This window comes from Rhineura floridana, chromosome 4, assembly GCF_030035675.1.
Source record: "Rhineura floridana isolate rRhiFlo1 chromosome 4, rRhiFlo1.hap2, whole genome shotgun sequence".
In the NCBI taxonomy this organism is placed as follows: domain Eukaryota; kingdom Metazoa; phylum Chordata; class Lepidosauria; order Squamata; family Rhineuridae; genus Rhineura; species Rhineura floridana.
Window position 1 is genome coordinate 50127946 of NC_084483.1, and position 288358 is coordinate 50416303.

A 288358-nucleotide genomic window follows, 5' to 3' on the forward strand; every position below is an offset into this window, starting at 1 on the left:
ATGGTTTCAGGATCTATCCTATTCCTGTGGCTGAAATTTGTTTTAAACTCTTTTTAATATTGACTTTTACATTGTTGTATCCCAATCTGGGACGTTAGGGTAAGAGATCAATTTTTTTTAATTATTATTATTATTAAACTGTTCTGCCCCCCTCCAATTTGCAGTGCAATCTGGTATATGTCTATTCAAAAGTAAATCCTACTGGCTTTAATGGGACTTACTTCCAAGTAAGTGAGTATAGGATTGGACCTTTATTTAGTTATATTCCAATTAAGTTAGAATATGTTATATATATTATATCTATATATATTGGACAGGTTTGTGCAACCACTTCTGTGCTGGATCCTTGCCCTTCTTGGCTAATAAAAGCTAGAAGGGATGGAACAGCTGGCTGGGCCAGGGAAGTGATTAATGCTTCTTTGCGAGAGGGGGTGGTCCCTGGCTGCCTGAAAGAGGCAGTAGTGAGACCACTCCTGAAGAGACCTTCCTTGGACCCAGAAAATCTTAATAACTACAGGCCGGTAGCAAATGTTCCATTCCTGGGCAAGGTCCTTGAACGAGTGGTTGCGGGCCAGCTCCAGACACTCTTGGATGAGACCGATTATCTGGATCCATTTCAGTCGGGTTTCAGGCCTGGTTTTGGCACGGAAACAGCCTTGGTACAATGACCTTTGTCCGGAGAGAGATAGGCGGAATGTGACTCTGTTGATTCTTCTTGATCTCTCAGCGGCTTTTCGATACCATCGATCATGGTATCCTTCTGGGAAGACTGGCTGAGTTGGGAGTGGGAGGGACTACATGGTGGTGGTTCCGCTCCTACTTGGCAGGTTGGCTTCAGAAGGTGGTGCTTGGGGAGCATAGCACGGCACCCTGGACTCTCCAGTATGGGGTTCCGCAGGGGTCAGTTCTGTCCTCCATGCTGTTCAACATCTACATGAAACCATTGGGTTCAGTCATCCGGAGCTTTGGAGTGCGTTGCCATCAGTATGCTGATGACACACAGCTCTATTTCTCCTTTTCATCTTCTTCAGGTGAGGCTGTCAACGTGCTGAACCGGTGCCTGGCTGTGACAATGGACTGGATGAGGACTAATAAATTGAGTCTCAATCCAGACAAGACTGAGATGCTGCTAGTGGGTGGTTCTTCTGACCGGATGGTGGATGTCCAACCTGTCCTGGATGGGGTTGCACTCCCCCTAAAGGAGCAGGTTCGTAGCTTGGGGGTTCTCCTAGAACCATCTCTGTCACTGAGGCTCAGGTAGCCTCGGTGGCACGGAGTGCCTTCTACCAACTTCAGTTGGTGGCCCAACTACATCCTTATCTGGACAGGAATAACTTGGCTTTAGTTGTCCATGCTCTGGTAACCTCCAAGTTAGATTACTGCAATGCACTCTACATGGAGCTGCCTTTGAAGATGGTTCAGAAACTGCAGCTTGTGCAAAATGCAGCAGCCAGATTGGTAACAGGGACCAGACGGTCCGAACATATAAAACCGATTCTGGCCGCTTGGATTGGCTGCCTGTATGTTTCCGAGCTCGATTCAAGGTGCTGGTTTTAACCTATAAAACCTTACATGGCTTGGGACCACAATACCTGATGGAACGCCTCTCCCGATACGAACCCACCCGTACACTACACTCAACATCTAAGGCCCTCCTCCGGGTGCCTACTCCGAGGGAAGCTCAGAGGGTGGCAACAAGGGAAAGGGCCTTCTCAGTGGTGGGCCCAAAATTATGGAATGATCTCTTTGACGAGGTGCACCTGGCGTCATCACTGTTATCTTTTGGGCACCAGGTCAAGACTTTCCTCTTCTCCCAGGCATTTTAGCATGTGTTTTAAATTGTTTTAAATTGTTTTTAAAAGATGTGTTTTAAATTTGTATATTTGTTTTTAATGTTTTTAGTTACTATAAACCGCCCAGACAGCTTCAGCTATGGGGCGGTATACAAATACAGTAAATAAATAAATAAATAAATAATCTACCCAATTAGATTAGAATATGAGTTATATGTAATCTCTCCAAGAGTTGACCTTACAACCTCCTTCAAAAAGGACAGTTGGATTAATTTGCCAGAAATGTGTCAGGTGAAAGCAGTGGTTTACATATAAGATTATCCCACTGAGAACTAGGAAATTAGTAGATTCTCTCTCTATCACTTCAGCCCTGTTTAATATGCTGGTAATTCGTCTCTGATTTCCCTTTTGGTATTGCAGTGACCAAAAATAGTCACACCATCCTTTAACATCATTGCCATACAGAAGGGAAACAGCACCTCCATGTCTGTGACATGATGTCTCAGTCCGGACTGGTGTTTTGCCTCTTCACTACATGGCAGAAAAATAATTTTCCCCATCAGCCTCCCATAAGGCAATACTGCTTCAGAGGTTTTACCTTGCCTCTTCATTTCTAATTATTTGCTTTTAAATATATACTGCTCTCTCACACAAAACAGGGCAGCTTATTTTCCTGTTCCCAACTCTCACATCTTTAATGCTATGTCCTGTAAGGGCTGTTTGATAAAGGAACGCCAACATAGCAAGGTGTTTGGACAGCAGATTGAACTAAACAATGCTGAGAAATAAATGCTGAGGGACTGATTTGTTTTCAGTTTTCTATTTCAAATGCATTTAAAATTCAGTATAAGTTAGTATAACTCATCAATTAAAAAAAAAAGAGCTGTGCGCACATGGCCTCATGAAATTTTCCAGCCTATTTGTGGGCAGAGGAACTGTGGGGACCATTTCAATAAATATCTCCAGGGGGAGAAGAAATTCTTAAATGGTTTCTCAGGAGCAGCGCTCACCATTAGCAATGGCGATAGCATACCTTCTTTCCTTTTCCCCCTAAGGGTTTTCTTTCTGTTGCAACAAGTGACAATAGCAGCAACTGTGCAATCTGGCCACCATTTTGCACCCCTACAACATTCTAGAGCAGGGATGGGGAGCCACATTTCTTCATGGGCACCCTTCCAGGGGCCACAAACCACTAATGGCCAAAACAACCGCTGTGATTTTTTTCTTTGGTACAGTAGCCTTCATTTCAGTCATACAAAAGTCAGAGCATTCTTCTCAAAGATACCTCTCCATCCAGGCAGACAAGAGGCATGATGCCAGTTCAACGACACTGGCATCAGTACTCAAGGAGGATACAGAGGAGGAGGAATGGGGGCTTGCAGAGATTTTGCAGCTTGGGGAGAGTCCCAAGGTCCAGAAAGAAAGGCTTAGAGGGCCACCTTTTGACCGGAGCTTTGGGTATTATACTTATATGGCGATGGTATATTGCTTGGATTTTTAAAAAACAACAAGACCCTGCTGTTATTATTATCATGTCTATATTTTATATAATTTCAAATCAGGGATGGGGATCCTGCTAGCTGAATCCTGAACACCCACATACAGGCCATTTTTATAGCTGGGCAGAGCCACCCTCCTGTCAGTCACTTGTCGGATGACACACTGTGAAATGTTCCTTTGTGGGCATGGCTCAAACCACACCTGGAGGAAGATCCTTTGCACTGCTGACTTGAATTCAAGTTGGCAATTCAAAGGAAGAATCAGGAGCGCATTTGAAATGTGCTCCTGATCCTGCTTTTGCAAGAAAAAATCAGCGTATCTAAATTTGGCAAGGAAAAAAGCAGCAAATTCAAAGAGCACCAACTTTTTGATTCAAAAGAGTATGTTCCTGATTCTTCTTCATTTTCCATTGCTAAGATATACCATGACATATGCAACATGACTCACTTTATCAGATTGTTATACATGTTCGATCAAAGAATTGGTCTTAAGAAAAACTATCAAGGGCATGACATGCTTTAAAAATAATCTGATCTTCTAAAGTAAAGGAGCATTAAAATACTCTTTTAACTCTTGCTCCTGTAAGAAAATATCCATGTTCTTAGCCTAAGCATTTTCTGCCATCTAGTGATCACTGCTTTATAGCACTTGATCACTGAGAGCTCTCTCCCTCCCTCTCTCTGCATGTTAAGCGCACATTTTTTTCCTTAGTTGTGGAAGAGTAAGACGTATTTCCTCAAGGAAACTATTTTTTGGCAGGCAGATTTAACAAGTGCTCATTCTGGTATAACTCCTAGCAGACTTTCTTTTCTTTTTTTAAAAGAAAGCCAATTAGTGGGATTGACAAACAATCTCTACAAATGTGACTTAAGGCAAGTGGGGAAATAGAAATGAGCTTGAGATACAGGAACAGAGGAGGGAGATGAAAGCATGATATCACAAGACAAGAATAAAAAAAGTTAAAATCACAAGGTCCTGCACAAAGTTGATTGTCATATTCAAAGTAAAGTCAATCATCATGAATAAGGATTGAGGATCTGTCAATATTGGTTCTCTCGGTTTCTCATTTTTCCAATCTTAAATTCAGGTCTGCACATTTCTGCAACAATTTATGATTTTATTATATGTATTTATTTTAGAAAAAAACCTCATGAAAAGTCTTCATCATTTTAGTGCAAATTCCTCCTAATAAACACAGTTGTATGTGCAGTTTTGACTAATGTACAGATTTTTGGAAAGCAATTTTCCCTAATACGTGCATTTTTGTAAACTTTCTTTGGCTGGAGAGCTGCATCACAAAATTTGGATAAAGGTGGATTTCAAAAGATGGCTGTATTTCCTTTCTCATATTGATTTGAAAAATGAAAATTTAAAAGATTTGGCTTTAAATTCAAACTAAATCAAATATCTCCATCCATGATTAAAGTTCTTTTCATTCAGAAATCTCTTCACCGAGGAACTGGAGAAGGAGAATCGGATCCTGCATTGGAGTCCCTATGAATGTACAAGTGTACTGTATAGAGGCTGTTTCATGTGGCATTTGGGCTGGGGCTAGCAGGCAATGGGTTCCAGGGGTGGGGACAATGAGTGCCATCCTGCATGGAGAGGAACAACTGAAGAAAGCTGTGTTCTCATTCAAATCAGTTGGACAAGGTAGTCACTGCTAGCTTAATTCTCATTGCTTTGAATGGGACAGAAGCCCTCCTGCTTTTGGATCAATCCAGGCCATTATCTCTAATGCAGGGATAGGGAACCTATTGTCCTCAAAATATTGTTGGACTCCCATAATGTTGAATTCCAACTCCCATTAGCCTTAGCCAGCACAGCCAATGGTCAGGGGTGATGGGAGTTGTAGTCCAACATCACTTGGAGGGCCACATTTGCTGTAATGTGTTCTAAGCCCTGTGTTATGGTCTGAAATTGCAGTGCATGCATGTACTGTATTCTCAGTACCTAAAGAAGACACGATCATGGGGATATAAATAGCTCACATAATGCTTGTTTAAGGGATTCAGATGGGAGTTAAAGCAGATGGTTGCACTACTTTATTTTATTTACAATTCATTGATAAGATTTATAGCAGCTCACTTGTCCCTTGAACACTAAAGGTCTGCTGTCTATCTGCTGAGCTGTGTCTAATCCTGAAACAGAGACAAAGACCAGATCAGCACTCGAAATGAAGGTTGCTGAGTGTCTGTCTTGCTGCTGTGGTATATGTAACAGCTGTCGTTTCCCCAGAGCAGTCAGGTTTCAAACAGCCACTTGAGGTTAGTGTCAGGTGAGCATTCTGCACAGCTATCCTGAAAGATATCTGGTTACTCTCTCCCTCTGCTTCGAAAGCAGGCAGTTGAAACTGAAATGGCTGGTAGCTAGTGGTTTGGGGGTTGCGGTGTGTGAGGAAGACTAGATTGGACAAAGGACAGGAAGTTGCCTTATGCTGAGTCAGACCGTTGGTCCATCTAGTCACTTTTAACTATACTGACTGGCAGCCGCTCTCTAGGGTTTCAGACAGGAGTCTCTCCCAGGTATGCTTGGAAATGCCAGGATTTGAATCTGAGACCTTCTGCATACAATGCAGATGCTATGCCACTGTGCTATGACCCTTCCAAAGGCAGAAAGACACAAGGGATGCATGAGGAACTCCAAAAAGGTCTGTCTAAATCTGTAACTATTCAAAATAGCATTAGTTTATTCACACAAATTTCCAAGTCACCGATATCAAGCTTTTTTTTGGGGGGGGGTGATTAACTGCCATCCTGGGCTCCTTCAGGAGGAAGCATGGCATATAAATTCAAAATAACTGCCAGACCTGCCCTTTCCAAGTCAGGGAGCAATGTGTATCTTAGCAGCAAACATCAGCAAACCAAAGAGCATGCTTGACCAGTTCTCATCAGGCCTACTGATGTAATACAGGAGGTTTCTTTGCAGGTTTGATGGCATGTTTTGTAACTTCCTTCTTTAGCGGGAGCACAGTGGTTACTCACAGGCTGGATTGTTATCCCAAATCCCTTAGGATCTGCTATGGATTTGAATACTATGAACAAAAGCATAAAAGGTAGATTACAATCAGGAAGATCTCTTACAAGGCTCACCATGTAAAACATACCCTAATGTGCATGCACTTCAATGTACGCTACTTTAGCTGTTTCTGCAGGTTGTATCCAAAGCTACCATTCCGCTTGCACAACAGACTTCCACATCTGCAGTGGAACTTCCCCCTTCTCTCCTCTCCCCTGCAATTCCCTCAAAATCTGCTCCAGAGAATTGGAGGGCCCTTCGGAGCAGATTTTGGGGGCACATAGCATGGGTGGGGGACTCTCTGGAGAAGATTTGGGGGGCATGCAGGGAGAGAAAGGGGAAGTCCCATTTCACAAGTAGAACTGTGCTCATGCATCATTGGATGCATGTAGGTTACGTTATGTAGGTTATGTTATAGATGTTGAACATTTTGTGTGTCTATTGTTATTTTTATTGTTGATGCCACATACATATTTCCTTGCCTCTGGCCATGATAAATAACATAATATATGGAAGACAACAGAATGTTTAGATTATACAGTAAAGGGCTTTATAAACAAAAAATGTAAATGTACTTCCTTCAAGTCGATTCTGACTTATGGCGACCCTATGAGGTGGGTTTTCATGAGGCTGAGAGGCAGTGACTGGCCCAAGGTCACCCAGTGAGCTTCATGGCTGTGTGGGGATTTGAACCCTGGTCTCCCAGGTCATAGTCCAGCACCTTAACCACTATGCCACAAACCATAACATAATTTCAGTTATTGTGTCAGCTACATTGAACTACATGGAAGAGTTTACAACCCAGGCCCAATTCAAGGTGCTGGTTCTAACCTATAATGCTTTATATGGTTCAAGACCCCAATATCTTATGGAATACCTTTCCCATATGAGACTGCCCATGTCCTGAGATCAGCAACTTTTTATGCTGCCCCATTCTGCCCCACGCCCCCTGGTAGTTGTCTGGAAGGTGGTGATGAGCAAACAGGTCTTCTCAGTGGTGCCCCCTCTATCTATGGAGCTGCAGCACTGGGGGAGTGGAGGAGACCTGCCGTGGGAGTGAGCACTTGAGCATCTGGGTACTTGCTTCCTTGCTCCCCCACATTGCTAACTCTTGAGATAGATGAGATCCCTGGTAAGTGCTATAAGTACTGGGGCCCCTTGCCTGACCCTGAATCCAGGGAGAGGCTGCAGTCAATCTTGCTGCCTCTTGCATCATCTCCTCACTGTGCTGGGGACATAAATGCTCAGCAGCCCTTATTATTATTATTAAGTAAATCAATTTTCTGGAAAGTGTTGGCATTTGGTGTCACCCGAAGGGGCAACACCAAAGAGTATGGTCCCTTGGGGAGGCCCTTGGGGGATTCCAAGGGCAAGGTCGCTATCCCCTTCTATTTTTATTTTCTCATTTTATTTTATTTTTAAACCATCTGGTCTGTGGGTTGGTGGTTCCTAAGTTTGGATAATTTGACAATTGCCTACTTTGGATGGGGTCATACTCCCTCTGAAAAAGCAGGTTCATAGTCTGGGGATGCTCCCGGATCCATCTTTGTCATTAAAGGCCCAGGTGACCTCAGTGGCTAGGAGTGCCTTTTACCAGATTCAGCTGCTACGACAGCTGCAGCCATTTTTGGACTGGGATAGCCTGACCACTGTTGTCCATGCACAGGTAACCTTCAGGTTGAATTACTGTAATATGCTCTATGTGGGGCTACCCTTGCGGTTGGTCCAGAAGCTGCAGCTGGTACAAAATGTGGTGCCACAAATGCTAACTGGGGCAGGGTATCACCAACATGTTACCTTGCTGTGGAAAGAATTGCACTGGCTACCCACTAGCTACCGGGCCAAGTTCAAGGTACTGGTTTTGGTGTATAAAACTCTATGCAGCTTGGGACCAGGATACCTGAAAGATCGTCCTTCTCTGTATATACCCAGTTGATCATTGTGCTCTGAAGGTGAGGTCCTCCTGCAGATACCATCTTATCAGGAGGTCTGTTCCATACAACATAGGAAGCAGACCTTCAGTGTTGTAGCATTGACACTTTGGAATTCCCTCTCCTTAAACATTAGGCAGGCATCATCTCTGTAATCCTGTTGAATATCTTCCTTTTTCAAAAAAGCCTTTTAAGTAGAGACCTTATTCCAGTCTGCATCTGTGCTGGAATTAATCTTTTTTATTTTTTTAAAAGCTTTTTTTAAAAGATGTTTTTCAAGCTGTTTTGTTTTAATATGTTTTTAAAGCTGTTTTGTTTTAATGTGTGGTAAAGTATTTTGTTTTTAAGATGTTTCAGAGTTTTTAAGATGTTTGCTGACTTCTACAAGGGGCAAGACTGAGATAAAGGAAGGGAAGACAGACAGTCAGGAGGATGGAGCAAAACTAGAATTAGTTGGCTCTCCTGTCATTGGCTCTGGCTCTGCCTACTGTTGGTCTTCCTTTCTTCTGCCTTACCACTCCCAATGGGCATCAGCCACCAGTGGAACTATATGGCACAAGGAAAGATGGGAAATTGTTTCTATTTAGCAGAGTAGGCATCTTTTCTTTCAGGAGTAAAACAGAAAAGGCATTCAATCATTTGCACACTAGAGGGCAATGCTTTCTTTACAATATTTAGCAGGTGATATTAGTGAAAGAATGTCTCACTGTTTGTATGAAACTTGTGATATTCATGTGGCCACTTTAACATTTTTATTTCTAGATAAATGGTCTGAAAAGCAGATGACTTGACTCATGGTTGGTTTTTCAGGCAATGCGACTGATGCAGTTGTTCAAGGACATTAGCCAACCCCTCCTAGTCCCCATTTGCCTATCTGTCTCTTAGTTTATCTGTTAAGCATTAGAATAAATAATTGGGACCTCAAAGGTCATCTTGTCCAGCCTCTTGCCAGAGCAGGAAATTCACTACTACAGTATCCCCAATAGGTGGTCATCTAGCCTTTGCTTAAACATCTCTAATGAAGGAAAATCCACCACCCAGCAAAGTAGCCTGCTCTATTGCTAAACAGTTTGTACCATCAGAAAATTCTTCCCAATGGTCAGTTAAAATCTTTCTTGCAATATGAACCCATTGTACCCTATGGGGCAACAGAAAAAAATTGTTCCATCATCCATAGCCCTTACTATGTTTGAAGGTGGCTTTCATTTTGTCTCTTAATTGTCTCTTCTCCAGGCTAAACATTTCCAGTTCATTTGTCCATAGCCTTAACACTGTTTCCCCCACTTCTACCACCTCTTCAATTTATCTGCAGTCCTCCCGGCCTCCCACATAGTTGAATAAATAAGAAATAACCACACAACCTCTCTCATCTCAAGGATGTCCTTGGCTGCAGTTATACTTCCAGCCTTCTTCCCACGAACACCTCAATTGTTTGTTCCTTCCCAACAAAAATATTGTTGCTCTTTTGATCTCCAGTTCTTTGACACCCCCCTCCCCAAAACAGCTCAGTCATCTAAGGCTCCTGAAAATCCACAAGAGGGAGACATGAGTTATTTTATTTTCCTTAAAATCTCTATATCTCTGTTATTTGTACCATTATTTATGAGAAGGATGTAGATAACGACTGATATTTGTCTGTATTCAGATGAAAGTCAAAAGAAAAACAAAGTAAGATGCAAGACTTGATGGTAGATTTCATGATACACTGCAATTTCTAATTTAAGGAGTTCTTGCTCAGATGACTAGTAGTGGAGCTCAGGCTTTGCTCAGATTTATCAAAGTTTACCTTAAACAATTTGGAAAATTTGGAAATTAGGTCTTGATTGGAGTTCTTGTCATTTTTTTATGGCAGGTCAACAACATTTCTTTTAATTGTTGCTCTGTCTTGCAAAAGTTTTATTTTGTTCAAGAAGGAGCTACCTTAACTGCCAAAAATGACATTTAAGAAATGTCCAAAAGAATGGCATGTTTTAGCCCCTTTGGGGTGTTCACTCCATGCAACAACATCTGTGTAGAGGGGGAGAACTGGACTATGCCCTCTCCTGCAGGAAATTCTGTAAAGAGGAGTCTGCTGCACATGCAAAGCCCCCCTTTGATTGCGGAAGGTTCCAGATCATAGCAGGTTCTCATCTACAGGTGTTTCTCCACCAATCCTGGCCAGCAGGAGATGAGGCCAGTGTGGCTGCAATGGTAGAGGTGAGGCAGTGGGTGCAGCCATGTTCTCCCCCTCCATACAATTGTTCACTGTGTGGAAGAAGCACTTGAATAGTGCTTCTGAAGTTTACCAGTTTGCCACATAGAAATTCCTGCAACAGGTCCACTCCTGCTGACTTCAGAAATATTGAACTGGCCCTGTGACGTGCTGGAAAGAACCTGGGATGAAAATGGTAGTTGTGACAGTGCCTGCTTATAGTGAAAGTTGACAATTTAGAGAAATATTTTTATCTGGAACTGTAACCAACCATTTCTCAAAAGTTGGTAATCTGTGGAGATACCATCAGGCTGTTTGAGCAGAAGGCCCAATATTGCTATATAAGCTGTTATTTGACTCTTCAGATAAAACTTGAATTTCATGCCATTCTGGTTTTATGTTCATGGACCACTATTTAGTGGGTGCACTATGTGCACACGCACACACACATGCTTAAGAGGTTGGCCATGTTTAATGACTTCTGGAGTCTATCTGGTTCCCCAGGTTCACTTTTCATTGTGTGATTTACACATAAGTCGACCTAGAGGGGTGTCCTTCTAAGTGATTGTCACAAACTGTCACCTGTACAATGTCACAAAATTTCAGCAAGTTACCACTTACTGTTTTCCTTCTGGAAACAAAAAAACACCAAAGACCAAAAAATACTCCTGCAAAAAGCCATGAGGGGAAATTTCTGCCTTTTATTGTGTAATTTACACATGAGTAAACCTATGGGTTTGTATGACTTTGTCACAAACTGTCACCTGTACAATGTCTCCAAATTTCAGCCAGTTACCCTTACCATTTTCCCCTTGGAAACAAAAAAACACTGGGGTCCAAAAATACTCCAGTTCACTCAATATGCATGGAGAAGGAGCCATTGTATACTGCCCAGAAAAAATCTACTTCCTTTTTGGCTCAAGGTGCTTTGGTAGGGTCAAGCACACTTCTGGTGACCGGGAAAAAAGAAAGGTCTCTGGGGTACAAAGTGACTTCCTCCTTCCATTGGAAATCTCATTGAGGTCCAAATATACCCCAATGTCAGTCAGAATGATTTTTTAACAGTCTGGATGAAGGTTAACACAAAAATTCAGTTACGAAAACCTTTGTCAATAATGAATTACTGTAAAATCATGTTTTCAATTCTTAACCAGGCAAAGAAAAACTTCGGGATATGCAAAGTATGGCTAATTCCAGTGGTAACAGCATACTGCTGCTGTTTGACGTTAAGTATGAGCAAAAAAAGTCTAAAGAACCCCCCGCTGGCCTATAAAAATATGCAAAATGCAGTTGTCCTCAGTGTTTTTTCTTTGATGTGTCTGAGGTTTAGGATTAAAACACACATTTATTTAAATTTATGGCTTTGCCGAAAATTAAAAAAAAATTAAACAATTTTTACTTTAGAATTAGCTCAAAGTTAATTCACTTAAATGTAAGGTTTATTTTAAATATGGATCAGCACATGTTCTGTTTTCATGAATTAAACTCATCGAAACAGTGGGATAAAGTGGAATCTCTGAGTGCAATTGACTGGGAACATGTCCTGCACAAGCCACATTGCGGAAAAAAAATCAAGTTGTGCAACAATATATAAAAAAAGGTAAAGGTGTCCCCGCACTTGTAGCGCAAGTCGTTTCCAACTCTTAGGGTGACGTCTTGCAACGTTTACTAGGCAGACCGTATATATGGGGTGGGATTGCCAGTTCCTTCCCCGGCCTTTCTTTACCCCCCAGCATATGCCAGGTACTCATTTTACTGACCATGGATGGATGGAAGGCTGAGTGGACCTCGACCCCTTTTACCAGAGATTCGACTTCCTCCTTCCGTTGGAATCGAACTCTGGCCGTGAGCAGAGCTTCGGCTGTGTTACCGCCGCTTACCACTCTGCGCCACAATATAGTTATGCATAAAATCTAAGAATATAGGCACGCAGGCACTAGACCACTTCATTTCATTGCTCTTTTGCAGAAAACTTCTGGTGAATTCTGCCCAGTTTTGTGGTTAACTTTGTTTCCTGTCATTTGGGATGGTTCACATGAAACATTTCTGACCTTCCAAATTATGGTTTGGAGGATCTGGGACATGCTCTATGCTCAAACATTTTCTCCTCCCCTTTACCTCCCTTCATATGCTCAGCTTGATGAGCAGCCTCCTGGTTTTATCACACCACAGTTTGCCATTACATCCAAATTGGCAAGCTATGTTTGCACTCGACCTCCAAACCAGGATTGCAAACCACTTGCCAGTGCCATTTCAGATGTAACAACAAACTGTTTTGATCAAACAGGATGTAACTCACTCAGCTAGGCGTGCATGGGGAGAAGAAAGAGAAGCAGGAAGTATGCAAGCAGAGGGCTAGATCCTGATCATAAGAACATAAGAACGTAAGAAGAGCCTGCTGGATCAGGCCAGTGGCCCATCTAGTCCAGCATCCTGTTCTCACAGTGGCCAACCAGGTGCCTGGGGGAAGCCCGCAAGCAGGACCCGAGTGCAAGAACACTCTCCCCTCCTGAGGCTTCTGGCAACTGGTTTTCAGAAGCATGCTGCCTCTGACTAGGGTGGCACAGCACAGCCATCACGGCTAGTAGCCATTGATAGCCCTGTCCTCCATGAATTTGTCTAATCTTCTTTTAAAGCCGTCCAAGCTGGTGGCCATTACCGCATCTTGTGGGAGCAAATTCCATAGTTTAACTATGCACTGAGTAAAGAAGTACTTCCTTTTGTCTGTCCTGAATCTTCCAACATTCAGCTTCTTTGAATGTCCACGAGTTCTAGTATTATGAGAGAGGGAGAAGAACTTTTCTCTATCCACTTTCTCAATGCCATGCATAATTTTATACACTTCTATCATGTCTCCTCTGACCCGCCTTTTCTCTAAACTAAAAATGGCTTAGATCTAGATCAGAAAGAGCATATCTGAACCATCCCATTGTAGAATAACTAATGTTACTTGTGTCAATAAGGAGAAATCTATCAGTTGTGCTTTTCAGTTTCGTATTCTGCCATATCAGTTATTACAGGGATAGCCAGGTCGTAGCCCATGAACAGCATTAGGATCTTGTGCAAGTTGGGATGGGGTGCCTCACTAGGGATGGCAAACCTAACAAATTCATACTTTCTGAAATAATACACAAACTGAAACACCGTCATCCTTCAAAATTTACACGTCTGAAGTTTGCAGAGCAGTTCTCCAGCCAAGTAATATGTAAAAAATGAATTACATTAGAGTAAATTGCTTTGTAAAATTGTGTATATTAGGCAAAATTGCATCCAAAAATGTATATATTATGAAAAAATTGTACAAAAATGCTTACAAATTTTTCATGAGGATTTTTTTAAAAAAATGCAAATTGCTGCAGAAATGTGGAAAGCTGAATTTAAGACTGGAAAAATGAGAAACTGAGAGAACGAAATCTGACAGATCCATCCATCCCTATGCCTCATACACACAGACTTATGTTTCCAGTTCTTTTTACCTTCTAAGCGTAAGAGAGAATACCTTCAGGAATGAAGTGCTTTGTCATCCTTCTCTAGTGAGCTTCAGTGAGGTCAATGTTGTTGTTGCTACACCATCAGTGCCCACGGTGCTTTGCAGAGTGCAAGAGGAAAGATCCCTGCCCCAAGGAGCTAACAGTGTAAAATGTGGGAAACAACAGAGGAAGGGGAAGCAGGGTAATGAGGGAATGAATATGTTGTCATTTCAGTTGCATGTGCCTTGGATGAATTACAGAGAAAGACTTCAGAGAAAAGGTGGGATCTGAGGAGGAAGTTGAAGGAAGTAAGAGGTAGCATCATGCGGGTGTTCTGGGAGGCAGTTCCTAGCATATAGGGCAACAGGAGGGAGGTGGAGTCTTTGGAGAGAGCACAAGACTTTTGGAGAACTGACGGTGGTAGAGATGGAGGACTGAAGTTCATAGGCAGGGATGCATCAGAATCAGGGATGTAGTCATCCAGGTTCTCAGGGAGTCTTAGACCCCTTACCTTTTTGGGAGCCAGGTCCCACAGGGTCCCTATGTCTCCAGTATCCTATGAGCCAATCAGCATGACAGGGGAGTGTGTTAGCCACTGAGAAGAGTCTTCTAATTTCCTTCCATGTCATTTCCCACTGATTGGAGCCATTCAAAGCCAAGTTGTGCAGAGTGAGAAGTCTGTAATTGCAGAAGAAGAGACAGTGAATCCTGAAGATAGCATCCCATCTACATCATCAAGCGGGAGATAAACATGTAAACAATGAACTCAGTAATTCAAGCAATATTTCTGACAGTGAGAAAGGACAGACAAATAGTGATAGAGATGCAGAAAACAATATTCAAACCTGGCCAGATTATTCTCTAATCTTAGAGGGGGGCGTGGCTGTGGCTATTATGAAGGGACCCTACACAACCGATCAGAATATAAGAGTGGGGAAATAAAGGGGCATGTGCTTATGTTTCTTTGTCCAACCACACATCTTCTGCCATTGTTGAAAGCTGGTCAGAAGCTGCCGTCTCTGTCCTCTGGGCTTTAAAGTAAACTTGGTCAGGCAGCCAGCTTGGAAAGTGAGAGCTACTGTAAGCTGAAGCTTGTCTGTGTGCCCCTTGATGGTACAAAATATGCCAACTGGTATGATATAACAGCATGATATTGGCAACAGATATGATATTGGCAACTCAGATAAAGCCCTAGCCTTGAAAAACATCATCTTTCCCCTGCCATGGGAAATGACATCATAGCCAGGGAGGGTCTGACTCATGAGCAACTTGGCCACCTCCTCCCCTTCCCCAGAAATGGCTCTCCTGGTCTTCATACCAAAATTCTATGCATGAAAAATATAATATGGCACACTTAGTACATATTGTTCCACTCTTGTCAGGGAGCTGTTGCAAATTCAGCCAATTATCTGAGAACCGTAGGTGTTCACAACTAGGAAAAAAGTATTGTGTGGGAAGGAAGTGGAAACAATTTCTTTTAAGCCAATGCATATATGTATTCTCCATATGCTTTAAACGTCCAAATTACTATGGACTCCTAATTATCTTTCCAATGGTTTCTCTTACCCCACAGCTGCAAATAACATTGTATGCCTTTTTCCCTAACTCTCCTAAGCTTCAAGGGTTATAACCAATCCCAAAGGGATATTGAACATTTGCAAAACTCCCCCAAACCAAGCCATGCCAGTTCATACTCCTACAATAAAAGGGATGTTGATAATTTCAACACCCACCTCAGTTGTAGCTTTCTCTTTAATCTGAGAGTTTCATTAAAATGGCATTGAGGTCGGACTGCAATTAAAATTATTAGGAAGAACAACAACACAGGGACACATTGCAAGAGTCTAAATGACCTTGATGCAGTGCAAAAGTACTTTTAATGACACAATAGATACCAGTATATATTGATGGAGCAGTTGAGAATAAGTTGACCATTCTGTATTTTTTAAATTCATACCTCCAGGAGACTTTGAATGGCATGGAATTAACATTGGGATCCATGAAAGATCCCATATCCTATCCTATCCTTCTTGAAATGAAATGTGGTATATTAATAGTATTAACATTAATAATGATAATTCCCATTCAGCCACTGGGCTTGGGTGCTGTGGGGGCAGCAGGATTCGTGGCCATGCCGGGAATAAAGCCTAGCGTGGCTTCACCACGTAGTGCGCTTAGCGTGCGTGCTGCATCACCTGGACAGCAGAGCTGGTATGTGGGCCTTTTAGGCCCACTCCGCCTTCTGCTTCTTCTGCTTCTTGGCATCTGGTAGGATGCCAGTGGGGACCTAAGTGGCAGGAAGAGGAGCAGCAGCAGAAGAGGATTTGAACCGTGCAAGCAGCATGCAGCAACACTTCCCCGTGGCAGAGGTGGCTGCACTTTGGGCTTTTAAGCCCTTGTGTTTCGGGCTTTTTAGGCCCTTGGGTAACAGCTTTTTTGGCCAGAGGGGGTTGTTTTTTCCCCGGGCACATATAGCCCCCCTTTTTAGTAAGGCTGGAGCAGAGGGTGGAGGGAGATTGTGGCCCCGCACCCAGCCCAGACCCCCCAGGCGACACAACGCTCATGCCTTTCTAAGGCTGAGGCCTTACCATAGGGTTGAGTTCCTCCCCTCAGGTGACCAGCGCCCCCCCTTTTTTTTACTGCAGGGTGGAGCTTTCTAAGGCTAAGGCCTTTACTATGGGGTGGAGTTCCCACCTTTTTTTCAGGCTTTTACGCCCAGGCCTAGGGGCTGTCATCTGGAAGACCTGATTTGGGACTAGGCATCTTCTGGCCTGCATAGCAGGTGGTTATTTTCCTGTCCATTCCCCCCTTTGAGGCTGAAGCCTTTGGGCTGACATTATGAGGCTTAGTGGAGGTTAGGCCTTTTCCTGTTGACCTGCATAGGTTCAGTGATTTTAGAAATATTATTAGCAGTAATAATAGTAATACGGGTGATATGGCGGTGATACTGGCTCATCTCTAGTCACTTGAGAGGTAGAAAAAGCAGCAAGAGTTAGTTCCTAAGAAGAAGGTTAGGATGAGCAAGGACAAAGGGGAGAAGAAGGTTTTGAAAGTTGATTCCTTACATTCTGTTCTTGACCATGTAGATGCATTGGACGGATCATCAACCAGGCCGGTCTCAGCAGTGCAAGCAGTTGGAGGAGGTTGTTCCCAAGTCCTTGGAAAGGACGGCTGCCTTACCTGATTGGGGGCCTGGTGAGTATGCACCCTCAGCACACTCATGAGGTTGGCCTGGGTGGCCTAACAATGTACGGGGCATGCCATGGGGGATGGGACAGGCATGGCCATATGAACCTTCTTTTAGTGCATTTTAGTATTGCCAGGTCAGAAGCATCCCAAACCCAGAGATTTTGGGGCCGGGCCCAACCGATGTCATCGGCAGCGCCCGAGTGATGTCATGGGGCAGGTCCAAGTGACATCATGGAGTGGGTCCATGTGATGCCACAGGGCAGGTCCAAATGATGTCATTAGACATTATGCTTATCAACCACAGTTGCTTGGCACATACAATTCATACAAAATCATTTATCTGATTAGAAATTGAGACAGAATTAGCTAAAAGATGGAGCCTGGGTAGGGAAATTTAATCTAGCCAATTCGCTTCTGGCAAAAAGGGTTCAAGTGCCCTCAGGCCAGGCCAGGCCACTCATCAGAAGGCCATTGTAGGAAGAAAGGAGCCTAGTGTTGTGGGGATATTAAATGGGAGCACTCCAGAGTAAAGATGGATGCCCCCAAAGAGCTGCAATTCTAAACACACTTACTAAGGGACTAAGCCCAATAGGACTTACTTCTCAGTAGATATGGTTTGGATTGTGCTATTGGTAAACCTTGACTAGGGACCCTCTGCAAAGACATCCATATCCAAGCAGGGGCGTCACTATGGGGGTGACACCAAGAGAGGGGTGACACCCAGAGCCACCCTGCCCCTAGGCACCGGGAAGCGGGTCAGCCGAGCGGCCGATTCCTCCCCAACCCAGCCGCTTAACTCGTCGGCGCTCCAGCTCCAGGGGCCCGGGGGGAGTCCGGGGCTAAGGAGGAGCCCGCCCAGCCTGGCCTGGCCTGGCCTCCACCGCCACCGCCACCGCCTCTTCGCGGGTCCTGCTGAGGCTGCCAGGCCGCTTGGGTGCTGTCTCAGGAGTGGGAGGGGCCAGGTGTGGTTGCTAGGAGATGGCGCCCAAGCGGCCTGGCAGCCTCAGCAGGAGCCACGAAGAAGTGGTGGCGGTGGAGGCCAGGCTGGGCCGGGCCGGGCCGGGCCAGCTCCTCCTTAGCCCCGGAGCCGGTTCCCCTGCTCCGGAAAGGATGCCCCGCTTCACCCCTCGTGCTGTGGGTGCTGTCGGGCAGGAGCGGCCACAACAGGGTCCCCCAGGCAGGGCCGCCGCCGCCTCCGCTGCTGAGCCAAGGGAGAGACGGGTGAGGAGGAGTGGGAACGCAGGGCTCTGGGCGGCAGAGCTGGTGGAGGGCATCCAAGGCCTGCCTGCCTGCCTGGGGGAAGAAAAGAAAGAGGGATGCTGCCTCCCCTTCCTTAACCTTCTCCACGGCAGGCCCAGGAAGGGTGTCGAGGTTCGTCATGGCCTAGGAGAGCTTCCCACGGTAGGGGCAGTGTATCTTGCTGCCTGGGTGCCACATGTTGCTCTTGGGGATTTAGAATGGCATTTTCCACCCTTTACAGGGGCTGGGGACTCTTCTGCGCTCATTTGATTGTATTTCACAGTATTTTGCTGTTGTTATGTGCCTCCAAGTCGACTATGACTTATGGCGACCCTATGAATCAGTGACCTCCAACAGCATCTGTCATGAACCACCCTGTTCAGATCTTGTAAGTTCAGGTCTGTGGCTTCCTTTATGGAGTCAATCCATCTCTGGTTTGGCCTTCCTCTTTTTCTACTTCCTTCTGTTTTTCCAAGCATTATTATCTTTTCTAATGAATCATGTCTTCTCATGATGTGTCCAAAGTATGATAAGCTCAGTTTCATCATTTTAACTTCTAGTGATAGTTCTGGTTTATTTGTTCTAACACCCAATTATTTGTCTTTTTCGCAGTCCATGGTATCCGCAAAGCTCTCCTCCAACACCACATTTCAAATGAGTTGATTTTTCTCTTATCCGCTTTTTTCACTGTTCAACTTTCACATCCATACATAGAGATCGGGAATACCATGGTCTGAATGATCCTGACTTTAGTGTTAAGTGATACATATTTGCATGTGAGTTCTCCAGTAACTGCCCTCCCCAGTCCTAGCCTAATTTCTTGACTATTGTCTCCGTTTTGGTTAATGACTGTGCCAAGGTATTGATAATCCTTGACAAGTTCAGTGTCCTCATTGTCAACTTTAAAGTAGGGAAGGGCTAAGCTGGGGTTGAGGGAGGGGGGATTTGCTGCTCCCTCCCCCACCTTGCAATCCTGTGCATGTTTACTCAGAAGTAAATCCCACCCTGTTGAATGGGGCTTACCCACTAGGACTGGTGTCAGTTTTGCTGAGACGGCACCTAGGCATTGCACCTGCACTCTTTGCCCACTCACTTCTCCCTGCCTCCCATCACATCTGTGGTTCCCACTGGCCCTCAGAATTATCCCCAGGCCAGCAGAACAGTGAGTGCTTTTCTACTCTATATCTCAGTGGTAGGCTGAGCATGTGCTTTGCATGCACAAGGTCCTGGGTTCAATCTTTTGCATGTCCTTGTGAAAGGGAAAAATGTTCTAGGTTGTTTGTGTGACGATCCCACAGCTGGCTCTGTGTGTGTGCTGTTACATTCAGTGATATACAGGAATTACAATTTACGAGTAACATTAGTACAAAAAACATTACTAAGGATTCTGTATGGTCTGGTACGGGAGGAGGTCCATGGGGTGACACCATGAGTTACCGCACCGGGTGACACCAACCCTAGTGACGCCACTGTATCCAAGCAGGGTTGGCAACCCCCTGCCTGGAATGCCCTGTCCATACCTTTTCAACATGGCTGCTCCAAACTTCTTCACAGATTTGACCCTTCACTTCTGAAAGAGGTCTGGGAAATGAATAAGAGTAAGAAGATTCTCTACCCTTTTCTGTCTACCTTGTGGGATGCTATAAACTCACTTTGACAGCTAATCCAATTCCAGTGACTAATAATTGACAGAGAGAAAACACACATGCTTTGATCTACCTTCACAGACAGCAGCTTGGGAACAACAACCATTGCAGCCACACTGCACAGTATGTGAATTCTCTTTTGCCACTGTTGGGCAAGAAACAAGCCGTCATGCAACCAACAAGGTGCATCATCAGTGAGTTTAAGGGGGTTGAGCTGAGCACATGGAACCACTGTTGTTGCTTCTATGGATGTAAGGGAGTGAGGTTAAAGGTAAATGAAATGCAAACAGAAAAATAAAAAGACAATGATGATTTCCTAAATGCAATACCATACCAACCACAACAAGATTCCTATGAGTAAGGCAGAAAACTCAGCATTCCACAACCAGTCAGGATTCCTAACCAAAAACCAATACTAAAACAATCCTGGCAGCTAGTCAGCCAAGGTCGCAGAAATCCCCATGCAGCACAACCTGACCTGGACGCTGCCATTAGTGCAGAATGCTGTGGCATGATTGCTGACATAAGTGAGACCCTATCAGCACATAATATCTCTGCTCTGAAATCCGCACTGGCAATTTGCTATCAGGCCAAGTTTAAGGTGTGCTTTCCATGTTATGGGTGCCACATAGTACTTGTTCTGCTCTTGTAAGAAATCAGTCCTTTAGTGTGGCAGCACCTACGCTACGGAACTCCCTGCCTATTGACATTAGGCAGACACCTTCATTGTACTGTTTTCAGCACCTGCTAAAAACATTCTTGTTTAGGCAAGCCTATCCCGGCATGTAGAAGCTATTGTGCTGTAGCTAGTGCAGATCCACACCATTCATTTAAAGCACATTCAACACACATTTGAAGCACATGAACCCCACCACAGAATCATGGGAACTGTAGTTTGTTAAGGGTGGTGGGAACTATAACTGTGAGGGGGAAACTACACTTCCCAGGATTCTTTAGGGGAAGTCATGTGCTTTAAATGAAGAAATATTTATATAAGCATGACTGTCAAAAATGTTTATTATTTTCACAACCTGTAAAGATATTTGTAGTGCAATCCTATGTTTGTTTACTCAGAAGCAAGTCGGGGCTTACTCAAACAAAACATGGAAGTGTGCACAGAACTACAGCCTCAAGTGATAAGGAAAACTCACCCAACCCAAAATTCAGAGTCATGCTACTTTAAGCTATTTTGGAAGTGTTTATACTTGTTTTTATGGTTATTGGATTTTAAAGGGATTTATTTCTTGTTGTGAGCTGCCTTGGTTTCCAATTAGCAATCCTACCTCATAGGGTTGTTGGGAAGACTCCATATACACCCACTGGAGGTGTAAAAATAAATACACCCCCTATAATAGTTTATTGTCCAAATGAATTGGTCATTGCAGAACATTTTTGGGGGGAAAATCAGTATTAGTTTCCTACATAATAAAAGCAGCGATATCTATGCAAACCTTGCCAAATTGCTTTAAAAAACAGGAATGGAGGGGGTGAGAAAGATTTACAACACAAATACAGTTCTTTACTATGTTCACTGAAAAGTCCCATTAATTTACAGCACAATCCTAACCATGTCTACTCAAAAGTAAGTCCTATTGAATTCACTGCCATCTTCAACTGCCCATGAAAATTTAAACTTGTTTTGACTTGTGAACACAAGAGAAAAAAAGACTTGGTACTTACACAGGAAAAAACAATAGTCTTCTACCTTTGCAACGAAGTCTAAGGACTGCCTTGAGGCCCAGAAATCCCTTGTCAATCATAACCCTGACTTCACTTTCTGACTACAAACCTGAAAGGACAGGTTAGAGCAGCCAGCAAAGAGATCATCTCATATAAGAGGCAGTAGGGGTGGCTGATGTATATCTCAAGAACCAGACCACCTAGAAACTTAATTTTTTTTTTTTTTTTAAATGAAGCTGAGAGTCCGGAGATTAAGCTGACTCACCTGGAGACCCGGAGAGGTCCCCCAAAAGCCGGAGCATTAGGCCCAAAACCAGACATCCGGTAACCCTAAGATCAATCATCTTTAATCTTATTTTTATATGAAACTGTAATATTTGTTTGTATTTTATCCCACTTTTGAGATGATTGTTGTCTCCCAAAGCAGCTCACATTAATGAGAGAGAGAGGTCCTCCCATCAGACTTACAAATACAAATATAAAAGAGCAACTAAAAAGACAGGACACAGAAGGAAAGAGGAGATGGAGGGAAAACGGAGAGGAGGGATATCAGTTCTTCAAGGCCAAAACAAAGCTATGAGCTATAAATAGGCATTTCATCTATTGTGCACCAGGCTGATCACATTGCTATTCTTCCTTGAATAGCAATGGATGACTGTTGTTCCTTTGGCTAGCAGATGGTGCCAGAGTGTTATTTCCGCTTGCTTTTCCAGTCCGAGGGCAACAGCAGTTGGAACAGAGTAGCCTTTCAGGCAGGGAGGAGGGAAGCAAGCTTCTCTGGCTGAATGATAGATCTAGGTTGGACTCCCCCTTGCTACTCCTGAAAGATTCTCCATTGCAAAAGCAGGCATTGTATAAAACTTCTGTGCAATAACATATGCAGCATAGACTGCTTGCTTTGGCCTGGCAACTTCTGTCAATAAAACTGGTTGCAAGCAAGTAGGGTGACAGGTGAAAAAGAGGACAGGGCTCCTGCATCTTTCATAGTTGGAGCTTTTGATACCTGTTAAAATTCCCTCTTCTATAGAACTATTAAAGGTGCAGAAGTCTGATCTTCTTTGGCATCTGGCCATCCTAGAGCAAAGATTTTATATGGTGCCACTCAGTGACAGTTACAGAGACAAAAATGAAAGCTCTTGTACTGAATAGATGCCAAATAATGTTCCATGTAACTGCCCTGGACACTACAGTAGATAAATCCTTTACATTTACACTGCAATCCTATGCACGTTTACTCTACTCAGATATAAGCCCCAATGAGTTCAATGGGACTTACTCCCACAGAAGGGTATATCGCAAAGGATGGGGAACCTGTGGCCCTCCAGCTCCCATCATCCCTAATGATATTCTTCCCAGGAGCCTTCTCTTGTACTGTCCCCATGTGAATTCCAAGGAAACTTGTATATGATTTCTTAAATGGCTGTCTCAATGAAACAAGTATTAATTTCCAAGTGTGGGTTTATGGATGCTTAAAAACATCACTGATGAATCATACTGACAAAAATGCCTTTGCATTTGACAAGTCTCAAGTAGTTTTACAGTCCACGTAGATCCATTCAGAGTCAAAGCTCTTCAGTTTGCTTGCAATCCTTTATATGTATATAGTAGGTGAGGCAAGGGAGGCAAGGATAACTTTGCTTCAAATACATCCATTTCAACACATAGTACACACTGTGGGTGCTGAATGTGCCTCAGGTTATAGCACCAACATATTAAATGTTTTCTTAACATTTAGATGCTCAGGAACTTTTTTCTTTTTTTTTCTGCATTCATTCCCAAAAGAGCTTCATAAATGTGTGCCTTTCTGTTCAATGATGGCATTCCCTTCCACAACTATGTACAATAACACCTAATAGCATTACTTTGCCTTTCCAGTTCTAATAACAATTTGACGGGGCATCCAAAGCACTGCATATTGCATCACTCAAAGCACTTGGCTTAAAGCCTCCAAAAGGCCAGGGAACAAAAAACAATATTCCGCAGATGAAAATCTTTCAACCAACTCAATTTTTTTGTCAACTGACCATTGTGGCAGGATATTTTTTGTGGCAGGATAATTAAAAATATGCCCTATATAACCAAGCTGAAGTCTAGCTGAGGTGCATCTTGAATATATACCTTAAAGCTATAAAAATGGCTCTTAGCATAGGAGTTTCCAGTTTTTCTTTGCCTGTTTACAACAAGGAGTGTCATGTTTTAACATTAGACAGAAAAAGTAAGTTTCCAAAAGCAAGGACCTTAGCAACAAGATGCTTTTGACCCACCAGGACATGTGGCAGTCCTATCAGTGTGGAGGTTTCAAGTGAGAACCCCTCAAGATGAACTGCACACAGAAGCTGCTTAATTTTGTCTCAGCTGCATTTTTTCCCCCAATTCAACACACTGCACAAATAATTTGGCAGAGTACGAGACAATTCCTGGAATTTAACATTCTTGGAACAATATGTGTTCAAGCATCGTTCTAGCTTTTTATCAATATGTTTGAACAATTAGAAACGAAAAAACACAGAAAAACTTGTCAAAATGAAATTGGAGATGAGTGAACCCTTCCAAGAGAATTCTGCAGAAGATCCTGTGGAGGCCATATTGCATGGAATTTGGAGGGTGCCTAGTGCCTTCTGTAGACAACAGTGTACTTGACACAGTCCATCTGGTCCCACATTGTGCATTAAACTTGACCAAAATTTCCCTTAGTTGTCGGGACTCTACTGATGGCATCAGCAAACGGGTGGGGGAGAAATTCAGTTTGCATGTAGAGGCAAATCTATCAAATTTGCACTTTCTGAAACAATTTGAGAACTGGAACACAGCCGTCCTTCTGAAATTGCATTTAGCTGCATTTTGTGATACAGTTCTCCCCCAAACAGTGTTTGCATATATCAGGGGACAGTGTGCATAAAAATGAATATATTCATGAAAATAACATACAAAATGCATTTTATTAAGGAAAATTGCTTGCAAATACAGTATGTGTACATTAGTCAAAACTGCACACAAGAACATGTTTATTAGGAGAAATGCATGAGGATTTGTTTTGAAAAAATCACAAATCGCTACAGAAATGTGAAGAACTGAATTTAAGATTGGAAAAATGGGAAACGGAGAGAACCAAAATGAACAGATCCATCCATCCTTAATGGTGACTGGCACACCTTAGCAGCCTTTCCACACAGACAGAATCCTTCTCAGTATATATTGATCACTGTCATTATAAAGAGCAGCTGGGGTGGGGTGCGGTAGCTAATTTGTTCTGTGAAACTGTTTGCAGCCTCAGAGAACCTGGATGTTGCCATGTATGCTGCAAAGCATGAATCGAGCTCTGCCTCCATCCCCATATAAATGCACATCATCAGTGGGGAGGGCCCCATTTGCACCTTGCAGAATGTAGATACATGCAGGCTTCATATGTAAATAGCTATTTGCTTTGTAGCAAGATGCTGGTACACAGAACAAAAACAGAAGAGTGTTTGTTCCCCATTCTTTCTCAGCCTGTCAATGTGGCACATATATGTTAGTTGGGCAAGCTAGTAAACATTTTTATTTAACACATTTGTACTCCCACCATTCTTGAGAACAGCATTCACAGCATTATCTTATTACATGGTTTTTTCTTAACCAGAGCCCTACGATGTATGTATGCCAGGCTGAGAGAGCATGCCTTTTCATAAACTACTAACCATGCAAATCTACATATAGTTACTCAGAAGTACATCTCAGTGATTTCAGTAGACTTTCTCCCAGCTAAATGTGTATAGATGAACATTACTGCTGAATAGGGATTAGAACCCAGTTTTTCTTGTCAAGATCCAACCTGCTATTCACTGTGCCATACTTACTCTCTATGTTGGAATACTGACTTTTGTGGGCCAAGCCACAAATCTTCCCAAACCCTGCCACACGTCAGTGGTAACATCAGCACACTAGAGCAGGGGTGAGAATGCTGTGGCCCACCAGATTTTACTAGACTACAACTCCCATCATTGTTGGTTGGGGCTGGTGAGAGTTGGAGTCCAGCAACATCTTGATGTTGAGAAAATCCAGATTGTGTGCATAATGGAACTACAGTACAGCTACTTTGAAGGTCTCAAAGAACAGATTGCAATGTACTAAGATAAGACTGGGAATTCTGATGTATCTTGTCTATGCAGATGTAATTGGCAGATACCCAAAAGGTGATGACATATCTTTAAGTTTCGTTTTACTAAACTGCTTGCTTGTAACTTTTTATTGTCATATAGCATCATTGAGATGTTATAAAACAAGGCCTGTTCAGGACTATGGGAGGCAGCTCACTTTACGCATAAGCGGTGAGTGTGTCTCTATTCTGCAGAGTAAAACTTGGGTAACCCTCGTCTGACTAACATCTCGTTCTTGGTGGTAAATCAGAGTAAGCCTACCAGGGAAACGAACAGCATTTTTGCAACATTGAGGCCCACAGCTTCCCCACTCTTGCACGAGAGCAGGGGTTTCCAATCTTTTTGGATCCATGGGTGCATTGGCAAACTGGAGAAACTGTTGTGGGCATTATGCAATCTCTGCAACTATGCTCACATGCATGCACATGCCAAAACCATGCTCAGTCACTCTCCCCATCCCATCTCCCCTGCAGCAATTAACAATTGACTACAATAGAAGGCTTCTTTCAAGACTAATTTCACTGGAGGGTGTGGTGGGCAATGGGACCCCATGGGGCACCAGGGAAGACCTCTGTTGGGTGCATGTGCACCTGTGAGTGCCATGTTGGCAAGCCACGCCCTAGAGCCTAGAGATGTCTAGGCACCATCTACCCTGTACATTTAAAGCAATACCATATCACTTGAAATAGTCATGGCTTCCCCCAAAGAATCCTGGGACTGTCATTTGTTAAGGCTGCTGAGAGTTGTTAGGAGACCCCTATTCCCTTCACAGAGCTACAGTTCCCAGGTGGTCAGGGATCATGGGAATCCCAGTCCAACAAAATCTGAAGGGCCACAGTTTAACCATCTCTGGTCTATAATATGCAAATAAAGCTAACCCGCTATGTGGTTGTTATAAGAATTTCTGAATTAATGCACACAAATTGTTTGCATATTTAAGAAAAGTTCTATAGAAATGCTGAATAATATAACTATAAATGATAAGTATTATTAAATCTTCCTAAGGCTTTGGACGGAAGTGCGTTCAAGTCTTTGAATTAAACACAATGGGCAAGATTAGTCCAGATGGGGTTTGGAAGTGAAATTAACAGTCTTTATGTTGAAATAGTTCCAATGTTCCTCCTATAAAGAAGTTTCATTCTGTTATTCCTCCTGGGATTCTTGGTGCTCCCTGCAGAAGAAGAGTAAACAACATTCTCTCCATGGAACACTTGGAAACTCCTGTGTTCCACAAATCCACATCAAGTATAAAATACTGGTATTATCCTCCAAGTTCTCCTTCAAAGTCTGAAAGAGAACATCTTTAAGCAATAAATCTATTTTTTCCCTTTTAGCTTCATTGTGGTACATGAATATTTTCCATAGAAAACTTTAGCAATGCCATAAATTGAAGACGCTTCACATTTTATCTCTTAGTAGTAAATGTGCTAACATTTTGTCTAATTGCAGTAGGCACATCAAAAGCATGTGATGACATCTAGGCTATGGTTGTTTCATTTTTATTTCTTGTCTCTTAAAAGAAATATATCATGACACAAACTCCAGAAGCTGCCGCTAACTGTGGCCACTTCTCTGCCCCAGAAGCCCGCTGAAGTTTCCAAAATGGTCCATGTGTGAATGAAAGAGATTATTTTGCATGGGCAGTAAATTATTTGATTTCTTGTCTTTCTGTCTGTCCTCTCTTCCCCACCCTCCAAAAAGCTTCCATACCATTGGATCCTGTCAAAGGAGTCACAAGTGGTAAAGTACTTTGTAAATTTAAAACTGTTATATAAATATCATTCCTGTTTCAATAAATGTGAGATGAGAAATGGGAAAAAGCCAATACACAGTGTTACATTAACTTTCAGTGGAAAACTACATAGACTCTATTTCACAACTTAAGAACCTCACAAATGAAATGGTTTTCTCTTTCGGGCATATATATATATATTTAATAATGTTTTTATTGGGTTTGGGTAGAACAGAATACAAAACAAGAATAACTTATACAACGAGAGAAAATAGTGCAATTGACAAAAGGAGTTGTACCTATAATGCTCTAGGGAGGTAAGCATATATTAAATGGTTATTGTCCTGAATTGTTTTCCAGATAATTGTCCCAATGTGGACCGCCAAATCTGACCATGCGAGGTTGGAGGCTTGCAAGCCCCATCACTTTGACTAAAAAAACAATAAAGCTATACCATTGTTCATAGTACTTGTCTGCATCTGTTCCTTGTCTCATTGCTTTTGAGCTATGTGTTAGTTTTTCCATAAGTGCTAATTTCCATATTTCCTGATACCATTTATGAATCATATGTGGGTCAAGTGTTTTCCAGGAAGCAGCTATCACCAGTCGTGCTGCTATAAGAAGAAAGTTTATCAAAGTGTTGTGTATGATTTTATTGTTGGCTTCATCAGCTATAAGTAGCAGAGCCAGAGATGGGTCTAAATGAAGGGATTGATTGGTAATCTTGTTGATTTCATTAAATACTTCCTCCCAAAATCACTAGTTCCCAGAAAATTATTCCTACCATCATAATAACGATGTAAAATGCATTTTAATTTGTCAGCATCTTATACCTTAAAGCCCCCAGGACACCATAACTGATAATAATTTGTTGAAATATTCGTTTAAAGGATTTTACATGGAAGAACATTTTGTTATGCTTCTATAAATGGTAACAGATTCAAATATTTCTCCTGGAAATTGAAGCCAAGTTTCTTCCAGTCTCAATATTTCTTTACCTGACAAATTGGCAATACAGTTGGTGTATGTTTTCTGCTACCAGCAAAAGTTTGTCATCAATGTTTGAGATATAGGAACTAATGTTCAAGAAGATTCAAGATGGGACTTCTAAGAATTTTGCAACACATTCCTTATATACATTGGGTGGTATCTAACTGGTGTTCCCCCATTGATGGAAGAAACGGGGGTCATTTTTTATTATTCTCCTTGCCCCTTGCAGCCTCCCATGTCCCTTTGTCTGCTCTGGAGGGTTCCCCAATCCATTAGAGCAGTTTTTTGGAGGAAGGGGAAACCACCAAAATTTGCCTCACCATTCTACTGATGGATGCCTTCCATTAGCAGAGGGACTGATATCAGTCCCATTATCTATTTGCCAGAGACTTTATTCCAAAGAAGCCCATGAAAATGGTTTGGTCTCAAGAGTGAAAAATACAGCATTCTGGCATAGCCAGGACACTTCATACATGCAGGATCTACTGCCATTCAGTTGGTGGTGAAGGCAATGAGAGTTTAGCAAAAACAGATAACAAGGAAGGATTCTGGGGGATATCCAACAATGTGTGAGCAGACTTCCACTTACACAATGGCACTTGCTCCTTCCTCACCTCCCTGTTGCAACCTCCTGTGCCCCCCAAATCTGCTCCAGATGGTCCTCTAACCCTCTGGATCAGATTTGGGGGCTGTGTGGCAAGCTGTAAGGAGGAGAAGAGGAAGGGGAAATCCTGTACCACAAGCAAAAGTCCATTCTGCTGACTGACAGACATGGTTGGATGTCACCCTCTGTGTGCAGTTGTACTGTTCTGATTAAAATAAGTTTGTAATACATGATCAGAATAATGAGAAATGAAGACCTGGACCACATACGCTGCAGAATAACACAGAACAAGGGAAATTAAATAATAAAATGCTAAGGTGGTAGAATGAATGGCACTGCTTCGGACTGTAGGAAGGTATCTAATGCTCTCTGTTTTTAAAAAATGAACACTTCCATGCAACTGTAAAATTAGTCCATTACATTGACTAGCAAGGGATGTTTGCTTTGAGGAGACATATGAAAGTGACATCTCCACTAGCAGGCTGAAGTGGGACAATCCACTCTGCCATTTTAAAATACTGCATGCTTAGACCAGGACAAGCAGTAGCTCAGAGCAATGGATTCTTGACAAGGTAGATCTCAAGAATTTGTGCCGCATCAGGTCTCTCACAGACCAGAAGACAGCTTTTGCAGCATCCCTTGGGGCAGCTCTTACAAACTCTGGTCATATTTCCAGGTGTGTTGTTGCATTTCAGTCCCTGGTGGAATGGTTGTCTGGATGTTTTGCAGCATGCCTATATTTCTAGCAAAGATGTCATGTGCTGCATGCAAAGAGAAGCAAACCTCATGTGCTCTCTGTGGTGCTGGGTATGTAGTACAACTGTGCATCACAATATATCAGAAAACATGTGAATCAGCCTTCAAACTTCAGCAATTTCAATTGCTTTAGTTTTACCACACTATTATTGTCAATGTTTTGGTAGCAAAATGATAAATCTTGAGACTGAGTGTCCTTTCCTAAAAAGAATGCTCATAATAAAGGATTTTCAGTTGTGAGGTTGGCAGCAGAACTGATAAATCTAAGCTAGCATACTGTCTTTTAAACCAATTTGCATTAAGTGAATAGAAATAAGGCCAAGTTAAGTAATTCATAGACAGTCATCTCAATTGGTAGTGTTGCATAAATGGAAACTTATACATCAATCCTATGCATGTTCACTCAGATGTAAACCTCAACTTTAATGTGCGTAGGATTACAGCCCTTTTTTAATATTATAGACTGAAGAATGTATTTATGATAGAGATGTTATGCATCTTCTCCCTCTAGAAGGTGCCTTGAAGTTGAAAGGATCTTCATGGCACACAGGTTAGAGCCTGTATTGTCTCATGTGCATAGAAAAAGAATTGAGTTGCACCTTAATTATTATGAGTCTCATAGTTTGTATGCTTCAGCGAGACTACCTTTTCTATAGAACTCACACCTTGGTATAAATTTATCAAAGACACTCATAACTTGTAGAACTATCTTTCCAAGTTGTTCTCTCATCCATTAAGATGACCTTTACAGCACTAAATGATAAATAATGCACACAACAGTTCTGGAAGGTTGTCATAAGAAGCCTAGAACATCATCTATGGTTTTATAGAACTCATTCTGTTGAGGATTTGTGTTATTTCTCTGTTGGACTGTCCCAGTCTGTATAGATGTTTATCTGAAGCAAACTACATAATTCTCAACATGTTTTAACATTTTTAAAGCCAAGAACTATGTCTCAGCATTCAGAGAAATGCTAAATTTGATTGATTGCTGCACATTAGTCCAAGAGGGGCAGGTTAGGTCAGTTTGTATTGGAACTGGCAAAAATCAAATTCCTCAAGCATGCCTGCATTAGAGATCATTGTTGTAGTTTGTATGCCTTCATGACTCTATTTTAGGTATATTAATGTAATTTTGGTTCCAATATAAATAGTATTCTTATATTTGTATTTTTGCAATGGTGTAGTTCTTTGTTTTATGACTGGCTTTCACTCTTGCTACAGCCAATGGCTTATAGAAATTCATCAGCAGCATACATTCAAAGCACATCCCCTCCCGCCAAAAAATCCTGGGGATGGTAGTTTCCCCCCATGGAGCTACAATTCCCAGTACCTTAACAAACAACAGTTCCCAGGATTCTTGATGGGGGGATGTGCTTTAAACGTATTGTGTGTGTGCAGCCTTGCTCCTGCACAATATGTTCATAGAGACCTATCATTATGGAGCTACTACAGACATTAAGCAGCTTCAGCTGAGTAAAGGATCAAGTAGTGTTTTGTTTTGTTTTAGAATGTTAGAAATATCAAAGCAGTCTGTTTTACATCTGATATAAATTCTGACATTGTTGGTATACTTATGGTATTCTCAATTATTGCCCTCTCCCATTTTTCTGAAAAACAAATATGGAGCTACTGGAAGCATGTATAAAAAGTCTTCTTTGGCTTTCATTAAAAAAAAAAAACAGAACACTTAGGAACGTTTGCTATTCCTGCCCATTTCCAAGAAAGATATTAGATAGGGTTAGGCTGGGATTCTTCTGATTTCTTGTCCAGCCATCCAGACCGTATTCTTAGATGCCAGAAATTTCCTAGCACTCAGAGAGAGCTTTTTCTTCATAATTTGCTCTTTAAGGGGCCAAGTGAATAACTACTCTCATAAATTAATGCTTATGTATTTATTTAACATTTAGGAAAGTGGCAAAGCAAAACTGGTGCCACATTGTTACCAACGGAAAAGATGGTGAAACCTACAAAGAGGATTTTGGTAAAAATGAGAGTTTGTTCATACTGTTGGTGACTATTTGGCTCTGTCTCTGGATATATAGATGCCAATTCTGAATAGTTACAGGGTTTTCCTCACAGAATCCCCATCCTCATTAAAATAATCCTCATGACATATTGCTTGTTTTTCTTACATAGGAAGCTGTCTTTTTGCGAGTCAGACCATTTACCATTGCACCATCTAATTCAGTAATATCAATACTTATGGGTGGTGTCTCCTCAGGGTGCCAGGCAGAAGTGTCTCCCAGCAATACCTGGAGATGCCGGGGATTGACCCTGGGACCTTCTGCCCGCAAAGCGGATGCTAAGCCACTGTAAGTAAATTAGTAAATAAATTTTATTGCATATAGCCAATAAGCCGGTACAACATAGACAGGGAAAGGGGAAATATAAAACAAACAAGGTTAAAATCATATATACAGGATAAATATTTAAAACCGTAAAACGTAGGCAAGACTCCATACAAATTTGGACAGTTTTAACAAGTGCTGCTCTTATCTTTTTCGCGGCCAATGCAAAGTTGGCTACAGAGATTATAATGTGCTTTTGTGAGGCCGACAATAAACTAATTACTAGTTGATCGAAGGGGATCCCCTCATTCAAACTTATAAAAGGAGCTATGAACTTCTCTCTTGGGAGATGATATAAGGGACAAATAAACATATAGTGAACTAGATCTTCAGGAACCATACAGCTGTTGATACAATAGCATTCCGCGTGCGGGATGCCAGCATAGTTATTATCCTTCCCCAGTTAGGCTACAATCCTACAGCCAAAGGCTGGTTGAGCTTTCTTAGAAGTGGTGCAAGTGCCCCTCCACTGGCAGAGAGTGAGTTCATAGGTGTTTCAGAGTCCCGGCACCACAGCCCAAAAGCCCCTGCCCTTCGTATCTGTCCACCACACCTCCTATGGCAGAGGTCAACACCTACACTGTTGGAGGCCTCCCAGTACTCCTTCAGAAAGTTTTTCTGGTGTAGGTAACGGGGGGGTACAGTGTATGACGGGGTCATGTTGGGGTAACTGTGGATCCACAGGATCCCAAGCCGCCTTGTTTCCCCCACGACCCCAAAACTGCCCCCCAAAGCCACGATGGAGTCATTGAGAGGAGAGATGAAAAATTGCTCCTCCCTTTACCGACAGCAACTACCTGGCAGGCTTATGCTCTACCATGGATTCTCCCCCAAGGATAGCATTGTTGTGGGGCATGGCGCAGGGGAAGGAAGTATTGTCATACAAAGCCCTTAATCTCAGCCCTTGGGCAACAGGGCTCACACCACATTCAGCCTCTGATCTCTCATCAGGCACTGCCCACAGGTTTTCATGTTTTACCTCCACAGCTGTATGAGTGGAAATCAGAGATTTTCAGAGTATTTTTATGCTGGATAATCATCTCTGTGTCATTCTGTGTCATTTATTGTATTGTACTCAAACCATTCTTCTATCTGAAAGAACATCTGAAATAAATACACTGGCTTGGATCCTAAAGTGCTCACTATTCACACAGGGTGGGGCAGGGTGGGGTGGGTCCACCGAACCCCCTTCCATCTGCGGCTTCCTTTACCATATCCCACAATGTTTCTGAGTGTTCCCCAACCCTCAGGAGCTAGAAGATGGTGAGGGCTTCAGGAAGAATGGGAGACAGGAAAATCTCTCCCATGAACAGAACTCTGTAGTGTTCATGGAAAAGATTTGGATCAAAGTCAATTTAACATAAAAGCAACAAAATTACCAGCAAAACAGAATAATCCAGGAAAAGAGTTCAAATACTTCAGTAAGATTGAACTTTCGGAAAGAGAGACAAGGGTCAAAAGAAAAATGGTCCTAAGGCAAATAGAGCCAACACCAAACAGACCTCCCTTGGGAGAGTGTTTCAGAGTCCCAACACCACAACCAAAAAGACCCTGCCCTTCATATCTCCCCACCACACCTTCAATGGCAAGAAGAATACAGAACAGGGCCTCTAAGGTTCACCTTAATGGTTAGGCAAGTGCATATATAAGAAAATGATTCTTAGGCAGGGAAAGGGGACCTGCAGCTCTCCAGATGCTAATAGGCCGTGACTCCCATTATCCCTGACCACTGACCATGCTGGTTGGGACTGATAAGAGCTGGAATCCTAGAAGGGCCTGCTTACCAGAAAGAGCTGATATAATGAGGCCAGTTGCCATTTGATTTGTGACCTATCTTTATGATTGTTTTGGTACTTTTCTCCCAGGGGTGTAGTCATCCAGGGGCTTGGGGGGGGGGTCTTAGACACCTTACTTTTTGGGGAGCAGGGTCCCAGCAGGGTCCTTATGTCTCTATCATCTTATCAGCCAATCAGCATGAAATGGGAGTGTATTAGCCACCGAGACGAGTCTTCTAACATGCTTCCTTGTTCTTTCCTGCTGATTGGAGCCAATCAGAGTGAAAAGGTCAGCCACTGAGAAGACTCTTTCAGTAGCTAACACACTCCTCTTTCATGCTGATTGGCTCCTAGGGATGTCTGTTGTTGTGGGAGAAGGCATTAACAAGGATCTCATTCTCAACCCAGCAGCAAAAATAGGGCTGTGGCTATCATGAAGGGACCCTACACTTCTGCATTTGGCATTACGCTACTGTTTTCTCCTAAAACCCAGCTCTTTATCTAGGCCTATTAAGGTGCTTGAAACATGAACTGAATCAAATTTCTCTCCATCCCTGTTATAGAGTCATGAGGCCAGCACTCACATGCACTATCTGACTAGCTAGAAAAATGGGGGACAGACCATGGGGGAGGGGCGGACATACTTGCTTCTCCCACAGTTTTGCCAGGAGGATTTCTCTGCTGGTGGATCCAAAACCTTTGATGGACAGAAGAAGTCCTTCTGTTTGCAGAAAGCAAAGTCTTGGATTGAACCCTTCATGTTTAAGGCCCCAGTCCACTTATTTAGGGAGTAAGTCCCATTGAACTCAGACGGACGAAACTTCTGAGCAAACATGTTTAGGATTGCATTGTAAGAATATGTCCCCATACACCACCAAAGTCTTGTTTTTCTTTTTCCGTGGACTATGCTGTCTTAAAATAGCCTGCCAAAGACCACATAGCAGCTCATGGCAGGGCCAAGGAAATAATAATTTTAAAAAATCAGCTATGGTGTTTTGGGTTGCCACCCCTCTGGTTCCAAAATGGATATTAAAGAATTTTGCAGAGCTTATTAGCTATTGAGGTAATAGAATGTGTTAATAGTATTGGGAAGAAAACAAAAAAATCAGAGACATTTCTTGACGGAACATCAGCCCATGAGTTTGCACTGAGCTTTCCAATTCCAGTAATAGGATAAAAATAAGAAACAAGCCTCCATGGCAACATTTTGGCCTTGTCTACTACTCATCAAAGCATATTTGGTGACAAAGGTTTGGGATACCACAGCAAGGTCAGTTAATCCACTTCAGAAGAAGATGAGATCTTATTGAACCTGGCCCTCATGACAATGGTAGGCTAAACCATGGTTACTAGGACCGCACAAATGGGTGGGCTCCTAGATAGGAGCTTCCAGGTAGTTTGTTCCTCTGCATTCCTTTTTGCTCCTGCACCACCGTACAGTTCGGAGAGAGTTTAACCACAAGGCCTGGTTTGGACAATATGGAAGGTCTGTAGCTAAGTTGTAAAGCATCTACTTTGCATGCAGAAGGTCTGTGGTTCAATCCCTGGCATATCTGGGTGGAGCTGGCTGAGAACCCTGCCTGAAACCCTGGAGAGCAACTGCCAGTCTCTTTAGATGGTACTGAGCTAGATGGACCAATGGTCTGATTCAATATATGGCAGCTTCCTATGTTCCTCTACTAAGCCAAAACCTTGACTTAGCTCAGTGCAGTGTGGGAGCAAATAGGACCAGTGAAAAGCAAAGCAGCTACAAGCTCTTCTCTGTGAATCTTCGTGTTCGCACAGTCCCAGTAAGCCATAGCTTCTCTTACTGTGCTGTCTGAAGCACAAAAGTGATATGATTCAATCCTTCACCCCTCCCCATCAGATTCCATCTCTGGTGATTTTTAAGGAAACCTATCAAAATGTTGCCTTTTTCTTAAATTTTAGCCAATGTTTGGGGGATGGAGGGATTTGTTTTTATTGTCTATTCATCATAGTGCTTTGCATTGGCTTGAAAACTTTTGTATGGGATCCTTAACTCTGAAAATTGCTTTGAGGCTTTTTGTGGAAAGCAGCTAATAAATAAAAATAAATCATTTTAATGGAGTGTGATATGTGCTGATTGCTTTTATCTATTAAAATTTTATTTATGGCTCATATGTTAGCTGCCTTTGGAGCTACAAATAAGTAAAATACTTCTAAACCCTTCACTTGCTAAGCAAGAACATTTACAGTCTATGGTTGTGATTTAACCAAAGCTAATCAAGTTATAAGAGAGCCAGTGTGACGCAGTGGTTAGAGTGTTGCACTATGACCTGAGAGACCAGGGTTCGAATCCCCACATAGCCATGAAGCTCACTGGGTGACCTTGGGCCAGTCACTGCCTCTCAGCCTCAGAGGAAGGCAATGGTAAACCACCTCTGAATACCGCTTACCATGAAAATCCTATTCATAAGTCAGAATCAAGTTGAAGGCAGTCCATTTCCATTTTCAATCAAGTTATAATGTTCCAGTAATTGTAGTGAAACAGATTAAGGCTGCAATCCTATACACACTAACCTAGGAGTAAGTTCCATTGAAGTCAGTGTGGCTTATTTCTGTGTAGGCATAAATAGGATTGTAGTATTAAGCATGCATTAACTTCATATTCCATTGGAATCAATGGGACTTCACAGCACAACTCTAAATATGTGTACTCAGAAGTCTCATTGATTTCAATGAGACTTACCTAAAACTACTTAACTTTGGCTAGATTGTGCCTATGCCATGGAATAACCACATATATATTCCATGTGTGCATTATGTTTGAAACAATTGGATTAAAAAGTATCTTGACCACTGTAGTATGTTATTTTTAAACACTCACCCCTGTAAAAAAAAGAATGCATAATAATCCAATTCCAACATAAGCTTCTGGTTGCATCACTAATGTGTGTTTGGTCCAAAAGTATGAATAATATAAAATGTTCATTCAAATTTTTATTTTTTCTTAAAATTTATGTGGTTTAAGCTAAATGGCAAAAAGCATAATACTATTTCTGAATTTACGATTGTGGTTGCCATCGGAATGTTCCTTTTGGAGTCCAGAAACGATGGACATAAATAGAACATTTAATTATTTGGTGTTTCTTTGTTTTGCACTGATCTTTGTAAAGGCTATTTTGCTTCAGGGTTATAAAATCCAAGACTACAGCCTCAAGTATTCCAGATAAACTCTTTGAAATTTAATGAAATCAATAAATGCATTTTAAACTTATAGAAAAAGAAATGTAAACATAGAGGGTGATAGTCAGCGTCAGTCCTACTCAAGAGTAGATCCACTGAACTCAATAGACTTCAATCCATTACATTTCAGTGGGTCTACTCTGAGTATGAATAACACTGGATATTATGCAAAGAAATTTTAGAAAAGGAGGTCTCTTTTGTAGAAATGTCATGGCTTCCAGTTCAATACCATACTCCCTAAAAGACTTGTAATTACCCACCATCCAACAGGAAAAAAACCATTTCTTATGAGTTCTATAGTGGCAAGTGAGAGAGCTTATGTTCTTTTAATAGCTGTGGGAGAATCCACTGTTGCTACACCCTAAATGCTAAGCAGTAGAAAGATCAGTGTAAATTATTGACACACTTGTAATTAATTCATAAACACAAAACTTGTCCATTCAATGGCCCATATTAAGTTGCAACTCAGACACAATGAAAGCCAAGAAATAAAGCATAAGTTGGAACATACAAAGCTAGCACCATTTGCAACATAATGCTCCATTGTATGTGTTTTCTTTGTTGTGGTTTGGATGGGCTTATTGAGACGTTGGCTTACACCTATTTTGTTTTATGCTGCCAGCGTATTTTCTTTAGAGACTGTTGCGGAATGCTGATATCTGCACAACAATGTATACTACAATTGGATTTTTTTTTTGTATAGTGAGGTTGTATGCATGCCGAGGGGGGATACAATTGATGAGCTGCTTGCTACAAGTTTGGAATCATGTTTTGTTTAACTGATACACCTATTTGCACCCCAAGAATGATCTTTGGCCAAGGCCAGACTCCTATCTAAACTCCTTCCCTATATCTTTGGGAGAAGCTACACTCCACTGACAACACTCAGCTTCCTAGTGACTCCCTTGATGAATGACTGTGCCTAAAATACCTACATCATGACATTTTGACTTATCTCATATGGACAACTGGCATCCCCCATAATGAGCTGCTGAGTTCTAACTGGCATCAGAATGTTCATCCCTTCACAGAGCAATCCTAGGCATAGGAAGCTGGCAGAACCTATACGCTATTCCTGTTCCAAACACTGTTCAGAAACTGGGCTACTGCTAGCTGAACCAACCCGAGCCCAGCAGAGGTAAAACAAGCCTTTAAAATAGTGTTTGGCTTACACCACCCTTTTTGCCAATGTTATGTTCACCAAGTTGCCAGCTCATATGAGTGGAATACATGTCTCTCCTTGCCCTGCCCCAGCCTGCTCCCCCCCCCGGAACAGTCCTGTTTTGGGGACTGCGCCAGTTTATGTCATGCCTACTGAAGTTCCACCAGCTGAGCCCAAGCTGAGATAGCACAGCCCCCACTCAGCTGGGTTGATGACGTTACACCAGCATATTCTCAAACTGAGCCAGGACTCACTCATCCCAGCAGCTCTTGGTTTGGATTGTGCTGTCGGTGGCACTGACAAAGTAGCTGATAACAGCCAACCTATGCATTCATGATAAACAAAAGTTTTAATAAGCACACTTAAACCACCCACTTATATTTGAGGGGGAAAGCAAGCTGCAGGGCGCCAATCTAGAATATGCTCACAATCTGGATCAGGGCCCATTTCAGCTTTCTCCAATAAAATGAACTAATAAAATAAAATAATCTCCCTGGCTCCTGTTTTTGTGAACAGTTGCATTCCGTGCGGGTTTTGTTTTGCTGCCATCTGCTGGAGATCACATATGAAGGAATATAAACACAAAGCATCCATAGCAAGTAGCTTTTACTCTCTAGCCTGGACAGAAAAAACTGCATCTCCCCCTCCTCCACCCCATGCTTAAAAATGTAGGAAATATGGCACCTTTTGAAGAGCAATACTGCAAAAAAAAAAAAAAGCATAACTGCACAATTTCAGAGACTGTTCCAGTTGGACTCGCTAAAAAGGTAAAGGTGTCCCCGCACTTATAGTGCGAGTCGTTTCTGACTCTTAGGGTGACGTCTTGCGATGTTTACTAGGCAGACCGTATATATTGGGTGGGATTGCCAGTTCCATTCCCGGCCTTTCTTTACGCCCCAGCGTATGCCGGGTACTCATTTTACCGACCACAGATGGATGGAAGGCTGAGTGGACCTTGACCCCTTTTACCGGAGATTCGACTTCCTCCTTCCGTTGGAATCGAACTCCGGCCGTGAGCAGAGCTTTCAGCTGCGTTACCGCCGCTTACCACTCTGCACCACCGAAGTCTAAAACTATCAATTTATAACGAAACTAATAGAGCATTCCTAACTATAGAAAGCTGGTGGAAGTTACGCCTATTTCAAACTCCGTTCAGGAGGCATTTGACTTACATCACCCTTTTTGTGCCCTTTTTCTGCCAGGTCATGTGACTGAGCTGTAATAGATGTAAATGTCTCTTGCCCAGTTCCATCCCTTTTTGGGGACTTATGCCATCTTATGTTCTGCCAGCTGAGCCAGGGTGAGGGGCTTACACCGGTGTAGACCCAGCTCAGTGAGGAGAGCCCAAGATCTGCTGAATTCAAACTCATATTGGCGGATCTGAGGTTTGGCTTGCACTGTAAGAGCCCCTATAATATTCACAAACAATAACAGCAGCACCAGTCAGAAACCCATTTTAAATATTAATAGGATTGGGCAGCATGGTGTGTGTGTGTGTATGTCACAATCAAAATTGCACTTCTCAATCTCTTATGATAACCTTATTTGCAATTACAGACTTGAAGCCCACAGACAAAATATTTGTGAAATTCAGTGACACTGGGCATACCACCCCAACTCTATGGAAACAAAGTTCCCCAGCTTCCAGTCTTTGCCTATACAGTTCCTTCTTACAGCACATTTCTAATCCTGTTTCTAGGCTATGTGCAATTTATATACAACTCCCCGTTCTCTATGGCCCCTCTCTTCTTCAGTTTTATTTTTCCTTTTGCCCATCTTCGTCTCAGGGATATGCCTCAATAGAATCATAGAATAGTAGAGTTGGAAGGAGCCTATAAGACCACCAAGTCCAACCGTCTGCTCAAAGCAGGGATCCAAATCAAAGCATACCCGACAGGTGGGTGTCCAGCTGCCTCTTGAATGCCTCCAGTGTTGGAGAACCCACCACCTCCCTAGGTAATTGGTTCCATTGTCATAGTGCTCTAACAGGAAGATTTTCCTGATGTTCAGTCAAAATCTGGCTTTCTGTAACTGGAGCCCATTATTCCATGTCCTGCACTCTGGGATGATCAAGAAGAGATCCTGGCCCTTCTCCGTACACCCACTTTCAAGGTACCTTGAAGAGTGCTAAAATATCTGCCCTAAGTCTTCTCTTCTCAAGGCTAAACACTGCCATTTTTTTCAGTGTCTCATCATAGGGCTTTGTTTCCAGTCCCCTGATCATCCTTGTTGCCCTCCTCTGAACCCGTTCCAGTTTGTCTGCAACCTTCTTAAAGTGCAGTGTCCAGAAATGGACACAGTACTCAAGATGAGGCTTAACAGTGCCGAATAGAAGGGAACGAGTACTTCACACCATTTGGAAACTATACTTCTGTTAATGCAGCCTAAAACAGCATTTGCCTTTTTTGCAGCCACATCACTGTTGGCTCATATTCAGCTTGTGATCAACAACAATTCCAAGATCCTTCTCACATGTAGTATTGCGAAGCCAAGTATCCCCCATCTTATAACTGTGCATTTGGTTTCTTTTTCCTAGGGGTAGAACTTTGCACTTACCCCTGTTAAATTTCATTCTGTTGTTTTTAGCCCAATGCTCCAGCCTATTAAGATCCCTTTGAATTTTGTTTCTGTCCTCCAGAGTATTAGCTATCCCTCCCAATTTTGAAACATCTGTAAATTTGATAAGCATTCCCTGCGCCTCATCCAAGTCATTAATACAAAATGTTGAAGAGCACTGGGCCTAGGATCAAGCCCAGTGGTACCCCACTTGTGAGAAGGAATCATTGATAAGCAATCTTTGAGTACAATTCTGTATCCAACTGTGAATCCACCTGATAGTTGTTCCATCCAGCCCACATTTAGTTTGCTTGCTAATCAGAATATCATGGGGCACGTTGTCTAAAGCTTTGCTGAAGTAAAGCTATATTATGTCCCCAGCATTCCCACAGTCCACTCCTTCACCAACTCTGACTTATGTCTCTGCAAAACTCACCGTCTGCTCTGTCTCCCTTCTATTGGTGCTATTTGGATATCTGTAAAACATCCCATGACATCACAGCAACACAACCAATGTTTGAAAGGGAGGGGCTTCAGGGCAACTGTCAGATTATTGGCGCATGTAACACAGTACCTATTTCAAACATGATAGCTTCAGGAATGTTGGTCAAATGAAGAATCATTTCTTCTTTCAATATATGAAGACCACAAATTAGTTAGCCAATTGAGTGCTCACAGCTATATGTGTTTGCAGAGTCTTTCAGAATCCTTCCTATGATAAGAGGATTGTTTTGCAGATATATTGTGTATGCAGAACATTTACCTACACAGAAGATAATGGGGACTGCACACATACTTAGCATCATATTCAGGCAGTTGATCCACTGGGTAAAAAATGCTCTGTGGAATGTAATTCAGGTGAGTAATAACAACTCAGCTCAACAACTGAAAAAAACCTGCTTTATTAACACAAAATCTGTAAAAATTTAGTTTACCTTGAATGTCAAGCATATTACAATTGACAGAAAACCAACAACAAAAGGCCAGTTATAAAGCTTTGAATAAGTGCAATAAGACTCCTTGCATTAATATGTAAAATGGCGTCAAATTCTGACGGAAATTGTACAACTGAGCTGATTAGGATGCCAGCAGTGCTTCTTGATTGCATCTCATTTCACAAAATAAACACAGCAATGCCTTAATTAAAACATACGAAGAAGCAGCGTAACAAACATTGTACTTATGTAGTAAGCATAAAGCATAGCTTGTAAACTTTTGTTTGACAACTGCAGTCCTATGGAGCATAGCAAAAATGACAACACCCAGTTCTATAGTCAGCTGAAAAAATGAAATATAGTTAAGCTTTGTTGTGGTGTAGTGGTAAAGGTGTTGGACTATGACCTGGAAGACCAGGGTTCAAATCCCCACATAGCCATGAAGCTCACTGGGTGACCTTGGGCCAGTCACTGCCTCTCAGCCTCATGAAAACCCTATTCATAAGGTCACCATAAGTTGGAATCGACTTGAAGGCAGTACATTTACATTTTGTTGTGCAAAGGTATTATTTTAAAAAAAACCTTTGCCATACTATAATTAGAAACCATTTTTTTAAAAAACAACCAACAACACACAACCATTTTTAATTGTATAAGGTGCCTCTACAGATTCCGTTGCTTGTAGACAGAAATGTATAATAAACTATTTGCATAAATTCATTGAGGGCAACATGGGTAATAAAAACTGATTGAATGAAAATGTCAGATGTTAAAACAGCCCTTTTTAAAAATGACTTGGATTCTTGTTTTTCCCAAAAGAAATCTGTAACCAGTAAAATATGAAACATACAGAAATTGATTAAATTTGCAAACATATGAAATAACAACCAGCCATGTTCCATTAAAATTCAGATGCTGTATATTTAGGCTGGATAAGAAACACTTCACAGTGAATTACACCTGATCACCAAACACTGAGGGCCCAATCCAGCTTCCAGCAATGTTTGCCAGTGGACTTCAACAGGAAGCAACAGGATCATTAGTCAAACACTAGATTAAAATTTACTCTCCAATCCAGCTATAGTTAGTCATGTCTGAGAGCAATGGGATTTAAGTTAATTATGACAAACTGGTTTCATTGGTTTGAAAGGGACAATGCTAACTAAGCTTAACTGGATGGGATCAAGAGGTTTAATCAGCCCAAAGGCCTGACTCACATTTAGAGTCTTAAACTGAACATGGAATATTTTACCATATTACATTACACATCAGAGGTACTTTAGTTCCTGGGAAAGGAGATTATTGCCAGTCATCTTCCTGAGACTTGAAAGATCATCAAAGGCAAGGCTAGTGTGGTACTGACACTCCCAGATTAATAGTTTGGTCCTTTTCTAAATGGATCTCTTCCGACAATGACACTAAAACATAGAGATGGGTCACAAATGCCAGGAGGTCCAGTTTGCCCAGGACTTCCAGGGCTTCCACGGTCTCCATCTGCACCCGGTTTCCCGGGTTCTCCAGGACGTCCTTCTTTACTTATCCCAGGTGGGCCTTCAGGACCTTTACAATATAGGAAACATATATATGGGGAGTGTTTAGTGTCAACACAATATTCCAGTTGGATAAAGATTTCCAGCCTGACCCACATTGTCTGATTAAGTCAAAGTATTGACTTTTTAAACAATTTAGGTTTAAAGACATTGACAGGACTAACACACAAAAGAGGCTTGAGTGTTTCGGTAACAGAGAAATACTTGACAGCCCCTCATCCAGGCAGCTCTAGTAGTGACACAGGAGCATGACCCAGAAACAATGTAACTTGGGCTGAGGCTCTTCACCTCACTGATCCGGGGCAGTTTCTGTGATTCATCTGTACTGCCACCCTTAGCTGGGCTGCAAACTGCAAAAATTCTGCTGTTCCCACTGCTGCATTCTGAAGCGACTTGTCAGGCTGAAGCTCAAAGATTGTTCATGAATGTTCCAGACAAATCCTCTCTTTCCCTCCATTCTCAAGCTGGGAGACTTTGGAGAGAGGGTATAACTCAAAATGACTCTGCTTCTGATTGCCACAGTTTTGTTACAAGCCTCCTGGTATTTTTATCAAAGTCTTGAGGTGGGGGAACTTATTGCAAGGGATGGATTCCCCACCTCAAATCTAAACCCATTACTGCATAGCATTACCCCATCTCAAGCTTCTCAGGGAAACATTTATTTATTTATAAGAAGTATCACAAGAAAGAGATGTTTTAAAGGTGTATTTTTAAAAGATTGTTAAACATGTTTTGTTTTTAAGATGTTTTTAGTATTTTTGTTTGCTGCCCTGGGCTTCTTCTGGAAGGAGGGTGGGATATATATTTAATTTTTAAAAAATAGCTGCACCATTTCCTGGGCTGGGAGTAAATTCCACTGAACTCAATAAGCATGCAAATGATCAGACCTGGCTTTCCCCTCCTTTCCCTCTCCTCTCCCTTCCTCCTCCCCTCCCTTCTTCCTTCTTCCACCTCCCATGCCGACTCCAGGCTTCCCTCCCCATGGTCAGTTTTACCTATCCTAAGCATGATGACATGGGAGTAAATCCCACTGAAGTCCATAAACATGCAAATGATCAAACCTGCTCTCCCCCTCCCCCTCCTGCCTGCTCCCCTCCCCCTCCCCCTCCTCCCCTCCCCATCCCCTGTGGTCAGTTTTACTTATCCTAAGCATGACTGCAGGGGAGTAAATCCCACTGAACTCAATAAGCATGCATATGATCAATCCATTCTCAGCAAAATTGCATAGGATCCCATTTCTTACCTCCCGGATTACAAAGCAAAGAAATTCACTAATAGTCAAAAAACCTTGTGGTTTAAGAATGTACCTATAGCCAACAGATATTTCTATCAAACTTTAAAAAGCAGGGAAATTGGGCAGCTATAGTGAATGTACCAGGGGAGCAAGAGACCTGACCTCCTCTCTGAGATATTGTACTGCCCTACAAATTTGTCAAACAGCAAACACACTTTGGGTTTGTCTTTCACAGTCCAATCTACTTCCAGTGTAGCCTGGAAGAATTTGGTAACATGTGCCTCTGAGCATATGGTGAGTGGTGGCAACACCTGCAATCACCCCAAATAACAGAAACAAGACATGCTGTGCTGATCTTGTTTTAGCAGGGAGGAAGCAACAATATTAAAACAGTCGATATAGTTCAGATAGTCACTTTAAATATGTTTGATTTACTTTGCAATTTTAGTGAAGTTTCCTATAGGAAATCATTTTCTTTTCCTTCCGTTTCTGTGAATATGTGAAGTACAGCAATACTTTGCAACACTAAAAAAACCTCCAAAAAGAGTTGTGGAATAATGGCACTGACTATTTTGCAGAATAGTTTCCAATGGACATGAGGAGTGCCTCAGTTTGCACAAGATCAAACAGTGGGAGGTGAAATATATTCTAGCAAAATTCTAGGTGTGCTCTATGTTTTTAATTGACCGTGCCCACCTTTCCTTAAGTGGAGTAGTTTAAGCAATAGCAGGCTGAACACATGCATCTTGGGCAAACCAAGTTTGTTTTTTCAGACAGCTAAAGTCATTGTTTAAGTAGCAACATATTGTAATCAGTCTGATTTTACATCAAACTGCAATTTCAGATTCAACTGTTAATGCACCCAAAATAGAAATAGAACATAATCTCCAGTTTGAAACACAAAAGGCTGTCTTCACCATCATATGACATTGACCAATAAAAAGGCTTTGAAATTAATAAAAATAAATTTGACACAGATTTCTACGATGAATAATGAGAGAAATGTAATTTTCTAGGTTAGAATCTCTGTAGAAATGGTAGTAACACAGAAACGAAGCAGAGTAAGAAGAACACCAACAGACAAAAATGTAATTCTCCATCTTTGGAGATGGCAGGTGTTGCCACCACTCACCATATGCTCAGAGACACATTACCAAATTCTTCCAAGCTACACAGGAAGTGGATTGGGCTGTGAAAGACCAACCTAAATAGTGTTTGTATTTTGACAGCTTTGTAGGGCAGTCCAATACCTCAGAGAGGAGGTCAGGTCTCCTGCTCCCCTGGTGCATTCACTATAGCTGCTCAATTTCCCTGCTTTTTAAAGTTTGATAGAAATATCTGTTGGCTATAGGTACGTTCTTAAACCGCAAGATTTTTTGCCTATTAGTGAATCAATATGGTATCTTGCTTGAATAAAATAGCAATTTCAGGCCATAGTCTTGATGACAGCTTCTGTAGAAGACACCCCCTAAAGCCAACCATAAGTGACTCTATCCGAGAGTCAGTTAAGAGGCACATCCTAAGAACAAGTCACCTCCAAAATAATTAAACATCATAAATATCTGGCTTGCCAAACAATACCTGGAGGTCCTGGAGGGCCCTGCATTCCAGGGACTCCAATTCCTTGGCTACCTTTACCTCCGTTTTTTCCAGGTGGTCCTGCAAAGTACCAAACATAATATACATAAGTCAGTAATTCTCAAACTGTGCACTAAGTCACACTACTGCACTGAGAAATTAATTAAACATTCCCATGAGCTCAACGTTTCTATTATGGCATGATTCAGTGGTTCGACAGTGCTTCCATGTAATCTGGTTCTGATGTGGGGGGGAGGGTGGATTCTGCTGTATTTCTGCATCAGCGATGATTTGACCATGCAATCACTTTCAGTAACACATGCATCAGAATTCGGCAGTCTCAGAGGAGGCTGTCCACCTAAGTTTGCTTGAGTCCCTTTTATGCTGTTGCCTCTTTCCAATCAGGGGACATGTCAAAATCAATGATTCATGCAGAAATGTAGTGAGTGGGTTAAGTTACACACTCTAATAATATTAAACCTTAGGGGCCATAAAAATCAAGTGTGCCTCCTATTTTAATTCAGGAAAAGGAGTGTATCAAATTATCACTAGTATTTTAATCTGTTTTTACCTTTTTGTACACCACCCTGAGAGCTTGTTGCTATAGGGCGGTTTAGAAACGTAATAAAATAAATAAATAAATAAATAAATAAAATCAGAGGTTAGGGGTATGTTATATTAATTTTTTTAAGAACAAAAAGGCAGATGTACAGCCAGTATAGAGAAATAGGTGATATAATTGTGCCCTAGGAATGGGGAGAACCAAGTGAAGATTCCTGCTCAGCTCTGAAACTCAGTGGGTGACCTTGGGTTTGTCACTCACTCCCTGCCTCACAGGATTATTTTGAGAATCAAAAGTGGGGGGAGTTCTGAGATCCATTGAGGAAGAGCAGGATATAAATGTAATAAATAAAATAACTAGTGTGATGAAAGAGGCTTAGGATCCCAAGGAAGCTGATTCAATGTGGAAATATTATTCCAGATGCATTTAAGACTACAGATCAAACAAAATTTCTGAAATGTGAAACAAGCTGTACCAGACTGCATATTATAATAACTCTATTTATGTCTTCAGACCACATACTTCAATTAAAAAATGCTTAAAATAATCTTGTGGTTCATGGGTATATTACACATTATACAAAACTGGAAAAGCAAAAGAGGAAGGCAACAAGAATAATTGAAACAAGTTTTCAGTTCATGTAACTGGAGTTTTGGAGAAGAAGGGCTCAAGTTTTAAGAACACGGATGAAGCTTGAAATGGGTATCTGGCAATGTAAATTCAACCTGGCTCTGCTTCATGTGGCAGTAAGTCTCAAAGAAATGAGTATCTTCTCAATGGGCTTCCTTCACTACAAATTGGTGCATGGAATTACAGTCAGGTGAGGCAAAAAAGAGCAAGGCATAAAAGTAGACTCAGCTGCAATTTGGAAATGGAAATATTTGTACTCAAGGGTGATATATAAGTCTGCACATAAAAGAAGTAAGTTCAAACTAACCCACTTTGGGGGGGGGGGTTCAAGAGATAGAGACAGTAACTAATTTTAAACTCCTCTTAAATTCACATTCAGAAAAAGCTGTAGCTCAGTGGTAGAGCATCTGCTTTGCATGCAGAATGTCCCAGTTTCCTGGAGAGCTGTTGCCACTCAGCATAGACAACACTGAGCTAAACGGACCAATGGTTTGACATGGTATTAGGCACCCATCCTGTGTATATATGTATAAATAAACTCAGCTTTCCCAGATTCTGATTCCTAACTAAACATTTGGGGTACTGTTTTTATTTAGCTTTTAAAAAGTTGTGATTGTTTTTTGTATGAATTTATATTGATATTTTTCTAACTATATTTTATGCAAACCAATTAGGTTTTTTATATTAAGCAAAATAAACATGTCATAAATCAATCAATTGAAAAATATCCTCACGTGTTAATATGTCTTTTTTTTTAGACAATATTTTTGCCTAACAACCTCAGTGCCAACTCTTAAGGAATCTTTTAGCATATAAAGGTAACTGAGCCTTTCCAAGAATCTAATACAAGATCCAGGCTATGATCCTATATCAACTTGCTTGAGAATAAACCCCACTGCACTCTGTTGGGTTTTCTTCTGAGTAGGCATGCATAAAATGTCATCATTGGTTTGCTTGATAGGGCTGGGGTTGTTTTGATTTTGTTGCTGTTATTTTGCTTCTGTGATTGCAACTGAAGTTCAGAAGCTCTTCACACAGATTAAAAATATCCGTTCGGGTGGTTTTCACTTTCATCACAGATACTTTCCACATAATTGCTCTCCCTTGGCTCTCACGGGTAAATGATAGATTTCCTAGGCTTTCCAACATTACTCATACACACCCAATTCCTCAAGTAGGTGGAATAAAAATAAAATGGGAGAGGAGGATCGATCTTCCCCAAACCCAAAACAGGATGGCTAACCTCTAGTATGGGGCCTGATCTAGCACTCCGAAAGCAAACTTTTCTTCCTCCCACAAGACAACACTGATTGTGGAGGCAATAGCAAAAGGAAAAATATGAAGTAGACACAACACTGGGGTATGTCAAGACCAGCGTGTGGATGGGGATACAAGTCATCCCCTCCCCAATCATCATATTGCTTGAATAAACACAGAAGGGGCAATACCCCCTCTACCTCAGAGGGGGGGATACCCTCTCCTTCCCAGCTGATCTGCAAGGATCAGCTGAGGAGGAAGAGCTGTATGTATACCTGTGTGTGTGCGTGCACACGCGTGCTGGTATGTGACCCCCGGATGTGAGTGAATGTGGCTTTTGAGCCAAAAAAGGTTAGCCACCCTGTCTTAGAAAATGATGTGTATAAAACAGTGCAATTTAAAGGAATAAATACACAAGCATGGGCACACTCATGGGTTTCAACAAAGAAGGCTCAGGCTGTTATGGTTTAAAGATATTAACTCTTACATTTCTCCTGATTTAGGTACCTCCTAGTGTCCTAATGGATATAATTTAGGGAAACTGAAACATAAAAGGAACAGGACTTGGAAATGTAAACCAAGTTCAAAGAATGCTCATGCGCTTCAAATTACTTCACTAATGTGATCCTCATGTTAACAGTAAACAGCTATGTGCAACCAGTTCACTACAATTATTATTTTATGAGATACGATTGTTTTTGCAAACATTATAATCCATTCTTTTCAAACAGTTTTTTAAAGTATTCCTTTGCTATAGTAGAAAATAATAGAAAATTATGTTTGAAAAACACATAATAGAACCTATTGCTTTCAGAAAAAGGCAGAAGATCAGAATGTTTAAAACAGCACCACTCCAGGAACTTGCTGGTCCATTGTGCTTGACATGAGACAGTCTGATGTGTGGCCAAGGTTATAATTCAACTGTTTAAATCCCTAGACCAGTATTTTTCAAACTATGCGCACATACTTTGGTGTTAAGACTGTTAAGACCCAACACCACTAATTTTAGAAATTAAACACTGGAAAGAACACAAAGCAAAATTCATGACATTTGAACAGGGAATATTTATTAATTAATCATTTCTCCCCAAGTGTACAGTACACAGAACAGAATGATACGGTTGGAAAAGTTAGCAAACTTCTGCCCTTGCATGTTTTTTTTTTTTTAATTTATTTTGTTGATGGATGGAAGTTTCAAAAGGTGCAATGTTAGGGGAGATTCAATAGGGGAGGGAAGAGTCCTATTTAGGCATGATACAAACTTGCAAGTGCCCTGTATGAAGAGCCGTATTGCAGGACATGCCTTGCATGCAGAAGGCCCGAGGTTCAACCCTTGGCATTTCCAGGTAGGACTGGAAAAGGCTCATCTCTGAAATTGTGTTAAAAGGGACGTAGCTCAGTGGTAGAGCCTCTACTTTGAATGCAGAAGATCCCAGGTTCAATCCCTGGCATCTCCAGACAGGGCTGAGAGAGACCCCTGCCTGAAATCCCGGAGAGCTGCTGCCAGTCAGTGTAGACAATACTGAGTTAGATGGACCAATGGTCTGACTCAGGGTAAGGCAGCTTCTACCCTCATGGGTTTGTTCCTCAAAAAAAGGAGATTCACACTGGGAAACAGCCTGGGGAGTCTATGGATCACCTGCAGCTGTATCTGTTGCCCCAGCTGAGTAGCAATGTGCAAGTAAGCTACAAAGCAACTTGATTGCTGATGCTTCTTACAGCCTCTGGTTCAATTTCTATTCAAAACACATATCTGGACTGGAAAGAGAATGTGCTTTGTGAGACATCCGTACGATTACCTTTTGCCCCACGAGATCCATGACGCCCAGGAGCTCCTGTCAGGCCTGGAACACCATCGTTTCCTTGCAAACCAGGAAATCCTCGAGGACCTTGTGGGCCTGGTGGGCCTGGTGGGCCAGGAGGCCCTGGGGAAGCACCATGAGACTGGCAACGGTCACAGTGTTGTAACCTCCCATTCTGAAGTATAGTAGGCAACTGGGCTAAGGATAATTCAGACAAAAAGGCTTAGATAAAAAGGAATAGACAAAGCCCAACTGATCACCAAACTATATCAAATTGACTGAAAATATAATTGTAAGGAATTGAAAAGGCTCCATCTATCTAAGCACATGCTCAACCACCCCTTGATATCAGTGGGATTTAAAGTTTGCTTAATTTTGGCTGGGTCATGCCCTCAATGTATTTTCTTCAAATCTTTGCACATTGTAAGGGATTTTGGCACGTGCCCTCAAGCTCACAGAGGGGCATCCCAGTAATCTGACTACAGTGCAGTGCTGTAAATCAATTACGACTGGGGACTCACTTCTCAGTACATCTGCGCAAACTTGCCGAATAAATTCTTCTGAAAAGCCTCTTCCCTGAATTGAACAGAGAAGCATTAAAACGGTTGCATGGGCTCATTTTAAAAACAAAATGGGCCAGCATGAACAAAGGCAGATGCAAGGTGGCATACATACAGGTTTTCCATCTGAGCCAGGAGTTCCGGGAGACCCCCTCTCTCCTTGCGCTCCTCTTGGGCCTGGTGGACCAATCAAACCATGCACCCCAGGTTCTCCTTTCTGTCCATTGGAGCCACTAATGCCAGGATCGCCTTTCTCACCTTTCTGAAATCAGAGGCAAGAGCTGCAATAGCCAACACCTAACGATTCACTGCAAGCATGTTCACTGTTTTAATGAAAAAAATATGCATGCCAAATAAGGCCAGCTGAAGAAAAAAAAAAACAAGGAAGTATTTTTATATGCAAGTTTCACTACCTTACTGTGTACCTGGTAATAGTTAAACCCTGACAAAGCCATTTCATGTACTAGACCAGCCTTCCCCAACCTGCTTTCCCCTGGACATTTCAGGCTACAACCAGGGGCGTAGCTGTGCGGGGTCTCAGGGGGTCTTAGACACTTTACTTTTTTGAGAGCAGGGTCCCAGTAGGGTTCTTATGTCTCCAGCATCCTACAAGCCAATCAGCATGAAAGAGGAGTGTATTAGCCACTGAGAAGAGTCTTCTAACATGCTTCTTTGTCCTTTTCTGCTGATTGGAGCCAATCAGAGTGAAAGGTGGTGAGTCAGCCACTGAGAACACTTCTCACTGCTAACACTCTCCTCTTTTATGCTTATTGGTTCCCAGGCATTAAGAGGGATCTCGTTCTCGACCCCACAGCAAAAAAGCGGGGAGGGGGCCTGGCTGTGATTAACATGAAGAGACTCTCACTTCTGAATTTGCCACTCCACTACTGGCTACAACTATCGTCCCTGGCCAACGGCTACACTGGGGACTGATGAAAGTTGGGAGTCCAACAACATTTGGAGGGCACCAGGTTGAGGAAGGCTGGATTAGGTTTATAGGGAAACATCCCTGAATGATGCAAAAACCAAGAAAATAAATGGTTTTCTCTCCAACTCCCTTCCATTCTGTGCTAATTAAATTAACAAGAGCCTAGATGATGTGAAAGAAAAAAATGAGAAAATTAACTGAATTGAGAATACATGATTATTTATTTATTAGATTTATATCCCACCTTTCCTCCCAGTAGGAGCCCAGGGTGGCAAACAAAAGCATTAAAAACACTCAAAAACTTCATAAAAATAGACTTTAAAATATATGGAAACAAAACATTCTTAAGAACATATTAAAACAAAACAAAAAAAGCTTTAAAATGAAGTTATGTTAATACAGGGGGAATAGTTATAGCAGGACAGCCTCATCAAAGCCATGGTATTTCCTAAGAGGAACTACACATTGCAGCCACAATCTTATGCAGGGTTGAATGTGAAGTCATTGATTTGAATGGCTTAAAATGTGCTTAATTTCTATGTAGGATTGTAAACTGCAATGATTTGGACTGTTTTTCAAATAAAAAGCCAAAGCCATTTCAGCTGCAACAGATTATATTCTATGGCTACTGAGATGTATGTTTTCAGAACACACGTTATTCTTGTGATTGAAATGTGCTTTAACTCTTTTTAATATTGTATTTTAGATTTTGTAACCCACCTATTGGGACATGTTGGTGAAGGGTGGGCAATAATAATAATAATAATAATAATAATTTCTCAACAAACGTTTGGACTTGGACTTGGTAACATATGCCACAACAAACAATTAGGATAAATGTTATGTGTATTTCCAATGGTATTTGACACCTGTAAGGCTTAACTGTATTTATAATTATGTTAATTATACATGCTGGAGATGTAAATTTGCAAACTGAGATATGGCCCATTTTTGTTGTTGTTTTGTTCTAAGATAAGGAGGTTGTAGGCTACTGTTTGATCCTTTAATTGTATTGTCTGGTTTTGTAAAAGATTTCGTGCTGCTTGTAGATGTAGAAATGGTGGTGCATTTTTAACAGCTACTTGGATGCTGATCTTAACAAACTGGAAGAAAACAAGAACACCAACTATCAGATCACTTTAAAAAATCCTTTGAGGCAGAGCTGCTTGTTCACAGTGGCCTCGTTCACAGGTAATACTAAGCCATGGTTAACTTAACCAAGGTTTATTAATCAAAAAGAAACCATGGTTTATTATCATGGTCAAGCTACTCAGCTGGCTTCAGATGAGTAAATAAACTACTGATCTGGCACTAGTGGGTTGGGACCAACTACAGGGACACAGCCTGACCTAAGGTGGGTTGCAACCCTTTTGTTCTGTAGAAACAAAAGCCAGAGCAATGATTGTGATATTATTCTGATACTGGCCAATAGTCTTTATCCTCCTGGCTGTTTATTTGCCAGTGTAAACAATTTTAGGAAAAGGTTCAACTTACCTATGGACATTCAGGAGTCTTTACTGTGAGGTCTCTGAATGAAAACTGTAACAGCTTGCAGAATTTGGCCAGAACCTTGTTGCGAACACATTTTTCTGGAACATCTCTTTGTTTTTTAATGGCCAGCAATATCCTATTCATGACCTTTATTACTGATCCTGGGGCAAGGGGGAGGTGTCCAGCAGGAAAGAAGCTGGGCCTACCTTCTCCCAGAAGTCCTTGGCCTTTTTGCAGGGTTTTTCTGCTTTACTTGGCTCTCCTTGCTTGATGCCTCACCCCCTCACAACCATGGATTGCTCTGGGTCATCCAACCCAACCCGTAGTGATCTGTGGCTGAACCTCACTCATCTGAGGCCTGAGTACTTCCAAAGAGGCCCAATTTGGCTTGGAACTCAGCCAAATGCAGTGCAAGCCTTAGTTTTCAGCCATTTTCAGTAAAACAGTGACTTCAATGTTTAGTCTGACTTCCAATCTGAAATGGTTTTGCAGAGATATGTTCCCTTACAGAGCACATAAATTAAAAATTATCATTAACAAACAATTTGGCATTTTCAAAAATGTTAACCAAACAAAATATAGAAAAGCAAGGACTATGATCTAATAATATTTATTACTATTTATTGAAAGCATGTATTCTGCTTTCCTTTTTTAAAAAAACACTCAAAGTGGCTTACAACTAGGGATGGAAAGGTCTATCAATTTTGGTTCTCCCGGTTTTTCATTTTTCCAATCTTAAAATCAGTTATCCACATTTCTACAGCAATTGTAGCCTCAACCAGATGTTGGGCATTCAGTGTCGATAGCCCCATCCCGTGGAACACCTTTCCAGCATAGATTTAGTAGTCATCCTAGCTTTTCACTTTCAGGTATCTTTTGAAATTTCTTTGTGCCAACAGGCCTATGAAGCTGTTTAAAATTTTTTTTAATAGCCAGTCATTTTAATGATTGCTTTGTATTGTTTTAAAACGTTTTTATGTTGTTGTACACTGCCCTGATGTTTTGCCAGAGTGGTGTATAAATACTTTTATATATAAAATACATAAAAATATATTTTTTAAAAAAATCCTCATGAAAATTCATCAGCATGTTAGTGCTAATATCTCCTGCTAAATCCATTTTTGTATGTAGTTTTGACTAATGTACACATTTTTGCAAGCAATTTCTCCTAATATAATGAACTTTATTTAGTATGTTATTTTCACCAATATAATTACTGCTATGCACATTTCCCCCTAACACATGCATTTTGGAAACCCCTTTTTTGATTGAAGAACTCAACTGCAAAATTCAGATAACTGCACATTTTTGTTTTGGTGCTCATATTGTTTCACAAAGTGAGAATTTGATAAATTTGGCTTTAAATGCAAAATGAACCACATTTCTCCCCCATCCCTACTTGCAACAACAACATTAAAACAAACAGCCAAGACGAAATGCATGATAAAACTAAGCAGTCGAAAGAGACAGGGACAGGAAAAATGTTGGGGTGTATAACACAGCAAGACATACCTCTCCTTTTTCTCCATTTAATCCTGAGGTTCCCTTTAGGAATCAAAATGATAGAAGACATTAATAAAATATACTGAGTTATTGTCATGATGTTTCATGTCTACCAACATAAGTTTAAACTATATATTAAAAATGTATTAAAATGACACATGCTAGAGAGATAATCTCCAAAATTTGATGGCCAAGCATCTAGAGATATGGAATATTTATTCATCGTGATATCTAAGAGCTTGAAACATATTTCTCCCCAAATTCACTCTGCAATTTTAAAGGAAGGGAAGGACAACCGTGGTTCATAGCTATGTGCCCTGGATTGGATCCAGAGAATTTGAAGGTTCTGAGTCTTTCGACATTGCCCACATCAGACCACCTTTTTCATCAGGTCCCCACTTATGTCGAAGTCACTCTTGCATTGTCTTTTTTTAAAGCCTGACTAATTATATGCAAAAAACCAAGGTATTATACAGCCACAAGAGTGGCTGTATACTATAGCCAGCGTGGATTTTTCACACTGTTAAATTGAAAATACCCCCCATGCCATTCTGATGTTTCCCATAAGCTCATTTCAAAACAAAACCTTACAAAACTTATAGTCCAGAAGTCAGAAACACTTGCTTAACAACCCTCTCAATTTTCATGGCAATACACAAAACAGGAAGAATTGAGAATTCAAAGTCTAAAAAGAGAGAAAAAAAACCCCAGAGCCCTTTTGGACTTTTTTCTCTCAGAGTTCTCATAATCTGTTGAAATTCATTAAAAGTCAGCCATGTTCACAGAGTACCTGTACTCCTGTTACTGACGTTGCCCCATACTCTGACCTTCATCTTCTGCAGTTTAAAAGTTTAAAAAATGCATGGCTGATTTTTAATTAATTTAAGAAATTTTGGCTGGAACCCTATGATAGTGTCGGGCATGCTCAGTAAGAACCAACTGTCAGTGTTCTAAAAGCCAGACTTACAGCGGCTTGGCTTGGCTAATCAGGGGGCCACACCCACACCTGACCTTTATTTTACTTGAGACATCCGGGGAAGTGTAATTTGTGAAGGGTGCTGAGAGGAGATTCCTATTCCACTGACAGAGCTTCAGTGGCAAGAGTGGTTTAACAGTAAGCCACTCTGACTGAAGGTCTGTGAGGGGAACAGAGCATCTCCAAACAATTCTCAGCCCCCTTCACTAGCTACATTTCCTAGGATTCTTTGAGAGAAGCCATGACTGTCCAAAGTGAAATAAAGGCTTGGTGTGGATGTGGCCAGGGACAGCTTTGCTTTATATTTGGGTGGGAGGCTACATGTGCCTGCTGTAGAATAAAAAGGTGGGGAAAATGCTGAAAAGCAATGATACTGTTCACAATGTTTTCCTTCTGGAAAGGAAAGGGGCTTCCCCTCTGCCCAGTGCCCACCACCCAATCTCCTTCCCTCACCCTCCTCCTACCCTCCCTGCCCCTCTCCCAGGTCAGTGTTGGACTATGACCTGGGAGACCAGGGTTTGAATCCCCACACAGCTATGAAGCTCACTGGGCGACCTTGGGCCAGTCATTACCTCTTAGCCTCAAAGGAAGGCAATGGTAAAAACAACACTGAATACCTATCACCACGAAAACCCTATTCATAGGGTCACCATAAGTTGGGGTCGACTTGAAGGCAGTCCATTTCCATTTTCAAAAATAATTGCACAGAAATAAATCCCACTGAACTCAAAAAGTATGTAACTGGTCAAACTCACCCTCCCTTCTCCTCCCTCCTATCCCCTCCCATTTGCCACTTTCCACCCCTCCCCCTCCAATCCTCTCCTTCCCCCTCCTCCTCTCCATTGCCAGTTTTATCTATCTTAAGCATGATTGCATGGGAGTAAATACCATTGAACTCAATAAACATGCAAATGATCAAACCTGCCCTCCCCTGCCCCTTCCTTTGCCCCCCCCTCCAATCTCCTCCTCCTCTCTCCCCCTCCCCTCTCCCCTCCCTTTCCTCTCCCCTCCCCCTGCTCATCCCCCATGGTCAGTTTTACCTATCATAACCATGATTACATAGAAGTAAATCCCATTGAACTCAATAAGCGTGCAAATGATTAGACCTGGCTTTCCCCTCCTTCCCCTCTCCTCTCCCTTCCTCCTTCCCTCCCCTCTTCCTTCTTCCTCCTTCTCTGCCCACTCCAGCCATCCCTCCCTCCCCCCCCCCGGTCAGTTTTACCTATCCTAAGCATGATTGCATGGGATTAAATCCCACTGAACTCAATAAACATGCGAATGATCAAACCTGCCCTTTTCTTCCCCTCCCCCTCCTGCCTGCTCCCCTCCTACCCCTCCCCTCCCCATCCCGTGGTCAGTTTCACCTATCCTAAGCATGATTGCAGGGGAGTAAATCCCACTGAACTCAATAAGCATGCAAATGATCAATCCATTCTCAGCAAGCTTGCACAGGATCCCATTTCTTACCTCCCGGATTAAAAAGCAGAGAAATACACTAATAGGCAAAAAAACCTTGCGGTTTAAGAACGTACCTATACCCCACAGATATTTCTATCAAACTTTTAAAAGCAGGGAAATTGGGCAGCTATAGTGAATGTACCAGGGGAGCAGGACACCTGACCTCCTCTCTGAGATATTGTACTGAGATATTGTACTGCCCTACAAAGTTGTCCTCTGAAAAAGGAATGCGGGCTCATTTTTTATTTTTAAATCCATTTGGTTTACCTTGTGGCCTGGAGTACCCGGTCTGCCACTTTCTCCCTTCTGGCCCTTTAAAAAAGAACCAGAATCTATTACATAATGAACATTTAATTATTTGTTTTATTTATTTATTAAATTTCTATCCTGCCCTTCCTCTCAAAAGACCCCCAGAAGTATGCATACTTTATTAAAGGCATTTATAACCCCACTTTTCCAGTATTTAATAGTAGCTGTTAACTTTGATTAATTTCTGTTTTAGGATGCAGTCAAGACCCTAGCTGGATTATTCAAGCACTATTGTTCCAACAATTAAAAAAAAACACTTTTTAAAAAAAGTTACAATCATCAGATATTTATTCATTTTCAGATTGAAATTGTTAATCTAAATTTTAACTATCTTTTAGACCAGGCTTTGGACAACATATATACAAGTTTATTAAAGCACTATGCCTGCACCATGATGCTTATCAAGGCTGACAGAAAAAGCTTCAATGTGCTGGGTGTGGTCTGTGGCAGAAGTAGCCTACATGGTGCCCTCCAGATGTTGCTGAACTACAACTCCCTGATCATTGGCCAAGTTAGCTGAAGGGAGTTGGAGTTTGATGGCATCTAAAGAGCACCACAGTAGCTACCCTTTGGTCTGTGGGCTACACCATGCTCTGATGTATTCTGTTAAAACTAATAGAGCAATCCAACTCAGGGGAAGCCGGCATAAGAGGTGCCGGTGCAAGAGAAGTTGGCATACAATTCCACCACATCCAATTGCAGTTCAGGAACCCCTGGGTTGGCTGGATGCTGGCTCAACTGGGAGCTGCGCACAAGGACCACAAAGTAAAAGCATGCTCTCCCAAATACCCCTACTGGGGAGTAAGCCCTCTCCACTGACTTCTGTTGTATTTATTTTCTTAGACCGTTATTTCCGGCGTTGACTTTTGCCTGAATTGGGACCTGAAGGAGCACTCTGAACATGAGTTGGATGTGGCTTAAGTTCCTTCCTCTGACATACCCCAACATTCCCCTTTTTCAGCACTTACACCGGCATAGTATAGCTGAGCTGGGACCCAGCCAACTCAGCTGGAGATCTCCTGCATTCAACTCCCCTCAGCCCAGTATAAATGTGAGTTGGATTGTGCTCTAATTATGTCCATTTTAAAATATTAATGACATGTAGCCCTAATGACATGAAAGCCCTATACAGCTTGGGACCAGATACCTGAAAGACCATCTTATCCCTTATATACCCAGTTGATCACTGCGCTCTGCAGGTGAGGGCCTCCTGCAGATCCCATCTTATCAGGAGGTCCATTCTGCAAACATAGGAAACGGTCCTTTAGTGTGGTGGCACCTACCCTGTGGAATTCCCTCCCCTTAAACATTAGACAGGCACCATCTCTTTTCAGCACCTATTGAAGACCTTCCTCTTTCAACAAGTCTTTTAAGTTGAGACCTTATCCCAGTCTGCGTCTGTGTTGGAATTGATTCTTTATATGTTCTTAAACCTTCTTTTTTAAATAATAGATTTTTTAAACCTTTTTTAAAAATATGTTTTTAAAGATGTTTTGTTTTAACATATTTTAAAGTCTGTTTTTACGATGTTTTAAAGTGTTTTTAGTGCTTTTGTTTGCCGCCCTGGGCTCCTACTGGGAGGAAGGGCGGGATGTAAATCAAATAATAAACAAACAAACAAATAAATAAATGTAGAGTGAACAGCTATTCCTAGTTATTATATGTATTAAAAAGTCAATATACCTGGATGCCTTTTTCCCCTGGATTTCCTTTATCTCCCTGAAAATAACAGGAAAAAACAACTTTCCATTAAAATATAATTCACTATGATTATGCATATAGGTGAAATGGTTAAACAAGTACACTAGAATCATAAAAATGAAACCATGTAAGAACAAAGTGTGATGTTAAAAGATAGTTGCAAATATTATTTTATTCTGACATTCAGACAAGTTCCTGCCCTATTTCCATAATGGCCATTAGAAGTCCCACTAATGCAAAATGTCAGAGGCAGGACAACATTAATGCAGAAACTCAGGCAGTAATTTCTCCTCTGTCCTTCTCTTTATTATCACATAATGTCCAATTGTCTCACTCTTTTGTTCTCCTAATCACCAATTTCCATAACTCAAGGTGCTTTTTTTAATCATTAAGTAAAATACAAAATATCAGAAATATGATAAGCACATATATAATTGATACCATTGAGGAGAAAGCATAAGGCTTTATTTTTTCCAGAAAGTTATCATTTCAAAATATGACATTTAATTTTACTAGTTTGTTATATAATCAATGAAAATAAGTTAGAAAACTTTTTAATTTAATTTTCTGTGGTCTCTAAATTATAATTTCTTTGGCACAGAAAAACTTGAATTAGATCAGCTGTGGAACTCAATGCACTGACTTATGTTTCAAAGCCTTTGTTTGTATTCTGTATACAGTATACTGTTCTTGACTCTTGTATCTTCTTCTGAAAGAGGTGATATCAGAGATTAACAGCAATATTTAGGACTGTGTCTATTTTTCATTAGGGACGGTTAGTAGAGCAAGCATGGGAACTGGAATCGTATCAGAAATTGTGATCCTGACTGGATGGTATGTAGTTCTAATGGCTAAAGATAATTACCAGTCATTGCTCTTAGGAGAGTGATCGTAAAACACTAATCACTTAGCATTCATTACATATATCACACAGTTTTAAACAGCAGCAGACATACCTTCAAACCCTGTGTGCCAGGCATTCCGGGATAGCCTGGTTCACCTGAAGCACCTGGTCTCCCTTGTTCTCCCTGAATAATACAACAGCGACATAAATCTGAGATTACATAATGTATGATTAAAGTATGCATTTTTATCCTAAATGTAGCAAGCCTGATGAAAAGTAGCCAACATTTTTCTTTGCTCTAAGGCGGAAACCTTTTCTTGTGCCACTAAAAATATTCATCTAAATTTTGAAGGATGTTGAACTGTTTCAGCACAAGACCTATGAGCAGCTCAACTCCCTGGTGAGCAAAGGAAGGGTTAAGCACCTCCTTGCCTTCTGATTCTCCTCTAACTCTTCTATATAACTCTATATAACTTTCCCACCTCCATGTTTGTTTCTGGGCTAGATTCAAAGTGCTGGTTTTGACCTATAAAGCCTTACACGGCATGGGACCGCAATACCTGGTGGACCGCCTCTCCCAATATGAACCTACCCGGACACTGCGCTCAACATCTAAGGCCCTCCTCCGAGTGCCATCCCATCAAGAAGCTCGGAGGGTGGTGACTAGAACCAGGGCCTTTTCTGTGGTGGCCCCCGAACTGTGGAACAGCCTCCCCGATGAGGTGCGCCTGGCGCCGACGCTACTATCTTTTCGGCGCCAGGTGAAAACCTTTTTATACTCCCAGGCATTTTAAAGTGTGTTTTAATAGCATTTTCATCATTATTTGTATTTTGGATGTTGTTTGGTTCTTTTATTGTTTGTTTGTTTTGTTTTCTTGATTTATTGTATTTATTGTATTTATACATTGCTTTTTTATCTTTTTGTACACCGCCCAGAGAGCCTTCGGGCTTAGGGCGGTATATAAATTAAATTAAATTAATTAAATAAATAAATAAATTAGTGCTATCTCAGCAAACACTGGTTTGGAAATCTACATTTGCTGAGATAAACTGTGGGGCCTCCCAATACTACACTGAGGGTTGTATCCAATGCAGGGCTAAGTCACGGTCCCATCAGTGCAAGGATTTCTGCTTGTGCAACAGAACTTTCCTCCTCTACTCCCCCTCTGTGCCCCCTAAATCTATTCTAGAGATTCCATGAACCCTCCAGAGCAGGTTTATTTAGGGATGGTGAAAGTCCTATTGTGCAAGTGGAAATCCTTGCACTGACAGGATGCATTAGCTGAATACCATCCATGCTGGTCTTTAAAAAAAGTTTTTAACACATCCATATTAAATGACTGAACAAGTGTTTACATCTGTCAGAACACAGACTGGTTCACACATAATGCTAGCCCAAACCATGTCTTAATGTGAATGAGTAACCAAGTGGGTTCCCAGAGAAAAGATCACAGCTGCTTTGTTCCTCTTCTGGTGCTACTGCTGCCACACTGCTGTGAGTTAAGCCATGGTTTGGCTTAGTATTTCACCTGAACCCAGGCTTGTGGTTTGTCTCACTCCAAACAAACCACAAGCTATAGCCAAGGTTTTTTCTATAGATTACTGCTCATGGTTTGTCTGGGGCGTATAAACTACGAGCCTGAGTTCAGAAGTAATGCTAAGCCAAACCGTGGCTTAGCTCACAGCAGCATGACAGCAGCAGGACTGGAGATGGAGCAAAATGGCCATGATCTTCTCTCCAGCAACCCACATACTTGCCTGTTCATGCTAAGCCATGGTTTGGCTTAGCATTACATCTAAACTGGGCCAGTGTTAGAAACCATGGTTTCTGGCTTTGAGAGCAAGCTACATCAAGCCTTGGGTTCCTGCATTTTCCCCTCCTCCTCTTTCACGCCTAGAAAGATAAGCCATGGGTCACAAGCATAGTGTATCCCATAGATCAATTTCTTAACTACCACACGAAAGTTCATTGATCAACTAACCCAAGCAGGCTTATACTGCATTTTGGAATGGGGAGCTTAATTTTTCTAACAGCTGCTAATTTAGTTTCAGTAAGGGGCAAAATATTATTGATGCACTGGCCACAAAGCAGTCATCAATGCACTCTGGTGCCTTGATGACATCATTACAAATGGAAACTTAGCCAAATTTACCTTGATACCTGCTATTCCTGGTTTCCCTTGTACTCCTTGTTCACCCTTACTGCCCTGTGGATATAACAGTTTAACAGGTTGATGAAGCAATCCTTGAGGTCACTTAGGAAGAGAACAACCTATATAAATAGATAACTTCCTACCACACAAACAAAATCTGTCAAACTGGCTGGGACTAGGCAGAAATTTGAGATTTTTGAATTCTGAATTATAAGAATTTCTACTTGACCCACATATAAGTCTGAATAGCAACATAATTCACTTTATTATAGTTATGGAGCTAGCCCTTCTCAAAATCCCCAACTGCATCAAATGCGGTACAATGTTGAACACTGAATGGGAGAAGAGTGAATTGTGACTGCGAGTGTTGGAGATGGAATAGTGTGAGCAAATGAAGAATGAATAGCCATAATCAGCATGTAACTTTAGCTCCCTTCATGCATTAGTTACATGAAGGGGATCCATACACTGCAAGGGGAAGCAGGCCCACACCAGCGCCTTAAAGTCATCCTGTCTCTCTATCTAGTTTCATCGGAGCTTCAAGCTCGCAAAGGGGAAACAGGCAGTATCAAGTCAAAATAAGAGGGCTAAACAGTAAATAGAATTACTTTGTTGTAATTCTGGGAATTTCTCTCTTGTGTTTGTTATTTATGATCTGTGGACTTGCCTTTTCCAAAATAAACAAAAATAATTAGAAAAGGAGAAGGAGGAAAAAAGAGGGAGCAGAGAAAAACAGGACCTTGACCAGCTTCAAAGGAGCTGTAGTGGCTGAAACATTCTCTTCCTAAGTTGTTTTCTCAGAAGGGAGCTAGACCCAATTGAAGCCTTATATAGGCTGACAAAACCTGGAGTGAGGTAGGCTGTGCCTCCGTGGAGCAACTAGCTGCCTTGTTTTGCAGCCCTTGACACCTGGGGAGGCAAAGGTACTACAGGAGACTCTTCCTTTGAGCCAGAGGATGACGGCTGGGCTGTGTCTTCTGGTCAGAAGGGCCCTCCTCTTCAAAGGTACTGAAGGTTCTCTCTCCCCCCCTCAAAAAAAAATAAGCAACCTAAACCTTGTCCTCATCAGAATCTTTCACTGTGCACTGCATGATCCCTGCATCATCATGGTTCACTGCTAGTAGTGTTCGGCAGGATGGGTTGCTTACCTTGCTTCTCAATGTTGAGCACTGCTGCCAATTATCAAGAAGGAAAGAAAGAGGAGCGAGGTGGCGGGGAGCTCAGCGTGATGCAGGCACAGTGGTGGAGCCCATCTGATGCTCCTGATGCTGTGTCCACACTGCACCAAGTTCACCCCTCCTTGCTCTTTGCCTTCTCAGTAACTGGCAGCAAAGCTCAGTGCTGGGTAGCCAAGTGAGCAATGAGAAGTCTGAGCTGGGGAAGCCTACACACAGAGACATCACCGGAGCTGGAACTCTGGTCATGCAGGCTCCCCTGTATAGACTGTGTAGGCCGCTCAGCTCAGATGTGCACCATGAATACGTGGCCATCAGGAGGCAGCACTGCGGAGCCATGCAACTTCAGGGTGGATTAGAGGTGTGGTCTTACAGCCCCCTTTCAATGCATGGAGCCCTTCAAGAAACTAATGTGAATACATTGCAGCATACACAGGTTCTTACATGGTTTAATTCTCGCTTGCTATCTTAAAATTGGGGTCTACAGAAGTTAAAATTACAAGGCTTTCAGACAGCCTCAGGACATACAACATACCTTTGGCCCAGGTCCTCCAGGTAAACCTGATGATCCCTCAGGTCCAGGAAGACCCTGAGAAACGGAAATCAAAGTAACGTGTACGTAATAAAAAAAAAACCCTGTCCAGTCAAATATTAATAGATATGTATCTGTGACTAATAAGAAAACAAACTGTAAAGCCTTGATCTTAAAATCACAGGAAAGAATGGCTGAATGAATTGTGCATGGAGATGTCCACTAAATTTCCACCTCAATTCCCTGCCAGGCTTTTATAAAACACAACCTCCAAGGATGGAGATTTTGACCCTTGTGATGCGTCCTTCCCTGGCTCTCCCTGTCAGGTTCCTACCTGCTCGTGGTTACTGCCTGTCTCTAGGCACCACCAGGGACTCCACCAGTCCAGACCGCTCTCTCTTATGATTTCTCTCCCCGCTCAAGCACAGATCTCAACAGATCCCCCTGCTAGGCAACCACCAGTAACGTCCCAATACTAGTATTCCCAGAGACTCTGAATACTGGTATTGTTATTCTCTTCACCGCTGCCACCATTTGTTGCAGTTCCCCTTCAGCCTTGTTCATTACCTTACCCTCCCTTCTAGTCTGTGAAACCCCAGCCAAGGATCAGGCCTTTGGTAAACCAAATTAAGTATTTATTACAGATAACAAAGCTAACAAGATTAACAAGATTTCTTCTTAAGGCACATAAGCATATGGTTTTACTCAATACTAATCCGAACTCCACCTCCCTCCTTCTTCACACTCTCCTGGCAAACAACTCTCTCAAACCCCACCAAGCAATCCACTCTTGCTCTTCTCCCCCCAGATTCCACAATTCACCACCTCACATTCCCCCAGATTTACCGGTCATCCTTTCATTTATACTGTCAACCATTTTAAACATTCAGCCAATCATCAAGCATTCTATTGCCCATTCACTCCCCCTCCTCTTTCACTACTTACCATGTATACTCTAAACAACCAGCACTTACCATATATACACTAATATATAGGAACATCACATTTCCCCCCCCTTAAACAACGGCAGAGTATTATTCCTGTTCCAGGATTTATACGTCGCGTTAACAAATAAAAGTCTCTATGGGGAAAATGTCTTTCTTTGTTCCTCTGTCTGGTCACGTCACTGCAGTCCCAGCCACTTGCCTGGAAAGTCCATCGGCCAGTACATTGTCCTTGCCTTTGATGAACTGGAAGTCCACTTGATAGTCCTGTAGGGCCCAGGACCACCTCTGCAGCATAGTGTTATGGTTTTTCATAGTCTGCAACCATAACAAGGCCCGATGATCCGTAGTCACTGTGAATCTTCGTCCCCACACATATGGGCGCAACTTGTTCAGTCCCCACACGACCGCTAGGCACTCCTTCTGGACCGACGAATAGTTTTTCTCCCTCGGCGTCAGCTTGCGACTCAGATACGCCACTGGATGTCTGGTGCCTTCTCTCTCCTGTAGCAAGACGACTCCCAGCGCCAGGTCTGACGCATCTGTAGCCACGATGAATGGTTGCTCATAGTCTGGTGCTATTAATATGGGTCCTTGGCACAAGGCTTGCTTCAGCAGATCAAAAGCCTTCTGACATTCATCCGTCCATACCACACGCTCAGAACACTTCTTCTTGGTCAATTCATGTAAGGGGGTTGCTATTTCCCCAAAATTTCTCACAAACTTCCTATAAAAACCAGCCACACCCAGAAATGCCCTTACTTGTTTTTTGGTTAAGGGGATCGGCCACGCTTGTATTGCCTCCACCTTGCTCCATAAGGGGGTGATTTTCCCACTCCCCACCTTATGTCCTAAATAGATTACTTCCTTTAGTCCAAACTGGCATTTCTTAGCTTTTATTGTGAGGCCTGCTTTTCTTAAGGCCTCCAATACTGTTGTCAGGTGTTGGACACGCTCAGGCACCGACTTGCTAAAAATGGCCACGTCATCGATATAGGCCACTGCAAAATCTGACATGCCTCGCAACACAGTATTGATTAGCCTCTGAAATGAACTTGGTGAGTTCCTTAGTCCCATGGGTAAGGTCACAAACTCATATAACCCATCTGGTGTACTGAAGGCAGTTTTGGCTCTGGATTGCTCGTCTAGTTCCATTTGCCAAAATCCTTTACAGAGATCTAGTGTAGAGATAATGGTTGCTGCCCCCAATAACTCTAACATTGCGTCTACCCTAGGCATAGGATACGCATCTGGGACAGTAATTTTATTGATTAGCCGATAATCAATGCAAAACCTTGTCGTTCCATCTTTTTTCGGAACCAGGACAATACTTGAGGCCCAGGGACTGATGGATTCCCTGATCACTCCTAATTCCAGCATATCTTCCACCTCCTTTTTGATCTCATTCAAAACTTTCCCATTCACACGGTACGGAACAGATCTGATTGGGGCATGATCTCCAGTATCAATGGAATGTATAACTATACTGGTTCGGCCAGGTTTGTTGCTAAAGAGATTCCTATAGGTTTTCAAAACTCTCAGAATCTCTTCTTTTACTTCCTCCTCTGACCATTCCACTTGATCTACCCCTCCTTTGTCTTTGCTTTCCTGTACCAAATCTGGAAGTTCAGGCCCACTTCCCTCAGGGAATAAGGTAACTTGCAACACCTTTGCATCCCTGGTATGGTAAGGCTTTAACATATTTACATGAACCACTTTGCTTTTGTTTAATTGGTCTGTGGTGATTACATATGTCACTGTGTCAAGCCTTTCTCTGATGGTATATGGTCCTTCCCAGTTAGCCTGTAATTTGTCATGTTTCCTGGGTATGAACGCCATAACCATATCTCCCACATCATACACACGTTCCCTGGCTGTTCTGTCATACCAGTAACTTTGCTTCTGCTGTGCTTGACTGAGATTCTTTTTCACCACCTCCATCATTTGTTTCACTGGTTCACATTCATCCTTTCTCTCAGCAGGCATCCACAGTCTATATAAAATCCCATTCTCACACACAACTTGATTCCTCAGTTTGTCAGTGAAAGGAATCTGTTGGGCCAGAGCCTGTTCCTTTATTTGATTCAAACTGGTATCGTTATGCAGCTCTTCCCTGAATTGATCTGCTTCTTCCCCAGAGACCACTTGATACAGTTTGTCTTCTTCAGCAGGCCTGCTAGTGGTTGCTATGGTGACCTGAGGCTGGTTAACAGATTCCACCCTGTTTGTTTCAGCCCCCCTTAATATGGCTTCTTTTTCTGTGCCAATTTGCTGTCTGGTCACTACATAGATCTTTCCTTGGGCGCCCATTACATCCCTTCCCAGTATTACTGGTTCTTGTTGCTGGGCATTAATGCCTACTTTATATCGGCCCTCTCGGCCTCTCCAAGTCATTTCCACCAGGGCCACAGGCAAACTTTCTGGTTGACCCCTCACTCCTTGGATAGTCACTGTTTCCTGAGGTAATATTACCTCAGATTTTATTAAATCTGGCCTCAGTAATGTCTGAGCGGCACCAGTATCAAGCAATGGCCAATAATTTGCCCCTTGTACTCTCACTTCCTCTCTCAGACTTGAATCAAGGTCTGTTACTTCTGTCCAGTTTATCTGGCAAAACTGAACCTTTTTCGCTGTTTCTAAAGCCTTGGGCTCTGTTTTCACTGCCCTTGTCTGAGCAGGATTACTAATGGGGTTGGCAACCTCACATTGAAAACGTAGGTGCCCTGGTCTACCACATTTGTAGCATAATTTCTCCTCACTTTTAGGGTACACAGATCCACTCTGGGGTGTCCTGTGCCCTTCAGATTTTAATGGAGGACTCACTCGCTGTGGTACCACATCCCTTCTGCCAGCACTATATGGTCTGGGTTTAAACTCTCTTGATGTTTTCCCCACCCAGCCAGTTCTATTGGAGGTGAAGTGATCCGCCATCTCTGCGGCCTCCTGCACAGATGTAGGGGAACGGTCTTTGACCAGGAGCCTTATTTCTGGTGGTAACTGATGGTATAATTGATCCAGTATCATGAGGCTTTTCACCTCTTCCACTGACTGAGCTTTGGCACTACTCATCCACTTTCCAAATATATCCATCAACTTTGCTCCCAGTTCCACAAAAGACCTCCCTGTCTGTATCTGGCAATTTCTGAAAAGCTTTCTAAAATAATCAGGCCCCAGTCTGAATCTTTTAAACACTGCTTCTTTGAATTCAGCATAGGTGACGGGCTTGTCTGAGGGGAAATATTGGTATACCTCAGCCAATTCCCCTTCAATCAGGTTTGATAAATACTGCATGTATTTATCTTCAGGTAGCCCCCACAACTGAGCTGCTTTTTCAAAGGTGCTGAGGTAAATTTGAGGATCTTGACCAGGCTCATAGACAGCAAAGTCCTTTGGAGTAATTTTTATTTTTGCTCCATCTCTCTCTTTCCTTGTCTCCTCAGAGTGAAATTTCTCTCTATCAAATTTTAACTTTTCTACTTGTAATTCAGCATCCAATGCTCGTTGCTTCTCCCTCTCCTCAAACCCCAATCTCATTCTCTCAATTTCCAACTCCCTCTGTTTTTCCTTCTCTGCACCTTCCATCCTCAATCTCTCAGCTTCCAACTCCCGCTGTTTATCTTTTTCCTCAGCCTCCATCCTCAATCTCTCAACTTCCAACTCTCTCTGCTTGTCTTTTTCCTCAGCCTCCATCCTCAATCTCTCAGCTTCCAACTCTCTCTGTTTTTCCTTCTCTGCACCTTCCATCCTCAACTTCTCTCTCAAGTACTCTATATAAGCGGGATTGCTTAAATATCCTTCTGGGGTCTCTTCTCTGACAGGTTGTTTTTGCTGGGCAGTTGCAAATCCTATAAGTGCTACCCTCAATTCATCTACCCCTTTACCCTCATGAGGTAAATTGAATGTTATGCACTTCTCCACCAGCTCCTCTCTTTTCATTTTTATGTATTCAGCCATGGTGTTTGAGTTCACTCACTCTTTGCCACACACTCTTTGCCAGTCACTCTCACAAGAAATCTTGTTTTGTTATTTCTGTTTGCCACACAACTATTAGGGATTGTCTAGTATTCGTATCTCACTGCTACAGCCAACACCTGTGACGTAGTCTCCTTTGTCACCACGTGTCTTTGGGACTCTCTTTGGTTCGTATCTGGATTCTCTGTTGTTCGTATCCCACCGCTACTGACACCACATGTGATGCGTCCTTCCCTGGCTCTCCCTGTCAGGTTCCTACCTGCTCGTGGTTACTGCCTGTCTCTAGGCACCACCAGGGACTCCACCAGTCCGGACCGCTCTCTCTTATGATTTCTCTCCCCGCTCTAGCACAGATCTCAACAGATCCCCCTGCTAGGCAACCACCAGTAACGTCCCAATACTAGTATTCCCAGAGACTCTGAATACTGGTATTGTTATTCACTTCACCGCTGCCACCATTTGTTACAGTTCCCCTTCAGCCTTGCTCATTACCTTACCCTCCCTTCTGGTCTGTGAAACCCCAGCCAAGGATCAGGCCTTTGGTAAACCAAATTAAGTATTTATTACAGATAACAAAGCTAACAAGATTAACAAGATTTCTTCTTAAGGCACATAAGCATATGGTTTTACTCAATACTAATCCGAACTCCACCTCCCTCCTTCTCCACGCTCTCCTGGCGAACAACTCTCTCAAACCCCACCAAGCAATCCACTCTTTCTCTTCTCCCCCCAGATTCCACAATTCACCACCTCACATTCCCCCAGATTTACCTGTCATCCTTTCATTTATACTGTCAGCCATTTTAAACATTCAGCCAATCATCAAGCATTCTATTGCCCATTCACTCCCCCTCCTCTTTCACTACTTACCATGTATACTCTAAACAACCAGCACTTACCATATATACACTAATATATAGGAACATCACACCCTCCCTAAAGATCTTGATCTATTAATGAACTGCTACAATCAAATCGATTCTCATATTCAAAATTATTTTTATTCACACTTCAATTAAAAACAGGAAGGGTGTACCACAAACCATTTTGAAATCAGTGAAGGTGCAAAACTGCCGAATTGTGGGCCCGCCTCATAAACATACCCTTCCTTGCCCAAATACCCCTCCATTTCCCTTGTTTGACTTAACCAGATTTATCTGCACCAACAGTGACCACAATGAATGCTAAATGGCTTCCCTGCCAACCAAGGTTTGTGATCCCATTTCAGGTTAAAAGGAAGCCCAGTTATTGTTTATCCTGGTTAGTCTTGGGGTTTTTGTAACAGTGATAGCCAAACTAGACACGGTGCTAAATATATAATTAGAAACAGTAGTGTAGTGCCAAATTCAGAAGTGCAGGGTTCCTTCATGATATAACACAACAACAGACGTCCCTAGCAGCCAATAAGCATGAGAGGAGAGTGTTAGCTGCTGAAAAGAGTCTTCTCAGTGGCTGACTCACCTCCTTTCACTCTGATTGGCTCCAATAAGCAAGAAAGGACAATGAAGCATGTTTGTAGACTCTTCTCAGTGTCTGACACACTCCCCTTTCATGCTAATTGGGTCATAGAATGCTGGAGACATGGGGATCCTGCTGGGACCCTGCTCCCAAAAAAGTAAAGGGTCTAAGACCCCAAGACCCTGGACGACTACACCACTGACTATAAACCATTGTGTTCATGCTTTTAAAAGTGTAATGGAGGGGGAAGTTTTTCATTGGGACCCAGCATGCAGGGAGCGGAGGTTTAACCCTTCTCTTCCCAGCTGTAATCCCAATGAATTCCCCCTTCCAAAATGCAGCCTATCAGCCTTGGAGAAAAGCTTTCAGAAGATTTTTTTTAAGTCTAATGGCCACAAGGGGGTGATTTTCATTATGTACCATGGAAGGCTTAAACCTCACCTGCCCATCTGCTGGGTCTCAGAAGAAATTAAGGGGGGCATCTGTTACTAACAATAACAACAATACATTTTATTTATATTTTAAAAGCTTTGATATGACTTCTAATAATGTGTTTAGTAGCCCATCTAATTTGTTCTTAAACCATGGTTAAAGCACCCAAGGGAAGGAAGGAGTAATTTGAACAGGAGATGGATTCCCTGAGGCCAGCTCCTGATTAGGGATGTAAGAAAGCATAATTTCCGGTTCTGCCCTGAATTCATCACTTGCAGTACCATATCCATTCCACTGCAGTTTGTCATCCTCCAAAACCTATGTTGTTGGTCTCACTGTCCGCTGCGGTGAAATTACAGAACTAATAACATAAATTGCCTAAGTTACATTGTTATTACGTTATTCTACTCCATTCATGTCAGTGCTAAGGAAACACTATGCAAATGGAGGGCTGTAGTCAATTAGGTACTGTTTGCAGACTGAAAGCAACAACAACAGTGCATACTGATCAGATTCATGGGACTGATTTCCATACTGGACATGGGATGAATGAGAAAACATCAGCAATTTCCACTTCTGTTTGTTAGAATTCACTGACATCCCTACTCCTGCTTGGCAAACTGCAATCAGAACTGAACCAATATCATGTAGAAGTACTGGAGCCTAGATAATTCATACAGCTTGCACAAGAACTGAAACTCATGGAACTGAAATATGGATCTCCCTGTGATCTTTACAAGGTCATAAGAGGTAGCTGTCTATACTTCATAAAGGAGAAGTTCTAAGAATATTTTTAAATGCCTTCAGAACTTTACTATCATCCTTTCCTTGCACAGCATGTGGAAGCCTCACATATGAAATCTAGAAGTGATGAAACAATTTAGTAAGAAGATAAAATGCCTTGAGTAAAAATAAAATAATTTAGCCATCATGGCTTCCTTTTCCAAAGTTGGCTATATTTGTGGCAAATAAATCATTACATTTTTTAAACTGGCAACCATAATGGGGATGACTGTTACTTAACAATTTTTACCGAATTTCCCTAGTGTATTACATATAAACTGTCAACAGGATTTCCATCTGTTCTTTTCTGGAGCAAACTATGAGTAATAGAAGGAAAATCCCACTCTATATTTTGGTTGATTTCCTTTTGTCACTCACAATATTCAAATATGCCATGCTCTGAGAGTACAATTATGGAAATAGAGACAGAAAACAGGTAAAGAATGAAGTCCTCTGGGAAATGAATTCCACGCAATTACTGGAACCAAAACAGTTGTCACTTAAGGCATTAGGAAAATAGAAATTATATTGGAACAGCTTCACAAGGCAGATCCAAACCTGCAATAAGATTACAGGCAGCAATTAGAAAGCCAAATAAAACAATATAAAGCTTGTGGGAAATATAAGGCCCACATACCATGACACCAAGGCTCTTTACCACAGAAAATTGCTCCTCTTTTTCTTTTGAAAAACATTGTCCTCAACTCCATATGGGAGTTGCTGCAGCATGCAAGCACAGGGTTATGTGGAAATACTGGCAGGATGAATGGATAAATTTGCAGGCCTCATGTTGCTTATCCCAGCTTTCTACAGTTATTCGTGAAATTTTATTCCAATTCACATGGAAATCCATCTGATTTATTTCAGGGAACTAATTTCATCATTCTGCTCCAAAGCTCATGTTTGTGCTCCAAAGCACACATAGAGTTCCTACACCAGGAGGCTTCCTTACTGGCTTGGTGCAGACTTAATACTAGTGATCTAACTAAGATGAGGATATTGGGAGCATGCCATAAGCTCACACTTTTGCTCTCCTCCTCCTGTGAATTCCCAATCCCTTAGATCTACAGCAGTGTCAACCCACAGTTAGTGTTTAAAGCTAAGGGATATAAGCTACATTGCCTCTCTGGTAAAAACTAGTAACAATGCAAATTTTAGGGTGTTATTCAACTAAGCCCTACTCACAGTAGGACCACTGAAATTAATGAATCTAAATTGTCCGTGTCCATTAATCTCAATGGGTCAACTCTGAGTAGGACTAGGGTTAGATACCACACATAATGTATAACTATGTAACACTAACCAGGAAGAAATCAAACAGTGTAAAAGAGGAAGAGAAAGCATATAAGCATGCATACATAGCATGCTTCCCATCTCCATCTGCTTGCATGGCTGGAATATTGCCAGCCATCATGTCTGCCCCAGGCCACTGTCTCCAATACTCGCAATAGCACCCTCCTCATTCATGGCTCAGTCTCTCCCAGTTACTGCACTACACAGACTCATATATGTAATAAAGTGCCTAGTCTCAACTGATAGTTACATACACACTAACCCACTTGCAGCAGAGAAACGTAGTTTTTCTCAATCCAGAATTGTTCATGCTTGTCCTTAGTATTCTGCTTTCAATCTAGATTAGATCCTGCTGTCCAGAAGGGTTGATAGGCATTTGAAAACCCTCCCCTTGATTAGGTTATCCATGCCTTTGCCTCCCTGTGATTGGGATCTTGGTATTTGCCTAACCACAATGCCATGGGGTAGGTGTGGATACATGTCTCATTGCTGGGACCACCTACATCTGTTTTCAAATGGACACCCGCAGGGTAATACAAAATCAATCTGCACTGAACTTTTATTTTTGGAATGAAGCCAGTTTCTCAAGAAGCACTTTTCTGCGACAAGAAATTTACAATAGATCTCGATTTTGTATGGACAACATAAAAAAAACCACCAAGTACTTAGTCTCCATTGATTCTAGAATAAAATGATGTGCGGACACAGCCATGGTCTCTCATATGAGTAATTCAAACAGAAGCCGTAACTCAGGAGCTGTAAAGCAGACTACAGCTTCAGCTCCAAGAGGAAGCATCCTTCAAAACCATTCTCATAAAAAAAAATAAAAAATGAAAGGCATACCACTTGCCATCAATTCTGAACTACACTGGTGAGGCCTACCATCTGCTGAAAATTAATACCATCCACTCTGGAAAAAGAATTATTTATGGCAGTTATTAACAAATCAGAACAGAGGCGCCTCATAGTTATAAAAGAGTTTAATACAATGGAAACAATAATCATTTTCAAGTTCCCTAATAAATGGGTGACATTTGTCCTCTTGAGAGTTCACATGCAATCCTTTAAAAGGATCTTTGGGACAAGCAGCTTCCCTTTTTTTAAGGCATTTCACTACGCTTTATATGCAATATCCACTGTACATGTAGTACAATGACATGACAGTGTCAATAAAGTGGATTGGTTATCAAGTCCATACTGTGGATTTTTCCCATTTGCTTAAGTTATAGATTCTGAGATTATTATCTATAAAAGCCTATTAAAATACAAAAGCACAGACATACAGGCATCCCTGGTGATCCTTTTGTTCCTCCATGTCCTGGTGGTCCAATTTCACCCTAAAATTTCAAGAACACATTTTAAATAAATTCAGTATCCATGACAACTTGAATTCAAATATCACTTTTAACAGGAGTAATATCAAAGGACTGGAAAGAAGTGAATTAAATACCAGCAGCTAAACATAATATTCTTGTTGTTCCTGTTGAAAGACAGGTTGCCCAATGTTGAATTCATTTCAAGGCCCCACTGAGGCCCTCTTCCCACACTACAGAGGAGCCAGGAAAGTAGCAGTGGGAATTAGTCACGCATGGCCAACTATCAGGGATGCTGTAGTAACAGATTTCCTGCATTTGTAGGGGATTAGACTACATGACCTTTGATGCAGTAGCAGATGGCAGGGCAGCACTGCTGACCTGATCTCCCATCATTGCTGTCACTGTATCGTACTGGAAGGGCAGGGGACGAGGCAGCAGCAAGGTTGGTGTGATACAGGTGCACTGGGAGGAGCACCAAATTGGCTCTGCCAATGCATTTGCCCCACACTGGCCTTGCCAACACCTCGTCCCTCCCATTACACCACAATGACAGTGGTGATGGGAGGTCAGGTGAGCAGCCCCGCCAACCACTACTGCTTTGAGGTACCTTCCAACTCTGTGACTTCACCCAGACAACACTTGCGGCTCATCACAAGCAAGATGCATATCTTACATGACTTATTATAAAAGATGCAGAGCAAGCCAAGCAATGACAAACTTGTAGCTCTGCTTTTCACATTTCTCTTTAATGCACAGAATGGCTCCAACACAACTTTTTCAAGAGCAAAAACTGAGTGAGCCTGTACTCTGTTGTCAGGCCCAGTGCCAGCGGACAGCCAGGTTGGGCACTGGTTGAGGGTCCCTGTGGCCCAGACCCTCCCTAGGCTGGAAGTATGCAGTGCCCGCTCTGTGATCTGTGCCAGCATCAGGTTGCAAGGCCCAGCAACCCAACACTTCCATGGATCACATAGCAGGAATGCCATCCTTCCAGGCAACACCCCCGCATGCAGGTGGTTTGAGCTTCAATAGGCCCGCCCACCCCACCTACTTCCCATGTTGCTTCATCAGCGTGTTGCATGCACATGCCTGTCATCACCCAAAATAGTGGCAGGGAAACCCTAAGGGACTGACGCCCTCACCGCCACCTTGGGTGATGGCAGGTGCATGCGTGCAGCATGCTAGTGTGCTGATGTGGTGATGCTGGAGGTAGGTGAGGTGGGTAGACCTATTTAAGTCCATGCCACCTGCATCAGGAGGGGTGTTGGGGAGCATGATGATGCAGGCTAGGGGCAGACTGGTGCTGGCCCTGTCTGTTGTACTCTTCCTGAGGAGGACAGCTGAGCCTCCCCACATTCCATAATTTTGCTTTGATACAAATACATTTGGGGAGGTATTCAGTGGTGTCCCCTTCGCAGATAAAGGTTATCCATCAGTGTCAAACATCTGTCAGGCAGGTCTCCGTCCTGCTGCAATCTCCCTGCCCCTCCCTAAAGCTGCTCCAGAGAATTGGGGGACACTTTGGAGAAGATTTGGGGAGATGCTGCAGGGGGGTGGGACAATTTGCCCAAAACTACCTAGCTCCTCATTGTATGGACACTAGACATTTGTGTAAAAATTGCTCATATTTTAATTGTGATTTTATTTGTTGTACACCGCCCTGAGAGCTTTCTGCTATAGGGCGGTCTAGAAATGTAATTAAATAAATAAATAAATAAATAAATATTATCATTTTACATCCTTATGAATACCTTTTCTCCCTTTATTCCTTGAACTCCAGGGATCCCATGAATTCCCTTGAAAAGAAGTTGAAATGTTTTGAAAGTTAATGAAAGCACATCATTCAAGGTTTTTGTCTAGGGCTGCTCACACATTCACTGTCCAGGGCTCCTGTACGTATAGAAATAGGCACGGACACACTTTCCACCATGCACATGCAGCCATGTGAGATGCAAGATGCACTTGTATACATTTGTGCGTGTGCGCACATGCATATCTGCGTGCACCCCACATTTGCTTATTCCTTCACTACAATTTTGAGACACAAAGATCACAAATCTTCGTAACAAACATGTGCATCCTGACAACATTGTACATTGCCTCTTATGTCAGGGAATAAGTACATACGCAGTCCCCCACTGAGTGTACAGTATCCTTGGATTTTGTAATATGTGAATCAGCCTTTTAACTCTTGACAGCAATTGGATCAAACAATGCACAAAGGAAAGGTATATTAATATTCTTGCCCAGACTTTACCTTACTGAAATGTTGTCTTTTTAACCCATCAAATTATGTTACACATTTTAAAATCTCTTCAGTCATTTCTTGGCATAAAATATCACTTCCGCCAGATGCTGTATTTTATTTTAGTTTATGAACTTTATTTTATCTTCGTGGAAAAGGTTTGGATGCATCAGCATGAAATTTTTGTTTGCTTGTTTTCAGCTAGCCCAACTACCAGTGAGACATTTTTTTGCGTGAAACTTTTGCTTTTGTGAAGCATTGGCCTGAAGGAAAAAAAAAAGTTTCATGTTGGATCTAAAAAACAGCTGGTTTGTCTGAAGCTCTGGTTGCGCCTAGGTTAGTCATCTTTGACTTTTCTATTAGGAAACTTGCTGAGAAGCAAAACAGTTATTCCTGCCCTGTTCCATTGAGGATTTCCATTGTTTAATTCCCACTTCCCACCCCCACCATAGCAGGGAATTGGGTTGTGACCCTTCCCTCCTACACCAGAGAGCACTGGCAGGAGAATACTGAGAAAAGTACTCTGTGTCTCTCATGAAGAAATCTACTACCTGGATACAATTGTGCTCTTTGGTTGGACATGATTGTCCTGTATTTCTAGTGACACATTCAAATGATCACCTGGGCTCATAGCACCCACTGCAGTTTGGAGGACCATTCAGAAGTCAGCAAGTCACATCACTTGTTTGCTACAAGTGGAAGCTGCCGGTTCTAATTACTACTGCAAAGTCACACATAAATGGCAATGTGCAAAACTGTTTCTGCTTGTTGTGATGTAAATACATCACATGACCTGTTTGTCCTAAACAGGAAAGACACACGTTGATCGTGTGAACTGGACCATCATATTATGTGAATAATTAAAAACAAACAGGAAGTTGCATTGTACAGAATGTTGTTTACAGGAAAAGTAATTTAGTGTTTGTCTCCCCATTTCTAAGGTGTGGTAATTAAATTTTTACCAACACTGAGGGAAATGGCTTTTCAAAAACATTATGGCTGCAATGTTAAGCATACTTACAAGGGGGTAAGTCTCATTGACTTCAACAACACTTTAATCAAGAATTAGCGGTGCAGCCTAACAGGGTTGGGATGGCACCTCTAATATTAGAGGCTATGGGATGCTGGTAACAAAGACCATGTCTCAAGATACCTTTCACTTGCTGTATTGCCCCAGCCGTGGGCTGCTTCAAATTTAAGTTCAGTACCAAGGAATCAATGAGACAGATTCAAGGTTTACTCACAAAGGAGACGTTTATTGAGTAATTTAGTGAGCACGCAGGCATACTCAATAACATGGAATGGGCTGCAAGGTCCTGGCATAGACACTTGCAGTCCGAACACTGAACTGGGCTACATGGGTGCCTTTTATAGCAAAAATCTTGGCAAAGCACAATGGTGACGGAATACATCATTAGCCGCTATCTTACATCAGATCATCGCATCTTGACAGGATACATGATTAATTATGCTATATCAACCTAGGCATCAAAGCTACCCCATAGCCTACTAGACTATGGCTACTATCTCACTATCTTTGAAGTATCACAGCCTCTTGATCTAGGGTGTCAAGGCACTTGATTGAGTATCCTATCTATGTGAGAGGACACTGTTCTGGTGTAAACAGGTCATCTTGACCTCTCTATGCCACCCTCCCTTGGCACATGCCCTACTGTTCCTTGACATGTGCAGCTCATTAGAGCTATCAGCTTCAAGGCTACCATCCTTGAGGGTACATCAAACAGTCCTTTCCCAGCCCATTAGTCTCCTAGATAAGACACAGCTGGGTATAGATTGTTTACTCATTGACCGTTACTTGACCCAATCTAACAAGCTGAACTTGTTGCTGGTGCTCAAAGTTGAGAAAACATAATTATAAGCTTCCATTTGCAAATCTTAACCTCTTAAAGTATACATATAAAAATAGCCATACATATGCATTGCAACAATTACATGAACACCCCATGGACTACACTTGCATATGCAACAGAACAACTTCCATACAAATACTCCAACATACTTATTGTTAAATACTGACACCGGTGACATGGAGAGATTGATACTACCTTTTATCGTGATTTATAGAGCAAATCTGCAAAGCATTTTCTAGTCACCATTGTGCTTATCCTCACAATAACTCTGTGAGGTAGGTCGCTACTGTGTCTATTGTACAAATGGGAAACTAAGCCAGAGAGACAATGATCTGCCATAGTTTATGTAATGAGCCCATAACAGAGAAGAGTTGGATTTGGGACTCTCAGATTGAAGCCTAGCTCTGTATAAATTTCTTTTGCCAGTACAATGATGTAAATCTTAAATAACTAAAAATGCTGCAAAGCATGATGTCAAAATTTTGCAGAAACCCATTTAGACAAACCCAACATTCTATCATGCCTAGACTTTCTTCCTGCTCTGGCAATGCATAATATACTGATGTACTTATTTATTTGATGAATTTCTATACTGCCCTTCAATAAAAAATTTGAGAGTGGTTTACAACAAGAAGACAACAACTGATAAACTAGCAGTCAAAATATTAAACTATGGAATAGTCCAATAAAGTCCATCAACATGGATAGCTTTAAAAGAGGAATAGACACATTCATGGCAAAGTTCTATCTCCACTGTTGTAGGCAGTATATCTGTGAATACAGTTGCTGGGAATCACAAGTGGGGAGAGTGCTACTGCACCCAGGCCCCCCTTACAGGCCTCCCAACAGCGTCTGGTTGGCTGCTGTGAGAACAGGATGCTGGACTAGATGTGCATTTGGTCTGATACAGCAGAGATCTTATGTTCTTAATAGTGCCATTAAATATCAGTTGTTATTTAAAAGCCGGGGGGAGTAAAAAGATCTTCACCTAGTGCCAAAAAGTCATCAGTGTAAGTGACCAGGCGATTCCCTCTGGTGAGAAAATCCGATTGGAGGAGCACCAAAACTACAAACAAAGGAATACAGGAAGCTGCCTTATACTGAGTCAGAGCATTGGTCCATCTAGTATTGTGTAGGCTGTGCATTGTGTACACTGACTGACAGTGGCTCTCCAGGGTTTCAAGACAGAATATATTCCCACCCATATCTGGAGATGTTGCAGATTAAATATGGGACATTTGGCATGCAATGCAGATGCTCTACCATTGGGCTATGATCCTTCCCTGACTAAGAAGGCTCTCTCCTGTTGCCACCTACCTAATCTCAGAAAACAGCTAGAGAAGGCCCTCCAAACTAAACAGACTGGTTGATGAAAGAAAATGTTCCTTCAGGTCATAGCTGAGTAGAACTATATGAGTTACTTTAGTTATACTCTGTCCTGGAAACACCAAACATTTGTTCAGGAATGCGTGTGCTCTTCAGAAGCATGGCACACATAAACCCTGAAACTGGATTGTGGAGTTTTCTCCATGTCCAGCACAGTATTGCATGTGCAAGTTCAATCTGGAATGGCAAACTAATTCTATGAATGGATTGCTCTTGCTGGATTGAACCCAAATGTAAAGTGTTACAGGCTGATTTTTTAAAAATGAATGAATGAGAAGGCCGCTACAATGCATTAGAGGGGATTATCAGATCAAAAGATAAATGGAAAATAGGAACTCCAGCATATTCAGAAAATACTACACTTCCCATGCAACCTAGGCAGTCTGCAGAATTCTTTTGTTGGCTCTTCCAAATATGCTACATCTTAATAGCAAATGGACTTCATGCCCATTGAAATGGAAATGGGTGCCTTCAAGTCGATCCCGACTTATGGTGACCCTATGAATAGGGTTTTCATGGTAAGTGGTATTCAGAGATGGTTTTACCATTGCCTTCCTCTGAGGCTGAGAGGCAGTGACTGGCCCAAGGCCACCCAGTGAGCTTCATGGCTGTGTGGGGATTCAAACCCTGGTATCCCAGGTCATAGTCCAACACTCTAACCACTACACCACACTGGCTGTCCTCATGCCCATTAACTGAGTTAAATTGAGTAAGGTAAAAACACATTTCGTCCATCAGCCTTTGCCAAGGAAAGAAAATACAACTAAAATGTCACTTCAGTGAAAAATCAAAATCAGCAAAAGTCATGTGGCACCTTAGACAAGAGCCCACTTCATCAAATGCATGCAATGTAATCCTCAGTTACAGCTACATATATAGACATGGTGGTAAGGAAGGGAGACATTACTAAAAGCAAGTGCAAAAGCTATGCTAACCTATTGCCGCAGCAAATCTTAAAGAAGGAATGACTGACCCAGGGCAAGTAAACTGAAATTTCAACCTATCTACCAACAGCACACTACCAGGCCCTTTTGAATGTCGCATATCCTAATAACAGGTCCCTGGGCCCAGTCTGATACCAAGAAAAAAACATGTACTGGGCTCCCATATTTCTCACTCATAGTACGCTTGTTTGTTTAAATTTCAAAAATATCCTGCCTTTCAGCCCCATATGGACCCCTAAGACAGCTCATAACTTCTAGTCAACAATTAAATACCATGAAAAAATGATTAAAAAGATACAGACTTAAAAGCAAAGGCAACTAAAATCTAATTCACAGCAGCATTGGGAGAAAATCTTAAATAAACCCAAGACTTGGCAAAAAAAGAAAAGAAAGTCCTTAACAGAATGCCAAAAGGGGGGGGAGGGACACCCAGACCTGCTGAGTTAAGGACAGTGGCAATCAGCATAGTTGGGGTGTGCTGTTCACCAGACCTCCCTCCGGCTGAGTCGCTGGTGCACACTAGGGGGAGGGGCGTGGCAATGGTGAAGTTGCTATTTGTGCAAACTCGCTGGTGAAGCCAATCCATGGCACCAGCCAGCACGTTTGTAGCATACCAACCTCACTCCTCCCCCTCTTCATCCTGGTACACAGCAGCAGCTCAGCCAGCAGGAGGTCAGGGGAGCGGTGCCGTCCCACCATGCCATATGCAACCGAGTACGGCGATCTGGGTTCCATGACCAAAAAGGCTCTGTCTTGCAACTCAGCCAGCCAGATTTCTGATGGCAAAGGTGCACGGAGCAAGGTCTAAGATAAAGAACGCAAGGGCTGGGTAGGCTCATGAGGAAGAAGGCATTCCTTTAAATATCCTGGTCTCAAACCAGGGCTTTGGAGATTTAAAAAAGCACTGTGAACTGTATGCACAAATTAACTGGTAGCCAGTGCTGATTGAACAGAACCTAAGTGGGATGCTCTGAAAAATGAGCCTCAGGAAACACTCTGGAGGCCACATTAATCCATAACCCTTTTTCTGGCTGCTCTACCATTACATGGACAGAAAGAGAAGCATGTTCTCAAACTTCCTGAATATGGATTTTTCATAGTGTTAATTCTTATGTTTTTTCATAGTTTCAACATTATACAAAAACTGCTTCCCTCCCATCCCCCACAATCCCTTAATGCAATGATTGGTATTTAAAATTGCTTACTTCATTTAATTTGTAGCTGGAGAACTGCCCAGTAGGCTTAACCTAAGTGTTTTTTATTCACTTATTACTTTGAAGTATTTTTGTTTTCTAAGAAATTCTTGTTATTTTTGAAAGATGACACATTGTAAGTGTGGGGTCACCGCCAGCAACAACAAAACATTCAAATTCATCTCAAAAAACTGAGGTATTCATCCTTCCCCCACGAAACAATCCATACAAATAAGTGGTCCCTCTTTTGAATTTTCTCTGTAGCCTACGTCAGGCATAATCCGAATGGAGAAGTAAAGACATGATGGGAACAAACATGTTAGCTCTGATCTCCCTCCATCCCCATTTTCATCACTCCAACTTGCACAAGGACCCCTAGCATTCCAAAATATGTGGGCAGCTCTATGGAAGCCCCCCACAGTCATCATCTGTGAGTTGGAAGGTAACAAAAATGGTGGTGGGGGCAGAGTGAGCATGCTCATTTCCATTGCCCCTCTCAAGTTACAGGAAGTTAGATTTCAGCTGAATATCAGGAAAAACCTCCTAACTGTTGAATGACAATGGAACCAATTACCTAGGGAGGTGGTGGGCTCTCCAACACTTGAGACATTCAAGAGGTTGCTGGACAGACACCTGTTGGTTATGCTTTAACTTGGATTCCTGCATTGAGCAGGGGGTTGGACTCGATGGCCTTATAGGCCCCTTCAAATTCTATGATTCTATGAGTTTACTTCCCCATTTAGATAACACCTTTATCTATGCAATCTATGCAAACACCTCTATGCAATTCCCAGATTCTGATGTAGTTAGTACATACATTTGTATTATGAAGTACAAGTGATGGAAGAATCATTTACCATCTGGATACATTTTATTAACAGGCTGAACCCATTTCCTTTTCCCTTCAAAATTGAATTTCCTTGTTACACAATATCTCTTCCTTGATACACAGAAGGCTGGCAGTATTAAGCAGAACATTTCATAATCTCTCAGTCTGCGGGATGAGCTTTAAATGGGTTGTGCAAGACACTCAGAAGATGGGCAAAGAGATCCAGGGAGCGAAATTATCCTGCACCAGGTTGAGCTTTCCTTCACCACCACCATCCCCAGCTTAAAACTGTGTAGGTTGAATGAATAATTCCTAGCTAGTACTGGATATTTGACCAGTCAAATATTATCAAATAATGATCCAGTATTTTAAAAGCATGAACAATACTAGTACAACAACAACTTCGTTAATAATCAACAGTTTTGATACTAATTTCAAAAAAGTAAGTACTGTAGAGTTAGCTGCTACTGTGAAACCAGAAAATTAATTTTCAAAAATCGGAATGAATTACTAAAATATTTGGTAATGGTTTCTGTAAATGTGAAATTACACTGAACAATCCTTCACTATCAAGGAAAATCAGGGTCATCCTAGTGTTATAATTTTTTAAAAAGAACTTAAAATAGAAATAAAACTAGTAATAATTATTTGAAGACACAACAGTCAGTGGTTTTTTTGTTTTAGTCAATTTTAAAAGGACATTTTGCTAAGTAGACAACATGTGTGGCCCTAGGCAGTGTGACCTTTGCAAATAAAAACTGTGTACATGCTTGTTTGTGGAGATGCCTGAAGTAACAGCAGAGGTCAGTAGTGCTAAAAGTAAAGCACTAATGCTTGTAACAAGTAACCTGAACCAGTGTGTGAGAGAGAGAGGTAGACAGAAAGGCAACCTATTCTTTCCTCCCTGATTCCTTCATTAGTAACTACTTGTTGATATGTAGATTTTTTCCCCTCAGACTTTACTTCCTTCCCCCTTCTTCGTGTTTGGGTTTACCTCATTACTCCATAATGGTCACATGCATGTCTGTACTCAGAATGGGTGTACTTTCTGGGAGTTCTAGATAGTTGTCCTTTCAACTACCACTTTTATCAGACTATTCATTTCCGCACTTTGCTGCTATATAGACTAAACTCCAATAAGTAGGAGAACCTTTGCTGTGCTATCCTGCTTTGTTTGGCCCCAACTGTCACAGGTGTTGTGAGTAAATTGCCCTCACTCACAAATGACATCATAGTGAAATGTTGAAAAGCTGATCCGCCATCACCTACACATGGTATTCTTGGCTTCATGGAGTATTTGACAGCGTTTGACCATGGGAAAATTATATTTGATCAGTCAGTTGACTGGTGTGCCTACCCTACCCATAATAAAGGATCCTCACTGATTCACACTGGATTTGTGGAGATTACCATTTCTCCACTGCCTCATTATTCCTATGAGATTTGTTCAGGAAGAGCTGCTGCTTGGCATTTAATTATATTAAGAGTGGGCCAGAGATGTCTTGTCCTATTCGTCTTCTAGTGCCAGTGTTTGATTAGTGTCCTAAATCCACAGATTCATCCATGCAGGTTGCACACATGCTACCCAGTTTCCACACTTTCAATTAAAAAAAAAACAGAGAGTAAATGTCTAGCATTTGTAGAACCTAAGATATGAGGCACAATGTACAGGTATTAATCTTCCTTTGGGAACAGAGGTATCTCCCTTTGCAGTGTTTTACTTTGCCCAACCCCCAGAAAAATTCCACTGAATGCCCATGGTGCGGACTCATCCCTTGTGGCTTGTAGCTTCTCACATTGTTTTGGTGGTATGGGAAAAAAACAGAGCTAGAACAATTACACCACCAGTGCAATGTAATGGTCCTGGATTGGGCTGATGGGAGTTGTAGTTCAAAAAAGTAACTTTTCCAAGCTCTGCATGACAGCCCATGGAAAAGGTTAAGAATAGGTACATTTAGAATAGGATCTCAATTTCAAATACAGTTGAATTTGAGAAATATTTTTATGGAAGATCTGGCAACAGTTGCCTTAGGGAGAGGATTACTCCTTGAAGGGAGGCTTAGATGAGTACTAGCAAAGCCTGCAGTCACTTGTTCCTGAATAATGCACTAAAGCTGGTATTGATTCTGAAGGGTGACAGTCAATGGCATGATGAAGGATACTAGGGCTAGCCTGTTCTGATCACCAAGATTCAGAGGCATGGGCCTCTGAATAATCCTGGTGACCATCCAGCTAATGATGAAGTTAGATCCCAAAGTGTGAGCACATATGCATCGGGGTAGCCAATGTACTGCCCTTCAGATGTTGTGAGACTACACGTATTGGCCATGCTGACGGCGACAGATGAAATATGGAGTCCAACATCTGGAAGGCATCATGTTGAGTATTCCTGATATAACAGATAAGATGGGAAGCAGAAACAAGAACACAAGCCCTTGGCTAGCAGAAGAAATGCTGTAGTGTATGATAATAGCTGGGAATTAGGCTTGGTCCTAAGATCACTTGTTGGCAGGGCAGTCCCAGTTAGAGAGATAGCAGGATCAAGCTTCTCAAAACTTCTCAAAAGTTCAACCACTTACCCATGACTCACCAATAAATGCCATTAAAACTTCCTGGTACTTAGAACATCTGGGTCACTCTCCCAAATGCACATAGTAAAGTTAATGAGTAAATATTCAGAGCACTACAAAATTTAGTGGCTATGGAATAATGACAGTCTCCCATTAGTATTGTTTTTCTATTCAAATATCACTTACTAGCAGTTGCAAAGGTTAATTAATGTCCATTCAAACCCAGAAGGGCCTACAAAACTGGGTTCTTCCTATGCTTTCCTGCTATAGTTTTCTCTCTTTCCTAACTTACATTCATTTTAGCTGACAGGGCTGGCCTGGGCCCAAAGGAAGATGTTCAGGAAAAGTACTCAAAAACCTTTTAAAAAGCTTGTTTCATACTTAAAACCATCCTGAGTTCTGGAAATGTTTTAGAAGGCCAGTAAATGAATTCTTTACATGTAATACAACAATTCAGAGCCCAAATAAAATAACAGCCAATGCATTATTGTAGAGGGTTGATTGGAAAGTCAGACATGACCTTATTTGTCAGGGTAATATTTCTGGGTGATCAAAAGATCTGGCATATATTTTAAGCTTTGTCATAATATTTGTAAAATTCAATCTGTATCATAAAAAAATCAGTATTTGCAAGGATTACATTAACTGAAATGATAACAAATGCCTGTCTCTAATCAAATGCTAATACAAAACAGATTATTCATGCAATTGTTAAACCACCAAGGGAAACAGGATCTTTGGAAACACTACAAGTGGGAAAAGTGCCACTCTCTGGGAGTGTTAGAATAAATTGTATGAAATAATTCATGATTCACTGACTTAGGGGAAAAATACTTCCTTTGAGGAAGTCCTTTGTAGAATTAACTCGATCCACCAACATACACACACTCCAACAAATAAGAAAATATTTTAACCTGCTGTCCAATTTCTCTTTCCTCTCTCTGTTCAGTAAGATTTTGTTCAGGAGCTGCAGGGCATAAATACTTTCTTTTTTAAAAAAAAAAAAAGCTAAAATGTGCCATTTTACATACCAGTTCAAAATTTAAAAAGAGTCTTTGGGAGAAAAAAAAAGTTATCCTTTACATTCTTCCTTCACTAGTACTCAGATCATCGTATCTGCTCATGGTGATCTGGAGGTGGGGAGTTTTTCATCGACCCCATTGTCATGGACAGATCACCGCTTGCTGAAGTTTAGGCTTACAGCCACTCTTTCCCTCCGCAAGGGTGGGGGACCTATTAAGTTGGTCCGACCTCGGAGACTAATGGATCCTCAGGGTTTTCAAAGGGCTCTGGGGGATTTTCCGGCTGATAAGACAGGTAGTCCTGTCGAAGCCTTGGTCGCACTGTGGAATGCGGAAATGACCCGGGCTGTGGACACAATCGCTCCTGTGCACTATATCCCATGCAGAGCTCATGCAGCCCCGTGGTATACCCCGGAACTGAGAGCGATGAAGCAAGAGAGGAGGAGGCTCGAGTGCAGATGGAGGCGTACTCCTGACGGATGCAATTATGCCTTGGTAAGTGCCTCCACTAAGTTGTATACAGAAGTGGTGAGGGCAGCGAAAAAGCGACACTTCCTGCCACCATTAAATCATCCCTCAACCGTCCAGCGGAGCTTTTTAAAATTGTCCGAGGGCTTTTACACTCTAGTCCTCAGGATATTATAGAACCTTCGGAAACCCGCTGTAACGAGTTCGCTGGGCACTTCCAAGACAAAATCTCATGCATCCGCCGGGACTTAGACTCCAGTATTATGGCAGTTGAACCTAATGAGGTATCCGGAGCACGGTCTTGTCCTCATTTATTGGATGAGTTTCAGTTGGTACAGCTCGAGGACGTTGACAAGGTGCTTGGACTGGTGCGTGCAACCACTTCTGTACTGGATCCTTGCCCCTCTTGGCTAGTGAAAGCTGGCAGGACTGGAACAGCCGGCTGGGCCAGGGAAGTGATAAATGCCTCCTTGAGAGAGGGAGTGGTCCCTAGTTGTTTGAAAGAGGCGGTAGTGAGACCACTCCTGAAGAAACCTTCCCTGGATCCAGATAATTTGAACAACTATAGACCGGTAGCGAATGTTCCATTCCTGGGCAAAGTCTTAGAACGTGTGGTGGCCAGCCAGCTCCAGGTGCTCTTGGATGAAACCGATTACCTAGATCCGTTTCAATCCGGTTTTAGGCCCGGTTTTGGCACTGAAACAGCCTTGGTCGCCCTGTATGATGACCTATGTCGGGAGAGGGACAGGGGGAGTGTAACTCTGTTGATTCTCCTTGATCTTTCAGCTGCTTTTGATACCATCGACCATGGTATCCTTCTGGGGAGACTCACGGAGTTGGGAGTTGGAGGTACTGCTTGGCAGTGGCTCCGCTCCTACTTGGTGGACCGCCTCCAGAAGGTAGGGCTTGGGGAGCATTGTTCGATACCCTGGACTCTCCATTGTGGAGTCCCGCAGGGATCGGTTCTGTCCCCTATGCTTTTTAACATCTACATGAAGCCGCTGGGTGCGGTCATCAGGAGTTTTGGAGTGCGTTGTCACCAGTATGCTGATGACACGCAACTCTATTTCTCCTTTTCATCTTCATCAGGTGAGGCTGTTAATGTGCTGAACCGTTGCCTGGCCGCGATAATGGACTGGATGAGAGCTAATAAACTGAGACTCAATCCTGACAAGACTGAGACGCTGTTGGTGAGTGCCTTCTCCGCCCAGATGGTGGATGTTCAACCTGTTCTGGATGGGGTTACACTCCCCCTGAAGGAACAGGTTCGTAGCTTGGGGGTTCTTTTCGGTCCATTCCTGTCTCTCGAGGCTCAGGTGGCCTCGGTGGCACGGAATGCGTTCTACCACCTTCGTTTGGTAGCCCAGCTACGCCCCTATATGGAAAGCGATGACCTCACTTCAGTCGTGCATGTTCTGGTAACCTCTAGATTGGATTACTGCAATGCGCTCTACGTGGGGCTGCCTTTGAAGACAGTTCGGAAACTACAGCTAGTGCAAAATGCAGCTGCTAGACTGTTGACGAGGACCAGGCGGTCCGCACATATAACACCTGTCCTGGCTCGTTTGCACTGGCTACCTATTTGTTTCCGGGCTAAATTCAAAGTGCTAGTTTTGACTTATAAAGCCTTACACGGCGCGGGACCACAATACCTAGCGGAACGCCTCTCCCGATATGAACCTACCCGCTCACTACGTTCAACATCAAAGGCCCTCCTCCGAGTCCCGACCCACAGAGAGGCTCGGAGGGTTGTAACAAGATCCAGGGCCTTTTCAGTAGTGGCCCCCGAATTATGGAACAGTCTCCCCGATGAGGTACGCCTGGCGCCTACACTTTTATCTTTTCGGCGCCAGGTTAAAACCTTTTTATTCTCCCAGGCATTTTAACTTAATTTATTTTTTAGCTTTCAATTTATACCAGGCTGTTTTGCTGTTTAATATGTATGCTTTTTACTGACCTTTGTAATTTTATTGTATTTTACTCTATGTTGTGCACCGCCCTGAGAGCGTTTTGGCTGTGGGCGGTACAGAGCTTGGAAAAGTTACTTTTTTGAACTACAACTTCCATCAGCCCCAGCCAGCATGGCCACTGGATTGGGCTGATGGGAGTTGTAGTTCAAAAAAGTAACTTTTCCAAGCTCTGGCGGTGGTATAGAAATCGAAATAAATAAATAAATGTCCTTAGTTACATCTTAACACCAGCCCCTCCATCTGCTATCACTGCTGATGACATGTCTAGTCTGATGTCCTTCATATTTTTCTTACCTGACATCTTTCTGCATTGAAAAAATTCTCCATTTAAAAACCTGGGCACAGTCCAGCCGCATTTACATTCCACTGATTTCAGCAGGAAGAGCTAAGCAAGTGCTCAACACTCTTAGGGTTTTATGTAATGGAATTCCGCTCACCCAGCTGGACTTCCCTTTCATCCCCTGTCCCTGCAGTCTCCACATGCACATGCCCCCAACATATGCTTGGGAGAATTGAGGGACCCTCTAGAGCAGATTAGGGGAGAGGTGGGGTTGCAGGGGAGAGAAAGGGGAAATCCTGTTGCATGAGTGGAACTCCACTTCCATGATGTTGGATTTAACCCTTAAGATGTATCCCCAGACACATGCTTAACTCTCCCATTGAAAAAATTGGGTGATATTCAACTAAAAAGCTGCACTAGCAAAATGGGATTTCCCCCCTCCCCCCACGTGCGCCCTATGCTGTCCCAAATCGACTCTGGAGGGTTGGGGGACAACCCAGAACAAATTTAGTGAGCACACGGGGGCAGAAGAGGAAGAGATTGTTCCGTCACGCAAGGAAAAATCCTTGTGCTGATTAAGCCATCTGCTTAGTGCTATGTTAAATACAACCCATTTTTTACTTATTTAAGCTATTTAGAGCTTAAAATGTGGTTAACTTTGGCCAGATTGTGCTGTCTGCAGTTATTAGGAAATTTTCTCAGTTAAACAATAATTTTGGACAAAAGGCACAAGCCTTCATGTGTGAGACAGACAGGCATAGGAATCAATGGAGGCTTCAGTGCATGCACACAGACAAGCATGGTCTGTCGCATGCCAGCTGTAACACAGAACAGGAGGCCTGGTTGTGTAATCACTCATCCAACACTCCTCTTGAACCCCAAGCAGGAAAAAACTTACAAGTTGCAGGCTGAGGGAAGTGAGGGGTGGCTGGATGAATATCCTAAGATACACCAGGGCCTGCCAGTCTGGGTAACAGTAGGCACACCACAGGCTGGCTGGAGAGGAAGAAGAGAGATCCACGGAGCACTAGGCCTGCCCTCCCAATATGCAGAAGGATCACCGCACTCATATTTATACAAACTGAACTGCTTGATACCTGATATTCTTCTTTTGGTTTATATTTTACATCAATAAGCCTTCTTCATATTGATAGTCTCAATATTATTGTTCACCTGGATTATGCTCCACTGTTTCAATTGCTGAATTGTTTTAACTTGTTTTAACTTTTTGGGAACTGCCTTGAGGGCAATATTGTGGAAACTTTCTTAATCGCAAAGGGCTTTCTCTTGTCAGTTTTCCAATCTAAAATACATTCACCACTTTCTCCCATGTCTGCCAATTTACAAAAATACACTTCAGTTGTTTCACTAAATTAGCTAGTTTTACAATACTATTTTCACTACAGTCATCCTCATGATAACCATAAGGATACATATTTATTTTGTATTGTACTTGAGGCCATGAAGCCTCTAACACTGATTGTCTCAGCTGCTGGGCTAGCTTGAATTGTTCAGCTGGTCAGGGAACTAAACAGTTTGCAGTCCAGCATCTGTGAGGGAACAGAACGCTGTCAATTTCAGGGTTAAAACCTCACACAGGGGCAGGCTGAGGACTGACATGCGGAGAAACTAAGGTAAACAGACAGGCCAGAGAGAAGAAGACTGAAGGAAGGATGCAGAGTAAGCAACAGAAGAATCAAGTTAAATCTGAAATTAGGGTAGGCTTGAGGAAAAAGGCAAAGAAGGCAAGGAGCAGAGGCAAGATGAAACTAGCCAGAAAGGGCTCTGAAGAATCTCACACAGTGCTTTGGCTGAATGAGCTTCTATTCCTTATGTATAGCTAGTCTTCACTATTCTCAAAGATCTTGTACATGTGGAAACAACTAGGAATGTAAAAAAGAAGAAAGTCAAGTTAAGTTATGCAAAGTTGGCTGGATAAAAACATCTCACTACAGTAAAATCCTGATCACCAGAAATGGAATTAGAAATGCATTCAAAAGGGAAAATAACGGGGAGGAACACTGATTTGAAAAGAAACTCACAGTGTACATTACATATTTTTTTGAAGAATAAAATAATTGTTTACTGAGAACCAGATACAGAGCTCCCTCTCTGTCCCTTTCATTCTCTCCCTTTAAATTATTCCAGCATATAAGAGGTTCAGAGATACATGGATATTTTAAACCAACTTTCTTGCCAAGTATATTATTAAATGCATTCCTAGTGTACCAAGTGTAATAGTGTAACTGGACACAATCAATGGGGATTAGGAGTTCCTAACTCCATGCTGAATTTGTAGCCATTAAGTTTGTCTGAAAAAAGAAAACATTAATAATTCCAGCACGATTGCAGCTAAGATTATTTACATATTGGTTGCAATCATCCTTTAAAATAAAAGATTGCTCGCCAAGCCTGCAGTTTGTGTCTGGGCAATCCTTAAGGAATTAATACCCTCTGCAGAACTCTTTCTCTAAAGGTAATGTTCACTGGGAAAAGATCCACATTCTATAAGATCACATATAAGCCCTATTAGACATCATTGCTTGAACCCATGTTGAGAGGGATGGGGCTGCACACACTGGCCCCATCCCCAATACCCTGTGCATGCTGGCTCCACCTGAATATTCCTGTGTTGGATGGGATGGTTTGAAGATGGATTCTAAGTGCATTCAACTGAATACATTTAAACTCCTCTCCATGACTGCTTCTGAACACCAGTTACTGGAAACTGCAGGTGGGGAGAATGCTCTTGTGCTCAGGTCTTGTTTGTGGGCTTCTCATAGGAATCTGGGGTGCTCCTGGATTCATCTTTGTTGCTAGAAGCCCAGGTGACCTCAGTGGCTAGGAGTGCCTTTTACCAGCTTCAGCTGGTAAGACAGCTACAGCAGTTTCTGGACTGGGATAGCCTGACCACTGTTGTCCATGCACTGATAACCTCCAGGCTGGATTACTGTAATGTGGGGCTGTTCTTGAGGTTGGTGCAGAAGCTGCAAAATGCAGTGGTACAACTGCTCACTGGGGCAGGGTATCGCCAACATGTCACCCTGCTGTTGAAAGAACTGCATGGCTACCCATCAACTACCAGGCCACAGTTCTGATTTTGGTGTATAAGGCCCTATGCAATTTGGGACCAGGATACATGAAAGATTGTCTTACCCCTTATATACCCAGTTGTTCACTGCGCTCTGCAGGTGAGGGCCTTCTGCAGATACCATCTTATCAGGAGGTCCATTCCACACAACATAGGAAGCGGACCTTTAGTGTAGTGGGACATACCCTTTGGAATTCCCTCCCCTTAAATATTAGACAAGTGCCATCTCTGTTATCTTTTTGGTGTCTACTGAAGATTTTCATTTTTCAACAAGCCTTTTAAGTAGAAACCTTATCCCAGTCTATATCTGTGTTGGAATTGCTTTTTAAGATGTTTTTAAAGCGATTCTTTTTAAGATGTTCTACGAGTGTTTTTGTTTGCCACCCTGGGCTCCTTCTGAGAGGAAGGGCAGGATATAAATTTAATTAATGAATGAATGAATTCATTCATTCATTCATTCATTAATCATCATCATCATCATCATCTGGTTGGCCACTGTGACGTCCATGCAATAATGCATGAATGGGACTACAGGACTACAGTGAACATGCAAATAGATGCCCAGTTGCTGCTCTACAGAACTCCTCCAAGGAGCAATCAATCCTAGAATACTACTATGGAAGACGGTTTTCTCAATAAATTCACAGTAACTCAAGGCAGTGAAACCTTGCCCACTACTTTGCAAACAGAAACAATGTCTCCTTAAGGCTTATGCTATGTAGGCAGAGATGCCCTAGATCATGGGTTCTCAACAAGGGGGGAATTCCCCCCCCGGGGGGGGAATTTTAGGGTTCCGGGGGGGGATTGGGACCACTATTCAGCAAAGTGTGATGTCCTGTAGATTATGTACAATCTGTAAAATTGTAGTTTGTTTTTAATTTAATCTGCGACATTCAATAAAGTTTATTGAATGTCACAGATTAAAATCGATTCTTGAACATGCAGCATTATTTTCATTTGCAAAATTAAATTATCATTTAAAGACAAGAAAGTGCTCCAAGAAATTCTGTTATAATATAAACTAAGAAATTTTTCTTTCATGAGAAACACCACCGTCACTGGCGAAACGTCAACACGCTATGAGAGACTATCTTGGGAAGAGGGGAATTATATTCTGAACAATGGTGAAAGGGGGGAATGGAGCAAAAAAGGAACCACTGCCCTAGATGCTTTCTTGGGGACAGTTTGAAATATAGAAGAAAGTCTGTTTCCTTACATCTGCCTCATGTTTCCTTACATCTGCCACCCTTTGTTACACAGAGTTTGTAGAACCTTTCAACATCAGATGTGCACTAATCCCCTTTACTGAAACTGAGTTGCAACAATAATTAGACAAAACCAATTTTGGAGACCTATGGGGAAAAATAACATCCCAGGGTATGGTCTGATGACACATGAGGCCACCACCTTGCTGAAGCTAAGCAGATGTGCAGCTTTGCTTACCTGCGCGAAGCTCTGGGGAGCGGAGCATAGTTGCGGTCGAGGGTGAAGCCGCAGAAGCCATTTTAAGGAAGGGAACGTCGCGCGTCGCCTTGAGATGACGTGCAACGTTCTGCACGGAGGAGGCGGAGCTAAGGAGCTATTTAAGCCCACGCCGCCACCTCCGACTTCCTCTTGGCTCGCGACGACAAAGAGAGGAAGAATGATGGAGTGGGACAAGACGGAGCTACTGAACAGCGAGGGACAGAGAGCGGTGGCCATTTTCTGGCCGCATAGTCGATGCTTGGGCCTGATCAGCCCATTTAAGGTTGCAGCCACGAGGGCAACGACTGTTAATGCTGCTGCGTGGCTGCAGGTGGCCTGGTGGTGAGGCCTGGCCAAGTTAAGCAAGATTACACAAACATCCTACCCCCTATACAGGGAGGAGGGAGTGGATGTTAAACAAGGATTACAACCACATACATTTAAATATTACGCAAGTATATTTAGGCAGTTAAAGGGATAGATAGATAGATAGATAGATAGATAGATAGATAGATAGATAGATAGATAGATAGATAGATAGATAGATAGATAGATAGATAGATAGATAGATAGATAGATAGATAGATAGATAGATAGATAGATAGATAGATCCCTGTGGGTTGCTGATTTCCCCCCCCCATAAAAGGGGAAGGGAGTGAAGGTAATATAAGAGTACCACTTAGATATATTGAACATTTACATTCAATATTAAATAATTAATGATAAACAGATATGAGCCCAATGCCTCCTAAGAAGGGGAAAGTTGGGCCAAAAAGGGCATGTGCCTAGCCAGCAGGCCTCGTTAAAAGGGCCTAGCGGGCGGGAAGCGTCTGGGCTGATAATGGTAAAAGAAAGAAACACATTAATAAAATAAAGTAAAATACAATAAACATATCAAGCTAACAAACTTGCTATATATATATATTTGGCAACCCCTTGCTGCCTAGGCCTTTGGGCATTTAAAACCACACAAACACCCTTAGCCCAGGGCAGACTGTGGGAGAAAAGGTGGTTTAGTGTAGTGGTTAGGGCGTTGGACTGCGACCCGGGAGACCAGGGTTCGAGTCTCCCCAACAGCTGTGAGGCACAATGGGTGACCTTGGGCCAGTTACTGCAGGCTCAGAGCAAATTATGGGAGGAGGCTGCACAGGCTTTTCGAGCCTACCAACACAGGCCCTATTTCCCCCTTTGATTGCCAGGGCTGGGTGTGAGTTCAGCCTAGGTAGGGGGCGCAACACAGTGAGGGATGTGGGTGAGGCCCTGGCAGCCTCTATTGGCAATTGTGCGGGGCTCTTTGATTAGGCTTACAGTTTTTTTCCTAGACCCGGGCCTATATTAGGTTGCAGGTACTTTATTCTATTAATTTATTACATGGTGGCTGTTGGGGGATACGGAGCTCTTGGCTAAGCTTCCGACTTCTTGCTAGGCCCAGGAATATATTAGGTTGAGGTAATTAATTCTATTATCATTACATTATATGGTGGCCTTTATTTATTAGTCGCCCATCTGTCCGACTTAACGGGTGAGCCTTCTGGGACTTTGTGCCTGTCCTGTTTAGATACTAGTGGTGTGCACAGATGACAAGGTTTTGCTAGAAAATGTCTAAATCACCATAACTTAGTTGACAGTGATCCTTTTTCAAGTGTCAGTGCCAAACAACTGGACAATCCAAATATTAATATGCATATATTTTGCATAATATGCAAATAATATGCAGATATTTGCATAATATGCAAATACTTCACATAATATGCAAATTAACCTGCCCGGATTTGTGGGACTGGAATATGGCAACCCTATACAATCTTCAGTTTGTTTTAGTTATGGCGGTAATTGCCAGGGACAGAGTGTAAAGATGTACAGTTGGGCAGAGTTCTTGGCCCCTTCCTGGCCACCCCAGTTGGGTAGGGCCTTAAAAGGCAGTGGGCAAATTATGCCTGATTCACAACCAGTCTAATTTAAGGGGTCAGGCAGTAACGGGTTCATACCTGATAGTCTAGGAAGGGTGCTCTATGCTTCATTTAACATGGTGCCCACATGTGGCAGAGCATTGCCTATGGACTGCTATATTTCTCGCATGGAGTGCTTCAGATCCTTCTGGTAGGGGGCAGTCAGGAGACAAGTGGACTCAGAAACAGTGGGGCACTATCTGTATGATGGGCTGTTGATTGGTTGGGCAGACTTTGGGGTGCATGTTAGCACCTGAGGTCACAGCTTATAGTATGGATATGTAACTGGGGGTTCCCTTGAAAACTGGGAATATGGAGGATCCTGCCCCAGTGTTCACCTTTCTGGGTATCAAGATTGGCTCTGTGCCAGTGTTCACCTTCTGGGTATCAAGATTGACTCTGCGGCCCAGGGCTGCAAGCTGCACAGGGACATGCTTTAACTGTTGCAGATTAGGATCCTGGAGTTTTTCCACTTCTAGCTAAGGCACAGGGTTTTCAAGATCATTCCACGGATTTTAGGGTCCGGTGCATGTTGGCTGGGTGGGCTAGGGAGCACCCAGCTGCCCCGATCACTGCCGTCCTATATCTCCAGAGCTTTTAGAGAAACTCATGAGCCAATGGTCAGCAGTATGCTCTTCCAACTACGAAATCCAGCTATTTCGAGCAGTGTCCCTTACATTATTTTGGGGGCATTTCGAATTGGAGAAGTAGTGGCTGGGTCTAAGTTGGACCAGTCACAGCGCGCCCTCTTAATTTCAGATATCAACATGAAAGCAGGCAGCGCTTACCTTACGTTACGTAGGTCTAAGACTGACCAGAGGGGTAGGGGACGGACTGATATTTTAGCTCCTTCCCCTTTGCCACACATTTGCCCAGTGCAGGCCCTGCAAACCTTTCTGACAGCTAGAGGAGCAGTGAGTGGATATTTATTTGTTCACAGGAACAGTGATCCTCTCACTAAATATCAATTTTGGGCACTTACTACGAAGGCTCTGCACAGATTAGGAATAGACCCATCAGGTTTTGGGACCCACTCTTTTAGAATTGGAGCGGCTTCCACAGCAGCGGGACTGGGCTTCCCGCGGGCCAGGCTGCAAGCTGTTGGCAGATGGGCTTCTGCGGCATATAGGAGTTACGTCCGCCCCATGAGTGGGCATGGTAATATGGAAGGCTAATGGTGTTGCCTTGTTTTGGCAGGTTACCGGAGGGGAACAGAGCAGATGCGCATCCTAATCTGCGGTCACAGCACGATTTTCTGGGCGGGCCATAGGGCCGCGTCGTCTCGAATGGGCTCACAGCTGGGGCTCAGTCAACAGCTACTGTACAATGGCTTGGCCGGCGAGGGATGCGCTGGGATGGGCTCCTACCCGCCCTGTTCCGGCAAGGGTTAGTGCGTGAAGTTCCGCACATTTTGGTCATTCACCTGGGAGGTAATGACCTGGGTTTACTTAAGGGCAGGGCCCTTACTGTTCAGGCATGTAGCGACATGCGCGTTATAAGGCAGCGTTGGCCTTCAGTTTGTCTGCTTCGGTCAGACATACTGCCACGTAGAGAATGGCGGGATGTTTGGGAACCCAGGAGGATAGACTGGGCACGGAAGAGGGTCAACCAACAGATTCGGTTGGCTCTTCTTGGGGATGGTGGGTTGCCCATTCCACATCCATGGATACAGCATTCTAGGGTTCAACTGTATAGGGCCGATGGCATTCACCTGTCAGACACAGGGAATGACATATTTTTACAAGACCTGCAGAGGAGTCTGCTGGAAGTTTAATTTAATTTATTTATTTAATTTAATTTATATACCGCCCTAAGCCCGAAGGCTCTCTGGGCGGTGTACAAAAAGATAAAAAACAAGCAATGTATAAATACAATAAATCAAGTTCTTTTACGCAGTGGGGAAAAGGGGACTAAATAGAGATTTGTCCCCTTTTTGTGGCGGTAAAGTGCGGGAGGGGAAATAGTTAACGACAGCTAGGTGGCCCCCTTAGGCACCTTTCAAGGTGATTGGTGGTTCCGGAGGCCTGTCTCTCAGGGTTTTACGGCCTGAGGGCAGGATATGGGCTGCTTTTGGGGCCAACTTACCTCATTCACCCGAGGGTTCTACAGGCCCGGGTGGTGGTGACATGGGAAGGCCTCCCTACTCACCTATAAGGTGTGGCTGGGGCAAGGGGTAAGCAAAAGGGGCTTGCCCTTTGCCTCAGCAGGGGCTGGTCGCCCGAGAGCTGTAGGGCAAGCTGCTTGCCTATAGTTAGTTCCTGCACTTAGGTTTCACCTCTGCAGGTCGCTTTAAACATTCTTGTTTGTTATTTAATAAAGTGGCCCTTTATTCAACCATAGCGGCTGTTGTCTGCGTATTATTTCACCCGTCGACCGCAGCTGCATCCGGTCAATAGGTTCTGATGCTTTGGGATCCATGATGAGAGAAATTCAGGATTTATATTTAATTAAAAAAATAAAAGCAAGGTCAGGCTGGAGAATCAGTCTGTCCTTATATAATTATACAAATCATTAGTGGACAGTGATAAAGTTCTGAAATCTACTAAGTAAAAGGGATGGCCTTGAAAAAACCTGGTGTAAGAGTAAACTTCTTTAGGGGAACCCTTGCTAAACATCAAATGGAGGATCAATCAAAGCTATGACCACCCAGATGTGGAGCCATGTAGGATATCTATGGAATGAAGGAAGATTCTTTCACATAATTCCTTAAAAAAAACCCTACTTTTGTGATAATGAGGGCAGGTTTTTGCCTGCCATTGCAACCCAGTACTCAGTTTACAGCACAGACTTATCTTAGCAAGGTTTGACATGGAGCCCATTCTGCAGCCAATCCTGCAGAAACTCCTGATTTCACCATTTACTTCCAACCTGTCTGAATGCAGCCTCTTCCCAGTGCACCAATTGTCAAAAACTTTCTAAGTATTGCTTTGCACCCTATCAATGGGATCTCTTCTAGAAGAAAGAAGGGTGAGAGAACTTGTTCAGAGAAACCTGTGACCCTTAACCTCTAGGCTCGAGGTCCGGCTGCAGATGAAGTCATCAGCCTCTGATACACAGTCTAGTCTGTTAAACCTACTCACTGATACAGGGCACAATTTATTGGATTACCCTCGTTGATGTATCTGAATTGGCTAAAGGAACAGAGTAGCAAGTGATGGACGGCTCCTTGGAGAAAAAATAGGATATAAATTGAATCATCATCATCATCACTACCACCACACAAGAGGCTTTCCAGCCAAGTGACTAAAAGAACAACTGTCCCTCATATTAGAAGACACCAATACCAAGATAAGAACCTCTCAAAAAAGATAGTTTGGGGACTTTTAAAGACATTCCTTAAACCATCTTGCTACCTGCTGGAACTACTGAAAGTAAAATGGCCATTTGGACTGCAAATCATTCATGCTGATTATGGCTGATGGGAATTGGAGTCCAATTGAAGGACCTTTGGTTAGCCATTCATGGTGTAAAAGCAAGACCTTTGTGTATTTAGAGTCTGAAGGCTAGGAGCCCTAGTTTCAGCAAAAGCCTGTTGATACTCATTTGAAATTTGAAATCTGACCTTGATTGGTTCTTGGAAACGGGCTCCCTGAAGAGACTGGCATCTGTAGTGATAACAATCCTTTGTGAATCCCTGAGAGACACTTCCTTTCAGTCTGTTCAGGGTTGGCCTCCATATCTTTCTCAGAACTGTTGACTTGGAGATGAGTCTGTGTTGCAGTCTGTAGCTGGAATGGGAATAACATCTTCTGCAGAAGATGTCAAGCATGAAACTTTGCCCAAGCCTTCAGTCCATACAAGAGGAAAAACAAGTGAAAGAAAATTCCTAGGGAGGTAGCCCCTAGAGCCATTTCAATAACCTTTTTTCCTATGATCCATTTGCTCCCTTCCTAGTGGATGGAGACAGGATGGGGAAGGGACAAGAAGGTCCTAAGAGAAGGTCCTAAGAGAGGGAAGTATTCAAGTGTTTCTTAGAAATCTGATTCCAGCCCAAAAGACAGGGCCAGACTGGGAAAGCAGGGAGTCCTTCCTCCCAATGAGGTCAAAGATTGACCTTGATTTCCAGACAAGAAGAGACTATCTTGTATACATCTGGGAGAGAATAATGCTGATTCATTTAACTACAGTGAACACAGAACACATAAAGCATTGCTAAAGGATTGTACTGTACTTAATTGTACAGAACAACAGGGACTAGAAAGACATACATACTGGCATGCTAATCTATTAGTGGATTCCAACAAAAGGCAAAATGACTAAAATTATGCAGTTCCTATTCAGAACAAGTGCTGCATTTGTTCTGGCTTCATTTGAATGAGATGGCTATACCAGTCACATCCTAATCTGCATAGTAATGACTAATGCTGAGCAACTAAAATTAATGAATATTTTAATACAAATTATGTATACCTTAAGCCCACATTTAGGCTTGAGGGATTTGTTCTTTGCAAATTCTGATAGGAACAGACCTGATCCACACCTTCCAGACTAAAGCACAGATAAGAATGCACTTCTTTTGATTTTTGCAATGCAGTTTGCATCTCAAAACAATGCATATAAAGATGTGTATTTTAAAATAATATACATATGTGTATTTAGTGAGAATATGCATATTTGAATACAAATTTTCATGCAGGTTTTTTAAAAAAATAGATTAATGTGAAAATAAGACAGAACTAATTTATGAACACACACAAATGAAAGTGACACAAAACAGAAATAGTCAATCTATTCATTGACTATTCTATTCTTATCTATTCTTATCACACACCAAGTAAATTCTTCCAGGGCAACTCCTAGGAGATCAAGTTATTAATGGACTGAAAGGATAATGGGATTTCGCATTGGCCTCAAAATTCCAAAGTTTACCTATGGATGTATTGTGAGGTGTATTTTGATTGAAAAAGTACTGCGTGGCCCACTATACTTAATTGTTTATTTTGGCTGGCTGGCATTGTCCATCACACTCAGGAGTATAGACTTAAGTTCAGATCACACACATTTTGTCACCAAATTACTAAAATATTTAGTCTTTTACCGTTAGACATTATAATGAACATGTCACAGGCCCAGTTCAGATATATTGGAAAACCATGGTTTGTTTGTTTTAACTAACCATAGTTCAGTTTCAGACATCACAGAAAACTGGTTTTGTTTAACATTGGAAATGAAGGCTTCTGGTCTCCTCCTTGCAGGCATAAACGAGGAAGAGAGACGAAGGGTGAGTGCACATTCATGTAGAAAGAAACCATGGCTTCCCATTATCTCTGAACTTGTCTTTCAATATAAACCAAAGAGGGCATTACAGCAGCTATTTGCAAGTTCAAGTAGTCCACAAGGAAGATCAGAGATTCAAATGGCAACTTACCTACCTGGTTGTCTTTCAAGATTTATACCCCACCTTTTTACAGACTCAAAGTGGCTAACAGATAATAAAATACAGGCCATTTTTTAAAAAAGATCTCTGATTCTAAAGTTTACTGGCAGATGAAGAACACAGTTTGTTTATAGGGAATATAAACACATTTTCCTGGCATCAAATATGGCTGAAGTCAGCACAATGAACAAAAATGCAGACAGCAGTCTTGGCATGTTCCTCAAGCATCTTCTACAAGCAGAGATTTTTAGATATAGAAAGGTATCATATCTGTCTATTGACCCCATTTTCTTCTTCCTCACTGTACATTAATTTCAGACCAGTGTAACTATATGATAACTGTAAATCTAAGTGTCAGCATATTAGAAAAAAACCTTACGTTTAAACACATGAGTATTTTTGAATTATAGAAAGAGTGGGCAAAACAATTAATTCACTTTTTTATATATATTTGATATCTCATGGCATAGGACACAGAAGCTGCCGATTAAGTTCAAAGATCAGCAGAAGCAGATGCAACTCTCTAGCTTATCAAATGTTTATGATCCTAGTAATTCTGATGTCACCCACATTGGTACAATCTTAATTTGAAATGCAGGCTCAATTTTTTTTTTTTTTTACAAGATGCATCCTAGTTATGTACATCAGTGGGTGAATTCAGAAAACCACTCATCTCATTGCAAGTTCCTTAGGTTGCACAGGGGTCAACATAGAATTTTACAGTGCAATCCTATGCTTATTCATTAATAGGCAAAAAACCTTGCAGTTTAAGAATGTACCTATAGCCAACATATATTTCTATCAAACTTTAAAAAGCAGGGAAATTGGGCAGCTATAGGGGAACAGGGGACCTGACCTCCTCTCTGAGATATTGTACTGCCCTACACATTTGTAAAAAGCAAACACAATTTGGGTTGGTCTTTCACAGTCCAATCCACTTCCTGTGTAGCTTGGAAGAATTTGGTAACGTGCCTTTTTAATCCAGGAGGTAAGAAATGGGATCCTGTCCAAGTTTGCTGAGAATGGATTGATCATTTGCATGCTTATTGAGTTCAGTGGGATTTACTCCCCTGAAATCATGCTTAGGATAAATGAAACTCACCAGAGGGGATGGGGAGGGGAGGACGAGGTAGGGCAGAGGGGACAAGGGGGATGGGAACAGGCAGGAGGGGGAGGATAATAGGAGGGAAGGTTTGATTATTTGCATGCTTATTGAGTTCAGTGGGATTTACTCCCGTGCAATCATGCTTAGGATAGGTAAAAGTGACCATAGGGGGAGGAGAAGAGGGAGGGAGGGAGGGCTGGAGTGGGCAGGGGAGGAGGAAGAAGCAAGAGGGGAAGGGACAAAAAAAGGAGGAGGAAGGGAGAGGCACCTTTAACGAACTACACTTCCCAGGATTCTTTGGGGGAAGCCATGACTGTCTAAAGTGAAATAAAAGTCTGGTGTGGGTGTGGCCCCCTGATTACCCAAGCCAAGCAGCTATGAGTCTGGCTTTTAGAACACTGACAGTTGGTTCTTACTGAACATGCCCGGGCTTATCATTGACTTCAATGCTAACATTCTTAAATTAATTAAAAATCAGCCATGCATTTTTTAAACTTTTAAACTGCAGAAGATGAAGGTCAGAGTACGGGGCAAGGCCATTAATAGGATTACAAGTACTCTGTGAACATGGCTGATTTTTAATTAATTTCAACAAATTATGAGAACTCTGACAGAAGAAAATCCAAAAGCAGTCTGTTCCCCCCCCTTTTTACACTTTGAACTCTCAATTCTCTCTATTTTGTGTATCACCATGAAAATTGAGAGGGTTGTTAAGCAAACATTTCTGAGTTCAGGACTGTAAGTTTTGTAAGCTTATGGGATGCTTTGGAATGGCATGGGGATATTTTCAATTTAACATTGCAGAATGCAAAAAAATCATGCTGCTATAGTATACAGCCACTCTAGTGGCTGTATAATTTACTCAGAAATAAGTCCCACTGTTCTTTGATTCTAAAAATATGTGTGCCATTACTTTTGCACCAGGTCTGGTGGGTGGACGTTGGGGCTCTAGTAAGCCTGAAGTCTACCCATCCGTGTAGCAAAGCAAAACTGACTTGAATTTTTTTGACACCGTACTTCTAAAAATGTATTTTTCCATTAAAATGTTGAACCTCTGCAAAACTGTTTCAAAAGATTAGTGCAAAACATAATTAGACATAAACTTTAAAAAAAACTTACAGGCTCTCCCCGTCTTCCTTCTACTCCTGCGGAACCTGGTTGTCCAGCTTCTCCCTTAATATGGATGACATCCAGTGACATAATCAGTTAGTTAAAATGTTAACCTTTCTGTGCAAGGTCTGCAACTTTTATTTCGTAGAAGGACAGAACCTTTATTCACCCAATATATAACAAATGCATAAAATCACGTGGACACCATCACAGGTAGCTAAGCCATTTTTTAGCCTAGTCCTTCACTCCCTATCATTCCAAGCTATTGTTTAAACTCTCCTGCACACATCTGGATTGCGGACTTTGCCTAGAACCCAAAGGGCTGTGTTCAGACTTCCAGTCATACATTAAGGCTGTCCCTATTGTAGCCTCTCCCCCTCCCCACCCTGAAAAGCTGCCCCTGAATGACAGAGAACTCTCTGGGAGCACCATCTGATGCAGTGCAAGTGACTGTGGGGAAAAAGCTAAACATCACCAAACTGCTCTACCAAAATGCACGCACACATGCACACACATATAGGCAAACATGATCCTTTGTTTCAAGGTCCTCACTGTTTTGTGGAACTGACCACTGCTGTAGCTACTTTTCTCTGAACATGATAACAAGGGACAAAGGCTGCCTTGCTTGTATTTTGGCAGATTTATTCAAATATAAATGAACAGACCTGAAGACTGACTAGGGCTAGGCAATGAAAGGGAGGAGATGCAGCAAAACTAACTCCGGGCACAGCACATTCTAATTCAGTGCCTCCAAACTTTTTTAGGGGACTTGTTAAAAGCCTGGCTGTCTTCTTGTCCACAATCTGTGATGCTTCACATTGTGGACCCATAAGTCACTGACATCCATGTAAGGGCCAGTGGGGTACTATGGTTAGATTGTTAGACTAGAGAAGACTAGGCTCAAAATCCCCACTCAGCCAGGAAACTCCAAGTGTGACTTTGGGACAGTTATCATCTCTCAGCCTAACCTACTTCACAGGGAAGTGAGGATAAAATTGAATTGAGTCTTGAATTCAAGCTACAGCTGCAACAGAAAGGTTTTCCTTTGCAGCCATGGATTGAAATGCACAGAAGATACTCTTTTGCAGCCACATCTTCAATTGAAAAATAATTCAAGCTGTGGCTGCAAAGGAAGAACTGGGAGTACACTTAAAAGTTTGCGCCCAGTTCTTCCTTTCAAATTTTGTGCTTTAACAAACTGAGGCTTTACTTGGGCCACATCAGATGTCATATGAAGTCAGATGATGGGCAGGTGGGTGTGGCTTGACAGAAATGGCCTGCAGGCTAAATGGGGAGGCCAAACAGGCCTAATTAGGCCCACAGGCTGGAGGTTCCCCAGCACTGGGCTACAGCGAAGTCTGTCATATAGTCTGTGACAAATATGCCCTTTAACCACATGGGCAGATGCTTTATTAAGGATCTTACGGTCAACATCGTGATTGAGATACGCACCATAGATACAGCACACAACCTGACTGCAGCCTTGTACTAGCAGCTACTTAAAAACTAAAGACTGAGCAGAAGGTAATGGAGAAGAAGGCAGAATGCTTAAACCAGCAACTCAGAGCCAAACTACATGTTATGTTTAATGTGTAACATACAGTCATGTCTCCAGATTTTCTTCAATTAATTAAAGGATATGGGGGGGTCTGAGAGTCTGATGGTTATTTGGACCACAGCATGTGGAGGGATGAAGGTTCATCACTCCCCATCCCCAACTCCACCTGTAATGGGAATGAAAATCACCCTTCCTCTGCAATTAGGAGGCTTAGAAAAAGTATCCACTAGTGTCAACAGAACTTTTTTCAAAGCTTCCTGGCTACATGGGAGGACCCATATTTGTCCCAGTCATAGCTAGTGGGGAGGGATAAGCCTCCTTTCCCTGCATGATGCAGTCTACATAACATTTCTCCCCTATACATAATGTAAATGCCTGTAATGTATTACAGAAAATCCAGCATAAACATAGTTTGGTCCTTGTTGTTCTATTTAATGAAAGAAGAATTTGTTTCCAGCAAATTCCTTATCCTTGTTTCATTATAGAAAAAGACCTCTGCCGTTCCATTCTCCCCCAACCCAAAGAGAGCTCCGTTTACCCCCACACATGAGTGAAATATTTAGATTTCATGAGGGGCTGGTGGGCTATGCTCCCCAGCACCTCAGGAAGTGGGTTGTGTGATTTAACTCGCTTCTTTAAACGGATTACCAGTGGCTCAAGCAGTGATGTGGGAGAGGCCCCAGCAGCAAACATGGCGTCAAGGGCTCCTAAAGGCAGGAAAGCTGACAAGAATCTAGCATCCCAGGATCTTTCTGAAGCGGTAGCTGCTCAGATCTCTAGCTTGCATGCTGAATTATTTAAGAAATGGGAAGCTTTCTTTAAAACACTAGAAAATAAGATCGATGTTTTTACAGAACATATAACAAAGATAGATAAAACAGTTTCAGAGGCATTGTCCCTTGGTACTTGTCATGCTACATATATCAAGTGGTTAGCCCATGGGCACAAAGACTTATTACTTAGACTGGATGATCAAGAAAACCACGGACACAGAAGGAACATCCGCGTCTGTGGTCTGGTTGAGCAAGTAGGTCAGAGTGAATTAATTGCTTTTTTACTTGAATGGTGGAAAGAATTAGTAGCTGAAGTTGAACTCTCAAAGCTCGACATAGAAAGGGCACATAGAAGCTTGGGTCCACACTCTAAAGAGGTTGCACCACCAAGAGATGTTATTATCGTGTTTCATAATTGTGCTGTGAAGGACACATTAACTAAAGCTCTAAGAGAAAAAGGTCAGACAGAATATGCTGGAAAGCCTGTCTTGTTTTTACAAGACCTGAGTGCAGAAACTCTTTGTCGATGCAAAGCCTTCAAACCTGCAATGGATCTACTACGAGTAGCAATTATTAAATATAAATGGGCTTTTCTGTTTCCTCTCATAACAGAAGTAGATAGTATACAGCATAGGGCTGTTACCAAAAAGGACATGGCTCACATCCTAGCTCTTCTCAATATTAACATCCCACGGGAAGATGAAATTGATGCTGAAAATCTACTTGAATCTACAGTTTTGGCATGATTGGCAGCAAGTTCCAACAACGCGCAAGAGGAATCGCTCTAAAGCTGCTCTGGCTCATTCTCCTCTTCACACTCCCCGACATACAAGCTCTGCCTATTCCAAGAAGAAGTAATATGGTCATCGGACTTCCGGGAAGGGTGACTTAGCCTGTGCCTGCTTTTGAGACGGGCTCCTGCCTCAAAAGAAGCTTATTCAGATATATCAGTCAGATTTTTTCTTTTTTTTGACTGATTAAACTTCTCCCGGGTAGGGAGAAACGAAGAGATTAACCTCAAAGCCTATTTTTGTTGGGACGACCAGATCTCATTAATTTATGGGACGAGGTCCAGCCGACGAAGGTGGGACGGATTTTTAACAACAAGCTCTATCTGGAAAAGCGAACGTTCATCTTATCTTCTAAGAGAGAACGCACTAACAGGCAAGCACCCTTCTTTCTATATTTTTCTTTTACTTGACTTAAATTGTTGCTGTTTAAAAGAGATTTGCCAGATTGATCGGTTTTTGACATCTCACTGGGGAGCCATAACTTCTCTCTGCTACTCACTAATTAATAGCTTATCTCTGTTTTTGTTGCAAAAAGCTGTCCTGGATTTGCATTCTAAAGATATACACTGAAGAGGGATTTCTATTCCAGATTTTTATTTTGAAGAATATTATATTGCCTGAGACTACTCTCTTTTTGGTCTATTTTATTTTGACGAATCTGTTTTCTGACGACCGCCATTAATTGTTTCGATCCTGGGAACTGCATTTTGTTTACTTAAGCATGGAGAGATAAGGCTGTCTGCTCTGTTTATACTGTGATGTCACCAAGTTTGGAGTATTAACCCAATTGTTGCTGAAATAAGAAGTGGTTTTCCTATATTTTTCTTTTAAAATGGCAATTAAGAAAGTGGCTGAGAAGCTGGAAATAACTATGTTTCAGAAAATAATGGATGAGATTGAGATAACGAAACAAAACCTGCGACAGGGTTGTAAGGAGCTGAAAATTGAATTGAGTAAAATGAAGCAGGAGATTAAAGATATAGGGGTCCCTGTGAGAGAGGTGACCCTGGAAGGGGTCCCTGTGAGAGAGGAGACCCCGGAGATTGGAACAAACGTGGAACAGGAAAAAGATTTGGAGTCTATGGACTTTAGAAACAAAATTTATTGTTTGGAGACACAGGAGATTAAAGACATAGGGGTTCTTGTGAGAGAGGAGACCCTGGAGACTGGAACAGGGGTCCCTGTGAGAGAGGAGACCCTGGAGACTGGAACAGGGGTCCCTGTGAGAGAGGAGATCCCGGAGATTGGAACAAACGTGGAACAGGAACAAGACTTGGAGTCTATGGACTTTAGAAATAAAATCTATTGTTTGGAACTCAATGTTATCTCTGAAGAAATTAATGAAGATTCTAGAGATAAAGTTATCAATGGCATGGATAATCTTCTGGACTGGAATGATGTGATGGAGCCCAATATAGAGAAAATCTATGGAATTAACTGCAGCCATGTGACAATGGAAAAACTTTCAAGAGATGACCCAGTGTATTTTGAAAAAAAGAACAGAGATATGATTTTACAGCAGTATTTCAGCAACCTATTCAGAATGGATGGCAAGAAAATATTTGGGATAGAGGTAATTCCCATCAGACTCTTACTATATGACTATGGCTTTGACAGCAAGATTATTATGGAATACTGATAATGGAAGATTGGATACTGAAATTACTGGACTTAACAAGACTACTGAAGATGGAAGATGGAAAATGGAACTAATAGGGATAATAGAACAATGGCTACTGAAATTACTGAACTTAACAGATTCTGATGTGATGGATTAATTGAAATGTTTATTTTGACTATGGTTATGACAATAAGATTATCATAATTAGTAATGAGATGGATTAATCGATATGCTTATCTGGAAAAAAAAATTGATAGATATATTTCTTAAAGAATTGAAACCTCTCTTTGACTTTTTGTGGAAAGAATAAAGTAATGTTTATGAGATTTGATGATTAAGTAAGATAACTACTGGAGGAAAGTGATTTTATAATATGACTTAAGAGACAGGATTGTTATATATTATAGACTTATAACTGATTTGATCTTTGACAAATGGGAAGTCAATATTTTACTTTTTATTTTTTATTTTTGTTTTTTTTTTTCTTTTTTTCTTTTTGTTTAACTATTTTTGATTTTGTTTTTTGTCTTTGAATGTTTTATGATTTTGTCTTGTATGTTTTATGAAAATCTGAATAAAAATTATTGAAAAAAAAAAAAAGAAGTAATATGGTCATCATATGTCTATGCTTTGACTTTAGAAAACTTTAATTTTTCTGAAGACTGAGTCACGTCTTTAAGAATTGTCATCCCACATATACAAAGGAGAAGGAGAAAATTTAAGTTTATATAAAGTATACAGGTATTTGGGTTGGGGGAGGAGAAGAGCATGTCTATCCTTAATTTGTGAAAGCTTACTTTATATCTGCCATGCGCATTTGCTTATAGTTTCCCAAATTTTCCATGCCAGCTTATTGCGGGAGTACAATTGATATATACTGCAGATTCCTTGGTGATACCCAGGACTCTATGTTGGGCATGGAGGGAGGGAGTTGGTGGGGAGGAGGGAAGGGTGGGAAAGAGTCCAAGGTTTGCATGTTAAAGTTATGTTTAGGTTATAGGATGGACATTTTTATTATGCATATTTGCACATATTTTCATATAGTGGGAATATTTTATTATATGTGGTACTGTCATAGTTCCTTCTATGGCTGACTTTAAAATAGTTACTTGGAATGTGCATGCATTCTGGGATATGGTGAAGCAGGGGAGGGTCTCTGATTACCTTCAGAAGCGGGGGCTTGTCTCACACACCTATTTTGGGAACCAATGTTTTGCACCAGGTAATAGACATTCACAAGGAGTAGCTATTATCTTTGCTAGGTCTTGTGAGTTCATAATACAAAAAATACAAAGAGACCCCAATGGCTGCTATATTTTCATGTGAGGCATTTGGGGTACACAGGAAATGACCCTTGCATCTATTTATTCACCTAATATAAACCAAATTCCTTTTCTTAACAAAACTCAAAAAATTGGTGAAATTTGCCACAGGAGAAATAGTAGTTGCAGGGGACTTTAATGCTATTCTTAACAAGTGTCTGGATAGATCCTCCACCTCCTCCTCTAAAGCTCCATCAGTGAATAATAGTATTCTCCCAATATTGAAAAAGTACAACATGACTGATGTGTGGCATCTCTTAAATCAGGGAGTCAGATACTATACATATCTTTCAGCACATTTTCATTCATATTCCAGATTAGACCATGTTCTAGTCTCTGACTCCTTGATCCCATGCTTAAAAATGCCTCTATTAATCCAATAATCACTTCAGATCATGCACCAATCGATGTTACTCTACACCCAAACAATTCAATTAATGCAACCAGCCCTATATGGTGTTTAGATCCAATGCTTGATCTTCGACAGCATTCAGTCTTCAGCTAAGGTCATCAAGACTGCAATCTCAGAATACTGTGAATTTAATAACCACACACACCCCAGAGTAAGACCAGATATAATCTGGGATGCTATGAAAGCCATTGTTAGAGGCAAATGCATTGCTGAACAGTCAAAAATCAAAAAATTGAATGCCATGCCAATAAAAATAGTAAAATAAAATTTTATTTGTTAGTCGCCTATCTGTCCGAGCTAACGGACACTCTAGGTGACCTACAAAATACAATATACAAATCAATATACAAACAACAGCCACAGCATCAATTAATCTAAAACCAGCCTTCAATTAATACATCATAAAACTAGTCCACCCCAGAAATCCCATAGGCCTGCCTGAATATCCAGGTCTTTAAGGCTCGGCGAAAACCCGTCAGGGAGGAGGCATGTCGAAGGTCAAAAGGAAGCGAGTTCCAGAGGGTGGGGGCCACAATAGAAAATGCCCTCTCTCTGGTCCGCACCAGCCTAGCTGTTTTGACCGGTGGGACCGAGAGAAGGTCTTGTGAGGCTGACCTTGTCTGGCGGCATGATTGGTGATACTGGAGGCGTTCCTTCAGATAAACTGGGCCGAAACCATATAGGGTTTTAAAGGTCAACACCAACACCTTGAATTGGGCCCAGTAAACAACTGGTAACCAGTGTAGGTCTACCAACACTGGGGTGATATGATCCCGGCGACGGCTCTGCTTTATCAAGCGTGCCACCGCATTCTGTACCAGCTGCAATTTCCGGACCGTTTTCAAGGGTAACCCCACGTAGAGTGCATTACAGTAGTCTAAGCGAGAGGAGACTAGGGCATGTATCACTCATGGGAGCAGATGTACAGGAAGGTAGGGTCGCAGCCTCTGTATCAGATGTAATTGATACCAAGCTGCCCGGCTCACTGCCGAGACTTGAGCCTCCATGGACAGCTGGGAGTCGAGGATGACCCCTAGGCTGCGGACCTGGTCCTTCAGGGGTAATCTCACCCCATTAAGCACCAAGTCAAAATCTCCCAACCTTCTCTTATCACCCACAAGCAACACCTCGGTCTTGTCAGGGTTTAGCTTCAGCCTGTTCTCTCCCATCCATCCACTTATGGACTCCAGGCACTTGGACAAGGTATTCACAGCCAACTCTGGTGAGGACTTAAATGAGAGATAGAGCTGAGTGTCATCCGCATATTGGTGGCACTGCAGCCCAAAACTCCTGATGATAGCTCCCAGCGGTTTCACATAGATGTTGAATAGCATGGGGGAGAGGATAGAACCCTGTGGCACTCCACAATTGAGAGGCCAAGGGTCTGAAACCTCATCCCCCAATGCCACCCGTTGATGCCTATCGGAGAGATAGGAACAGAACCACCGTAAAACAGTGCCCCCTATTCCTAATCCCTCCAGGCGGTTTAAAAGGATACCGTGGTCAACGGTATCGAAAGCCGCTGAGAGATCCAGGAGGACGAGGAATGTGTATTCTCCCCTATCCAACGCCCTCCTCATATCATCCACCAGAGTGACCAAGGCTGTTTCAGTTCCATGTCCAGTCCTGAAGCCCGATTGGAAAGGATCTAAATAATCTGCTTTGTCCAAGCGTGTCTGTAACTGTTTAGCCACCACTCAATCAATCACCTTGCCCAAGAATGGTAAATTAGAGACTGGGCGAAAGTTATTCAACTTTTGAGGATCCAAGGAGGACTTTTTCAAGATGGGCTTTATCACTGCCTCCTTGAGGGCTGATGGCATTGCACCCTCTTCCAAGGACGCATTTACCACTGCCTTGATCCTTTCGCCCAGTCTCTCTTTGCAGCTCATAATGAGCCACGAAGGGCAAGGATCAAGCAAACAAGTGGTTGGCTTCACAGTAGAGAGCACCTTGTCCACTTCCTCAGCGGGAAGAGGCTGAAACCGATCCCAGCAGACCGGAATGCAACTGGCCGACTCTGGCCCACTGCCTGTATCCACGGCGTACGGAATCATGTTCTTCAGGCGTTCGATTTTATCGGCAAAGTGTTTAGCAAATGTGTCACAGGAGGCTTTGGAATGCTCCATGGGTTCCTGAGCAACTGGACCGACCAGGCTTCGGACCACTTGGAACAACCTCCTGGGACAACACTCTGCCGACGCAATAGAGGCAGCAAAGAATTGCCTCTTTGCTGCCTTTGTTGCCACCTGGTAGGCTGCTATTGCCGCTCTAACCAGTGTCCGATCGTCTTCAGCACAAGATTTCCGCCACTGGCGTTCTAGTCGTCTCACCTCCTGTCTCAGACCCCGCAACCGTGGTGTATACCAGGGTGCTGTCTGAGCTCTATTCAGGGGGAGAGGACGTTTCAGAGCCACCCGGTCTATTGCCCTAGTGATCTCCCTGTTCCACTCCACCACCAGGGTACCGACCGGGCATCCTTCAGTCAGCTCCAAATCACGCAGCGCATTCAGGAACCCCTTAGGCTCCATCAGGCGTCTGGGGCGGACCATCCTAATAGGTCCTTGTCCCCTGCGGAGGGTGTGCGGCATTGAGAGGTCCATATTCACCAGGTAGTGATCTGACCATGACACAGGGTTAGAAGAGACAGCCCCCATTTTCAGAGCACTTTCCTCCCCTCCCGAGACAAACACAAGGTCAACAGCATGACCGGCTACATGGGTGGGCCCTGTATTACTCAGGTGCAGTTCCCAAGAAGTCATGGTTTCAATGAAATCCCGAGGGGCTCCCGTGAGAATGGTCTCGGCATGCACGTTGAAGTCCCCCAAAACCAATAGGTTGGGGGAGAGCAACCGCACATCCGAGACCACCTGGAGCACCTCGGTCAGGGAGTCTGCCGTGCAGCAGGGTGGGCGGTACACGAGCAGAATTCCTAAACTGCCCTTTGGGCCCAACCTCCAGTACATACAATCAACAAACTTGGTCTCGTGGAGAGGGGGTCTGGTGAAAACCAAGGACCTCCGATAGATAACTGCCACTCCCCTTCCCCGCCTACCAATCCTCGGCTGCTGTGCATATTGGAAACTGGCTGGACATATGGCCTCAAGTATGGGAGCTGAGGCCTCATCCAGCCAGGTCTCCGTAATACACACCAGGTCTGCATTCTCATCCCGGATGATATCATGGATGAGTGATGTTTTCTGGACTACAGACCTGGCGTTACACAACAGCAGACGAAGGTTGGATGGAGTCCTGCATCCCCCAGTTATCTTCTGGTTGTGAACAGGCCTGGAACAGGGGATGGATATAATGCATCTATCCCTTGTTCCCCTAAATTGGCGTGGCCTGCCACCCGCACTCCAGGATCTGCCGCCTAGCCTTATAATATCATGGCTCCCCACCCTTCCCACAACATTCCCCTCTGGTCTACACATGTCCCCCTCCCTGTCTGCCGATCAGGCAGGACCCCAACCCCAATAAAATAAATAAATTGCCCGTGTCTCTCCTGCTCCACGAAGTGGGGTTGGCTTGCCTGCAGTTGGTGGACCTCTTCCTCTCGCCTCTTATTGTTCCCAGGTCTCCACCACAGCTCTCTCCTGTCCCGCACAACAGTTATCTCCACTCCCCGCCATCTTCAGTGCGCCAAGTGGCTCCATCTCCTAATCGCAGCCAAAGCGGCCAAAGTGCCTCTTCATCTTCCCCTTTTGGGTCCTGTTCTTCTGTCGCGGCCACTTCCAGCCGACCAGGAAACGCCTCGAAACCACCAAAAAATGCTGCACCCAGAGGCAGCTAAGCAGCAGAGGTGGAGAGGCACGGGCCGCCGCGGAGAGCGCAGGCTGCAATGGCGGCAATGGAGAGGCACCAGCAGCGGCGGGAAGACACAAGCCGTGGCGGGGATCGCAGGCCACAGCGGCAGTGGCGGCGCCAACACGGTCTGCGGCGGAGAGCGCAGGCCGCAGTGGCGGCGGCAGAAAAAACACAAGCCGCGGCGGAGAAGGCACGGGCCGCCGTGGAGAGCGCAGGCCGCAACGGCGGCAATGAAGAGGCACCAGCAGGCCACAGCGGCGGTGGCGGCAGAACCGACACAGGCCGCGGTGGAGGGCGCAAGCCGCAATGGTGGCAGCAAAAACACAAGCCGCGGAGAATGCAGGCCGCAGAGGCGGCAATGGGGAGGCACCAGCCGCGGCGGAAAGGCATGAGCCACGGCGGAGGGCACAGGCCGCAGCAGTAAAAAACACGAGCCGCGGCGGAGAAGGAACGGGCCGCAGCGGGGAACAGGCCACAGCGGCGGCAGGAGAGACAACACGGGCCGCGGTGGAAAACACGGCTGCGGCGACAAAAGGCACAGGCCGCGACAGGAAGCGCAGCAGCAGCGGTGGCGGAGAAAGCACAAGAAGGTACGAGATGGGGAGGGATGTTCGTCCTATTTATCCCTGTATATCCCTCTCGTCAAGCCCCGCAGTAGATGGTAGGCCACTCTCGCTCCTTAGCTGCAGATTTTTCGGCGTTCTTACTGCCAACACCTCCTCTACCACCACACCAATTTACAAAGGGCAAAAAGGTGGACAGCCACAACAGGGAGAAGGGAAGGGCACTTGCTTATACAAGTTCCACCCGAGTCCCAAAAAGGATGTTAAAGAAATTAAAGATGTTAAAAAGATAAAAGCGACGGAGCTCCAACCACAGCATCCTCCTACGCCGCCATCTTGTAGGATTGCTTAGAGATATTGCACAACTGGAAAGCAGGCATAAAAATACTAGATCTAATAAAATCTATACCAAACTATTAGCTAAGTGTGTAGAAGTAGAGGCTCTTGGATCTCAGAAGATAACTACATCTCTTTTATATGTTAAACAAAAATATTATGAATTAGGCCATCATAACTCCATGCATTAAAAAAAGAAATCTAAACACAGTATCAAATTACTTAAATTAGAAGATGGCAGATCAATTCAAGATTCCAGTTTGATTAATGAGGCTTTTTTGAGATTATTATTCTAAATTATATACATCTATTGATCCTAGTGAAAATGATATTTTGAGCTATTTGCAGAAATTACAACTACCATCAGTCACAGATGATCAAAAACTATTACTTGATAAGAGATATAACTGAGAAGGAGGTGGAAACAGCTAACCAGAAATTGAAAAATAATAAAGTCCCAGGACCAGATGGGTTCAGGAGCTCTTTTTACAAAAAATATGAAGATATTCTAGTGCGCCACTGGACAAAATTGTTTAATGTAATCTGGCAGCAAGGACCCATACCCAAACATATTGTCATAATATTAAAACCGAGAAAAGACAGTAGGATGCTGGGTTCATATAGACCCATCACCCTACTGAACCAGGACCAGAAACTATTCACTTCAATTTTAACTGCTCGCATCAACTCAATAGTCCCCTCACTAGTGCATTTGGATCAGACGGGTTTTATACCGAATAGACATTAGTGATCCAACCGTCGAGTTTTAAATGTAATTCACACTGCTCACTCCCATAGGTGTCTGTTGGCCGTCCTCTCACTGGAGGTATATAAAGCTTTTGATTGTTTAGAATGGAAGTATTTAATTAATGTATTAAAAATATATGGCCTGGGAGACCACTTTACTGAGAAAATAATTAGATTATCCACAAAAAAGTATGCCTTAGTCCGGACAAATAATTTAGAATGAGCACCCATCTTAATTCAGAGAGGTACTAAAGAGGGTTGTCCCTTGTCCCCACTGCTCTTCGCCCTCTCCTTGGAGCCCTTAGACATTGCCTTAAGAAATAACATGGCTATCAAGGGGTTCCAGGAAGAGGGAGAGGAACATCTTCTAAATCTATATGCTGATATTATTTTGATGCTATGAGATCCCAAGAAAGCCAAACCAGCCTTACGAGCAGAATTACACTTATTTGAAAAAATAGCAGGGTTACGTATTAATTTTGAAAAATCTCTTATTATGTATCTCAGTATAAACCCATCTGACCAATTGGAAATATCTAATTTTAGCCAAATTCCAATTTGCCATAAAGTATTTAAGAATTTGGGTGTGTATATTCCTCAAAATCTATCAGAATTGTTTTACTTGAACTTTGGACCCCTGATCCAACATATGCATCGGGATTTACATACAAGGTCAAAACAGAAACTGCTATTATCTATAGTAGGTAGGATAGCTGCCGTGCAAATGAAATTGGTCCCATGTTTTTTATTTTTGTTTCAGGTCTTCCCAGTCTCCATCCCTCCGGCCGCTGTTAAACGTTGGCAACAACACCTTAATTGATTTGTCTTCCAAGGCAAAAAAACTCATTTAGCTATGAAATCATATTACAGGCGGCTGGAGGGAGGGGGAGGGGAACGACCACATTTTGCATCATATTATGAAGCCTTTCAAGTCTGGAATATATATTTTATGATTTTTAAATTTCATAAGCATTGGATATCCCTAGAAGAAAAAGAATTAGGATTGGGGCCCTCTTGGGCATTTCCTTTTGAACATTTTACCCACTTATCTTTAAAGAAAATTAGTAATCCATTTACACTATACACAACTTTTTCCAGCTTGCTCACCTTTGAGCCTCCTACAGATGTACCCTGCAATATTGGACTCTAACATGAAAACATGGTTGGCACATTGGGAGCCCAAGGGATATTTTCGACTGAGAGACTTTTACAGGAATGATAATCCCATCACAAGACAACAGTTACAAGTGGACTTAGTTGATTTAGGGGTGCATTGATTCCAAATGGAACAAATAATACATCTTTTGTCAGACCCCAATGTGTGCACACAAGCTACTAGATCTCTTATGAGAGTGGAGTATATGTTTTTGAATGCTGGGACTGGGAAAGGAATTGTTTCAGAGCTGTACAAAGAGTTAATACAGTGTAATACAGGTCAATTTACTGGATTAAGGACACTATAGGAAGCAGATGTGGATATCCAACTGGATAACATACAATGGTAGTATGGACACGGGAATCATTAAAATCAATCTCAGCACATACCAGGGAAATCTTACTGAAAATTTGTCACAGATGGTATAGGACCCCAATACAAATTTCTAAGATAATTCCGAGCTTCCATCCAATATGTTGGAGAGGATGTGGAAGTCAGGGTACTTATTTTCACCTTTGGTGGGATTGTCCCAAGGTCCACTCTTTTCGGTTCTTAGTTTTTAAAGAAATCTCTAAGATCATTAAATCTCACATCAGTATGGCTCCCCAACTGGTTCTCCTATCAATTTTTCACAGTTGTAATGTAAATATATCATCTATAGATTTAATAGTCCATTTACTGTTTGCAGCAAGATTGTCAATTTTTCAAAAACTGAAATATTTAGATAATTTGGATCTCTCATTATGGTATAAAAACATCTGGAATATCGCTCTTCTATAAATGTCACATGTTCCCTACGCTCAGTTCAAGGACATGCCAAGCCTGACACATTGAACACAGTTTGGTGGGATTTTATTTCACATGTTTCCACACATCAATTACAACAGCAACTTCCATTGATATCACAGCACATCTTTAACTCTTGACCTGGCTTTGATGCGGTTTTACTTATTATGCTGACTTGCCCATCCTTTGTAAGAATTTGGGTATTTTATTTTATTTTTTCTTTGTTATTTCTTTTCTTTTCTCTATTTTGTCTTTGGCCCTTGGGTTTAAATTGTATTCTTGCTCTTGTTGTTTCTTGAAAAGTTTAATAAAAAATGTTGTTAACAATAAATAAATAAAACAACTTTACATTTTGCCAGGGTGTGGGCAATATGGACCAATACAATGTCATCTTATAAACAGAACAGATTAGAGGAAACAAATCTCTATGCAGTGGGTTCAGTGTACATGTGGAGGTTATTCCAGCTAGCTTTAGGGTAGCATGTAAACCAAACTTTGAAGGACAGGTTGCCTTTCCACAGAGAAATAAGTGATTGTTGGCCACAGTTCATTTTTCCTCAATTAGGAGTATAACATTTCCCAGCCCACTACTTCCAGACATCAAGAATTTATGACTGTTGCATGTCTGAAAAAATGACTATGTAGAAATTGGCTTTATGGATAAAATCTTTGTGTAATAAGGTGCACATGGAATATATGATCCTTTTTGAAGGAAATTAACATTTGTAAAATTTACCTCTGAACAAGAAAGGATGGTGCAGATGTAACAGTGGCTCCCTGATAAACAAAGTTAACAAATCAGGAGCAAGTCTCAGAAACACTGTGAGAGATCCCACCCACCTCCTGAGCAAATTCTCTCCTTCCACATAAACAATGGTTAAGCAGTGTCGGTGCCAACATTAAGGCTATCCTTCAACCAGAATCTAAAATTGTGGATTGAATTGGATTTCAGACCCTTTGTTGTTATGTGCCTTCAAGTCGATTACGACTTATGGCGACCCTATAAATCAGTGACCTCCAAGAGCATCTCTCATGAACCACCCTGTTCAGATCTTGTAAATTCAGGTCTGTGGCTTCCTTTATGGAATCAATCCATCTCTTGTTTGGCCTTCCTCTTTTTCTACTCCCTTCTGTTTTCCCCAGCGTTATTATCTTTTCTAATGAATCATGTCTTCTCATGATGTGTCCAAAGTATGATAACCTCAGTTTCATCATTTCAGCTTCTTGTGATAGTTCTGGTTTAATTTGTTCTAACACCCAATGATTGGTCTTTTTTGCAGTCCATGGTATCCGCAAAGCTCTCCTCCAATACCACATTTCAAATGAGTTGATTTTTCTCTTATCCACTTTTTTCACTGTCCAACTTTCACATCCATACATAGAGATCGGAAATACCATGGTCTGAATGATCCTGACTTTAGTGTTCAGTGATACATCTTTGCATTTGAGGACCTTTTCTAGTTCTCTCACAGCTCCCCTCCCTAGTCCTAGCCTTCTTCTGATTTCTTGACTATTGTCTCCATTTTGCTTAATGACTGTGCCAGGGTATTGATAATCCTTGACAAGTTCAATGTCCTCATTGTCAACTTTAAAGTTACATAAATCTTCTGTTGTCATTACTTTAGTCTTTTTGACGTTCAGCTGTAGTCCTGCTTTTGTGCTTTCCTCTTTAACTTTCATCAACATTAGTTTCAAATCCTGACTGGTTTCTGGTAGTAGTATGGTATCGTCTGCATATCTTAAATTACTGATATTTCTTCCTCCAATTTTCACACCTCCTTCATCTTGGTCCAATCCTGCTTTCTGTATATGTTCTGTGTAGAGATTAAATAAATAGGGAACAAATCTGTTTCTCCATATTCTGTCCTTACAGTAGCCTCTTGTCCAGAGTATAGGTTGCGCATCAGGACAATCAGTTCTGGTTTAATTTGTTCTGACACCCAACTATTTGTCTTTTTCACAGTCCATGGTATCTGCAAAGCTCTCCTCCTGCACCACATTTCAAATGAGTTGATTTTTCTCTTTTCCACTTTTTTCACATCTATACATAGATATCGGGAATACCATGGTCTGAATGATCCTGACTTTAGTGTTCAGTGATACATCTTTGCATTTGAGAACTTTCTCTAGTTTGGGGAAAAATCCAGCCAGCCTCAACCATAGTTAATGCTGGTGCTGAATAACTAATTGGAGGGATGTGTATGCCCCTTCTTCAAGTGAAGGACTGTGGAAGGGGAGATTATGACAATGATGATGATTAGTAATTAGGTGCATGTTACCCAAATGTCTCCAAGTGACTTACACGCATCTCAAAGCTGGTTCTTGATGTGTTAACTACAGTTTCCAAAGGGCCAGCATGATGTCTGCAACTGCCCAAAGAAGACCAGTGGTTATCACAAGATGTGTGACAATTATGAGATAATTATAGGGACCATCTTGTGCAGACATATTTAACTACAAATTTAGGAAACTCTACAACCATGTAAGTGCTCATGATCTGGAGTTCTACAAACCATGTCTGATGCAACTAAACCTGCAGCAAGAAGGGTAAGGCTTGCTGAATCTAATTTTTGCAGCATTTTTAGAATCAATGGAAAGAGACAGGGAAGGAAACTAAAACTCACCCATTTCACAAATAAGGATTGCATTTTGGATCATTCCACAGAAGAACAACCCCATGTGTATGGCCACACAGAGGCCAAATTGTAGAAAGGATGGGTTTGGTGTGCAGCAAAGTATTTCTTATTGTTTCCAAGAATAAATATGTTTCTGAATTTTTCTAAGAAAATAAGGAAGGCTTTAGCAGAAATCTCCAAAGATGCTTGTAAAAAGCCTCTGATTCTGATTATAATAAAGCCCGAAGTAAAGTAATGCTTTATGAAGAGCAGATGCTGAAAGGCAAGCTGACAAAATTTTACTCCAGCAGAAATAAGAGACTACTGGTTTATAGCTTAAAACAAACTAGAAAAGGTGCAGCAAACTCTTCCCGTTCTGTAATAGTGACCAGAGACGTTAATGCTTTCCAAACATAAACATGTTAAAAATAAGATTTGAAAAGGAAGTATTGATTCCACACCAACAGCAGGAAAAACCATTCAGGTGACAGTCCCGTGCATTCCCATCATTCCGTCTATTTCCCACCCTTAGCTATTGAGCGCCAAAACGGCATCACCAATAATGAAAAGGAGAAGCCTCTGCGTACTCAAGGAATCCCCAAGGCATGTAGAAAAAAGCAGAAAGAAACCCAAAGGGGAGGATAACCCACAAAGGAATCCATAAGGACTGTACATGTGTGGAGTCATAGGGATGGGAGCAAAGCAAGGTGACCACAAGAACCTCGGCCGCAGCAACAAAGCAACCCTCATTCCAAGGGCAGCAACAGCAGCACATTTCAAAAGAGCATGGGAATGTATGTAACCGCCATCTTTCTCACAATTTGTTTTGGTTAGACTGCAGTTTCAACTGGGTGTCCAGCAAAACATACACACAAAACCCAAAAAAAGGCCCCATATAAATGCAAATTCCTCCTCCCTTTAACACAACCTATGGGCTTGTTCCACTCACTTGTAGGTACAAGCTGTCTCAAGAAAATTAATGAGCTGAGCATGCAGGGATTTATCAGGACCCAGCAATCCTAAAAAAACCCAAAAACAGTTCCCATCTATCACTTTCTCTCATACAACATCTGGCTCCAGGCAATGAAACATCTGTGCTGCTTGGAGCAAAAAGTTGTGCCTGCCTGTCTGTGATCAATTTCTTCCCCACCTCCAGGCTACTCTGCTGAGCAAGGCTTTCCTTTGCAAGTGAGATCCCAGACAATCTCTTCTGGGACTAAACAAATAGTGTGCTTCCTTTTTTTTTTTCCTGGCAGAGGTCTTTGCTGGCTCTTTGCATGGGGTGTGTGTTAAATCTTTCTGATCCTCTCCTCTAACTGCCAGTTGCCCTGGGATTGCAGAAGCAAAAGGAAGGACACTTTGGCTTCTACCACCGGCCATAAGGCTAAGCACTGGATAGCTGCATTGCTTCTATCCAAATCAGAACACCAGCAAGTGAAGATGAATAAATAAATGAAATGGGAATATGAATGTCTGCTTGCAAAACACTAGGGATAGAAAGATCTGTCAATTTCAGTTCTCTCAGTTCCTCAGTTTTCCAATCTTAAATTCAGTTTTCCACATTTCTGCAGCAATGTAGGTTTCTTAAAAAAAAATCCTCACAAAAATTCTTCAGCATTTTAGGTGAATTTCCCTTAATAAACACATTTTTGTGTGCAGTTTTGACTAATGTACATATTATTGTAAACATTCTTTGGTTGGAGAACTGCATCACAAAATTCAAGTAAGTGCAAATTTCAAAGGATAACTGTGTTTCAGTTTTTCTATTGTTTGGGAAACTCCAAATTTGATAGATTGGGTCTTAAATGCAAACTGAATTGAATTTCTCCGCCATCCTTACAAGACACCAAGGCATTCTACTGCTGTCAAATGGATCTCTTTCCTCTCTTGTCTTTTCCCACTATCCTTCCCTTACGTCTCTTGTCTTTGTAGTCTGTAAAGCTGAGAGCAAGTCCTATGCCCCACTGCTTGGCTGATGTGAGCTGCTTTGTCTGAAAATTGGGATTGAACATGTAATAAATAAAATGAACAATAAAACCAACAAACAAATGTGTGTGTACATGTCCAGATTTTTAATACAATTTCATTGTTGTTGCAAATTATTTATCCTATACTGTTTGAATAAATTTAATATTTCAAATACCTTAAAACCTGGATTTCCAGGTATGCCATCCTTCCCGCTCCTCCCAGGATTTCCCTGTGGTAATACAGTTAAGATGTTATCATTCACATTATATAAAAAGACAAAACAGTCAAAAGGGAAGGAAAAACAACATGAAACTTACAGACCGCCCAGGCATTCCTGGAAATCCTGCCACACCCTTTTCACCTTTTGCACCCTGTCAAAAAGAATAAGAGCAACTAATACACAAGACAACTTCATTGTTTGAGCCAAGTAAGCCAGTATGTCATCACCACCTGAGGCAATTCCAGAACAATTAATCCATGACACAACATTCATATACATGCGGAGAGGGGAAGTCAGAACATCAGTTCTTAGCATGACCACTTCAGGATATATTATTGGTCCATTGCTCAAAAATCTGGGGCACTTGCATTATACATCTGCGTGGCATGCAAGGGGTGGGGGCAGAGTGAGTTTAGGCATGGCATCCTTACATGGGAGAATACAAAGATTCTGCCAAGCCTATGGTAAGAGTCATTCAGGAAAGAAGGTGAAAGGAACATACCACTGCATGCTCTGCCCTTCATCACAAGAGACAGGGCCAGCACCCTGCCAGTTCCAAAGCAATCACATGCCTCGCTGCTAGCTTGATCAGTGAGGTAACTTATTAGGGAAGATGGGAGGCTTCAATATGCCACAAGAACTCCAGCCTTAGGACAGTAACAAGGAGGGAGTTTTTCTTCTTAAAGGATACATTGGGGAAAGCAGCAGCCAACATCTTCCACAGCAGGGGTAGCCAACATAGTGCCCTCCAGATATTCCCTAACCATTGGCCATGCTGGTGGGGCAGATGGGAGTGGACACCACATTGGCTACCTCTGCTCTAGAATAAACAGCAGGATGGATCACATCATCATGAATAAGACAATTGGTGCCTTTGCCTCATCAGGCGTGTAGACATGCTCATTAACATTAGGCACCATCACAATACTCTTGCTCACTTTCCATTCAAAGGATATAGCACAAAGGATGTGAAACAATTGGGTTCTTTTATTTTCACTGAAAGAATCAAAAGAATTTGTTTGCAATGCTCTATGTCAAAGCTTTCAAGCTGATCCTAGTTCCACAGGCAGGACAACTAATACCATCACCCCATCCATACCAGATTATTTCTTCTTGTTCTCTTGCTTTCTTCCCATTTGAATGATACATTACATTAAGCATAAATTCAAGCCTGACTGCATTGTCAGTCTCTGATAAATAAATACTTATCTTTTCACCCACACTCTCCCTGATCCATACGGCTGCACCCTGTTTTATGTGCTTAAATCCTGTGAATTCTTCTTGCATTTGCTTTGATGGGCTTTTGCTTGTTTTCATACTTTCTCTTTAAGACACACCAGGTGGTGGTGGCAGGGGCAGTGGTGCAGCAGGCAGGGAAAGGGAAAAGACAAGAGAGAAGCCTCTCCCTTCACCCAGATTCCTAGTGCCCAGGAGTGCTGCACAGCAGTGCGCCAGGATCAAAGGCCTGCTGGCTACCAAGAGATGTAACCAGAGCACTGGGGTAAGAAGACAGACCTTTCTCTTTCCCTCTCCCCATACAAAGTGCTGCTGCTCTTGCCATCAACCCAGCTAGTTTTGAAGGGGAAGGAGGGAGTGTGTTTTGAAGACTGTGGAGATAGCGGAGTGGGGTGTGGGAGTGGGGAAAGGTTTTGGGGATCAAGGAGCCATGGCGGGGAAGATGGGAGGGAACAATTGGGGGATTCATGAGGTTCAGTCCTCCTCTGGAGGCTTTTATAAGCCCCCAAAGCTTGTAGACAAGCCTCAGCTCAGAGAACTCCACCTGCATCTTTAATGGTAATACAAATCTCTAGATCCAATGTTAAAATTAAACTTGCCTTTTTCCCATAAATTCCTGGTGGCCCTTGGTCTCCTTTAGGTCCTCTGTCACCCTTGATAACAAAAAAAGTACAGAGATCACTTTGATTGAGATAATTTAAGAAAACAAATTACATTGTTCAGAATATAACATAACACATATATTGGGGGTGGATATTTTAAGTCATAGAAATGTCACGGGACATTTGTTATCCTGGAAACAAGTGTCTCAGATTACAGCAAGTATGTGTTCAAGCCACTACCACACTACAGAATGTATATCCATCTTCACCTTTTATAACTGTGGAATCAGAAGGGGCCAGCATGGGTGTGTGTACTGCACAGCCGCCCTCCCAACACCAGCATCGCTGCTGCTTGTTGAAACAGTGCTAGGGCAAGATGGCAGAGAGGTCAGGACTATGGGGGAGCACCAGTGGAATCAATCTGCCAGTGCACCCACACAGCTCCAACCTTGCTCCCACCCTACCACGTCCCTGCACTGTCCCAGTAAGCGGCAGCAATGGCGGTGTTGGGAGGGCAGAGCTTCATCACTGTCCTGCCCTGACTCAATTATAACAAAAGGTATCGCCAAACAACAGAAAATGAAAGAATAAAAACCCATGGTCTTATACTGTAGGGAAACAGACGGTAATGCTTTATAGAAGGTTCAGTATAGCACACTAAATTTCAAACAAATTCATGTTGCAGATTGTCAGAATTATAATTAAGCATGAGACAATTTGAAGAATATTACACACAAGACAAAAGTTGGACTGACATGAGGGAGTTCATTCACATGTTATGCTAAACCATGGTTTTGTACTCTGTGGATGAGCCCTAGGAAAATGTCAGGCTCATGCACTCTCCTTCCCTCTCTTTATCCTGTACAACTAGGAAAACAACTTTCCTAGTGTCTCCTTTCAATTTCACATAATATTGGCTTAGCATTATGTTCAAACAAGGGGTCCTGGTTTAAAATGAACTCTGGTTATTTTAACAAGCCAGCTTTGTAAACCATGGTTTGAAGATGACTTGTTATAAAACGTATCAGAGTTTGTTTTAAACCAGAATCCCTGGTTCAAATGCAACACTAACCCAGGATTCTGTAAAAGTGAATCTAAACTCTACTGAATTCCTCCTTCTGGCTGCATGGGGGGAGGAGGGGGACAGAAGTGGAGGAGCTCATCCACATAGCACTAAATCATAGGTTTGGATTACATCTGCATATAGCCATAGTTTCTTCTAGGTCATCTAGATGGATTGAATAGGGTATGCCTGTTTCCGTGGCTAGGGTTGGGTGTACATTGGAGTGTCTACTCAGCAATGTGTCACAACCTTTTTTATGGAGCAGGTAGCTCTCTAAATAAGGGAAAGATAGAAAATGGCCATTGTGTGCAAGTTCACCACCTTAGTAAGCACAGGTGCCTGCCTATACGATTTGGAAATCACTCAAACCAAAAATCCTTGAAAATAAAAGGAAGCCACTGGACCAGTGGCTGCTATATTTTGAATTTTATTTTAATGAGCTATTAAGCATCTTTTTGAAAATCCCTTGATACTTTTTAACATCCTACCCATTGTTACAAGAAGCATTTGGTTTGAACCTTAGATGCTGGCATCCCATGTAATCCAGGGAAACCTGGAAGTCCGCGTTCACCCTAGGAAAAGGAGGGGGGAAAGGAACCATGAGGCACAGTAAGAAAAAGAGCAAAAGAATATGAGCCACCAGAAGACATCCCTTCTCGAGCAAGAGGAAGTTCTGTACTCCACTGAGTTCAGTGAGGACAGAATCACAGCCTTCATATGGTAGCAACTACAACTACATGCAAATGGACGCCCAAAATTCTCTACCCTAATTAGAGAAACTGAATGGACCGTTTCACCAAACTTCTCAGCGGAAGAAGAAATTCTCCCAACAGTTTCTCAGGGACCGGGACTCATTTCCAGTGGCAGCAACAAAGCTTATCCCCCCGCCCCCAGATTTGCTTTGTTTGCCAAGTGGCAGTGTTGGCAGCTTAGCTACTATGTTGAATCCTCCACAACGCAAAAACCAATCATCATTCCAGGAAAATGGTGGCTACCACACAAAAAATTGGAGAAAATTCTGCAAAGTGGCCTTCTTTATCTAGGGCAGTGATATGAAGAAAAATCTCAGAAAAAATGCCTTTAAGATTTCAGCTCAGCTCTAGTCATGACTCAAAGACTGTCCTGAACTAAACTACAGCCAGTCAGTCTTAAGAAATGAAGAACCAGTGTAGAGAATCAGATCCAAAGGCCAATACTCTAGCAAAAAAAACCCCTTTTTTAAAAATGGCTCAGATATGCCAGACATGGCTCCCAACAATAGCAGCTTGAATTAAGTCATGAATGTATTATCTGTAAGGCAGAAAAACATAAAAGCCAGAACTATGCAGGATCCAGGTTACCTTTTCCTCTACCGATCCCATCAAGAATCAGACCTGGGGAAGTCTACTGCATTCATGTACTTTATGGCCATGATATAGAACAATTATATATAGGCATCATCCATTCAGTGTGGATGTATAGTAAAAGCAATTGACAATTTTAAAATAAATCAACATCCGCATATACTCCATTGGGGGTTATGTATGGAAAAAGCTTATTAGGTAGCTTTGTTTATGAGTTTGGATTCCCTGCTGTGCATTGTCATTGCCAGATGTTAAATTCTCCCCAAACATTCTTTTTTGACTACCAATGATTTGTTTTCAAGCTCAGCCTGACCCATTTCAACAAGACAGCTGAGTTATATCTTGCCACTACCTGATGTGAAGCAGTATTTAGAGCTCTTAATCTGGACTGGCAAACATAAATCAGGACACTGAGCATTTGAACATTAAATTTCAACACCAATTAACATGATCTTATTTACATCCTATGAAACAAAAGGAGTCCCCAAATACAATCGACTGAAATGAACAGCTGACTTACACATAATTATGATGTAAAAGTATGAGAAGGTCTTAAATGTCTGATGTGGAAGGGAAAGGGCATGCAGAAGGTCCCAGGTTCAATCCCCAGCATCTCCATGTAGGGCTGGGAGATAACCTTGCCTGAAATCTTGGGAGAGGTGCTGTCAGCAATTGCGGACAAAACTGAGCTAGACAGACCAATGGTCTGACTCAGTGTAAGGCAGCTTCCCATGTGCCTATAAATGGGCATTTACATCATCACCATCTTGTGTTATCTTCATCTCAGGAACTCGGCTTCAAGTTTAACTTCAGGCTGTCAGATGGTTTTGAGCTAAATCATAATGATAACCTACCTCACAGGGAATGAAGAATGTAAACATCTGATTCAAAGGCTTCTTGCGCACCTAGGAGATTAATATTTACGAAGGTGCCCAGACACACATGGGTTTCCTCATTCACCACAAAAGTTGGAGACATTTCTAAGCACACATCTTCACTATGCATGAAGAGCTGCCTTTGACACTATAGGGAATGAAGAATCATATGCTCACTGGGAAATCTATGTGCATACTAAACAGCACCCTGGAATTTGGTTCAGCCATTATTTTCAAGTACTTTGTAAATGTAAAATAAAAGGATGGTTAGTGGAAGGGTGCTATACAAAATGTATGCTATATTTTCATGAAAAAAGACATTTCAGAAAGTTGAAGCATTTGAATTTCACACACACACACTTTGGCATGAGTACAGCTATACATACGAAGATCATAACTTTTTTCCAGGCTTAACTTCAAAAAACATTGTTTCTTAATTAAATACATTCAGAAATACATATGTGCACACAGATGTAACTAGCTCTTTCATTGTAATGAAATTTTCATGTGCGATTGGTTGAATATCCAGTGTACCCGTGGGAACTTGGAACATTGGAGAAAACCAGCAAATAAGGGATAAATCAAGCAATGACAGAAGATGGGATTGATTTGAAAATGTGCAGAATTTCAGAGTTAAAAGGCAAGCACACCAGTAGAAAGTCTTCAGGAAGCAGTATTATCTACACAAATGTTTACTGTATCAATAATCAAATATACAAGTAGTTCTACTATGGAAGCAATTAAGTCCATCTCTGGAACATTCTCGATATATATCTGTGAATGTTATAATGTTTTGGAAAGATGTTGTGACGATGTACAGGAACTATAGCTATCAAAACTAGACGTACCTTTGCCCCATCTAACCCAGGTTCACCCTTCACGCCTGGAAGGCCTCGTGGCCCCTGATAAGGAATAAATACATATTACTAACTTTGTCGACTCCCTGATTGATTTGTCTTTTACTTATACTTCATGTAATCACTTCATAAGGACTTAGCTTTAGAAGTTCCTACAGCTGGAAAAAGTGCACCAAACTTACTTGTATTCCTGGGGATCCTGGAATACCTGGAGTTCCTGCTATCCCTTGGTAGCCCTAAGAGGAGAAAGCAAAATATGATACCAATGTATGCTTGAGCAGTTTGCCTTCAATTATTTAAAAGCAATACTTTTTGTAGCTCAGTCGTAAGACCAGCTGCACCTGGATCAATTTCTCAGGATTGGGCATACCAAGCTGGGACAGTAAAAGATTTTTTAGAAAATGATGTTATACAAAAGAAATTCCCAAACTGTTTCTGGGACCAGTCTATAAGATGCAAACAAGTTCCACTGCAGTAGCTTGCATTTAGGATGCAAATCTGAACGCCCTCTCCACCTGCCTGTGTGTTTGTGTGTGGATTGGTATACCTCTACCCAGCCTGATTGGTATTCATCTATAGAGTGATGCTGGCGACAATCCACCAGTGCAGAACTCCCCATTCTACCCACCAGACATGCAGGCAGGCAGTACTACCAGCAGGATCTGCGAAAAGCCCCAAAACAGAATGTTCCAGGATCAGACTGAGCCAGCCCAAGATCCACTGGATCAGTTGATGCCACCAGGCACAATCAGGGCCCAATAACTGTGCCAGCTCCAGGCTGGCACATCAATTGCCTCCCTCTTGCCTTCTATCCAGCCAGCATGTGCAAGAGACCTGCAGATGCGGTGGTGGTTCTGCCACTCCATCATGCCCTGCCACGGCCTGGCTGCATGTTGTTCAAGGTAATTAAATTATGTTGACTTGAGTTACTGAATTTAAGTACGTTTAGGAGCTGCAGAAGGCCAAACCATGTAGAGGCTGCACCATGCAAGAATCTGGTCAACATATTCATTTTAATAATGTATTTATTGTTTTATTATTTTTGTTGGATTATTGTTTAGCCACCTTCAATATCTATGATGGAATTGAAGGTGTAGAAATCTGCCTCATAGTAAATAAATTTGGATTCCTTTATTTTCCTTTTGCAACCTCAAATCCTCTCTCCTATTATTGAATGTGTAACAGTAGAAGGCTCCACATAATGATGCTCCTACTCATGCAACAGCCTTTATGTGATTTGGATGGCCACCCTGATGGAGATGTGGTTGTTTAAATGAGCCCTCATATCTCAGTGGAGCTAATTTGTATGAAGCCTGACTTCTCATGTCATGGAGGTAGTATAGAACCTGCTACTGCTGCATAGCTTGTTCCCACAGTGCCAGAGTAACTTGAGGAGCCCTGAGGCTGTACAGAAGGTCCCCATGTATAGCTCTTTTTCTTACCAATTTTGATCCTCAAGAACAGGGATGGGGATTCTGTGGCTCTCCAAATACTGCTGGACTCAAGTTCCAATCAGCCCCAGCCAGTTTGGCCAATGGGATGATGGAAGTTGTAGTCCAACAACATCTGGAGGGACTGAGGTTCCCCAACAATGTTCCAGGAACTATGGCAACACCGGTGTGGGAAGCTGCCACAAATCTCTCTTCAGTGACCAAACCTATGACAATTATAGTACTTTTTCATTCTATCTTTATTAATAATTTTATAATCACAGTAGGGCCCCACTCATACGGCAGGTTAGGCTCCAGACCCCCACTGAAAAGCTGATCAGCTGTAGCGCGGGGGTCTGGAACCTAACCCGCTGATTGAGCTGGAGGAGAAGATCAGCTGTAGCGTGCCCCTCCTCCAGTGCGATCAGCTGGAGTGTGGGGGTCTGATCACCCCCAAGGAGAAGATCAGCTGTAGCGCGCTACAGCTGATCTTCCCCTCCTCCGGCGCGATCAGCTCGAGCGAGCACAGGAGACTGATTGCGCCAGAACAGGAAATCAGCTGGAGCGCTCTACAGCTGATCTTCCCCTCCTCAGGTGAGATCAGCTGGAGCGCGGGGAGCTCCAGCCCCCCCTCCAGCTGATCACCCCGCTAGCACCATATTAGCGGAACGTCAAAAAGCAGGGTGCCAAGAAGCGGGGCCCTACTGTATTTAATATTATTACATTTATATCCCGCCCTTCCTCCCAGTAGGAGGAATTAATTAGTACACAGAACATTTAATAATCAATAATTAATTCAACCTTACAACAGTTATATGGAAATACATACACATATATATCATTATTCTAATTTCCCAGAGAAATAAGGAACATAGGGATTTGCCAGAGACAATCCAGTAGCCACATAGTTTTCACAGGAGGAACAAATCTTCAGCACAATCCCAACCGTGTCTACTCAGAACTAAGCCTGACTGAATTCAGTGGGCTTCTTTTCAGGTAAGTGGGGTTAGAAATGCAACCCCAATGTCTTTACTATTGTCCTTAGAACCTGTTTTGACAATGGTTCATTATTTATTACTTTCCTTTTCAAACCAATGAGTGTCAAGAAAATAAATCATAACAGACAACTGACAGGAATGTATGCATTAAGCAAACAAGGAAACAGGACAACAGCCCATCACACACATACAAAAAAAATTAGACCTAAAAACTTCATTTAGTATGTGAAACAAAAGCATAAAGCATTTGACTGCTTATAAAAAAGATACACTTAGATCATCTCATTCCATTTTTGAGCCTAAAGCAGGGGTGGGGAACTTTGGCACTCCAGATGTTGTTGGACTCTTAACTCCCTTCAGCCCTAGCCAGTATGGCCAATGATCAGGGATGATAGGATGTTATCCATCAACATCTGGAGGGCCACAGGTTCCCCACCCCTGTCCTAAAGGAAGGCCATTCTTTATCTACCATTCCCTCCCCTGTTCAAGGTTGACCTATGCAGGTCAGATCACACCATGACACAGAGAGCAGATACTAGATAACATCTGCAATTCTTATAAGAAAATGTAGGCTAACTACAACCAGTATTAATTAAACTCATAAATATATAGAGGGCTATCATTCCCTAAACAAACTGCTTGATTGCAAGATTTGCAAATGATCATTCAAGCTAAATTTTATATGAAACTCCCAGATAGCAAATACATGCCATATATGTAAGAGTGCACCGTTACGTGATCCAGATTCATTACCATCCCCCAATTCCATATATACAGTCTCTAGCATGGATTATTATCTTCATTTCCTGTAAGCACGTCCTTTTATCCTTATTTTACCACCCCTACATGCAGGATATTAGTGAGCTATCAGTCCACTTTTAAGAATCTTGAGCACGCACTTTGAGTTTTGATAGTGAAAACTATAATACTTCACCTCCATGCTTTCTAGCACATAAAGCAGGGGTGGGGAATTGGCAGCCCTCCAGATCATAGAATCATAGAATAGTAGAGTTGGAAGGGGCCGATAAGGCCATCAAGTCCAACCCCCTGCTCAATGCAGGAATCCAAATCAAAGCATTCCCGACAGATGGCTGTCCAGCTGCCTCTTCAATGCCTCCAGTGTCGGAGAGCCCACTACCTCTCTAGATAATTGATTCCATTGTCGTATGGCTCTAACAGTTAGGAAGTTTTTCCTGATGTCCAGTCGAAATCTGGCTTCCTGCAACTTGAGCCCATTATTCTGTGTCCTGCACTCTGGGACCATCGAGAAGAGATCCCAGCCCTCCTCTGTGTGGCAACCTTTCATGTACTTGAAGAGTGCTATCATATCTCCCCTCAGTCTTCTCTTCTCCGGGTTAAACATGCCCAGTTCTTTCAGTCTCTCCTCATAGGGCTTTGTTTCCAGTCCCCTGATCATCCTTGTTGCCCTCCTCTGAACCTGTTCCAGTTTGCCTGCATCCTTCTTGAAGTGTGGAGGCCAGAACTGGACGCAGTATTCAAGATGAGGCCTAACCAGTGCTGAATAGATGTTGCTCAACTATGCTGGGTGGAGCCGATTCCAATAAAATCTGAGGGAAGGCAACAGGTTCCTCACCCCTGACATAAAATGGCTAAAAAGATGAAGTTATTTGATAATTATATCATTAGGAAGCGAGAGGTCATTAATTGATGTGCAATATGACTAAAGAATAAGCCAATCTTCAAAACTGCGGAATGACTGCCTACAAAGGCCAGAAAATTCTCTTCAGGTTTCCTAGGACAGCACCTGCTAAGTAGGATCCCCAAACACAGCTAATAGTGGTGTGGCAAGGTGGGCCAAATTAAGAAATATTTTCAGTTTTTAACCAAAAAAAAGCTTTTATCTTTCTAATGTCATATTTGTCCATAAAATGGTATTAATGTATCTGGCTTTTACACAAAGTACATTGTGTAAAGAAGAGTCTTCTTTAGGTCCTGAACAGTAAGAGAAGCACAAAACTGCTGGACAGCAAGTCAGTAACACTATCCTGCAGTTCTTTGTGAAAGAAAATGTTGGCACTACCAGGAAAAAAAGTACTTTATTAGGTGAGACATTTTGTATTGTTTTAATGATGTCAGCAACAATGATCCACATGTAGAGTCTACATCTGGATATCTCAGTAAAGTCAGCTCTGCCAGGCCATTTTAAAGCTGTACACCACTTAACTGGACACTATGAAGGAAGAATAAATACTTTATAAAATATCAGAAAAGGACTCAAGATGGGATATTGGTGCACATCTCTTCAGGAGGTCAAATTATTCACGTTTTCCCCCTGGTATGGATACCTTATTTTCCAGTAGGTGGATCAAGAATTATTTTCCCCACGCTTCTTTCATATAAGAGTAGTAATAGAATATGCTTGTTTTGCAGTATTTCTTCTTTTAAAAATCCTGTCCTCTTTTTCTCAGGGGCTATATCACACTTTCTATCTGACATACTTAAGCAACCTATAGAATGGCCAGTCTTTGAGATGTTAGAGCAAAGAACCTGAACAGGACAAAACACTGACCTTTCCATTTATATTGAGATGTCTAACATCTTTTTTTTCCTACTGATGGTGCCTTACTGATAAATAGGATAATTTGTTTATTTAAAACAGGTGCACCCTACCTTTGAAATACAAAACTTTCAAGGCACTCTTAAATTTTAGATGGAAATAATACTTGCTGTTTCTGCTATTGTTTTTGCTTATCAGAAATTCTACATTCAATCACTGTGAAGTCAATGGGCACAATCGTACATACAGTTAGGCACAACTCAATGAAAAAGGGTGGCTTAGCCCTATCCCTCTGCACTGTTTCCCTGATTCATAGTGCACATAGTTAAGCTAAGGAATTTGTGCCTACAACATGTGGTGATTGTGACCAACTTAGATGACTTTTAACGGGAATTAAATAACACAAATTTGTGAAAGATAAGACTATCAGTGGCTACTAGTTATGACACCTATATGTCGGTTCCTGGACCAGGGGCACCAGGCCTCTGAATACCAGTTGCTGGGGAACAACAGCAGCCAATGTTCTGCTTGAGGGCATCCCATAGCCATCTGGTTTGTCACTATGGGAAACAGGATGATATTTGGTAGGATCCCGCAAGGCTCTTATGGCTGTATACTATAGTCAGCATGGAATTTTTGCATTCCGCAATGTTAAATTGAAAATACCCCCACATGCCATTCTGATGCTTCCCATAAGCTCATTTCAAAACAAAACATTACAAAACTTATAGCCCTGAACTCAGAAACGCTTGCTTAACAACTCTCTCAATTTTCATGGTGATACACAAAAGAGTCAGAGAGAATCGAGAGTTCAAAGTGTAAAAAGAGAGAGAGAAAAACCAGACCCCTTTTGGACTTTTTTCTGTCGGAGTTCTCATAATTTGTTGATATTCATTAAAAATCAGCCATGTTCACAGAGTACCTGTAATCCTATTACTGACCTTGCCCCATGCTCTGACCATCATCCGCAGTTTAAAAGCTACAAAAATGCCTGGCTGATTTTTAATTAATTTAAGAAATTTAGGATTGAACTCAATGATAAGGTCGGGCATGCTCAGTAAGAACCAACTCTCAGCGTTCTAAAGGCCAGAGTTACAGCTGCTGGGCTTGGCTAATCAGGGGGCCACATCCACACCAGACCTTTATTTCACTTTACACATTCATGGCTTCCCTCAAAGAATCCTGGGAAGTGTAGTCTGTGAAGGGTGCTGAAAGGAGACTCCTATTCCCCTGACAGAGCTCCAGTGGCCAGACTGGTTTAACAGTCAGCCGCTCTGACTGAAGCTCTGTGAGGGGAACAAGGCCTCTCCTAGCAACTCTCAGCACCATTCACTAACTACACTTCCCAGGATTCTTTGGGGAAAGCCATGACTGTCCAAAGTGAAATACAGGTCTGTCTGGTGTGGATGTGGCCAGGGACAGCTTTGGTTTAAATTTGGGTGGGAGGCTACATGCACTTGCTGTAGAATAAAAAGCTGGGGGAACCCCTGAAAAAGAATGATACTGTTTACAATGTTTTCCTTTTGGAAAGGAAAGGGGCTTCCCCTCTGCCCAATGTCCACCCACCCAATTTTCTCTGCTCCCCTCCCCTTCTGCTTCCTGCCCTCCTCCTCCCTCTCTGCCCCTCCCCCAGGTCAGTTTCATCTATCCAAAACATGACTGCATAGGAGTAAAGCCCACTGAACTCAAAAAGCATGCAAATGATCTCCCCTCCCTTTCCAATCCTCTCCTTCCCCTTTCCCTTCCCCTCCCCCTCCTTCTGCTCCCCTCCCCCTCCCTTCCTCCTTCCCTCTACTCTCCCCTCCTCCTCCCCTATGGTCAGTTTTACCTATCCTAGCCATGATTGCACAGGAGTAAATCCCATTGAACTCAATAAGCACCTGCCTTTCCCCTCCTTCTCCTCTCCTCTCCCTTCTTCCTCTCCTTCCCTCTTCCTTTTTCCTCCTCCACTGCCCACTCCAGGCCTCCCTCTCCATGGTCAGTTTTACCTATCCTAAGCATGACTGCAGGGGAGTAAATCCCACTGAACTCAATAAGCATGCATATGATCAATCAATTCTCAGCAAAATTGCACAGGATCCCATTTCTTACCTCCCGGATTAAAAAGGCAGAGGCACATGTTACCAAATTCTTCCAAGCTACACAGGAAGTGGATTGGACTGTGAAAGACCAACCCAAATTGTGTTTGCATTTTCACAAATTTGTAGGGTGGTACAATATCTCAGAGAGGAGGTCAGGTGGTGCATTCACTATAGCTGCCCAATTTTCCTGCTTTTTAAAGTTTGATAGAAATATCTGTTGGCTATAGGTAAGTTCTTAAACTGCAAAGTTTTTTGCCTATTAGTGAATACTCTTATATTCTTGACAACGGTCATGGGAAATTGCATAAGAAAAGAAATGCACAATTGAGCCCACACGATGTCTTTGTTTTAAATTACCTAAATCTGAGTGTCAGTACAGACGCACACACACTATACATTTTCCCCTTCACACAAGCATTCTCAATCTTCTCAATGTAAACATTCAAACTAGAAATTGCTGCTGATTACATCCTTCATCTGCCTGTCATATCTCTCCATGCACATACGTACCCATGGAAAGTTAGGTCTACATGCATGAAAGGAAACAGCTCTAACTCCAGGGAATATTCCATCATATTTTAAGCTTTATTGGACATGGCCTGTATGCTTTATTAGAACTTCTAGAGCACAGCTTCATCAGAAGAGGCATCTAACATTGTACTGCTTAAGGGTAGGAGGATTTTACTACTACATTTCAATCCTTTCATATAGACTCTATTATGGCAAAGTGATACATTCAGAGGAATAATCTGAGTTTTACAGCCCAATTCGTATCAAAACAAAACAAAATAAAACAAAACTCTTAGAAGTCAATTCCATTGAGTTTATTGTGTGCTTGGGACTGCAGCCTACAAGCTATGATTCATGGGATTACCGAGTTCAAGTGCCTCCAAGAGGTCTTCTGTATCTTTAAAAGTTGGGCAGGGGGAAGGGAGAATTCCACCTTGTGGTTTTTCCCATTACAATGTTGCAAGAACACCTGCACATGGCTGACTTTCTCTTCTCCTAAAGATACAGGATCAGTCTCAGGCCCTGAGCCTGGCAACCCTACTGATCATGCAAGCAGCCTACTGGTGGCATTCCCCGCCCCTAGTGGAGCCCAGCAGAAAACCCAAAAATGGGGCATTCCAAGGGTCAGGAGGGGCTGAGCCAGTCCAGAAGCCTTTGGATCCCCAAGTAGTTTCACAGTCATCATCAGCTAGCATCAGGTCCAATCCTGACCCAATTGCTGTGCCAGCCTCCAGGGATTGAGAATCCTGCTGCCACCTTTCTCTCCCCCACACACACACCCCTTCCACTACGGCCACCATGAGCAGCCAGGCTGCAGATGCAGTGGTGGCCCCGGGAGTTAGGATTGCAGCAATATATGTCTACTTAGAAGTAAGCTCTATTGAGTTCAATGCGACTTACTCCCAGGTAAGTATTGGATTGCAGCCTTAGTCAGCACTAACTTTAGGTAGATCAACACAACTAACTTTTTGGGGGGGTTGCAATTTCCATTGCCATTTCTTAACACCCTTCTCATTTTCTATAATATTTTCTATTTTAAAAAAAACCCTTCCAAACGCAGGAAAATGTTCTACTTGGTAAACTGTGACTCATCTAAGGAAAATATACATAACTGCCAAATTACTAGACTACAGAAATGGTTTATTTTTCCTCCATGTTTCATTATGGTATGATTTACATCGCTACTAGGAAGATAGTGTATGTCCTAAGCTAGAATCAAAAGCTACAGCAAAGATGTGGATTTCACAGCTTTTAAAAATAGCAGAAATGTAACCTATCACCATTGATAATAAAAGGCTGTCTTATCAAAAGTCCAAGATGTAATATTAAATTATGGAATGTTTGTCAGCAGTATCTTTCCACAATGAAAGGAGGTATGAAATGGAAGGAAGTAGGCACATATACCTATGGTAGATCGTGGTTCATCATGTAAAGTTTCTTTGCTGTTTAAAATGTAGCTTCTGCTTGCTGGATCAAAATGTGACAATCTTAATAGGTCCAGAAAAGTTGATATCACAATGAAGAAGGGAGTTGTAAAAGTCAAATCTGCTGCAGGAAGCTTAACCTTGCACTAGGAAAACAAATTTCCTTCCTGGCAAGGAAACTATAGTGGCCAGACAAATCTGATTGAAAAAGGAAAAGACTACATAAATTAGACAACATGTTTATTTGCATAGGTACAATGAAGTGGTTAACAATGGCCACATTCAGAAATAAACCTAAACCATGGTTTAGCACTATGTGAATGAGTGCAGCGTGCCACAGGCCTGTGCACTCCCTCTCCAGCAGAGGAATAAATCACTGGAAACCAGATTCAAAGCATGGTGGAAAGCCTGGATATATATATATATATATATATATATATATATATATATATATATATATATATATATATATATATATATTTAAAGTATTTGTCTGGCACATGAAAGACATCAAAATCAGCAACAAGCAAGTTCTCTAGAGAGCACACTTAACTTACAGGGTGCCACAAACAAAAAAGCTCTCTCCAGTCCCTTGTCATTGCCTGCTTTACTTTAAAAGGTAGGGAAGACTTCTGATGAACAATGTATTACCCTACACACAATGCATTTTGAGAACTACTAGCATGAAAACATGAGTATGGAGGTGCTGCCTAGCTACACCCCTGACATCAGCATTCCTATGTGTTCAACTGAACATTTGAAAGGGCCCCCTACGCACATACTGATGTAGGGCTTCCATGCAGTCAGTAGCCCCTATTGCACAAGGCTCCCAAATTCATGGAAGCCCCTGCGCCCATAAAACTGTATGCATGTAAGAGCCCCTTTCTCATGTTCCTCAGGAATGTGTGGCCAGATGACAGGTATGTTGAATGTGTTCACTGAAAGAATGAGAAATAATTTATACTATATGAGAAATTGCTTCTTTTATTCTAGAACATTTCAGCATTTTGGTGAAATGATGGATTTATAATTTAGCTGAATTGTTCAAGTAAACCTGTATAAAAACTTGAAGTTCTTTAAAATGATCACTAGCTATTAGCTCTTTTTGAACACTACTCCAAGATTTCTTATTGAAATTCTTGGACTCTTCCCCAATGCAATCTTCAGTACGTGGAAATAAGTGTATTTTTGGTATTACTCCTCTTCATACAAGCACTGTGTCAGCATCCAAAGGGAACCACCACAATAATTTCAACCATCTGTTATACCTACGAACATGGCCAAAATGTAGCTAAGCAACCAAAATAAGAAATTGGATGTTTTATAAAGTGCAACATGGAGTTCTCTAAGTCACTGGCAATTTTCCTAAGATTTACAGAGTTTCCAGCAAGCATTTATCTAAGATTTTCCATACAGAGCTGATACAGAAACCAAATACACTGCCACCACCAAAAAATTCTTACCAGAAATAGAATGTGAAATGCATAAAAGCCTCCTATATTCTGAGCAATAATTACATGCCTTAAGTGGCATTATCCATAATAAAGGCCATGCTGCTTAACTTGCAGCTAATTTCCTTGAGATTTCTGGAACCCTTCTAAAGGCCTTCAGAATTAAAACAAAATTCTTTCATAATTCATTATTACCAAAATTAAAAGGAGCTGAAAGATTTTGGAGAAAGTTCCAAACTTCTGCTGTTTTACTTCAGCATTTAATCTGTCCTTGCTTTAACTACCTGGTAAATTAACCACATTTGCTTGATTAAAGCCTCCTTCCTAACACCTTTATAGCGCAGCGCTACACATGTCTACTCAGAAGTAAGTTTCATTGTGTGCAGTGAGGTATTAACCAAATTTTTGCAATAACTAACAGAAACAAGACATGACATTTCATATTTCTCCGGGGGGGGGGGAGGATACAGTTACATATTGTTTTATCTGAAGGAGTAAGTCACAAGACTACCTCGTAGCCAGCACTTAGGTGCTCCTTCCTTCCTTCTATCCTTTCTTAACAAAAAGCAGCCATGGAGGTGAGGGCTTGCTGCAGCTTGTTCTTGTAATGCTGTTGTGAAGATATCACATTGGAACTAAGTCAATACAACATTCAAAGCTTGTTTTGGTTTTTTAAGGTCAGAAATGACTTTAAAGCAAAGACAAAGTTAATCCCTTCTACTTGTCATCATCCCTTGTTATCATTTCAGTTATGAAAGTTATTATACAGCCACGAGAGTGGCTGTATACTATAGCCAGCATGGATTTTTCACATTCCGCAATGTCAAATGGAAAATACCCCCACATGCCATTCTGATGCTTCCCATAAGCTCATTTCAAAACAAAACCGTACAAAACTTATAGTTCTGAACTTAGAAACGCTTGCTTAACAACCCTCTCAATTTTCATGGTGATACACAAAAGAGTCAGAGAGAATCGAGAGTTCAAAGTCTAAAAAGAGCGGGGGGAAACCCATAGCCCTTTTGCACTTTTTTCTGTCAGTTCTCGTAATCTGTTGAAATTCATTAAAAATCAGTGATGTTCACAGAGTACCTGTAATCCTGTTAATGACCTTGCCCCATACTCTGACCTTCATCTTCTGCAGTTTAAAAGTTACAAAAATGCCTGGCTGCTTTTTAATTAATTTAAGAAATTTTGGCTGGAACCCAATTATAACATCGGGCATGCTCAGTAAGAACCAGCTGTCAGAGTTCTAAAAGCCAGACTCACAGCTGCTGGGCTTGGCTAATCAGGGGGCCACCAGATTTCACTTTACACAGTCATGGCTTCCCTCAGAGAATCCTGGGAAGTGTAGTTTGTGAAGGGTGCTGAGAGGAGATTCCTGTTCCACTGAGAGAGCTCCAGCGGCCAGACTGGTTTAACAGTCAGCCACTCTGATTGAAAGTCTGTGAGGAGAACAGGGTGTCTCCTAGCAACTCTCAGCCCCCTTCACTAACTACACTTCCCAGGATTCTTTGAGAGAAGCCATGACTGTCCAAAGTGAAATAAAGGCCTGGTGTTGATGTGGCCAGGGACAGCTTTGCTTTAAATTTGAGTGGGAGGCTACATGTGCCTGCTGTAGAATAAAAAGGTGGGGGAAACGCTGGAAAGCAATGATACTGTTCACAATGTTTTCCTTTTAGAAAGGAAAGGGTCTTCCCTTCTGCCCAGTGCCCACCCACCCAATCTCCTCCCCTCACCCTCTTCCTCCCTTCCCTGTAGTCAGTGTTGGACTACAACCTGGGAGACCAGGGTTCGAATCCCCACACAGCCATGAAGCTCACTGGGTGACCTTGGGCCAGTCACTGCCTCTCAGCCTCACAGGAAGGCAATGGTAAAACCAGCTCCGAATACCATTTACCATGAAAACCCTATTCAAAGGGTCGCCATAAGTCCAGTTGACTTGAAGGCAGTCCATTTCCATTTTCAAACATGATTGCACAGAAATAAATCCCATTGAATTTAAAAAGTATACAAATGATCAAACCCACCCTCCCTTCTCCTCCCTCCTATCCCCTCCCTCTTGCCCCTTCCCTCCCCTTCCTACACATCCCCATCCCCTTCCAATCCCCTCCTTCCTCTTCCCCTGTCTCCCCCTCCCTTTCCTCCTCCCCATGGTCAGTTTTACCTATATTAAGCATGATTGCACAGACGTAAACACCATTGAACTCTATAAGCATGCAAATGATCAAACCTGCCCTTCCCTCCCCCTCCCTTTGCCCCCCTCCAATATGCTCCTTCCCATTCCCCCTCCCCTTCCTCCTCCCCCATGGTCAGTGTTTCCTATCCTAACCATGATTGCATAGGAGTAAATCCCATTGAACTCAATAAGCATGCAAATGATCAGACCGGCTTTTCCCCTCCTTTCCCTCTCCTCTCCCTTCCTCCTTCCCTCCCCTCTTCCTTCTTCCTCCTCCCCTGCCCACTCCAGCCCTCCCTCCCTCCCCCCCGGTCAGTTTCACCTATCCTAAGCATGATTGCAGGGGAGTAAATCCCATTGAACTCAATTAAGCATATGAATGATCAATCCATTTTCAGCAAACTGGATCCCATTTCTTACCTGCCAGATTAAAAAGCAGAGAAATTCACTAATAGGCAAAAAGCCTTGTGGTTTAAAAATGCCCCTATAGCCAACAGGTATTTCTATCAAACTTTAAAAAGCAGTAAATTGGGCAGCTCTAGTAAATGCACCAGGGGAGCAGGAGACCTGAACTCCTCTCTGAGATATTGGACTGCCCTACAAATTGGTCAAAATGCAAACACAATTGGGTTGGTCTTCCACAGTCCAATCCACTTCCTGTGTAGCTTGGAAGAATTTGGTAACATGTGCCTCTGAGCATATGGTGAGTGGTGGCAACACCTGCAATCAGCCTAAAGAATAGAAAGAAGACATGTGCTGTGCTGATCTGGTTTTAGCAAGGAGGAATCATCATTATTAAGACAGTTGATATAGTTCAGATGGTCACTTTAAATATGTCTGATTTACTTTGCAATTTTAGTGAAGTTTCCGATAGGAAATCATTTTCTTTTGTTTCTATTTCTGTGAATATGTGAAGTACAGCAACACTTTGCAAAATTTATACTAAAATGACTCCAAACATAATTGTGGAATAATGGCACTGACTTCTGCAGAATAGTCTCCAGTGGACCTCAGGAGTGTCTCAGTTTGCACAAGATAAAACAGTGGGAGGTGAAATATATTCTAGCAAAATTCTAAGTGTGCTCTGTATTTTTAATTGACCGTGCCCACCTTACCTTAAATAAAGTGGTTTAAAGATAGCAGGCTGAAAACATGCATCCTCTTTTTTCCAACAGCTAGAGTCATTGCTGAAGTGGCAACATATTGTAATCCGTCTGATTTTACATCAAACTGCAGTTTCAGATTCAACTGTTAGTGCACCCAAAATAGAAATAGAACATAACCTCCAATTTGAAACACAAAAGGCTGTTTTCACCATCATATGACATTGACCAATAAAAAGGCTTTGAAATTAAGAAAAATAAATTTGACACATATTTCTGGGATGAATAATGAGGGAAATAAAATTTTCTAGTTTAGATTCTCTGTAGAAACATTAGTAACACAGGAAAGGAGCGAAGTAAGAAGAACACCAACAAACATACAAAAATGTATTTCTCCATCTTTGGATCACACATGTTTTGCCATCACTCACCATATGCTCAGAGGCACATGTTACCAAATTCTTCCAAGCTACACAGCAAGTGGATTGGACTGTGAAAGACCAGCCCAAATTGTGTTTGCATTTTGACGACTTTGTAGGGCAGTACAATATCTCAGAGAGGAGGTCAGGTCTCTTGCTCCCCTGGTACATTCACTATAGCTGCCCAATTTCCCTGCTTTTTAAAGTTTGATAGAAATATCTGTGGGCTATAGGTGCATTCTTAAACCGCAAAGTTTTTTGCCTATTAGTGAATATATCTATGAGTTCTTTATTTATGCTCTGTGCCCCTCAATAACAGTAGGCTTACAAATCTATGACGCCTGACTCTAAGACTGGAAATTGCGACAGAAAAAGCTCAGTAAATTATAAATGTAAGGAAAAGGGGAAGCACTGGCATATTTTGTCTATTGCCTTTTCAATGCATGGTGCGAATCTTTCCCAAATCCTCCTTGTTAGGGAATTAAACCAGTCATCACTGATTAGTCATTCCAATGTTAATAATGAACATTTGTCACCCTTAATAATGTTCTGATACAATTTTAGTGTCAGTTTTGCATTAAAGTTACTATAGATGACTAAGTTTTTAGTACTCACAGGCTTACCATCTGGACCAGGTTCTCCAGGATAGCCGTGATTCCCAGGTTGTCCAGAATCTCCCTAGGGATAAGACAAACATATGAGACTAGAACAAAGCCAAGTACGGTGCAGCAACAAAATGTTGCCTGATATCCAGCCTCTAACAGCTCCTGTTCAGAGCTGCAATCAACTTGGAACAGCAGCCTTATTTCTTTCCAACCCTCCTGAAACCTACATCAGAGCTTGGAAAAGTTACTTTTTTGAACTACAGCTCCCATCAGCCTAATCCAGTGGCCATGTTGCCTAGGGCTGATGGGAGTTGTAGTTCAAAAAAGTAACTTTTCCAAGCTCTGCATACACTGTCCTATAAAGCAGTACAGGGCTCAGAGACAGAACTAGCTGTCAATCTTGAAATGATGTACTTTATTGCTACACAGGTGGAAGGAGTGGCAGATTCTCCAGAGTGAGAACAGGTGTCTTTTTTGCTCCTGAGATCTGCCCAAAAAACACGGGGAAGAGGGCTTAAGCTCATATAACAGATCCCCTTAATCCTTCCAGGATTTCTATATAAATTGGGCAGGGGAGGTTTCTGGACAGTGGAAAGGGGAACGATGTTCTTTTCTCCCTCCTGAAACCTCCTTGTATAGTGCGGGGGGGGGGGCAGTTTGCTTTGCTTTGGCTCACACACTCTGAGATAGTAAATTCTGACACACTGAGTTTGTGTGTCATGTGAAGCTTACAGTCCACAGATCTGCACAGAAACTGCAGTAGAATTTGTTGAAACTTGCTTTCTCTGTGTGTGTGTTTTCTCAGTGGAATACACCTTTCAGCATCAGCCATGTATGCTCTTACTGAAAAATGAAACAAGCCTGCCATTGTATTCCATCAATTAGCCTGATGCAGCTTAGGCAAGTATAGCCCCATAGACTCCTAGCCAACCATCTCCTCTTTCCCTCTTTTGTGTTTTCACACAGAGCCAAACAAGACATGATGTTAACTGTGTGGATGCCATTAATCTACACAATTAACATCATGTCTAGTTTGGCCCTGTGTCATATCATATCTATCGTATCAATGAGATTAAATGGGAAACCTATCAATATAATCATCATCATCCAAGTCTACGCTCCAACAGCAAACACAGAATAACAGGAATTGGAGAGATTTTATGCAGAAGTACAGGAAGAAATTGATCACACACCAAAACAAGATGTGCTGATAATGCAAAAGTAGGGAACAGAGAAGAACTAGGAATTGTGGGGAAATGGGGCTTAGGAGACAAAAATTAAGCAGGAGAAAGACTTATTGAATTCTGTGAAGCCAATGATTTGTTTCTTGCAAACACATTTTCTGAGCAACCGAAAAGACGACTGTACATGTGGACATTACCAAATGGTCAATATAGGAATCAAATTGTTTATATTATATAATTGGTAGCAGAAGATGGAGAAGTTCCATACTTTCTGCGAAAACAAGACCAGAAGCAGACTGTAGTACAGATTATGAACTGGTAATATCAAAAATCAGAGTAAAGGTAAAGAACAACAAAACAATCACAATGCCAAAATACAATTTAAATAACATTCCAGAAGAATATAAAGATCAAATAAGGAACAGATTTGAGGCTTTAAACTTAGTTGATATAGAACAGAAGAACTATGGAGTGAAGTCAGAGACTTAATGCAAAAAGACAATACCTCTTGTTTAAAAGAGAGAAAGACCTCAATGAATGACTGAAGAAACTCTTAAAATGGTTATAGAGAGAAGGAAAGCAAAAGCAAAAGGAGACAGAAACACAGTCAGAACCCTAAATGCAATAATACAGCAACTAGTACATATGGACAAAGAGAACTATTACAATAGTTATTGTATAGAAAGAGAAGAGGACAACAAAAAATGTAAAACAAGAGCCCTATTCCAAAAAATTAGAGAAAAAGCGAAATTCAAACCAAGAGTAGGGATGTTGAATAATCAACAGGGGAACACACTGACTGACAGAGATGAAATAAAAGGAATATGGAAGCAATACACTGAAGAACTATATAAAAGAGATGCCAGGATGACAGATTTATTCACGGAGGAACCATATGATGAAGAACCAGAAATTTTAGAATGTGAGGTAAAAGCTGCTCTTAAAATACATGGAAGAAACAAATCACCAGGAACAGATGGCATAACAATAGGGTTGCTACAAGCTACTGAGACTGAATCTGTCCAAATTTTGACAAAAATTTGTCAACAAATATGGAAAAGAAAACAATGGCCCACAAACTGGAAGTGTTCAATATATATCCCAATTCCAAAGAAAGGGGATCCCAGGGAATATTCCATGCAAGTAATGCTCAAGATTCTAAAACAAAGGCTGTTACCATATATGGAACAAGAAATGCCAGATGTCCAAGCTGGATTTAGAAAAGGAAGAGGTACCAGAGATCATATCACAAACATACGTTGGATAATGGAATGGAGCAAGGAATTTCAGAAGAAAATCGCCCTGTGCTTTATAGATTACAGCCTTTGACTGTGTAGATCATGAAAAACTATGGAATGCTTTAAAAGAAATGGGGGTACCACAGCATCTGATTGTCCTGATGCGCACCCTATACTCTGGAAAAGAGTCTACTATAAGAACAAAATATGTAGAAAGCGATTGGTTTCCCATCAGAAAGGGTGTGAAACAGGGGTGTATTTTATCACCCTATTTGTTTAATCTATATGCAGAACGTATCATACCAAAAGCGGGATTGGACCAAGATGAAGGAGGTGTGAAAATTGGAGAGAGAAATATCAATAATTTAAGATATGCAGACGATACCATACTACTACCAGAAACCAGTCAGGATTTGAAACTAATGTTGATGAAAGTTAAAGAGGAAAGCACAAAAGCAGGACTACAACTGAACGTCAAAAAGACTAAAGTAATGACAACAGAAGATTTATGTAACTTTAAAGTTGACAATGAGGACATTGAACTTGTCAAGGATTATCAATACCTTGGCACAGTCATTAACCAAAATGGAGACAATAGTCAAGAAATCAGAAGAAGGCTAGGACTGAGGAGGGCAGCTGTGAGAGAACGAGAAAAGGTCCTCAAATGCAAAGCTATATCACTGAACACTAAAGTCAGGATCATTCAGACCACGGTATTCCCGATCTCTGTGTATGGATGTGAAAGTTGGACAGTGAAAAAAGCGGATAAGAGAAAAATCAACTCATTTTAAATGTGGTGCTGGAGGAGAGCTTTGTGCATACCATGGACTGCAAAAAAGACCAATAATTGGGTGTTAGAACAAATTAAACCAGAACTATCCCTAGAAGCTAAAATGATGAAACTGAGGTTATCATACTTTGGACACATCATGAGAAGACATGATTCACTAGAAAATACAATAATGCTGGAAAAAACAGAAGGGAGTAGAAAAAGAGGAAGACCATACAACAGATGGATTGATTCCATAAAGGAAGCCACAGACCTGAATTTACAAGACCTGAACAGGGTGGTTTATAACAGATGCTATTGGACGTCACTGATTCATAGGGTCGCCATAAGTCGTAATGAACTTGAAGGCACATAACAACAGCAAGCCATTAATCTGCACCATTCCCCCCAAAATGTTAATAACCACTGCAGATGGGCTCAAGCAGCACCAAGACAGGTAAAAAGGATCCATTTCTCCCAGGCCCATCAGGGACCCCAGACTCTTAGTTTTCATTTAAAAAAAAGTAAATTCCTAAGAGCTCTGGATTAAGAGATATACACCCAAATGTCAGCTCCTCCTCGCAACTTCTGTTAAAAAATGAGCTAGTGCCTGACTGCTCCAATCCCTGCCGTTTCAGGTTTTTAGCCAATAAGTGAAGTCAGAATTGTGATTGACAAGGGATTTGTTGACCTCCAGGCAATAGCTAGAACCCATTGCAAGTTTTGAAAACATCTGCTTTTTCCTGCTTGTCTGCTTACCACATAAATTGAGGAAGCTAATAGCAGCACTTGTGTATGCTGGTGCCCAGTTCTCTCTCTATGTGCACACAGAGAGCACAGGGTCCTAACAGAAAATCCCAGGAGGATCTTGGTAGGCATTCCCAACACACAGTTGCAGTGATGATGATAATAAAAGTGTACTTGCAGGTTTTTTAAATTACTTGCAAAAACTAGCATACTATACAGTTTATCTATCAAATAATTTTTGAACAGGAATAAAAAAGTGTACATTCAGCGTATGATGCCATTACAATGTGTTAATAGTTTTCTAAATATAAGGAGTCAAAGAAGCTTAAACTTTCCTGGACTGCAGAATAGAGCAGTTTATTTATCTCATACATACTCTCTTTTGAAAACCTTTCCAATATGAAGTTTTAATCCTATACTTACTTTTCTGGGAGTAAAGCTGCAACGTTAATCCCACATACCTGGGAGTAAAACCAATTTAATTTAATATGACTTATTTTTGAGTAGACATGGTTAGGATTATGCTGTACATCAATGGAACTTTTGAGGTGACATAGCAAAGGATTGTGTTAGAATTTTCTCTCTCCCTCCAATCCTATTTTTTAAACAATTAGGCAGGCTTACTCAGGTATCATTGCTGTTATGTGGCAGGAGACTAACACTGATTGTTTTTTTTAAAGTTCTGCAATGACCAGCTGGTTTTGACAATAAACTATTATATGGGGTGTATGTATCTTTACACCTCCGGTGTGTGTATGGAGTCTTTCCAACAACCCTGTGAGGCAAGTTTGGCTGAGAGTTAGTTTAGTCAAAATGTATAATTCAGAGTCCCTCTTCTGTGTGTGTGCGCATTGGCAAGTTTTGTGTTTTTTTGTTGGCATTTCTGCTATAAAATAACAGAACTGTAGAATGTTGCAGTTAAAGCAGTGGGGGTGCCTTTGTGCCTGTTTTTTCCCTTTCACTGCATGCTTTCTGAATATGACATAGTGTGTTTTCACCTTATTTTTATCTGGGCCTTCTCTCCCCTTTTATCTTTACAACAACCCTGTGAGGTAGGTTAAGATGAGAGTTGGTTCAGTCAAGCTGTACATACTTAGTGTGTGTGTGTGTGTGTGTGTGTGTGTGTGTGTGTGTGCTGAGAAGTTTTGTGGGGGGGTTGTATTTTGCTTTAAAATAGTGGAATGCTGCAGTTAAAGCTATTGGGGGGGTTGCCTTTGTGCATGTTTTTTTCCCTTCACTGCATGGTTTGTGACTATGACATGATCTATTTGCCCCTCACTTTTCTTCCCCACCCTTTATTTTTGCAACAACCCTGTGAGGTAGGTTAGGCTGAGAGTTGGTTCAGTCAAGCTACACAACTTTTTTTAGCAGCTCCTATCTTTAGAGTTATTTTAATGTTTAAATTTTATTGAATAATTATATGATTATGGTTTTTAAATTATTTATAACTGTTGCAAAATGCCATGTGAGGGCAGGAACTCCAAAAGGCAGGTGAAAAATCTGTCAAATAAATATAATTTAAATCAAGAGTATGGATTCAAAATAACTTCATGTTGGCAATATATGTACATAAGCAGTGGTTCTTGCCAAAAGATTGTGAGGAGACGAGTGATGGTGGATGGGAATGTAGGGAGTTCAATCTACATTAGCAATGGGCTCCGTTTCTGCAATAGTCAGATTTGCCATTATTATTTCTGATATTCTCTATCTTTGCAGAGAGAATTTTGAAGTAGCAACTCTCCACGACTGGTTTGCATTTCATTCTTCTTTTTTCCATTTTTTTAAAAAATTCACTATGAAATCATCCATAGTGTGAGTGATACTTTTATCTACTTTTTATGTGAGATTTTCAAATGTGTATTACCTTTCACTGGTATCAGTGAAGTGTTGATTGTAACTGACAGACAGAAAGCAGCATGGGGGGGGAATGAGGTGTTGATTGTAAGCAGCAGGGGGAAAGACACTGACTTGATTATCTGCCTTAATCTGCTCTGCAATGCACTTGAAAAGGAATGTAAACAAGCAATAATTACAGAGGTCAGAATAAAGATCGATATCAGTGGAGACTCGTGAATCAAAAGCGGTTATAATATCAATTCTTGTCTGTGAAGCAAAAAAAATGGGAGGAGATTGGAAAAATGAAAATATATTGGAGGAAAACGGAATTGGATCGTTAATGTCCACTAGGGGGCCAAACTTAAAAATGAAGCTTAAAAAAGGAGAGGATACCATCCCTCATCCACATATAGTATACCGGGCCCAGGAAATCTTGTTGGCAGCCCGGCACCAAGAGTTTAACACTTTCTCTACCCACTTCAGCATCAACAAAATTCATCCCCTGAAGGTGCTATTTGCATTCATCCCAATGGAAGCTTCTGCCTCATAGCAAATATAAGCGGGGGGGGGATTTGCCAGGACAATGGAAAGTGGGGGGAAGAGTGTGAAACTCTTCCATCCTGTGGCCTGGCTGCTGCTCAAGCCTCCTTGACGCTATTTACATTTTTAAACATTTGTACATTAATTACATTCACAAAATTAATAACTTGTCTAATTTGCTCCACAGGTGCCTTTCAGAGGCAGTCACATCCACAAGGAAACTCATTTTCTCTGACCTGACCCATGTAGCCACGTGTGTGTGCACGTGCATTTGGTAACGCTCCATATTTTGGCACTTCAGGAAATTATACTTTCAAAGACATAAAACGTTGGAGGTAAGCCCAGAGACATTTCATGCAACAGTTGATCCTGACAATACAGTCCTTAATCTCTCAGTGGGATACATTCTCACTGGCTGTTGCCCTGTTTTCACAAGATAGGCCCTTATGCTCGATACTTAAGATGTGACAGACTATTATAATATGCAGGACTAAATAAAAATGTTCTGAACAGAGATGTTAACAGTGTATGTGAGTCAACTGGGGACTTAGGGGATTGGCCAAGATGGGATCTTTGTCTTCTAGAATATATGACAGTGTCAGAACATCCATCATAGAGGAGCATGGGGTGCACACCCAAAGATAGTGCAGCCTGCCAGGGGCCATGTCTTCAGCAATGGCTGTATGATCTAAAACCTGGACAAAGCTGCTTGGACTTAATTTTGCAGATGTATTACGTTAACCGAGAATGAAACTATGTTTTAATCAAGCAATGTTACAATAATCCTTTACATTTAGAAGCCACACTCAAGATCTCTCTTTAGGTGATCGTGGCCCAAATGACACATGCCTCTGTTCATTTTCTTCTCTCACCTCCACTCCTAAAACATACAGAGTTCAAGAAGCCCTCTCACAGTTTATTCCAGGAATAGCCAACATGGTGCCCTCTAGATGTTCCTGGACTCCAAATCTCATCAACTGTGCCATCATGGATGGTGGTCAGGCACACATGCACTCCCACTAACTGTCCATTAGCCAAGATGAACTGAGAGGCTCAGACATTACTCTACTCTGAGTCAAGCAGAACCAAATGATTTTATGACCTAGAAAGGTAAGAAAGCATTGATAGGAGCAATTGCCAAGGCCCTACACAGGAAAAACTCCCAGCAGGCCATCAATGAAAAGGTTCCTATGAGGCAGATCTTCTCACTGATTTCTTCCGACTTCAGTATCCAAGAGGAGGGTTTCTAGATTCTGGACTGAGCTTTTAAACTCAAATAAAAAAAAGCTCTTTGGCTATCAGGGTCATTGCCTTTGTAGTGCCAATCTCACCGTAAGCTCTAATAACATTGGCTAATTTAAGTGGAAAGATGAAGTCCAGAACAAAGAACCAACTTTTTATTTGCACCCCACATGCCCCGTCTCCAGTTTTCACCATCAGGGTGTCCATGGGAGGCTGAATGGGCTGAGGGTCTATAGATCAATATGATGTGGGGACCTGGTATGCTAATGTTTAAGAACTACTGTTCTGGTGGAAAGACCACTACTTTATTCCTTTAGTTGAAGTAAGCTTTCTCAGTATCTTTCACAGTCTGTTCAGGTTTGTAGACCTTAAGTGTGTGAGATGCAGGGTTGGTGAGACTGCTTATTAGGATGTTAGCTTGGGAAGATTTTCTTCCTTCCTTGTCCTCCAATGTTATGATTTTGCTGCCTTATATTGTTGTTTTGATTTACAGCAAAATCACATGTATGCCTAGTTAGAAGTAAAACTTACTCCCAGGTAACTGTGTATAGGATTGCAGCATTACTGTACTTTTACTGTATCTTTGAACTGGAAAGAACTATATAAATAAACTACCATCATCAGAGTTAAAGACAACTAAAGCACCTGTGCATTATATTGACACTCCACTCACTTTTGGGCCCGGTGGTCCTTGTTTTCCTGGAGGACATATACAGGGAGGTGGCGTAGATCCTACATCACTTGGTCCATTCATGCACTACCAAAAAACAAAAATTATTTTCCAACTATACACACCAAACCAAGTTTATACTTATTAATAACCTACTTCACAGAGTTCTGACCCCTGAAATCTCTACTGATATCTACCAAGCATGGCCTGACTGAATTCATGATCCCAACATAATTATGTTATCAGAGAATAGCCCAGTTCACATGTAATGCTAAGCCAAACCATAGCATAGTGTGAACAAGCAAAAGTTTGGACTCCTGGAGAGGAGACTGTGGCCTCTTTGCATCTCAGTGTTCATTTTGCTGCTGTGCTGCACTGAGCTAAGCCATGATTTGGAATAGGAGGTTGTCCAAACCCAGGCTTGTGGTTTAGGTCTCTCCAGACAACTATGAACTGTAACCTAAGTTTGTCCTATAGTTTACAGCTCATGGTTTGTCTGGAAGCGCTAAACCACAAACCCACATTTGGACAATATGCTAAGTCAAACCACAGCTTTGCTCAGCACAACACCAAAATAACTGAGGAGGAGCAAAGTGGCCATGATCTCCTCTTTGGGAGCCAAAAGTTTGGGTCAGTGGTACATGCAAACAAGAGCAATGGCATTGATTAAACTATGTTTATTAAACCATGACCTAAAGTTAAGTGTGAACCCTTCCCAGCAGCTTGACTATGGTTTCTTTATGGCCAACAAACCATGTTCTGAAGCCATGGTTTGTTGTTTGCTTATGAACCAAGGTTTAACTATGGCTTGGTGTTACGGATGAGCCCAGCACCCTTTCTTAACTATGATTTGTATGACCATCCCACACCAGGCACTCACCAAACTGCAAAGGCCTGAGGAAAGAACAGCTGGAAAAGAAAACAAACTTTGGAAAATGAAGCCATAGTTTGTTTAACCTCATAGTTTGTTAAACAAACTATGGCTTAGTGTTATGTGTGAACCAGGCCAATGACTTCATTTGCAAGGTTGATACTATTATTATTTCAACAATTTTAATACTTAACACCCTAGTCTCTAAGCTGTGTACAGTAAGGTTAAAATGATACAATAAAAATGAAATTACTTAAAACTAACCATACATTGCATTATTCAACTAATTTTAGGGGCTAACACAAGGATCAATGCTAGCGCAAAGGGATTCCCCCCCCCTTGTACCATTCCTAAATCTGTTCTGGAGGGTTGGGGGGAAACCCAGAACACATTTAGGGGGTGCACAGGGGAAGGAGAGGGGAGAAATCTTAGTGCTGACAGAAACTTAGCATAATGCTGAATACAATCCAAAATCAGAAATTAAAACACCTGCTGAAATAAAAAGGTCTTTGTTAGATGCTGGAGAAGTTCAACAGGAAGAGGGCCTGTTTGACCTCAGAATTAAGCCCACCATACTGAACACACAGATCCTGGTGGATATGAGCTACACATAACAGTGGCTCCGTCTATCTTAAGCCAGTAATTCTTGTAATGTGTTCCATGAGAACAAAATAATTTATAAAGAATATGTCAAATGGTTTGCCTCAACTATAAAATGGTTCATTAAATTCCTCCTATGAAAAAGACTTTTTTTTTAAAAATAGGTAGCTTCAGCAACGTGAGGACTAAATGCCACTATCCTTGTAAAAATATTTTAATTCTGAATGAAAATATGTAGTTCGCCCAACAAATTCAGCCCAGAATAATACAACCCATTAAAAAGTTTCCACAATATTGTTCACTAGGCACAGAGGCTGGAAGAAAAAACCTGGCATAATAACAAAAATGGTTCACAAAAAAAATCCTCACTACCAAAAACAAACAGCATGCTCTCACCTGATGTTGAATTTACCACAAAAAGGGGGGAGCACTAGATACTACCTTAAAGTCCATATGAATAGGCATGATATTGCCTACCTCTCCATTCTGGAATGAAAAGAAACATACAGTTCAAGAATGTAGAAAGGCTGTAGAAGTTGTGTTAAAAGCAAAACATAATATATCACTGCAGATGTGTGCATTCATGAACGTTTTAATCTGCCCAAGTCACATATTAATAGATTATGTATCACTGGAGCCACTGAAGTATCACCTTAAAGAGAGTTCTGTAACAACTTCTATTGGTAAGGAGTGATAGACACACATTTTGGAAAAATTTCCATCCTGAAGGAACTTCCAAGCATGCTGTCCAACAGACAGCCACCTATGTTTTAAAGTTCCTATACCGATAGCTTACAGTAACACAATTATAGCACAAATGTTCTTTTTAAAGAAGAAAAAAGAAAATGTTAATAGGAAACCCCTCCTCCACATTGTAATTATTAAAATCCAACAAGTTTTATGAAAAAAAATCCATCATACTCACAAAGCCAGGTATCTCGCAGGCTGTTTCCCGGTTGTTTTGTTCTGGGTCACAATAGATCCTCAGCTTTTGGACATCAAACTGTAACGTAAAGATGATAAACTCATTAAATATCATTTTTTCATGGTATTAATTAAAAATGCCTTCATACAATAAGGAAGAACATCTGGAGTTCAGTACAGTTCAGTACAGAACTCACTAGCTGGATTATTCCAAAGGGTTTCAACAAGGTGGGCCTTCTGGTGACTACAGCCCTCAGTATTACCAGAAAATATATTCTTGAGGCCTTAGCAGCAGCCTCCAATGCAGCAAGAGCAAGTGCAGTCAAAGAAATAAACAAAAATGAAGTCCCACATCAAAATGCTTGCGTACACATATGCGAATAGCACCCAGGGATTCTGGGGTCCCTCTGAATCTCATCAAGAATTTGACACTGAGAGGACTTCCCAGGAGGATCGCTCCGCCTGTGCTGCCTTTGAGACAGGCTCCCGTCTTGGATGAAACTTTTTCAGTCTTCAAACCAGTCAGAAGGGCTTTTTGACTGGGGATAATTTCTTCCGGATAAGGAAGAAACGTAGAGATTTCCCACACAGCTTTGTTGTGTTGGTTGGAGACTGGAATTCATCAGAATTTGTCTGTGAAAGAAGGTCTTCCAGCAGCTCGGACGGAGCTAGGATTTCTAGCTAGCTCAGCTGATTAAGTGAGCCGTGTTTTTTTTTCTATTAACAGGCAAGCATTCTCCTGTCTAGGCTCATTATTTTGTTATCTATACAGTTAAAGAGATTTGTCAAAGAACCAGCAATTAAGAAACCTGGGTGAGTCATAACCTTCTTTTTTATTCACAGAACTAAGGGGAAGAAAATTAAAAATAGCCTATCTTTTTTTTATTGCAAAAAGCTGGCATGGAAATCAGCATTATAAAGATTATAAACGGCTGAGGGTTTCTAATTTAAAGAGAAATTTTTTTTATTTATTTATAAGACTTTTGAGTAATATACGTCTGGGACTATTTTTTCCGGTCTACTTTTTTTTTTTTGACGAATCTGCTCATTCTTCCTGCTACTAATTATTTGGATGCTGTGAATTAAAGTTGTTTTGGCACTTTTGGACATACAAGAGATAAGGCAGTTCGTCTTGTCTAGAGGGTGACGTCAGCTGGCTTGAAAGATTAACTCCTTTGTAACTGGATAAAGAAACAAACTGTTCTTTGCTTGGGACATTGGAAATTGAAGGGACTGTGTTTTTTTGGTTTTAAGAATGACAATCAAGAAGGTGGTTGAGATCATGGATGTACAAGAAGGGACTTTCTCTTTAGATATGTTTCAGAAAATAATGAATGAGATTAAGCTAATAAAACAAGAACTTAGACATAACAGACAAATGATGATAAGTGAATTTGGCGAAATGAGACAGGAGCTGAAAGAAATTCAGGATTCTATGAGAAAGGAGAACAAAGATAAATTTGGAAAATTAAAAAAGGATGAAAGAAAAATTAAAGGGAAGGTTCAAGCCCTGGAGATTGGATTAAATATGGTCTTGGAAAAAGATTTGGATTCCCTGGCTGTGATAGATCCTGGAGACAAATATTACTGTTTGGAATTCAGCGCTGTCCCTGAAGGAATTGGTGAAGAGATTGGAGATAAAGATATCATCGGTTCGAAAAAATTCATGGACTGGAAGGATTTGATGGAACTTGAAATGGAGAAAGTTTACAGAATTAATTCCTGTTTTGTGACAATGAAAAACCCTTCAAGAGATGTGCTAGTGCGTTCTGTAAAAAAGAGGAACAGAGATGCGGTTCTGCAACAATACTTCAGTGATATGATCGGAAATGATGGCAAGAAAATATTTGTGATGAAGGAAATTCCCATCAGACTCTTATTATATGACTATGACAGCAAGATTATTGGGTGCGTAAAGATGGAAGGTGGAAGATGGAATCAACACGGATAAAGGAAGAAGAGCGATTTGAAATTACTAGATTTAGTAGACTTGAAGAGTTGGATTAATTGACATGTCTATCTAGAAAAAATTGATGGACATATATCTCAAGGATTGGAAGCTTCTCTTTGACTTTTTGTGGAGGAATAGAATGATATGATGTTAATGAGATTTGATACCAACTAAGATAACCGCTGGAGGAAGGTGATTTTGTAATCTATTAAGAGACAGGCTTGTTATATATTATAGACTTATAGCTGAACTACGACAAATCGGAAGTCAATAGTTTTTTTTCTCTCTTTTCTTTTTCTTTTTTTATTGTATTAGTTATTAATTTGTGTTTTTTCTTTTTGTATTGTTTTGGTTTTGAAAATTTGAATAAAAATTAATTGAAAAAAAAAAAGAATTTGACACTGAGAGGATTGGAAATGAAAAGTAGGGAAAGAGGCCTGGATGGCATCCACCCGAGAGTTCTCAAAGAACTCAAAGGTGAAATTGCTGATCTGCTAACTAAAATATGTAACTTGTCCCTCGGGTCCTCCTCCGTGCCTGAGGACTGGAAAGTGGCAAATGTAACACCAATCTTCAAAAAGGGATCCAGGGGGGATCCCGGAAATTACAGGCCAGTTAGCTTAACTTCTGACCCTGGAAAACTGGTAGAAAGTATTATTAAAGCTAGATTAACTAAGCACATAGAAGAACAAGCCTTGCTGAAGCAGAGCCAGCAGAAAGTCCTGTTCCAGTAACCTATTAGAATTCTTTGAGAGTGTCAACAAGCATATAGATACAGGTGATCCAGTGGACATAGTGTACTTAGACTTTCAAAAAGCATTTGACAAGGTACCTCACCAAAGACTTCTGAGGAAGCTTAGCAGTCATGGAATAAGAGGAGAGGTCCTCTTGTGGATAAGAAATTGGTTAAGAAGCAGAAAGCAGAGAGTTGGAATAAACCGACAGTTCTCCCAATGGAGGGCTGTAGAAAGTGGAGTCCCTCAAGGATCGGTATTGGGACCTGTACTTTTCAACTTGTTCATTAATGACCTAGAATTAGGAGTGAGCAGTGAAGTGGCCAAGTTTGCAGACGACACTAAATTGTTCAGGGTTGTTAAAACAAAAAGGGATTGTGAAGAGCTCCAAAAAGACCTCTCCAAACTGAGTGAATGGGCAGAAAAATGGCAAATGCAATTCAATATAAACAAGTGTAAAATTATGCATATTGGAGCAAAAAATCTTAATTTCACATATACTCTCATGGGGTCTGAACTGGCAGTGACCGACCAGGAGAGAGACCTCGGGGTTGAAGTGGACAGCACGATGAAAATGTCGACCCAGTGTGCGGCAGCTGTGAAAAAGGGAAATTCCATGCTAGCGATAATTAGGAAAGGTATTGAAAATAAAACAGCCGATATCATAATGCTGTTGTATAAATCTATGGTGCGGCCGCATTTGGAATACTGTGTACAGTTCTGGTCGCCTCATCTCAAAAAGGATATTATAGAGTTGGAAAAGGTTCAGAAGAGGGCAACCAGAATGATCAAGGGGATGGAGCGACTCCCTTACGAGGAAAGGTTGCAGCATTTGGGGCTTTTTAGTTTAGAGAAAAGACGGGTCAGAGGGGACATGATAGAAGTGTATAAAATTATGCATGGCATTGAGAAAGTGGATAGAGAAAAGTTCTTCTCCCTCTCTCATAATACTAGAACTCGTGGACATTCAAAGAAGCTGAATGTTGGAAGATTCAGGACAGACAAAAGGAAGTACTTCTTTACTCAGCGCATAGTTAAACTATGGAATTTGCTCCCACAAGATGCAGTAATGGCCACCAGCTTGGATGGCTTTAAAAGAAGATTAGACAAATTCATGGAGGACAGGGCTATCAATGGCTACTAGCCGTGATGGCTGTGCTGTGCCACCCTAGTCAGAGGCAGCATGCTTCTGAAAACCAGTTGCCGGAAGCCTCAGGAGGGGAGAGTGTTCTTGCACTCGGGTCCTGCTTGCGGGCTTCCCCCAGGCACCTGGTTGGCCACTGTGAGAACAGGATGCTGGACTAGATGGGCCACTGGCCTGATCCAGCAGGCTCTTCTTATGTTCTTATGTTCTTAAAGAGGGGGAATGGCAGAATAAAAACATTAAAATAAAGACACTCGGCCTATGTGCCTTTCCCATGCTGTAAGGGTAGCATCTGCAGCAGGGAGTCTGCTGTAACCCTAGAATATCGGAGCTCTAAATCATGCAGGAAGCCTACATACTAAGGATAGAAGAATCTGCCAGTTTTGGTTCTCTCAGTTTTTTCCAATTTTAAATTCAGTTCTCTATATTTCTGGAGGAATTTGTGAAGTTTTGTAAAAGAAAATCCTCATGAAAAATCTTCAGCATTTTTAGGGTAATTTCTCCTAATAAACACATTTTTATTTACAGTTTTGACAGCAAGCAATTTCTCCTAATGTAATGTATCTTTATATGTTAGTTTCAGTAATACATATATTTTTATGCACATTTTCCCCTAATATATGCATTTTGGGAGACAATGGTCCAAAAACTGCATCGCAAAATTCAGGTATGTGCAAATTTCAAAAAATGGCTGTGTTTCAGTTCTCAAATTATTTCAGAAAGTGCAGATTTGATAGATTTGGCTTTAAATGCGAACTGAATTGAATTTCTCCCCTGTCCCTATTATGCTTACAGCAGACTTCCCACTAGAAGAAGTTACTGTCACAACATGCTATTGCAATGGCAGGGAATGCCCAGACAGGGCTATTGCCTTCCTCATCTCTAACTGGTATGGATGCCAGGATCTTATATGCCTACTCTGACAAGACCACATTCCTCTGGTCATTTCTTCTACCTTTCTTGTTTAACTTCACTTTGCCATTACTGGATATAAATGGATGTTTACAACCCAACAGCTAAAACTGCTAAAACTGATCTTATGGTACCTTTCCCTCCACTCCTCTTCCCTTGTCTTCCCAAGTATCATTTTAATTTGGAAGCCTGAGGCCAAGGCCAGGGCCTCTCTCTCATTCATCTTTGGGAGTCAATATTTGTCTGAAAAGCAGATTAAAAACACAAAGAAAGAAAGAAAGAAAGAAAGAAAGAAAGAAAGAAAGAAAGAAAGAAAGAAAGAAAGAAAGAAAGAAAGAAAGAAAGAAAGAAAGAAAGAAAGAAAGAAAGAAAGAAAGAAAAGCTCGATTTCGACACATCCAAATCCCACTTGGCTTTGGCCAGGTAGCACAAAGCAGAGAATATCATCAGAACAATGACAGATGCTGTTGGATGCAGCTTTACCTGGTGGGGCAACTGGGGACCTAGACAGAGGAAGAACAGAACAGCAGCTTGCTCATCACGAGTCCTCCAACCAACCAGCAATCAACTCAAAACAGACTGCAGGTAGGGAAGGTTAGGGCTGGTGAGATGCTTCATGCTCTTCCTGGTGGTTTATAAGTCTTACAGAAAGTTGCAGAAGGGAAAGAAGCCTAGAAAAGGCAGCCTCTTGAGGAATGGATGACTCTCCTAACCTGGGAGTGGGGTGGGGTATACCAGGAACTGGTAGGGAGAATTGGACTCAGAATACTGAATGAATGGCTCTTGGTGGATACATGGTGTAGTGCAGTGGTTCCCAACCTTTATGAGCACGGGACCCCCTTTATAAGCTGAAAAAAATTGTGACCTCCTCCCCCCAGGGAGGCAGGCTGGCTGCCAGGAAGGAAGGGGGAAAGCAGCCTTTCTTTGCAGGCTTGCTTCTTTTTGCTTCACAAGAAGCCCTCTCCTCTCATTCTAAGTAAGGGTGTTGCCAGTAGCGGCAGTGTAAGGAGACGGGAATCAGTGATAGTAATCCCCTCTTCTTCCTGGTAGCTCCACCCTCAGCCTCCTTTGGCATCTGCCATGTATTTTATAGGCAGATGCCTGCCCTTAGTGCGCCTGAAAGACGCTCGGACGCTTCAGCAAAAGGCCTCCCCTCTCGTTTGGAGCAAGGGGGAGGTTGTCATCTGCAGCGCCAGTGGAAAGCAGACAGTGTAGAGGAAGTGAAGACTTTTTTAAAAAATTAATAAATAATTCATTTCTTTACTGTTCACGGCCCCCTCTGGATTACTTCACGGCCCCCCTGGGGATCCTGGACCCCAGGTTGGGAACCACTGTTGTAGTGTATTGGACCTCCAGGCTTGCCATACCAGGAACTGCTGAGTCAGCCCCAGGCTGTAGCAGTTTCAATTTCTAGTCCTGCCTTACAAGCAGCACCATGTTGTGGCCTTGTTCTCTTCATATCATTCGTTAGTAAAGTTCTTGTTGTTGTAGCTCCTCTGTGTGGCCTTTTTCTTCATAATACTTTTCACTGGCGACGAAGATGGGATTTCGTGAGGCACACAGAGTGTTTATTCTTCATGCACTAGAGGCTTAAAGGGAGAGAACATTTCTCTTTAGACTGGATTAGGACATCAGCTTGGGCCTTGGGGAAATCACTGCAAAGTACCCCAGGTCAGTGTGTATCTTGTGGAATATGGCCAGCCAAGGGCATCTTGATGAATTTAACCCTGAATATCCCAGCAAGTGGGAAAGTTATGAAGCCAGGCTGGAGTTTTACTTGGCAGCAAATGGCATTACAGAGTCAGAGAAGAAGTGTGCTGTGTTACTCAGTGTCTGTGGGGCAGACACCTTTGACCTAGCCCAGGCCCTCGTAGCACCAGCAAAACTTGCTAATACATCTTATGAGAATATCCTGAATACTTGACAAGGCCATTTCTCTCCAAAACTGTCTGAAATAACACAACATAATACTTTCTACAAACATTATCAGGGCCCAACAGAGAGTGTGTCACTGTATGTTGCTGAACATGGCAAAACACTGCAACTTCCCCAACCTTGAGGAAATGCTGCGTTATTGCCCGGTCTGTGGGTTGCATGACAAGGGCCTCCAAAAGCATCTGTTTGCAAAAAGACAGCTCATGTTCAAGACTGCACTAGAGGAAGCTCTGGCTACTGAAGCAGCAGCAGCCGGCACCCAAGAAGTGCATTTGGCAAGGAATTCACCCTGCTCAGAAACCCAGCTGTCTAAAGCAGAGCTTGGAAATGTTACTTTTTTAAACTACAACTCCCATCAGCCCCAGCCAGCATGGCCACTGGATTGGGCTGATGGGAGTTGTAGTTCAAAAAAGTAACTTTTCCAAGCTCTGGTCTAAAGATTCCAATCAACAACTTCTAGAGATCCACAGGCTGCAGTGCAAATGTTCATCAACCAGAGTAGGTGCTGCAGGACCTCTGAGATCCATATAAGATTCTCCAGAGAAATGTAAGAGCTGTGGTGGATCCCATGAACATCGTGCCTGTTGTTTCAGAGGTGCACAGTGCTGGTATTGTCAAAGGTTGGGCACATTGAGCGAGTATGCCAAGCCAAAGTGGAAGCAGGTGCCCCCAGGAGTGTAGTGGTAGGGAAAACACCATCAAGGACACAAAACAGTTCCATAAACACTGTACAGAAGTCTTCTACATATGACAACGCAGAGGAGGTGATTAACCACATCCAGCCAGGGTTGCAGTACTCTGCCAATGTGAAGAAGGTGAAGGTGACAGTCACCATCCAGGGCACTCCATGCACCATGGAAGTTGATTCTGGCTCAGGAGACACTATCATCTCATTGGAAACTTACTGAAAGTATTTCCTTGTGGGGGACGACAAATTGTCCCTTTTCACTTCAAACTTACTAATTACCAGGAAAATCAAGTTCCAATACAAGGCATCTGTGAAGTTGAGGTGCATTACCAAACTTTCCATGGGACTTTACAGTTATTGGTTGCTCAAGGGCATTGCACCAGTCTCCTTGGCTTAGACTGGTTTGAGCCCTTGGGCATTGCTCTCACAGGGGTCCACCAGATCGGTGAATCATTATGGGATAGCATTCTAAATGATTTCAAAGCTGTTTTTGATAAAGGCCTTGGGGAATATAAGGGGCCTCCTATTTCGTTGTTCTTGAATCCTACTGTGGCCCCTATCTGTATGACATTCCATTATGTTCCGTTTGCACTGTGAGCAAAGTTTGATGCTGAACTTGATCGCCTCAGACCAAGGCATCTTGGAGCCATTGACACACCTACATGGGAGACACCCATTGTCACTCCATTGAAGGCCAATGGCAACATCCGCATTTGTGGTGACTACAAGTGTACTATCAATAAAGCCCTGCATCAGCATCCATATCCAATGCCAGCGGTGAGTCATCTTTTGGCATCACTTTCACAGGGAAAAGTTTTTGCAAAGTTTGACCTGGCCCAGGCCTATCAGCAACTGTCTGTGGATGATGCTACTGCCAATGCCCAGACTATCACCACTCATCCGGGAGCATACAGGGTAAAATGCCTCCAGTTTGGTGTTTCTGTGGCCGGATTTTTTCAAAGCTTAATGGATGACATTCTTAAAGGAATACCAAGTGCCATGCCATATTTTGATGATATCTTGGTTGCTGGCAAATCCATTGCTGAACTTGCAACACGAGTGCAGAATGTACTGCACTGTTTTGCTCAGGGCTGTGGAGTCGGAGTTGTGGAGTCAGAGTCGGGAGCAATTTTGGGTGGAGTCGGAGTCGGTAGAAATGTACCGACTCCGACTCCAACTCCTTCATAAATGGCAAATGTATATTAACTAGTAATAACAAATTTACTGTAGTAAAATGGTAGCACAAGGCATTTCATCATGACCACGTGAATCCAGAGCTTGGAAAAGTTACTTTTTTAAACTACAACTCCCATCAGCCCCAGGGATTGTGCTCGCGGGAGTTGTAGTTCAAAAAAGTAACTTTTCTAAGCTCTGGATTCACATGGTTGTGATGAAATGCCTTGTGCTACCATTTTACTACAGTAAATTTGTTATTACTAATTAATATACATTTGCCATTTATGAAGGAGTCGGAGTCAGAGTCAAGAGTCGGACAGTAGAAAAATAGAGGAGTCGGAGTCGAAGGTCTGGTGTACCGACTCCACAGCCCTGGTTTTGCTGTTGCTGGTCTCTGGGTAAAGCATGAGAAATGTGTATTTGGTGTCTCCCAAATTGAATTCCTTGGCTACAGTATTGATGCCGTTGGCATTCGGCCTACCCCAGCAAAATTTAAAGCAATTCATGAAGCTCCAGTGCCCCGTAATAAACAGGAACTCCAAGCTTTCTTGGGACTCTTGAATTTCTATCACACATTCTTGAAACATAAGGCCACAGTGGCAGAACCATTGCATCACCTTCTTGACAAGTATGCTGCATGGCAGTGGACAGCCTGGCATGATAAAGCTTTCCAGGATGTAAAACACTTGTTATTGTCTGACAGTGTCTTGGTGCACTATGATGAACGGAAGCCCTTGATTCTCATGTGTGATGCATCTCCATATGGTATTGGAGCTGTCCTGAGCCACCAACTTGAGGACTCCCGTGAGATGCCTATTGCTTTCTACTCCAGAACAATGTCTTCAACAGAACGGAATTATTCCCAAATAGATAAGGAGGCCCTGGCTATTGTGGCTACTGTAAAAAAATTCCATAACTATGTCTATGGTTGACCATTCACTATTGCTACTGACCACAAGCCGTTATTGGGATTGTTTGCCCCTAACCAGCAGATGCCTCAAATATTATCTCCACGCATGTTTCTGTGGGTGATTATCCTGAATGCATATGACTACACCTTGCAACATCGACCTGGCAGGAGCATTGCGCATGCTGATGCTTTGAGCCACATCCCTCTCCTTTCTGCTGGGCTTGACACAACTCCTCCGCTGGACGTGCTGTTATTAGAGTCGTTACCGTACCCTCCATGCTGGGGATTTTGCCAATGCATCATCCAAGGATCTCATTCCTAAAGTGTACACTGCCACGTTGTGCGTCATTGCCAGTACACTGTGCAGCAGGAGCCTGAGCCATCCTGCAATGTTACATATATTAATGCTCTTTGGTATCTTGCATTTCAGATGGTCCAACATGAATGACTCATTCTGTCTGTCTTCCTCGTGTTGTTTTACAGCACAGTTATACAAGTTAAAACATAAAAGTGACATTAATAACCAAGAATAACATCTGTAGTTAAACCCTTGAAACATCTTATATTCTAAAGTCCATTCCACAATTGCTAAGGAATCATTTGTAAAGTGCACACCATGCTTATCTTTGTGTGGCAGAATGCAAATATAGGCAGAAAGTGCTGAGTGTTCCTCAAAAACAGTTCAGACACACATTTGCAGTTTATGGATTTATTTTGGCACCCTAGAACAAAGTAACTAAAATTGCATGTGCTCCATGGAGCACTAAGACAGTGGAACATAAGGAAGAAAAGAGCACCAAAGTTCATACATTGTGTTCTCTGCAATGCCACTAATGCCAATGAACGAAAAAGGAGAATAGCTACTTATAACTCCTATACACCTCTTGAACAAATGATTCTCACTGCACATTCTGTTCTTCAAAAACTTTCCCAAACTTTCCCAATGCAAGAAGACAATAAGGGATGCTAAAAAAGAATTTGAGGAGCACATTGCTAAGAACATAAAAACCAACAACAAAAAATTCTATAAATACATTCAAAGCAGGAGACCATCTAGGGAGACAATTGGACCCTTGGATGATAAGGGAGTCAAAGGTGTACTAAAGAATGATAAGGAGATTGCAGAGAAGCTAAATGAATTCTTTGCATCTGTCTTCACAGTGGAAGATATAGGGCAGATCCCTGAACCTGAACTAACATTTGCAGGAAGGGATTCTGAGGAACTGAGACAAATAGTGGTAACGAGAGAGGAAGTTCTAAGCTTAATGGACAATATAAAAACTGACAAATCACCGGGCCCGGATGGCACCCACCTGAGAGTTCTCAAAGAACTCAAAGGTGAAATTGCTGATCTGCTAACTAAAATATGTAACTTGTCCCTTGGGTCCTCCTCCGTGCCTGAGGACTGGAAAGTGGCAAATGTAACGCCAATCTTCAAAAAGGGATCCAGAGGGGATCCCGGAAATTACAGGCCAGTTAGCTTAACTTCTGTCCCTGGAAAAATGGTAGAAAGTATTATTAAAGCTAGATTAACTAAGCACATAGAAGAACAAGCCTTGCTGAAGCAGAGCCAGCATGGCTTCTGCAAGGGAAAGTCCTGTCTCAGTAACCTATTAGAATTCTTTGAGAGTGTCAACAAGCATATAAATAGAGGTGATCCAGTGGACATAGTGTACTTAGACTTTCAAAAAGCGTTTGACAAGGTACCTCACCAAAGGCTTCTGAGGAAGCTTAGCAGTCATGGAATAAGAGGAGAGGTCCTCTTGTGGATAAGGAATTGGTTAAGAAGCAGAAAGCAGAGAGTAGGAATAAACTGACAGTTCTCCCAATGGAGGGCTGTAGAAAGTGGAGTCCCTCAAGGATCGGTATTGGGACCTGTACTTTTCAACTTGTTCATTAATGACCTAGAATTAGGAGTGAGCAGTGAAGTGGCCAAGTCTGCGGACGACACTAAATTGTTCAGGGTTGTTAAAACAAAAAGGGATTGCGAAGAGCTCCAAAAAGACCTCTCCAAACTGAGTGAATGGGCAGAAAAATGGCAAATGCAATTCAATATAAACAAGTGTAAAATTATGCATATTGGAGCAAAAAATCTTAATTTCACATATACGCTCATGGGGTCTGAACTGGCGGTGACCGACCAGGAGAGAGACCTCGGGGTTGTAGTGGACAGCACGATGAAAATGTCGACCCAGTGTGCGGCAGCTGTGAAAAAGGCAAATTCCATGCTAGCGATAATTAGGAAAGGTATTGAAAATAAAACAGCCGATATCATAATGCCGTTGTATAAATCTATGGTGCGGCCGCATTTGGAATACTGTGTACAGTTCTGGTCGCCTCATCTCAAAAAGGATATTATAGAGTTGGAAAAGGTTCAGAAGAGGGCAACCAGAATGATCAAGGGGATGGAGCGACTCCCTTACGAGGAAAGGTTGCAGCATTTGGGGCTTTTTAGTTTAGAGAAAAGACGGGTCAGAGGGGACATGATAGAAGTGTATAAAATTATGCATGGCATTGAGAAAGTGGATAGAGAAAAGTTCTTCTCCCTCTCTCATAATACTAGAACTCGTGGACATTCAAAGAAGCTGAATGTTGGAAGATTCAGGACAGACAAAAGGAAGTACTTCTTTACTCAGCGCATAGTTAAACTATGGAATTTGCTCCCACAAGACGCAGTAATGGCCACCAGCTTGGATGGCTTTAAAAGAAGATTAGACAAATTCATGGAGGACAGGGCTATCAATGGCTACTAGCCATGATGGCTGTGCTGTGCCACCCTAGTCAGAGGCAGCATGCTTCTGAAAACCAGTTGCCGGAAGCCTCAGGAGGGGAGAGTGTTCTTGCACTCGGGTCCTGCTTGTGGGCTTCCCCCAGGCACCTGGTTGGCCACTGTGAGAACAGGATGCTGGACTAGATGGGCCACTGGCCTGATCCAGCAGGCTCTTCTTATGTTCTTATGTTCTTAACTTATAAGAAAATACTGATTCAGTTCTGACATCACAGCAAATCATGGTTTGTGCTAATAATCCACACCATGGATTATTGTGTACACACACGTATATGTACAACAGGTTTTTTTGTTTAGCTGCTTTCATTTTCCATCTACTCATCGCTTGTTTTCATAAATAAGCCAAGATATGAAGAAACCTTTTGCCTGTGCAAGCAACCATTTCACTCCAATGCAAGCTGTGATTAAACCAGGAAACCTCAATAAACCATAGTTTCCCTTTTTGTCTCCGAACCAGAGTTTGCAGTTGGTTTAGGATCCTGTCCTGTTCCGCTCTCTAGTTCTGATGAAATTTTAAACTATGATTAATTAAAGACTTCTGCATTGCATTCAGGTTTGCTGTGAAGGGAGGAGCAAAATGAGGGTGCGGGCATATCTTACTAAGACAGGATATGATAACCCAAACCAGACCAGTGTACAGTAAAGAAGAAGAAGAAAGGTTGGAGGATGGAGAGTGGTGTGTGTCTGGCCATGACCACTTTGGCCACTGGTGTGCAATTGCTAAAAGGGCATCTTGGAGAGACAAACAAACATATCTATCAAGCTAGGATATATAGGACTTAGAATATCCTTTGGATAATAAAGGATATAGCCTGGCAGAAATGCTGAAGAAGTGGGCATGTTAAGTTTAAAAGCAATACCTTTCTTTGAATTGTTCTTATCTATTTTCATCCTTACGTATATCTAAACAGCTATGCAGACTTGTATATAACCAGGTTTTGTCTTTAAATTTCAACTGGCACATTTGATTTCTTGTTTCAGCAGGTTTATTTTTGTTGTATCTTGTTTTATTTTAGGATATTGTAAGCTATTTTAGATGGTATCTTGCTTGGCAAGGAGGGATATACATTTTAATATAAGTGAATAAAAACCATTCTACCAAATGATTACTTACAGTTGCAAATCTAGTAATATTGGGTTGTAACCAATGGTGGCTTTGCCTTAGCAGAAGGTGCTTCTCCTCATGCAAGTCTGGCACCTCATCCCCCTTACCTACTACAGCTCTCTGTGCTATATCTCACTCAGTTCCTGAATGTCACCCAACTTTAGGAGCAGCTTTTACATGGGGAGGAGGAAGGTTAAGTAAGTAGGAGGAATTTGCAAAAAATGGGTGGCCTGAATTATCTAAGTGAAAGTGTTTTCTGCTAAGGTAAAGCCACCATTGGCTTTAATACAGTTACTGGAAAGTGCATTCCACTAAACTTAATTGAGCTTGCTCCAAGCAATTATTTATTATTTTATTTATTTAGTTATTACATTTATACCCCGCCTTTCTTTTCATCATAGAAACCCAAGGCAGCTTACATACGGTTCCCAGGCGGTCTTCCATCCAGGCACTGACCAGACCTAATCCTGCTTAGCTTCAGCAGGGTGCTGGCCTCAAGTGCCTTCAGACAACAGCCTGGTCTTATGCTTAGGATCAGGTTGTCAATCTAAACACTGGGTAGATGTAAAACTCTAAACACTGGGTAGTTGTATCGGTACTCCACAAATGTAGTATTCTGAACATACATACCTGTACAGTCTCCTCTTTCCCAGAATATTTTCCAATTTGAGTTACTCCACTGATATAGATCCCTAAAACAGGATGCAATGGCTTTATTTCAGTTTCTTGGTCATCTATGTACAACGTTACATCTGCTTCTGTTACTAGGAGACGGATTTGATGCCAGCCGTCATCAAACAATGTCTAGAAAAAAATGTGAGTATTGTAAATATATATTTAATAGTCATAGTCCTAAATATAGATGCAGTCCACGAAGTCCTACTCAGAGTAGACCCACTGAAATTAAGGAACCTACGTTTGTTGTTGTTGTTGTGTGCCTTCAAGTCAATTTTGACTTATGGCGACCCTATGAATCTTAGTCATGTTTATTAACTTCAACGGGTCTACTCTGAGTAAGATTAGCATTGAATGCCTCCCTATATATGTATGTACACATACACACACAGGTAAAAGTAAAAAATAAAAAATTAAGGTGAATGTAGCAGTATAAATCCTGAAAATATTTATTATAATAAGGTAAAATAAACCAAAAATGCATCAATATAACAGAATATATCTAAATTCAAACATGAAGAATTTTTTACAAAAATATATGTCAAGAACAATATATAAATGTGAATATTGTTTCTGATATGGAACAAGATTGGTAGGAGAAATCAAATTCTAATGTGGTGAGGATGTTTTCAAGGTGTGCCACAGTGAAATCACATCATCCAACATGAGTAAGGATTTGTCACCAAGGCTGGTTTCTAGTCTACTTCTTAAGCTTTCTAAAGGAACACATGCCAGGTTTTCTGTGGGACGCCATTTAGACTTGACAATGAGACATGACTATTTTCTGCTCAAATATCCAGTCAGACACTAACTATAAAATGAGAATTGTCTCTGATGCTTTGTTATAACCTACAATGAAACAGGATTACTTTGCATTTAAAAGCAAAGTTTGGTTACAATGATTTCATGAGTGACATCTTCTTTACCTTCACACGGGGTGCAGTAAAAGTAACAACCTGAGTATCATTTACTAGGCTCGTCGTAGTAAAGGATAACGTTCTGTCTTCTCCATTAACAGTAACAGCTATTTGTGGGCTTCCATCCAGGCTTAAAATCCTCCACAAATCCCATGTTTTTCTGACTTTAAACCTCTGAGTGGATACAAACACATATGATGGGGGAAGGCCTTCTGGAAAGACATTCCTGGAAAGCAATTTTTTAAAAATGAGCAAAACATACATTCTGAAATAATTACAAAACCGTTATGTTATCCATTATAAGGAAGTCATTTTTTCTTTAAAAGGATACAGATCTGTAAAACACTATACCTTGTCAGTTCTGACAAATCAATCCATGAGGTAACTTCATAAGCTTTTGCATTAGTAGATGGGATCTGAATCCTCTTTTTCACCTTTTTTTTCACGCCTAAACCTAGAAGTATATCAAATCCTTTTTCATCTCGCGATGCCACAGGAATTCTGGTTGGACAAACAGATTCTGAAGAGCAACAAAATGTGCAAAACATTTAATTTACAGATGTGATACCATAGTATAAATACGTAACGTTGAACACATAAGGATAAATCTTACAGCATTAGGCCAGCACACAATTAACTACGTCTGCAAATAAATAAATTATGGTACATACGGTCCGAGCGCCCAATTTAAAATGTTTTGAAACATGTAACGGGGAAGCTTACCACTTACTTTAGTGTGCAATGTAAATCTGGGATAAGGAGCTTTTTTCAGCCCAAGTGCAATATTCCCTCAAGGGCAACCTCCCAGGGGACCGCACACCAGGGGTGGGTGTGGCCAAACACTTACTACTTTCCATCCTCCACCCAGGCAAGTATGATGTATTGTCATAGTTCAAGGACATATTCCAGCCCAGAGCATGAAAGTAAATAGTTACAAAAAATGAATTACTTGTAATTTATTACTTTTTTGAGTAATGAGTGGGTAATTTCTTTACATTTTGATTGTAATAGAACAAGGAGTAATTTTATTACTTCTGAGGAGTAACTGTAATGTTTGCATTACTTTTGGGCATTACTGGGGGGGAGCAAGGGAAGTCTGCTCCTCTGATTCATGGATGGGGGGGAGGATGCACTTGATTTGATGAGCAAAGCTCTGAGCAGTGGCCTCTGCTTCTCTCTCTGCCTCCCTTACCAGCGGAGAGACCACCACTGCTATCTTATGGATAAAAAGAATTATTCTACCACCTCTGTGTGTGGATGTTTATTTTTAATGTTGCTTTAGGCTGTAGCAGCCAAGGCCGCACCTTGTAAGCACTCTAGTGTGGCTTTTTTAAAAAGTAACTTAACTGTCATTGTAGTGATTACTTTTGAGTAACGGTAAAGTAATCAATTCCTTTCAGAACAATTGTAATTGTAATGGTAATTTGTTCCTTTTTGGGGCCATGTAACAATAATTGTAATTTATTCCTTTTTAAAAGTAATCTTCCAAGCTCTGTTCAGCCAGGTAAAATCAATAGAAGAGGGCACAGAGCACGGCCAGTGAGGGATGTGGCCTGGAGGGATGCGGCCAAGGCAGAGTCCTAAGGGCCAGGCAGAGGGACATGGAGAGTCACCTTCAGTCCCTAGCCTTGAGGTTCCCCACCTCTGATATAAATGCTATGATTATTTTACCATATTTTTCCTATGCAAAATATCAAGACTTTTGGACTACCAGCACCACTGACAATCACTATATTGTGACTGATAACCAAACAGTATTTCACAATAGTGTCCAAAAATTTCATATACTGTATGCAGCCACCCACATTGACAGCTACTTGTACCACAACTATCTGGGTGGAGTGCGGAGGGCTACCCACATGGTCTGGAAGGACATTAATCAAGCCAGTGCAACGGCTTGTTTTTGCACTGGTTCTATTTGCACTGATATGATTACAATCTGCCTGAACCAGGCTCAGCTTATCCTGCTTCTTATACTGAAAGGGTAGAAGCACTAAACTGACTAGCCCTCCCTCGAAGCTTCAGGACTGCTACATAAACTGGTACAGGTCAAAAGCCCCAAGCCACCTGCTATACAATTTTCATGAGGATGGCAGAGGACATATGTTGCAACTGCAAAGGGGCTGAGAAACACATTGGCATTACCTTTGAAATGCACCAAGCCATGCTTTACTGCTATGAGAATGAGCCACGGTGAGCCTCGGGTTTATGCACTCCACCCTCCCCTCCCCTCCCCTCCCCTCCCGTCTTTCATGTGCAAGAGGAAGAAACTGAACGCTTCTACTTTTGTTTTATAATAAACTGCAGCTTCCTGTAATGTCCAGACTCAGGAACCTGTAATTTAATCTAACTATGGTTCATTAATAAGCTAGGATTCCTGAGTTTGAACACAACATGAAACTGAATTTTTTTAAATACCAAAAGTGATACCAAAAGAAGGGCAAAATACACTGTGTTCTCTCGATACCCACATTGTACTGTACTGCGTAATTAATTTCTCTGTAGTTTTATATTTTTTTAATATATGCCTCCATACTCTTGTTTTGTTACAGTTGTTATCTTGATATCTATATTTCTTTGCATGTTTTGTTTCTGTATCGATGGCCAATGTTTAATAAAGTTTAGTTTAAAAAAAAAAGTGGAAGCTTTCAATCTCCTCTGCTTATACATGAAGGAGGAGAGAATGAAGGATGGATTGGACAAACCCATAGCTTAGGTTTTCTCATTCACTGTCATCACACTAAACCATGGTTTCGCATTCGATCTGAACTGGACCATTGTTTACACTTTCCCTTCCTAGAGGTTTTGGCAAACCAAGAAGGGGCAGACCATTTGCCAGCCACTGCCACCCACTCCTCTGTTGCTCCTACCCTGATATTCGATTCCAACCTTCTGTGCAGGTATCCTAGTATAAGGAGAAGTAAGAGATCCAGTAAAATCCCATTCTCCAGACCCTAGAAAAATTAGGGTCCAGACCCAGAATCAAGCAAACTACAGTACAGATACTGAGTCTATTTGCATTAAACTGCCTGTTTTGACTTCTTTGCATTCACTGAGACTGCTATGGAGCAGAAATAAATTTCATTCTAAAAGAGCATGATGTGCTTGTGAAAAAATTCAAAGTTGGCTGAACAATACGTTAAAAAAACAACCACAAAACGTAATCCTGGGAACCTAACCTACAATGTTAAAAAGTTTTAAAAAATAGAAATGCTAACATTTCTTTACACTGACAATTACAGTAAAATCTCTGTTGCTCAGGCCCTAGGGGATAGAAAAGAGGATTTTTGTCCCAAATGGAGAAGCACGCCAATAAGAGGGTAGGGGTGGAAAGAGCAAACAAAGACCACAGTCTGAGAAGCTACATGAGTTCCATAACCCTAGCACTACCCTGCACCAAAGCCCCCAACCCTGCATGGTCGCCTGCTTTTGAAACTCAGGAAAGCCTTGCTTTGTGGCATAAGACAGTACAATTCAAGAAACAGACAGAAGTTCACCAGGGCAAACACAATCTCTTAGGTTTGCTGAAAAAAGCCGCTCTGGATCATAACCAAAGCATTTAAGAGGCAACGGAAGTAATGAGGTTTTTGGAGCATGTTCTGCTATGATGCACATAAAGCACTGCACAGAAGTGGGTCTTTCTTTCAGATACAAAAATAGGTCAACCCACTCTTTCAATGTCTTCCACATGTGAGTTAACCAAGAGGGCCATTTTCACAATCAGCTCCAGAACGGAAGTTGCTGCTCATGCGGACTGGAAGCCACTGGTGCCATGAGTAGAAGCGGCAATGCATGTGTTAGTACTCTATACTGAGTTTTGGCATCCCATTGCCAGAAAATACATGCTAAAAAAACCCCACAACAATTAAATTTTTGCATGTGCATTTCTGACCATGGTCACGGCAGTTCATCAGTCAGCATGAGCAACATTCACATCTCTAGAAGCTGTTGGGGAACTGGGCTTATAATCTGACTTCCTGTTAAGAGATGTGAATTTAAGGGCAGATCATCTGTTCCCAAATATGTGACTGTACTGTAATATATCAATAGCACTGAAATGCTTACAATCATAGATGAAAGCAAACATCCAGTTAAAACAGAAAGTACAAATAATAATCATAAGGCATTTTATAATCTAGTTACTAGTAGAATTTGCACACCTCAAAGTAAACTTTTCTCTCTTTTTTTACATCAAAACACAGCTACAAGGTTTAGGATATAGTTCTGATATTGCTTAAGAATCTCGATATTTTATTTTGTTCCTACTAGTCCTTTAAAACAAAACAATAAATGAGTACAGCTAGCAACTTGGTGACCCATTTCCCCCACTCCATTATGATGGATGTGGCAAACCATATACATGTTAATAGAAAGCATACATGGATTGGATGATTGTTAGTTTCTGACCCATAAATAAAAGAAATACAAAATAATAATTACAATAACAATAACAAAAATAAATGGTTGCACCATCCACACTCATGGTACTTTACAAAGTAACATAAGCAAAAATGGGGGTGGGGTCCTTCTCCAAAGAACTGACATTATGGCACAACTGGACACAAAGGTGGGAGGTCCCTGATCAGATTTCCTGTAGCTTTTAAAAATGTAAGTGTAGCCAAAGAGTGGAATTCAGATCAGGACTGAAGAAGGAGCCCAAATAGTACCTGTCAGTTTTGTATCACAAGGGTAACAGCAGTTCTGAGGAGGGGGTGGTTCTGATCAGAAAATGGGATAGGGGAAAGGGTTAACCAGGAGTAGCCAATGTTGTGTCAAGCAGATGCTGTTGGACTACTAATCCCATCATCCCTCACAATTGGCCATGCTGGCTGGAGCTAATGGGAGTTGTGGTCAACAGCTGGAGAGCACCCCATTGGCTTCCTCTGGGTTAAACCCTTCCCCCACAGTTACATGGTCCAAATCAAACTGGTTCTTTCTTAGAGCTCAGCTCACCCTTTTTAAAAATCAGTCACGGGGGGGGGGGCATTACGGATCTCCAGCTGCCTTGTCTAATCTGGCTCTATTTTTGTCAGTGTGGGGGAGACAACAGAGAATGAGAAGGAATGGAGGCAACAGCATAACAAAAGTTGGAGTCATGAATTTATTTTGGTAAGCTTGCAAAGCACCAGCATGTTTAATAACAACACTGTTTCTGACTTCTTTAAAATATTTTTAAAGTCACAGCAAATATTCTGAGAACCTTCTGAAATCATCTTATGTATTGGTCTGGGGTTTGGATCCAACGGTTTCTTTCTCTTCACAGATGATTCCATCTATGAATGGAACAGAATCTCTGGATCTCACTCAGGATCTTTTCTTTTCAAAAAATAGAAGAGAACAGACTTCAAACACTAGGGATTAAATTTCATCTCACATCTAGCCTGAAATGCAGCTATGTCGTATAGTTTATTATAAAATCTCAGAGAATAGTCTCTACACTGCCAGGGATAGCTGCAGTGCATTCTGCAGAGAATATTTTGAATGTCTCTGAAAAAGCCTTTAGCAGACTTTTGCCAGCAGACCTTTGAGATGTAGGGAAAGAGCAAAAGGGGTGATATGAATGGTTGTGAGGATGTAAGAGATCCTGGGAAAGCAACTTTGAGGTAGGGACGCTGCACACAACCTTATTTTCTCCCTGCATGGTGCTCCCTCCAAAGAGAGAGGAGCATGTGTACAAGGAGAAAGGTTTTTCAGCAAAACCTGTGGCCCTCTGAATGCTGTTGGACTCCATCAGTCCTAGCCAGTATCGCCAATAATCAGGACTGATGGGAGTTGTAGTCCAACCTGGAGGGCAGCAGGTTCCTCATCCCTGATTTAGTCATTCTGTTTACAGAGCCAGAAAAAGACAGGCCCTGCACTTGCTTTCTGCTGGTGCTGAAATGGCATCATAAAAGCTCAGGAAGCTAGGCTACTACAGAACCATGACAACGTAAGCAGGACACAACCTGGCATCTCCTCAGGATGAAGAACACAGAACTCGTTGTGTTGACGATGGCTTGTTGGCAATTGCTCTTAGTTTATCCTCTTCAGTTCCAGCTGAGGACCATAGTCTCTGACCATACTAAAATACCTGGTGGTTTCAGCACTCACTCCAGAATCCAGTCCCTCTCAGGCCTCTCCATTCGCTGGGACATATTCATCAGTTCACTGCTAAGGCTGCTGCAACATCTGGGGGATGGTCAGCCTGCTGAAGTTTCATATTTGTAATGGCTAGTCTAGACTCAGGAATTGCCAGATGTGGTGATTACAAAGTCTGCCTTGGCAGTGAGCTTCATTTCCTCACTTCTCATGCAACATTTCTTCTTCGTACCAAGCCTGTGTGTCCTCCTGCATACAATGCTTCCTTGTTCCATTCTATTGAGTAGCATAATTAAATTATACATGTCATATATGCTGCCTTTCAATTTGTCAAAACTCAAAAATAAAAAATTAAACCTGTTCTGGATGGGGTTGCACTCCCCCTGAAGGAGCAGGTTCGTAGCTTGGGGTTCTCCTAGAACCATTTCTGTCACTTGAGGCTCAGGTAGCCTCGGTGGCATGGAGTGCCTTCTACCAATTTCAGTTGGTGGCCCAACTACATCCCTATCTGGACAGGGATAACCTGGCTTCAGTTGTCCATTCTCTGGTAACCTCCAAATTAGATTACTGCAATGCACTCTACGTGGGGCTGCCTTTGAAGACGGTTCGGAAATTGCAGCTTGTACACTTCCGGGAAGGGTGACTTAGCCTGTGCCTGCTTTTGAGACGGGCTCCTGCCTCAAAAGAAGCTTATTCAGATATATCAGTCAGTTTTTTCTTTTTTTTTTGACTGATTAAACTTCTCCCGGGTAGGGAGAAACGAAGAGATTAACCTCAAAGCCTATTTTTGTTGGGACGACCAGATCTCATTAATTTATGGGACGAGGTCCAGCCGACGAAGGTGGGACGGATTTTCAACAGCAAGCTCTATCTGTTAAAGCGAACGTTCATCTTATCTTCTAAGAGAGAACGCACTAACAGGCAAGCACCCTTCTTTCTATATTTTTCTTTTACTTGACTTAAATTGTTGCTGTTTAAAAGAGATTTGCCAGATTGATCGGTTTTTGACATCTCACTGGGGAGCCGTAACTTTTCTCTGCTACGCACTAATTAATAGCTTATCTCTGTTTTTGTTGCAAAAAGCTGTCCTGGATTTGCATTCTAAAGATACACACAGAAGAGGGATTTCTATTCCAGATTTTTATTTTGAAAAATATTATACTGTTTTGAGACTACTCTCTTTTTGGTCTATTTTATTTTGACGAATCTGTTTCTTGACGATTGCCATTAATTGCTTCGATCCTGGGAACTGCATTTTGTTTACTTAACTATTGGAGAGATAAGGCTGTCTGCTCTGTTTATACTGTGATGTCACCAAGTTTGGAGTATTAACCCAATTGTTGCTGAAATAAGAAGTGGTTTTCCTATATTTTTCTTTTAAAATGGCAATTAAGAAAGTGGCTGAGAATCTGGAAATAACTATGTTTCAGAGAATAATGAATGAGATTGAGATAACGAAAATTGAATTGAGTAAAATGAAGCAGGAGATTAAAGATATAAGGGTCCCTGTGAGAGAGGTGACCCTGGAAGGGGTCCCTGTGAGAGAGGAGACCCCGGAGATTGGAATAGGGGTCCCTGTGAGAGAGGAGACCCTGGAGACTGGAATAGGGGTCCCTGTGAGAGAGGAGATCCCGGAGATTGGAACAAACGTGGAACAGGAACAAGATTTGGAGTCTATGGACTTTAGAAATAAAATCTATTGTTTGGAACTCAATGTTATCTCTGAAGAAATTAATGAAGACTCTAGAGATAAAGTTATCAATGGCATGGATTATCTTCTGGACTGGAATGATGTGATGGAGCCCAATATAGAGAAAATCTATGGAATTAACTGCAGCCATGTGACAATGGAAAAACTTTTAAGAGATGACCCAGTGTATTTTGAAAAAAAGAACAGAGATATGATTTTACAGCAGTATTTCAGCAACTTATTCAGAATGGATGGCAAGAAAATATTTGGGATAGAGGTAATTCCCATCAGACTCTTATTATATGACTATGGCTTTGACAGCAAGATTATTATGGAATACTGATAATGGAAGATTGGATATTGAAATTACTGGACTTAACAAGACTACTGAAGATGGAAGATGGAAAATGGAACTAATAGAGATAATAGAACAATGGCTACTGAAATTACTGAACCTAACAGATTCTGATGTGATGGATTAATTGAAATGTTTATTTTGACTATGGTTATGACAATAAGATTATCATAATTAGTAATGAGATGGATTAATCGATATGCTTATCTGGAAAAAAAAAATTGATAGATATATTTCTTAAAGAATTGAAACCTCTCTTTGACTTTTTGTGGAAAGAATAAAGTAATGTTTATGAGATTTGATGATTAAGTAAGATAACTACTGGAGGAAAGTGATTTTATAATAGGACTTAAGAGACAGGATTGCTATATATTATAGACTTATAACTGATTTGATCTTTGACAAATGGGAAGTCAATATTTTACTCTTTATTTTTTATTTATTTTTTTTTTTTCTTCTTTTCTTTTTTTCTTTTTGTTTAACTATTTTTGATTTTGTTTTTTGTCTTTGAATGTTTTATGATTTTGTCTTGTATGTTTTATGAAAATCTGAATAAAAATTATTGAAAAAAAAAAAAAAGGAAATTGCAGCTTGTGCAAAATGCAGCAGCCAGATTGCTAACAGGGACCAGACAGTCCGAACATATAAAACCGATTCTGGCCCGCTTGCATTGGCTGCCTTTATGTTTCCGAGCTCGATTCAAGGTGCTGGTTTTGACCTATAAAGCCTCACACGGCTTGGGACCACAATACCTGATGGAACGCCTCTGCCGATACGAACCCACCCGTACACTACGTTCAAGATCAAAGGACCTCCTCCGGGTGCCTACTCCAAGGGAAGCTCGGAGGGTGGCAACAAGGGAGAGGGCCTTCTCAGTGGTGGCCCCCAAATTATGGAATGATTTCTTTGACGAGGTGCACCTGGCGCCAACACTGTTATCTTTTCGGCGCCAGGTCAAGACTTTCCTCTTCTCCCAGGCATTTTAACATGTGTTTTTAAATTGTTTTTATATTGTTTTGAATTTTAAAATTGTGTTTTAAATTGTTTTTAAAATATGTTTTTAAATTGTGTATTTGTTTTAATGTTTTTGATTGCTGTAAACCACCCAGAAAGCTTCAACTATGGGGCGGTATACAAGTGCAATAAATAAATAAATAAATAAATAAATAAATTTAAGGCTGTTATGATTCAGATTTTTAACAGCCAGCTCACAGACCATCAGGAATCCTGTACAGCAGCACATCCATACATCTTCCACTAAGTGTATTATCCACATGCATTCTGAAAAACGGTCCTGTCTGGAACCCTGGATGCTAGTCAGTAGAGAGTGCTAAGCTACATCTGGTGTATGGAACTGGATCTGGCTGGTGGGCTGGATCCTTCTCTCCCCGACCCCCTGCCGGCCACATTTGACAGGTACCACTGGTCAGCTGATTGGTGCCTGCAAAGCCCCTTTCAGCCCAGTCATACCTTTACCTGATGTCAGGTATACAGCAGGTGGCCGTGGCTTGGCCAAAACAGCCTCCAAGAGGAGGAGGAAGGAGGGGGGACCCCAAGATGCCAAAAAAGGAGAATTACTTGATTAAGAAATCCAAATCGGTTTATTAAAAACATGTAGCCATGTTAATTTCTCATTGCACAGAATCGGCATAAAGATTATTTGCACATTTTGCCTACAGAACGGTTCCAGATAGACATTTTAGATTCGCCCCTGACGAAGGCCAAGTCTAGAGTGGCCAAAACATGTTGGGCTTCTTTCCTCTTTTTAATAAACCGATTTGGATATCTTAATCAAGTAATTCTCCTTTTTGGGCATCTTGGGGTCCCCCCTCCTTCTTCCTCCTGTGGTCTTGGATGCCATTTACTTTTGCTGTTCAAAACAGCCTCCAAGCCAAGTAGGGAGGTCTGGTGGGCCTAATTATGCTCATGGGCCAGAGCTACTTAGACTGTACATGCAATATATATGCTACTAAAATAAGTGAGATCAACACACCACAACAGCATATCACATGGCTTAAAAAAGTTAATGGCGCTGCAAAAAGGAATTAATATTTACCTTCACATAGTTTCTGCTTTATGACTTCCCTTATCCTGGATATTGCAATATAATCTTCAACATAGAACACGTATGTTGATGAAGGTTTGTTGGCAATTGCTCTCAATTCTTCCTCTTCGGTTTCTGAACCAACTCCAATAGCAAACAGAGTGATCTTGTTTTTTCTTGCTTCAGCTGCCACATCTTTGACTTCATCCTGTGACTTGCCATCAGTGAGAACAACTGCAATTTTTGTAAGGAATCTTGAGGATTTGGCAAATAGGTGGTCCATCGCAAACTGAATTGCTTTTCCTGTTCTTGTATTTCCACCCAAGTATTGTATAAATTCCACTTCTTTGACTAGGTTTTCATTGGAATCTTGAGACCCAAGGGGGATTTCAAGTACAGGATAATCACTGTACTGAACTACTCCAACTTGAATAAACTTTGGTCCTATGTCAAAGTTACTTGTAATATTTACAAGCCACCTTTTGATTATTTCGAAGTTTTCTGGGCCAACACTATAGGAGCCATCCAAGATGAAAACTAGATCTGTTGGGGCAGTTCGACAACCTTAAAAAATGGAGAGAATCAAAAGTATATGTTTACTTTAAAAAAAAAGTTCAGTAATCTGCATTAAATATTATCTCTTCAGATTGCTACCATTCAATGGCCCATCATCAAGAGCCAAAAACATGATATTTCTGCAAATGCTTCTTCTACAATTGGGTGGAATCCAGAGAAAGTTAGTTGAACTTAGGTTCCACTTAAATGAACAGGAAAAGTTAGTCATGACTTAAGCCCCATTGATTTCAGTAGCAACTAATTTCAGTCTGGATTCAACCCAATTAATTCTATGTCTTCTCAATAACAAGAGAGTCAGGCAAGCTTAAACCTAGAGCATACTTTCTAGGATGTAAACCCCATTGAACACCATTCTCAGTTAGCATGCACAGGACTGCACTGCATTTCTCACTGAAATTGACAGGACACATTTTTCATGACTTAGTTTTCCTTAAATCCAGCTGAAACTATATTTTTCTGGATTGGAGCTGTACCTCCTATGGGTGATCTTATCACCTGCCTATTTTGAGTCTTTCAGCAACATACCAATTGACCTAATGTATTCCCATGTCTATTTGATGATTTTCCATAGGATTTGGCCTCAGCAAGTATCACAAAGGAAGAGGAAAAAGGTAAAAAGTGGACTGTGGAATTACCTGTAATTTTCTGTGTCTATAGGTATTGTCTGTGCTCAAGGGCCAGACCTCAGGGGTTTATTTTACCAGATCTTTGTTGTTTTTATTTGTTGGGATATTGTCAGTTGCATACATTTACAATTTTCTGATGTGGTTTATATTAATTGGATATTACACCAAGAAATGAGAACTTTCAAACAGATGTGTTAGTCATCCGAGTGAGAAAAAATATATAACAGTACTCATCATTTCCCCATAGTACGCAAGGCATGCTTTAAACCATTCAAAACCCTGCAGAGTGGTTTGTGGTTATAATAATTCACTGGAGAGAAACCACATCCTTTCAAACACCATCAGTAAATGGTCACACCTAACCACATTTGGTTGTGTCTAACCACAGAGTATCTAACCAAAGTGAAACAGATTAACACACATCCTTAAATAGCTTTCCTGTGCCTACATTCATTACACTGGTCAACACTAATTTTATTGCCAATGATGTTTGATTGGTTTTAGGGTAACTTTGTGTTGCTGATTCCGAATATGGCATCGGTTTTGCTAGATTGGCTCTAATTTTTGAGATAATGGATGCCCCCATTGAAAAACATAACAAATTCAAAAAATTTAATGGTCAGGGATAGCCTACCCACAAATGACATGGAAACTGTCTCAAATCATACAAAAGTAAACACATGAAATACCTAATGGCGTTGTATTCAGTACAATAACATTAAAACAACGTAAGCTGATTCAGATAATCACAATTAATGCATAGAAAAACGCTGTGTGTACGATTTTCTTTTATGTGGGGCATCAGGACAATCACGTTGGAGGCTCCAGCAGTAGTCTGCCATCATGTGTCTGTCCCATCTGCCTTGATACCTTTCCTCCATCACCTTTATATCCTGATGGAACCTCGCCCCTTGTTCCTCACTAAAATCACCAAGATTATCCGGAAATCTGTCTAAGTGGCTATGGAGATAGTGTACCTTTATGCTCATATTAGTACCCAAATGTTTAAAGTTAGCGAGCATGTTTTGCACCAATTCCTCATAATTGTCTGTTTTGTGGTTACCCAAGTTCTTGACAACTGAGATATAACTGCACCAGGCAGAAGCTTCAACATCATTCATAAATTTAGTGAAATTCAAATCATTGATGAGTTTACGAATTTTAGGACCATCAAAGATTCCTGCTTTTACTTTTTCCATAGTCAGTCCAAGGAATGATCTACAAATGTATTTGAAGCAATCACCATCTTTGTCCAAGGCCTTAACAAATTGCTTCATCAGTCCAAGCTTGATATGGAGTGGTGGGAGAATGATTTTTTCTCTGACAACCAATAGCTTGTTAATGATGTTCGCTGCACCTACAGTCATGTGTTCCCTTGAAGGCCATGTCACTTTTTCCCAATGATCTCGCTTTGCCCTACTATCCCACAAGCAGATGAAACAAGGGTACTTCGTGTATCCACTTTGCTGCCCAAGCAAGAAGTTCACCATCTTTAGATCAACACAAATAGACCACTGGTGCTCACGATAGCAGAGCTTCTGCAAGACCATTTTGATATTTTCATATTCTTCTTTAAGTTTTATTGAGTGAGCAATTGGAAGAGATGCATAGCGGTTACCATTGTGCAATAAAACACATTTCAAGCTTCTGGTGGAGCTGTCTATAAAAAGCCGCCAATCTTCTAGTCGACATTCCGGTAGTTCCATTTGGAGAAGAAGTCCAGGAATGTTATTGCAGTATACAAGTTCTTCATCTTGGCTGAAGTATGGAAGAAGTCCCTCCTCTCTTGTCCGATAAGTTGTTATGTTAGCTTCCAGCTGTAGACAGTTCTTTTCCATTAGCCTGGATGCTAAAAGTTCAGATGCTTGCTTTGACAGACTGAGGTCTCATATCAGATCATTGAGTTCTTTTTGGGAGAACTGCTCAGGTGTTGAAAAGCTTTCTTCATATCCACTTCCAGGGCTACCACCTGTGCTACACTCCACGTCCAGCATTTCTTCAACATCTGACAATGGAAGGTCAGGCAGTGAGGTAAACACTGGTATGGGAACGTCTTCGCTGTGTGGCACAGGTCGCCTTGCTGAGTCCAAATAAGGATACTCCCACTTACGTTTCTTGTAGCAATTGAAGCCTTTCACATTCACAACACAAAAATAACAATCATCAGGATGGTTTTGCGGCTCTCTCCACACCATAGGCACACCAAAGTTTAAACGTTTCCTTTCTCCATTTTTCCACTGTTGTAGGCACTCTACACAGGTTTTGCAAACCTTATGGGGAGCCCAAGACTTATCTTGATCTCCAAGCTTCACTCCAAAATAAGCAAGATATGCTTGTTTTACAAAGTCAGAGATGTTTTTTCTTTGTTTTTGCAGAGTGTATTCGCCACCAGGGCCAGCTCCAGGAATGCGGGGGCCCTTGGGCATTAGCCTGCCCCGGGCCCCTCTGCTCCCCTTCCACGATCCCGCGGATCACAAGACGAGCTTCCGAACCGCCTGCCATCCCCCGCCATCCCCAGCGCTTCACCTACCTTTCTCTGCTGTTCGAGCAGAGTTACCATCAATAAAGATGGCGGCCGAGGTTTCCGTAAGGGACTGAAGCCTTTGCCGCCATCTTGGTTGATGGCATGCAGCGTGCGCATTGCTGCCATCAACCAAGATGGCGGCAGAGGCTTAAGTCCCTTACGGAAACCTCGGCCGCCATCTTTATTGATGGCAACCCTGCGCGAACAGCAGAGAAAGGTAGGTGAAGCGCTGGGGATGGCGGGGGATGGTGGGCGGTTCGGAAGCTCGTCTTGCGATCTGCGGGATCGTAGAAGGGGAGCAGAGGGACCCCCAGGGGCTCCTAGAGCTGCAGGGCCCTCAGGCCAGTGCCCAACCTGGCCGCCCTTTGGAACCGGCCCTGTTCGCCACAAATGTAGCAGAATGCATTAGGACTGTTTAAGCAGCCTCTTCGTGACGAACTCATATTCCTCTTCAAAAAAAAAGAAAAAAGTATCAATATGATATTATATGCAATGGATAAACTTGCAAAACAATGTTCAAGAGTAAAAAGACAGACCAAACCCTGCTGCACATGTCAGCAACTACAGGTTGTACAATCGTCATTTGAGGGGTATCCATTATCTCAAAAACTAGAGCCAATTCGGCAAAACTAATGTCATTTTTGGATTTAGCACCCCCAAAATACAATGGTTGCTTACCCTGAGTAAGTCAAAAGACATTGCCTGATACATATATGGTTTTCCTGTTTTTCTTCTTTCTCGCAGCAGTTTTAGGAGAATCAATATTTAAATAAAATTAAATAATTAATTTTCAGATGACTCAATAACACAGAACAAATTCTAGTATTAGAAGAATGCTAACTTATTGAAAGAAACATTCGCTTGTATATCAGGGAACAGAAAATGATACAAAATCATATTTTTGATTATTTTTGTTAAACAAATTCAGTTACAGGATGTGTGTTTTGAAAAATAACCTCATTTAAAAGGAAATGACATGTCTGTGTCTAGTAATTCCTTAAAATTGCATCAAGGTCATGCAAATGTGCCTTGGGTTTGCCAGATACTTACCTCATGTAGCATGCTGTGTTTCCCTCCTCTTCTTCTTTGTTGGCAAACTATAATTTGTTGTTATATATGAGCCAGACAGACTATGGTTGTGAAGCTATAGCTTGTTCAGTTCTTGTGTAACAATGAACAATGGTTTGAGACCAGTTGGATTGAGGGAAATTGCAGTGCAAAGAGAAGAGGAAGAAGCGTGTGAGGCTGAGGCTTGTCCACAGAGAACCCAACCATGGTTTGGTATGTATGTATTTATTTATTTATTATGGCGTCTGAATCAAGCCAGTGAGTTAAAGGCTGCTTTTTATGTAAAAGAGAACCATAGGGAAAGTTAGCTGCTTTCAAGGAAGTGATTTTGGTTAGTAACTTTTCAGAGGTACCGTAAGAGTCGAACAGAAATTTATCTCTTATCCCTAAGCTGCTATAATTCTATACTGCCCATGGGCTCCATGATAAGGGACTTGGTGCTCTCCTGCTATGTGGTAAAGCAACACCAAGACTGGAGGTGTGTCCTAGGAACACAAAGCTGTGATGTTGCTTCAGCAAGAAACAGAGACTGGGCTCTATATTGCAGAAGCAGCAGCTGCATCCTAATTGTTACCTCTGCCTGCACTGGAAGGTACTGCCTTAATAAAAGGGACCTTGCTCTTTCCAGTAGTCTCCTACTGAGACAGAGAGTCTGGTCTCACTAGGGCTTCTGCAAAGGAGTCCCCTTTGTCTGAGGATGGCAGTGCCACATCCTCAGGCTGGAGAGGTGCTGGCCCTGCAGACTCATCTGGTAGCAGCACTTCTGGTTCAGAGTCCTAAACTCTGTCACCTGAAGAAGAGGAGTCTGACTCCTGGCCCTTGACAGTTTTCAGGCTGTTCAGAAATTAAATGAGTTTCAGAATGGGAGACTAGATTTCAATCAAACGATTTAATGTATTCCCCCCTTTGGTTTTTTTAATAAGTGGTTTAAATCTTTTTTATTTAAAACAATCCACTTAGTTAGCTACAGCTAGTGCAAAATGCGGCGGCCAGACTGCTAACAAGAACTAAGCGGTCTGAGCATATAACACCTGTGCTAGCCCGTTTGCACTGGCTTCCAATATGCTTCCGGGCCAGATTCAAAGTGTTGGTACTTACCTATAAAGCCTTATACAGCGCGGGACCACGATATCTGTTGGAATGCCTCTCCCAATATGAACCGGCCCGTACACTACGGTCTACTACGAAGGCCCTCCTCCGGGTTCCAACTCATAGGGAAGCCCGGAGAGTGGTGACAAGATCTAGGGCCTTCTCAGTGGTGGCCCCCGAACTATGGAAAGGTCTTTCCGAGGAGGTGCGCCTGGCGCCGACACTATCATCTTTTCAGCGCCAGGTTAAAACCTTTCTCTTCTCTGAGGCATTTTAATTCCTGTTAATTCTAAATTATTATATTTTGATTTTAGACTGTACAGTTTTTTGTACAGTTTTGTATTGTGACATATTGTATTGTGTTATTTTTATTGTATTTTTAATGTTCACCGCCCAGAGAGCTGTTGCTAGTCGGGCGGTATATAAGCTTAATAAAATAAATAAATAAATAAAATAGTTGCATATGGGCTACCATCCAGCAGCTCTTGATGTATAGTAATACCTCAGTTCACGAAGTACATGTGTTCCTGGACATTACTTCTTTAAGAGAAACTTTGGTACCAGAGGTAGGAATAACGTGGAAAGAACAGGGATAGGTTCCTACACCACAAAAAAGAAGAGTAGTTCAACATATTTCAGCGTATTCAAAACGCATGTCTGAAATGAAACAACCAGGTCAGGTAAGCCTTGCCTACAGACCACTTGAAGGCTTCTTCCAAAATGCATCCAGGGATGCCGGCTTTGCCTTTTTTCTTCTATCATGTAGCAGCTTGCTATAGCAATCTAAAGCTTGGATCACAGTTCTCCTCTCCATACCCTTGAGCAGGCAGGCAAGAGGCAGCCACCCCCACCACCACCCTGTGCTTGGTCTCTCCCTCCTTCCCTCTCTCTTTCTCTCTACCATCCTCTCCAGCACTTGAGCAGATGAGAGAACTGCCTGTAGCAGCCACAATCCAGTAGACAAGGAGCCACATTCTGACTATGCCAGAGTGTGCACCCCCCGGCATCCAAAAAAGACTTTGTTAAAAGGAGCTTCTTTCCTGGAAGATCTGTTAGCTGAGGTATTACTCTACACGAGAGGGACATACTCAGCACATAGATGGGAAATACCTTTGGATGTGAAAATGTCTTTGCTACGAGAGACATTACTATCTGATACATAAAAAAATGAAAATCTATTTTGGGGAAAAATCAGGAATATATCTCACCAATATTTAAACAGCTCTACTTGTTCCCCTTTCCATATTCAAGGCCAATTCAAGTGCTGGCAATTGCTTTAAAGCCCGATACAACTTGGGGCCTGGTTACTCTTAAGGACTGACTTTTTCAGCGTGAATCTGACCATATAAAAAAACAGGGGTAGCCAACATGGTGTCTTCCAGATGCTGTTGGACTACAACACCCATCATCACTGACCGTTGGCCATGCTGGCTGCAGTTGATGGAAGCCGTAGTCCAAAACATCTGGACTTGGCTAGCCCTGCACTAAAGTCATTTTTGGAACAATCTCCTCCAGGCACCCCTTCCCGTACAAGGTGAGTCAGGTTGCAATGTGAAAAAAGGGCTTATAGGTGGTTGCACCATAGAATCATAAAGTTGGAAGAGGCCTATAAGACCATCGAGTCCAACCCCCTGCTCAATGCAGGAATCCAAATTAAAGCAGACCCAACAGGTGGCTATCCAGCTGCCTCTTGAATGCCTCCAAAGTTGGAGAGCCCACCACTTCCCTAGGTAATTGGTTCCACTGTCATACCACTTAACAGTTAGGAAGTTTTCCTGATGTTCAGTCAAAATCTGGCTTCCTGCAAACTTGAGTCCATTATTCCGTGTCCTGCACTCTGGGACAATCAAGAGGAGATCCTGGCCCTTCTCTGTGTGGCAACCTTCCAAGTACTTGAAAACTGCTATCTTATCTCCTCTTAGTCTTCTCTTCTCCAAGCTAAACATGCCCAGTTCTTGCAGTCTCTCTTCATAGGGCTTTGTTTCCAGTCCCCTGACCATTCCCGTTGCCCTCCTCAACCCATTCCAGTTTCTCTGCATTCTTATCAAAGTGCAGTGTCCAGAACTGGACACAGCAATCAAGATGAGGCCTAACCAATGCACAATAGAGGGAAACCAATACTTTATGTGATTTGGAAACTATACTTCCATTAAAACAGCCTAAAATACCATTTGCCTTTTTTGCAGCCACATCACACTGTTGGCTCACATTCAGCTTGTGATCAACAATAATCCCAAGATCCTTCTCGCATGTAGTATTGCTGAGCCAAGTATTTCCCATCTTATAACTGTGCATTTGGTTTCTTTTTCCTAGGGGTAGAACTTTGCACTTATCCCTGTTAAATTTCATTCTGTTGTTTTCAGCCCAATGCTCCAGCCTATTACGATCCCTTTTAATTTTGTTTCTGTCTTCCAAGGTATTAGCTATCCCTTTCAATTTTTTATCATCTGCAAATTTGATAAGCATTGCCTGCATATCCTCATCCAAGATTAATAACAATGTTGAAGAGCACTGGGCCCAAGACCGAGCCCTGCGGTATCCCGCTAGTTACCTTCCCGCAGTTTGAGAAGGAAACATTTATAAGCACTCTTTGAGTATGATTATGTAGCCAACTGTGGACCTGATAGTTGTTCCATCCAGCCCACATTTAGCTAGCTTGCTAATCAGAATAACATGGGGCACTTTGTCAAAAGCTTTGCTGAAGTCGAGATATATTATGTTCACAGCATTCCCACAGTCCACCAGGGAGGTTACCCAATCAAAAAATGAGATAAGATTAGTCTGGCCGGATTTGTTCTTGATAAATCCATGTTGGCTTCTTTTAATCATGCATTTTTTCAGGGTGCTTGCAGATTGACTGCTTTATAATCTGCTCCAGAATTTTGCCAGGGATTGATGTTAGGCTGACTGGTCTGTAGTTCCCCGTTTCCTCCTTTTTGCCTTTTTTGAAGATAGGGACAACATTAGCCCTCCTCTAGTCATCCGGCACTTCATCCATCCTTCAGCATTTTGCAAAGATAACAGACAGTGATTCCAGGAGTTCTTCAGCCAGTTCCTTCAATACTCTAGGATGCAGTTCGTCGGGCCCTGCAGATTTGAACTCGTTCAAAGTGATTAAGTATTCCTTGACCAAGTTGCAATCCTGCCCCTTCAACTTCACATTTGCCAGGAGGGTCATAGACCCTCTTTTGAGAGAAGGCTGAATTGAACACTTCTGCCTTTTCCTTGTCATCTGTTATCATTTTTCCATCCTCAGTGAGTAGCTGTATCACCATTTATGTCTTTTTGGTGCCAAGCAAAGTCCTCTTTATTTTTCTAAGCCTTTTTATTTTTGCCATTTTTATGTTACTTTTATCTGCTATTCTTTTGATTTTATTCTGATGGTATGCATTTTATCATTTTTTACTTGCAAGCTAACCTAGAAATGAAATATTAATATTAAAGGGTTGACCTATACTTTTTAAAAATCAATCACTCATGTGAGGTCTAAATCTGTTGAATGACTTTAAAAAATAATCATCCTACTTTCAGTTCAGTAGGCAAATACAGACTAAGGCTGCAATCCAATACACACTTACCTGAGAGTAATTCCCATTGAACCCAATGGAGCTTATGTTTGAGTAGACATCTACTGGACTGTAGCACTTACTCCCAGGAAAGTGTGCATTGGATTGCTGCCTTCTCCATCAAAAATAACTCACTAGTGAACCTTAATTCCACAATTTTTATTGCTGGCTTTAACCAGTTATAATGTATAAAACAGAGCTTAGCTTCAAGGTACTGTTAAATAACCTCAAGCCTGCCACATTGATTCTTCACAGCATTATTCAATATAATTTTCTCTGAGGTGATTTAAGAGTTAACTGAGGGCAGCTAAAAAAAAAAAGGCGGTTCACACATTATACAGCAGGAAAACTTGGATTTGCCGCAAAGCATACACTCATCCACAGCCAATTCCAGATCTCTGATCAGTGCTCCTGTATCAACTATAGTATACTAATATATGTACTAACAGTAAAATCATTCTCCAAGGGCCTATCCTTATGTAGCCAAAACACCTAAGCACAAGAAGGAAGTATCATGCTTGAGAGTTGCAGAAGTAAAAAAATTCTTTAAAGTGAAAAAACAAACAGGGCAAAAAAAAATCAACCCAGTGAAGATTGGGCATGCTCAGTTGCCACAGTATGCTAGGTGACTAGGAAGAAATACGCAAAACTGAGGGGGAATGGATATACATGGTTCTCGCCCTCCCCATTTTATCCTCACAGCAACCGTGTGAGATAGGGTAGACTGAGAGCCAGTGACTGTCCTAAGGTCACCCAGTGAGACTCATGGCTGTGTGCAGGTTTGAATCATGGTCTCCCACATTCCAGTCTGACACTCTAACAACTATGCCACACTGGCTGTCACTATCATGAACTATCATGAACTATCATGGAAGAATAAATGAATGATTGTTGCAACATCAAATAGATTTTTGTTCCAGGTCCCATTTGTTTGATCCAACAAAACATGATTTGTTGTACTGAAAATGTGCCATATGCCCAAATAGTCCATCTCCTTTCCTTCTCCCTTCACACATCCATAAAATTTCATGGTTTGTTAAACTTCAGTTTGTCACGATGTTCAATCCAGGAAACTAGTCTGAATGCTCCCTCCAAAACAGGATCGCAAACTGGGATCAAGCCATGAATTTCAACCTGGCTTTTTTGAAGCACTCAAACCAATCTTCTGGATCAGATGTTACAGCAACCTGTGGTTTAACAAACCAGGAAGGCTTGGATTAAGCCAGGCACATGAGGGAAGGTGGAAACGAAAGGAGGGAGAGCAAGTACCCTGGCACATGGTATATTCCCAATCCAATTGATGGTGGTGTGTTGAACAAGGAATGTGATGACTCAACTGGGCCAAGTGTGAAAAGGACCCAAGATGGAATAGTGCTACAGACACAAGGAAAGCGTGTAAGTTTGTTTTGGGGCCAGAAAAACTAGGGAATTAATGTAAATTCATCAAGTCCTCTGCTCCAAGCTCTACACAACCAGCATTCCCTTCCTGCAGAAGTGGATTAAGAAGATTTTCCTCAGGCCAGTTTGAATTTGTGACTTTTGGAAAGTCATGCTACGTAGCTTACATATGGTACATTTATAAGATATGTACATCCATGACGAAAGGAATTACCAAATTTATATAAATATTTCAAATTAAACCATTGCAATGCAAAATTGCTTACATGTTATTGTAGGAAGAAAGAGCATCAAGGAGGAGGGAGAATCGACTTTTAGAAAGCCTCTACATTTCATTAAATAGCCATGGTTAGCAAATAAAGTTAATTCTTACTTGATCTTACATCACCATCTTCAGCTGATATGTAATCATGCAGTAAGAACATTAAAAATGCCTGAAGAAAATTTGTGTTCTTTGCCATGTATACAGTATTTCCAGCACTTCAAACCCTAAAATGAAGTAGAAAAAGACAGTTATTTCAATACAATTGCATTAAAACATAGATGCAACATATCTAAACTATTATGGCTTTCTACACAGTCTAGTCTAACTAGTCCTACTGAGTGCATTTCATGACATTACTGATGCTGAGCAAGATAAGACTAAATGAATAGAACTAAAATGCTTTAATATTTCTAAGGGATCAACGTTATGTAAGAAACTAAAGCCTACATCAGGGATGGAGAACTTCTGGCCCACCAGATGTTATTGGGCTCCAGCTCTCATCAGCACCAGCCAGCATGGCTAATAGTCAAGGATGATGTGAGCCGCAATCCAACAACATCTGGAGGACCACAGGTTCCCCATCCATCATATTCATAGTTTCTATGCCACTGATGGTATAACCATCCAGACTTCACCACAATAAGAACAGGTTCAATCTACAACACTTCCAGGGTATTGTACTGATGCTCCCTACTGAGTCCTCAAGCCCTGGCAAAGTCCTCAGGAATACACAGCATCCAGAGACCACATGGTCCAGCTGCATAGAACAGTGGCCTAGCTGCTTGCAAGGACCTGTAAGCCTATGGTTCCTCTTTCTTCTGAAAATGTGTGCTTTAGAAACACAGCTCTAAGATCAATTCTTACTGAGCATTCTGTAAAGGCATCACTGTCCATACAGAGCCTGGTACATTAGTAGCATGCCAGTGCCCTGTTATGAAACTTCTCAAAGAGCTACATAAAATCTGAGAACCTTCTTCAAGAACCATGCCAGGTTTTAGTCTGGCATATACAAACATCCCCAGGAGTGCAGGTATATGGAAATGAATAATCATTTCCTTTGCAGCCAAGGAAGTACAATGAAAAGAATGCCACTGATTTGCCATTAGATATATACACCCATCCAGCTGAGCAACTGTGTTAGCTTACATTACCAGTCAGAATAAGGAGAATAAACTTTCTTAACAGTGACAAGCCCTTGGCTTCACAAACACCAGTACAGGTGCCAGAATTTTATTACAACAGTGAACAAAATAAAGTTTTATAGAGCATCAGGAAGAAAAATATAAGATGCAAATATACTTAATGGTTAAGGTCCTGCTCCAAGTGTCCTCTTTGCTATGCTTCTACAAAGGAGATGGCCTTTTCTGTGCTGGCACCCCAGGGAGGCTCACTGAACACCAACATTACAAGTTTTTTTTTTCACATGAGGACCTTCCTATTTGCCCAGGCATTTAAGATAGAAGACAATTTTGGCAACTGTGTTTTATTTTGTATTTAGCAGTTTGGGTGGTTTTTTTGTCTGGTCTTGGTGTATTTTGTTATGCTTATTTGTTAGTTTTAAATTGAATGTAGATGTTGTGTGCATGAATCTCACACTTTTGTACACTTCTGTGGAATCTCTTGATGAAGGACAGTTAAGAAATATTTTAAATAAAGTAAATAAAGAAATTGCACAATGCGCCAAATGGATTGTGTTCAGCGTGCATAATTGGGGCCAGTTGAGACATAAAAATCTCCACTTGAGAAACCTTGGTTTATTAAGCCAAGAATGAGCACCATCCTTGTGCGTTCACCCTTCCATTTATGTACCGGTTTTGGCCCACCTAGTATGAGTTATATAAAGTTTCCCATTACTGTACATCCAAACCAGGAAACTGTGACTTAATCTCAATGTGGTGCTGATTCCTCATCCTGGTTAGTAAGTCAAAATGTACAGAGCAATCCAATTCCCGCTTACAGTTAAGGGGGTATGTGGATTGAGTGGAGGTGTCCCTCTGCTTGGCTCTGCTGGCCAAGCTGACTTTCCACTGGCTGTTGATTGTGCAAGTGGATGGAAGACCGGCTGGTGGAGTCCAGCACAAAGCCTAAAATGGGGTGTTCCAAGGGAGGGATGGGGCTGAGCCAGCCTGGGATCGTCTGTATCCCAAAGAAGTCTCACAGCCATTGGCAGCTAGCATTGGGCCAGATCTCGACCCGATCGCTATGCCAGCCTGGAGCTGGAGCAGGGATCAGGCCCATCATCCTGCTCCCTGACACGGCACCCGTAGCACTGGGAAGTCTGCATTGTGCCCTTAACCACTGTTTTTAGGTTCAGATGTGAGTCATACAAAAGACAACAGAAGTGCTGAAGCCAGCGTGTGGGGAAAATGGGAGAAATGGTGGGAGGAGCATTAGAACATGATGTTCATTCTCGGCTTAATAATCATGGTTTAAAGTAACATGGCAGGAAAGCTCTGGTTTTAAGTGGACCAATGATACCGTCAGGATCCAGCCTGACCCAGATCATAGGGGGCCTGCAGAGAACACCACTCCATCCATAGACCAAGAGCAACCCACAGTAGTTCAAAGGCAGCATGAAAAGGCCCATCTCAGTGTTGCCTACTTCCCTCATCTCAACCCTTCTGACCCAATCCCACACCCTGCCTTGATCCCTGATTCTGCCCCATCGTTCTCTGGGCTTCAGGAGCAAAGGTGACAGTGGATCCAATGGGAAGCCCAGAGCTGCCAGAGGAGTATTCAGTTCTCTGCCACTCTTGCCAAGGTATTCTCAGGAGGAAGGGAAAAGAGCCACACTTCAAACAATGACCCAAGAGAGAACCAGGTAGAGGAGGATCTGTCTATATCAGTCTCTCAATCTCCTCTGGACCTTAGTTGGGTTAATAGCTCCCTTTTTAGCTCCTTAGTCTCAGAAATCTTCCTGGCTTAGCTTCTGCCACAGCTCTTGACTCCGTCTCTAGCTCTAGCCTCCACATCAGGTGCTGGTCATCAACAGATAGTGGGGAAGTGGGTTATAATATCTTCCTCCCTCCTTGCCATGTTCATCATCTAAATGCATTCCCTGCTCCTTGAGCTGCTATTACCACACTGGGGAGTAATACAGGCTTGTGAGAGGTACTAATATTATTTTTATCTAGTGGGAAAAATAGCACTTGGGGGAGGGCATTTAGAAAGGGAAAGCAGCACAGGAGAAAGGAGTAAATACTACCTTGCCCAGTGCCAGTGTTTCAATAAAAAACAATGCCACTATAGTTTAGACCACTCTTCCCCAACCACGATGTCCTCCAGGTGTTCTGGACTACAGCTACCATCATCCCTGACTGTTGGCCACACTGGCTAGGGCCGATGGGAGTTGTAGTCCAAAACATCTGGAGGGCATCAGTTTGTGGGAGACTGGTTTAGACCATCTAAGGCAGCCTTTCCCAACCAGTGTGCCTCCAGATGTTACTGGACTACAATTCCCATCTTTCCTGACCATTGGCAATGCTGGCTGAGGCTGATGGGAGTTGTGGTCCAACAACATCTGGAGGCACACTGGTTGGGAAAGGCTGATCTAAGGTTACAATCCTAAGCACAGTTAATTTGGTGAGCTCAAAAGGATTGTTCCAAGTAAACATGCAAGTGTGTAGAATGGGATCCACTAAGGGCTACAGCAGCACAACCCAGCAAAGCATGTGACAACTGCATCATAATATCATTACGCAGGTTTTGCAGACAGATAAGCCAGCACAAATGCATAGGAAAATTATCTCCAATAACTATATAGTAATATTAACTGGGGGGTGGGGAGAGGGAGGGCATTATTGAAGAAACCTTCTCTTTGCATTTGTTATTACAGGAGCATACTTTCCACTCCACTAGTAGTAATACTATCCTAGAGCAAATTAAAATCACAGTATGGAGGAATCAAAAACAGTAATTATTCATACATTTAACAACATTCCAAATGAAGGTGGATGACCTCTTAATGCAAGTAAAATTCTCCAGTTAAAATGAATTCCAAGACAAGACATCTCTGACATGAAAATCTAGCCCATTTAAAAGTAAAAGAATTCTAGATAAAGCATCTCTCAGCATATCTTGGGTTACCACAGAAGTTGTACATTGATCATTTGGAATGCGTACTTTTAATCCTAAATTATGGCGACTTATGGCGACCCTATGAATCAGTGACCTCCAAGAGCATCTGTCATGAATCACCCTGTTCACATCTTGTAAGTTCAGGTCTGTGTCTTCCTTTATAGAATCAATATATCTCTTGTTTGGCCTTCCTCTTTTTCTACTCCCTTCTGTTTTTCCCAGCATTATTATCTTTTCTAATGAATCATGTCTTCTCATGATGTGTCCAAAGTATGATAACCTCAGTTTCATCATTTTAGCTTCTAGTGACAGTTCTGATTTAATTTGTTCTAACACCCAATTATTTGTCTTTTTCGCAGTCCATGGTATGCGCAAAGCTCTCCTCCAACACCACATTTCAAATCAGTTAATCTTTCTCTTATCTGCTTTTTTCACTGTCCAACTTTCACATCCATACATAGAGATCGGGAATACCATGGCCTGAATGATCCTGACTTTAGTGTTCAGTGATACATCTTTGCATTTGAGGACCTTTTCTAGTTCTCTCACAGCTGCCCTCCCCAGTCCTAGCCTTCTTCTGATTTCTTGACTATTGTCTCCATCTTGGTTAATGACTGTGCCAAGGTATTGATAATCCTTGACAAGTTCAATGTTCTCATTGTCAACTTTAAAGTTACATAAATCTTCTCTTGTCATTACTTTAGTCTCTTTGATGTTCAGTTGTAGTCCTGCTTTTGTGCTTTCCTCTTTAACTTTCATCAGCATTCGTTTCAAATCATTACGGGTTTCTGCTAGTAGTATGGTATCATCTGCATATCTTAAATTATTGATATTTCTCCCTCCAATTTTCACACCTCCCTCATCTTGGCCCAATCCTGCTTTCCGTATGATACGTTCTGCGTATAGATTAAATAAATAGGGTGATAAAATACACCCGTCTCACACCCTTTCAGATGGGGAACCAATCGGTTTCTCCATATTCTGTCCTTACAGTAGCCTCTTGTCCACAGTATAGGTTGCGCATCAGGACAATCAGATGCTGTGGCACCCCATTTCTTTTAAAGCATTCCATAGTTTTTCATGATCTACACAGTCAAAGGCTTTGCTATAATCTATAAAGCACAGGGTGATTTTCTTCTGAAATTCCTTGCTCCATTCCATTATCCAACGTATGTTTGCGATATGATCTCTGGTGCCTCTTCCCTTTCTAAATCCAGCTTGGACACCTGGCATTTCTCGCTCCATATATTGTAACAGCCTTATTTATTCTCTAAGTGTGCTTAGGAATGCAACCATAAATCTTCCTTACACCACCTCGCCGCGGCTGAAAGTCCTCCCGCGCCTCGCCGCCGCCAGAAGTCCTCACGTGTCTCGTCGCAGCCGCAAGGCCGGCCCATCGAAGGCCTCGCCGTGGCCAGAAGGCCTCCCGTGCCTCGCCACGGCCAGAAGGCCCCCCGCGTCCCGCCGCCGCCGCTGCCCCTGCAAGGTCGGCGCACCAAAGGCCCTGCCGCGGCCGGAAGGCCTCCCGTGCCTCGCCCGCGCCGGGAGGCTCCCCGCGCCACGCAGCAGCCGCCGCCACAAAGCCTCAGCCGCCAAAATTCAAAGGAGGGTGGGAGGCTGGTGGAGTGGCCTTAAATGGCCTTTAGCCGCCCCGCCTCCTTCCTGTGTGTCACGATGGCGCGCCGCGTGCACACACGCCCACCCAATGGCGTCCTGGGCTTTGGCTGTGGCCGCAAACACGCACCTTTGCCCGGAAGTACCGGGCGCGGAACGGGATTCTCGCTCCATATATGGTAACAGCCTTTGTTGTAGAATCTTGAGCATTACTTTACTTGCATGGGATATTAAGGCAATAGTTCGATAATTACTGCATTCCCTGGGATCCCCTTTCTTTGGAATTGGGATGTATATGGAATGCTTCCAGTGTGTGGGCCATTGTTTAGTTTTCCATATTTCTTGACAGATTTTTGTCAAAATTTGGACAGATTCAGTCTCAGTAGCTTGTAGCAACTCTATTGGTATGCCACCTATTCCTGGTGATTTGTTTCTTCCAAGTATTTTAAGAGCAGCTTTTACCTCGCATTCTACGATTTCTGATTCTTCATCATACGGTTCCTCTGTAGATGAATCTGTCGTCTTGGAATCTCTTTGATAGAGTTCTTCAGTGTATTCCTTCCATCTTCCTTTTATTTCATCTTGGTCAGTCAGTGTGTTCCGCTGTTGATTATTCAACATCCCTACTCTTGGTTTACATTTCCCTTTCATTTCTCTAATCTTTTGGAACAGGGCTCTTGTTCTACCCTTTTTGTTGTCCTCTTCTATTTCTATACAGTAACTATTGTAATAGTTCTCTTTGTCCCTATGTACTAGTTGCTGTATTGTTGCATTTAGGGTTCTGACTGTGTTTCTATCTCCTTTTGCTTTTGCTTTCCTTCTCTCTTTAACCATTTTAAGAGTTTCTTCAGTCATCCATTGAGGTCTTTCTCTCTTTTTAACTAAACGTATTGTCTTTTTGCATTCTTTCCTGATAACGTCTCTGACTTCATTCCATAGTTCTTCTGGTTCTCTGTCAACTATGTTTAAAGCCTCAAACCTGTTCCTTATTTGATCTTTATATGCTTCTGGAATGTTATTTAAATTGTATTTTGGCATTATGATTGCTTTGTTGGTCTTCTTTAGCTTTACTCTGATTTTCAATACGACCAGTTCATGATCTGTACCGCAGTCCGCTCCTGGTCTTGTTTTCGCAGAAAGTATGGAACTTCTCCATCTTCTGCTATCAATTATATAATCAATTTGATTCCTATATTGACCATTTGCTGATGTCCATGTGTACAGCCGTCATTTTGGTTGCTCAAAAAATGTGTTTGCAAGAAACAAATTATTGGCTTCACAGAATTCAAAAAGTCTTTCTCCTGCTTCATTTCAATCTCTCAAGCCCCATTTCCCCACAATTTCTAGTTCTTCTCTGTTCCCTACTTTTGCATTATCACCCCATCTTGTTTTGGTGTGTGATCAATTTCTTCCTGTACTTCTGCATAAAATCTCTCCAATTCCTCTTCTTCTGCATTTGCCGTCGGAGCATAGACTTGGATGATGGTTATGTAGATAGGTTTCCCATTTAATCTCATTGATATCACTCGCTCAGACCTTGAGTTGTAGCTCCTAATTGCCCTTGCTACATCACTTCTCATTATTAAAGCAACCCAATTTATTCTTAATTTCTCATTTCCTGCATAAAATATTTTGTAGTTGCCTGATTGAAAATGTCCCATTCCCATCCATTTTAGTTCGCTCACACCAAGTATTGTAATGTTGATGCGTTCCATTTCTTGCTTGACAATTTCTAACTTTCCCTGGTTCATGCTTCTCATATTCCACGTTCCTATTGTGGGTGTTGTACAACTCTGGACTCTCCTTTCGCATCTGTGCACATCAGCCTCTGGGCTTCCTTTCGGCTTTGACCCAGCTGTGTCATTAGTCACAGCGCTACTCGTACTTGTCCTTTGTTCTTCCCCAGTAGCTCGGTGAGTGCCTTCTGACCTAGGGGTCACATCTTCCAGCACTATCTCATGTTGCATTTTGGATGTTGCATTTTGTGTAAGAACTTTCAAATCTAGCGCTGGTTACAAAGGGCGGAGCTTTGGCTCATTGGGTTAGATACGAAAGTCTCTCTCTCAGCCTTAGTCTTGCAGCAACTCTCCAGGAAAGGTATATGCAACTTCTGGGCCTTTTCTTTCCTTTTTCTTTCTGTGTGGGTGAGCTTAATGTGAAAGTGTTCATAGGGTTAGTCTCTTTGCTTTAGTCTATCCAGTATTGCTGAATGAATGAATAATAGCTAGAAAGCTGGTAATTGTTAACTGTAATTGTAAACTGCAATATTTTTCCTTGTTTCTTATCTTAATAAAACCACTCTTTATTTTACTTTCTGTGTATGTGTCATTGGGTTAAGGGTAAATTTGTACATGCTCTGGGGGTGACGTGCGGGTAACTCCAGCCAAAGATCCTGGTGCACTCTCGATAGGGGAACTTGGATTTCTAATGAGCTAGGCTCATGAGGAAGTTCAAGGTCCATTCCCCTCCACAAGTCTGAATTCACCTTGTATTTATGAGCTCTCTCTGCTCATATGTTTTTGGAAGTTTTTTTTCCTAAGAGTCCTAGCTGCAATGCTGGCATATGCACTCATGGTGCTACATACATCCACATTATCATACTGTTCTCTGGGAATCATGGTAAGGAGTACCTGGAAATTCAACTCCCATTCCCAACAAACACACCTAAGTACAAGACAGGGGTTTAGATTTGGGTAGAAAGGGACAACAAGCAGAGCAAGAAGCAATCAAGAGAATTCACTGACCCAAATAAAGAAGATACTCACCAAACTAAAGGCTGCTTTGTCAGATCATGGAATTCATAGCAATCAACAAGAAGGTCATTTAATATAAGGCCTTAATAGTAAAGAATTTCTAGCTATCTTTGGGCACTTGGCCTATTGAACACTTAACTATGCATGCACAGAATCTCATTTAACATTCTAAGGTGGATAAAACTTTTGGAGAAATGAAAGTCAATACACCTGAGAATTACAAGCTAAACAAACTCATCGACTGGACCAGGTAATTACAAATTTCACCAACATCACTACACTAAATTGTCATGACTGAAGCATTAATTTTAATGAGAAAACTTTCTCCAAGAATAATAGGACAAAGGTCATCCAACTACTCTCCTCCAAAATCCTGGTGCACATCTTAAGTATTAACAGAGGAGAACTATTTGCAACTTGCAGGAATATCTAGGGTAATTCTGACCAACATCATAGCACATAAACACCCCTGAAACAAAAAAAAATACAGAAAGCTCTCCCCAATTATAAATAGTGGAAATCAAAATTGCCCACATCCTTGATATATGTAGCAAACCAGTCTCTTCTACATTTTATCTAATTCACTCCTTTCAGTTTGAGAAGTTTATATCCAACTGTTTCACAAGTGCTTTAAAAAGTACTGTACTTCAGTTCCTTAGTGTCCTTTTGCTAACTGATCTTCCCAAGTTTAAAGCCAAAGTAGTATGATTTCAACTTTTTTCCAGTGTTCCAAAAATATATTAAAGGTCATTTAGATTAGCCTGTATCCCAAGAGTAAGTTAACACTTTTCTCATGTTGCATTGTGACATGAACATCTTTCACAGTCAGGCCATTACATTTGGCTTAAACATGGACATTTATTAAAATATGACTGCAATAGTAAATGAAAGGAAACACCAGATCTCGAATGACCGTATGTTAGTTGCAGTTCATTCACCTCAATTGTAAAACATAAACCCATGCATATTTACAGCATAAGGAATGTGCATGCACACACGCGCACACATACACACACAATTACACAGGACACTGTCTAATTGTGGCATCCAGCCCATGAGGATACATCTATTTATGGTAACACAGAAACAAACAAAAATCAAAATATCAATGAGTTTACAAATACTGGAACATCAGAACTCATACCAGTGCCCTTCAGTTAGTAACATACTCATAGAGTTATTTCAGATCTGATGCAGGAACTCACATGAATTGTAATTTTGGATATATCACTATCCATACATAGCTCCATTCCATTGCATAGGAAAAAAAGTGTGGATGGGCTGGAAGTGATGTTTTAAACTGAAAGCTACAGAAAACTACTGTTCACAGCATGTTATCAAGGGTGGAACCAAGTAATTAAAAAAAACTGGGAGAGACGAGTTTATTTTTCAGCAGAGGCCACTGAACCCACAGACTCCTTGTCTACAACAGAGGAAGTTCTTGTTGCGTGCCAGTTTTTGAAGCAACACAGAAGGTCTGCATTGCTAAATGTAGCTTGTTCTGGCAAGTGATGCCGCCTGTTGAATTTGACCCACTTTAAGATTACACTGTGCAAGGAAATAAGTAATTAGGCATTAAGGGGGCGGGGAAATCTTATCCACAACATAGACCCCTGACTTGATACATATGATTTACTGAAAAACCATGTATGCTTTAGGATGAATGAATGATGTAACATGCCAGGATTGCAAGTTCATGTTGGCTGTTAGTCAACAGCTCCCTGGAAACCATGATTTCATACAGCCTATGAAAAAAGAACATGGTTTCTCTTTTTCTTTATCAGCGACATGAGATTCCACAGGACTTTCCTTTCATAAATTAATCTAATAAAAATAAAACAAGCTAATCAATAGGGAAAAAAATTGGGCACTGATCCGACAGAGCTGATGATACACTGGGTACACACTGCACACATTGTCTTAAGGAAGAGGCAAGCTTTAAAATAACTGCCTTTGAAATACACGTTAAAATTTTAACTCAACTAATTTTGTTTTGAGGAGGAAGGGCCACAGGTCAATGGCAGAGTACATGCTTTTAGCTAGATTATAGATAGTATCACTAGGGAAGACCTGAAGGATTAACCTTAGGGAGTTGCTGCTCACTGGAGCAGACCATACTAGGCTAGATGGACCAATAGTCTCACTCAATATAACATAGCTGCATGTAGTATTGTGCTTCTGTACTCCAGAGACAGCAAAGTTTTATTGCCTAAATAAGGAGAACATGCTTTAGTATCCAGCAATTCAGGGGATGGTTTTGAAAGAGTAGCTGTTTGAACGTTCATACCCAGCCTGCTCCAGTTCATAGTTTCTGCCATTTTGAACATAACTATTTTTTCTTTTTAGTAAACTCCCCCTTATTCATACCTTTGTTGAGCTCATAATAAACCACATCTTAATTTTTATTTATTTATTATTTATTAAACTTCCATCCCGCCTCCCTCCCAGAAGGAGCCCAGGGCATTCCTTAATTTTACTATGGTTTTCCTTACTGAAGTATATTAGTGACACTAAATAGGAGATTAGTAGGGCTTATAATTAAATAACTGAATGCATCATTGGTTTAAGTCTTACCTGCCTCTCTAGGCTACATTTCCACACGCGTTCTCACCCTTTGGAGTCTTCCCACCAATACGGCCACAGGGATTGGCTACAAATGAAGAGAACTGAAGAAGGGAAGGAGGTAGGACCTTGAGTGCAAGATACAATGAGACAGCAGAGTTGAATGCACCATGGACCAGAAAGAGGGAGAAACAGGACTAAGGGAGAAAAAAGGAGAAAGCAAGCTAGGAGAGGAATCTGGGGCTAGAACTCACCTGCGCACTTTTAAGGCCACATTTCCATATACATTCCTGCCATCTGATAAATTTTTGGCTAGTATAACATAATGCTTAATATGTGTTGGGATGGGGGGAGGACTTAAAGACAGAATTGTAAAGTATCACCAACTGCTTTTGTTATTTAAAACACATCCAGAGTGTAGTGTTTGCCATGAAATATGAAGAGTACAACGATCCAAGACTAAGGGCCAAAGCAAAACCAGACATTACCTCAGTGAATGCATAACTCCCAAACCCATGTTTGCTGAGATAAAGGGAATGCACACTTACAAACGACAATTAGCAGGTGGAAGGGAGTAATCAATGCCCATTCATTCTCTCGAGGTCATTCTTCTCCAGTCGCACTTTGAGGTTTCGAATCTAGGGGAGGGGAGATTCAAAAACTTTGGGTGGAGTGTATTGGCCGCTAGACAGAAGCAATGGATAAGAGAAGGGTTAAGCATCTCTTCCCACTTAACAATTCTCCCTGGCAGTGACCCTCAGCTAGGGATGAGGGAGAAATTTGATCAGTTTGCATTTAAAGCTGAATTTATGAAATATGCACCTTCTGAAACAATCAAATCAACACACAGCCATCCTTTGAAATTCGCATTTCTTTGAATTTTGGAATGAAGTTTTCTAGACAAGCAGTGTGTACAAAAATGCATAGATTATGGGAAAGGGCACATAAAGATGAGTATCTTAGTAAAAATAACATACAAAAAAGCATTATACTTGAGAAATTGCTTGCAAAAATGTGTACTTTAATCAAAACTGCATGCAACATGTTTATTTGGAGAAATTTGCATTAAAATGCTAAAGAATTTTCATGAGGATTTTTTTTTAAATTGCAAATTGCTGCAGAAGTGTGCAGAATCAAATTTAAAATTGGAAAAAATGAGAAATGGAGAAAACCGAAATGGGCAGATCCTTCCATCCCTACCCTCAGCCCCACGTTATGAAGCTCCCTGTCTCCCTCATACTATCTTCTAGACTGACACAGTTGGTTTACTCTCTAAAAAGGGCAGTAACTACTTTCAGCCACACTAACAGAGGCTTTTGGGGATATAGTAGACTTATGACAGGCTTTTAGCTATGTATGTTGCAGCAACAACAACAATGAACCATGTGGCTTCTTAAAAGCTGACACATTTATTGTGACATAAAGCTGACATGGGTTGGAGCACACTTTGTCACTTGTGTGATTTATGACTATTTATGCCTACTCCACACTGTGGCTGGAGGGGAGGGTCAAGGGTTAGCACAGGTGCCTTTGGGGGTTAATAGGCTAATTGGTCTGTTTTGGCTTAACATGTTAAAGGTCACTGGTCAAGGAAGTGCGGGGGAAAGGTTAAAAGGGAAAGGGCAGCTAGGTGACATCTTTAGGCACCTTTGGGGGTGACTGGCGGTCCGGGGGCCTGCAGCTCAGGGCTATATGGCCCGGGGGCAGAACACGTGCCTCATCCGCTCGGAGTTTCAGGGCTCCGGGGGGCAGTGATGCGGGTTGGACCCCCTACACATCTTCAGGGTGGGGCCTGAGCTGGGGCCTGGCACAGGGCAGCCCCAGGCTCAGGCAGGGTTTGGTTGCCCTATAGCTGCAAGCAGGCTTCTCCTGGATCAGCAGAATTCTCCCGCACTTGATTTTTCCCTCTGCAGGTTCATTTATTATAATTGACTCTGTTTAATAAAGTGGCCCATGATTTAACCCAATGAATGGTGTCTGTGTTTATTTCGGCAGTAGGCTGCAATGTGTTCTTCAACTGTGATAATGCCTCTTGCTTTCCTCGAAGGAGGGTGGAAAGGCATGTTTGTAGAACTCTCAGACTTTTGCATGGCTGGTATGTAACCTGTTGCACAAAGGTAAGAGTCACATCCATTGCTCTGCTCGCTTTTGCATTTGGCCCTGCCCCCCACTATGTGACCCCCCAGAAGATTCCCCACCCCTGATTTATACTCTTAACATGATGTAAGTAAACATTCCAATCTGCTAAAATGAGTAAAAGCTGGCACGTAGATCCTGGCATTATGGATCACAATAGCCATCAGGCATTTGGCAATAATGGGGGAGGCTTTGCATGCTAGCTCTGCCCCCAGTATCCCCATCTCCACTGGTCGCAACCGCAGACATTTGCACACTGAGCAGAAAGGTCTGAAGGAAGAATCTTCTTGCATTTGGCTGAACACACTTATGCATTCCGATGCAGGGTTTACTGCGTTAATTTTACTGGTCATAAGGCTAGTGCTTCTGTCCCAATTTCTAATGCTCCTTTTACACTACAGTACCTGTTGTGTTATGGAAATGTGGCTTTTTTAATCAATATATTACACTAAATTTCATTCACACCAGTGGGCTTGGTGTGATACAACAAACATCTTATAAACATAAGAGCCTGCTGGATCAGGCCAGTGGCCCATCTAGTCCAGCATCCTGTTCACACAGTGGCCAACCAGATGCTTGTAGGAAGCACACAAGTAGGACCTGAGAACAAGAGCACTCTCCCCTCCTGCAGTCTCCAGCAAATGGAGAAACATCACTGGATGTGTTGCCACTCCTCCATCCTTTCTGCGCATGTGCACTTCTGCTCCCCCATGATTCACCACAGTTTATGCAAAATACCAACCAAAATTTTGCCACATGAGTAGTGAGCCATGAAAACCACAGGAAATGTACAACACAAAACTCCTGTGACATTCCTGGTTTCCAGGGTTGCAAACAGATTTCTTCTGGAAACAATAAACGGGATGAGCACTAAGCCTGCACTAGACTTCCAGAAGTGGATTTTATGACATGTGATAAAATGCCAAAATTAACAGCTTTGGAAAAGTCAGGAACACAGAACAAGTGCCATCTGAATGCAGCCTTAGAATCCTCCACAGGACTGGGAACTCTGCACAACTGCAGCTCCTGATCACACAGAGAATTCTGAATGCATTCAGCCAAACGTGCAAAGATTCCCCCTTCCAGCTTTCCTGCTCAAGATGTGAAAATCTGGGTGAAACCAGCAACTGGGGTCAGGGTAGTGTGCATGGCCCTGCTCTTCTCTCCTTGAGTTCTGAGAATACATGGAGTGGAACATTTGAACAGGCTACTTTCCAAGATGCTAAGAAGGCATAATTAAGTGTAATATCCAGGTCGAGCAATGTGGAAGAAAGGAAGATGGCAAATACTTCCTGGGAAGGAGCTCCTAATATAAGGAATAGTAAGTGTGTCTGAGTATTTGAAGACTGGAAGACTCAACAATGAGCAAAGTTAATAAATTACAGGGAATAAAAATATTTGGAAACAGAACAAACATTTGAGTTCTCCAGAGGGGAAGAGCAGCAGCTTTGAGGTTGCCATCAACAGTTAGCACTTCAACAGCAGACTGTGGAGACACAGAGGTCACCACCTTCCCCACTATGGTGAGATGCATTGTATTTCTATTTAAACCATACTAACTACTTCTAAATTTGGAAATATACCTATGTTTGTTGTTATTATGTGCCTTCAAGTTGATTTCAACTTATGACAACCATATGAATCAGCAACCTCCAATAGCATCTGTTATAAACCACCCTGTTCAGATCTTGTAAGTTCAGGTCTCTGGCTTCCATTATGGAATCAATCCATCTCTTGTTTGGCCTTCCTCTTTTTCTACTCCTTTCTGTTTTTCCCAGCATTATTGTCTTTTCTAGTGAATCATGTCTTCTCATTATGTGTCCAAAGCATATGTAAAATTTATGGAAATGTGTCTTGTTTTGTCTGTGTTTGGGAGTGTATGTGTGATGCACTTCCTCTTCTTTGGCTATATGTAAGTGGCCTCCCCAGTTGCAAAGTTGCTAGTCTAACACAAAATACAATCATACTCAGATGGGCTGAATAGGCTGCCACTGTATGCAAAGAATCTACTCAGGCAAGACTGAGCAAATTTCTGTCCATCTACAGAGATGTAATGATTTTTCATGAAAATCTGTAAACTTTTTGAAGTATAAGAATGATAGTTTTATGAATATAAACACATAATGTTTTAGAAACCAGAGAAGAATGATCTTCATGCCAGAAATCTGACATTTCAAAAGGTGGCAAATGCATTTTTATACGTATTTTGAAGGTCATTTAAATTCAGCAAAAGCTTTAGTTTAGAAATGCTAAGAACAATGCGGACAGAAAAAATAGGTGGAGATCCTTATTAAAACTACAATAGTCATACATTGTGTATATGTATTTTTACAGAGTAAATTATATTAGAATCAATATGGCCAACTTGTACTAATTTATGTATAAGAACAAAAAATCCTGCAACATTCCAAATGCTTTGAACTTTCCTACAGTGCTTATTCTGGAATTACAATCTCTCCATTAACTATTTTGAGCAGATTGCTATTTGTTACACATTAACCAACTGAGAGAGGAAAAATGGAGATTAACCCTAATCAGTTATAATTTATACTCCCAGAAAAGGTTGTGGTGAAAACATTCTAGATTCTGTGCACACCCTCACCCTCTCTTTTCTGGTTTTCCCTAACCATAGTTTGCTGCAACATATGAATTGGGTAAAATTATGCTTAATGCTGATCAAGATTTGAAATGGTCTGGCAAACTATGGTTTGGTGTAATCTTGGCAGGCACTAATCACAGTTTGTTTGGTGCACAAAAAGAGGAGGTTGGAAGAGGGAGCCTGGGAAGCCACAGTACATTACCAATCCTCTAAACCAAGGTTTGAATGACTGCTAATGTTACATCTGAATTGAGCCTAAAGTGAATGTTCACATAGTTTCATATCCTAGTTTACAGTCTCAGATGAAACCACTGTTTCTAAGTTTGGAAGTACTGTAGTAAGAAACTTTGGTTTAACAAAATACATTGCAGCATGGGAGAGAAGGAGGGAAGGAAGATGGCTTATTAGATCAAGATTTTTATATCTGAAATGGACCTATATACAGTATCAGCCAAGGCAGCAAAGGTGGGATGATACTGCATACCTAGCCTCTCAAACCCTTATGCTGGCATATCTCTGAATGAACTGGGATGAAAGACTTCACCCAGCATAGCCCTGGCTGAGCGCAAACTTATCTGGAGATCTGCCTATTCCAAACTAGAGTTGCCAGGTTGCTGGCCTGAGACTGATCCTGTATCTTTAGGAGAAGAGAAAGTCAGCCAAGTGCAGGTGTTCTTGCAACCCTGTAATGAGAAAAACCATAAGGTGGAATTCTTCCTTCCCGCTGCACAACTTTGAAAGATTCAGAAAACCTCTTGGTTGCCAGGCCCAGCCCAGCTCATCCCAGCAGATCTTGGGTTTGGCTTTCTCCCTAAATCGTCCTACGTCAGCGAGAAACTGATGGTGAACAGTTTCAGATAAAATCAATGGCAACATCCGGGTCTTGTTACAAATCAAGGTAAATGAACATTCAGTGGCCACTTTATGCAGGCCACTGAGACCACAATCCTGACAGTAAGCCCAATGAAGACCATGTGACTTACTTCTACATCTAAACAATAGCACTGCACTGTGAATTTCATTGTGCATATCTCACTGGAATCTAAAATATTTGTCATTTGCTATTTACAAGTATTTATGGAGTTATAAATCATGCACCTTGTAATAAGTGCCCCATAGAGAGTTACAACTAAGAATGTGCAAAGGAATTTAAGCTAAATGTAGTTATGCAGAACTTCATGATAAAAAAAATGGCTGATCTACCTTGGAAAATGTGCTGTAATAGACCCAATGTTAGACCTATAAGATGTTGAGGTTCTTCCACATCTATTTTTTTTAAGGAGGGCATAAGGAATTTTAGTTTCCATGTGTTTTAAATGTCAGAATAACAACAATGCAAAGCTCCAATTCAAATACTAAAGCAAAGATATTACAACTTAACATCAACTGCCAAATATGTTCCACACAACATCAGCATATGTAGATGGTCAGAGGAAAATCTATTCTTATGTATCATTTATTCTGCAAAAATAATGGCTTGTTTTTGTACTGTTCATGAACCAATCTGGAATGTATCTTGCAATGTGCCCCCCCCAATCATTTCATTAAGTTTTTGATCTTACAGTACCAAAGTTGTGTAATTTCATATTCAGTATGCAACAATATAGAATCACATCTGGCTAGCTTTATATTATTTTCTTTCCTTCTTTTGTCCTCTGTACATTCTATTTTTATGCCACAGTAAACCAGCCTATGCCTTGATGGAAATTGCTTATAGCATTTTTAACATTAGCGATTACATTTTACCCATTCCTCCCATCTGTACTGTTCCCTACAACATGTACAGTACAGTACAAAATGTTACACTAAATAAACTACACATTACATCCAGTTCCATGATTCTTTTTTCTCTTCTTTTTCCTAGGACACGATGAAGCTGCTGATGCAGATTGAAGCAGTGTAGTAGGAAAGGGACACTTCTTAACGCTCCTCCTTTACACCATTTTCCAACAAAAAATCCCCTCTCCACTTTCAGCTACTTTTACCCCTGCCAAGGAAAACAAACTGGTACTGATAGATTTGTAGAGTTAGTCTGCATCCACAGTACACCATACATTTAAAGTACATGGCTTTCCCCAAAGAATCTTGGGAATTGTAGTTTGTTAAGCATGCTGGGAATTGTAGATCTGTAAGGAGGAAACTACCATTCCCACAATTCTTTGGGGATGCCGTGTATTTTAAATGTAAGGTGTGGATGTGAGGTTAGAAGAGATGTAAGAGGCATCTAGGGCATTCCTTTAATGCAGGAAGATGGGTCTGCCCAATCTCTATAAAGTGAACGATGCAATCCTAACCACGACAAATCATAAACCAAGGACAGACGGGCTACAAGGTTTGCTAACAGAACAGTAACTCCAAAGGATTCATACAAGTGAGCCAAGCCACAAATGCTCCAGAAGTGGCCTCCTACGCCATCCAAAAACTAAACAAAAGGGGGAAAACTGAACTCAGGTTCATTAAACTACTGAACACAGGAAAAAGTCCATCCTGTCTCCATAGAAGATCACTGATCAGAACCTGGTACTGAGCAAAATCCATGAGGTGGCCTCACCAAACACCTTACTTGCCAAGTACAAGTGGGCTCATCCATTTTTACCTGTGCTGGAACATCAACAGCGTGATTTTAAAAAGATGTGAAGCTGTGTTAAGCCTAAATATTTTTCTTATCTATTCTTGGACCCTTCTAATGCAACACTCACAACAGTTGCTTAACACTTTTTATTTTGAATCTTTTTCTACTTTCTTTCAAACTTACACACACACACATACCAACCAGCACTCAGGGCAATTAATACACTGAGCCATGAATTTTAAAATGAATTATTGAGGTTGCCCTCCTATCACTCTTTTCCCGTTCTGCACCCGGGACTTACCGGGCTAAGGGATGAGTTTGCGGCCTCAGCTGAAGCTGGAGCTGCCATCTTGGGGGGGGCGTGCACGCGGTGCACCGACGCAGCACATAGCAAAGGGGAAGGGCGGCCAAAGGGTATTTAAACCTGAGCCGCCGGCTTCCTGACCTCTTTTGAATTTGGCTGCACCCGCCCGACCCTCCCTCAGCTGCAGTGTGATTCATTTGGTCACTACGGGGCCAACTAGGAATTTTTGGCCTGCCTGCCTCGCTTTGCCGGCAGGTTTCTTTTGCCTACTCCACACTGTGGTTACAGGGGAAGGGTCAAGGGTTAGCACGGGTGCCTTTGGGGTTAATAGGCTGATTGGTCTGTTTAGCTTTAAGATGCCAATGGTCACTTGTGCAAGAAGTGCAGGGAAAGGTAAAAGGGAAAGGGCAGCTAGGTGACACCTTTAGGCACCTTTGGGGGTGATAGGTGGTCCGGAGGCCTGCAGCTCAGGGCTATACAGCCCGGGGGCAAAATACAGGCTGCCTTTGGGGCCAACGTGCCTCATCCGCTCGGAGTTTCGGGGCTTTGGGGGGGGTGACGTGGGTTGGACCCCCTACACATCTTCAGGGCGTGGCCTGAGCTGCGGTTTGGCACAGGGCAGCCCCTGGCTCAGGCAGGGTTTGGTTGCCCTATAGCTGCAAGCAGGCTTTGCCTGGATCATCAGAATGCTTCCCCACTTAATTTCCCCTCTGCAGGTTCATTATGCTAATTGGATTCTGTTTAATAAAGTGGCCCATGATTCAACCCAGTGAATGGTATCTGTGCTTTATTTCGGCAGTAGGCCGCAAAAAAGAGCAAGTTCTGTTTCTATGTCACTTACTGCTCAAAGTATAATGATGTCATGAGTAAGACTGAGCAGGAAATCTCTAATTATACTTTACCTAGAAATCTCCAATCACACCGAGGAATCTATGGGGCTCACTTCTGAATAGTCATGCACAGGATTGCACTGTAATTTTGTATTACCAAGATCTTTATACATCACACATGCCATTGTCGAACTAAAAGAATACTAATTTAGAAATGTTGGAAGCACCATTTACAAGAACAATATTTTTTAAAAAACACATTTATACGCCCAGGTACTTTCCCATCTGTTTCAGAAAGGTTTCCCCCATCTGATCATATAGTCTGACAACTTACATATACTATTATTGAATCCAGAAGTATCTCACTGGATGGGAAGGAGCTGCTATGCTAGCTTCCCAGTAGGTTGGGTGCTATTGCTTACTGGGAAGGACAAGCAGAGGGGCAAGGTCAGTGCAGTCAAAATGCACCAGCAGAGCCAGTCTGGCACTCCTACCAGTGCGCTTGCACTGTGCCAATCTACCTGCCACCTTACCCCTCTCTTGCAGTAAGCAACTCACCTGTCACAAAAGTATCGTAATGGCTCTGCTCCACTTAGCCAGCCACTTCTAAATGAATCTATGAAAACAGTTATTTACCTAATACTTGGATAGAGCCTAGAGGGTTATACCCCATGGTGTCATCCACTGATGGAAGGAATTTGTCAGCAGAATTTGGAGGGGGGGGTGGCATGGGAAGCTACAGGGAGGAGGGGAAATGCCAAAAATTGCTTCTCTCCTCTATTACACTAATGGATTCCTTCCATCAGAGGACAGACATCATTAGTTGCCACCCAAAATAATTCCAAAGGAAAGAAAAGATCATTCACAACCTAGTTCAGATGAACTATATCATTACTCAATCAAGATTTTAAAACTTGGACATGATGATAGCATATATCACTGTTTTTAACTGAATAAACAACATTAAAACAATGTTAACAGTATATACAATATTTGTATAACATACTTTATGGCTAAAATATCATTAGATTGGACATTTTGCCATTTCTTTCCTGGAATTAAGTAGGTTTGGATAACAACTACTTTTTATTTATATAATCATATGGTCTATCACCCTCTTCCTGAAATCTGTAATTTCTTTTTAACATACTGGGTTACCAGATTCCATATTTCCATTAATTCTGTGTTCTTTTCTTTATCTTTGAGCAACACTTCTAATTTTTCATGTCCATTTATTTCCAGATCTTTCCAATTAAATTGAATTTACTGAGCTTATGGGTATTTTTCTATGATCTGGCATATCAAATTCTGGCTATGGTTATAATATACAATATTTGGGTCCAAAATATTGGTTGGATATTCACTTTCACAAAACTCAGTAGCCAAAATATAGGATTTAAAGGTATATTAATATCTGTTTAACCATGTTAATTTCCATGGTTCTATTACCATTATTCCATTACCATTACTTCTGCCTTGGACAGAGGATGTTTGTGGCAAACGTTATCTGCCACTAACATTAACAGAAGGCTCTTGTATTTAATACAAATGTTATCCACCAGTACATCTCTCAGAGATACTTAGAGGAGTATGTCAGGGATGACTTCTGGCTGCCTTCCTTTTCAATTTTTATATCAGTGGCATTGTACAGGAACTGAGTGGCCTGGAATATCTCCCAGGTTCAATCTTAGATGTCAAGCCCTTCATTCTCTTGCATGCCAATGATATTGCTATGATTTCCACCACATTAATTGGGATGCGAAGGTTATTAAGAAAATTGAGTAAGTTCTGTACAAAAGAGCATTTAACTATCAATCATGCCAAAACAAAAGTGGTTGTTTGTGGAAGGAAGAAAAAAAGTCATGTATTGAAGTTAGACAACATGCCCATTGAACAACAACATAATTTTAGATATTTGGGATCTGGGTTTAATGCCCAACTTTCATGGAAGCCACAACTAGATACAGTCAAGTTGAAATCTTCCCATTCCATCCAATCTTTGATGAATTTCTCTAAATTCCAAGGTGGGAGCTTTGTTGCGCCAGCAGCTGAGGTGTTTTGGAAGAAGATAGTCCCACAACTGTTGTATGGTACAGAGATGTGGGAGTACACAAATGTTACTACTCTGGAGATAGTACAGAATTCTTTCATGAGATCCCTGTTAGCTGTCCCTCAAGGTACACCTGCACCTCTTTTAAGGGCACAAACAGGATTATTTTGTAAAGAATCCTGCACTCATGCTGCACTTTGGCTGAAGTAGACTTGTGTGAATTATTTGCACTTGCCCCCCCCCCAAAAAAAATGCTATCTGGAGCTACTGCAAATTTCAACCAAAAGATCCTGAGTAAATTCTATTGGATCTACCCTGTATACATATGGGGTTAACACTGCAGTTTTACCCGCCTTTTCTTCCACCAGAGTTAAGCAGCTGTTCAAAGAAAGAATCCATCTGTATTCTAAACAGTGGGACCTGTGTTCAGTTACACAAATGTCATAGTCTATTTGGTACCTATGATATAAAATTATATTTGGTATGTAGCAATACTTTACCATTTGGACAGTGGTTCCTTTAAGAAAATCATTCACAGGTTTATTACTTCAGTTTATGCCTTCTGCTTTTTAGAATGGGAGGTTTTCCAACATTCCAACTGATCAAAGATTTTGTATTTGTGAATCTGGTGAAGCTGAGGACATTGTACATTATTTTTTAAGCTGCCCCCTATGATTCCCCAAGGTATAAGTTTGTCTCCTACATCCTTTGCTCCTTGTCAAACAGACTTCCTCTGGCACAGACATGGACATTGCTAGCAGGCAATGATGTATTTATCTATATCCAGGTGGCAATGTTTGCTGTAGCTGCAAGAAAATTATGACCCAGTCATCAAAAAAACCCATTGGAGTGAGCTGGATGGGTTCTTGCTCTGTCATGTTGTAATATCTATGCACCAATTTACAGGGAGGGTCAGTGTGCCTTTAGTCCCAGAGAGGAAGTTTTATTTCAACTATGTCTCTGTTGTTACTTTTTGTACGTTCTATATTGTTTGATGAAAATATGTTAAACTGACCTGTATTTTTATATGTATTTTTTGTATTTTGTATTTACTGAATTGTGGTAGCCTATGGCTCTGAGCAATAAAGTCAGTCAGTCAGTCTCTCTCTCCCTCTCTCCCTCTCTCCCCCTCTCTCTCCCTCCCCCTCTCCCCCTCTCTCCCCCTCTCTCCCCCCCATGGCTCAGTATTCCTGTACTTTATAACATTCCTACCACAGACGTAAGAAATCATTGTTATCTTTTCCACAATGCCAGTATATCGCATCTCCAATACTCCCAATCTTCTTAGACTGCCATCTCATCCAGTGCCATTCGGTGGCTATATTAAGACCATTTTTGTGATAACTAGTGGCCACCAAGAAAGTTAACAGTGAAGTCCATACTGCCTCTGATACACTTGTTGCAAATCTCAGTTCCATTTATTTTCATAATAGGCACCTTTCCCAATCTTATATCATTATATATTGAACAAGAGCAGACTGGGTTTATTTAAAACATGGAAATGTCTTAAAATATAGCACTAGTGGTAGACTGTATAGAAATAATAATAATAATAATAATAATAATAATATTTTATTTATTGGTCGCCTATCTGTCCAGGTTAGTGGACACTCTAGGCGACTTACAATAACAAAAAGCTATACATAATATACATATACAAAAACAAACCACAGTCCTAAACAATTTAAAACCAATTTCCAATTAAAACATCATAAAATTAATCCTCCTTAATCCCACAAAAAAAAAAAAAAGCAGCACACAAAAAACAAACAAAAAACAAACAAACACCCAGGCCACCCCAGCCAGCCGGCTTATGTATCCCTCCAAAGAGGGACAGGTGGTAGCAATCAGTCCCAGCTGGCTGGGTACCTGGGGCCTGGTCCTGCAGGATGCAGGTCTGCCAGGCAGAAGTCCCACAGGGAAGGGTGGTGGAGGTGGTGATCCCGCAGCAGCAGCAGCAGCAGCAGCAGCAGCAGCAGCAGCAGCAGCAGCAGCAGCAGCAGCAGCAGCAGCAGCAGCAGCAGCAGCAGCAGCAGCAGCAGCAGCAGCAGCAGCAGCAGCAGCAGCAGCAGCAGCAGCAGCAGCAGCAGCAGACTCTCCTTCCCTGGGCGGCGATGTTCTCTTCCTGCAGGCCCTGGGTCTCCCAGGCCACCCCAGCCAGCCGGCTTATGTATCCCTCCAAAGAGGGACAGGTGGTAGCAATCAGTCCCAGCTGGCTAATACTGGCTAAATAGCTAATACTACCTTACAGCAATGTGCCATTAACTTTTTAGGTGTTAAGAAAGCATTTGATTGTGTAGAGTGGGTTTATTCAATTCAATTATTGAAACATTTTAATTTACATCCATTTATAAAATAAATGACTTTAGTATGTTCCAAATTATCTGCTACTGTCTCTGTTAATGGTTAGTTATCAGAGCAATTTTATTTTCATTCAGGGACAAAGTTGTCTCTTCTCCCATTTATTTGTATTAATTTTTTAGCCACTGACAATAGCTATTGGAAATGATCATTTCATTTCTAGATTTAAAATTGGACCAATGGTCTTCAAATTTTCTCTTTATATTGATGATTATATATTAATTTTAACTTCTTCTGAAAAATATATTTCTCAACTTTTCATACTTTAAAACTCTTTTAGTTAAATATCAGGATATAAAGTACAGCTAAATCAGAATGATTTGTTTTTAATATAGAAGAACAACTTTAAAATTCTTTAGCTTTATGTAGCTCTATCCTTTGGACAAAAACCACTCCAATCACATATTTAGGGATTTGGTTACAACAAGACATAAACAATGTAAATAAAACCATAATTCAAGTACAGAAAGTACATCTCTTGGCATGTCCTAGATAGAATTGTTTCTGTGATACTGAATTTACTGCCTAAAATATCGTTTTGTTTATTAACAGACCTCTCTCAGTAGATACGATGACTAAATTCTGGGGGGGGGAGATTATCAATTTTCTTTGGTTAAATGAACCATCAAGAGCTGCTGCTTCTAAATTACTTTTTCAGAAAAATTCTCAAGGGGGTCTTAGAGTTCCAAATATCATCAATTATTATTACGCACACTTGTATCTCTTTATGATGAGTACACTTTAGATAAGACTGTGATTGCTCAATGGAAGTATATGAAACAAACGTTTTTTATTATTTTGGTTTCAAAAAAGAGCAATAGAACAAGATTTTTAAATATTATCTTCAATAACATTTTGATCCTATAGTGTAAGTTTCAGCCTTGTTAAAGTTCAAACTCAACACCTTTAAAATCAGTATGTCCTATAGAGTGTCAGAGCTCGATACATTTTTATATTTGGAAGACAAAATAGAAAATCCCATTTCACAATTTGGTGGTTAATAATTGTGTGATATCCTGCAAAGTAGTAGTAGTTATGGACAGATACAGATCTCATTTTTCAATACTTTCAGCTCAAGCACATTATCACTCAGCTTATGCTTAAATATTTCCATTTACATACAAATTCAAAATTTGAACTTTTAATAACAGCTCCTTCCTCATGCAATTTTATAAGTAAAAATATACTTTGAATCATAAAAAATCATTTAATAAAGGGACAGAAATTCAAATGCAACAAATATTAGATGAGGAGTAGATCTGGATATTTAACAATCTAAATTAATGTAGATTAATCAGTGCTAATTTAAGAGATAGTTTCTTTTATCTTTTGTTTTTAAGATTTTTTAAAGGATATTTTAAGTTTATTATCACTCATTTGATACCCTGGGCTCCCTTTAAGAGGAAGGGAAGGTTATGAATTTAATAAATAAAATAATAACAAATAAAACAAACACTGGTTTGGATCCAGGCATGGTCTTCTGTGAACAGAAGGGCTCCTTCCATTCACAGCAGGGACTCTGATCCAGCAGATACTCAATGGCATCTCGTTCAACACAAATTAAATTAAATTAACTCTAATATCAGTGATAAATGCTAGAAACAACCATTCAGGCCACTGCATCATGTTGCTGGGCGTAAACTTACAAACTTTTGAAAATGATTGCCAAGTAGATGGAAGACAGTTCTAAACTCTGATTTGTCTATTGTATGATTTATGTTTGGACACTCAAATCATGTTGTGCTTTCTTAACTACGGTTAGCACAAGCCATGGTTTAGTGTGATATCTGACCTCAGCCTAATTCTCAGCATCCACACCAAACTACACTTCTCAAGATTCTTCAGGTGAAACCACAAGTTTTAAACTGGTACAAAATCTATATAGATTTGTACTGTAACGTACCCAATATCAAAAATGACAAAGATGTCGCAAGGGGACTAGACTTCTTAGAACGGCAGGAGTAACAAAATCTTAAACTGAATAACTTTGAACTTAACACATACATTTTGATTGAGTGGCTGCATAACAGCATTTGAATCAAAGTTAGACTTAAGATGGCAAAATACTGCAGGATAAAATATTAATACATGGTGAATGTAGCCATTAGATATTAGTGAGTTGTTTGGGGAGGAAATGAAAACTTTTGACAATTTGCATTACTCTACATTCATTTTCTTGTTTTTAAACATCTGGCAATCCAAGGTCTTAGGGCACAGCATTAAAAGAAAATTATTAGGTCATCTTGCCCTGACCCTGCCAATATAATTTTCCTCCCAACACTATATGGATAAGTGACCTGTTCAGTCCAATTCTAAATGTTATGTAACAGCATATACGTTTGCCAGGATTCCATATGCTTTCCCACTCATGAACTAAGTAGCCAAGGGAACTCCCAAGTCAGGATTTTCCAGATGGTGCAGAAATATGCTATTGACCCAACACAGTTATCCAATGATCTTTTTTTTTTTTCATTCCAGGGTTTATGTTAGATAAGTTTCAGTCTTTTTTACAACCATATTCCAGATTGAGTAACTGGATTTAAAACCTGGTAGCTGTACAGGCAGGAAGTCAGGTCCTACAAGGATGAATTTTATTCTCAACATCACTAGAAGATCATCTCAATTTCATGGATGGGCAGGGTCACTCTGCAGCACCTAACCTAGTGCCCTCTAAGTGTTATAGACTACAATACCCATCATCCCTGCAACTGGCCAAACTGACTGGGGCTCATGGAGGCTGTACATCTGGAGGGCAACCAGATTATCAAAGGCTAGTGCATGTGAGGGGGAGAAGGAGCAAGTTCCCATGTCCAGCTCATTGTGCTATGTTCTCTTTATTGGGGGAAAATGTGTTTCTTTGCCACAAAGAGGATACAGCAAAATGTCAGCTCATCCTCTGCTCCAGTTCCTCCTCTTTGCCCAATTCCCTGATTCCAACACAAACACACTGACAAATATCAGATCTACATCCTGTAGCACTGTGCAACACAGAGTGGTTGGCTCCTGGTTTGAAGAGGCCCTTAGCCCGGTGCTTTCCATGGGCCCCTTCTTAACTCTGATGCTCCCCTGACTGCAGGCTTACCTGTCAGCAGCAAAGTTCAACTGCAAGCTGTCATTCATAACTTCCCATAATACACTGGAGCAATGTTACATCAGGGACTTCAGAGCATCATGGGAAATTTAAAATGGTGGCTCATACCTCCCTGGGGCAAGCATCAGCACCAGTGGGCCCTGCTGTAGCACTGGGAGCCTAACAGCTGTCCAAACGTGCCAGGGCCTGATGTAGGGCCTGGAAAAGTAGAGTGAATCAGTGCATACCCATAGAACACATGTGAGTGATACACATATGCATTTCTCCAGTGTGCCATTACAGCCCTTTTCTGAGGAACAGACTTCCAATTTTGCCAAAGGTGCTGTACGTATATAGCTTTATGAAAGCTGACATGACTGAATTCCATAATAATCATTGCTACTATATTTAAAAATAAAGTGGATGGTCCAGCCCATAACCAGTAAGATAGCAAAATGGGGCCATTCACAGGCAAGGTCTGAGGTTTCTGCATAGTCAGTGAACTGCCAGAGAGTGACAAAGGCAATCTATTGTGCAACTTCCCATGGATTACTGTGTGCAGTTCTGGTTGCCACATCTTAATATTTTAGATACTGTAAGAAATGGAAAAGGTGCAGAAAAGGACAACCAAAATTATCAAGGGGTGGAGCTACTCGCTATATATTTATCTATTTATTTTATCATATTTTTATTTATTTATTTTATTTATCTATTATAACACTGATGTCCTACTTTTCCTCCAAGGAGCTCAAGGTGGCATACAATCATGGTTCTCCCCCTCCTGAATTTTATCCTCACAACAACACTGTGAGGTAGGTTAGACTGAGAGCTAGCAACAGGCCCAAGGTCACCCAGTGAGCTTCATGGCCAAGTGGGGATTTGAATCCCAGTTTCCCAGGACCCAGTTGGATATTCTAACCACTATACCACATTGATTCTTCCACCTTTCCTCCAAGCAGTTCAAAGTGGCGGCATTCACAGTTCTCACCCTCCCAATTTTATCCTCATAACAAATCTGTGAGGTAGGTTAGGCTGAGAGGTAGTGGTTGGCCCAAGGTCACCCAGTTAACTTCCTGGCTGAGTCCGTAAAAAAAGGCAAGTATGGGGGGGCATGATAAAATTTTATAAAATTATGCATGGTGTGGAGAGATATTAATTTTGCTCCCTCTCTTATAATGCTAGAACCCGGGGTCATCCAATTGGAGATTCAGGACAGACAAAATGAGGTACAGAATTTGCTACCACAAAATGTAATAACCCCCCAACTTGGATGGTTTTTAAAAGGGTCTTAAACATGGGACACCTGAAGCTAGACTAGACAGGCCTTTGGTCTGATCCTGCGGGACTCTTCTTAGATATACTGAACCATCTTGCCTTGGTAAGATGAGAGAGAAGTCTGTTGAGCTGCCCAGCATCTAGTTTCCAGCAGCTCCAGTTAGTGGCATCAATACAATGCAGGAAAAGAGGGCATGTGACCCACAGCATGCACAAACACACATACACGTCTCTCAAGTTGGGAGCTGAGGGCACAGCTTGATCCCCCCAGATAGTGCCCCCCCGTATAATACTACAATACTATAGGACTGGAGATAATAGCATGAGGAGGGTGGTGGTGTGTTTTCTTAAAGCACCCTTTTCCATGCTATAACGACTACCATCCTCCAATCACCATGTCCCTCCTCCACCACCAACAATCATCTTCAGAAGAAAACTGCTCCCAGGCACCCAACTTACAATATTTATGATTTGTGAAGCATCTGAAAAAAACTAAGCACAATACAGAATGCCAATGGACTACATTCTAATTTACAATATAAGAATAAATTTGTCATCCACGTAGAATTTTGTCACCTTATTCCCAATGGAAACAACTTTCCTTATACCTCTGGGATCAGAAAAACATAGATCTTTTTGGTCTTCTTAAAGCCTGTGAGTCTATACATCAACTTAAACAAACAAGCAACACAGGGGAGGCCTCTTGAAATCCAAACCACATGGATGCTGATTCATGTGGCAAACCACACATCACACGAAACTAGCAATTTGCCACCACAAATCAGTTTTGACAGTCTACAGTGGGATGGCAAATGTCCACCTGGCATGCAGTCACATAGAAAATGGCTTGCCACACTGAAGCAGCTGCCATAAAGGTTGGATTTCAAATACCACTGTGTGCCAATAAATCATAGAATTGAATAATAGAGTTGGAAGGGACCTATAAGGCCATTAAGTCCAAGCATATGCTCAATGCTGCCCCATATTTTCATACTATGGCGACCAAAATGCATAATAAGAACACAAATTTCACACACATAGGTCAGTCAGTTTTACAATTTGCCCTTCAGCTTCACCCAGGCATCCCCTTTGCTAGGTGATAAATAGCAGAACATTTCAAAATATTCATACTTTCCCATATAATTGGTTGGAAGCTAACCTTGAAATACACACCTGTCATATTATATAGCTATTCCATCACCCTGGAGAGTTCTGTACAGTTAAATTCCCATCACAATTATTTATATATCTCATTTCTTTAGTAAAGTTTTTATAGTCCTTTATCTCATTCATCTTCAAAACAGCCTTTTAAGGAAAGTCATTATTCCCTTTTACAAGGAAGAAGCTGAGGCAGAGAGAAAACGCCTTGTTCTACCAGTGTGTTCTTCAACCTTGGGTCCCTGACCGTTGACTAAGTTAGCTTTGGATGATGGGGGTTGTAGTCTAATAGCATCTGGGGAACCAAGGTTGAAGAACACTAGGCTGCAATCCTATCCAGGTTCCACATTTCCTTGAGTAGAAGCCTTATGGAACACAAGGGGCCTCACAAAACATGCACAGGATCGTGTTGCACAGTGGCTAGCAGGCGACGTAAAGGGTGCAGAATTCACTGATGCTCAAATGATTTCAAATTTCAGAAAAGCCTGCCACTGCTTTAATTCAACGCTCTTTTTACATCCTTATGTTTTGTTAGCATAAGTAACACCGCGGAGAGTTAAAAGCAACTCGTTATGATTGACATATCCACCAAAACACCTTTCCCAGCCTAAAAGCACAGATTCAGCGAAGGCTTCGTTCGTATGCACAGTTACTTAGTGGTCAATCCCGCTGAAATCAGTGAAATTCACTGGCGAGTCAAGGTGGATAGGATCGCACTGCGTGTGGTCAGCAACGGAGCTCCAAGGAACGAATGCAACATGCGGAGAGAAATGGCTATAAATCCCTCTCTACCCAGATGCCCCATCCAGGTGACTAAAGAACATTGGAAAGAAACAAGATTTTTTTTTTTTAAAAAAATGAAGCATTCCCTTTTTGGAAAAGCAAATCAACTTTGCTATTCTACTTCGGCAACTATTTTCTAGTATACAATTTGCAATATCTACATTTAATTGGTTTTTAATAATAATAATAATAAAAGCATCCTTCGTTTGTCAGCTTGCAAATCCAGGCTGCATCGGATCTCCTACCTGCTTTAGTGTGCACAGAGGAGTGGCTAACGCCGCTGCGGACCGAAAGAGTTTGCTGGTAGATCCAAGCTGAGTTAAGGATGATATATTATGTGCACCAAGACAAAAAGCAAAAAAGACAGCAGTCCAAGCGGGAATGCTCTCATCAGCCTTCTTTCCCAGAAATCCCAGATAACGTGCCTGTTTCTCTTCCCTCGCGTATCAACAGCTACAGCTTGCTAAAGCGCCTCGCCACTTCGCGCAGAAATTTTCTGACTAGGCGCTTCGCAGGAGGGGGGCGGGGGCGGAGCCTAGGAGATAAGAAACCAGATAGGGAAGGAGCGGGGAGAAGGGGGGGGTTGCCATCGACGCTGCGCCTCCACGTGGAGAAAGTCTAATATGAAGAAAGCAGCCAGGCGAAGACTGAAGTTCATGCAGCTGAATGCTGGGGCTGTTTGGGGACATTAAAACTCTGCTTACATTCACCCAACTTTGTACGACAAACTGTTCTTACTTCACAGTTAAAGCAGACACATGAGACTGGATCTAGGATCAAGAAAAGAGGACACATCGCCTCAACTAAATTTTAGTTGTTTCCAGGACCAAGTTGATAAAAATGCTTGGCTTGAGAGAGTGAGAGTGTTACAGATATGTCTCTGTTTTCATATGTGGAATGTTGGAAGGTATGGGGGACAATGAGAGCCACTGTGGTGTAGTGGTTAAGGTGTTAAACTATGACCTGGGAGACCAGGGTTCAAATCCCCACACAGCCATGAAGCTCACTGGGTGACCTTGGGCCAGTCACTGCCTCTCAGCCTCATGAAAACCCTATTCATAGGGTCGCCATAAGTCGGAATCGACTCGAAGGCAGTACATTTACATTATAGGGGACAATGGTTTGAATGTCTTGCAGCTGATCGGCAGATCAACTCATTGCCCCTTCAGGTGTGGCCAATGGAAACACTTTGCTGTAGGCGACTAGTGTGCTCACAGCCATAGTTTACTACCAAGTAAGTATGACTGTGATTGTAGATATACTCACTTAGGCCCCTATCTGCACTATACATTTAAAGCACTGTTATACCAATGGGAATTATAGCTCTGTGAGGAGAATAGAGGTCTCCTAACAACTGTCAGCCCGTAGCCATACTATCCTGAACATGCCCAATCTTGTCTGATCTCGGAAGCTAAGCAGGGTCAGGCCTGGTTCGTACTTGCATAGGAGACCGCCTGAGAATGGCTGCCATAGGCTTAGAGAAAGGCAACGGTAAACCACCTCTGAATACCCCTTACCGTGAAAACCCCATGAGTATATATATATATAAAGATTCATAGGGTCTCCATAAGTCGTAATCGACTTGAAAGCATATAACAACTACTGTCAGCACCTTTAACAAACTACAGTTCCCAGGATTCTTTAAAGAAGCCATGACTGCTTAAAGTGGTATGATACTACTTTAAATGTACAATGCAGCTGGAGCTTTACTAAGGCAGAGGTCAGGAACCTTTTTCTGCCTGAGTGGAACATTTTGTTTGTTTGTCTGTTTGTTTATTATTTGGTTTATATCCCGCCCTTCCTCCTGGCAGGAGCCCAGGGTGGATGGGGCCAGAGGCAACTTTCTAGAGGTGGATGGGGCCAGAGGCAAAAAGTAGGCATAGCAATGGAAGTAGTATGCTACATTTCAGCAGTCACACAGATCAGGGGTTTGCAGCCCAGGGTGAAATAAGACACAGACACAATATATATTTGGGTTAAATAACGGGCCACTTTATTAACCAAATTCACATTGCATAATGAACCTACAGAGGGGAACATAAGTGCGGGATTCTCCTGGTGAGTCAGGCAAAGCCTGCTTGCAGCTATTGGGGTGATTCAACCCCTGCCAGGCAAGGGGCTGCCAATCTGCCAACCCCTTGCCCTGACCACACCCATAGGGTGTGTAGGAAGGCCAACCTGCGTCACCGCCTGCCCCCGGTGCCCTGAAACTCCGAGTGGATGAGACACGTTGGCCCCAAAGGCGACCCGTATCCTGCCCTCGGGCCGTATAACCCTGAGCTGCAGGCCTCCAGAACCGCCTATCACCTCCAAAGGTGCCTAAAGGTGTCACCTAGCTGCCCTTGACCTTTAACCTTTCTCGCACTTCCTTGCCATAAAGCAACCAATGAAGATATTAAGATCAAACAGCCAAATCAACCTAATAACCAGAAATGCACCCATGCTAACCCTGAGCACCCTCACCGCTAACCACAGTATGGAGTAGGGAAAAGAAACCCACCGGCTAAATACGCAGTCAAGCCAAAAATTCCTAGTTGGCCCCAAAGCAACCAAATTAATCACACTGCAGCAGAGGGAGGGTAGGGCGGGTGCCGAAGAAGAAGAAGAGGTGGGTGAGGGGCCGTCGCGAGCTTAAATAGGCTCGGCCACCCGTCATCCGCAACACGCCTTGATGGTGTCATGCCAGTCCTGGCGCGCCTACCCTTCTCCACAATGGGGGCTAGGGATTCACCCCGGGCCACAAATCTCACCCTGCGACTGGTAAGTACCCTGCGGAGCGGGGAGTTCTACAGACACACACATTCTGTATCTATCCAGGCAAAGAAAATACATTATTACAGTTTCTCTCCGATAGGTACCAACAAGTAGCATTGGGGGAGGAGGTTTCAGACCCTTGGCCTCTCAATTGTGGTGTGCCACAGGGCTCTATCCTCTCTCCCATGCTATTTAATATTTATATGAAGCCGCTGGGGACAATCATCAGGAGATTTGGGCTGCAGTGTCACCAATATGCAGATGACACTCAGCTCTATCTTTCATTTAAATCTTCACCAGAGTTGGCTGTGGAGACCTTGCCCAAGTGCCTGGAATCCGTGAGTGGATGGATGGGAAGGAACAAGCTGAAGCTGAACCCCGATAAGACCGAGGTGCTACTTGTGGGGGACAAAAGAAGGTTGGGAGATGTTGACCTGAAGTTCAATGGGGTGAGTTTACCCCTGAAGGACCAGGTCCGCAGCCTTGGGGTTGTACTTGACTCCAGGCTGTCCATGGAGGCTCAGATTTCGGCGGTGAGCCGGGCAGCCTGGTATCAACTATACCTCATACGAAGGCTACAACCCTACCTTCCTGCTCATCAGCTCCCCCTGGTAGTACACGCCCTGGTCACCTCTCGTTTGGACTACTGTAATGCGCTCTACGTGGGGTTACCCTTGAAAACGGTCCGGAAATTACAACTTATACAAAATGTGGCGGCTCGACTACTTACGAATAGTCGCCGCCGGGATCACATCACACCAGTGTTGTTCGATCTACACTGGCTTCCAGTTGTTTTCCGGGCCCAGTTCAAGGTGTTGGTATTAACCTTTAAATCCCTATACGGTCTCGGCCCAGTTTATCTTACGGAGCGCCTTCAACGCCACCAATTATGCCGCCCGACAAGATCAGCCACTCAAGGCCTTCTCTCAATCCCGCCGACAAAAACAGCTAGATTGGCGGGTACAAGAGAGAGGGCATTCTCAGTGGCGGCCCCCACTCTCTGGAACTCCCTCCCACAAGATCTCCGGCATGCCTCTTCCCTAAATGTATTCCGTAAAGCCTTAAAGACCTGGCTCTTTCAACAGGCCTTTGGGATCTCCGGGGAGGGTTAACTACTGTGACTGAAATGCCTCCTACCCTGTTTTAATATTGTTGCTGCTGTATTATTCTCATACTGTTTTTTATTGTATTATTGTATTTTATCTCATTGTGTTTTAACTGTTTTGTACGTCGCCTAGAGTGGCCTTTGGCCAGATAGGCGACACAGAAATTAAATTTATTATTATTATTGTTCAAGGACACATTCCATAGGAACATACATACACAAGAGGACAAGAAGAGCCTGCTGGATCAGGCCAATGGCCCATCTAGTCCAGCATCCTGTTCTCACAGTAGCCAACCAGCTGCCCATGGGAAGCCTGCAAGCGGTACCTGAGCGCAAGAGCACTCTCCCCTCCTGTGGCTACTAGCAACTGGTATTTGGAAACAGACTGCCTCCAACTGTGGGGGCAGATAGCCACCATGGCTAGTAACCAGTGCTAGCCTTATCAATTGATAGCCTTACCCTCCATTCTAGCCAGGCAAAATCACTTGAGGAGGGCACTGAGTAGAGCCAGTGAGGGGTGTGGCCTGGGGAGAGAGAGCCAGAGAGACTTGAGGACCTGAGGTTTTCCACTGTTGTACTAAGGAGTAATCATGACAGATACTCTTGGAGGTCACTGATTCATAGGGTCGCCATAAGTCGTAGTCGACTTGGAGGCACATAACAACAACACTAAGGAGTAAATTCCAAAGAGCTCCATTTGGCTGCACAGGAACTCTCCTTAGAATGTTTACATGGGGCTGGTTTGGACGACCCAGGCATCACATGGCGGGGGGAGCAAATATGCCAGCTATCCTCCCTCATCCATTATAGTATACCACCACCAAATGTCCATGCAGAGATGTCCAAATTACAGCCTACCTATACAAACAGACTAAACTCGCACACAGTCCCTAGCTGGCTATAATTCACACCTGCTGTCCTACCGTACAGGCTCCATTCAGTGGGCCAGATCAAACTAGCCCACAGAAATTAGTTCTATGATATCAGCTTGAAGCTCTATCCAGATAAATTTGCCAGTGCTCTTTCAGTCAGGGACGGGGAACCTATGGCCCTTCAGTTGTTGCTGGACTACAGCTCCCATAATCTTTAATGATTGGCCATGTTGCCTTAGCTGATGGGAGCTGGAGTCCAATAACATCTAGAGGGCTACAGGTTGAAATGAATAACAATACACCTGTTACAATGCTTGTTAAATATGCTTGTACATTGCTTGTTGGTGTTAGTCTTAAGTATAAGCCTCAGCAAGCCCAGACGTCAAATCATATTAAATTATTTTACTTGAGTATGGAAACCCTGTCTTTTTCCTTCAAGTTAAAATTGGGTGGCTAGATGGAAAGTATCTGGTTATTCAACAATTGCTTTGGGTTCATAGCCAAAGTTATTTGGACGGACACCCCCGTGGAAGAAGTTAGAATATAAAATTAAATCACTGCCATCTAAAAATAAAGCTGGGTGGCTGATCCCAGCCTAGTGACACAGATTTAAAATAGAACGTAAAGGCTGCGATCCTATACACACTTACAAGGGAGTAAGGTTGCAGCCCAATCCCCTAATCTGTCATGATGGGATGGTGGTGGGTGGAGCAGGGGTCTCCCTCCATACAACCCAAAACAGCTCTGTTGGCATCCACCCATGTAGTAATTCACTTCTGTAGCCTGGAGTTGCCTGTTTCGCCCACCAAAAGTGTAGGCAAGCCAAAATGCCACCAGTGGGATTCCCACCAATGAAAATCTGAAGAAAGCCCCAGAAGAGGGGGTTCCAGGGTCCAGGAGGGGCTGTGCTGGATTGGGACCTACTGGATCCCAAGAAGGCTCCACTGCTGTCCCTTGACAGGATCCGTTCTGATCTAGGTCTGATTGTTGTGCCAGCTCCAGACTGGTATATCATGGAGCAGGGTTTTGCCTGCCGCCACCTGCTGCCCAGCTGGTGTAAGTGGCAGAGCTGTGGACATGATGGCTATACTGCTCTGTCACATCCTCCTGCTGCCTGGCTGGGGTTAGGATTGCTCTGCCTGTCCCACTGAACTCCGGGTGACTTACTTCTGACTACACATGGAAAGAATTGCTCTGTGGGGAAAAAATCTTACATAAAATTACGTAGGTAAGGAAACATCAATTCTTAGACACTCACATACACACATAAAGGAGTCTGAATTTAAGTTTATATTTTATTTATTATTTATTTATTAGATTTATATCCCACCCTTTCTCCCAGTAGGACCCCAGGTGTCAAGGTCAGGGGGGAGGGGGCAACTGACCAGAGCTAGGAAAAGGAGGGTCAGCATCATTTACTTGCCTACCCCTTTCCTTCTGGTTAATGATGCAAATTGAGTCCAGAGGAAGGGTAAGCAAATGGACAATGGGAAGGAGGGGGGGCACTCAGGGATGCAGCCTACTGAACTCATCTTATTCAAGGCTTCACAAAACCTAGAACCAGCTCTATGGGCATGGTGCTGTTCCATTGTTAAAGCTAAGCTCCAATATTTTCCTGTGATTGTTTAGTCAATACATGTTATTGAATCCTAGGGATTTAATGGATGGAGTTCAAATCTGGAAATCTGAGAACATACATAGATCCAAATACAAGGATTGAGTGCCAACCAAATAAAAACAAATATGTGCTGGCTTATGTGGGGGAAATGGTAGAATGCCAATATTTGCAAATTACATTTCAACAGTGCAGCTCTATTTATATCTACTCAGAAAGAAGCTCCACTGAGTTTAACAGTACTGATTTTCAGGTAAGTGCACATATTGCAACATATATTTCAGCATCTTAATGCCACATTAAAATTTTGAAAAATTAGCTGATTTTGAGAAGTTTTGGAATTCAGTGACTGGGGAAAACAGGATTTTTGTCTGGAACCTATAAACAAGCCATTAGCTTTGCAGAGTGTAGAAGATTCATATAAAAATAAATCATTTGAAAAATGGAAATTCCAGGTGTTTTATTTTTGGGGATATGAAAAGATGGGATATGAGTTTGCGCACTGTATGAAACTGAAGTGAAACTATCTTATAGTCACTTATCTCTGGGACTTGAAGCAGAGCTTGCAAAGGTGGAGAAACTAACTGGCTTAAACACCATCTACAAGAAGGGTGTTTAAAAAGGAACTCAGTGGGGAAACTCAATGGAAAGCCTTTGTGGTTGTCAAAGAAGAAGAGTCAGGGGGTGGGGCAGCAATTTCCATGTGAAGCTCAAGACAAAGGGAGCCACCCTGCAAGGCAGAAGCATGAATCAGGATCTGATTGGCACATGTGTCCCATTTACAAATCTGTACATTTGGTTAGGCATATCGGAAGCTGCCTTATACAGAATCAAACTGTTGGTCTACCTAGCTCAGTATTGTCCAAGCTGACAGGCAGTGACTTTCTAAGATTTTAGGCAGGAGTCTGTCACAGAGCTACCTGGGATGCCAGGGACTCAACCTCGGACTTTTTTCATGCCAAGCAAAGTCTCTGCCACTGAGCTATAGCCCGTTCCCAAATTTCTCATTTTTTGCTCAGTTTCCACATTAATTTGTATTTTTATAAAAGAAAGCCTCATGAAAATTTGTCAGCATTTAGTGTGAATTTCTCCTAATAAACACATTTTTGTTTTATTAAATGTCTATCCCACCCTTCCTCCCATAACTTTGTTGCAAGCAATTACAATCACTAATATCGGCATTTTTATGCACACTTTCCCATAATATAATGCATTTCTTTACATATTTTTGGGTTGGGGAACTGCATCACAAAGTTCAGAGAAGTGCACATTCTGAAGGCTAGCTGCGTTTCAGTTCACATATTAGTTCAAGCACTGTGAATTAGGTAGTTTCTCATTCAAATGCAAGCATAATCAAATTTCTCCCCATCCCTCTAAGGGGAGACCTATTGAAATTAACCTAAATCAGTCATGTCCAATCATTTCAATTGTTGTACTCTGAGTAGAACCAACATTGGACACATCCCATTGTGTAAAGATTCTTTCTAACACTTTGTTCAAGTGAGACATATAATTACGTTATATGACATATAATTTATTCTGCAGCTGTTCCATACATTTCAATGGGCTTTGATTTGGATGAAGTCTAGAATCCTATGCACAGAGACCAAAGAGACTTGCCCAGGAAGTAAGACAAGACAACACACCAAGAAAGACAAGACAAGCAATATGTGTGTAAACTCAGAGTGTAAACTAAATAACTTTATTGTTTGGGGCTGTTCTGAAGTGTACTGTGCATGGCTCCCACTCTTTAACTCCTCCTGAGCTACAAGCTAAGAAGGCTCAATAGCCAAGGAGGAAGGCAGTGCAGAGAAGGCAAAAAAACTGTTCGGGTTCAACAGGGAAAAATTCCTTCTTGGCTCCAATTCAGGGGGCTGAAGAAGGGGGCTGCAAGACCTCCTGGGAAATATCTGGATATGAAAGACTGAAACTTTTTTGTGACCATATTTAGTTTTGAAAAAGGAGAGATAGAGGGGAAACCCGGTTGGGAAGAGTAAGGAGACACAAAGACTTGTGGCATGCGTGCATGTGTGCTTGAAATCAGCAATCCCTGCTGATTTCCCGAGGGAGCTTGCGTAGGACCGCACCTATGTCAATGGGTAGAAAAGACAAGTTGTGGGTACATAGGAATGTGGGTGAACTTGTTTGCAGAATTAACTTATGGTAGAAGAACTGAAGTAGATCTGCAAGGTGTTGTGGTAAGTATCTGGATATGTTGGACAGAAGTTTCTGTGGTTAGAAGAATGAGAGATGGAAAACTTGTACCAGGATCAAGAGGAGCAGGGAAAACATAAGAGGAGCCCTACTGGAAGAGGCCAAAGACCAAAGGCCTGCCTGGTCTACTATTCTAGGGATGGGTGGGGGGACTTGATTCCATTCACATTTATAGCTGTATCTATCAAGTCTATCAAATTCACACTTTCTGAAACAAAGCCAGCCTTCAAAATACACACTTTATCCAAATTTTGCAATGCCATCCTCCAACCAATGTCTGTTAGAGGAAAATGTGTATAAAAATGCATATATTAGTGAAAATAAGATACAAAATGCACTGTATTAATAATAATAATAAAATTTTATTTGTGAGTCGCCTATCTGTCCGAATTAACGGACACTCTTGGCGACGTACAATAACATAGTAAAATACAATATACAAATCAAAAAACCACAACCAGTAGTTAATCTAAAACCAGCCTTCAATTAATACATCATAAAACTAATCCACCCCAGAAATCCTGTAGGCCTGCCTGAATAGCCAGGTCTTTAAGGCTCGGCGAAAACCCATCAGGGAGGAGGCATGTCGAAGGTCAAAAGGAAGGGAATTCCAGAGGGTGGGGGCCACGATCGAGAATGCCCTCTCTCTGGTCCGCACCAGCCTAGCTGTTTTGACTGGTGGGACCGAGAGGAGGTCTTGTGTGGCTGATCTCGTCTGGCGGCATAATTGGTGATGCTGGAGGCGGTCCTTCAGATAAACTGGGCCGAAACCGTATAGGGTTTTAAAGGTCAACACCAACACCTTGAATTGGGCCCGGTAAACAACTGGTAGCCAGTGTAGGTCTACTAACACTGGAGTGATATGGTCACGGCGACGGCTATGCTTAATCAAGTGTGCCACCGCATTCTGTACCAGTTGTAATTTCCGGACCGTTTTCAAGGGTAACCCCACGTAGAGCGCATTACAGTAGTCTAAGCGGGAGGAGACCAGGGCATGTATCACTCATGGGAGCAGATGCACAGGAAGGTAGGGTCGCAGTCTTTGTATCAGATGTAATTGATACCAAGCTGCCCGGCTCACTGCCGAGACCTGAGCCTCCATGGACAGCTGGGAGTCAAGAATGACCCCGAGACTGCGGACCTGGTCCTTCAGGGGTAATCTCACCCCGTTGAGTACCAAGTCTATATCTCCCAACCTTCTCTTGTCACCCACGAGCAACACCTCGGTCTTGTCGGGGTTTAGTTTCAGCCTGTTCTCTCCCATCCATCCACTTATGGACTCCAGGCACTTGGACATGGTGTTCACAGCCAACTCTGGTGAGGACTTAAATGAGAGATAGAGCTGAGTGTCGTCCGCATATTGGTGGCACTGCAGCCCAAAACTCCTGATGATGGCTCCCAGCGGTTTCATATAGATGTTGAATAGCATGGGGGAAAGGATAGAACCCTGTGGTACTCCACAATTGAGAGGCCAAGGGTCTGAAACCTCATCCCCCAATGCCACCCGTTGATGCCTGTCTGAGAGATAGGAATGGAACCACCGTAAAACAGTGCCCCCTATTCCTAATCCCTCCAAGCGATTTAAGAGGATACCGTGGTCAACAGTATCGAAAGCCGCTGAGAGATCCAGGAGGACGAGGAAGGTATATTCTCCCCATCCAACGCCCTCCTCATATCATCCACCAGGGCGACCAAGGCTGTTTCAGTTCCATGTCCAGTCCTGAAGCCCGATTGGAATGGATCTAAATAATCTGCTTCATCCAAGTGTGTCTGTAACTGTTTGGCCACCACTCGCTCAATCACCTTGCCCAAGAATGGTAGATTAGAGACTGGGCGAAAGTTATTCAACTCTTGGGGATCCAAGGAGGACTTTTTCAAGATGGGCTTTATTACTGCCTCCTTGAGGGCTGATGGCATTGCACCCTCTTCCAAGGATGCATTTACCACTGCCTTGATCCCTTTGTCCAGTCTCTCTTTGCAGCTCAAAATGAGCCACGAAGGGCAAGGATCAAGCGAACAGGTGGTTGGCTTCACAGTAAAGAGCACCTTGTCCACTTCCTCAGCGGGAAGAGGCTGAAACCGATCCCACCGGACCGGAATGCAACTGGCCGACTCTGGCCCACTTCCTGCCTCCACAGCGTACGGAATCATGCTCTTCAGGCGCTCGATTTTATCGGCAAAGTGTTTAGCAAATGTATCACAGGAGGCTTTAGAATGCTCCATGGGTTCCTGAGCAACTGGACCGACCAGGCTTCGGACCACTTGGAACAACCTCCTGAGACAACACTCTGCCGACGCAATAGAGGCAGCAAAGAATTCCCTCTTTGTTGCCTTTGTTGCCACCTGGTAGGCCGCTATTGCTGCTCTAACCAGTGTTCGATCGTCTTCGGCACGAGATTTCCACCATCGGCGCTCAAGTCGTCTCACCTCCTGTCTCAGACCCCGCAACCGTGGTGTATACCAGGGTGCTATCTGAGCTCTATTCAGGGGGAGAGGACGTTTCGGAGCCACCCGGTCTACCGCCCTAGTGATCTCCCTGTTCCACTCCACCACCAGGGTTTATTAGGAGAAATTGCTTGAAAAACTCTGTACATTAGTCAAAACTGCAGACAAAAATATTTGTTAGGAAAAATTCACACTAAAATGTTGAAGAATCTTCATGAGGATTTTAAAAAAATCACAAATTGCTGCAGAAACATGGAGAACCGTGTGCAAGATTGAAAAAATAAGAAATGGAGAGAACCAAATCTTGACACATCCTTCCATCCCTAGTTCTCACAGCAGGGAACCAATAAATATGGAAAGCCATCAAGCAGTACATGAGCACAAAGTCAGCAGCCCTGTCCCACATATTCACAAATAATTGCCACCGTTTTCAATGAGCTTTACTCCAAGGTAAGCATGAATCGGTTAGAAAGAAAGATGTTGGAGACAGAAAGTGGAAGGCTTCAGACCAATAAGATGTTTTAGAAATTATATTTATGGAACACAGACACAGTTAATACTATATAGATAGAATCTAGGAGAAACCACAGTGGAATTCTCTGCCTTGGGACATCTGCCTGGCCCCATCTCTAATGGAATTCTAGTGCCAAGGCCTAGCTGGTGTTTGAATCTCCCTTAGCTAGGGATGGGGGAGAAAAGTGGTTCAGTTCACATTTAAAGGCTATTCTATCCAATTTGCACTTTCCAAAATAATATGAGAACGGAAACACAGCTATCCTTCAAAATGCGCACTTGTCCAAATTTTTTATGCCGTTCTCCACCCAATGTAATGTCTACAAATATCCACATATTAGAGGAAAATGTGTATAAAAATGAATATATTCGTGAAAATAAGATACAAAATATATTCTATTAGCAGGTTGCTTGAAAAACTGTGTACATTAGTCAAAACTCAGGACAAAAATGTAGAATTTCCCCCCCTAAAATGCTGAAGAATTTTCATGAGGATTTAAAAAAAAAAAATATTAGCTGCGGAACTGAATTTAAGAGTGGAAAAATGAGTAATGGAGAGAAATGAAACTGACAGATCTTCCCATCCCTGCTCCCTCCCATTAGAAATCAGGCAAGAGCAGTCCCTGCTAAATTCCAGATGCCAAGCATTTGCCACCCATGGCTCCTTTGGGAGGAAAGGCAGGTTATCATTTTAATAAATGCTGCTGCAAGGAAGGGCGGGATATAAATCAAATAATAAATAAATACATAAGTATCTAACTTGTGTCCCCTACACACAGACCCCTGTAGGCTCAATCCCCACCATCTCCAGGTACGGCTGAGAGAGAATCTCTGTCTGAAACCCTGGAGAGCTACTGCCAGTCTGTGTAGGCAACACTGAGCTAGATGGACCAATGGTCTGACTCACTATAAGGCACATCCTGGTTCCTATTTGGAAATGGGATCCAGTATTACATTATACTCCTAATTCCAACTAGCCAGCAATAACAACAACTATAATAATCCAAGCCTATTTTTATTTACATTTTATTTCATCTCATTTATGAATCCCTTCCCATGAAACATCCCAAAGCGATTAGCTATTTTAAAAAATCATAGCAAACATCAACAATAAAAAGCATACATATAAACAGTTTCAAATCCAATAATGATACAGATTTTTACTTATTTTCCCTGCGTTTTCACCTGCAAGGTCTTTGAGACAGCTTACAATCTGAAGTGGCACAATTTACAGGGAAAAACAAACCCGTATCAATTAAAACTAATCTAGAAATAAATGGCCTAGAAATGTACCACACGGTAAATAAAATGTAGCACTGGCAATATGAATACCATCCTGCCCCCAAACGTCTGAGGAAATGAAACTTACTGGGCACCTAAAGGATAAAACAGAAGGATATTCCTGGAAAGGGTATTGTGAAATCATTTCATAGAATCCTTACTTTGATGGCAGGCCTGGGCTAATGGCAGTTGTGTGAAATGAGCCCAGAACCAGGAGCCACGGGACCAGGTTGTCGTCAGAACTAGAAAGCAAGTCGGACCAATGGATGAACCAGGAGGCAGGATCAAGGAATGAGTCAGAAATTCAGGACGGAAGAATAATAATGAACACAGGTACAGGCCAGAACTCAGGAAGACAGTTGCAGAAGTGGGGAACCTTTTACAGCCCAAGGGCCATGTTCCCTTGTGGATAACCTTCCAGGGGCCACATTCCAGTGGCAGGCAGGACTGGAGGGAAAGTGAGCAGAGCAATTAGATGTGACTCTTCTATGACAGGCTAACTTCCGACCACATGAAGGTCAGAGGGTTTTACACACATCTCTCCATCCCATCCAGGCAAACAAGAGGCCCAGAAGTGTGTTCAGGGACACACTTCCAGCCAGCCAAGAAAGGTGAAGATCAGAGTCAGCGAGCAACTGAGAAGCTCAAAAGCCTGAGTCTGTCATATATAATAAAATCTGTATCAGGAGTAGGAAACCTTTTTCAGCTCAAAGGCCTCCTTCCCTTCCGGGCAACCTTCCAAGGGCCACATGCCAGTGGCGGGTGATGCTGAGGCAAGAGCAGATGAAGCAATGGATGTCAACGTGGCCTTTGTAAGCTAGGCGAGTTTCTAGACATAGGTTCACACACCCCTTCTCCATCCTCCAACCAGGCAAGCAAGAGGCACTATCGGAGGCATATCCCAGCCAGGCAAAACCACTCAAGGAGGGGATGAGATAGGGTGAGTGAGGGGCAGAGCTTGGGAAAGTTACTTTTTTAAACTACAATTCCCATTAGCCCCAGCCAGTATGGCTGCTGGATTGGACTGATGGGAGTTGTAGTTCAAAAACATAACTTTTCCAAGCTCCGGTGAGGGGTGTGACTTGGGGAGACATGAGGGCCAGAAAGAGAGGTCTGAAGGGCCACATTTTGCCCTTGGGCCTGAGGCTGCCCACACTGATCTCTCTCTCTATATATATAGTGCAATCATTTGGTTCCTGAGGGCCATAGGGTACTGCAGACTTCCCTCTTTGCTGATGGAGGAGGAGTCCATGAGCAGAGAAGGAGACTCACTCCCGGAGACCTCCCTTTAGCAGCTGCACAAATGTCTGGGGACATCCCTCGTCCACCATCAGTGCTCTGTTGGAGGCAGGGGAGAGGGGAAGGGGCCATTTACTTGACATGCTGCCAACCAGGGAGGGGATGGAAGCTGGCCCTAGAGCCGGGGTATTTATTTATTTATTTATATTTGTTGAATTTCTATACCGCCCGACTAGCATAGCTCTCTGGGCGGTGTACAACAGAGGAATATAAATATACACAATAAAATCCAATAATTCAGTGCAAGGAACATGTATGTAGGCATCCGCAAATCTAAAAACAGTTAAAACATATTTAAAAGACTAAAATAGACTAAAATGCCTGAGAAAAGAGGAAGGTTTTAACTTGGCGCCGAAAAGATAACAACGTCGGCGTCAAGCACACCTCATCGGGAAGACTATTCCACAGTTCGGGGGCCACCACTGAGAAGGCCCTAGTTCTTGTTATCATCCTCCGAGCTTCCCTATGAGTCGGAACTCGGAGGAGGGCCTTCGATGTGGAACGTAGTGTACGGGCAGGTTCATATCGGGAGAGGCGTTCCAGCAGGTATTGTGGTCCTGCGCCGTATAAGGCTTTATAGGTTAAAACCAGCACTTTAAATCTGGCCCAGAAGCATATTGGTAGCCAGTGCAAGCGGGCCAGAACAGGTGTTATATGTTCAGACCGCCTGGTCCTCGTTATCAGTCTGGCCGCCGCATTCTGCACAAGCTGTAGCTTCCGAACCGTCTTTAAAGGCAGCCCTACATAGAGCGCATTGCAGTAATCCAATCAAGAGGTTACCAGAGCATGGACAACTGAGGTGAGGTCCTCCCTGTCCAGATAGGGACGTAGCTGGGCTACCAACCGAAGTTGGTAGAACGCATTCCGTGCCACCGAGGCTACTTGAGCCTCGAGTGACAGGGAAGGATCTAAAAATACTCCCAAACTACGAACCCGCTCCTTCAGGGGGAGTGTAACCCCGTCCAGAACAGGGTGGACATCCACCATCTGATCAGAGAAACCTCCCACCAACATCTCAGTCTTGTCTGGATTGAGCCTGTTTGTTAGCTCTCATCCAGTCCATTATCGCAGCCAGGCAACGGTTCAGCACATTGACAGCCTCACCTGAAGAAGATGAAAAGGAGAAGTAGAGCTGCGTGTCATCAGCGTACTGATGGCTGCGCACTCCAAAACTCCTGATGACTGCACCCAGCGGCTTCATGTAGATGTTAAAAAGCATGGGAGACAAAACCGACCCCTGTGGGACTCCACATTGGAGAGCCCACGGTGTCGAGCAATGTTCCCCAAGCACTACCTTCTGGAGATGACCCGCCAAGTAGGAGCGGAACCACTGCCAAGCTGTACCTCCAACTCCCAACTCCGCGAGCCTCTCCAGAAGGATACCATGGTCAATGGTATCAAAAGCCGCTGAGAGATCAAGGAGAATCAACAGAGTAACACTCCCTCCGTCCCTCTCCCGACATAGGTCATCATACAGGGCGACCAAGGCTGTCTCGGTGCTGAAACCGGGCCTAAAACCCGATTGAAATGGATCTAGATAATCGGTTTCATCCAATAGCGCCTGGAGCTGGCCAGCAACCACTCGTTCCAAGATCTTGCCCAGGAATGGAACATTCGCGACTGGTCTATAGCTATTAAGATTTTCAGGGTCCAAGGAGGATTTTTTCAGAAGTGGTCTCACTACCGCCTCTTTCAGATGACCAGGGACCACTCCCTCTCGTAAAGAGGCATTTATCACTTCCCTGGCCCAGCCGGCTGTTCCAACCCTGCTACTTATTTTTCCTCCAGCTGTCCTCCACCCTTCTGCCCCCAGTCAGCATGAGATCAGCAGGGCTTTGCATTCTGCCACCACAGATTGTTCCCCCGCCACCCAGTGGAGGCTGGTCCCTTAGGACAAATGGGGCAACTGCCCTACCAACCTCAGCTTCCCTCAGCCACCCCCCACCTATCTGCCTTCTCACATACAGCCCCCTAGGGGGTGCCCCTGTCTTCTTCCTCCTCCTTAGCCTGTCGCCTCCTCACCAGGGAGGAGGAAGGGGGCAAAACACTGCCTGTCTTGTCAGGAGATTCCAGCACACAGTGCCAATCTCCAGGCGGATCCTTTAACAGCCCTCCTAGCTAATGGGCTGGGTGATCCAGAAATAGAAGAGGTGTGACAAGGTGAGGCAGTCAGCAAGAGGAAAGGGGAGCTGCTGAAACAGGTCCTGGGCGAAGGGAGCAGGAGCCTGGAGAGGACAGGAGGCAGAAAGAGGAAGCAGAGGGGGGATAAAAGGAAGATACTGTAGCAGAAAGGAGAAGGTGGTTTAAGGCAAAGAGAAGGATCTGGGGCTTGCAACCCCAGTGGCGAGCTTGGATAGGTGCAGGCTTAGAAGGGGCCACTGTATTATAGAAACAGTGTTACAAACGCTAGATCTGGTGATGAAAAGAGTACCCAGTCTTTCAGAGTAAGGGTCTCGCCAAGGGGTGTCGGGAGGTAAAATACACTCTGGAGGACTCTGGGAACCTTGGGAAGGCATAAGGAGCTTGTCACACTGTCATGGGCTCTGGTGCCACCTACTGTGACCTCCCTGCCTTCCATCCTACTGGAGTCCACGGTTACCAGCCACCACAAACCCCATCCCCGTAAGATTGCTTTGTAGCAGACACAAGGTGAGCTCACTCTCTCATGCCCAGGATGTACGCATGATGAGCACACATGCAAGCTGACAATTGTCTTGGGACTGCAGAACTGAAATGCAGCACAATCTGGCCACTGGCCCACTGGGAGGTTGCACCCCCTGCCTCCCAAGAAGTGTATCATGGCATGCGGGAGACCATCCTGACCCCATCTATTGGCCACCGAAGTAGCAGCTGCAGGGAGAAAAGAACAGCTACCAGAAAGAACTTTGTAACAAAACCAGACCCTACATTTTCTTTTTTCTTCCTGCTCCTCCTTCCTAATCCCTCTTTCCTTTTCTGTCATCTCTTTTAGACCAGTGGTTCCCAACCTGGGGGCCATAACCCCCAGGGGGGCATCAAACTGACCCACAGGGGTCCGCAAACAGTAACAAAACGAATAATTTATTGATTTTTTTTAAAGTCTTCACTGGCTGGACGCTGTCTGCTTCCACTGCCACTGCAGAAAACACCTCCTCCTTGCTCCAAACAAGAGGGGAAGACTTTGCTGAAGCGCCAGAGCATCTTTCAGGCACGCCAAGGGAAGGCATCTGCCTATAAAACACATGGCATATACCAAAGGAGGCTGAGGGAGGTGCTACCAGGAAGAAGAGGGAATTACTATCCTGACTCCCACCTCCTCGCACTGCAACTGCTGTTGACACCCTTACTCAGAATGAGAGAAGGCTTTTCGTGAAGCAAAAAAAGGAGCAAAGCTGCAAGGAAATGCTGCTTTCCCCCTTCTTTCCTGACAGTCAGCCTGCCTACCTTTCTTGACTCCTGCTTCGCTGCCACCTCTTTTTAAAAATTATTATTTGTGAGGCCGCCCAGATCTCGCCTTTGGCCCAGACGGAGCCAAGGAACAGTGCAGAAGCTCAGGACTTGCTCATCCCCCCCATCTCTGAGGCTAAGTGTGTGTGCCAGTGTCCCCCATTTCTTCAACCCACATTCTGCCTCCCCAACTTCTCTAAGATACTGCAGCAGTTGGGGTTCCCCCCCACGTGCCCAAATGCATGCATGCCTGCAGATGCTGGCAGGAGGGACAGATGTATTTGTGTGCGTGCACTGATCTGTCTTTGCTCCACTCTCATTCCCCAAGTGCATGCTAACCAAGTTATCTATTCTGATGATCATCCCAAGGCCTAAAAGCACTAACCACCCTCCTCAATCTATCCACCCTTTTGTCTTCACAATCTAGCATCCCCACCACTACCATCTTGCTGCTTCTTGATGATGATGATTTTAAAAAAACTCAGTAGGTTGGCTGAGGCTGGGGTCCACATACGGCAGCTGAAATGTATTTATTATTGCATTTATATCCCACCTTTTCTCCAAGTTGCTCAACCTGGTTACCCCGCTTCTATCTTACCCTTACACCAACCCTGTGAGATAGGTCAGGCTAAACTATTGTGTCTGGTCCAAGGTCACCCAGTGGGCTTCATGGCTGGGTGGGGATTTAAACCTGGATGTTAGTCCAACACTGTAACCCACTGGTGTTGGGAGACAGGACTGTACATCGTCAGTCAGGGGGGGAGTGGGATCCCAATTTGATTGGACCTTTGCATTTAGAAAAGAAAGCAACACCTGCCTGTCTGCAGGGAGATTTTTATGGAAAGTGATATTTGGAGATGTGATTTTGCCATGCACCATTTTGTCACTTAACATAGGCTAAAATTACAATTAGCGTGGGGGGGGTCACAAAACTTTTTGAGCTTACAAAGGGGGTCCTGTACTCATAAAAGTTGGGAAACACTGTTGTAAACTGCAAGCCTGAGGGCAGGGCCTGTCTTATTCTTGATAATTAATTGAGATCTGCTTTGGGAACCCTTTCTGGCTGAAAAGCAGAGTGAAAATACTTCAAAATAAACAGATAGGAAATAAAACAAAAATAACAGAAGATAAAACATAAGCTCACTTTAAACCTTCAGCAAACACAGGAGAATGAAAACCCTTTAAGAAGGGAGCAAACAAAAAAATGCTTACTGTTTCCAGTTCCCACTTAAAAATTGATGAGGCCTTTTTCTTTTTATGATCAAGAATTAGGTGCAGTTATAATCCAGATAAATGTTATTTGATTATTAATCAATAACAACTGATTCATAATAAAAGGCTCCTTTTTTGCTACTGAATGCAAAAATAAAAGAAATCCTTCCGTGTGCACACACTCTATTATCATTTTTGTTTACCATATCTAATTCATCTGAAATGGATAACAGGGAAACCAGAATGAAAATCTGTTACGATTTTTTCATGTTATTGTATTGGATTTAAATTGGGATGTTATTTGTTTTAGTTTGTACTGTTTAATCTGTCAGCCGCTATGAGATTTCTTTGAAAATAATGTGGCATAAAAGTTTTTTAAAATCGAAATATATAATTAAAATGTATAACTAAAGGAATTGTGTTCTATAATTAAGTAGATTATTGTCGCATTCAATCGTTAGTCTAAATATTGTTTAATTAAACATGATAAAGGAAACATTAAAATAATACTGTCTCATTAAATGTATAGTAGTAAATTTGGCAAGTGTGACAACCTGAAAGCAGTGCTGAGAACTGAGTACTGCTCATCAGTGAGCCTATTGTTGAGTCACAATGGTTGTCACTGCCATTGTGACCTCTTGTACCATGTTCCCCATTATTGTCTTGAAGCTGAGCCTTATTTATCCTTATAAACCAAATGTTAAAAGTAGTTTCTTGCTCATTACTTCATAGTTATCCACTGAAAGCAACTCAGTTTTATTTGTGAACATAGGGTTATGGGACAAAACCACAGCAACCTGGGTTTGCCACCACATATTCACTCAACATAACCGCAGCTAATCCCAGCTCTCCAATGACCATCGTTTTATGAAATATATTTTCAAACACACATTTGTCATAGTGACATTACATTTTGTGCACATTTCTGTTTTTTAAAAAAAATTGGGATGTATCTAAAAACATAATGTGTGGAGAGCGGGAGATGATAGGGAGACAATCTTAGGCTGCAATCCGCTGTTCTGCAGGCTCCAGTACATCTCCACCCCTCTCTTCTGAAAATGGGGGCACATGAAGGTAGTCGAACCCCACCCCTTCTTACTGTCAAACCTGGTGGGATCAGCTTGAGTGCATTTTTTCAATTCGGCTTCAAATTTCACAATTGATTGGCAGATCAACCCGTTCCTCCTCCAGGTGTGGCTGACAGAAACCCTTTGCTCTGGCAACTAGTATGTTCACAGCCAAAGTCTTCCTCCCCACTCAGCAGGCTGTGGGAAGAAAGAGAAGTTGCCCTTGCAAGAGGCCTGAACTGATAGCTTGCATGTGGTTTTTGGAAATAAAGCCGATGACTATAGGTTGCCCACCCTTTCAGTAGGGGATGAAGAGGACTAAAGGATTGTGGCAAAGGCTCCATGGGGATGGTGGGATTTCGAAGAAGGATTCCCTAGAAGAGAGAGGGGCAGGGGTTCTAGGATACAGTTCCATATATAAGGCCCTGCGAGGAAGGAAATGACTTAATTTTCTTACATTTATATCCTACCTTTCTTCCATCAAGGAACCCAAGGCAGTGTACATGGGACTTCTAGGTGATCTCCCATTTGGGACTGATCAGACCTAGGCCTGCTTAGCTTCAGCAAGGCGGTGGCCTCATATACCTCCGGACCCTATCCTGGGACCTAACGATGATGATGATGATTATAGGACATAATTATTATGAATTCTTTAAGACTGTTAATTTTGTGTTGGAATAAAATTTGCTTTCCTATTGTTCTGTTTCTTCATTGGAATTATTGCTTAGCTAGCAGACAGTGCCTTTGTTGTGTCCTAGGCCAGCCTTTCCCAACCTTTTGGTCCTCAGAATTTGCTGGACTACAGTTCCCATAATTCCTGACCTTTGGCCATGCTGGCTGGGGCTGATGGGAGTTGTAGTCCAGCAACATCGGGGACCCAAAGGTTGGGAAAGGCATCTAGACCTTATACTGTATACTGCAGCCTTAGCACTTATTCTTCATAGAGAAACAATGTGGTTGCCAGAATTCTAGTGGAAACTGATTGCTACTATTGAAAATTGGCTCCTTGGATGTCTGCAGATCCACACACTCCTTTTTATCCTGCTTAGTTGGACCTGTGGACCTTTCATCACCAGTGTTTTAACTGATGACACACAGTATTTTCGCAGTTTCTGTATCATTTACTGATGGCATGAACATAATCACATTGGCAGAAGGGGAAGGGGTCTTTCAAATCTTGAAATAACATTATTTCAATTGTCTTTAGTCAGTGTATTGGCTGTATGTGGAAAGGGGAGGAGAAAACAGCTGCTGAAATGCTTCTTGCTGCAGAATTGTTTCCATCCCAATTACTACTCGTGGTTTGTGTGCAATTACTACAATGGTAGAAACTATATCTTACCATATGATCGTTCTTAAATGCAAATAGTCTGAAACCAGAAAGGTTACAACTATTACCAGACTATCTCTTCTTTTGTTCAACCATTTAAATGTGTTTAAGGCCTTTTGAAACCCATTATTTCCTTTGCCCTAAGAGGAACATAATAACTTACTAGAGAAAATGGCTTACTGCTAAAGAAACACTGGGATGCTTAGTCTAATAGCCTGATCCTGTGACCTGCTGTCCTGGCAAATACATCTGCTGGTTAGACACAAACACTTCTGCATCTAAACTGCAGCACCACAGCACAATCTCACAACTTGTGGTGTTCCACCAATACCATGAGCTCTCCCAAATGATTGTGATGGTGCAAAAGGGTCAGTCAATACTATTGCCCATGATAGCTCCTGATGCCAGTGGTAACTTAACCAGCAAAATGGAAAACCTTGATGAACGCCTTCATATACACATCTGCATGTATTCACTTCCCCAGAATCCAATCTCACACTGCTCCACTGTGTGCGTGAACACTGTACCCAAATCAGTGGGGACGACTATTTGGCCATACTACAAGGCTGGGTGGGTGGCCAGCTATTGGGTAAGAGAGGCTAATGTGATCAGCTTCTCCAAGTTGCTTGCAGTATTCATATACATACCATAGCTGTGCATGGGATCATATTGTATACATGAAGAGAGCCTCTGAGCTACAAATATTGGGTGGGGCAGCACTGTAGATGAGTCACATGCCATCTTAAATTTTATGTAAAGAAAGGATTTTATAAAAGAAAAACTGGTGCTTATGAGCTATGCAAAAGTTTCACCTTCCTGTAAGGCAGGGATGGGGAGCCTGTGGATCTCCAGATCATTCATCATTCATTAAAGTTGCATTACGACTCCTGTCATCCCAGACCATTAGTTATGCTGGCTGGGACTGATGGAAGATGGGAGTCCAACAACATCTGGAGGGCCACAAGTTCTCCATCCCTGCTCTAAGGCTTCAGGGATTGCTGAAAAAACAGATAGGGTTATGGAACACACCTAGCAACATTTCTATTTTTTGTTTATTTTGTTTTTTGTTTCAGGTGTTGATGCCCTCCCTTGGATCATATTGGCTACTTATCTTAAGGATTTGCTAGCCCCTACAGCATACAGCTCAGCTCAGAGCTAGTTTGTACAATCAGTAGAATCAAGTGGCAAACCTTTCTTCTTGTTGGGAACCCTTCAGATTGCAGGTGGAAGTTGTATGTTGAGTTCTTGCTCCCTGGAAAACTGCCTTGCATGTAGAATAATAGCATAGTGAGCAGAAGGATTCAGGCTGGCTTTTGTCCTGACATTCAGTTTTTCTATGTGCAGGAACATGCCTGCCCACCGACGCCTAAGAATATTCAAATATTCAATCCCCTAACCTGCTGCCTCAAATGGTTCATCCCAGGGGAAAAACATTACCACTTGATTCTCCTCATTGTATGGACTGGCCTTCACTTGCTCAACAGTGCAATCCCAAGCACACTTATACTAATGAGCAAATCCTGAATGCCTGATGCATTGTGGGTAGTAAGCAGTTATTATGAGACTGCTGCCCTGGTCTTTTGGAGCAAAGGTGGGGTATAAATTCAAATTACTAATTATGAAAAATTGGAACTGAAAAGCAGGATAGCACAGAGAGAAAGGAAGAAATTATAACAAGACATTTTGAAGAAGTAATTGCCTCTGTTAAACTGATTACTTTTCCATAAAAAAAATTGGGAACATTTTTGGTGGGAATAAATCAAAGCTGTCCTGTCCATTAGCCCATGGCCCTATAGCCACATGGAACTAGTTCCATATCTCAGGCAATTTTTTATGGAAACATTGGCAGAGATCTGTAACTCTAAATAAAGGTCAGTTTCCTCTCTTAGATTGGATTGATCTTCCTTTTGAAACTGGGTTGAGTCTGGCTGCATTTAGATGCTTCCTCTTTAAACCATGGTAAATGGTAAATGGAAAGGCTGGGCTGGAGGAAAGCAGCACTCTACCTTTTCTCCATTTCATTGCTGGATCAAATCTGTCACACAGCCCAGATGCCCGTACATTTTGTGAAGCTGCATAATTAGATTGCACTGCGGGTCCTAATTTAACCATTTGTGGCAGATATTTGTATCATGTATGGACTTAAAGCATTCTACACTTAGAGCAAATATATATATATGCATCTGATGTATGCCCATATATACAAGAAAACTAGTCTACCTCTGTAGTTTTAAGATAACTTTTCCTTCCTGTGTTTTTTTAAATAGATATCAAAAATTCTGTCATAGGATGTTAAACATGCTTACATTCTATTGAAGTCAATTTTAGTAAATAGCACAGGCAACTGGCTCTGAGGTAGCCCCCCACACACACTCAGGGAATACTGCCATTTAAATACTCTCTCTAATAGTGGCAGTAACGCAGCCGAAGCTGTGCTCACGGCCGGAGTACGATTCCAACGAAAGGAGAAGGTCGAATCCCTGGTAAAAGGGGTCGAGGTCCACCCAGCCTTCCATCCATCTGTGGTCAGTAAAATGAGTATATGCTGGGGGGTAAAGGAAGGCCGGGGATGGAACTCGCAATCCCACCCCATATATATGGTCTGCCTAGTAAACGTTGCAAGACGTCACCCTAAGAATCGGAAACGACTCACACTACAAGTGCGGGGACACTTTTACCTTTTTAATAGCGAGCTCAAGTGATGAGTGCCAACAGAAATTGAGGCAAATGAGGCCACTGAGAAACAAGATAGGAGTACTGGCATGCTCTGGGGCACCCCAAAGTTTGCAGAAGAACAAAAAAAATGTATAAAAGCAAAGGAAAGGGAGCACTATCACCACCACTCCCAAAACCACAGGCCAATGAGGACCGAACATGCCCAGTAGCCATGGAATGTTGAGTTTCAGTAGGAAAAGAAATCTAGATGGTAGAGGGAAGAGGAATGGCCAGACTGAGCTCCTTGGAGTTTATAATATCCTGGAAGCTGGCTGGAATCCTAAATACAAGTTGTGAATTTACCAAGTACAGAAGCTGGAGGGCCAAGCAGGGCAGAAGAGGCACTCATTGCACAGCTCTCCCCACTACCACCACAATCTTTATGCAGAAAAGAGCAGGTGGGATCAAACCTATGCCTAGGGTTCTCTTGACAAGCACTGATATGGGAAGCTGGATTGGGCGTCACACTGTTGCAAATAAGTGTCCGGAGTACATAGCTGAGCTGCTTCTCTGTGCTGAGTTTTTAAAAAAGGCAAGCAGCATAGTCAGTAGATACTTGACAATGATTCAGATTGTCATTGAATCCTTGGCTTCTTTTACTTTTCAGATTTTCATTAAATTGTTATTGTTGTAGCCTGAAGCACTAAAACGTTTAGGGTTTCACAAAGTGCTGTAAGAACCACCCAGACTCCTAGAGACAAGTAGTTAAACCTTCCCTTGCCAGATCTAGACAGTGGCCAAGTAGCACTCTCTGCCTTATGTCAATTATTGGTTTATTTATTTTGTTTGTGTTCACTGGAAGAAAACCTTAGAAGAGTGAGTTAAATGTAAGAAGCTCCTCAGGACAGAGACCAGTTTCTTTGTACTCTTCAAAGTGCTAGATACACTTATTGCCCTATAATAATAAATCATCATCAACAACAACAACATGGTTTAGAACTGGATGGGGAATACGTGGCACTCCAGATAGTGTTGGACTACAACTCCCATCATCCCTGACCATTGGCCATGCTAGCTGGGGCTGATGAGAGTTGGAATCCACCAACATTGGAAGGTCGCACAGGTTCCCCATTGCCAGTTTGGAAGGTTGCATTTTAGGAGCAGGAGCAGTCAGTGTGGCAGGGCAGAGCTGTCCTCACATCACAGGGGTCACTGCACCTTATCTGAACGGGGCTGGGGCAGGATAGTGGGGAAGTCAGGGCTGCATGGATGCAGTGGCAGAGCCAATCTGGTGTTCTTCCCAGTGTGACCACACAGCCCTGACTTTGCCACCCCAACCATGCCCAAGTAAGCTGCAGCAATGCCAGTAATGAGAGGGTGGCTCGATGGCTCTGCCCCACCGCACCAGCTGCTATTGCCTAGGAGGCTTTGGGCTCTAATCTTGCCGACTGTCCTTTTGGTTTCTTCAATGGTAACATTTTGCATAGCATTTTATTCTTTTTTTAATTATTATTATTATAATTAATAATAATACCATGTCATCCAATCATTGCCCTCTTGTATTTTCTCTGCATTTCTTCCATCTTTTCTCAGATTACTTTTTTTCAGAAAAATAGATGAGCAGTGTGATGTCCTCTAGTGTAGATGCTGTTACCCATCTTTTTAAAAGGGCAGGGTTTTGATGTGGACAGTGATGTATCAGGCGAATGAACCTATCATAGCTCAGCACACATTCACTATCCCTGTAGTACTGGGTGCCATTTTATGACCTCCCCCCATATATATGTAGTTTAAGTCAGACTCTTAATTAGCACTGAGAAGCTTGCCCAGCACTGTATATAATGAAAGACAGGTATAAAGCTATAATACTGTAATGATATAATGTTAATTTTTTAAAAATGTTTTAACCTTTCCAGTCACTACTATTAACCCTGTTGCTTAAAAGGCAGTGACCAAAGTATTTAAAATCATTTTTAAAGAATAGCATTATAGTATTATGGTGTTATAGTAGTATGACTCATAATAGAGGGAGAGCTCATAATCATGAAGGGGGTAATGAAAGTGGATAAAGAGAAATTATTTCTCCTTTTCCCAGAGCTTTGAGTCACCCAACTAATTTGACTGGCAGTAGATCTACAACAGACAAAAAAAATAACTTCCACACGTGATGACCAATTTGTGGTCAGTGTTGGAGACAGGCGGCTGGGTTAGCTGGGCCCTTGGCCTCATCCAGCCTGCCTCTTTGTATGTTCTGATGTGTTGCTCTGCCAAGCAAAGAAACCTACATTTTGATCCTGCTGCCTACAAAACTTGACATTTTCTCCAAATGTTTCCATTGAAAACAATCAACATCTGGAGAAAATGACAGCATTTGGCAACACATGTATTAAGTTTAAATTGTATTGAAATGTTAACTGTGGAAAGGGCACTGAGGGGCGAAGAGGGGAATGAAGCACCACCTAGCAGGACTAGAACCCACAGTCAGTAATGTTCCAAACCACTGTGGTACTGCTCCAGAAGAGAAACTGCTGCTTTTAATTTAGTCATAATGCTTTTTTTTTCCTTAATGAAAACATACAAACAAAAGGAAAATGGTACTTATCTATCTCCTGTACTTTATTTTGTTGATGCTAGCAAATGCAGTTTGATGTAGTGGTTAGAGTCCTGAACCAGGATTGGGGAAACCCAGTTTCAAACCCCCACTCAGCCATGGAGCCCACTGGGTGACCTTGGGCCAATCACCATCTCTCAGCTTAGCCTGTCTCACAGGGTTGTTGTGAGGGTAAAATGGAGCAGGGCTCAATCATGTATGCTATGAGCTCCTTGGAGGAAGTGTGACATAAAAATCTAATAAGATAAGGAGTGCTACTGTTTAACACAAGCCTCCCAACCTGGTGTTTTCCAAATGTTTTGGACTGCAACTCCAATCAGCTCTAGTCAAGCATGGCCAATGGTCAAGGATGATGGGAGTTGTAGTCAGCTTCATTGGATGGCTCTGGGCCCCAGGCTCTTTCATAACACTAGAAGCTAGGTCCATCCAATTAAGCTTAATGTTGAGGACAAAAGGAGGTACTTCTTTACACTGTGCATAGTTAAACTATGGAATTCATTGCCATAAGATGTAATGATGACCACCAACTTCAAAGATGGTTAGACAGATTCACAGAGGACACGGCTAGTAATGGCAACTAGCCAATATTTTATTATTTATTTATTTATTCAATTGATATCCTGGCCTTCCTCCCAGAAGGAGCCCAGGGCGGCAAACACGACACTAAAAACACTAAAAAACATCTCAGAAACAGACTTTAAAATGTATGAAAACAAAACATCTTTAAAAACATGCTTTAAAAAAAAGCTTTAAAAAATCTTAAAAAGCAATTCCAGCATAGACGCAGCCTGTGTTGTGTACTACCTCCAGGACTGGAAGCAATATACCTCTGAATTCCAGCTGCTGGAAAATGCAGGAGGGGAGAGTGCTGCTACACTCAGGTCCTGTTTTGGGGCATCCCATGGATATCTGGCTGGCCACTGTGACAACAGGATGCTGGATTAGATGGGCATTGGGACTGATCCACCGGGCTTTTCTTATGTTCTTATGTCCAAAACATCTAGGTGGCACCGTATTGGGACATGCTGGTTTGGTTTATAGAAAGAGGATGGCTGAGGGTTAAGGGTGGGGGCACAGTTGCAACTGAAGTTATACATTATTTACACTTCTCTCTAGCGAAGACATAAAGTCACTTTCCACATGCTCAGAAGCACCCTTCATTAGTACATCACATAGCCGAGGGCTAAGTTCTGGTAATAAACGCAGGTTCAGGAACTTAGTTATAATCATCATAAATATAAGTTTGAAGGGGACATGACAGAGTAGGGAAAGCATGTCATGCCTCCAGTGCTGTCTGGATCTGGGAAGCAAACAGTGACACTCTTTCTGCTATGAACCCGAGTGCCTCTTCCCATTTAAGACAACAACAAAAGAAACTTTTATATGCTAATTAATTCATAATTAATCCAAGTGTGGATGAGAATTCCAAAGGAACTAGGATCAGTGATCCAGATCTGCAAAGCAAAACCCGTCTATTCACTCTTGTGGATAAGTGTGCTTGCAGAGGGTGCAAGGCCAATAGGAAAGAAGGTGAAAAATAGCTGTGAAAATAAAGGGGGATAGTATTCCCTCCCCCATCCCTAGTAGTTTTTTTATCACAAGAATTTCCTTGCTCCTGATGTTTGTTTGTTTCCTGGCTGTACACTCCACTGACACATGCAGATCCTTATATGTAATGAAGCCAGCTCTAGGCACCGTTTCCTTTTAATTCAGGGTGCTCAGGCTGCTCCAAGATCAGCTCAGGATGCTCCAAGAAGCTGGAAAATATTTCCCACATGCTCAAAGTGGCCTACTACCATTCTGCAAGCTATTAAAAAAAACCCCACCATTTGAAGAGTGGTCAGCACAACCTCAATAACCTTTTAAAACAAAATGGGATGTCCGAACACCTGTTGGGTGGTCACTGGCCTTGAAATCTACGGATGGATACTTAAAAAAAAAAAATAGTTCCAATCCTGCATTGGCTCTTTGAAGAAGCAATGAAAGGGGCTACATAAAAGCCATTGTGATACATCAAACTTTCTCAGGGTTCATAGTTTGGTGTGAGAAATAAGGATGAGAATATATGTTTATGTGGGGCTCCACTCCAGTTGTCTTCTGGCAAGACTTAGGAATTTTATAATGTAGATGATGGATTTTGTTAATGCATAATGGAGAGTGCGTGAGGGATTTTTGTGTCTGTGCTGGACCACTGGTGCATGCCTGAAGATAGGCAACTTTGAAAGAAAGAAATAGCTCAATGGAATAAATACATTTTTCTTCCAGGGAAATTGGTGTTTTTTAAAATCTATTACAAATTGATTTTAATTTATTTTTACTCCCGCTGGAGCACTGGTGTGAACTCCAGCTGGAGTAATTTAAAAATGATAAAGCATTAAATATAATGTGAAACATTATGTCTTCATTAAATAAAACATTGAGACGGACCCAGACGGCAATAGGATACATATTATCTCCCTTTTTGAGACTGGAGAGAGCTCCGACCTCAAAGAGGGAGATCCAATATTGGATCCCACCTCCCACTGCTTAAAATGTTCCTAGAATGTGCAAAAGGCAACAAATAATTTTACAAAAACCCTTTCTAACTGCAGGCTCCAAGATGCTACTTTCTGGCAATTCTAAACGAAGATCCAGGGAGAAATGTAGCATGGGGTAATTCCATAAGTGTCTTTAGCCAAAATAACAATAATAACAATGACAAAATAATAATTATTTATTTACTTATTTACTTATGGGACATTCAGAATGGGGGTGAATGATTAAAGAACAAGATGGGCGGTGGTGCTTACTGCAGACTGAGAGAGCTCCAGCTACCACCCACTACCATCATCTTGCCGTGTTTTAACAAAAACAAAATCCCCAGGTTTAGCTGATCTGATGTTGAGCCATTAATTTAAATGTCTGAATATTTCAACGCCTGTTTGTGTGCAGCTTCTCAGAATACAAAATGCAACAGTAGGAAAGAATATTGTGGTAACTGCCATCAAGACCCCATTTGGAAAAGGGAAGTAGGTCTGGAGACTTAAAATGTCACCTAAGTATTAATTAAATTGACCAGTGGAGGCTGGCCTATTAAGGCAAATGAGACACTGCCCCACCAATATCAGTCTATCCTCAGCCAGTCTCACCTGCCTTCCTTTCTACTTACATCCAATCCAGACGGTGGCACTGTCTGTCAGCTTCCTCCTCCTAAGGCACAGTGTGACCATTATAGAAATCAGTAAGATGGGAGGACGATGGGGGCAGAACTTGAATTAGTTGGCTCTGCCTGTCATTGGCTCTGGCTCCACCTACTGTTTGGGCTCCCTGCATTCTGCCTATCAGTCTCAATGGGCTCCAGCCAACATTGAAAAATGGAAGCTCAGGTTTCGGCTGTGAGCCAGGCAGCACTGTATCAACTCCATCTGATACGGAGGCTACGCCCCTACCTTCCCAATCATCTGCTCCCATTGGTGGTACATGCCCTGGTCTCCTTTCGCCTGGACTACTGTAATGCGCTGTACGTAGGGCTACCCTTGAAAACGATCCGGAAGCTGCAACTGGTACAGAATGCGGCAGCGCACCTGATTAAAGGCAGCCGCCGGTGAGATCACGTAACTCCAGTGCTCAAAGAGTTGCACTGGCTACTAGTTGCTTGCTGGGCCCGATTCAAGGTGTTGGTTTTGACCTTTAAATCCCTGCAGTTTCGGCCCAGCCTATCTGAAGGAGCGCCTCCAGCATCATCAGCTATGCCGCCTAACAAGATCGGCCTCAAAAGACCTTCTCTCTATCCCACCAGTCAAAACAGCTAGACTGGTGAGGACTAGAGAAAGGGCTTTTTCAATTGTGGCCCCCACCCTATGAAACTCCCTTCCAAATGATCTCTGCCAGGCCCCCTCTACAATGAGTTTCCGCTGGGCCGTGAAGACCTGGCTCTTCAGGCAGGCCTTTGGGGTGGGCTAGATTTAACATCATTGCTTTTAGATTTTAATGTTATTGTATTGATGTGTCATTTTGTGCTATTTTGATTATTTTGTACGTCGGCCAGAGTGACTGGTTAGCCAGCCAGATGGGTGACTAAAAAATCCAATAAATAAATAATAAATAAATAAATAGACAAACCTGTACAGTTTGAGGAATACCTTGATAAACTCTGTGTGTGTTGTTTTAAAAAATGCTGTTGTTTTTAACAAATAAAACTTGCATTGCATAGGTTTTGCATGGATACACCAATGAAGGGATTCTACGTTGGTGTCTCTGTGAATGGAAACAGAAGGCCAATGGAGAGAAGCTCAGGACAAATACAGTTGCAGCTACATTTACAGTCTTGTACTGCCCCACAGTGGACAAGCTCCTACGGAGAGCAATATCCTCTTCCTCCCATTTAAACAGTCAGGATGGAATTAGATCAAAATTATTTTTTTCATTCCTTGGCATGTTTCAATATCATGAAGAAAAGCACTTTTCACAGAGATGATAAATATTTCTCTTATTTTACTACTTCTACTTTGCTGAACAGCCCACTTCGCTTGGGAACTGTGTGAAGGGGACATTGCATGGTTAGCAGGAAGCAGGGCCAGGGTGGTGCCATAATTGCTGGCCCTGTCCCAGAATGTCCACATGTGCTAGCATGGATATCTATAAGCCAATGCATGATCATGCAGGGTCCCAATAGTGTGAAAGAGCATGCACAAACATCTGCTCATGCATTGGCTTCTTCACTGCAGACATCTACACTAACTAGTGGACATCCAAGGTGGAGCCACCAGTGGGCCTGGGTCCACAAATGGGGCCAGGAGTGCAGCCCCATGCTGCTTTAATCACATGATACCTCCTTTATATGATTCATGTATGAAGGAGGCATATGTTATGGAATAATCACAAATTATCTTCACACATCCAGTGAAGTCAGGTTATCCAGCATAAAAGTATATATGAGGTGCTAAGTCTAGGCTGAAACTCTCTGCAGGCTCTTAGCCCTTTGACTGCACCAAGATCTGGGCAGGGCCACTCCTTCTGCTCTTTCTGCAGGGCTGAGGAAATAGTGGATGAAGCAGACAAAGTAGCCTTGGATGCAAGGCACCCTCAGTCTCTTCTGCCGGTACATGTGTGTGATCACCTGCCCTGTTGGTGTGGAGGAGTGAAATGTCATACTTCTTGAACTCCACATAAACTTGACTTATTTAGCAGCAACTGACTTTGCAGAAGAGGACCCCAAAACTCACTGTCTTCATTCTCTATACATACTTACATTTATTCCTGGGGACCAGGCAAACCAGGAGAACCAAAAGGCCCTATAGACACATCTCTGTTTAGTGTGCATGTACTGGCACATTGCCTTCTAACATTATTTGCAAATGTTGACATCTGTTCCAGGGTAATCCTTTTTCACACTTCTGTTACCCAGATGGATGGGAAAGGTGATCCCTATATGAAAGAGGATGCAAACGGTCAGTGCGATGAGCTATTTGATAAGCTAACACGATTGTCTTGTTAACATCTGATGCGTTTCCTGCTACTGTCCACCTGTGCTGCTCCCTGTCACTGTTCAGCAGGTTCTATAATAAAGTGGTGAATCCTGTTAGATCATATTCTAATAAGAACAGTCCTGAAGAGACAGCACAGAAGGATCCATGGTGATGGACCAATTACTGAAGCAAATATTAGACTTCCTGGTGTCTATTCAATCCCAGTGTCATAATAAGATGAATTGTGACACTCATAAAGAATTTTCTGCCACATACACCAGATACCTGTAATGAAAGGTTATATATTGACTCATTATCTCGTAAGTTTAATATTGTTTTTTTGTGGTTTAAATAAGAGAAATCGCACAACAGATCCAGGCAAGCCAGTGTTCCCTGGTAGGCTGTCATCTCCAGGAATGCCCCGTTCCGCAGGCTGGCCCCGGGCTGCACTTTCACCTAGTTGTCCTGTTTTGCCTGTAGTTCCTTTTGGCCCTGGTGGTCATTGATCTCCAATCTGAAACAAATCATTTATTTATTACATTTATATTTTGATTTTCTTCTGTAGAACTCAAGGCAGCATACATTGATTTCCTATGTGGTTTCCCATGCAGGGACTGGTCAAACTTAGTTTCAGCACTACTTAGCTTTAGCAAGGTTGCTTCATCTTGTGACTTCAGGCTGTAGCCATATCCCTCAAGTATTCTGTAAAATAGTATTTACTATAATCAGGGCTTTTTTTGTGACAGTACTCACCGGTATAGTGCAGCAAGGTGATTTCCACAGCACAGTACTTTAGCCCCAATTTCATGCCAAGAGAGAGAGATTGCACTCTACATAAGATGGGATTGCATCCCTTAATGTTGCTGCCATAGGTATTTCAGAGGATGTGATTTCCATCTTCACAGGAGAGAAGAAAGATTAGATCAAGTTCCACAGGTCACGTTTTTTGCCTCTATGAAAGTAGCACATAGCAGTTTCTTCTCCTTTAGGTAAGTCCTTTGCCAAGAGAGGAAATCCCAATCAGGGAAGGGTGATTCAATCTAGTTCCAGACTATGACATTTTCATATGTTCTATCCCATTGCATCATGAATCTGCTTTCTTATTATAATTCACACAAAAACACACATTTAAATGCATATTTCAACATTTCTTTTAAAAATATACAATCTAAACATATTTTCTCTCAAAATATGTAATGTTAAACGTTGTTTTGAGCCAAGAACTGCATCAAAACATTCAGGAAGTCCAAAACCCAGGTGATAACTAAGTTCCAGGGGGCTTCCAAACTGGCTCCATACTGAGCATTCATGCCAATATGTTCACACAAAACTTGTGCTGAGGATATATGAATTGCCTGTTTACTGCGCGTTCATTCTGATATGTTTGACAGGTTATACAACATTACCAGTTGGATTTTTTGCACCTAGAAAAGTGATGGGATGATGGCATTAGAAAGTGCAGGATAGCTACCAAATAGTGCAAATACAGCCCATCTGGAAATGCCCCCAGTCTGCACATTAGTCCAGGAGGTGCAGATCAAGCCCATACATATTAGAATTTTCAAATATCAACATCCACAAGCATCCTTAATCCTAATTTCATAGTGAATGGTGATTTTCCCTAAAGAAACACTGCACTCTGAAAGAGTCTTCCCTGAAATGTCACCTAGATCACCTATATCTACAAATTCAAATTCTGAAAAGATTCAGCTCATGCTTATATAGCACACCAAATATGTTTGTCTAGAACAGGGGTGGAGAACTGGATCCAGCTGTCAAGCCTAATTCTTATCTCCCCCAACCCCCATGAGCTCATATTAGACAGGTGGATAGGGCCACCACCTGTCAATCACCTGCCATCACAGTGATGTCAGATGGCACATTTTTGCCCACATGGCTTAATTTTAAATTTGCAGGCAAAAGTGGGTCATTTGATACCATTGTGACTGACAATCATTGTGACTTATATTTGCTGCTCAAGACTCTAGAGTAAGAGCCTAGTCTAGGCAAAAGTGTAAAAAGAGCAAAATCCAAACTTTTACTTAGTGGTTCTTGAGCCCCTTTAAGCCCAGTTCTTCCTTTTAAAGAAGATAAAACAAATGCTACTTCTTGTACATTGTACTATGATTAGAGTTTTTCATTTGTTCCCACATTTGTGAAGATCTTTATACTCTGTTCCAAGTGTGCCTAATGAATTATCATGATGATGTGGCATATATGATTTTAAAATATGTCTGTCACTCATTTACAGAAATCCAAGTCAATTGCATGAGTTTTGATCAATTGATTTAACCTGCATAATAAATTTCTAATTGCACATAAGAGAGAAAAATCTAAAGAAAATGCATACTTCCAGATAAGGCACACATCCTATCTTATATAAGATAATGACATTTTTCTATATTTTTAAAAATATGTACTGCTATTTATATTTAAAAATAATTTTTCAAATGACAAAAAAATCTGCTGCCTTTTTATTTGGGGGATATTGTAATTAAGAAAAATATTTTAATAGATTACTTTTTAAAGTATTTTTATTTAATTTAATTGTACAGATAAAAGAATAACAAACATTACAGAGGCAGGAATAAGATCCCCAATGCCCCCCCTTCTGCTCCCAAGTGTCAAATACGCAAGTTAACCACACTTTTAGTAGATTACTCATCAATTAATCTATGAACAGATTGAATAGATTAACCCTAAATTGGGTTTAATACCCCTAAAGGGTGTGAGGGAGGGGGAAAGGGGAATTATGAAGGCAGTTCCACCAGAAGAGCAGAAGTGAGGGCAGAGGAATACTTAACATTCCCACATCCTTTTCCCATATGTATATGTGTGTGCATCCCACCCATTGGAAGCAATGCGGGGTGGGGGGAAAAGTGGAGAAATTTAGTCATTTGGTTTGTGGGCATGTCAGGAGACCAGGAGAACTCTGGTTGCTTTGAATCCAAACTGCTTCCTGGAAAGCCTCTTTTTTGGCCCTACAGACACCAGAGCTCTGAAACCAGTTGGGTCAGGTCATTCAAGGAACCAATGGCGAGGGAGTCTCTGACATCAGATTCCCTTCTCCAATGTCAGAGCTCAATCTATGACATCAGAAGAGGAGATCCAGTCTCTCTTGGGGCCCTGGGACACTGTCCCAGGAACTATAGGATTTCACATGTAATTTAAAAGTTCATGGTTGAATCCAACTAAATCAGAGTAGACCCATTGATTGATTAGGAACACAGGAAGCTCCCTTACGCTGAGTCAGACCATTGGTCTATCTAGCTCAGTATTGTTTACACTGACTGGCAGCCGCTCTCCAGAGTTTCCGGCAGGGACCTCTCCCAGCCCTACCTGGGGATGCTGAGCACTCAAGTTTGTTCAGAAGGTTCAGTTAAAAGTACTGTTTCATTTGCTTGCCACTAATCATAGGGGCAACATTTTGCTGAACATGCCTCTTATTTGACAATGCTCTTCTTAAAAGTGAACAAAAACCTGACATGGAGAAAATAATCCTTGACCTAAGACTAAATAAAGAAAAGCATATAAAGTCAAGGTCTGATCAGACACGATATGATTCCAAATACACAGAAATGAATAGTGGAAAAAACAGTATAAAAATATATTGCATTAAATGCCAAGTTCCGTAAATTCAGTTACTAAATATGTTAAGTATTGCCAGAATGGCACATTTTTAGATTAATAAAAAGCATTTTCATATATCTTTGTTTTATATGTATTTTCTAAGCGTTGTTTAATCTGAATCCAAGCACAAAGCAAAGCTCTCCAAATAGATGCCACTGATGAAGACTTGAATCAAGTCAAATGTATTTGGCATATTTTGGCATAGTTGGCATAGTATTTGAGATTTGTGGTGCATTTTATCTTTGCATTTTATATTTCTGCATTTGTATACCTCTGCATTTTATTGCCGTGTTGTCACTGGGAGTGTATGTATATTTTGTCTATAGAGCTAACAATTCACATCATACCCTGTGTGGTAAAGGGCATGTGCATTTGAAATTGGCCATTATTGTGTATTCTGTTGGCTATTAGCCAAGACTGTTTCTTCCAGTATTCATTTCTGTACATTTTTTGGAATCATATCATGTCTGATTAGACCTTGACTTTATTTGCTTTTTGTCTTAAAAGTGAACCAGAAGCAGGTGAACTGGGAATTGGGCAAAGGCCAGGCCGGGTCTGAACAGGAACACTTAATAGGCAAGATTCTATTTAGAAACTTAGGAGCTGGCAATCCATGGACTGACATTTGATTGCATATCACTGTGGGCAGAAGCACCCACTTAGCGTCCCAAAGAAGTGTTGGTAAGTGTAGCGTTCCAGAGCAGAGGTTCCCAAACAGTGAGTCACATGTGAGCCTTTATAGGGCAGAAAATATTCTTTGTCTAGACCCCTGGAGAACCAGGGCCTATCCCTGTGGTTAATACAGGCATACCCCGCTTTAACGTTTGCAATGGGACCAGAGAGTATACTTACAGCGAAAATAAACGTTAAGTGAAGCAATTGTCTTCACTTGTAGTGCATGCAATCACCACTAGGTGGCAGCAGCATCATGCCAATAAAGTATACGTTATTGCGAAGCGTGCAACCATTAAGCTGGGTATGGGGACGAATGGAGCATGTACGTTATAGCAAGGCAACATTAAGCGGGGCAACGTTAAGCGGGGTATGCCTGTACTGAGCTAGATGGACCTGTGGGCTGACTCAGGCAGCTTCCTATGTTCCTAAGCCTTAGACAAGACTCTCTCCTCCCCCCCATTTCCCAATAATACAAAAACTCTAGGATGATACCCAATGTTAGTCACGTTCATTGATATTGATGGGTCATGACTAACCATGGACATCAACATATCTATAGACCTAGATCTACAAGCACACAAATTCTAAGTATTCTTATTATTTTCTTTTTGCGGTGCATAGTTAAGCTATTCAGTGAACTTGGACCTTCTGTATCCAAGGCAGATGCTGTAGTACTGAGCTACGTCCCTTCCCTGATTCTAATGGATTGTAATAGATCTACTCTGAGTATTATTTCAGTTCATAGAAGACTTTTTCATTGAATTATAACAGCATTTCAGTGATGTTGGCGACCCTGAGGACACATTCCAGCCTCCCTTGCCTGATTAAATATTGGGTACCTCACTCACTCCCCCCAACAACTTCCTAGGAATTATAAAATAAACAAGTGTTCAAAGAAGTAAAATATATCTTGATGTTTTAGCAAGTTTGCGGAATACATAATTTGATGTCAGCATTTTGTTCTGTCTTCAGTTAAGATTGCTATGAAGTAATAATAGATTAGCTTGAATCAGTTGGAAAAGATCCAGATCCAGAACTCTCCCATTCCAGTGGGGTTGGTGCCCATTCGGTCTGGTAGGGCAGAAGGCAGAGAGCCCAAACAGTAGGTGGAGCCAGAGCCAATGATAGATGGATCCAACTAATTCTAGTTTTGTCCTCCCTGCCAAGTTCTACAAGGGCATCGTGGAGACCAAGGAGAAGAAAGACCAATGGAGACCAAGGAGAAGGAGAAGGCAGTGGCACACCCCGGACTGGATGTAAGTAGGAAGATGGGCAGTTGAAGAGCAGACTGAGGTTGGTGGGACGATGCCCCATTTGCCCTAATGGACCAGCCTCCATTGCCCCACCCAACTTTGACCAGCTTGCTCACCTGTCAGTCACCATATCATTCTACATTGAACCCATGGCTTTCAAAGAATCAGCAGCACACAATTCTTCTTTCTTCCTTTGGAGCCCTGATTTTAATTCAAACTGGAGATGCCCTGGGGGAATGGGGAGTGTATTGTAAGGACACTCCTCATTCTTTCTTTCCTGTTGTAATTTGGCACTTTTTGAATTTGGTATCTTTTTCTGATCAAAGGGTTCTGGTAGTTTCATATCAGGAAAAAGATATTGGGGTCCTGAGCCCAGTAATACTATGTAATCATTATAGTATATATGCAATATTTAAATATAATTAATAATACAGAGAGAGAGAGAGAGATGTATATACACTATAATATATACAAAACTAGAATAATATTTCCTTGGTTTCCAGTTGTCTCTTTATGAGGCTTAGAATATTGCACTCAAAAACAACAAAATCCAACTAGCAGTAAAAGTCCAATAAAACAGTAGAACATAGATTTAAAACAGCAGTACAACCACAGGAGTCATTAAAAGGCACTAGAAAGCAACAAAAAGCCTGGGGAAATTAACTGGGCACCTAAAAGCCTGCAGATCTGGTGCCCAGTGAAAATAAGGAGGGAATTCAAGTGAATATTCCAGCAGATTTACATGGGAGTAGTGTTGGATGTTGTATCTGGCGCAAGCAGATGCCCAGGATGCAGAACAGTATAGTGACAGGCTAGATGCCAGTTGAAGCAATGAGCCAGACAAGTAATAAGTTTTAAGAGTCACTTTACTGACAATAGAATATATCACAAGCTCTCTCTCTGTACAAACTCCTCGACCCCCACACCAACTGGCCAGATCTGCCAAGTCTTATAGATAAGGCCAGCTGGTTGCCTTGGATACTTGTCCTTGAGATCTGCACGGACTCTGAGCGTCTTGGCCTTGTAACTCTGCCATGGAAAAAATACTCTCAGGAACCCTTTACTTGCCAACATTCCCCCACCTATTTTTTCCATAGCCTTCTTGCTTAGCATTTCACACATTATATCACATTTCAACAATAAATTTCAGATTATGTTACAGATTCACATTTTCACTTCTTTTCATGTCATTTACATTTACATTTCTTGCATTTACTTATATCATTTTCTCCACATGATACATTTCTTTTTCTTCAGTTTACATCAGCATCATTTGTAATACAGTTACTACATTGCATTAGAATCTCAGCATCACTTTTATTACATTTCATTACTCTTCATGATTTCCATCATCCCACTTTTTCCAGTAACTGAAGTCTATATGTTTAATGGAATTTATTTTAAATCTAACAGGTGGAATACCTTTGGTTGTTCTCTTTGATCTGCGTGGTTGTATTTCTGCCTTAGTGTCTGTGTCTGTGTCAGGCGATTCCTCTGTTTCTCTCTCAGAGCTAGAACTTGATTCACTACTGCTGCCTGTTTCTTCTTGTTTTATTGGTACTGTATCTGCCTGTTCTTGTTCATTACTAACTTCAGTGTTTCCCAACTCCACATATGTTTTCTCTTCCCAATCCTGCTCTATTGCTTGCACGCTTCTGCTTAACACCACAGACCTTTGTTTTGGCATCCAAATTCTGTAATACGTGTTTTCAAATCCCAGCATGTACCCTTTGTCTGCTCTCCTTTGCAGCTTCCCTGTCCTTTTATTTTTGGGAACATGTACCCAGCATTCTGCTCCAAACCTAATCAAATGTTTTAATCTGGGTTTTCTGTCATACAATTTCTGATAAGGAGACATTCCAGTGGCCTTATGGAATATTCTGTTTTGAATGTAAGCTGAATACAGAACACACGCTCCCCAGAAACCTTGTGTTAAAGAGGAGTCACACAGCATTGATCTTATTGAGTCCTGAAGCAACCTGTTCCAGCGTTCAGCTAACCCGTTCTGATGAGGACTATAAGGGGCTGTTAACTCCTGTTTTATCCCTCTTTTATCCAAGTATTCAGTAAAAGAGTGTCCTGAGAACTCTCCTCCTTGATCTGATCTTATTCTCTGTATTTTGACACCAAACTGCACTTCAATTTTTGTAACAAATCTTTTCAGTTTCTCTGCAGCTTCACTTTTAGCTTTTAGTAAATAAACAGTGCAGAATTTTGAAAAATCATCAACTATTGTCAGGAAATATCTTGCACCCCCCTGAGTAGGTTGAAATGGCCCCACTAAATCCACGTGTATTAACTGATAAGGTGCATCAGTACTAGGCATGGCTTCTTTGTTCTTTGCAGCCACAACTGCCTTAGTTTGTTTACACACATGGCAGTCTACATATTTACCACAGTTTCTCAATGTAATATCATTACTGTTCTCAGTTGTTTTCACCACATTTTCATATCCTATATGGCCTAGTTTTCTGTGCCATAAATGTACACAATCATTATGGGGTTTCTCATTAGCACACATGAGTACATGATTTGTTTGTTTCAAGTGTAAGAAGAACAATGAGTTCCTTACTATTCCTTTCATGAATATTTGTTCTCCTCTCATAATATGAACTGAACCCCTTTTGAACATTACATTGAACCCCATTTCATTGAGTTTCGACACAGCCATAATGTTGACTTCAATGTCAGGAACAAACAGCACATCTGTCATAATGGTATTGAAACCTGCTAATTTCACTGTTCCTCTACTTTTGATAAGTTTCTTAGATCCATCAGCCATTATCACATGATCCTCTACGTCACAAAATGTATGAAACATGGATTTAACTTTGATTATACTATTTGTTGCCCTACTGTCAATTGCCCATAAATCTTTACAGTTATTTCCCTGCTCATTATTAATACATTGCTTATTCTTACTAGCATAGATCACCTGTACACATGGTTTTCTTCCTCTTTCTCTTCTTCTTGCTTCACAATTCCTTTGAAGATGTTGCTTGGAACCACAAAAACAACATGCCTTTTGTCCATACAGTCTCTCTTGCGCTGCTTTGTTGTTCAGCTTTCCCAAGTTGTGTTTAGACTCAGTCCTTTCCTGCTTTGCCATTTCTTGCCTTCTTTGAAATTCTTGTAATAGTTTTCCTTCAATATAATCCATGGTTAGGTTTGCGTCATTCCTTGCTTCCATAGAACTCACCAGAGCATCATAACTGGAATCTAGTGAAGCTAATGTGATATACACTTTTTGCGTTTGAGAATGTTCAATTTCACGTTCTGATAACTCAGTAAACAGTCTGTTTATTTCCAACAAATGCTCTGACATGGTTGTATCTCCAGATAAGCGCATCTGATACAATCTTCTGGCAAGATATATTTTAGAACTGGCAGTCTTTTTCACATGAATATTTCTTAAAGTTTCCCAGGTTTCCTTTGCCGTTGTTGCATCACGCACGTGCAGTAGTTGAGAATCATCAATAGCAAGAACAATTAACGCCTTTGCCCTCTCATCCAGCCTTCTCCAATCTGCTGGAATAGGCACCCCGGCGGGTGGGTCTTCTGCGATAGCTTTCCACAGGTCTTCTTTCACTAGAAAAGCCTGCATTCTCTGTTTCCAAGTGCCATAATTTTTCCCTGTCAGCCTTTCCAAGGGAATCCCAGCCGATAACGTAACAGACATACTTTCACTTTTCACAGTTCACCGCCTTTGTAATTAGAGCTTCTCACCTCTGTCCTTCAGTTAGTTTTTTTTTCCCCACGGCTCTCTCACAGCTTTCAGCTCAGCTTTCGGTTTCTCCGTCTCTCTGCTGTTTTACTCGCTGGTCTGCAGTTCTGGCTTTTCTCTGCCGCTTTTCTGCAATCCTCAGCACCAGATAACCATCAGCACCAGGTAACCATCCTCTGCTACCACTTGTTGGATGTTGTATCTGGCGCAAGCAGATGCCCAGGATGCAGAACAGTATAGTGACAGGCTAGATGCCAGTTGAAGCAATGAGCCAGACAAGTAATAAGTTTTAAGAGTCACTTTACTGACAATAGAATATATCACAAGCTCTCTCTCTGTACAAACTCCTCGACCCCCACACCAACTGGCCAGATCTGCCAAGTCTTATAGATAAGGCCAGCTGGTTGCCTTGGATACTTGTCCTTGAGATCTGCACGGACTCTGAGCGTCTTGGCCTTGTAACTCTGCCATGGAAAAAATACTCTCAGGAACCCTTTACTTGCCAACAAGTAGGTATCAACATTACAATACTTGGCATAAGTGAATTAGAATGGACGGGAATAGGACACTTTCAAGAGCCAGTGTGGTGTAGTGGTTAAGGTGTTGGACTACGACCTGGGAAACCAGGGTTCAAATCCCCACACAGCCACGAAGCTCACTGGGTGACCTTGGGTCAGTCACTACCTCTCAGCCTCAGAGGAAGGCAATGGTAAACCACCTCTGAATACCGCTTACCATGAAAACCCTATTCATAGGGTCGCCGTAAGTCGGAATCGACTTGAAGGCAGTACAGCAGCAACAGGACACTTTCAATCAGGCAACCACAAAATATTTTATGCAGGAAATGAGAAATTAAGAAGAAATGGGGTTACTTTAATAGTGAGAAGTGATGTAGCAAAAGCAATTAGGAGCTACAACACAAGGTCTGAGCGAGTGATATCAATGAGATTAAACGGAAAACTTATAAACATAACCATCATCCAAGTCTATGCTCCGACGGCAAATGCAGAAGAAGAGGAATTAGAGAGATTTTATGCAGAAGTACAGGAAGAAATTGATCACACACCAAAACAAGATGTGCTGATAATCATGGGGGACTGAAATGCAAAAGTGGGGAACAGAGAAGAACTAGGAATTGTGGGGAAATGGGGCTTAGGAGATAGAAATGAAGCAGGAGAAAAACTTATTAAATTCTGTGAAGCCAATAATTTGTTTCTTGCAAACTCATTTTTTTAGCAACTGAAATGACGGCTGTACACGTGGACATCATATAATTGGTAGCAGAAGATGGAGAAGTTCCATACGTTCTGCAAAAACAAGACCAGGAGCGGAATGCAGTACAGATCATGAACTGGTCATATCGAAAATCAGAGTAAAGCTAAAGAAGACCAACAAAGCAATCATAATGCCAAAATACAATTTCAATAACATCCCAGAAGCATATAAAGATCAAATAAGGAACAGATTTGAGGCTTTAAACTTAGTTGACAGAGAACCAGAAGAACTATGGAATGAAGTCAGAGACGTTATCAGGGAAGAATGCAAGAAGACAATACCTCTTGTTAAAAAGACAGAAAGACCTCAATGGATGACTGAAGAAACTCTTCAAATGGTTAAAGAGAGAAGGAAAGCAAAAGCAAAAGGAGATAGAAACACGGTCAGAACCCTAAATGCAACAATACAGCGACTAGTATGTAGGGACAAAGAGAACTATTACAATAGTTATTGTATAGAAAGAGAAGAGGACAACAAAAAGGGAAGAACAAGAGCCCTATTCCAAAAGTTTAGAGAAATGAAAGGGAAATTTAAACTAAGGGTAGGGATGTTGAATAATTAACAGGGGAACACACTGACTGATGGAGATAAAATAAAAGGAAGATGGAAGCAATACACTGAAGAATATAAAAAAGATACAAGGATGACAGATTCATTCACAGAGGAACTGTATGATGAAGAACCAGAAATTTTAGAATGTGAGGTGGAAGCTGCTCTTAAAATACTTGGAAGAAACAAATCACCAGGAACAAATGGCATACCAATAGAGTTGCTACAAGCTACTAAGACTGAATCTGTCCAAATCTTGACAAAAATTTGTTAAGAAATATGGAAAACTAAACAATGAAAATAGATCTGCAGAAGGCCCCAAGATAGTGGTATCAAAATATAGAGTTTATGGAGGCAAGAAGGTGCAGCAGACTAGACAAACAAGTAGGGACAAGCGGAAAAGGACTGTTCTAAGTGTGGGGGGGGAGGGGTGGCACAAGGTGTTCTTATGAACACAGCTATGTGCAGCTCACAGGTTCAGGAACCATGGACACCCTTGCTCTATAAACTACTTAGAGTCTTAGACTATCAGAAAGCCCACAGCACCCTTCTGAGTAAGCTTTATCTGGTTTGTCATACAGTTCACGCCGTTGTAAATCCACCTGACAGATGCAAAATGCAGATGGTTGTTATCGTGCAAAACAAAAAATGTTTGCCCAATAACTATACATGAGCTGAGCATGTGTCTCAACACATACATACATATTGCCTGCTAACATTCATTTACTGCCTCCTGCTAAAAGGGGGCTGTTATAATGAAACAACATCTCCTGTACGCTTGACTCATAAACACTGTCCCTGTTCTTCCTGTCCCTTTCGTTCTTCCATCACCATCAGAGAGGTGCTTGAATTATGAGAAGGGGGGGCTTTTAATGAAATCCATACCCCCACACCCCTGCTTCTTCCAATTTTCACCACATAATTTACTCATCACCTTCTAAAAATAATACATACCAGCCACCACTAAAGGTAAGACGACTGGACACACTCTGTCCTCACCCCCAATAATATGAGGACTGTTTCAGAGGTACTAACAGCCCAGTCCACAAATGAATTTAGCAAGAGATCTTTATCCAAGGCTGGACTGCAGCTGGTTCACCTCGTGTTATGCTGAAATGAGGCAAAGCAGAAGAGCCAGTGGCATGTGCTTTGCTGCCATGATTGCAGACAGGAGGAACAGTTTTAAGACAGAACAGAAGTGGGGGAACAGTGGCCCTCCAGATATCAACTTCAACCTCCATCAGCCCCAGCCAGTACGGCCAATGATCAGGGGAGCTGCAGTCCAGCAACGTCTGAAGGACCACACATTCCCCATCCTGCCGTTAGAAAAAGAGGAGTCACCCCAGAGATTATCATGGCTATTTTTAATGGCATTGGTCAAGATGTGGTGAATGTGAACACAACCTACAATACACACAGAGGGACCAGGCATGAATTTAAATGCGAGTCAGTCTAATATAAGCTGATGCCGACCTGACACTGACAGTGGCCTTTCAAGTTGTTTGGTAAACTTGATGTTCCAGAAAACGTCTTTGGGCGGTTTCCCAGAAATGAGGTACATTTAGCTTATCTTCAGCAATTATTATGGTTTACCATCCTGAATTCTAAATCTGTGGTTTGCCCTATAAGCAGTGCAATTGGGACAATATTTAGACAGTTTCCTCTTGGGTTTCATCCGGATGACCACTCCAGAGTAAGAGCAAACAAATTTAAACTGGTAATGACAAATAACTTTGGTCAAGTTAAATAGAGTATTTCTTGATGTATTAATAAAGATGGAAAAGATTTTAATTCAAGCTCTTAATTCTTCATTGCTATTTGCTGACTGCTTATATAACCTCTGAAGTGCTTTTTATTTTTTTCTTGCTTTTTATTATAAATACAGAAAAGACAACATAAGCATTCATTCATTAAATAAATAAATATCTCACTACATGCCTCTGAATCTAGGGAGAGGGGAAGCAGCACTGAATATAATGCAGGCTTTCTCTAACCCACCCACCCATGCTTTTGATGGTCCTCCGTGGAGTACAGATACTCCCAGAGAGAGGCGAGAACAGACTGCAAACAATAGATGTTTGGGATTCCCCCAAAGGAGCACAAAACAGTCAGAACAGTGTAGGTGGCCATAATCAATTCTCATGGTGTGGCAGCCAGGCCCATATACCTCACCAAAGAGCCACAATATCACCACAAGAGGGGGCTCTGATACAATAATACACCACATGGCTGAAGCACATCTCCTTGAGCTACAGATGGCTATGGAAAAGATAGTGAATGAACAGAAACACCCTCCTAAAACACATAGGAAAATTAATCATGGAATAGAAATGGGCCCTTCTATGCCACATTATACACAGGATAACTAATATGTGGGATGGATTCCCAAAGACAGCAAGAGCTGCAGCTGTAAACCTATTAAGAAAACGGATGGAATGAAAATCAATAAACACTATCGAGGTGCACTGACCAAGCCAAATGGCTGCCCCCACCCCACCACCGCCCAAAAGATGATCGTATGTGCTAACTGTTGCTTGCGCCCCAAAGACCTACTTACCAAAACACCAGATCCATCAACAGATTTTTTTCAAGAGAATCCATTTTTGTAGACATTGGCTTCTTCCTTTCCTGGAATTGCGCTAACCTCATCACAATCAATCAACAACCACACGTTATCTCCAGCAGTCACACTTGGAGCCAATTTGTGCCAAGCACCATTGAAAATCGGGCCAATGTTGATGAACATGGATGTGCTATCCGAGGAGGCACAGAGAACATCCAGGGTCGTCTTATCTCCCAGAAAAAGAATGCCAATTTTGGCATTGCCTTCAGAATCATTAACTTGCCACCAGTGCCATATGTTTTCTGGGGTGTCTACTGGCATCTTAAAGACAGCTATGATGGAATATTCTAAGGGAAACCACCTGGACAAATTCCATCTGGATAAAAGAAGCTAAAATAAAAACACACAACAGCAATTATAATATAGTAAAAGAGTCCCATGTTTGTTTATGCTTTATGAAAAGGGTGTTCACATGTAATGTTCAACAAGCTTGCACTCTATGAACATGTATAGCCTGTGCGCACAATAGTTGAGCTGTGCAAATCAACAAGTGAACACTCTTTTACAAAAACACTTGTACTTGTGTAGAGACAGTTTGTATCTGTGTTCAGTGTGACATGTGACCAAGCCTGAACTTTGTCAATAATAAGTTCAATGATTCAAGTTATATTGGTATACTTATCAATAATACTTTATCAATAATCCATTCAAGTTGTAGTCATATAATATTTTGGTAATTTGGCTGAATTAGTGGAAGGGTGTTTTCCCCCCCAGCTATGGTACATATTACTCATTTCTGACAACTAGATTGCCTCAGAAACTAGATTGCCTCTCTCTCTCTCATACACCTGTTCATTAATTATTTTTATTCCTGCTTCATACAGATCGATAGCAAAACTACATGTTATGGAAAGTGCAGGGCTGCCTCCAAACCTGCCATTCCCCTGTTAAGTTCTCCACATCCCCTCTCCATAACATGTAGTAATCCTTCCTCTGTGTCATAATCTTATCCATTCTCCCCTCATCAGCAGCCAATTATGTGGAGCAAGTCTGAGGGAAATATGCAATGCAATGAGGTCAGAGGTTAATGGTGGAAAAGTATTACTGTATTTTACAGAGGGGAAATCTTGGCACAGGAATGCCAGTTGTTGCAGCAGCCTCATAATTTTCCCTTAACATGTGTGTCTGCACTGTGTAGTATCTCGTGAGGACTGGACTTAGCAGCTCCAATGAATATCAGTAAGGTTTTAACACTCAGCTGAACAGTTTGACAATTAGTTGATTGGATAATGAATTACTGTGTATGCCCGCTGCTACCTTGAGTTTTTCACTGTGGACCATCTCAGATACAACTTCTGAATAGGCTTCATGGGCAGAAATGCAAAGCAATTACAGTGGTCAGGTATATATGCATAATATATGCAGGTATTTACATAGCCTCTCCCCCACATGTGGATCCTTAATATGCATGGACACATAAGCCCACACAGATTTTAAGTCTTTCTCATAGGCAATTCCCTCCAACCCCTCCATCAGATAATGCTGCAATGGAAACCTCATACTAGATTTATACAGACCTTGTTGTTTTCCTTTTCCACACACAAAAATGTGTAGGACCAAATATATACGGACTATGGGATAATTGCCAGATAGAAACAGATGGATGGCTGGATTTGGTCCTTGGACCTGAGACAAGACAAACTTAACCCTTCCTCTGCCATCTGTTTTCCTCCTACAAACCCTCTCCCTAACTAGAAACAAGCATTGGAATTCCCAGCCAAGCAAACAAAGCAAGTAGGGGCTGAAGGAGAAAAGAGATTGGGAGAGGAGAAGCATCCCCACTCCCATTCTTCCATTTTGCAGCTGAAACCCAGAGCCGTTTATCTCCAGTCATATGTGTAAGTGAGGACAAAGATTTTCACCCTTGTGGTAGAATATAAGCTAGGAGAGGTAATGAATCATGCCATGAATGGCTTGATCCACACAAGACTCCACATCATTAATGAATGCTATAAACTATTTGCCCCAACAGCAAGTTAGACAGACAGCAGACAAGCTTCTATAAAGGGATTAATTGTGAATTTTGTATTGAAGCATACTAAAGGTCTACTGAAAAATAATGGGCGTTTTGCATGAATAAGAAGGATCAGGCTCAATTATCATCAGATGGTACAGATGGAAAACTTTAATTAACAGATGTGTGACCCTGTGACTCTGTTGTAAGTTATCAGGACATTTATTGGACTGCAATAAAGGGGACACACGTGTACACAACATGGGTACCATTTATCATTTTCCCTCTCCTGTTTCTGGGCTGCTTTCCCTTTTGCTCAAAGAAAGCCACTCCAATTGATAAGTACGAGGAAGACAAATAATTTAAAGCAATAATATGAGCCAGGAAAGGCTGAGCACTGTCAAGATTACCATTAATTTGACTCAATTGACCTGATAGTGAAATCTAAGCTGAAAAACCTGAAACTGATACAGTTAAAAGAGTAGGTAGCACCTCTACTTCATTTGCTTTCAGATCTTCAGAACTTCCCATAGTGCTTGTAAGTTTTACAACTTTTTAAAAGAAGGCAAGAGGATTAGGATGAGAAACACAGAGCCAAATTTTTGCTCACTTTTCTGCATTGCTTTAGCGCAGAAGTACATGCTCCTTCTCCGCAGCATGTCTTCAAAGTCTAGACCTTCTCTCTTGCAAAGCAGAGAAGTAACCAGTGAAGAGGGAGAGTACTTAATCCAGGGGTGAGGAATGCATGGCCCTCCAGACATTATTAGAATACATTTCCTATCATCCTTGACCATTGGTCATGCGGGCTGGAGCCAATGGGAGCTGAAGTTCCAGAAGGTCTAGAGGGCCACAGGCTTCCTGTCCTTGGAGTAATCCTTCCATCTCCCGCTGTTTTGTCTCTTCCAGCACTGTCACTCCCAGACATTCTCCCCTGGCCCAAGTTACAGATCCATGTTTGCAAAGGAGATGTAGGTCCAGAAAGGAGTCTCTGGTGGGAGTAATTAGAGGATTATGGGGGAATTAGAGGGCAAAAGTGGTAGGAAAGTGGAAGGGGTAAGGACTCTCCTCCCATCTGCTGTTCTTCTGCTGGATATTATGCCCATTTTGAAAAGAAAAAAAAGCAGTGGCTGGTCTTTGATGATATACGATAGAGACAGAACACACAGCCCATCCTGAACACCACATCACATATTGTTATTTTAGCTGCACACTTAGGATGTTATATGTGTGCACAGAATAATGCAAAATGTGAATGTAACAAACAGTGTGTTGGAACAACAGTGTCAAGCTGTTTGGCAGGTTTAGAGGCACATGGCAGATTTTTGATCCGGGGGTCAAAGCACCCTGGTCTCCATTTTAAGAAAGAAACTGAAGTATCTGTGCAGCTTAATTATAGCCATACTGTTTGTCTTTCTGGAGCTGAATGGTAAGGTTTATGTAGTAAGCTGAAGAAATTGCATTTAATTCTTCAGTAATGTTCATATCTGATGCTACAGAGGAGAATTTATGTGCCTGAAGAAGATCCACTACTGCAGTTAAAACAGCATTACTTTTAAATATACACATATTATTTTAAGTTTCTTGCATTTATCTTAACAAAGATACCAAGGCTAGTCCTTTCTATAACAAGGATACCAAGGCTAGTATTCGGCTGAAATAGAACAGCTCTTTTTACATCAGTTGATCCACACGTCTAGAAACACACTGGCTGCATTCAGACATGACAATAAATTTACTATTTGTTTTCTTTTCTTTTGTGGTAATAGAAATGATTCTCGGTGAGCTTCAGGCTCACACACTCTCCCCTCCCCTCCTCTGCAAGGAGATTGGAAGCTTTTTACTATCCACAGTTTAGCTTGATGTTGAAACAGCAGTTAGTCTTAACTATGGTTTGCCACAACAAGCCACCTTCAAACCTTCATTGGAGATAAGGTCAACAAGGACAAGAACCTTGGTCTTCCATTCTATTGCAGTAAAATCAAATTCTGACTCATGACATTAGTCTGTATTCAGGGCTAATGGATAAGAACACTGTAAAAACAAAATAAAAGCTCTACAATAGCACCAATTATTTTGAATTTCCTCCACTATGCATCAGTACATCTCTCACAAGCAAGGCGCTGCTTGGTTACAAGGCCAGTTTTTACTTTGGGGAGCCTGGTGGAAACTGGGTCCACAGCAAGATGTTATCAAAGGGGAGGTTAAAAAAAACACTTTACACTGACAAATGTTGTTCTGCAATTATTATATATCTGCAGTAGAGGATATCCACATACGTTGCCGACACAATGAAACATTGTAGAGACTCATCAGAGAAATAAACACTGAAACTTTCATTGTTTGACACTGAACAGATACACCTAAAAGGAGATTCATCTCATAGTCAACAATAATGCTGGTCAATATTAATTCCATTAGTCTGCAGATGGATCAAAGTATCAGCTGGCTTATGGAAGTTCCTGGAAGGAATTTTTCTCATCCCCTTCCCTCCACTCCCTACAGTCACTTGCAACTTCCAAAAAACTCTGAGGGGTTGGGGCAGCTCCTAAACAATGTAGGATGAGGCATGGGGGAGTGTGCGGGAGTCAGGACTAGCCCCAAATAAGGCTATGATCCTAAGAAAAGCTAATTCAGAAAGTTCACAGAAAGAAAGTTTCTCTTCCCATTCTTCTCTCCCAGCCTCCATGCCCCATCCCACACTGTTCAGGAGGGGCCTTCCAAACCTCTGGAGAAGCTTTTCAGGGGTCACATGTGACTGTAGGGGAAAGGCAGGAGTAGCAATGTTCATTCCATGAACTTCCTTGAATTTACTGTGCAGCACTTAGAAGTTCAGTCTATGATTTCCTAACTGTTCTAGCTTCCTAGAATCTATAGTAGTACCAATCCAGGTTTTATTTAGTAGTCCAGCTCTCTCTTTGCTAGGGAATCGCTACAATTCTGCCCAATTCGGTTTTGGTACCAAATTTTCCATTAATTCACTTATTCTCTATCATTGCAGATCGGATTTTTATGTAACCATTTTCTGTGGCTATCTTAAAAGATGGATTTAAAAAAAAATCTATCTCTAAAATATTGATATTAAGATCAAAAATTTTATTGATGTTTCCTTTCATTTATTGATATTTTCTTTCAAAATATCAATATTTCCTTTAAAATTATTGATTTTAATACCAATATTTTTGCGAGAGAAAAAAATGGATTGGTAACAGCAGCGGCTAGCTGACAAAGAACAAATTCAAATTGATACCAACCTGTTAGGTCAAATGCTTTCAAACCAGCACCAGCCAATGGATCTCATCCCCGCTTTTCACACAAGGTACACCTGCTTAGGAAGGCTCTGATAGGCATCATTTTAAGTACTACTTAGTGGCAGGAGAAGGGAGCATCAGGCCAATCTTGTGCATATTCCTGAGTCCCTGACAATTTTTACAAACTTCTTAGGATCCAACCAAACAATTAGGAATAATGGAAGGATTTAAAATATTTATAGGAAACCTTCTGTTAAAAAAATGGAAATGGACTGCCTTCAAGTTGATCCCGACTTATGGCTACCCTATGAATAGGGTTTTCATGGTAAGCGGTATTCAGAGGGGGTTTACCATTGCCTCCCTCTGAGGCTAGTCCTCCCCAGCTGGCTAGGGCCTGCTCAGCTTGCCACAGCTGCACAAGCCAGCCCCTTCCTTGTCCCCAACTGCCAGCTGGAGGGCAACTGGGCTCCTTGGGACTATGCAGCTTGCCCACGGCTGCACAGGTGGCAGGGCACATAACCCCTGAGCCACTCACTGTGGGGGTGATCTTTAGCTGGCCCTTGACACCCAGGAGACGTGAGCGGGGATTTGAACTCACAGACTCTGGACTCCCAGCCAGGCTCTCCTCCCCACTGTGCTATACCAGCTGTTAACCTTCTGTAAATGATATATAATTACTGTCATACAGGTAGAGGACAGCATTGTGGGGTGCCACGGGTCAGCTGAGTCACTGCCACTTACCAGGAGGTAGAAGTGGGTGAGGCAGTGGTGAGATTGGCACATGCAAACACACTCCTCGCCCCTCCCCCTGCCCCATCTGGTAAATTGCAGCAATGAAACCGAGCAATGAACTACTAGGCCACCCCATCTCATCGTCTGCTTCTGCTAGAGGGTGCATTTTTCTCCAGATGTACCTCCCAAGTTGGCATATTCTCTTTAGAGGCTCCCAAATGATAGAATCAGAGGCCTGTCGAAGTAAGCCAGATTTAGGAACATGTCCTTTTCAAACACTAAAGATTTGCCTTAAGGCTGGCCGTTGTTAATCTGCCTTTTGATCCTATTGAATTTTATTGGCAATTGTATTGTTTTTTGGTCAGTGTTTTAATGCAGTTGTATAGTTTTGTTTAATGTTTTAAATACCTTCTCTTGAGGACTGTTGTATTGCAAGGTGATTTGTTCATGTTCCAGATAAATACATGTGACGTTTAAATTGCTATTTAAATATTACTACATATATAAAATACTGCTGCTATGAATAGTAAAACTTTCCTTAGCCCATTGGTATCAGAAGTATTCTTGAGGAGGGAAGGAGAAGAAAAATGAGCATGGAATATAGCCATTTTTTGGTGGGCCTCAAATGAAATATCAGACCAAACACTTACATTGTATTGTGAAAAGGTGGGGGGAAAGAGAGAGAGATTGTTCAAGTCACTAGTTTTGTACGGAATGAGAAAGTAGCTAAAATCTTTATACAGTGTCTAGAAAGCATTACACCTTTGTAATACTATGCACACTTACCTGCAGTAAGCTTCACTAAACATAATGGCCTCATTTGCATATTTGCATAGTTTATTTAATCTAAACGATGATTTAAAATTGAAGGTGCAGAGTACATGAAACTAAAACCACAGGGACTTCACTCCTCCACTCCTCCTGCCACATTACCAGGAGCTAAGCCATCATGGTTTGGCTAATGTAAGCTGAATGGGGTCATACGGAATTTTGGAGTGCATTGTCATCAGTATGCTGATGACACACAGCTCTATTTCTCCTTTTCACCTTCTGTAACTGAGGCAGTGGATGGGCTGAATCAGTGCTTGGTTGCGATAGTGGACTGGATGAGGACCAATAAACTGAGCCTTAATCCAGACAAGACTGAGATGCTGGTGGTGGGTTGTTCCTCTGATTGGCTGAACAGTGTGTGGCCTGCTCTAGAGGGGTCACACTCCCTCTGAAGGAGCCGGTTCGTAGTTTGGGTGTTCTCCTGGATCCACTGCTGTCGCTTGCAGCACAGGTGGCCTCAGTGGCACAGAGTGCCTTCCATCAGCTTAGGTTGGTGGCCCAACTGTGACCCTATCTGGACAGGGATAACTTGGCTACAGTAGTCTATGCTCTGGTAACCTCAAGGTTGGATTATTGCAGTGCATTTTACTTGGGGCTGCCCTTAAAAACAGTTCGGAAGCTTCAATTAGTGCAGAATGCAGCTGCCTGATTGATGACATGCTCAAAGCAAACGGAGCATATAACACCTATCCTGATTCAATTGTACTGGCTCCCTGTATGCTTCTGAGCCTAATTCAAAGTGCTGGTTTTGACCAATAAAGCACTTTATGGCTCAGGACCCCAATATCTTCTAGAATGCCTCTTTCAGTTTGAACCAACCTGGACCCTTAGACCTTCCTCTGAGGCCCTTCTCCAGGTCCTCCCTCTGAAGGAGGCTCGGAGGGTGGTGACAAGGGAGAGGGCCTTTTCATTTGTGGCTCCCCATCTGTGGAATATGCTCCCCAGTGAGGTCTGCCTGGTGCCTTCATTATTATCTTTTTGGCTCCAGATAATGACGTACCCTTTCTCCCAGGCATTTGATAGATTGAGACAATGTTTTGTTTTAATATACTGCCAAACCTTCCTGGGGTTGCATGGGGTTGCTATTGCTATTGTTTCGTTGTCTATTGTTGTGTTTTCATAGTGTGTTCTATTTGTTTTTGTTTTAACATTGTGTAAGTTTCTTGGGGACCTTTGGGTCTCAAGCGACTAATAAATCTAAAGAAGAAGAAGAAGGAGAAGAAGAATGCCCTGTTTGTTATCCTGGCTATAGATTCTGCTGGGCGAGCAGCAATGTGAGACAGGATATTTTTGGTGGTAGCCCTCCCAGTTATGGAACTTCCTCCTAAATAACATTTAGTCGTCTCCTGCAATTGGCCACATTTAGGCAAGGCAAAAACCTTTCTGTTTGGCTCAGGTCTTTAACTCACTTTTTTTTTGCTGTTTCTACCACTGCTGTTTTTATTCTGTTTTAGTATTTGGTTTGTACATGTTTTAAATATGTATTACTGTTATGGATAGCTTTCTATTGTATTCTGAGCCACTCTGTGCTCCCACTGGGAGGAAGGGGGAGGAAATAAGTAAGAAGAAATAAATAAAATAAATACTTCTCACAAGAGCTATATAGATCAAAATCTTTGGGCTAATCCAGATGTGGACATGTTTGCAAAACACACACTCACCAGTTTGGCTATAAAAGCAGGGTGGGGTAAGGCAGGGCCTGCTTTTATTACTAAATGAAGCACATGGCGAATGGGAGCAAAACCTGCTATTCTCCACTGTCTTATGTGTCTGCACTTTCTGGCTTGAAGACTTTTCCCTCCGGCTGTCTCACTTCCATCATCGGAGCCAGGAGGATTAAAGCAGCGGAGTGCAGGGAGGTTAAAGCAGGGGAATGGGTGGCTTTCATTCCTGTCTCCTGTGCACTCCATTTAGTGGTTAGAGTAGCTCTCCCCACCCTCCTTTCACAGCTTTGTGGGTGAGCACATGTCGGCAAGCTCTTGAAGTTTAAGGCTATCAATAGCTACTAGCGATGATGCCTATGTACTACCTCACTCTTGGAGGCAATATACTTCTGTATGCCAGTTGCTGGGAATCACAGGTGGGAAGAGTGCTGTTGTACTTAGGTCCCACTTGTGGGCTTCCCATAAGCATTTGCTTGGCCTTTATGAGAAAAGCATGCTGGACTAGATGGGCCTTTGGCCTCACACAGCAGGGCTATTCTTTTGTTCTTTTGCTGATTTCTGGTTTGGCCCTTAGAAGCTATGTGGGTCATAGAGAATTTTTTAAAAAACTGGAGAGTGAACAAGCAATTAAAGGGGATTTCTTTTTCTTGGTTTTTCTAATGCTCAAGATCTGGAACAAAAGTGGGAATCACATAGAATTCTTCTTCTTGAATTCGTGTTCAAGGGGGAGGAGGGAGGGAATAGGTACTAAAAGGATGTCACTGAGCTGGCATTCAGGATGTTAATCCAGCTCTGTCATGTCTGCAAGATGGAGGAAGTGTAATGAAGTATGGCAGGCACTTGGTTAATGAGGTTATTAAGAGGCCATGGTTGACATTATGAGATTGCGAGTCACACCCAAGCTTTCTACGGGGGCAGAGCAGTAAAAGGGGGAAAATATCAACTTTGAAATATAAGAAGTTGGTAATACATTCTTGTTTCTTTGTCACTGTCCACATCTATAGGATCCTTGAAAAGCAGGAAACTGGGTGGGGGAATATAGTTTATTTTTCAAAACTGTATACTAAATACTTTACAATCCATACTATAAATGGTAATGTTTCATTAGAACATGAGGTTCTAATGGTACAGAAGTTATTCGTCTTGTTTGGAGCAAGGCTAGACATGCACAGTTATAGTGGCACTGAAGCAGAAAACATGAATTGATTGACTTGGGTAGTAGATTAACTAATAAAGCAGAATTAAACGGTGTTTTTCAAAGCACTTTGCTGGGTCAGTGCATAGGTGTTTAGGATGGAGTGTGCCATAAGTCATGCTGAAGCAGTGCAACACCGTAAAAACATAATCACAGGTTCTCTACGCTGGGGTCATGAGCTAATATATCAACATAAATGCATAGCATCCAAGTGACAATGACAAATGATGTCTACTTAATTGGATGCTAATCTGTGCTTTAAAAAAAAGTGTTCACTGTTGAATGTAATGGTTTCAAATAGTGTTTGGTCTAATTTGATCAAAAATAGTGATGTGCATTAGACAGGGACAGGGGCTAAAAATTCCATGCAAGTAAAAGCTTCCATGCATTAGTCAACTTTAAGGAGAAGATACCCATTGTTGTCCCCATTGCATGTAGTTTCCCTCTAACACTAAAAAGTATGAGAAATCCTAGCCCTGCGTGCCTCCACACGGGGCATTGTTGGAGTGGTGCAATGGCCCCAGACAGTGACGGGGTGGGCACTTTCTCCCCTTGCCCAGCTGAGTTCTCATGAGGCCACCTAACATCTTGTGCAGTATCGCAAGAGCTCATTGGAGTGGGAGGTAGGCCTTAAAGGCCACAATTTAAAGGCCCTGGCCCCAACTGGGTCATTTTTAACATAAATGTTGCATTGCAAAGTTCTCCTGTTCAATATGCCACTCAATGAGCCATGCCCATTTCCAGGATACTCTGTTCTATGTTCCCCCCCCCTTGGCAATCTGTTTCTCCACTTCCAACAGGGATTCAGCATTCCATGGCCTCATTTGGCTGTTTTTCGTGCATGTGGTTTATTTTCACCTTAGTTTTTGTTTTCCTTTTTTTAAAAAATGTACTTCATCAAACCTTGCAGTTTCTGCTGAGCATCTCCTTGTGTGTAGTTGGTGGCGTTTGGGCTGTATAAGGAGCAGCACTCAGAAACTTGAGACTGCTCGTTATATATATGTTGCTGAATCTAAGATGACTCTCCAAGTAATAAAACTTTGTATTCTTTAGAGCACCAACTGCTATATTATTTCCTGCCATCTTTTCATTAAATACTTGCACAATGCCACCTCCATTAAGGTTCTATTATATTTAATTGTATAATTAACTAATTAGTTGTTTAATCAGTCATTTAATCAGTGTAGTGTTATCAGCTCAGCAGTCTGCAGACTAGCTTATGTGTAAATTGCTGACTTAGCTCAGTTTTTAATTGCTTTCTTTACAAAAAAAGTCAGTAGGTAATTCTAAGTGAAACACGCTTCAGTATGTCAATCCACATCCTACCATTACAGTCTCTGAAATCAATTAAGGATTAAAGCTGGATCAATAGTTAATCTGCAGAATTTTATAAGATACATTGATTCATTACACACGTCAACAGAGCAATTTCTTAAAGAGGAGACAAATTCCCATGTCCAAATTTGGAAAGCCATACATATTTATAGAAAAATTGCCATACAGATATCTAGCAGATATTATAGATTTAAGAATATATCAGCAGTGAAAATACAATATGTGGATTGATTTCAATCAGGCTCCCGTTTTGTTGTACATTGAAGGATCGTGTTTCAAGCAACAATACTTTTGAAGGTGGCAAACATTTAAGGAAAATGCACACACACAAAAGACGGCACTTACCCAACCGAAGCAAGAGCAGAGAGGGCTCAATGAAAAATCAGAAGTGTTCCAGCGGGCTCTCAGACCACTGACAAGTCTGCATGGGTAATGAACAAACTTAGAGCTGCTACAGACAGCTTGAGCTAGTTTAGCTTCAGACTCCTTCAGCAATTTTTTTGCTCTCCATGTTTTACAATTAGACCTCAGATGAGAGAAACACTTCCCAAACAAAATTTCCGAGAAGCCCTTGCTGAGAGCCATGGATTGCCAAGATTCCTTCTCACCCCCCACCTTCCACAAAAAAAGCAACACCTTTGTGACAGGGATGGACAAACGGGTATTTTAAAGAGCTTCTGATACAATTGCTTGCTTTGCCTAAATTTTAGTTTTAGTCCTAAAAAATGTATATAAGGTATTTGACTTCAGTCCAATCATACAAGTACCCTTGCAATGGTACCCAAAGCACATTTCTAGTAAAGAAAATTTGCCATCTCAAAACAAACAAATTCTGGTACGTTCTGGGTGGATCTTGAGGGTGGAGCCATTGGTTCAGGACAGAGGCTTCTCTGGCTACTAGGCCATGCAGAGTTAGCTGGAGTGGCGCAAAAAGCATCAGGGGGATGACCTGGAGCAGAAAAACTGTCAGTGGAGTAAAAGTTATGCACACTTTCCTCTCTGCTGTCACTCTGCTCCTAATTGCCCACTCCCAAAGCTATTTTGGACTTTTACAAAAGACCACTGCAGGGGGGAGATATTACACACATATCTTTCGGTAATGTAATAATTTCCCACTGGCACTGTGATGCCTACAGTTTTAAGACAGTGTGAAAATTTTAGTTTCACTTTCCTCTTAGAGGCCTCCAGGAGGTCTCTCTCTCTCTCTCTCTCTCTCTCCTCCCCTATTGCAGACTAGGGATGGAAAGATCTATCAATTTCAGTTCTCTCCGTTTCTCATTTTTCCAACCTTAAGTTTGGTTCTCCACATTTCTGCAGCAATTTGCAATTTTTTTAAAAAAATCCTCATGAAAACTTTCCAGCATTTTAGTGCACATTTTTCCTAATAAACACATTTTAATTGCCAACTGACCACATTTAATTGCCACCTGACCAAAGTGCAGCGGAAGTGCAAATGGCAACCACTGACAACTGGCAGAGACACGAAGAGCTACTCTGTGCTGATGGCATGGCCAACTTTTAAGGATACCCCTCTTCCTTTAGGTTTGGTCCTGGTGATCCTAAACACTGATATTATCCTTTTAGGATTAAGAGTTTGCACCATTAATCACAACAAGCACCTCTCAGGAAGAAAACATCTGATCTTAAATACCTGGGAAGATTTAGGCATCTCCTTTTCATCCATTGTTAAAATATTGAAAGGGACCAGTAGCATACCATATGTAAAAGTAGCTGTTGCCAACAGCAAAATGATAATCCAACTCTCTTTTAATCCATGTAAATCTGCCCAAGGGAGCCTCATTCCTTAACACATGTCACTTTCTAACATTACTGCTGGGTTAATACCCTACTTTCCCCCTTTTGTTTCATCAATCAACACCAGCCGCTAACTACATATCAAAGAAAGCAGGTCTTTGTATTTCCAAAAACACTTTGCCTTTCTCATGCCTTTCATTATGAGTAGGTATCTTTGTCTAGAAAACATAATATCTTCCACACACCTCTGACTAATCATAACTCGATACGATCTCACTCTTATTATCTGCACCTGAATCAGAAAATAACAAAATAGAGATAATAAAGAACTATTATCCTGCCCTTCCTCCCAGTAGTGTAAACATCACTTCAGAGTTACGGGCTTTCTCATGTCTGGGGAAGGACACTCCTTAAGTCCACCACTCACCATCAGCTGCACTGAACCTTGTTTCCCATGGATCTCCGTTTACCAGTCTACAACATGGATTCAATCTGTCCAGATGGGGTGAGTTAGACAATCCAGAACCAGCATCAGGTCACTCCAGAAATCCAGTGTTAAGTAGTGATTTAAGTAATGAAGAAAATGAAAGAGAAATTGGAGATTGCATGAAAAATAATTATTCTAGCTGTTCCTAGGATAACACAATCTTTTATTTGAGTGAGAACTTACAAGCAAAATATGGTATGTCCTTGACATGGGAACCACTTCACAAGGGAGAAGCTGAAGTCCTCCAGGTTAACAAAGGTAAAATCATTCCATTATACTGAATTTTTCTAGAATGGTGGATGGATCAGGAGGGAAGGCGGAAACAATTGTCCAATCAAAAGCACTAAATAGTTGTGTGTGGTGCATGCCGTGTTTGCCTACTTGGCCTTCAAGGGGAGCGGGAAGGAAAGGTGTCAGTCAAATAGGATCTCCCTCTGGTTCCTGTCAGGCAAGTTGTAAACATCACTTTGTAATTTGGCATGTGGTTTTAGGACTTCCAAAGGAGCAAGCTGATTCTTCCTTCCCTCACAGGCACTCTGTGTGTGATGATGCAAAATGCTCTGCCTACATGAGAGCAGGTATAGAGGCTTATGGCCAATAAGAATCTTCCTCTTGCTGGGTAGAAGGAAAATGTCCATAACAGATCACAGTCTGGCAGCTGTGCGATTCTGGGGCAGCCAATATGGTGCCGTCCAGATTTTGTTGGACTCCAGCTCCCATCAGCCTCAGCCAGTATGGACAATGGACAAGGATGATGGGAGATGGAATCTAACAACATCTGGAAAGTACCACATTGTGATGTTGGCACTGAAGAACTTCTGTATGTGTTTAATTAGGTTGGATTCTAACACCTAACTCAAATTACTGTTCAGAAGGATTAGGACTGTCTGCAAATTACATTCTTGTCCTTTCACATAATTCTGACACTGATAAATTAAATGAAGGTGCCCACAGAATTGTCCATAACTTAAATAACAGAGTTTACATTAATTTTATAGTGCAGAAGTAGAACTTGATTTCATATGCATGTGCAAGTCACCCCTTCCTTGGCCGTGGGTCCCTGACAGGAGGAATTCACAATGGTACCCATCTTCTGGCAAAGCCTCAAGTATTTATTTATTTATTTATTACATTTATATACCGCCCCATAGCCGAAGCTCTCTGGGCGGTTTACAGCAATTAAAAACAATAAAAACAAATATACAAATTTTATAGCACAAAAAACAATTTAAAAACACAATTTAAAAACAGTAGAGCAGAAACAAAGTTTAGATTCTAATTTCTCAAATTTGCTAGCAAAATTTGAAGTTATAGAGTTAGATCCAATAAAATATGGTTGGACTTCCATGCATAAATTTTGGCTTTCTTGCCCCTTCCTCCTCACTGCACCCCTCAAAATTCATTCTTCAGGGTTGAGGATGTAGGATGGCAGAATTGCAGGAGGAGGAGGGGGAGCCCTTAGAATTGGGGGGAGGGGCATAGTATGCAGGCGGAAGGGCCTTTTCAGCTTCAAGAGGACCTTTGTTCTCCAAATCTGACTCCCCACCCCTACCCCATTTCCAATAACTGGAGCTAAAATGGATTTGCTGCTATAATTCTCCTAAATGAATGTTGATGGCAAATATTTTCCACATGGGCTCAAGAATGAAGATATGCTGGAATTTTAGGAGTCGGTGGGGCAGGCAGAGGGACAACATAGAAAAGTATTCAATTCGGCAAGCTGGCGCTTAATATTGTTTGCTTTAAAATTCATCATAATATTGTAAAAATTGACTTGATTTTTTTCATAATTTAAAATCCACATATTCAGATTCTGAATGTCTGCCATGTGGGCACCGGATATCCTTGTTGCTTCTTCTGCCCTTCTGCCGCAAGCTGTCTTGGTGTTGCAAGGGGGACCAAGTGTTTTGTGTTTGATTTCAGAGATGGTAGCACAATTGAGAAACATGAGAAAATCTTGGCATATGATGAGTAGCCCATTCTCTCTCTCTCTCTCTCTCTCTCTCTCTCTCTCTCTCTCACTCACTCACTCACTCACACACACACACACTTAACTAGGTACAGTTTATTTTTTACATATACACAAAGGCATGTTTCTGTCTGGATGGGGCCTTTTGTCTCTGTAAACAGTGAGAGAGTGAAACAACTTTTCCATGTGTGTGCACATTTGTTAAAAGAAGTTGCCAGGACACCATGAGGCTTAAAAAAACACAGTTTCCCCCCAAGATGTTTCTTAACAGCAGCCCATTAGAGGGCATCAAAGTATTATACATTTCTGGAAGGAATATATTGTGATACTGAGCAGTCTGTTCATTACTAGAATCAGGACTGAACCCAAACCAATGTTTAACCCGTCTCTTTGATTTATACCAGAGTGTTAAACATGTGCTTAAATCTCTTCCATTGAAATTAATGGCATTAAAACATGTTTAAATTTAGTTTGCCCTGAGTCTCAAACACAGTTAAATTGGAACAGTTTGTTTTGGTTTGTTGTGCTCCTAAACTGGATTTAATGTTAAAAGTAGAGGTTTCCCCTTCTAAAATGCAATGTTTCCTGTGCAAATAGTTCTGCAGTGAGGCTTGTGGCGTTCTTTCTAAATGACATTGAGATTTCATTTGTGGTGGGGTTTAAGTGTATCCAAATGCTAATCTTAAAGATGCTCATGGAGCTCTACACACAAGGTGGAGCCAACCGAGTCTCCACTGTTACAGGCATGCTACTGCTGTGCTGAGCATGCAACCACTCCTGATAATGTGAGGCCTTCCCACATGCCTGACAATGCTCACCTACCAGTCCATTCCTCTCCATGTTCCTCTCCTCAACAGGCGACTGGATGAGGGTAGGGATGGACAAATCTGTCAGGGTCAGTTCCTCTCCCTTTCTTGTTTTTCCAACGTTATGGCCAGTTCACCATATTTCCACATCAGTTTGTGATTTTTTAAAGAAAGCTCATGAAAATTCATCAGTGTTTTAGTGCAAATTTCTCCTACTGTACATGTTTTTACAAAGCAATTTTCCCTTACACAATGCATTTTGTATGCTGTTTTCACTAATACATGGATTTTCACTAATATATATGCATAAGGTGTGCATATAATGTTAAGCACATTTTACCATAGTATATGCATTTTTGTAAATATCACTTGGCTGGACAGCTGCACCACAAAACCAGGAGAAGGGTGAATTTCAAAGGGTGGACATGTTTTGGTTCATGCATTATTTCTGAAAGTGTGAATTAGGTAAGTTTGCCTTTAGAATGCGACGGAATCAGCTTTCTCTCCCATCCCAAGATGAGAACTCTACACAAATGGGAAAGGAAGGAATATGCCAGAAGAGGGAACAGCAGTTGTAACACAAATTAAAACAATTCAAAACACATGTTGAGACTGTCCTGTGCAGAGGAAGAGGAGGCGAGAAACTGGCAAACAATGCAGCTGCAACCTTCAAAGCAACTAGGAGACCAGTCCCTGAACTCGGGAGAAGTAAAAATAAGAGCAGACATTTTACCTGCCGTGGAGATGTCACTGAAAACAGCTCACCTTCTTCCCCAATAAGAAATGGCAACACTTATGACATGACACTGTAACATTATCCCATCCGAGCCGACAGAATTCTCACGGAGGGCATAACATCAGATTTATCATTCTTGTATTTGAATACGTATGTTTAGGAATGGGCTATAAGTTTCCTCCACCTGAAAGCACCGTTTTGAATGTTCTGTTTTTTAAATCAAATACAGCTCAACCAAACTGATCATGGATTTCTCAAGAAAGAAAGAAAAATGTAGCTGAAATACATCCATGAAAGGGGTGGGTGGGAACCTGACACAGACTGATGGAGCCAAAAAACAGAGCTGAATGTAGGCATTATTTATTTATTTATTAAATTTCCATTCCCATCCTTCCCCTCAAAAAGGCTCAGGGCACATAACAACAATTCATAGAAACTTAATAAAATCATGTTAAATCCATATTTCAAACACTGATTAAAAAAAAGAACTTACGTCAAAGTAAAAAGCATAAAAACATAATGCAGCAGATGCAACAGCAGCAACAACAGACTTGAGCCCAGGTGCTGGGAGTTAGGCGCAAAGGTTTGCCTCATGCTTCACCGCAGCTTGAGACCTAAAAGAGGAGAATCATGGCAGCTTCCTCCCTTCCTGAGACAAATTGCAGTGGGGAGGGTAGTTTTCATTGGGACCACAGGACAGTGGAAAGGGTTAAATTGCTCTCTTCATTCCTGTGGTCCTGATTCGTCCTCAGCTGTTGAAAGAAAACACATATATACACCGTCACACCACCTGTTTAATTTAATTGTGTCATTTTGACACATATCTTTGGAGTAAACACCCACACACCCCAGATTACATTTTGTGAACCTGAATTCCCATCTTTGCGCTGTTTCAGCCTGGATACTGAGGGAAGACGTGGTATGTGTGTGCACACATATGGGCTCCCAGAGGATACACACCCTCAGTTCCCCCACTTATCAATTTTTTTTTCATGAATTCCCACTTGTTCTTAATACTGCTGCTGTTGTTGGAATTATTATTTATTTAATTTTTCTATTGCCCTTCCTCCCAAGGAAGCCCAAGGTGGAAAACATATCAACCAAACATTTTTTTTAAAAGCATTCTAAAAGTAGTTTAAATAGTCTAAATGCGATTACAGTTGAAAATGTTCTAAAACCAGTTATAGCTAAAAATATTTTTTCATCCAGTGATATCTGGACTGCCAGGAATAGTCTTCCTCAGCCATCCAAGGCCTGGGTTAAACAGGAGTGTTTTTAGATTGATCCTAAAAGTCAGTAATGACAGAGACAGATGCACCTCACTTTATGAATATCAGATGGTCTGACCAAAAATTTGCCATGTGTTTTACAGTCTATAAAAATTGACTCCTTATTAAAAAGTTTTTTGTCCTATTTCCTGGGAAATAGGATTTCCAACAGATTACTGTGAGACAATAAAGCAGAAAGTGTAAGAAAAATATACAAAACTAATGGTGTAAAATCAAGGAAGGTAGAAAATCATCAGGGCTTGTCTAGCTGGGCTGCCCTACCCCACAGAGCCAACTGATGCCAAGTGCCCTGTGAAAAGGAACATTTGACACAAGCTGTTGCTCCAGTGGAGCTGGTTGTTTTGTTTTTCGAGCATGTGGTCCTCGGTGTATCTCTTGTGTTTTATAAATGTTGTTAGCTGCTTTCAGAACTCCAGTTGGAAAGTGTGGTATAAATCTACTATCAATCAATCAATCAATCAATCAATCAATCAATCAATCAATCAATCAATCAATCAATCAATCGATCAATCAATCAATCAATCAATCAATTAAGCTAGTTTCATTACTGCTAGGGATGGAAATCAGTTCTGTCAGTTTCTCATTTTTCTAATCTTAAATTTGGTTCTCTACATTTCTGTAGCAATTTGCAGGGTTGTCTTTTTTTAAATCATCATGAAAATTCTTCAGCATTTTAGTGTGAATTTCTCCTACTAAATACATTTTTGTAAGCAGTTTTGATTAATCTACACATTTTTTGCAAGCAATTTATCCTAATATTATGCATTTTTGTATGTTATTTTCACTAATACAGGTGGGCCCCGCTTATACAGCGGGTTCCGTTCCGGACCCCCACCGTAAAGCGGAAATCGCTGTAAAGCGGAACCCCATTGGATATAATGGGGCACATTGCGCAAAAATGACAGGAAAATGCCACGAAAATGCCGCGAAAGGGCAAAATCAGCTTAAAAAAAAGTAAAATCAAAGCCGCTGCATTAGCGGATCGCCGGGAAGCAAAGCGCCAGTAAGCGGGGCCCTACTGTATATTCATTTTATGCACACTTTCTCCTGATATATGCATTTTTGTAAACATTGCTTGATTGGAGAACTGCATCACAAAATTCCGATAAGTGTGAATTTCAAAGGATGGCTTTGTTTAGGGTCTCATGTTGTTTCAGAAAGTGCCAATTTGATAAATTCAGCTTTAAATGTGAACGAAATAAAATTTCTCCCCCATCCCTAATTATCACCCCGCCCCCCTGCATCTGTACACTGAGACTAGGATTGATGGTGTCTCATCATGCTTACAGCACCAGAATTCACAATGGCAAGGAAGGGGATACAACCACTTGTTCCCACCAGCTTTGGAAACTGAAGTGCCATCATTGCTGACTAATAGAGGTTAAAATAGTTTATGCAAGCTTTTAATTTCAACTTAGATGGACCATTTGATCCATGTAAACAAAGAAGTTGCTGGGGAAACAAAAACATTATGTGAAAAAGTTGAAGCACTTTTTTTGCTATCAAGAGAGTCTTTGCTATGAATTGTTTGTTGGGTTTTGCCAGGAAGGAGTCATTCAATTGACTATGTGCTAGGAAAAAACAATAACAAAACATATGTTATTGTTTAATTATGTTAATCTTAGTTTTTGCTGTATGTTTAAATTGTTGATCTGATGACCAGGTGTTTTTTACTCGATGTACACCGCCCAGAGAGCCTTGCTATGGGCGGTATAAAAATTGAATTAAATAAATAAATAAAATAAATATGCTAGAGTTGTATCTAGGTCCAACAAAAAGGGGAAACTATATGAGCTAGTTCTTTTACACAGCAGATGAGGTTATAAACCTCTGCCTGGACTGATTCACTTCAGGCTCACGTGATGGAATGCTCCTCCATAACAGATAAACAGAAACAAAATCCCTACACACACTCATCTCAATGACAAGGGAGAAGGTTTCTAGCCTAGCTGTCTTTCTGATACACTACTTTATATGGTTGTTGTGTTCATGCATCATGCTAAGCCATAGTTTAGCAGGAAGTGCAAGAGCAGGAAGAAGCCTTGCTCCTCTTCCACTGATCTCCTGCATGCCCAGGAGGAGGATTTTGGAAGCTTTTAGCTTTTCTTTCCCTTAAAGTCAGCTTGTTACGTCATGTGCTCCAGGCATTGTGGTTTATCCCTAACTATGGTCAGTTTAAGCAAGACCAATTTATAACCCAGGGTATGAAGTTGATTTAAAAGCTTAACAGCACAGAAAGAAAGAAAAAAGTTGGCAACCTTAGGCAGAGATCAGGTCAAATATGCTTCCTGAGAGCCTTTTAAGTGGAGATGCTGTGAAATGCACCTGGGACAATTTGCTATGCTCTACCAGGCATCAGCTATTTCATCTTCAAATTTTGGGGTTACAGACATCATACTCAGCAACTCTATGTATACCAGCAGAATCCGAGAAACACACTAGAAACACCCAACATATGTGAGAATGCTCTCAGGAAAACTCGGCATTCTAACAGAGAAGATCTCAATGGTCAAATATTTGTACATCAGCTGCTATTTTAGTCTATGGCCATGTCAGCAAAACCTCCAAACAGAACCCCAGAAATTGTAGGCAGGTCAAGCTGCCCACAAGCCTTCATCTCAAAAGCAGCTCCAAGCAGTAGGTTTTAAATCTAATTCTTTTAAACGTTAGGTGGAGCCTATTCTGAGAGGAGCTAGGAGGTGGGGGAGGCTCCTCTGGCTGGCTTCTCACAACCATCAGTCAAAAAGGTTCTAGATGAATAACGTTGGATGCCTAAAAAAAACACACCAATCAGCTTCTCTCAGGGGACCTCTCTGCTGTGTGACTGGAACAACCCACTGCAAGGAATAACTACACTAGGGTGAAGGATTATGAAAATCTATGATATCCTAGAAATAAGAGCATTTACAATATTGCTTTGCAAGCAGCATTCTTGCCCTTGTTGGCACAATTCTGTGGTAGGATATATTTCCTTATTAAGCAGCAGAAGTCTCTTCTGTCACACTCATCTGCTCATCAAGGCATTAACGCCCAGCATATTGTTTACAAAATGCACTCTAAAAATAAGAACAGTTCTGTGGGCAGCCACTTTGCAATGAACAATGTTCTAGGGCTTGATTTATAGCATCAAACCCAGTTATCATAGTCCTTCACGAAAATCTGCAAACTCTTTTTTACTGGTACAGCTATACCTCAGGCCCTCACAATACTCAACCCACATTTCCTCATATACATGCTATCTTCAGTTAGGAGCCCTCTCTAACGAAGGCACACTTTACCTGGGAGTAGGGATGAAAAGATCTATCAATTTCATGTCATTTTTCCAACCTTAAATTCAGTTCTGGAGATTTCTGCAGCAATTTGCAATTTTTAAAAAAATCCTCATGAAAATTCTCCAGCATTTTAGTGTGAATTTCTCCTAATAAAACACATCTTTGTGGGCAATTTTGACTAATATATACATTTTTGCAGGCAATTTCTCATCATACAATGCATTTTTGTATGTTATTTTCACTCATAAATTCATATTTATGCACACTCTCCCCTAACATACGCATTTTGGCCAACAGCATTGCAAAATTTGAGCAAGAGTGAATTTTGAAGGATGTTTTGCTTCTTATATTGTTTCAGAAACTGAATTTGATAGATTAGGCTTGAAATGCAAACTGAATCAAATTTCTCGCCCATCCCTACCTGGGAGTAAATCCCATTAAACTCACTGAGACTTGCTTCCAAGTAGACACATACAGGATCGGGCAATAAAATGCAGTGCAGGGAAAAAGGGTGCTTTCAGCTCCCCCCACCCACCCATTGAAATGTGCACAAAGGCCTCAGCAAACCAGGCCCATAGGCACACATTTTGTAATGAGGTGACCCACCCAAGGGAACATGGAATAACTGTGATACAGTTAGAATATAAACACAGATAGCCTTTTAAAGTTATTTAATTAATTTAAAAGTAAGGACTTAGCTCTTGTGAGATATCCCAGTAACTTTGCACTCATTAATGGTGGGAACAAGTTTTCTTCGTAGTGAACAATTGTGCACAATACTGCCTGCACACTTTCCTGATAGCTTCACAAATAAAAGGGCTAGATAAGTTTTTTTTTTTAAATGAAAACTAAAATTTAGGAAAGAAGTTGAAATATCACTGATGGGGCTCGTCTCCCTATCCTGAATCTACCTTGAGCTGCTACTAAAATTGTGCCTAAATTGGCATTCGAGCAAATTTAGAAGTTTCCTTTCGTGGTGAACAATCTGAGGAATTTGAGAAAAGCTGGAAGAAGGTCTTGCATGCTCCAAGATTGTCATATTTCAGCTAAATACAAAACGGGAAGCAAAAGCAGAGCTTCCTTATCAGCCAAAACATCTGAAGAAGCTTGAGGGACCCAAAGTACATCAATAAGTTTATTAACTGATTATTTATAGCTAGTCAACGGAAAATGACCCAAACTTTCTCCTTAGACCACTGGTACCCTTTGTTGTGGCAATCATGGGGAGAAAAACCACACATCAATTGAAACTAGTTCAGGGCCAAGAAACACCAGCACTCCTTTGTTGAATACACTTTGAAAAAGACTTTTACAAGGCAAGCAGCAATTCAAGCTTGGCATATTTGACAACATACATGACTATAATCTCTCTTTCGGACAGATCTTTATTACGTATGCTTTCCCCTGTGTTATCTTAGTTATTATGAGACTTTGTAATGTGTAGTTGCTCTCCTGGAACTCAGCACATGCATGAGATGTTGTTTGCTTCATTTGGTCTGTCTGTTATTGGTGTAATTCTTAATATTTCTTGAAATATCCGTATGACGGATAAGATGTTATGAGAAAAGCCAGTAAAAGTGTTTACAAAAAAAAAAAGACTTATTAAAGTTTCTTGGTGGATTTTCCTCTTCACTACTAGGCAATTCCTTGGGATGAGAAGGTGTTTCCCTGGATTAAAGATGTAAAAAACAACCACATGCAGTGCATGAGAGAAAGGCATTTTTCACTTGAGGCTACAAGTTGTGAAACAGTTGAAGGAGTTGTTACACTGCAGCGACTGTTTGTCTTACTGATTTGCACAACATACAGCTAGTCCTCTAGGCTGAACCAATGAGATTTTTGTTAAAGTCTACGAGTAAAAAAAGATTATCACTAAAATTGGGTATGGCAGCTGAATGTCGGAGGCGCTAACAATAGCAAAACTTGGATCTCTTGGAGATGAGGATGCCTGCGATTAATGAAGAAATCCAGCCAATGGCTCATGTGATT

At 41.9% G+C, this 288358-nt stretch overlaps 1 protein-coding gene and 1 non-coding gene across 2 annotated transcripts; one reads left to right on the plus strand and one right to left on the minus strand.

Annotated features, from left to right (window-relative positions):
- Positions 1–41867: 41867 nt before the first annotated feature.
- COL21A1 (collagen type XXI alpha 1 chain) lies at positions 41868–219994 on the minus strand. The gene is made up of 30 exons (XM_061622997.1): positions 219767–219994; positions 189486–189601; positions 178278–178829; positions 168450–168618; positions 168108–168324; positions 167137–167310; positions 153165–153242; positions 152717–152725; positions 150772–150855; positions 142553–142615; positions 128007–128060; positions 127816–127869; positions 125268–125321; positions 123684–123737; positions 121946–121999; positions 121804–121857; positions 103183–103236; positions 76051–76095; positions 74270–74323; positions 64108–64161; positions 62398–62451; positions 60357–60428; positions 59383–59418; positions 57658–57702; positions 54966–54998; positions 51150–51296; positions 50996–51050; positions 50472–50672; positions 46227–46304; positions 41868–43421 (listed from the first exon to the last, which is right to left on the minus strand). The coding sequence occupies exons 2-30, from the start codon at positions 189571–189573 to the stop codon at positions 43234–43236; spliced, it is 2874 nt and encodes a 957-aa protein (XP_061478981.1). The 5' UTR covers positions 189574–189601; positions 219767–219994; the 3' UTR covers positions 41868–43233.
- TRNAS-UGA (transfer RNA serine (anticodon UGA)) lies at positions 50060–50129 on the plus strand. The gene has a single exon. It is a non-coding gene; the product is annotated as a tRNA-Ser (tRNA).
- Positions 219995–288358: the final 68364 nt, after the last annotated feature.

Excerpts from the sequence above, each read along its gene's own strand:
- COL21A1 (XM_061622997.1), bottom strand. The coding sequence starts at position 189,573 with ATGGCAAAGAACACAAATTTTCTTCAGGCATTTTTAATGTTCTTACTG. Across the intron at positions 153,243-167,136 it reads GGAAAGAGGAGACTGTACAG|TTTGATGTCCAAAAGCTGAG; the intron begins GTATGTATGTTC and ends TTTACGTTACAG. Across the intron at positions 62,452-64,107 it reads CTGGAGGACCTGGGCCAAAG|GGCAGTAAGGGTGAACAAGG; the intron begins GTATGTTGTATG and ends TTATATCCACAG.